Raw genomic sequence first — 231,195 nt, forward strand, 5'->3', positions numbered from 1 at the left:
CGAAGTGGCAGGCTATCTCATGGACTTGCATGGAGAAGTTAACGCCTCTGACACGGAAAACCGGCCTGTTGCAGTCGAGGGAAAATTGGAAATAGTCACGGGTCAGTTTCCAACGTCTTGCAGATCATTTTGAACACGACAAAGGTCGCCGCCCGCTGCGTCGCCGGCTGCTCAGAGCCATTGAAAAAGCCAGCCAACCCGGGGCAGCTGTGTCAGACAGATCGAGGTGGCTTGTTTGGGCAGCTGCTGGGTGTATCACTATGGACGCAGAGGCGAAGGAGCATAGCGAGCGGCGGAAACACGAGGATTCGTAGACGAAAAAAGACGAAGACCCAGCATCATCGGGCAAGATGACGCTGACTGTTTGCGAGGTGCAAGCAGACTGTGCTTAGCTCGCGCCAAGCTGAGACAACAACGGCCCAGATCATTCTGCACGCGTTCTGCTGCATGGGCTAGCAAAATTTGCCTCGCCTCCTTACCTTTTCGACATGGATCCCAGTGACTACTTTCTCTTCCCTTGGATGAAAAAACTAAATCCGGGAGACTTTTCCAGAATGACGGCGAGGTCATTTTCGAGACTGGATGTTTCCTGAAAGGCCAGAATTCAGACTTCCACTACCGACGCCTCCACCGATTCATTCATCACTGGGGGAGAAAAAACATTATCGCATTGAGGAGTGAATATTCAGGACGACTAACGGGTTTACGCGTGGTAGCAGCTTGACTTTTTCCGAGATTTTTTTTCTAGTGACAATAATAGAACAGATATAGAAGGAGATGCCCGTCTATCAATAGCGAACAAAAAGCTTTGTAGTTTTATCAAAATGTTAAAGAAAAGATCACTCAGTACTAACTTCAAAATCTGCTTGTATCGATCGAGTATTATACCGGTAACATTATACGGGCGTAAAACATTAATATTTAGAAAGAAAGAGGAAGAAAACTCTTAAAAATAAGAAAGAAAATAACTACGAAATGTTTTTGAGCAGGTATATGATGAAAAGAACACGGATTAGAGGATAAGAAAAAGAATGAAGAACCAAGAGAACTGTACAAACACCGTAACATCGTCACAGTGCTAAAGAGGAGGAGGTGGAACTAGGCAGGTCATATAGAAAGAATGAAGGAAAACGGAGTACCTAAAATAGTATTTGGCAGGACTACAGATGAAACGACAGGACGAGGAAAACCCAGCATTAGGTAGCGAGGTAATATCCGACAGGACAGAGCTAGGATTAACATTAACACCCAGCGCACTCGACAGAATGAAATGGAAGGGGCTCTTAGAGCACGTGTGCGGTCGATAAGACGCTTGCCACACGTGAAGTACAAAAAATAAGATGATGATGATGATGATTATTGGGTTGGTGCACAAGTTCGTAGCTTTTTTCACACGTTTAATAAACATGACAAATACATATAACAGAGACTTCAGTTATCACTAATTTATTTTCTTTCGCTAGTTACAACTATCTGCCACGACTGTACGAATCATGTGATTTTGAGGCGAAGAAATCGAACTATGTTCGGAGCGCGTTTTCATCCGGATAGGTTCTTAGATAGTGGAAAAGGTGAAAATCTGAGGGCGCAAGATCAGGTGAGTAAGGAGCGTGCAGAATGACTTCATGCACAGCGCTTTTTGTGAGTCTAGCAGACTGTGGGCGGCCGTTATGGTGCAGGAGCACCATCACTGTACACAGTCTCCGTGGTTCTTGTTCTTGTCAGTTTTTGACAGTAAATGTCAGCAGTGACGGTTACATCTCTGGTAAGCAGTTCGTAGTACAACACACGGCCGCTGTTCCACCAGACGCATAACGTTATCTTTTGTGGGTGCGCGCAGGTCTTTATACGGGGAGTTGCTGTTTTGTTTGCGCTCAACCATCCCATTCTTTTCTTTATATAAGCACGATCACACCATTTCTCACCATCAGTAACGATACTTGATAGGAACGGTCAGTGTTGTTCACGAGGCAACTGATGACGTACTAGTAGAGATGCACATATGGCCACCCGCAGCTTTTTGTGATGTCGGGTTAGAGCACGCGGTGCCCATACACCCGATTTTTGAACGTTTCCCATTGCATGCAAATATCGCACGCCGGTGGAATGGTCATAGTTGATCACTTCTGCCAGTTATCACAGACGTGGAGCACTGTAGATTAGAGCGTTTAAACGATCTTCTTCAAACCCCGAAGATCTTCCTGAACGTGGAGGGACACTAATGTCAAAACGATCCCCCTCAAAACGAAGAAACCATTTTCCTGCCGTGCTCTGTCCAGTGGCGCTATCTCCACACACGGCACAAATGTTTCTGGCTGCCTCAGGTGCTGTCACTGTTCTACTTCACTCTAACAGCCGAATATGTCCGGATTTCTCCACTCGGCACTCCATTTTCTATCGTCCACAGCTCCACTCACTATCTCCTAATGACAATGTGAATAGCAACAGTGAACTACAAATAAAAAATTACAATCGACAAATAAACCCAAAGCACCGGAATACCGAGATGCTAAACAAAAACGATACGAAATTATGCGCCAACGTAATGCATTTTTGAGATTAACCCGCGTTACATTTATGTGCGTTAGGGTGAGGTGCCAGTTCCCGTCGTAGGCACCGTCCACCTTCCGCGGCTCGTCCTTAAAGCCGTCGGCACACGGACCGTGCATCCGAACGTTGAGCGTGCCGAGTTTCTGCCGTCATAGCGTGGAATAGCACGTTCGGGAGTCTTTCCGAACGTTCTGGCCTGTCAGATATTCTGAGTGTGCGTCTGAGCGTTGACCAATGAGATGGCACAACGCCACCTACGTCACACGCACGCCGTCTCCCTTCAGTACAGAGTTGTGAGGCGCCATCTTGGCATTCATTTCAGGCCTATATGTATATAAGCCGTTTCTGAGCACCAGAAAATTGAGAATCACTGGAAAACCCGTTGTTAACTGTGTGATCCGTTCCAATAAAATAATGAGAAATATGTTCGTGGCAAAAGAATTATTGTAACTTGCGTATTATGAGAGTAGGCTATTTGAAGGCAGCGACACACTGAAGACCAACCAAAACGAATTTTTCTAGGTACAATTTGTTATAATTAAAATTCAATTAGTAACATAGCTACGATTAAGGTTTTCAGGAAGAATAAGAATATACGATTAGATGCCAAATGAATATTGTTGGGTTCGTGTAATGAGTAGCATCACTGTTTTGTATTGAGTTGTTTGTTGACCCTTCGAAATTTTTTTCCCTGACACTCGCGTTTTTATTAGGTTCTGATACTTTATTATTAGTTTAATATACGTATAAACTATAATATTTGATGTTATGTAAATATAAGTTCACGTTTTTTGAGGGGTGACTTTGTTCGATTGGCTTAATCTACAGGACAGCTTGCGCTACTTGGATTGGATTAGATTGTTTGGGGGAGGAGACCAGACAGCGAGGTCATCGGTCCTATCGGGTTAGGGAAGAACGGGGAAGGAACGCGGCCGTGCCCTTTCAAAGGAACCATCCCGGCATTTGCCTGGAGCGATTTAGGGAAATCACGGAAAACCTAAATCAGGATGGCCGGACGCGGGATTGAACCATCGTCCTTCCGAATGCGAGTCCAGTGTGCTAGCCACTGCGCCACCTCGCTCGGTGCGCAACTTGTATAAAGATATTTTGCTCCTTTTTCTTTTACGCTTCGAAATTCACATGTTGCAAAGATTCTGCTACTGGGTAGGAACAGTGATCACAAGTTAGACTGACCTTGGGGTTTTACTAAACTGTGGGAATGATGAAATAATGTTTATCTTATGCGGAAAAGTATTCCAAATTTGTACCGCACTGTTTGTAATGGAACTTTTATAAGCCTCTTACTGGTTGGACATGGTACTTTCCTTTTCGTGAACGATGGAGGAAATTGCGTTTTAATAGAGCTAACGTGGGAACTCTACGCGCGCCCGTTGACTAAACAGTGTGATTTACGAGCTAGAAACATTCCTCAACTGCCGCTGGAGTGCGTTGCGATCGCGTGTACCACGTTGGGGCCCACGTACCGTATGCTCAAGTCGCATCGTTCCTGAGCGTTCAGCAGCACGTTGAACTTGGCACGCTCGACGTCAACGTTCGACAGCACGGTCCGTGTGCCGACGGCTTCAGGCTCGAGGGGAGACGGTGGCTGCAGCGGGGTGCGGGTGAGCGGACTCCGGCTTTCACCGCTCGCACAGGTGAGGCCCGAGGCGCGGTGACCTCGCGTCACTACCCCGCGACCTTCGCCGCGGCTCGGACGCCCCCACTCGCCGCCGGAATCCGGTTTCTGCAAGGCTCGGGCCCGGGTCCGCGCCTGCGCCTATAAGCCAGCTGCTTCCGGAAAGAGCCCAGCCGTCGCCTCCACGTGCGTCCACCAGCCACAACTTTAGTCGCACCGAGTCCACTCTCACATCCCCATAAGCATCGCCACTAGCTACATCAAATAAGAGGCCACCTCCACATTTCTCCTTACATCACCTTCTGCGGCTCTATACGAGGCGTGTTCAAAAAGTAAGGTGAATATATTTTTATGAAAAATACACTACTGGCCATTAAAATTGCTACACCAAGAAGAAATGCAGATGATAAACGGGTATTCATTGGACAAACATATTATACTAGAACTGACACGTGATTACATTTTCATGCAATTTGGGTGCATAGATCCTGAGAAATCAGTACCCAAAACTACCACCTCCGGCCGTAATAGCGGCCTTGATACGCCTGGGCATCGAGTCAAACAGAGCTTGGATGGCGTGTACAGGTACAGCTGCCCATGCAGCTTCAACACGATACCACAGTTCATCAAGAGTAGTGACTGGCGTATTGTGATGAGCCACTTGCTCGGCTACCATTGACCAGAGGTTTTAAATTGGTGAAAGATCTGGAGAATGTGCTGGCCAGAGCAGCAGTCAAACATTTTCTGTATCCATAAAGGCCCGTACAGGACCAGCAACATGCGGTCGTGCATTATCCTGCTGAAATGTAGGGTTTCGCAGGGATAGAACGATGGGTAGAGCCACGGGTCGTAACACATCTGAAATGTAACGTCCACTGTTCAAAGTGCCGTCAATGCGAACAAGAGGTGACTGAGACGTGTAACCGATGCCACCCCATACCATCGCGCCAAGTGATACGCCAGTATGGCGATGACGAATACACGCTTCCAATGTGCGTTCACCGCGATGTCGACAAACACGGATGCGACCATCATGATGCTATAAACAGAACCTGGATTCATCCGGAAAAAAAATGACGTTTTGCCATTCGTGCACCCAGTTTCGTTGTTGAGTACACCATCGCAGGCGCTCCTGTCTGTGATGCAGCTTCAAGGGTAACTTCAGCCACGGTCTCCGAGCTGATAGTCCATGCTCGTGCAAACGTCGTCGAACTGTTCGTGGAGATGGTTGTTGTCTTGCAAACGTCCCAATTTGTTAAGGATCGAGACGTGGCTGCACGATCCATTACAGCCATGCGGATAAGATGCCTGTCATCTTGACTGCTAGTGGTATGAGGCCGTTGGGATCCAGCACAGCGTTCCGTATTACCCTCCTGAACCCATCGATTCCATATTCTGCTAGCAGTCATTGGATCTCGACCAACGCGAGCAGCAATGTCGCGATACGATAAACCGCAATCGCGATAGGCTACAATGCGACCTTTATCAAAAGTCGGAAACGTGAGGGTACGGATTTCTCCTCCTTACACGAGGCATTACAACCAGGCAACGCCGGTCAACTGCTGTTTTTGTATGAGAAATCGGCTGGAAACTTTACTAATGTCAGCACGTTGTAGGTGTCGCCACCGGCGCCAACCTTGTGTGAATGTTCTGAAAAGCTAATCATTTGCATATCACAACATCTTCTTCCTGTCGGTTAAATTTCGCGTCTGTAGCGCGTCATCTTCGTGGTGTAGCAATTTTAATGGCCAGTAGTGTATTTATTTAGTCATCAATATTCGTGTTGTCCCCTTCAAAGTATTCTCCCTCTGATACAATACACTTGTGCTAACGCTTCTTTCAGTCCTCGAAGCACTTCTTGGTACAGCCTCGAGTAATTCCAGCCATGCAGTTTTTATTTCCTCAGTGGTTGAAAATCTTCGTCCTTTCATAGGTCTCTTCAGTTTTGGGAACAGGAAAAAGTCGCACAGGGGTAAACCCGGTGAATACGGTGGCTGAGGCATGACTGTCGTGTTGTTTTTGGCCAAAAAAATCTCTCACCAGCAACGATGAATGAGCATGTGCATTGTCGTGATGCAAAAGCCACGAATTATTTTTCTACAATTCTGAACCTTTTTTTGCGTATTGCTTTCTCGCATACGGCCGCATAACGTCAAGGTAATATTCCTTATTCGCCGTATATCCTTGAGGCAAAAAATTAATGATGGACTACGTCCCGGTAATAGGAAAAAAAACAGAGAGCAAAACTTTGACATATGATGGAACTTGTGCTTTTCTCGGTCTTGGCTCTCCGGGATGCTTCCATTGGGACGACTGGGCTTTGGTTTTCGACGTCGTAGCCGTAAACCCATGTTTCGTCACCAGTTATGGCCCTTTTGAGCAAATCAGGATCATCACTGGCGTTATTCGAGAGCTCCTGAGCGATGCTCATGCGACGGTTCTGCTGAGAAGTTTTGGAACAAACTTCGTTGACACGTTTCATGCCCAAAACACCCGAAAAAATTGCATGGCACGAGCCGACCGCCAAATTTCTCAACAACGTTTCTTACGGTAATTAGACGATTTTCGAAAACAATTTTCTTCATAGCTTCGACGTATCGTCTGTTGTGGATGTGCTGGGGCGTCCATAGCGAAGTTCGTCATTGGCATCTTCTCGGCCATCTTGGAAGAGCTCGTACCACTTGTGAACTTTATTTTTTTACTTAGAGCACTCACACCGTATGCCACTGTCAATATTTTAAGTGTTTTAGAGCACTTGATTCCATTTTTCACCCAAAATTTGATGCAAATTCTTTGCTCCATTTTTATAATAATCGAAAATCGCCGAGCACACCAAAGCACGTCTAACCTTTCTATCCGTCAAAAATAAACGCAGTATGCTTACACTAAAAACTGTGAACATATGTTCGGGACATGTGTACCAAGATAATCGAATGTACGTTGCCCGTGCAATTTGAAATGTCACCTTACTTTTTGAACAGCCCTCGTATACCCACACTCCTCCTACATGTTTTCTAATGTCATCTATCTTCCTTCCATTAGGTCTTCGTCCGCATGAATGCAGCAAACCACTGTCGGTCCCTGTACCATCCATTCACCTGGCTACTTGTCCCGCCTACATTCGTTTAATTTTTATTGAGGTCACAGTTACGCCAGCCACTCCAATGCGCTCCCTTATCCACCAGTTTGTTTTCCTGTCTCTCCTACCGCTACTCGACAGTGCAACCGTAGACTTGGCCGCGGTCACACGAACAGCTACAGACCAGACACGTCCCAGTTGAGAGTAGCGCGCGCCGGAGCCCTGCAAGTGACTCGCCTAACCGAGTCGCCTGCGCCACAGACCACCAGAATATCGGCAGTGCGAGGCCAGTGTTACGACACGGAAACAGCATAGCAGTACTTCTAATTGCTTGCCAGTGACTTTTGAATACGAGAAAAACAGGGTGAAAATAAGTTGTTTTTTCAAATTCTAAAAATGCAGTTATTGCAATTTCTACCATGGGGCCATTATCAAGTGAAAATAATTGCGCTTTAGCACGAGTCAAACCAAAAAAAAAATCATCTGACATTACATGACGCAAGAGCTGGTTTCACCTCATTGTGTTACTCATACTGTTTGTTTGTACACTGAGATGACAAAAGTCATGGGATACCTCCTAACATCGTCTCGGCCCGGTGTAGTGCACTCGACATGGCATGGACTCGACAAGTCGTCCTGCAGAAATATCAACCCACGCTGCCTCTACAGCCGTCGATAATTCCGAAAGTGTTACTAGTGCAGGATTTTGTGCGCGAACTGACCTCTGGATTATGTCCCATAAATGTTCGTTGGGATTCATGTCGGGCGACTTGGATGGCCAAATCATTCGCTCGAATTGTTCACAATGTTCATCAAACCAATCGCGAAAGGAACATGAAGTCCACGAATGGCTGCAAATGGTCTCCAAGTAGCCGAACAGAACCATTTCCAGTTAATCATCGATTGTTGCACAAGAGGACCCGTCCATTCGATGTAAAAAAAAAAAAAAAAAAGGGCCACACAATTGTGGAGCCACCGTCAGCTTGTAGAGTGCCTCGTTGACAACTTGGGTCCATGGCTTCGCGAGGTTTTGCGCCACACTCGAACCCTACCATCTGTACTTTCCCATAGAAATCGGGACTAAGCTGACCAGGCCACGGTTCTCCGGTCGCCTAGGGTCCAACCGATACGGTCACGAGCCCAGGAAAGGCGCTGCAGGCGATGTCGTGCTGTTGGCAAAGGCACTCACATCGGTCGTCTACTAATATAGCCTATTAACGGCAAATTTCGCCTCACTGTCCTGACGGATACGTTCGTCGTACATCCCACAACGATTTCTGCGGTTATTTCATGCGGGGTTGTAAGTCCGTTACGCACTGACAACTCTACGCAAACGCCGCTGATCTGGGTCGTTAAGTGAAGGCCGTCGGCCAATGCATTGCGAGAGGTACTGCCTGAAATTTGGTACTTCGGCACACTGTTAGTAAACAGTGTGGACCTCGGAATACTGACCTCGCGAACCATTTCCGAAATGGAACGTCCCATGCGTCTAGCTCAAGTTACTATTCCGTGTTCCTAGTCTGTTAGTTCCCTTCGTGCGGCCAAAACCACGTCGGAAACCTGTTCTAATGAATCACCCGAGTATAAATGACAGCTCCGCAATGCACTGCTCTTTTATACCTTGTGTACGCGATGCTACAGCCATCTGCAGATGTGCATATCGCTATCGTATGACTTTTGTCACATCAGTGTGTTGTTGCCTTCGAATTGCGCTTCAAGTATCTTGCTCGAATCATAACGCCGGAGTAAGTGATTCCATATTTCCTCGTGTTTCATATAAACCAAGCTGGTTTTCTCGTAGTGTGTTCTGTGTACTTACGTATATTCGTCACAGTTTACAAATCTGTGTGAATTGTTCGATTTAATTGTTTGGATATATATTTCTTTTAGTCTAATTTTATTCGCATACGATTTTCTTAATTTCTCCCATTTAATGAAGAACTCCATGTTAGCAGTTTTTGAAAGAATAGGTATTAACCTTTATTATATCTCGTCACGGAATGAGTATGTAATTGTATTTCGGATGGTGTTGCTCTCACTTGCACAGGGGCAGCGTGCGATTGTGCTTCGCTTTATTACCTGAGTTGGGCGAATGACGAATAGAGATTTAAAACTATTACTCGTTTACTCGAACAGAAACATTCGTTATTCATCCATGAATAAAAGCTTACGATAATAGGTAAATTTGAAATTAAATGACGTTTACTATCCCAATTTTTTGCCATTTATCAAACGAATGTACTTTTTGCTGATTTCAGTTTTCAAAACAACCTTAAAAAAAAAAGGATCTCAACACGCAATTTGAATTGCAAGGATTTGCCTTTGTGACACAATAAAGAAAATACATTCCACACATGTAAAAGAGAATATCGGTGCGTTGTATCTCCTGAAAGCTTATTTACTTTGGGATAACAATAAAGGACTTTTAAATCACAATCTTTGGCAAAAATTGAGAAGTCATCAGTCCCGCTGTAGCTTTGCAAATAATTCGATGTGATTCCACGTCGGCTTTACCTCCCCCCCCCCCTCCCCGCAATTATGTTAAAAATAAAGTTTCCTTTTAACAATATAAAATTATTTGAAACTCGTGACCCGATTTTTCGACGTTTCTTTGTCTACTTCATGTCTGGAGTTTGTTATAAACCTCCATCGGTCGTGGACAGCAACGCAAGTGAAAACTGTCTGGAAAATTAGTTCAATACAAGACTAAAGAGAATTACAATTAAGAGTCCATCAAAATGTATTAATCATTTCCTGGGTTGTGGGATATTAGGGCAGACGAGTACAAAAACAGAAATGTTGAGAAGGATGAATCGTGTATGTTCGTTGGTCAGCAAATAAAGGCAACGGCCACAATGGCAGAGGTTTTTAATAATTTTAGTTCGTGCAAAGTTATGAATAAAAGCATATACAGATATTTAAATGTGATTCTGTAGTTAGTGCATATATTATTGCATATAACTCTTCCTTCACTACATCTCAAATACGTAAGGTTAAACGTCATTTGTAAGTTTTACTTTTTCGGAAGAACTGCGAGGAGCAACGTATCGTAGCTTAATAGATAAGCGTTATTCGATGGAACTGCCTCTCTCATTGTATTTTGTTTTTGATGGTTGGGGTACGGGAGGGTGGGGGGTGGGGGGGAATGAAGTGCCAATGCATGGGACGAATCGTTTCCAGTAATCATATGTCAGACCATCAGTATAACACATTATGACTCTTTTCCATTAAACGTGAATTCTCTCGACAAGCTTTCGTGAGCGAGCTCTAGCGCACCTTTAACCATTTTTTCTGCTTGCAGCAAAGCTGAGCAGTCATCAGAGCAGCAGCGTCTTCCTCGTCCAGTATTCCGAACCACAGTGTTATTGCACAATATTATTGAGCAGTCAAGGGGGAACGTCAATAATGTTGCACAATATTAATGACCGTCCATGTGCCGCTTAAGGCCGTCTGGTAAGTATTTTTATGTAACGTAGGTAAAGCTGTGCTCAACCTGAAGGCTGGTCTGAACCCTGCAATGCTTTTCTAGGCACGGTGATGTGCCCTTGACTTTTTCCAACCTCTGAACAGACTTACACAGCCAGTTTAAGCCGGACCTACATTTAGACATGTACTCCAAAAACACGGTGCAATTTGACCAGTCTTTTTTGTCATTGTTGAAAGGTGAAAGAAGCGATAAATAAACAAGAAAATAGCAGGACCAATGGGGGATCGACAGTATGGAACTTAACCCATTTGAGCCACGGAGGCACAATTCTGTACAAATCGTTTAACAAATTATTTATTAAATAGAAACTGCAATGAGCCAAGGGAACGAAGACTAGTTGCATAGTTCTGTAGATGAGGGGGGGGGGGGGGAGGGAGTGGCCTTCTACGTTATTCTTCATGTTAGTTACAAATAATTCATTTACGAATAAATTTGTTTGAATGGCCTACTTATTCGAATAGTGCCCGTCTCTGCTGATCACTACACCTAACGCTTCCTTCCTCTTTGTGGTCATGGCTGTTAACATTATGAACTGTAACATTGCGTATATATTTCATTTACTCGATTTACTAACGAGTGCCTACAGTGTAGCTGGATTGGATTGTTTTATTAATTATAAACAAAGTAGACAGTTATAAGCAGTTGTCACACTCATCAATATACATGTCTCATATGTTCTGTGCAAAACATGACCCATTATCAGAGCGATTTTAACTGCAGACTGAATTCGAGCTCTTCAGCTTTCACTCCCGCAAATTTAGAGTTTCACAGTTAAAACGACGGCCTTCAATAACATTCAACATTCGATTGTCACTTTACGTTTTGTTGTTCACAGTCATACTCACTCGGTGTGTAATACTTAAATCTCAGGTATACAGCATCCAATTTCTCCATAGAAAACAGAAAATCGATAGCTAAAAATAAATTATCATTCTAAAAACATTCCAACGCTTGTCGTTGCCTCGTGACAAAGCTGTAGAGTGTCCACGCTTCCTTATCAGTGTGGCATGGCCAAGCGCCAGTTAGTCAATTTCAGTGAGTTAGCTCCAAGCGATGGCAACTGAAACTGTTTAGTAACGAGCGGGGATACCGCCGGCCGCGTGCGATGCGAGTGATGGGCAGCGAGCGCTACTCACGCGGTTTCGCCACGCGGAAGCAGCGCTTGCACATTACTACCTCACATTGCAAGCACGGTAAGTAATTGCGGAAAACGTGTTCGCGAGCAGACACGACGGCTTGCTGTTAGCGGTATTACATTTATTAACAATGAAAAGAGCAGAGGAGTTAGAGTGATGACGGAAAATGTGAAGGAACGTGCAAGCAAAAGAATAAAATGAGGAAGGAAAGAGACTCGTAGTGGCCTCTAAAAAACTTTTTCATATTTTTGAAACAGTCACGATCGATCAATCCATATATATATTATAAAAATGTGTGTTTTTTTTGTACCGAGCTTTCTACACACATCCCTTATGGCGTCCTCACACGGCATGACGTTGACGAGGACGCTACGTATGGTTCACGTGATTTCCGCTCTCAGCTCCATCCAGCTGCACTGTAGGCTTTATTTGGATCGCAAACCACACTTTTTTTTTTACGAAAATAGACGCGCGTAAAATAACTGCATTAACTCTCTTAGCCAACCTCGTAGAAGAGCGGAGAAAATCGCGAGGAAGATTCTGGACTACTTGATGGCTCGAACAACGGATTGCTGGTAGAGGAACACTACATAAAGCTCTAACGATATGAGATAACAGTAAACGTTATTTGTTAGCTCAATTGAATTTTCATCCCACTTTCGGTTTTAAATTGAATATAGTTAAGGCATGGTTTCTAATGTCAGTTTCCGCCCGCATAATATCCATATTCTCGATGTTGCATCAACTACCATCACTCTGAAATAACAAACTTCATCACATGTATTTCAAGATCGAGATTCGTTTCGTAATGTCATTCGAATGCAAGAGGAGATTTTTTTCTAAGCTGCTATCATTCGAATAGATATTTACCGGAAAGATCCAAATCTGAGCCAGTCCATAAACCCAGAGATGGGTATAAACTGTATATCGTACATAAACGTCGATAACAGCAAAGTCTTCCAGTCATGTTAAGATTTGGTCGCTGGGGAAACATTCCAGTCGTTGGCATTTGCAACAAGAATTGCAGTAAACACATTTATAATAAATAACATCGACGTTTGAGATAATTTTTCTATTAAGTGAAAATAAAAGGTGAAAAAAATCTGGGTAGGACGCGGACGAGAACCTCCCACCTTTCTGTTCGCAGATCACGACGATATCGGCTACGCTACAGCTTCGATACTGTGTCTGGGTAACACAGTAAACAACAAGACACGCTTTTGATAGAACATCATTGTGCCGTAGCATCTAAGCACACTAATTATAATAGTAAAAACATCAACTACAGGTAGCCTTTTGTGATGTACTGAGATACCACATAAGACAAGTTTGCGACAGTTGGTCCAGTAGTACCGTGGACATCGGTCTGCAGCGAGATCCAATGACGTTGTCCACGAGAATCACGCCCCTTGCAGCGGCAGCGCCACCAGGAAGAGCACGCGCTAAGTAACCGTCGACGAGCCCAAATTGTCAGTTGACAGTCAGTCCTGGTCTTGCTAGGGAATTCCTGCAGAACGTTCGTCGTGTCAAGTCATCGCGTGAGGTAATGACAGTGACCTATAGTTTTTAGTCTTCGGTAGAAGAACAGTAAATAGAATTATCTTGTACTAAAAGACCGCCAGCGTAGAGATTTAAGTGGGTACTGTTGGTCTGGGACTGTTCTCTACATCAAGACAGAAGATTAGTTTTCTTCAGACTTTAATTCGGAGAACATTATTTAGTTTATTTTCATGAAACTGTAGTAAACACAGGACATATGGATTAACCCGCATTCTACAATTGCTGTAACCAGCGTTACCGAAGTTGAATAATATATTTTACTATTCATTATTCTTTGTTGCTTTCACTGTGTGTGTGTGTGTGTGTGTGGGGGGGGGGGGGGGGGGGCAGGCACTGCCCTAGAACTCACCCATCCGTTCTACCATGACAACTTCATAAGCCTTTTTCAGCGGTAGCGAAGTGGACGTCCGCATTCCGTAACACCTTTACCTACCACTTAACCTACCAATATGTGTTTTACAATCTTTTATTATCACAAATCTTAGCTAAACCAACACTTTTTCGAAGAGATCCTGAATTTGTGATGCTTTGAAACAGCTTACATTCATACCGCGTAATCCACGAGAAAGAAACCCACAAAATACCACATTTAACACCATACAGTATGGCAGCTCCAATGTTGTTGTGACGTGAAAAGATGTAGGACCTCATTGTCTGTAGTTCAACCATGCCTAAACGGCCAATGCCGCGGTTGGATCGCGTCCGCACTGTTACTTGAGCCAGGATGGGCTCTCAACAAGGGAAGTGTCCAGGCGTCTTGGAGTGAGCCAAAGCGATGTTGTTCGGACATGGAGGAGATACAGACAGGAACTGACGATGATATGCTCCGCTCAGGTCGCCCAAGGGCTACTAATGTAGTGGATGAGCGCTACCTACGGATTATGGCTCGAAGGAACCCTGACAGCAACGCCACCATGTTGAATAATGCTTTCCGTGCAGACACAGGGCGTCGTGTTACGACTCAAACTGTGCAAAATAGGCTGCATGATGCGCAACTTCCGTCTTTGCAACCACGACACCATTGCACCGCGGTACAGATGGGCCCAACAACATGCCGAATGAACCGCCCACGATTGGCATCAGACACTCTTCACCAATGAGTGTCGCATATTCTTTCAACCAGACAATCGTCGGAGACGTGTTTGGAGGCAACCCGATCAGGATGAACGCCTTATACCATTGCCCAGCGAGTGCAGCGAGGTGGAAGTTCCCCGCTGTTTTGGGGTGGCATTGTGTGGGGGCCGACGTACGCCGCTGGTGGTCATGGAAGGGGCCGTAACGGCTGTACGATACGTGAATGCCATCCTCCGACCGATAGTGCAATCATATCGGCAGCATATTGGAGAGGCTCGACTCTTCATGGACGACAATCCGCGCCCCCATTGTGCACGTCTTATGAATGACTTTCTTAACGACATCGCCCGACTAGAGTGGCCACCATGTTCTCCAGACATGAATCCTATCGAACATGCCTGGGGTAGAAAGAAAAGAGCTGTTTCTGTACGACGTGACCGACCAACCACTCTGAGGGATCTACGCCGAATCGCCGTTGAGGAGTGGGAAAATCTGGGTAACAGTGCCTTGATGAACTTGTTGATAGTATGCAACGACGAGTACAGGCATGCATCAATGCAAGAGGACGTATTACTGGGTAACAGACATACAGGTGTTTACAGCAATCTGGACCACCGCTGAAGGTCTCGCTGTATGGTGGTACAGCATGCAATGTGTGGTTTTCATGAGCAATAGAAGGGGAGGAAATGATGTTTATGTTGATCTATATTCCAATTTTCTGTACATGTTGCGGAGCTCTCGCGACCGTGGTGATGCAAAACATTTTTTTGGTGTGTGTAAATCATTGTACGGCCAATAGAGAGATTTTACGTCATGAACATTGAGATGTGTGAAAAAAATGCCGCATCATGCACGACGTTTTAACACCCCTGTTCTTTACTACTAAGACAGTCGTACAGTATAGTCAACTTGGGAAATCCCTGACACTTGGCTGTGCTTTTGCCAGTTTCAACTGTGATGGCGCAAACGGCTGTAGGCGACAATAGCTGTCTTTAGGACTATGAGGAGTTGTCACAGAGACGTTCGCAAAATCGCGTTGTAGACACGCGGAGCAGTTGTACATTAGTACGTTATGCATATTTCTTTGTACGACTGTTTCATAACTTCAAAAAATCCACTTGTTTCCGTTTCTAATAATTTTTGGCAAACTGAATACCCTTGCGATGCCAGGTCTGTCAGCCAGTAATCAATATAGCTTTACAAAGTTGTGTGCAAATTATTGCAGGAGAGGCATAAAGCCCAGAGAAGTGGGTTTCGAGCATCTACATCAAAGAAGGCGAAGTGCACAAAATGAATATACTATTGACCATAAGGTTAAACGTGTAAATGGAATTGTGTGTCGTCCTTCGCGTAAGTTGGTTTAAGTTACATTAAATAGTGTTTAAGCTTAGGGACCGATGACCTCCGCAGTTTGGTCTCATAAGACCTTACCAAAAATTTCCAATTTTTAAACGTGTTACTGCGGAGGAATTTCTGCAACTTTATTGATAGAATGAAATACTATTTCTGCGAATACTTCTGTTTTTCTAACAGGGAACTGGACTTCAATCCCAGCAAGCATTATGTAAGTATTCTACTGGTGGATTTGTTTTCAAAAAAATGCCATAATAAACGAGGCGTTTTGAATCCAAACAAGAGTAAAAAAAGGTACGCTACATTAATTTTTTTTTTTACGAAAAATGAAGTTTCAGGATTATACTACCCAGTGATTTCATTCACATCACACTGCGAATGAATGATGCGTGCGAGGAGTACTAACAAACGAAAGCACCAGTCAATATGCAGGGCAGTGGCGGGCAGACGTGTGGTGTACGACAGCGTGCCACCAGAAAGTACGCTACGACGCTCTTCCACTCCCTGCAAGCACGACGGCGCTGCTTCAGTCCACTTTGTAACTCCCAAAACATCTTCAACTGATCCCTGAACAACCGTTAGTTTATTGATGGTTTTCACATTTAAATTCGATATCTCGGAGCCGTGAATCAAAATTGATAATACATAGTTTGTCAACTTCCTCTTTCAGATACAATGCGTGTTTATTATACCACACAAGCGCTATGAGCCATTTTCGACACCTTTTTTGCTGACCATCCAGTTATTGTCAACTGTCTCAAAAACAGGATTTTTTACTTCACTGTTGGTTTGTGTCATTTTTTTCTCTATGGTTAATTACATATTATTTTGGAATCATTATAAATAATTTTCAGTCGTACTTCAAGACTTGGTGTATAGGTTGTTACATTAAATGTAGAATTATATTTGCACCAGAGACAAGAAGTTCGTCGTTGCACTGGTGTGATGTGTCAGTTTTCCCAGTTTAAGCACGTGTAAACTTAATCAAGTCCTGCTGAGTTATTTTCATGCCGATATCGGAATTCCGCAGCCAATGAAAATTAATTTTACAACTAACAGTATCTGAATGAGTACGTCAATAACCGGCCAGCACTCCTGCTTTACACTTTAGATGCAACTCTCACTAAATTCCGAATCGTAGCTGTATCAACTTCACTCCGTTCAAATTCTTAATGTAATGATCCACTGATACGGAAAGTCATACAATAACCAAACTGACGCCTCTGCTAAATTTACGTATCTGTCAAAATCATTACCAGTTAACCCTTGTCTCTGTTGGGTCCGCTGCTGCTACGGAGGTAGTGGAAAGCTGTCGCCTTTTAAGGTGAAACGATAACGTTCAGGGGGACAATAGGATAAAAAATTATCGTGTGTCTTTTTTTCTCCATTCCCTCACTTTGCGCAGTTTTCAACCTAGGGAGTAGGTTTAACAGCCATACAGTTTCTTGGTTAAACATCTGTCGCCAATTTTGAATTTAAGAATTCAGCCGTGCACTAAAACACGAACACAGCACAACAGCGTTTTCATTTTCTCTTCGTTTAATGTGAACTTATATTTTGGTTCGAAGCGGCAGGTTAAATCCCGCAGGGCTGACGAGTAACGAAACATGCAGCAGCACTAGAATATGAATAGGAGGCCGCAGGGCAATGAAAAGTGTGGATTTCGTCTGATGTAAGACCGATTTATTTTGGGTGCATTATATTATAAATGACTTCCTTGCGAACAGTTTTGTCTACCGGTTGCTTCTTTGTGTGTGAAAAATGGTAAGCTTTTAGTAATTTAACACCAGGCAGCCCTGTATGTCTTCTCATAAGTTGCTGGATGAACCGGTTCGCCTATCGACTCGGTGAAAGAGGGGCGAGGGTATACCTTGAACACCCACTTTCTACTGTTAAGCTAAACGTTGAAGTTTCCAAAAACCATCGCGACAGAAGCTGTCGACTGCAAGAATAATGCTGACCGCAAGTACTTCTGCAGAGCGCCTGAGCTTACCAACAAGTGTGCTTAAGACAGTCCACAGTCCAGTGTTAATCTTTCCATCAACTCCGCTGTACACATGTGATACATCTTGTCGGAAAGCCAATCTCTCAGTTTAGACCTCAGATGAAAAATTTCTTATTTCGCAGAGCACATGCCTGTGTTTCCATGTACATATGTTTCCACACATGAGCAATGTAATGAGGCCAAACATACAGACAGAACTGCGAAATTATCACTGAATAATCATATTGCATACAAAGATCGCAGCTCTAGCAAAATAAATCAAAATAGCGTTAGTTCTATTCATGAGGCAAGATATAAAATCTGCGATTCTGCTCAGTTATAATACAAGTGACTCGGTTGTAATACTGGCATACGTAATGTACTAACGTACTATGAATTCGGCTCGCTCTTGGTTGAAGTGAAGTGTAAGGGCGAGTTTACAATCATGAACACATTACCTAACGACATCTCTTATCGTCGTTCATCGCTGTGTTGCTTGAGTTTTTTTATGTTTTGCCAGCGAAGTTCAATACTATACAAGAGAAACAACAAAAGTCAAGGAAATCAGAAGATATTACGGCTCGATTTTATATCTAGGAACCAGTGGGAGTGTACAGTTGTAAATTGTTAGAAACAGACTCAAGTGTAAGAGTGGTGATTACTCCAAGCTCTGGTAATCGGACCCGATGCTTAGGTAGAGGGAGAATGAAAAACTTTGAATATCTACGCGCTGTGAGCGAAGAGTTACATTTCTCCAGACTTACTAAAATGCACGAAATAGTTTGGTACAGAAAATCGTAGACTCCGGAATAAATATTTTTAAGTAACCAAAAGATGCGACTGCTTAACGTGAATAATTTACAAACATTTTCTGATCATACGTTCCTTGAACTTAATTGGTTGTTAATTATAAGTATCGGTAAGTTACATACTTATTTCACTTTAATGAACCCATTATCGGACGATGAGGATGAACGTAAATACACTTCATTGGTCTACGATACCGGTTGTGACATGGAACAGCGTTTTGGATAATACACTGTCCCAAGTAATGCAGTTATTCATGGAATAAAATGTAGCACGAGACGAGGGAAGGGTAAACTCTCACGAGACCGGGAAATTTAATTCAAGTATCGAAATCACGTGAATGCCCCTTTGCTTTAGGTTGTGTCTGCTAAATGAACAGCATATGTCGAAAACTGAGAACCTACCAAGCTTTTTGTAGTAGGCTTACGGAATGCCAAAACACAAAAGAAACGTTTATGGCTACAGTGTGTATACATTCGCTACCACTGAGCAAGTGACCGCGTAAAAATTAATCGTTTGTTGCATCTGTACCAGGATACTGTATGTTATTTGGAGCGCACTCCATTTTCCAAGTCGCACACGGGAAGCCGACCACGTGCTTGCCCCCACTACTTAAATAGTCCGGCGACGCAGAGGTAAGATTCAGCAGTAAGCAAGCTCGCGTACAACGCGTGCTTGCCACGACGCTCATGGAAAAACATGACAAGATGAAAATTGGAAATACGGAGAAGAGTGCAAGCAGTGTGGCGTACTTATTTGCTTTTTCGTCTGCACACGCAAGTTCATTAAGTATTAACTGCGTTTCGAAGTACCCTAGTTCAATACGTGGTTACAGATACATATTTATTCCACTGTAGCCAGCAGAGCTTCCAGGCATTTAATAAAGCCGATAAGGAAGCACAATGCAAAGCGTCATCTCGATTTTGCATCAGTGATATGGTGGATTATACTCATCTGTCGGTATACTGTACCAAATCAGCTGCAACTAAACACAGTCTACCGGCAATCGTGAAGGAGAATCCGAAGAAGTGGTCTCTAGGTTGTAAACAGCACCTTAAGGGTTTGTCGGCATAAATGCGAGAGAGTGGACAGCTTGCTGCAGCGTGCCACCCACAGGAAGCCATAGCTGTGCCCGGGTGGTGCCTGGAGGGGATAGCGGGGAGTGGGGACAGTTGTTTCGCTTTCCTCCTCCCCCTCATTTTCTTTTTTGTAAGCACCTGTTCACCATCACGCGTTGCCGAATCTATGCCCGGCCACAGCCGCAGGGGCGCCCCTCGAGCCCAGTTTTGGTAATCGATAAGGCACATCGTCACAAACTTTATTCGCGCTGCAGGCACTCCCCCCGACAACAGCACAGCCCGGCACACCGGGTCAGCGGCACGTCGCACACAGAGGCGGGCGGCAGAAGGGCTGCTGCTGTCGCCAGGTAGGAAAACAGGTGTGGCGCCTCGTCCGTCGCTGCATCGCCGGCCGCCGCGGTGGTGGGAAAGGCGTTTAGTGGGGGCACAGGGGGAGGGGAGCGCCGCACGCACTTGTGGGGGACCGGCCGATAACACGGCGCCGCCTGCCGGAAGCGTGCCACACTCTGACGCCTACTCACCACGGTCGAGGAAAAGCGTCGCGGCAGTCGGCTCGCTGACATGGTGATGTTGGTGTTGTAGTTGCTGCTGCTGCAGCTGCTTCGATCGCGCCTCCTGCAGCTCGACGTAGCGCGCGGCCTCGATGAGCGTCTCGAGGCTCATGGCTGGCCGCGCGGCGCGCACCCGCGTGCCGACCGCTCGCGCTCACGCGACTGTCCGGCTGGCGCGCTGCTGCTGCTGCTGGCCCGGCGGCGCCGGGGCGGAGACCATGACGCCCCCGACACCGCGTGCTGACGCTGCCACGCCGATACACGGCGCCTGCCTCGCGGCCGGCCGCGCGCACGCTCGCCCCGCGCAGGCGCAGTCGCCGCCCGGGCGCGCGCTCCGCCTGTGCCAGCGCCCAGCCGGCAGTGCCGGCCCGGGACCGCGACTGCCGCGCCGCGCCACGCGTTGCCAACGGCGACTGCCAATGATCTGCAGGGCGGCCCGTGACGTCACAAAGGGCGACGCGCCACCGCCGGCCGCGCACGAGGCACGCAGCCGCCGACCCGGACTGCCATCGCCCCCTTTCTCTACGTTAAACGGACGGAGCGCGCCAAAAACTGCCACCGCCACAAACTCCGGGAACACGATCGTTCGAGTCCCTCCTTAAATCACTTCTACTACGTCTGTCACACGTGCACAATATCAGACACCCGGCTACAAACACATTCGACTAGAATCGTTACACGTTCCGTACTGGACAGGCGGGTGGAAACCGCAAGTTATCAACCACCGCGCCAGCGCAGTCACAAACGCGCGCGAGCGCACAGTTCGAGGTCGCAGCGAAATCGATCCGCATGCAGATCCGTTTTGCTTTTTTGCCCTGCCTCGCCGTCGCTGGCACGGTGAGAGCTGCTCGGCGGTCGACCCTCCTCACTGCGCATCAAACTACTGCCATGCCGCCTGCCTGATACGGTTCACGTGTCCGGGCCCGGGAACCGACCAATAGCGCAGCTCGGCGTGACGTAACAGCGGCAGGGCGTGTTCGCTGGCGCACATTTCCCGGCGCCCCTCTCCTGTCGCCCCTCCTTCCCCCACCACTCTACGCGGCCGGGCACGCCGGCTCGAACGGCAGCGGGGCAGAACCCCCTACCTCCTGCCTTTTGTCAGACACTTGGCCGGCTCGCAGCTTCGAGTAATGTGCTGCTCTCGGCGGAAGAACGTTCGTGAATCGGCGCCCAGACAAATCGGGTTTCACTAGCGAAGCCATCGAGGCGAACGGCAATCGCAGTCCGAGCAAGTCACGCTTCGAGAGAGAGAGAGCGAGGGAGAGTTTGCCCCCCACCAGAGCAAACACCTACCCCCTCTCCCCACCCCTCGCGAGAGCCGTGTCATTGAGCCCGGGAAGCGAGGGGAAAAAGCTTCTGCTGTCACGTTCCGCGGCTGTCACATGGTAGCGCGGCGTTGCCGCATCCGCTACACAAACAAAGACAGGCAATCGATGCACTTCAAATATAGCCGGCACTGTCATCGGAGACCTCAGAACGGCGTCATTTACGTTGTACAGTAGAAAGAGAAAAACAATAATCCCATAATTTCATTAATGTGCGCTGGCACTGGTTTGCAAGTACATTTGTGAACGTACACTGTTTCTTTCGAGACAAAAATAAATGGCTCACTCTTAAGTATATGTAGACATAATAGAAATGTTTATGTAACTGAAAAAACATTTCCCCTCACCTTTGAGATTGAGTTCCACGATGAAAACAGGCCGAGTAAATGTAACGGCAACCGAACGTAACTTTAGAGAAAAGAATATTTGTAGTAAACTAAACGTGCCAGAACCACTGCAGAAAAAAGAAGGCTGCTTGTCTAAAGTGCTTGCTACAAATAAAAATTATTTTGCACAATTGCATTTCTAGTATAAGCTAAAAGTGTATTTTCTAAGGAGTATTTTCTAGAGCACAGCTTTGTATGGCCACACCAATCTCTCGTATCCCAAAATTATCGTGCAGATGTGCAGGTGTCATCATTTGTAATTATTGGACAATTGTGTGTGTGTTATGAAAATTCCTTTTCATAAAACAAATAATTCAGGAAGTTCCATGGATGATCCAGTCATTTATGAGAGACAAAATGTATTGTGGACTCATAAATCAGCCAGTATTATAGTTCTATCAAAGCTCTGAAATTGTTGTACATTTCAAATGAAAGTAATATGGCTTGACTTATGCTGTGATTGGTACTAGTTTGTCGCAGTCTTCAAGTAAAGCATTCGTTCAAATAACTCACAGGAATTGGCAGATAACTGTTACGTTCGCTGATGGATTCTCTGCAATGTAAACACACCCAATGTTTGCATATTAGCCCCCCCCCCCCCCAAACTTCAGAATCATTGTGTAAGTATAAGAGACAACCATTTGTCTAGAGTAGGCAAACGATTTACCGCATCATTCAATGATGCCAACTCATGCCACATAACCCAAGTGTCCACATTACTTATAAAGTAGAAATAGAGTACAATGATATGGAACAGGGTTTCAAAAGGAATTTGAAAAAGACTAAGGAACATAAGGAGAGTGTGATTATATAGTAGAACTAATTCATAAACAACATACTGTGCATAAATGTTTTTAATGTCAAAGTGAAAAGTTCATTGATACATTGGCTGTTCACATTTATGAAAACAAAGATAATTATGTAGCTATACAACCAAATTTACATCAATTATGCCCCACTGTCGTCTGTCACAATAGAAAATTTTATTATCGAGCATATAATTTCTTCCAAATGAATACTGCAACAACATACCACAAAAGTAATTTACTGAAACAAATAAAAATTTAGGCTACACTGATTACCAGACAAGGCATCAAACTACTTCACAGCAACACGTGACAACTGCACTGAGCTTTGTAGTTCTCATACTACAGAATTGTTTATTTATGAACACACCGTGGAATGCCTGACTCTACAAGTGAGACATATATTTAATTTTCATCCAAAATTTATTGTTTCTCCAATGTGTGTAAATAAAGTCAGAGCACTGCACTGACTTGATACCAATATAAACAGGATGATTCAACCTATTTCACTATACCTCACTATACACCACTATTCAGGCATGCGTGTGTGTGTGTGTGTGTGTGTGTGTGTGTGTGTGCGTGTGTTTCTGTTCAGCTTAATTTCTTGCTCTTTATCCATCAACTATGCACCTGCAGGGACTTCATACATTCTATAACAAACACTTATCAATAAAATTACACAGAAAATGCCACAAGCTATGAGAATATCAGCTTCTTCCTGTCTTTTGTTAGGGTGTGTTGTAAGGTCACTGTGGGCATGAAATTAACCATGAAGCCTCCAGTAAATTTATCATATATAAAGTGTAACAAAAATACTTGGGCAAATTTTGGTTTTTTACACAAAAAGGAAAAAAAAGTTATAGGAACATGTCTGGAAATGTTTGTCTGTCTATAAAACAATTATGTGATGTTACCAATAAGTCACCACCAGTCCTCTATGGAAAAGTGGTTGCCTTTCTCTTATTTTACATATTTTCCATCCAGGAATTTCCATTCTTGTTATACCAATAAATTAATCTTATGATGAAGAAGTCGAGACCTTCTGCAGAATTGTTTAGTTTGAGCATAATGAGTACAGAGCACAGAGCACATTTTGGTTTCAGTGTTCGAGAGGGGTGGGTCAATGTTGTGTGAATAAGTGGTTAAGACCTTTGGATTTTTATCCATAGGATCTCCCAAAAAAATTATTTTAGGTAACAGATACTTCATATGATGAAATACTGTAAGTGCCACAAAAACCTTCCAAAATCTCTGAAAAGGCACGACTCTACACTGCTGAGTTCATGTGTGCACAGAAGTGAACTGAAAGCATTTCAATCACGTTATACACATCGATAACACCGATCCATTCATATGAGTAGAAAATTGAAAATATACTATACACCCTTATACAAGTTCTATTACAATAAAAAACTGAACATCTGGACACATGTTTACACAACATCTTTCCCTTGGTTCAAGCTGAGGTAATCCACTCCCATAGTATGGGCAAATATTTTTAATGCACATGTCTGGGTAATCAGTACATTTGGAATAAGCCCAACTGCTAATCACTGGAGTTTTGTACTATATGTATAGGCACCAGGTTCAACTTCTCAATTTTGGTGGGCATGGTGAAATGGTCACTGACCACAATTTTCTAAGCCATTGTTCTCATTATTAATGAGAATTGTGTGTATACGTGTTACACAGTGTGTAACAGCTATAAAATGGTGTGACAACTTGTCTCCCCTCAGTGAAGTATTAGTCCCACTATGTGACTTTCAAGCGACTGGTTAAACTTAATGTCATTTTAGAATTAATTTAATATGTATAATGAACTCTTTTTTACTGAGTAGCACACAGATTGGTTCACAATGAATTTCAAATGGAAGCATTCACACAAGACTGTCAATGAAACAAAATGGGTTGGAAAAGAATGTCACTGTCAAGATTCCTCAGGAAGAAAGTTTGGATACTGACATCTGTTAACACCAGGATTATAGTATTCTCACCATGTTCACCGGTGTTGTAGTAGTGGATTTTATGTTTTGGGGTATTTGTAATTGGTTATGTGGTACACTGTGAAGGTCGCATGAAGACTATGTTTTTCCTTTGAGTGTGTTATGAGACTCAATATCCAAAAAGGAAAAAAAGATTCAAGTTTTAAAAAAAACTGGGTCTGTGACAAAGCTTGCGTTGTTCAGAAATAAAAACAGAAATAAATAAATGGGTTATTCTTGATAAAAATTGTTTCAACAGTGAGAAAGTCAGCTGCACTGAGCAAGAAATATAGTCTTTTATGTTATATTTTGTAATTAGAAACAAAGTGTGATGTTTAGAATAAATTGTTTCATCTGTTTGCATGCATGTATGTATTTTCTTGAGCAACTAAATGCCATTTGAAATGTATGGAGAACACTCTTCTTATTCTTTCAGTTCTCAACTAGCTGTGTAAATTCTACGTTATGACCTCTCTCAAGAAAATCCATTGTGAATTTTCCTTTGGTCATCAATAAAATAGACTTACCACTGCTAGTTCATTGCAGCTGGCACTATATTTAGACTTCTTGTAAGAGAGGAGATTCCCTATAATCCATTTTTACTGTATAGCACTGGCCTGAGCATTGTGTCCTATTGATGTTCGGTCAATTGTGAACATACAAATAGTTGATGCTGACATTCTATTACAGGATGGTTCACAGACATCCGCTGTGAATCAACCTTAACAATTTCGTAAATAATTCTGGCAACTGAATAATAAATAAGAAAATGAAACACAGCATCTTCAGCTACAAATAAGAGAGAAGCTCATGTCATCTTATTTATTAGAAGAAATGACTGTACTTACTATGAGTACTTATGATACATATTTCAGATATGCCTGTGTTGCATAAGGTATAGGCCCTAATACAAAAGAGGTGGTTCTACTTATAAGCTGTACAACTGTTGAAATACAAAAAATGGGCAGAAAGAACGAATAAAACAAGGTTAAATCTACACCTTTCTGTGTTTTAATGCAACCTCATTCAGGTGGAAGAGAGATATGAAATGTAAGAGTAGATAATAATATATACAAGTACCTAACATGGTTTATAATTTGGACTGATTTCCTTGCTCCATTTGTCAACTCATAAGTAGATGCTCCTCTTCTGTGCCAAATATTTTCTTTTTCCATTTGTTTTAAGCTGGATAATCTACCTTCATTAGAGAGACTGACCCAATGTACTGAACATACAGATTCATCAGCAAAAGGAAAGCACGATTTCTTTTCTTTTTATCTAAGCACGTTTCACCAAGACCAATTGTTTTACTGGTGGGCAACTGCATTTGTTAAAAGAAAGTCAAATATTTCATGGGCAGTCATATTTCAGTACAAATATTTATGCATGCTAAACATTGGCACACAGTGTAAGATAGGAAGACATTATTCTGACTTCAGATCAGAATTACTTAAAATCTGTACAGCTGAACACCTTAGTACAAAATTGTAACAATGATAGAACAGTCCATGGTAGAACTTATTGTAGGTTTTAAGATCTCATGTTTTACTTACAAAACAGCATTCTTTTATTTTCATTCTAAGAGTGCCCTACCTACCTTCCTACACTTCCTCCTCACAATATGAATTTGTCATTAATTTAATAATTCTAAGGAAGGATTCCATTACCGACTAAGGTTGTTCACATATATCTGTTTCAGTTCTACCTTTGGCATATTCTCGAACAAGGCAGCCCTGTTCTGACCTTCACCTTTCTTCACCCAATGGCCATATACTCTGAAGGCACATGCATCGATCACCTGTAACAAAGTACAATGTGTAGCCTAGTGTACCATTATAGTAAATACATACATACATACATATAAACTGACATTATTTACCATCAGCCATCTCCTCCGACCCCAGAATCCTACATATACCTACATACCACATTGCTAACAAATATCAGCAGCTGTGCAGTATGAAACTTGAGTTTGGACATAGCCTCTGACACTACCAATGCAGTAATACACTGAAAATTTCGCTTTAACTAACTGCAACACATGAGCTATCTAGAATGGAAAGAGGCAAGTCCAATACAAATCAAGAAAAAGTTAAGGAGGTTCTACTTCTCAGCTGTACAAAAGATCAAATACAAATAAAAGGGCAATAAGAAACAAATAAAGTAAGGTTAAATCAACTGTCATGAAACCTTATCTCTGGTGGCAAAATTATCTCAAAACTTGATGTGTATATTAAAAACTGTAGTGATAGGCTACCTATCTGGTAATAAGTGACCATGACTGCAGTAGCATCACACATATTCACTGCAAAAATAAATGAATACTTGAAACTTCATTTTTACATTGAAAGCGAAAGACTAATTTTTTGATGTAAACGAACCAGTTATTGTAAAATATTTGATTTGCAGTCAGATTATCAATACTTACCACGAAAATTTAAAGAATGCCTCATGCTAGTGAAAAATTGTGTAGAATTTTAACATGGATCAATTGTTTTGATGTCATTAATACTGAGTAGGGCACATAAGAACAGTTGCAGGCCACAGGAACAGTGTACAGTTCAATGCCAATGCTATGTGATGTTAACTGATTACAGAACTGTAGCAATATCGGAGTGGAAGGATATTTACCGATATTTATGAGGCAGTAATAAAATGGTGTTGCTGCCGTACATAGTCAGCAGGTGGTGCAAGTACAAGCAGAAACTGAAACATGACCAATCTTCCCAGAATAAAATTTCATGCTCTAGCACTGTGTTTGGTGATTTGAGCCTTTCTGATAGATTAAAACTGTGCCAGTCTCCAACTAGAATTTGGAACTATTGCCTTTCACAGGCAAGTGCTCTGCTGACCGAGCTATCTGAGCATGCAGCAGCACTCCTGTGAAGTTTGGAAGGTAGGAGATGAGGTATTAGTGGAAGCTGAGTTGTGAGGGTGGATTGTGAGTGCCATGCTTGGACAGCTCAGTCAGTGGAGCAATTGCTCACAAAAGGAAATGGTACCAGGTTCGAGTACCAGTCCAGCAAACAGCTTTAATATGCCATGATGTTTCATGACCTATCTTTTTACCTTCTTCAACCACCCCAGGGTACACATGCAGCCATCATCCAGTGGAGTCATAATGGGGAACTTGACCACTAGTGGAACTCAAACAACTCATATCAATTTATCCAACACATGTATTGCACTTGGGAGAACTCTCCATTCCCTGAACTGTATGTCCTTACCCTACGTATTTCATATCGATCCAAAACGAGCATGAGGTGGTGTCTGTAGGCTGGTACTTGCCATCATTTTTAATGTTAGAGTACCATCCAGTAAGGCATTAGAGCCTGTGGCTATTCGCATACGGACAACTATGGGTTTTACTTTCTGTAATATCGGACTCCAAATTAGTGAGGTGACATATCAAGAGGTAGCTAACCTCATCTATCAGCTAACACTGCCTTTCCTTCCCCCAGGTGACTTCAGTAACAACAACCGATTGTTGGGCAGTGTTAGTACACCAGAACACGTCAGTCTAATGGAAGAAGTTATCATCGATTTTGACTTAAGTTTATTGAGCAATGGCACTTCATTACAGTGTGCCACACTGAACCTATTCTTTCGTTGATCCCTTGATCTGTAGCTCTGGCCTCCTTTTCAGAGGAGGGGTACATAGTGACCCATGTGGGAATTATGAATTCCCAATCACGTTCCTATTAAACCATTATTAGATTGAGTGCCCACCACAATGGGCACTCAAGAAAGATGATTGGAATGCTTTAAAAATTGTCTTACCATGAGCTTCTACTCTACAAGGAAATATTGATGGCATGCTACACGATACTACTGCACTACTAATAGTAACAGAATTAAATATCCCCGTTATCTCAGAACTCTTCACCAGAAATCAGTCTCATGGTGCATACAGGAAATAAACAAGGCAAAAAAAGATTACAGGGTGGTACTCCAACAGTGGAAAACTTTATTATTTTTAAAAGGTTTCATGTTTGGGAATGTCATCTCCCAACATACTAGAAGAAGGAATATTGGAAAAGATATGTCCCCACTGTAAGGATTTGTGCCTCTTCTTCACAGGTATGGGCTAAGCTGCATTACATTTACAGGTGCTAGCTAGCAACCAGCATTCCTCAATACTTTTAGATGGCAATGTTCATACTGATACTACTGTTACTACAGAACACTTCTCAGTACACTTTGCTTGAGCATCTGCATCTGACAGCAGTAAGAGTAACAACCTGTCCTTCACATCCGAAACTATATGCTGCGCCTTTCAGTGAATGCAAAGTCCCCAGCACTCCACCCCTTGGCCAAGACACTGCACTGGTACCTGATAAAATCCACAATTAAATGCTATATCACCTCTCTGTGGATTTCTGACATCACATTCTTGTAATATTTAATCGTATCTGACGTGAGGGTGTTTCTAACCCATTGGAGCAAAATCCCAATTGTCCCAGTCTTGAAACCGAGCAAAAACCCTTATGAAACAAACAGCTACAAATCCCTCTATCTCAGGAATGTTCCATGTAAGGTGCTCAAACAAATGGTGAACTGGCAACTATGCCTGTCTCTCGAATGAAGGGGGCCTTTTGTCCAAACTCCAATGCAGATTTCAGAATGATCAGTCCACAACTGACCACTTAATTCACATAGAATCTACTACATGGACACTTTTCTCCCATCACCAGCATCTCACGTTATCATGTCCCTAACTCACTGTACGAGAGGAATTTTAAGGTCCACCTTCTGAATTTCCCCAGAATTTTACATTTCTTCGGTTGTTATTGACTTAGTCGCCCCAGTCTACAGTACCCTACTTACACCGCAGATGCACATCCCGCAGGGTTCTGTGCGAGTGAACCATTTTTCTAATAGAGATAGACGGGCTTACAGAGGCTATGGGCCTACGGTCTCTCAGTCCCCATATGTTAACAGCTTTTGAATTAACTTCAGTTCTTCAACTATAACTTTTGATGAATACCGGAAAGCACAATCCTAGCCTGCACTTGTGCCTTCCAGTTTTCCAGTTGCAAAATGGCTCTGAGCACTATGGGACTTAACATCTGTGGTCATCAGTCCCCTAGAACATAGAACTACTTAAACCTAACTAACCTAAGGACATCACACACATCCATGCCCGAGGCAGGATTCGAACCTGCGACCGTAGCAGTCGCGCGGTTCCGGACTGCGCGCCTAGAACCGCTAGACCACCGCGGCCGGCTTCCAGTTGCAAAACATGTTTAATACACTTCTGCCAACACTGAACTGCTCATCCACATCCAGAACATGACATTCACAATGAACAACTCAACACGGTAGAATAATCTCAATTTATGCATCTTTTATATGTTGATGTGACTACCCCAAATTTGCCAGTTTATAAAGAAGTGCCAGCTGAAACTCACAACCTTCATTTATCTCACTCACATATCCTGGCCTGTGTACTGTTGCCCCCTCTTGTGTCTGTACAAAGCTCTCATTTTGTCTCTAATGTATTGTGGGAATCTTGATTATGGATCACTGGCTCCACCACTGCACCATTGTGGGGTTCGGCTCACGACTAGTGTCTGTGGTCCTTTATTCTGATCTCTTCCTTTCTCCATTGAACCCTCTTTTGCCAGAGTGTCTTCACAGGCACCCTCTCCACCTCCACCTGTGGTGCATACCTCACATTCTTAGAGATCCACCTGGAACTATCATATGGACCAAAGGAAATAGTAGATTCATAATTTGCTCCTCTCAGTTTGTGATGAGTTTACTGGTTCAAAAGTTAGTCTTGACTCACAATCCAAAGACTGGCTATGCTTTCACATGTTTTGGCAGTCACAAACAGCACTGCCAACCATATGAGTGCAGTGCTATACACCAGAATTAATGGCCTTTATCCAAGCCCTAATTACACTTTGCCTCAGATAAAGTTCCTAATCTGCAACCAGTTTTTCGTTCCTAGTGTCAGTTGGGGAGGATACTGCCACTGTGCTGGTATATCTGTGTAGCGGCAAAAATCTTGCCATCTAGTGGACATCTGACACACTGTTGGGTACATGCATACTAACTTACTAGTCTTCTTACGCCATTTATCATTTTTTTTGTTATACATTTATAGTTTAGTTAGTTGAACCTTCATATGTTTAAACTGAAACATTTTGCTCTTCCTGTTGAGAATACTTTAAGCAATGCTAATTCTATAGTCCTGATATTATAGTAAAAATTAAACAGAAAATAAACACACTAGTTAAGAATTCTGCACTTTTTTCCTCGTATCCTGTGGTGGATGGGCCAGAAATAACCTTCAGCAGATGTATGATCAAATATATAATATCGTATTATTGTAATTATTATTTTCCATAACATGATAAAACAACATATTAACACTTTGTGACTTGGGTCTACCTTTCCTGTATCATTTCACTAACATTAATCTGTTGGTTTGTTCTGTTTTTCACTGACATTCAGTTTCATACTTGGCCTCTCTTCCATTGCCGTGCTAAAGGTTCATAGTTACACTTCATTTAAAGTACGAAGAACTGCTTATCTTTCTTATGGTAGTTTGTAGGTAATGTGTTTTACACAGTGAGATATTAGTGTTTTGTGATTACAAGTTCGGCCACTGTGATAGGTATCATCTCAGGCTTCCACACGGTACAGTCCCAGATCTCAGCAGCTCAGTCTGTCTTGTGCACACATATCTTATACTTGTGTAAGTCTGCACTAATTTCAGATCTCTTATTTCTTTATAAGGTCACAACATTATCAGTAAATAGTTTTTTGTTGCTCTTGACTTTTTAAATGATCCTTAGGTGACAATGCATTTCTTAAACTAACGCAATTTGTAATTTTAAAGCTTCAGATTCTACGTACCACTTCAGTGGTGCATTTATAGCACCCCTTGTAAACAAATTTCATTTTTCTTGTAATTCCTTGTTTAGCCCTTTCTGTTCAGCATGTTCACCCTAGTAGAAGCCCTTTGACTTTTTTGTGTTTATAAATGACCCCACTGTACTTGCTTCTGCAGCTTCCTCTCTTCAGCAGTCCTCTTCATTTACATGTATGAAGAATATACCATCTCACACATCACTTTTTTTTAATAGGATTTTCTCTGTCACCTCTCATTCCCTATTATTTTGCCTTCTAAAATATCTTGTAGAAAAATGTAAAGATAGTTCTTGTAATTCTCCTCCAGAACCACATATCTGCAGCTTCAAGATGAGCTTTCTCCTGATTTGCTTACGTCCAGTGCAAGCTGATGTGCTTGTTCAATAGAAGGTTCTTATTTTGAAAGGCACTTTTAGTCAGTGTTATTCATCTCTTGATTTCCTCGAGGCATCTTGATTACCTCCACAATGCTACTGAGGCAGTGAAATTTGGTTACTTCCTCAAGTTGCCCACTGCCTATTTTTATGTCAGTCTTACCTCCACCACCTTTCCTGTGCACAAACATGACATTTGCCTTCTAGATATTTATTTTCAGTTTTCTTTTCACTGTCTCTTGATTTTTAAGCCTTTAAGCATTTTAGTCAGTTTTCTTTAAGTTTGACACTATCACAATGTCATCAGCAAATGCAATACAGTGAATGTGAATACCATCAATCTTTATCCCTTTTATCTTTCCTTTCATTGTTGTTATTTCCTCCCTGATGAACATATTAAATAAATAAGCTGATAGAAGACACCCCTGTCTTATTCTCCTTTGATTTTTTTCCTTCCGTCTGGTTACTGTTAACATCCAGTTCAGTACGTTGACTTTTGTGTACACTCAAAATTAACTGTCTGTTCTTCCAGTCAAGTCCTACTTTGTGCATTGCTTTTTAAATGATAACTTGCAATCAAGCATATCAGATGCCTTTTGTCGGTGAATGAATGCTATATATCTCCAGAAAGAGATTTTCACTCTGCAGTGGAGTGTGCACTGATATGAAACTTCCTGGCAGATTAAAACTGCGTGCCGGACTGAGTTCGAGTCTTGGTCTGGCACACAGTTATAATCTGCCATAAAGTTTCAGTGCTATATGTGTTTTCCTGTTTACTTATAAATCTTCTTTCCAGAATTTGGCATAGTGCCAATATTGCTTCTCTTGTTCTCTTCCCTGCAGTGAAGCCAAATTGATCATTGGCTAAGTTCCAGTCTATGTTATTTTTAATCGTATCTTTATCTATTGACAAGAATATTTTTGACACACAGAACAGATGGCTGGTGTTCTCTGATTCATACAATACTTTGCATTTGTCCGCTTGGGTAATGCAGCAGTTCTACTTCTTGTGAAGTCAGGTGACATGATAGTAGCCATGGCAGAATCTAATTGGAATACTTTATTAATATTTTCTCAGCTTACAATTAGTAGCATCTGAAGGTAGCTTTCTCCTCTTGCAGTGCCAGTTTTAATTAACTCCATTTTTTTGCAGGTACCTCATTTATAATCAAAGGTCATTTGTTTCATAGCATTTGAAGACAGGTCAATTGATTATATTATCTCACTCAGATTCTCTCAATATGTATGAGTCTAACAATCATCCTTTTCTGATTTTGCTGCAAATTTCTAGCCCATGTTCTATGTCAGTGGGTTATAAAGATCAATAAATAGGAACAGAAAATGCTCTAAGGGAGAATTGAAACCAGGGCCAGAATCACAGGATGATAAATAAATAACAAATGTTTGGGGCATCAGGCTACTGCTGACATTTTATTCAGCTGTTTATCCTACTCATTTTTAATCATAAGTTTCAGACTACATCTCCAAGGCTTCTCAAGTTAAAGAATGAGAGCATATTATGTTCAGCAACAGGCAGCCGAGATAAAAACTTTGCTGCCTGACATGGGGATGGCACTAGTATTTATTAAATTTTGTTTTTATTGTGTTCATACATTTTGTGCAATGATTTTAAGTTGAGAGTCAATAATGGAATATTCCACTTTTATGGCTGTTTTGAAGTTGTGCAATGTGCACTTCATTCAAGAGTACAAACTTAAAACAAAAGAAAATTTGTGGTTGGAAAACATTTTGAGTCCAGTGAAGACGTTATGGCAGCTGTAGATAGGTATTTTGCAGACCTTCCAGAATCACACTTAAGAGATGGAATTTTACTACTCATCAGACAAATTCTGGACAAAGTGCGCTGCCCTGTACGGTGACTATATTGAAACGTAAATGCATTTTGGCCTAAAAACAGTCTGTCACTGCTAGGCCTAGGACACTGGTATTGTATGTAATGAAAAATGAACACAGGATATCTATTTCCAGGCTCTTCCCCCACCTATTGTAGCTCACTCTATTTATTTATTAACAACTGTGACAAAGTTCTTAAAACTAAAGAATGAATTATTTCACTGCCTCTCTTATCAAGTGACTCCTATAGTAGAGGTTACAAGTGGAGAAATGTTTTACAGTCCAGGTAGTGATATGGCTTGCAAAGAGATATTCCTCACTGTTTTCATCTAGTGTGTTGCTTCAGAAGCCCCCTGCAATCAGTTGGTTGCCAGTGTCTTGCAGTACTACACTTTGGCATTTTTTTCGGTGAGAAATGAACCATGGATTGATAAAAATTATTAATAAGCAGAATATCCAGCACAGCCCATGTTAAAGTAGAATGCATTATTTTTCTTCTGTGTCCTAATATTAGGTAGTGATGTACCCGAAATTTGTGGACTTCTTGAAGGAAATGCCTCCCAGCCACATATACCCAGAACTTACACCCATATATTAACATGTTTTGTCTGTTGTAGGTGACAACCATGTTTCCCAGTGAAATATGCCCTAATTACAGGCAGTGTCTCCAAACACTATTTTCAGAAACTGTGTCATTATTTGCATGTTGGAGTGGAAGGAGAGATATTCTTCACTTGTTGAACATGTAACAATTAATGAATTTCCATTAGCACTGATTAGAACAGAGGAGAATGCAATAAAGTTTTTTTGAAGTGAAAAGCTCACTTATGTACTTTTCAGTTAACTTGTTTGTGAAATTTGCAAAATGTAATTACTTTTCACTTAACTTTAGAAAATATTGCCATGTAGGACAGGGGTAACCCTTGTCTCTGAACACTGAGTGGTCAATAGTAAATCTATGAAAGTATCTGACAGGAAATATCACTTTATAATGTCTTGCCTACCCAGGTACAGAGATTAAGCAATGAGTAGAGATCCAATGCACCAAGATTCTTCTCTTTGACTTAGTCATATTAACTTAGTGTGTGGTTAGAAATTACATTCAATTAATTTTCCACACCTTCACCGGCAATGTCCATATACACTAGTGTATAAAATTATGGAAACAAACTGCTATTTCTCCGCCCCATGTCTAATTCACGATATAATCACACAAACTATCAACAGATGTTGTTATGATCATGTTTTTCATGGAGAGTGGTATTCTGATCAACAGACAACCAAGCCAGCAGTGACACCAGGGCACCTATCAAGCAGGGTAGTGTTTTTAGGTGAGTCCCACATCCACAATAGCAGTGTACACAATCACATGTACATGGATACATGGGCGCACGACAGCAAGGTCTTTAGTGCTTGCGTGAAGAGAGATTGAGATGAGTGTCAGTAAAATACACAAAACAGGAAGATAAAACAGCACGTAAAACACGAGTAACAGAAGTTGGAAAACTATGTGCATACCTACACACAACCATTGAACGAAGTATTGCATCAGTAGTAAAATATTAACACATGAAGAAAGTGGTATAAGGAGTCAGAACAATTTAGCAGATGGCCGTGACTGGCTGACCACAAGAACAAAAAGGAGAAGCCAGCCAGCAGATGGTCATGACTGGGTGACCACAAGAATAAAAAAAAAAAATGAGAAGCCAGTCACTCTGCAACACACTAAAACCTCCAGCCTAAAAGTTTAGGCCAGAGTCCAGACACATCACCAAACTTTAAAATCTTAGTCACACTCGTCTCATCATCAGATAAAATAGAGGGCAGATACCCACCAATATTTGCTTCTGCCCCTGCATCACAATATAAAATGCACTTAATTAAAATATGGTGGATAGAGATGTGCATGCCACAAGCATCACAAAATGGGGGATCCTCTTGCCATAGTAAAAAGCTATGTGTGAGAGGGCAGTGCCCAATTCTATGACGCGTGAGGGTCATTTCATCCCACCAACTGCAGGAGGATCACCATGGCAGGGTTGCTGACTTCACCAACTGCAGCTTATTGGCCGTCATCACTAGCCATTTCTCCTCCCACAACTGCATGCACTTCCTGTGTAGGGCAGAAACGACAGCTTGCAAGGGTGTAGGACACTTTGCCACATCCTGTCCTTTGCAGGCTTCCTTGGCAGTCTGATTGGCCTGTTCATTTCCCTATATCCGTACATGACCTGGCACCCACCAGAGTGACACTTGCTTACCTTGCTGTTGGAGCAAGTACAGTTGGTCATATATCAGCCAGACCAACTCCTCAGCTGTGTACAGGTTCTGTAACAATTGTAAGGCACTATGGGAATTGGAGCAAATGAGAAACTGTTTGCCCCGAATATGCCGCATCTGCTTCAGTGCCTTCAGGATCGTGTGGAACTCTACTGAGAAAACAGTATACTCATCAGGACGTGGTTGGGGAACATGACAGAGCAGCCAAGGGAATTCCCTTGTTTGGAGCCACCAGTGGACACTATTGTGAAACAATGACGCATATCTAAAATGTTAATAAACAGAGATTGAAGTGTAAAATCTGACTTACAATCTTCCTTAAAATTCATCAAGTCTGGGCCTCCAGAGAAGCCGAGTGGAAATCTGCTCCCATCATGATGCAAAACGTCAAGACACCCGTCTCTAGAAGGCAATCCTGTGTACGAATCCCATAGGGCCTCTTGCCTGTTGCCGGTTACGAAAAAGCCTTTCTGAGCAACAGTATGATAGGCAGGTATGTAAGGTGTGGACTGTTTTATATGCCTGGCACACCGTATGTAGCCATCGCTGACATGAAGTGGCGGTTTATCAGCCTCTGTACAGAGGCTTGGTATGGGGCTTGTTCTGAATGCCCCAGTGGCCAACCGAATCCCTTCACGATGCACCACGTCTAAAATAAGAGGGTCTCGCAGACCCATACACTGTGCACCCATAATCGAGCCAAGATCACATAAATGCTCTATAAAACTGGAGCAGAGAAGTCCTGTCTGCTCTCCATGTACTGTGGCTAAGGCATTTTAAAATACTTAAGTGACTGTTTTTTCAAGTCTTTAAGATGTGGTAACCACCTACACTTAAGAGTCAAATATGAGACCCAGAAACCTCACCATGTCTGTAAACAACTCAGGAAAGTTTAAAATTGAATGAGAATGGTTAAAAAAAACACAACAGACTTCTTGGTGGAAAACTTAAAACCACTCTTCTGCACCCATTTGTCCAAACGTCGAAGAGTTAGTTGCAACTGATGTGGTGAAGAGCCCGAAGAGCAAAACGCACAGAACTCATCCATAGACAAAGAACACTGGACACGATTTTTCACTATGGACGTAATGCTATTAATAGCTACAGCAAAGATGGTCACACTTAAAACGATAATTTGAAACGACACCATTCTCCTGATCAAAGCAATCAGACAGGACATCACCAACTCATATCTAAAATATCATGGCAAGAGAAAGGACTGAATAAAACTGGGAAGACAACCACAAAAACGCAATTCGTGAAGCTGCTCCAGGATAAGGTGCCTCCAAATAGTATTGTAGGCCTCGATGTCAAAAAATATACCTAGAAGGTGATGCTGGCATACAATACCCTATTGTACAGCTGCCTCCAGGAGAGCAAGGTTATCAAAGATGGAGCGATATCTCCTGAACCCACACTGAAAGCGTCTAAGGAGTTGCCTATATTCCAATATCCAGACAAGGCAGCAGCTGACCGTCTGCTCCACGATCTTCCCCATGCAGTTAATGAGGGCAATGCTATGGTAACTACTCAGGCATGTGTGATCTTTCCCAGGTTTTAAAAGACGAATTAAAATTACCTCAGGCCATGAGTTGGGAAAATGACGTGATGCCTAAATGGCAATAAAAAGTGCGAGGACGATATCTTTGTTTCGTCTTGTGAGGTGCCGCGGCATACTGTAATGAATCCTGTTGCAACCAGGGGATGTGTCAGGAGCCACAGACAATGCAGAATCCAGCCCCCACATGGAATATGGGTAGTTGTAATCTTCATCGGACCAGAAGTCCAAACTACACCTATCAGCAACTGCTCTATGGCGCTGGAAACCTGCATCCTGACTGCCTGTTGCAGTAACTGTGGCACAATACACTGCCATAGTCTAGAAAATGCCTCATGGATTGGTTTAGAGAGTGCTGTTCTTCATTACAGCAGCCATGGAGCACCTGCCTCCTATCCCAGAAATTCTCCTGATGGTCTCCCATTCAACGGAACTTTTGGTGAAACAATTAATGGTGTTCAGGAACTGTTGCCATGGCCTCTTCTTGCCCTCTCGAATAATTCAGTGACACACTGCCCTCGCCACACGAAAGGCTCTGCAGCTGGCCGACACTTGAAGCTACACAGAGCCGCACACCTGGTCCTGATTGCAGAGAGGCAGTCGGCACTCCACCAAAAACAGGTTGCCTCTTCTGTTGTGCCGTGGACTGTGAAACGGATGGTGCAACGGTGTGGTGGATCATTTTGGTAATATGATCCACCCATGCCTTGACATTCGCACATGTTCAAACTGGACCAATTGGCTATAAAGTGTACAGTCAGCTCTTCTGAGCACCCATCGCGGCGGTTTCCTTTTGGGTTCTACCCTATCCAGCAGGTGAATCCAGATCAGGAAGTGATCAGTGCAAGTCATTGACCACCTCCCATTGAGCAGTGTGAGCAAGAGCTGGAGAGCAAAGCGAGAGATCAATGGCAGAGAATAACCTAGTTGCTGTGCAGAAGTGAGTGTTCCGTCCTGCATTTAGCAAGTATGCATATGAAGACACAAGAAGCCTCTCAATTGCTCCACCACTGGGGCAGCTTGTTGCAGAGCCCCAAAGCACACCGTGTTCATTAAAATCACCACAGAGGATGAAGGGGCAGGGTAGCTGTATAATAAGGTCAGTTAGGGGCTCTTCATCAAGTGCATCATGTGGGGGCATGTAAAGGAAACATATTGCCAATGGATGACGCACGTGCACTAGAGACGTGTTGTTCGCAAACTAATGGGTCCAAAGGAATGGTTCACCAATACGAATGGAAGGAGTGAGGAACGAATTCTAAGGAACGGACTTTCATAGTTCACTTCAGTCATGGGTTTCTACTTATAGTTCCCGGGAATGGGAAACAGTCAGTCTCGTTCCCGCAACAGCACAACAGCCGGTCTCGTTCCAGCCTCGGTCCCATTCCCATCTCTGTCTCGGTCTCCCTCGGCCGGACTTTTCCTTCTTTGCTTCTTTGCGTGGCCACTCGTCACAGTTCCACTGCCGACTGTTTCTAGTTAGCTTAGCATCGAGTTGTTGTTCATTTCATTCGCTGCAGATGCCCATTCTAGATCTGTTTCAAACCTTTTTTCAACTGTGGACTTCTGGTTCTCTTCCTATTCTATTCAGCATACATGACCAGTAATTAAAATGTATTTTATAATAACATAAAATTATGTGGTATGTAATACATACATCTTTTCAGGTAACAAAAGGGAATATAGGCTTACTTCACTATTTTGATAAGCAGCAGAAGACGTTTATAAAAAGGCAATTTTTTTGTTATTACACATGCAAAGGAAGTCAGCACGGCACACATGAGTGGTCATTTTCTGCCGCTTTTTTATCCACGGTAAAGCAACATGTTCATTGTTATGGAAGGCACACAGACTTACAACTGAGTGAAGCTCGCACTCCGTAGTCAAGTGTCTGGTGTCATATTTTGTAAAGAGAGTACGATAACTTCTACAATATTATTTCAGTGGTACAGGGTAGCACAAGAAAAATCGGCCCCGAGTAGTAGACTGCTCATTGTCGTTCACCAATCGTCATCTATTGTTTCGAAGTAGTTGTTTGTGTTAGCTTATTTGTTATTTCTTTACTATCTAATTATTACATGTTTATCTACTGTGCTCATAGCGGTCAATAAATTGTGCGTAATTGTCGAGCAGTCTGTACTCGGGTCCAGTTTTTCATGCACCATCTTATATTATTTCACTGTGATCAGCCACATTATGCTACAGTTGCCTAAATGAGAGATTTTTATCACGAAAACTGCTTTTACAAATGTGTGAGAATTCTGTAATTAATAAAAACTCTGTACTCCAGAGGGGATCCACGTGCCCCCTGTTGGCGCCTTCCTCTTCAGTCAACTAGGCTACTAATTTTCAATTTTTCTTAAGAACCATATACCATGCACCAATGAACAGTGAATGAGTAAAAGGGAACAGTTCCCAAAAAGGAGCCATCACCAGTGACCTAGTTCCCATGGATGAATGAGTTTGCCCATCTCCAACGTGCACTGATACAGCAACTGCTGGTAAAGTCATTGCAAGTGAGAGAGGTGAGAAGTGGTAGTACTGATGAAAATATCTATGCCTCCTCTAACTCCCTCTCCATTCAGGTTGTCCTTTTTGTGGAGTACATAACCTCGTAACAAAGGGGTGTACAATTGATAGAAATGAGTCTCCTGGAGACACAGACACAGTGGTCTACCCTGAGATAAGAGATGGATTTCCTCCACATGCATCCTAAACCCCTGCAAGTTCCACTGTAGGACAAGAGCCACTTCATCGATTTGGTTTTAATTTACCCCTATCTTTGCACCACAGAGGTGAAGCACTTATAAAGAGGATGGGCTGCCTGGATCCAAGATGTCTTAACTCCATGATGTCCTCCTCATCAGTGAGATGTGAAAGGACACCTGAAGGTGTTCGGACAGCTTTTGATCCGAATGTTGTGAACCTTTCCCTGCATCCTGTCTCTTCAAGTATGAGAGGGGAAAGGGGGCATTGAGAGGCACCCTGCTTGTCGTGTGCCTCCTTGACACTCACTACCGAACTGTTGCTGGTCTTTTCTGGGGCAGCAGCTTGGATTGCTTTATCCTTACTCGTTTTGCCTTGGCATGTACACTTGTAAGTACAGGTGCTGGTTGTGAATGGTTGTACACTAGACGATGTCTGCATCGAGGTGTTGACCTTACAAACAGGTTTCTGTGCCATGGAAGCAAAAGAAGTGGTTAAGATGGGAGGTTTTGTCACCTTATATTCGTTTTTGGCTTCAGCACAGAGGATCCGCTTGGTGAATTTTTCATTCCTCTGGAAAAACTGGGCAATCTCAGCTCCAGACTGGGTGGCTCCCAGAGCAGTTAGCACAGACTGCTGGAGATGGACAGTCAATTCCAACTTCATGGGCTGCCTTTCCACATTTCCCACAGGTTGCTTCACCCCAGCAACTCGGCATTATATGACCAAAATGCTGGCATTTGTAGCACCGCATAGGGTTAGGTACATAAGGTCTAACCCTAAGTTGGAGGAAACCTGTCATGATGTGGTCAGGCAATGTTAGAGAATTAAAGATAACAATGAAGGTAGCAGTCTTCTCAATTTCTCCATTATTCCTACACATCCTTTGCGCTACGTTCACTATCCCCTGTAGTGCCAATTTCTATTTAAGTTCGGCTGTCGATATCCATAATGTCACGGCATGTGACCACACCCTTTCTAGAGTTAAGGGAGTTATGCAGTTCAACAGTTACATTCTATTCACCCAATTATTCAGTCTTCGTAAGTAGTTCCACCTGCTTTGCCCTGTTAGTCTTGACCAGTAGGGAACCATTCTGTAGCCGCTTAATAGACTTCAGGCTCCCAGCAAGTCCTTCCAGGCCTTTATGGATATAGAATGTCCCCACCTTCCTCTTAACCCTTTGTGACGATGTGGTTTCCTTTGAAGCCACACGTGATATTTTGATTTTGTGGCAAGAGCATAGTGGCTACATTCTTAGCCACGCTTCTGGATGTAGTTGGTGCTGCCATCTAGCGATGAACATTTGAACTACGTCAATATTTCTCACGTGGTTGCAGTTAGCGATTCAAGTATAAGCGCCATTTTGCTTTTGGTGTGCTGGTTCTCTTTTTCTTGATTGGCAATTGAATTTGTCTTTGAAATGTAAGTTTCACACATGGGACTAAGTTTCACACATGGGACAAATTCATAATACTTTCTTATATAAGTACATGCTATATGTATTGCAACAATAATGAAAATCATGTACTTTTTCCGTATTTACTCTGGTGGTTTCGTTTGAAACCACTGCGGCTGAAGGGGTAGTATTCGAAGCTTATCTTTTTTTTATTTCAGTTTCGCGAAATGTTTTCTTGCAAATTAAAGGATGAGGAAGGTCTGGTGTGTCTTTTAGAAGAAATTCCTTCGGATGTGGACACAGAGACTGACAGTACCAGTGATAATGAAAGTGATATTTTGGCTGGAGATAGTGATCTTGATTCACAAGTGCCAAGACCAGTGATATCTAATGTTGTTTCTGAAAGTGAAAGTGATAACAGTTCTGAAAATGACAGTGATTCAGTTTCAGTTCTGAAGATAACGTGCCACTAATAAGGTCTGTGCATTTTATATGGGCACAGGATAATAGTACGATGCATTCTGTTGATTTTTTAGAGGAAGTTGGTGCCAAAGGAAAACTGAAGGTGAAGGTATGCTGCCAGTTGATTTCTTTTTATATCTATTTGGGGACAATATGCTGGAACACACAGTATTCCAGACTAATCTTTATGCGACTCAGAAAGGTAAGAATTACAGACCTCTTGAAAAAGATGAACTCAAGGTGTTTTTGGCTATAAATATTCTAATGGGTATCAAACAACCTTGCACATATCGTGATTGCTGGTCATCACACAACGAACTCAGATCAGTACATTTCTTGCTTATGTCATTGAAAAGATTCAGCTAGATTTTATCTCATATACATGTAAATGACAATGCCCTTATGCCACAAAAAGGGAATAAATGTTATGACGAATTGTATAAAATTCGACCACTAATAAATCAATTACTGACAAGGTTCAAAGAATGTTATGCTCCAACTAAGGAGCAATCTGTCGATGAATGTGTGGTGAAATTCAAAGGGCGAATATCATTCAAACAGTATATGCCTCAAAAGCCCATCAAGAGGGGGTGCAAAACATGGGTCAGAGCTGACAAAATGGGATATATCTGTGACTTTGAGGTATATACTGGGAAATCAGATGGTGCAGTGGAGAAACGTTTGGGAGAGAGGATTGTAAGAAATTTGTGTAAAGGCTTAGAAGGCAAAGGATATCACACATATTTTGACAATTTTTTTTACTAGTATTCTACTTTTGCAGACACTAAAACTTGATGTTATCCTAGCCTGTAGTACCATTAGAGCCCACAGAAAAGGACTTCCTCCACTGAAACTGGACAATGAGTTGTGAAGAGGAGAAAGTGACTGGTCAGTTCGTTCTGATGGGATTGCATGCATGAAATGGAAAGATAAACGTGTTGTCACGTTACTATCAACAATTGACTCACCTGTAACTTTGAAAGAAGTTGGTAGGAAAGAAAAGGATGGTACAATTACAAAAATACTTTGCCCACAGATAGTGAAATCTTATAATTCGAACATGGGATGTGTAGATAAAGCGGACATGATGAATAGTTTCTATGCAATTGACAGAAAATCTAGACACTGGTGACTCAGACTATTTTGGTATAAGATTGATATTTCTATTGGAAATGGCCAGGAGAGGTCTTTGAGCCAAACATTTCTGCATTAAAACTATCTTCTCTCATGATACTTCTGGCATCTAGTGGCCACCAGTATGAGAAAGTTTGATTGTCTTCATCTGGCATGCAAGGGGAGGTTTCAGCTCCAACAGTGCATTCCCTGTGTTGTCAGCAAGCTATAATGGTATGGGTACTTGACAGTTGCCCACAATGGATTGCTACCATGTTTGGTTTTGGATGTCTAATTTGAAACACATAACAGAAAGATGCCTCAGACAGGACGGCACAATGGAAGGAATGTGGGTGGCACTTATAGCTTGGCCTGCACTACTGTAAAATTTTGAGAGAATCAAAATCAGATTGGTAAATGGGGACTGAACATGAGTCATCTGGCAGGAAAGAATAATAATAATAATAATAATAATAATAATAATCATAACATATGTAGCTACAAACAGTGCCCAATAGATTAGCCATCTCCTACTGACCATTCCAGAGGAGAGTAATAGTAAAAGATTAGAATTGCAGCAAAGGAAAAGAAATACTGTAATGGCTTGGGGACCCATGCTCTCCACGCCTGTCCTTGGTGAAGAAGAGGATAAAAAACTATTTTAATATTTGATAGAAAGTCATAACAGAGAGAAATTTTAAAATACAGCCAATAGATACACAAAACTATCTATTGGCTGTACTGAGCTGAGGTAAGTACTGGCCAGCCCCTCTATCTCTTTGTTAGCATTTGTTTCACATCTTTATATGAGATTTTCCATTAATCATTTAGAGATTTTAAAATTCCTTCTAAAATGATAGTTCAGTAAAGCATAGCATGTTTGCTACAGCAGCAAGTCTACAAATGGAGATAAAAGCCAATGAATGGCATGGAATTCATGGATGATGCCATTCATCTGGGTGAAACACATCACACCAGTGACATTGGATAACGTTTCAGGAACTGTCAGCATTGGTCTTTGTTCTGCCCACTGCATTATACATTGTTGCTGCTGTTGTGATCTTCAGTCCAAAACCTGATTTGATGCAGCTCTCCATGCTACTCTAACCTGTGCAAGTCTCTTCACCTCCGAATAACTAATGCAACCTACATACTTCCGAATTTGCTTACTGTATTCATCTCTTGGTCTCCCCCTATGACTTTTATCCCCCAAGCTTCCCTCCAATACTAAACTGGTGATCCCTTGATGCCTCAGTATGTGTCCTACTAATCGATCCCTTCTTCTAGTCATGTTGTGCAACAAATTTATCTTCTACCCAATTCCATGCAGTACCTCCTCATTAGTCATTTGATCTACCCATCCGACCTTCAGCATTCTTCTGTAGTCACAAAGGACTTCTTTACACTTAAATCTATACTTGATGTTAACAAATTTCTCTTCCTCAGATATGCTTTTCTTGCCATTACCAGTCCACATTTTATATCCTCCCTACTTCAACCATCGTCAGTTATTTTGCTTCCCAAACAGCAAAACTCATCTACTACTTTAAGTGTCTCACTTCCTACTCTAATTCCCACCGCATCATCTGATTTAATTCAACTGTATTCCACCATCCTCATTTTGCTTTTGTTGAGTTCATCTTATATCCTCCTTTCAAGACACTGTCCATTCCAAGTTTCTTGCTGTCTCTGACAGAGTAACAATGTCATCAGCATACATCAAAGTTTTTATTTCTTCTTCCTGGACTTTAATTTCTACTCCAAATTTTTCTTTTGTTCCCTTTACTGCTTGCTCAACATACAGATTGAATGACATCGGGGATAGGCTACAATCCTACCTCACTCCCTTCTCAACTACTGCTTCCCCTTCGTGCCCCATGACTCTTATAACAGCCATCTGGTTTCTGTACAAATTGTAAATAGCCTTTCATTCATTGTATTTTACCCTTGCCACCTTTTGAATTATAGAGAGAGTATTCCAGTCAACATTGTGAAAAGCTTTCTTCAAGTTTATAAATACTATAACGTAAGTTTGCTTTTCCGTAACCTAGCTTCTATGAGAAGCTGTAGGGTCAGTACTGCCTCATGTGTTCCTTCATTTCTCCGGAATCCAAACTGATCATCTCCAAGGTCGGCTTCTACCAGTTTTTCCATTCGTCTGTAACGAATGTGTGTTAGCATTTTCAACCACGACTTACGGAAGTGACAATTCACTAATATTCAAACCTGTCACCAACTGCTTCCTTTGGAACTTGAATTGTCATGTTCTTTTTGAAGTCTGAGGGTATTCCTCCTGTCGCATACATCTTGCTCACCAGATGGTAGAGTTTTGTCATGGCTGGCTCTCCCAAGCCTATCAGTAGCTTTAACACAATGTTGTCTGATCCTGGACCTGGTTTCGACTTAAGTCTTTCAGTGCTTTGTCAAATTCTTCACCCAGTATCATATCCCCCTTCTCATCTTCCTCTACATCCTCTTCCAATTCCATAATATTGCCCTCAAGTACATCACCCTTGTATACACCCTCTATATACTTGTTCCACTTTTCTGATTTCCCTTTTTTTGCTTTGGACTGGTTTACCATCTGATATTCATACAGGTGGTTCTCTTTTCTAAAAAGATCTCTGATTTTCTTGTAGGCAGTATCTATCTTACCCCTAGTGATACATGCTTCTATATCCTTACACATGTCCTCCAGCCATCCCTGCTTAGTCCTTTTGCGCTTCCTGTCGATCTCATTTCTTAGACATTTGTATTCCGTTTTGCCTGTCACATTTATTGCAATTTTATATTTTCTCTTTTCATTGATTAAATTCAATATATCTTGTGTTACCCAAGGATTTCTACCAGCCCTCATCTTTTTACCTACTTTATCCTCTGCTGCCTTCACTATTTCATCTCTCAAAGCTACCCATTCTTCTTCTACTGTATTCCTTTTCCCTGTGCTTGTCAATTGTTCCCTAATGCTCCCTCTGAAACACTCTACAGCCTCTGGTTCTTTCACTGTATCCAGGTCCCATCTCCTTAAAATCCTACCTTTTTGCAGTTTCTTCAGTTTTAATCTGCAGCTCACAATCAATAAATAGTGGTCAGAGTCCGCATCTGCCCCTGGAAATGTCTTACAACTTACAACCTGGTTCCAAAATCTCTGTCTTACCATTACCTTCCAGTGTTTCCATGTCTCTTCCACATATACAACCTTCTCTGATGATTCTTAAACCAAGTGTTAGTCATGATTAAATTATGCTCCGTGCAGAGTTCTACCAGGCGGCTTCCTGTTTAATTCCTTTCCCTCAGTCCATATTCACTTACTAGTTTTCCTTGTCTACTTTTTCCTACTATTGAATTCCAGTCCCCCATGACTATTAATTTTTGTCTCCCTTAACTATCTGTTTAATTTCTCTTCACTCGTACATTTCCTCAATCTCCTCCTCATCTGCGGTGCTAGTTGGCATATAAACTTGTATTATTGTACAAGTGGGCTTTGTGTCTTATCTAGGCTACAATAATGCATTCACTATGCTGTTCACAGTAGCTTATCTGTGTTCTTATTTTTTTATTCATTAGTAAATCTACTCCTGCATTACCCCTATTTGATTTTGTATTTATAACCCTGTATTCACCTGACCAGAAGTCCTGTTCCTCCAGCCACTGAACTTCACTAATTATTATTATATTTAACTTTAACCTACCCATTTCACTTTTTAAATTTTCTAACCTATTTGCTCGATTAAGGGATCTGATGTTCCATGCTCCTCTCTCTAGAACACCAGTTTTCTTTCTCCTGATTAACAACGTCCTCCTGAGTAGTCCCCGCCCGGAGTTCCGAATGGGGAATTATTTACCTCCGGAATATTTTACCCATGAGCATGCTGTCATCATTTAACCATCCACTAGGGCTGCATGCCCTCGGGAAAAATTACGGCTATAGTTTCCTCTTGCTTTCAGCTGTTTGCAGTACCAGCACAGAAGGCCGTTTTGGTTGATGTTACAAGGCCAGATCAGTCAATCACCAAGACAGTTGCCCCTGCAACTACTGAAAAGGCTGCTGCCCCTCTTCAGGAACCACACGTTTGTCTGGCCTCTCAACAGATACCTCTCAGTAGTGGTTCCACCAACAATATGGCTATGTGTAATGCTGATTATATATTATATTATTATGTGTACCTATTTAACAACTGTCTGCAGGATGAATATCCTATCAGCAAGCTATTGAGGCATGTGAAGCATTCCTGTAGTGCATTTAACAAAAAGTGGATCCTTCTTTATGAGAATTGTCACTAGGAATGAAATCTAGTTCTATTACCACAAAAAACAAATGAATATAGAAAATAAGGAAGGGCGCCATTTCTCATTTCCCAAATTGAAGAAGTTCCACACAAAGCCATCAGCAAGGAAGGTTCTGTTGACTGTCTTTCTGGGACAAAATGATGGCTGCTTAGTGCACTACATGTCACTACAGACATCAATAGTGCTCCATACTTAAACTTACTAAAAATATGCCTTTGCTGTGTCATCAAACGAAAATGATGCAGATCATTGTCTGCAGTTGCTCTGTTGCAACATTTCAATGCACAACCACGTACAGTCAGAGCAACAGTTGCCACAATCACGAACCTGAAGTTTTAATGTCTTCTGGATCCACCACACTCACCAATAGATTTAGTCTGTTTACATTCATCAGATCTTTCTTCTAACCTATTTTCATATATATGAACCACTAGAGGGAGTGCTGGCCAGTAAGAAGTTCCACTGATGAAGAGAGAGGCCATGCTGTGCACAAGTGGTTATGCAGAATCCCAAACAAATTGTTTTTAATTGGACTTCTGACACTTTTTTGGTACTGTTAAACTTGCACTGATTGTGCCAGAGATTGTATCTAAATGTGTTGCAGATTTGCAAATTTTTGGATGTCACCATTAATAAAATCCCGAGTACACTAACGTGCAGGACTTTGACTAAAATGTCCTGAAACTTGAAGTCATTTCTTAGTTTCTGTGTAGCTATCAAGTCTAACCATGTGTTCCATAACAGCTTTCTGTGGAGGAGGCGGAGGAGGAGGAGGAGGAGATTACTGTTAGTATCCCATCAACAACAAGTCATTAGGAACCACTATATTCAATGCCAAACTCAAGATCACTATCGCCATCCTTTTTCAAAACCAGTGGCTGAAGGAAAGTACAGAATGGAGCCTGCAAGTGCACATTTTATTTTTGGGTATCCAAGATTGTACTTAGTAAACACGATGTCTAGTGGCAATAACATCAACCAAAACATGACAAGCAGGTTACAAATGTAGGAACAGATGCTCTCTAGTTGCCGAACACCTAAGTATCAGTAATGACATGGATATAAGTGAAGTTTTATTTTCTCAATGGCCTGTTCTTAAGTTGTTCGAGTATATGCAGGATTTTAAGTGTCTATCAAAACAATAAAAATGAGATAACTCAGATTTTATGTTGAGGGGTTAAGTCTTTCCCAACCTATCTCCCCCCCACCCCCCCCTCTAACCATGGGAGGGAACTATTAGTTCTGACTGCTAGGATAAAGTGTGTACTTTGCATGTTTTATCACCATTACTGATATTTCTTCTGTAAGTTAGTTCTGGCCAAGAATTCTCTCAGATAATTTTCCTTTTGATACAACAACTAACTTTGTTATTTTCTTTTCTATTTTTCATTTGACTCACCTTCAAATATGACTTAATATAGTGTTAATTTAAGAGCACCAGGTCCCTTACCTTGCGAAGTACTTTTATCCTGTACGGGTCAACTCTTGCTACTTCCATTGATAACGGCTCAGGTGTAAAGCGAAGTCGTTGAATTCGTACGATGGCTCGAACACAGAGGATTCCAAATTTGAACATCTTGCGGGCATCAAATTTCTGTTCTTTATGTTCCTGCAAGGTACAGTTTTGTGTGAGTAATAAAATTAGCAATAATTACCTTGAGGTTCTACTACCATCATAACACCATGAGTCGAAGAAAAAGAAAACATGATTAAAATATGATTGTTAACTTTTAACAAAACACTAACGTTTGAAAAGCAAAGTGCATTTAATCATTACAAAGAATTTGAAAGGATGAGGAGAATGCTTCTTTAATCCAGTGAAATCGCCACCTGGTCACTACTATTCTGGTGTCTGCCACACATCTACACACTTGCTGTAAACTGTCCAGATAACACTTAAACACCACATTACAAACCCTCCCAGCTGTGTGTGTGTGTGTGTGTGGCCACGTGAGACCGAAAACAATGGAAGAGTCGAGTAGAAATCAATAAGCAATAGATCAGGTCACATATTCAGGGCTGTCTGGTGCTGCACAACCCATCATTGTATTTATAATTTATATATGAATTTTATTTAGGGTTACAATTAAAAAGTAGCTTCAACAAGCTTTATGATATTCATTCTTGACATAATGAGGAACCAAAATAATGAAACAGATTTTGGCTGCAATCATTTTGAGAGGACTCAATAGCTTATTAAAGATGGCAGCAACCTTTTAAAAGGGTTCAAGTTTTAAATGAGCATCTTCTTGTTCAAGGGACACATATTTTTATATGAAAATTCAGCCTGCATATGTCTGTGCTTGCAAAACTTGAGAAGTAGTTGGTAGACTGATTTGAAATTTTAACACAATGTTGCATTTGAATAAATGCATATATTTATACATGTATTTTAATACATATACAAAAAGGGGAAATGTTGTTACCAAACATTACAAAAAGTTCTTGATTGATTTACTTAAACATTTTACATGATATTCTAATCAGTCCATGTATTCTTCTTTAGACAGGTTCAGTGTACTCATATCCTCTCTGACCTGATCAATGCACTGGAGTCATGGTCTTCCCCATGGTCTTTTGCCTCTAATATCTTCCTCCACTACCTACCTGATGACCTGTCCTTCTCGACGCATTTCATGTCCATACCACTTCCGCCTTCTTTCTCTGATCACTGCCACAATGTCCATCGACTTGTATAGCTCCTGCAATTCACAGTTCTTTCTTTTCCTCCATTCATCTCCATCCTTCACTGGCCCAAAAATTTGTCTGAGGATGGCATTCTCAAATGTCAGGAGTTTTCTTTCCATCTTTTGGGTGATGGTCCAGGTCTCTGCTCCATATAAGACTACAGGTTGTATTATTGTCTTGTAGATCTTGGTCTTTGAGGATCTCGATAGAAGCTGGGACTTTAACAGCTTTCCCAGAGCAAACCTTGATCTGTTTCCTGCTTGTATTCGTGCAGTAATTTCCTGGTCTATCTCGTACCTTTCACTGAGATATTTAGTCTTTTACCCTTTCAAAGTCTTTGTCCTCCACCTTCAGGGGTCTGTCATCATTCTCTCTGCTAACTAGGAGGTATTTTGTCTTATCCATATTCAACTTCAGGCCTGCTCTCATTGCCTCTTCCATTAATGCTCTTGCCATTTGAACCAGGTCTTGCCCTTTCTCTGCTATAAAAACTACATCATCCACATAGGCCAGGGTGTTGATCCTTCTTCCCAGCTGTATTCCTGTCTCTAGGCTTGCTACCTCTCTCAGGGCTCTCTCCAGTACCAGGTTAAACAGGAAAGGAGAGAGGCAGTCTCCTTGTCGCACTTCAGTCCTCACCTTGAACTTCTTCGATATGTGTCCACTTACTTTCACCATGCATGTTGTCTCCTGGGTGCATATCTGTGTCAGTTTTATGAGTTTTCTGGAAACTTGAGCCCTTTCGAAATAAGAAAAAACATGCATGATCTACATGTTTAGATTGTGTTACAATACTCCTCTTGTGAGCCTCAGTATGTGCCGTAATGCACTGTTGAGACTCACTGCCACAATTCTTTGTTGTGGACACATTATGACAGGCTTCTCAGCCATGCCATGCAAAGACCTTTGTCCACATATAAGTTTGATTCAAGGAAAGCTAGAAGCAAAATGCTGAGGCATCTGCTATGCTGCTGAAACAATGTTCTGAATGTAAATGAAGCAACGAAGCAACGTTGCTGAAGTACCTTTTCAGAAACTTTTTTCTTGAAGCATAAAAAAAATAAAACTTCACATATTTTGGATTTGCTTGTTTTTATGCCATGCATTTGTTCTCAAACAATTGCAAGTAAACTACTGGTTAAAAATATTTGTTCATTTCATATTGTAAGTCTCACTTCACATTATGATGAGATGGTTATCTTTTTGTTATTTATTATGATACATGAGCAAGTAACTGGCTGATGTTCAAAGACCTTGGAGTGAATTAGGAGTGTGATTTGCTGCTGGTAATCTGAGTGCAGCAGAAATTGTCTGACTTCGAAATGCACCCCTCAACCATCTATAGAAATATTTTGAAATCTTGTATTTCCTCTACAAGAAATTTTTGAATTCCATTCAAGAAGATCACGCCCATGTCTTTAATAGCTTTAAAAAGCCTAAATCTCTTTTTCATCAGTGGTGATTTGTTTACTAGTCTTCTGTCAAACAAATTATATCTTAGGCCTTACCACACAGAGAATCGTGTTTGCATCTAGATTTCACTCAAAGAAAGCAGAAAGCTGAGTCATCTGCTGCAAAACCTTTTTTTATATAAATGAAGTAGTGCTGCACCCCATGCTATGTTTTACTCTAGCCATAAATAATTGTAAATAACAGGACTTTACATTTTCCCACTACACAGCTGTTCTGAAATGCCTGCAGTCAACTAGATATCGCTCAGGCAACTTGCATGTCCCTAATTGGTTATCCAACTGGAAAAAGGGGGGCTACAGTGGTAATGTGGAATCCGAGCCACATTTCATTTCTAGCAAATCTCCAGATCACTGAATGGGGAATGTTAGGTTGAAAGGCTGAGTGAAAAATAAAAAAGACCCAATTCGGATTCAATCCAACAACCTCTTTGTTCTAATTAAAAGCTTTACCACTAGACCATTGCACCAGATGCAAATTTGGTCATGCTTTGTGCTATTTCAACGCACTGTTGCTCTCTTGAGTTATGACTGCTGTTCGCTAGGTGGCAGCAGCATTGTTTTCACAACATGACATTAATTAATCATAATTCAGACAATTTGTGTGAAATATTTATAAATTATATACAAAAAACTTCCACATGAATCAGTGTATTTATTAGTGAAAACCGGATCAAAATACCCATAACTGTTCCTGATATTAGCCTGCAAATACAGACAGATGCGAGGAGGCGACTTGAAATTACAGATGTAAGAGATATATAGAAGGGAAACACTGTTACCAAAAATGTCGAAGTACTTGACTGATTTACTTCAAATTTTCATTCAAACAGAGAGACAAAATATGTATTTGTTTAAACAGCAATGTACCAGTTTTCTGTTAATACTGACTGCAAGAAACAAAATTTTCTGATCTAAAAATGTACTGCTTGTTTCCTTTAATTGTATGTAGAACAAGGCACTATAGCCAAGTAGCTGCAGGACCATCATCAAATGACTTTCACATCTTGTGATGGACACTGTCACAGACCTGATCATGCCACTACCATGGACACTTCTCTATGCTGATGATACCATGTTAGCTGTGGAGTACAAATTCAATCTTCACCCTCAAACACAGAAGGGGAATGACTGACGTGTGCAATACGGCTTACAGCTCCACAAAAAGAAAACATCAGATCGACAAGAAGTTGGAACCATCAATGTTGATGGGAAACATCTACCAACAGTATCAAATTTAAATTAACCTGGTTCTAAAACTTACATATGAAGTCAATGCATGGACACAGGCAGCCTGGATTAAATAGCAAATGACAACAGGCGTGTCAGCTGCGATCATCAGATTAAGGATCATCAGAAGTCAAAGATTTACCCAACTGTCATCTGTTCCGTTGCTCTCTATGGCACCGAGTGTGGGCTAGCTGTATAAGACGTAAAATGGTGATTGGGGGTTATGGAGACTAAGATGCATAGATAGACAAGTGGCACCACTTGACTAGATTATGTTTTGAACAACACTAGCAAGAATTGCTACAATGTAGCACTGATCCAGGAGAAAATGTGCAAAAGCCGTCTGCGATGGTCGCGGGAAAGAGACCCATGGGACAATGAAGACAGCATGGGCCCACACTGCACAAAGACATGAAGGCTGTAAATCTTCATATGGACACGCCACACAACCAAATAAAATGGAGACAGTGAATCCTCTATTAGCAGACACTGCCACCAGGCTGTACAAACACTAATTGATATGAAGAAGATATATATAATAGAGGGAAACATTCCACGTGGGAAAAATATATCTAAAAACAAAGATGATGTGACTTACCAAACGAAAGCGCTGGCACGTCGATAGACACACAAACAAACACAAACAAACACAAACATACACACAAAATTCTAGCTTTTGCAACCAACGGTTGCCTCGTCAGGAAAGAGGGAAGGAGAGGGAAAGACGAAAGGATTTGGGTTTTAAGGGAGAGGGTAAGGAGCCATTCCAATCCCGGGAGCGGAAAGACTTACCTTAGGGGGAAAAAGGACGGGTATACACTCGCACACACACACACACACACACACACACACACACACACACACACACACACACACACACATATCCATCCACACATATACAGACACAAGCAGACTTGTGTCTGTAAAGGCCTTTACAAATGTCTGCTTGTGTCTGTGTATGTGCGGATGGATGTGTGTGTGTGTACGAGTGTATACCTGTCCTTTTTTCCCCCCTAAGGTAAGTCTTTCCGCTCCCGGGACTGGAATGACTCCTTACCCTCTCCCTTAAAACCCACATCCTTTCGTCTTTCCCTCTCCTTCCCTCTTTCCTGATGAGGCAACAGTTTGTTGCGAAAGCTAGAATTTTGTGTGTATGTATGTGTCTGTTTGTGTTTCTATCGACCTGCCAGCGCTTTCGTATGGTAAGTCACATCATCTTTGTTTTTAGATATATTTTTCCCGCGTGGAATGTTTCCCTCTATTATATTGATATCATATATATATATAATTTCTTTCTCATTATATATATTTTAAACAAATGTTGTATATACAACTGCTATATCTATGAGCAGCCAGATACCAATATGCATGTTGTAACCCTGGAAGAAATGGAGACACAGAAAAAGCCACCAGCCAGAAGAGTTGCCTGCAGAGGAGTAACCTAGACTAACAGTAGGCGAGTGAAATGCAAGAGACACACTGTGGACAAACGAAAGACAGCGACAAGAACCAACAACTTAGATGACAACGAATTGTTAAGCTAAGCCATTGCCAAGCCCCCACTGATGATGACATGACCCAGAGCAGCGGAGACAAATCCAAGATGTGACCAAGGACAGTAATCAAGTGACAAGCAGGGTAGTTACCAAAACAGTCCTAGTAAAGCAAAGAAAGATCCAACAATATCAAGTGTAAGCACTGAACTGACCAGCTGTGCACTGGATGGTTGCCTCTATACCAGCCACGTGAACACTATTGGCCACTGTATTCATGTGACCTGAGGAGGTGGCGCACTTACCATGTGAGTACAGCAAAGTGTGGCCACTGTGCCCCCTTAATGTCATCTAAGTTCAGTTCCTCTGCTGGGCATTCGACCTTCGTGGTAGCTAATACCAGAACAATGTGCTATACTGTTATCTTCCTCACAGTCGGATTTCACAGAAAATAGGAAAGATGTATTTCTGGCTAATCGACTTACGATTGAAATACTAAAATAGCATATGACTTTGCAATAACAATAAACAAGGCTCAATGTCAGAAGTGGTGGTGGTGGTGGTGGTGGTGGTGGTGGTGGTGGTGGGGAGGGGGGGGGGGGGGAGATGGATGAAGTGGTTTGAGGAAATAGAGACTGGGAAGGAGGAGACAGACACAGAGGGTGGTAGGAGGAGATGGAGAGAGAAATAGGGGGAGGAGGTGATGGACGGAGGAGGAGGAGGAGGAGGAGGAGGAGGAGGAGGAGGAGCATTGTACTTGTCAACCCGTAAAAGGTTTGTTTGCCGCCATGTCCACCCCATTCTGTTACAAGCTTTGTGACTAACTAGCAACAGCCGCCTTGTCACAATTCATGGTTGTGTCTTGCTATAAGCAGTCACTTCCATGCAGTAGTAACAGGTGTCTGCTCATTACTTTGAACAGAATATAGCAATATGCTTGGCGCTCGTATCTTGCAATATGACAGCGGGTCACCTGCATCAGCCATGCACATGTTGTTTTATAGTTGTGTAACATCAGTTTAATAGTATCCTCTTTCATACTGATTTCAGAATACATCTCTCTTCCTTATTACTTCAAAATCTTTTTCTTATCAGTTTTGCAAATTCTTATCACCTTTCTTCATATCCAAACAAATCAGCAACCTGTCCTGTCAGACATTGCAGATGTCTTACACAGTTGGACAACATATAGGAAATCGACTTAAAATCTTGGTGTCCTGTTCGTATTTATCTCACCCACAAACTGCGGCAAGTTGTTCTCATTTATGTTGCCTGGGATTACGAGAGCTGTACCAGACAGCGAAGGTGTGGCAGCACAACATGTCCACTTGAGTTAAGCAACATACTGTATACTGTATACATACTGTATAGGATTTTGATAAATAGCTGTCAGATTTCTTGCAACTCTGTAAGTAACAACACTGGCAACAACACACAGAACTGTAATGTAACAAGTTTTGGCTGATGTCATCAAGCATCATTTTGAAATTATGTAGAGACCTACTGCTTCTAGCAGCTGTTAGAGCTGTACTGATAGATATGTGTTACTCATCAAGAAGATGTGATTTGCAGTATTCTGAAAATGCCTTGAAAGACTAAAATTCATGCTGTACACAAGAAAGAAACTGTACAGGGTGACGTAACCGTAAACCACTCAAAGGGACCAATTGGCTTTAGAAATGATTTAATATAATTGATCACAATGCACATAGTGAACAAAGTTACAAATGAAGCAATGAGTGTGGATTATCCCTTATTCAAAGCTTTTGAGAAGTTTTTGTCGTATTTCCAACAAAATTTGTACAAGCAACTCTAGAGAAACAATGTATTCAACCTGTGTTAATACATCAAACATTGCGTCAATGGCACAACTTCCATTAGACTTCAAGATGTTGGGAAATTCAGAACAATATGAGAAATCTGGCAAGTGGATTTTGTATCAACAAAATTGCTCTTAGCAGCCTTATGCAAAATTTTCAGATCCTTAAACTGGAAGGAGGAAAACGTGTTAACAGAAGCCAACAACTGGATGGATAGCTAAGGAAATAAACGAATAGTAAAAATCCTACGAGTTATTTTTGTAAATTACATAGTGTCTTCAAATGACATTGGCAATCACTGTGAAGAATGGGGAAAATGGATCAGGGAACAGATTGGAGTGGAAGATGTCATGAAAGATTTAATGAAAATGAATTGCGGGTGTGTGGGACATCCAATCAGGTAAATAGATGGGAAAGGGACCAGGGAAGTTCCTGGCTAGTTACAAGATGTAAGAAAAGATAAAGACAGCTGCCTAAGGCAAGGTGAAGCACACGGCTGCATCATGAATCCTTACAGCTGAAGACTACAATGCATGAAGAGATCCAGAGAGAATTTCTTTTTCAGTAGTGGATATCAAACCAATGATGTCTATGACAATTACTTGTGCATTCACAATACAGACAGCTCCAACGGTGATACGCATATATCATCTCCCACACAACTAAGCAATTATCTTCCTGATTTAGATATAAATACTGATATCTACTTCACTGTTGATATAGCATCACAGACCTTTTCAAAATCTTTGGCATAAATATCTTCCTGTCTCCTAAGTGAACAACACTGCCCACCGGTATATTTAGCAGTTTTTAAATAGACCTTGAACACACTTTATAATCAAAACGTATATCCTAATAATTATCACCTGTTTTATTTGCCTTCAATACTATAAAATAATTTGCTTATATTGCAGCTAGCTAACAAAAATCACATTATATAAACAATTTGCCTAATGATTTAAATGCCCCACTACCATAGTTAAAACTGCCTATGATGAACAGAAACACACATATTTACAGCAGAGCATTTTCTTTCTTGCAGTCAGTTTAAACAGAAAATCTGTACATTGTTAACTAAAAATATGTATAGTTGTGTTCATCTGAATGTTTAATAGAGTGTTGTTTAAAATTTGAAGTAAAATACTCAAGAACTTTTCAAGACTTTTGGTAATGACATTTCCCTCTCTACATAATACATATTTATTTATATACTATCTAAATTTAAAAAATAGGCACATAAACACTGAAGCATTCACATGCAACATTGTGTCAAAATTTCAAAGCAATCGACCGACTACTTTTTGAGTTTCGTGAGTACAAACATGTGCCAGGCTGAATTTTTATACATAATAATGGTAGTAAAAATGCAATACAGTCCCTCTAAATTATGATCAGTGAAGCAATTATTATTGCAATGTTGTTAGTGCCTAGCTACAGGCTACCAACTAAATTCATTAATCACATTTCTATGTAAATATACGAGGATTCTCACGAGAACAAAGCAAACATGAATAAAGTAATGCTCGGCATACAGAAACTTATATTATTACTTTGAGTGATTTTCTAGAAAGAGAGATGGGTGCTGAAAATTGCAACAGAAAAAGGAATGTATTGAATGAATGCAGACCCTGAGAATGTGTAAAACTTATCAACAGTAAGTGATACGACTGCTGGGAGATGTAGTCTTAGCAGGATTGTCTCTTGAGTTACTGGATGTAAGTGGTCTAGTAGTCTAGCACTTAAGACATGGACTTGTATTCTGTATGAATGTGGTACATATCCTTGTCTGGCCATTCCAATTCAGATTTTTTGTGGTTTCGCTAAATTGCTTAAGTTAAATGTTGGGACAGTTTCTTTGAAGAGGACATTGAAGATGTCCTTCCTTTATCCATTTGGAGCTTGAAATCCACCTCTAATGACTGTCATTACTAATACATTACACTTTAGTCTTCCCTCCTTTTCTCTTTTTGTCTAATCATAAAGATGCATGTTACGCTAAATTCATGCAGTATAAGAACCAGTGAATGCTGAGGAAACCTGGAAGTAAATCTCATTATGCTCTGTCTCCTTTCACTCACCATGCAGGATGCAGCAATTAGACATCATCTAGATTGCAGCCCACTTGAGCACGTGAAAGTTTAAAAAGGACAGAATGGTCAATCTCTGAGGAGTCTGTCATAATGTGACATTACATTATATGTTGCTAAGAGAGTATTGCTTCTGTGGAAGTGCACTAAAGATGGCAGGATGCCATAAGAAAGGGGTACTGGACTGTGCAGTGTGATCACATTAAGGGATGACAGCTGTCTTGTCTACATAACCATAATGTAGCATACAGCTTCATCTACAGTGTTGGCTTGACACTGGAACATTATATTGCATGTGTGCTTATCTGTGTTAATGCTCTGGCACAACCTGCTGCAGAACGGGCAGTTAATATGCATGCTGTTGCCTCAATTTCCACTGTCAGAAACCACAAATGCTTTGAGATTGCAACAGGCTTACAAACACAGTTAATGGCATGATCAGTGACCAAATGTTGTCTGTTCAGAAAAGTGCACCTTCAACTTGCCCCACAGAGATGGTTGTGTTCTGTTATGGTAACTGCAATGTAGCAATGAATATCAAGCAGTAAAGGAGAAAATTACCTTGTCTGATTGTTTAGGGCACCATCAGATACCACAAATTTTATCAATTTCATCAGATACCACCAATTTTATCAATTTCTACAAACTAGGTGCAATCTCAACTACAACCACTACCTCAGAAATGATTCATCAAAGCTCGAGGTACAATCAGTCCTTCGGCCAGCTTCATCTGTCATATTTCATCACCAGGACAATGCTCAGCTATATGTAGTGAGAAATGCAAGAACCTTCTTTGTAGAAAAACAGATATCACTGCTTCCCTTGCCTTCATCTTCACCCGGTGAATGTCATCAGAATACAGGTGATCAGAGCAACTGCTCCTGCCCTCTCCCCTCTCTCTGTGTTGGAAACAATCCTCCAGCAATCACTATTGTGTTGATGTATTGTGTGTATCGTGTTCTCAAATATAAGAAGCACAAAAGGATAGTAATATATCTCCAGGACACTATATAAGCCCCCTGCCATGAGATTTAGAGCCTCTGATCACAGCGTGTAGGGTTCCCAGGACATACTGAATACACAAAGTAATACATTGTGTAAAATCCTGTAACCTTAATTACCTTTATACTGTCATGTGCCTAATCTGAAGTGTAAAGCTCATTTCAGTCACATGAACCCAGTTCAACATTGCAATTTTCATAATAATGACAATGTGTATCTGATGTTCCATTTTACCTTAACAAAGGTCAGTCATTTATAAAAGTACACTCTTTTTCATTTATCTTTATTCATGTTTTACTAATTTTTGTAGTGTTTCTAAACATTTGTACTAGTGTTAAAATCTACTGCCCTATGTACTAGAGACCAGAAAGTGACATCAGCCACAACTCCCGGTGATAAGAATAATGCTATGTTGCTTACATGGCATTCACATCACTCACAAAACATAAACTATGAAAAGATGAGCCACAATAAAAATACAAAAACTTCACAGAGTTAGAGAACTACCCAAACACTACAACACATATCACTTTATTTTATTTTTACCAGTGTGATCTGACATATTCGACTAAATCTCCTGGAAGTCCCACCTTTCACAGAGTTATCTTGGTCCCAAAACTGTAAAACAAAAAGTTTTTACACTCTTTAACATATGAACTAAATTTAATTTAATTCAGTTTGTAATGTTGTTATCCACTGGATTGTTTTACCCATCTGAATACTAAATATAACACAGGAGGTGTTACTGTCTCAATATTTATTTCCAACACCACACACTAATAAATGAGAGGGCATATTACTAGATACTTTAACAAGTATGATGTCAGAACAATACAAATACTATCCATCAAGTAAGCAAAGGAATTTTATTTTATTTTATTTTTTATGCCAGCAGTTGCTAAAGGTAACTGGTGATTGTAAGATTTGCCTAGTTCTGCAATTAATGTCAACCATCAAAAGGTGGCAAACAAAATGTACCATTACAAGTATTACAATAAATAACTGTAGCAACCATAAAAGTATTCAGAGAAACACACATGATACAGTACAACTGAGTATACTTTAACTGGCAGGATTCTTCACAGTTGAAATGAAGATACTAGTCAAATGCTGTGAAACAATTTTGCTTTCTATCTGCTGTATATTTTGTTTGTTAGTTTTCAATGAAAATTAAGATGTGTTCTTATAGTATACCAAGTGTACTTATCTCACAGACCTCCCAGTTTCAAGGTATCTGCAAACTAAGGTTAATTTTGGAATCACCACTTATTAACTTACACAATATTAACATTTTTTGTAGAAAGCATAGAAAATGCCCCAAGGAATTGGAACTAATAAATTAAGTCATCAGAACCACTTATTGTTAACAATGGCGAAATCTGTGAGCTAAACACACATTATTCTCTCTTTAAAAAAAGTGGATGAAGAACTGTGTCTCTGTTACGGATGTCCTCACTATTAAACTTATTTTTCTGTGAGTAAGAGACCAGTGTTGGCTTTTTTCAGCCAAATGCCAAAAACAGATTGATTACAATGTATCTATCTCAGCAGTTCATATGGCCCAGGCATTGGTCCTTCAGTAAATTTAAAATAGTGCCCTGCTTGTTCCTACATTCTAATGTTTTTTGCTGACTGTGTAAAGCTAAGACAACTGTACTTATGGAACAACACGTCTTTAATTAATTTCCGAAGACATTTTTATGAGGCAGTATCTTTGATGTACCGTGTCAGTTCTTTACACCAAACAGGACATTACTTACTCATGAACAAACAGTAAGTGTTTCCGATATCAACATAAGTAACAAGTCTGTTAACATTATGTTCACTTAAAACTCACTAGAGAAAAAAAATCTGTTGTATTCTTACCATAATTTGGAAGAAGGGATGGTTAAGGGCTTCTTTAATACTGATTCTTTCATTTGGGTCAACTACAAGCAGTTTCCGTATTAAATCCTTTGGGGGCTCTGGAAGATAAAACAAATAATTTCACCACATTATTTGTAAATATGACATAGATATAAAAAGTGAATAACTAAAAGCCTTAGTAGAAGTGTAACTACAAAATATCTATTATAAATGTTGTGGGAAAGTTCTTGCAGAATATAAAGGAGACCACTGGGCACCAAAAAGCAGAAGTGTTGAGTTGTCGATAGCCACACACAAAAGAAGGAAAACATGCTAGCTTTTGGAGTTTTGACGAGCTAGAGTATGTACACACCCACACCCACGCACATGCACATGCACACAGACACGCACACACACTCTAGCTCATGAAAGGATAACTCTGAAAGCTAGCAAGTTTTCCTTCTTTTGTGTGTGCCTATTGACAAGTCAGTTCTGCTTTTTGCCGAATGGTCTCCTTAAATCCTAAAGTATAAAATATCTATATAACAACACTGTGTAACATTTTGAAACTTTTTAAATATGTATAATGTGACAAAGCCATATGTGTGTGTGTGTGTGGGGGGGGGGGGCAAGGGGGGGGTGCATGCGCGCATTTTGGTGAGGTGGATAAGCTTGCGCATATATATGTGTACTCTAACTTGTGGCCATAAACAAAGCTTCCACTATTTGGTAAGTTGCCTCATTTACTCTAGAGAACTTTTTACATTCAGCCACAACCATCCTTACCAAAATTGATGCAGTGAAGTTTACAGGAAGTTTATATTCATTAATAGTAACTGCACCAGCATACATAATCAAATTTTTGCTTTAAACAGCTTTGTGTGTTTCTCTGAACCTGAACCACCTATTTAAATTCTTTCACAAGCAACCTGAAAGCCATGTCACATTTCCACGGCAGGGCCATTATCATTAACAGGTAAATAAATATACCTTCTATTACTGTTTCTATGACATGGTTAATGTAGCATGCAAGCACTGTGATGTATGATTGAACGACTGCATTTATTTTATTTGCTGTTTCCAAAATGATGATTTTTCAGCTGCATTGTAAAATGCAGCATTGCTCAGTTTGGCATCATGTTTACCATGTACAGCATCAAACTTATTGATGGGTGTGTAGTATAATTAAATCTCTATTTCAGTTACAAGCCAAGTTAGGGATACATTGTCCACATTAATCTAAATCAGAAGATGTAACAGAAAGATCAAAGCAGCAAAAGGGGTGAGAAAATGTGGAGGTTTGTGTATGGAGGGAGGGAGGAACGATATCTGAAGGAAGCCATTTTTATGAACCACCGAGAGTTGCTGAGAAAACCTTTATTCACTTTACTCAAATTTAACATATATCAGGTTCACTGTCAATGATATCTTTGCTGGGTCCTTGTATTTTTTGCTCTGTGTGATGATCTTTTCCTTTGTCCATTTGGTTTTTCTTCTCTTTCGTGATGTACTTTCACTTTTTGTTATCTTCTTTCACTATCTCCACCTGGAAATCTCCCTTTCTTGTTTGGCCATTGTTTTTCTCATTTGATGGTTTTCTATTGATTCCTTTTCAGCAAACTTTCAGTGTATTCAATGACAACCTCCTACTGTAAACTTATTTTACTATCAATTATTTTCTGCATGTCTCCCAGAGGCCAACTGGCCAATTTGTCTACATCCTATACTGAGACTTTTCAACTTATTCTAGTCCGTTTTCTCTTCACTAGTCTTCCTTCTCACATTTCTTCACCAAAATCATCTTGTTTTCTAAACCCAAATCACAATACTTACACTCCTGCCACAAGTTTGCCCCGTCTCTAGCCAAACAACAGTCCTTGTACTTTTCTAACTGTTCTATTCACACCTTGATACCATTCCTAAAAGTTTCAGTATCCAGTTATGACTCACTGTTCCACTAATCCCTTCCTAACGCTAAACTCACCAATCCTCAGCCTTACCCTTAAAACAGCCTCTCCTCTTGAGATCGGGAATGATCTGCTCCATCTTTCCAATCTACCCCTTTTTTTTCCCATGAGGATGCAACCAACAGATTCGATATATGCTTTTAGCTGGGTATATTAGGGTACAGGAGTTTGCCTTCTGATGGTAAATTTAGGCCAGTCAATCTGCCTCCTTATAGTTTTGCAGTTTACTAAAGTAAATATTTTTGCATACTGACCTGTTGTAAGGATGGTTGCATTGTGCACTACATAAGAAATTCCAAGAAAAGATATGAAGAAGGAAATCTATCAGTTGGATAAGTAACATTTAAACTTATCACAAAGATTCCAGGAAAATATGTTTTTAAGGATCTCCAGAGAAACACACAGTCATTCTGCTGAAGGATTTCAGAACATCGCTTGAAAAGAGAGAGGAAGTTTTAGTAAAACATTGTTCTGCAGTGAGTTGAATAATTTTTAAAGCACAACAGAGAGAAACTTGTGGAGTTAATAATGTTTTCAAACTGAATTTCGAATGGTTTCAAAACACTTTTTCAGGATTTATAGATTTCTTCTTACTTTAATTTCAACCAACCATGTTGAGTTCCAAATTGACAACAGTGTTATTGTAAGAGAGGGTATGAAGGATCAGAAAAATATCAACTTAGATTTGTGTCATCATTAATCAAAGTCAGCCATCTTCCAAAAGACAGCAGGAAAATCAGTGCACATTCATGAAATGGAATCCATCACTTTGAAAAAGAGGAAGCAACTGTGAAAAGCTCTGGCTGAAACTGCAAAACAAATGTGAGGGTATGAGGGGGGGGGGATGCTGCTAACACAACCGTCACCATGCAGTTGACTGAGATTGGACAGAATATAATATCAAGGCTGAGAGAGCGGTGGGGAGAACTGAACTACTTTATTAATGAAAATACAACCTTGCCTAGTCTACCATCTACCGCCAGTTCAGAGAGTGACACTGAGCAGATCACAGTGGTTATGAAAACTGTGAAATCCTGACAAATTATTTTAAGCCACTCCTCAACACCTACCAGCACACATTGGACAACAAAGTACTTTAAGAAAATGCAGGTGGCCATTCCGAGTCATCTTCAGCCAAAAAGGATAAACTTACTCCTCAACAACAATGCACAGGATAAAGAATTAACAGTACAAGAGGTACGCTGGAGACAAATTGCTGATAGCCTTATGGGCCTTATTTAAAATATATGAGAAAACAAGGCTTATGGACCTCATTTAAAAGATGTGAAAAACCAAGATCTTCCAAATGGTTGAGTATGTGCTCTTAATTCCTCCCACTCTGTAAGAAAGATAAGAAACTACTGAGCCATTTACCTCTAGCTTATTTTCCATGAAATTCTATCAAATTCTCTCGAGAGTAGAGTAGCAGCTAGGTCCACAACTGGGGCTGAGTAAGGCAGAATGGTGGGTGAGACTCTGGGCTCACACTTGAGGATGCAAATCCAAATCTCCATTTCGCCATTCAGAATCAAATCATCTGTGGTTTCCCTAAAATGCTTGAGAACAATGCTGGGATGATTTCTTTTAAAATACAACTGATTTCCTCTGCATTCCACCTCTAACGACATGATCAATAGAATGTCAACCCAAATTTCCCTTTTTTCTTTTCACATGTGGGAGAGTACTAAGAAGAAAGGACATTCATGTGTAGGACATACGTTAAATAGAAAACACAGCTGATGCTCAAGATCTATGTCTCAACTGATCGACTCCAATGCTTAGTGGAGTTCAAAAGTCAAGTTATTTTCCCGATTCAACCACTAAGCAAATCAGCCAGCTTCGGGTAAAAGTTGAAAGGGTGAAGTTACAACTCACTGTTGGACAAAAAAATCCAGTTCAATAGCCAACATGTGAGCTACAAGCAGACTAAGGAAAATTGAAGAGAATTAGAAAATTGAAACATCTAGCTCTGGACTCATGGCCATGGCACATTATACTCATTCCTTCACAGCATCAACAACTCTTCCATCTGCTTCACCTGGTCCTCCTCAACTCAGGACAGCACCTTCCTGGAGGCTGACCATCTCCTCTCTCATGGCTCCACCCACACCTCTGTCCACATTCAACTCACCAACCACCCACAGTACTTGCATTTTGACAACTATCATCCCTTTCACACCAAAAAATCCCTCTCATACAGCCTGGCCACGACGTATCTGCAATGGTAAGAACTCCCTTGCCCAGTATGCCAAAGGTCTCAGAGGCCTTCACAGATAGACACTATTGCCCAGACCTAGACCAACAACAAATTTCCCATGCCGTATCCCCACACCCCCCCAATCCTCGATCACCCTCCAAACATCAGCCAAACATTGCCCGCGTGATGTCCACAACATCCATCCCTATGCCACTCCCAATACCACCCCTTGCCACATGAATCATATTCCTGTGGAAAACCCAGTTGCACGACCTGCCAAAACCACCAACACAGCACTTCCTATTTCAGTCCTGTCACGAGCTTAACCTACCCCATCAGGGATTGGGCCACCTGTGAAAGCACTGTGAAATTATTGCACAGCTTTTTATATAGGTATGACTACCAACCAGCTGTCTACTAGGATGAAATAACTGCCAAACTGTGGCCAAGAGCAAAGTGGACCATCCTGTGGCAAGTCATGCAGCTGAACATAGCATTCTCGATTTCAATGGCTGCTTTACATCTTGGGCCTCTAGATCCACCCCTCCACTTCCAGAGCTTTTCTTAACTGTGCAGATCCGAGTTCCTAGTCTCAGCTCCCCTAATCATCCAACAACTCAGGGTAACGTACTATCCCCACAGTCTCCACCCAACAGTTTCCATTCTCTCCATCCCCTCTGTCCTATCACCTCCGCCCAATTCAAGTCTTCTCACACTCACTGTATGCTGCTCTCTCTCTCCCCCCCTCTCAGCTCTTCTCCTTTTTCTGTTCCCTCTTACCCCCCCTCCTACACCACTGCCACCTAATGTTACACCTGGCAGCCTTGGCCTGCCACCTTATGGTGCCTCCAAGCTCCACCTGGCAACACTCACTCCTCTCCACACATCCAAATCCTGCTATCCCTCTCCCTTCCCTCCTGTCCCACTTGATTGCTGCTTCCATTTGATGCAGTGGCATTCTGGCTGGAGCAGCCAGAGATAGTGGTCTCGTGTGTGTGTGTGTGTGTGTGTGTGTGTGTGTGTGTGTGAGAGAGAGAGAGAGAGAGAGAGAGAGAGAGAGAGAGAGAGAGAGAGAGAGAGAGATATGCACTTCCTTGTGTGGATGTGTATGTGTTTCCTTTCTCAAAGATTTTGGATGAAATTATTTGCACTGGAGGTCAAATACTTTTTATTAAGTCACAACCAGTTCCACGTCAAGTGAAGATGCGTCCTCCAGTGATAAAGATTCTTTTTAACAGGTCATTGCAGAAAGGTAATTCCCTTAGACACACTCCCTATCATTTACGTCACACAAATAGTGCGCTAAAAATGAAGGGGATAGTAGAACCTCGCCACAAGCAGGACGATGGTTGAGGACCAGTGCTCTCTGTGTGACATTCATTTCTTTGTACCAGTCTGCTACTCAATGTGTCATCTTTACTGTGAGCAGCACTCTACCATTTTCATAATATGGTAGATAATGCAACCTGAAGTTTCCATTGTTTGAAACGTTCAGAATATTCAGAACCAAACATTGCAGAAGGGGTAACCTTTTATCACACATGAAGAAACTGGAAAGGCTTTCCAGCTAACCAAGGGGCTCTTCAACAGAAAGTCAAATCCATGAATGCCACACTACTACACTACTGTATGAACAAAGGTGCTATACAATGAATAAAAACATCAACACTAATCTTAGAACTCAAGTAGGAACACTTGGGAAAATAACAATGACAACATAATTTCAAAGCCACAGACCACTGGCTCCCCCCCCTCCCTCCCTTTCCCACACACTTGGAATTAACTAAAATGATTTCAACAAAAAGAAATTGACAGAATTTGTTCTTAGTTTTGCTATTAAAAGATCAAATTGAGTCTCATATAAAGAGGTCAGATTTCCAGGAGGAGGTGACAAATGAAAATGTAAAAGGATTTCTCAAAATTAGCACTCTGGTGGAAACATTAGAGTAGGAATATCTTTGGAGTGAGCATTTGAATGAGAGGAATAGGATTCATCTCTGTGAGATACACTGCTACCCAGGTCATGTGATTTTGGGACTGAAGATATTCGACCGCAAAGTACTCTGCAGATTTTGCAAGATGGTCAAATACTAACAATAAAATATACTGATCAGGTTGGTACACACCAGAAAAGAAAAGTACTGTAGCGTAGATTTATAAACTATAGCTTCGTAACAAGATTTAGAGAGAATTATGGGGACAATACCATGGAGAAATTTAAAAAGGTGACATTCTAGATGGAAAACTTTTTCTTAAACATATTCCAACAGCAATACGAATCGTGCTTTGCACTACACCAAATAAGGGAAAAACGGAACAGAGGCAAGAATAAGAGGTGAATAACTCCTGGGATTAAATTATCATGTACGAAGAAGATAGAGCTCTACCTAACTCAGAGGACAAGCTGTAGCCAGCACCTGGAACTCCATTACCATCAGGAATGTAAAATTAAGGCAAAACATGGTAACACTTCCGAATTATTCATTACTTCTGCACACTGGAAGAGAAGGTAGGACCCACTAACAAACAACCAAACACAGATGCACAAGATTTCTTTGTGATGACTTTGCATGTACCACCAACTTACAATATTTTCAGAAATACAACCCCTATGGAGTACACAAAATTCATCAGGTCACTAAAATGTAGTGATTCAGCTGGTTATGCTATGATGAAGTTTCTAGCAGAATATTAAAATCCTGTGCCGACTTGACAGGATTATGCTCAAACTATCTTTATAACCAATCAATGACTCAGAGCATACTTCATCAGACATTTAAATGTACTGTTGTAACAACCATTTATTAACTACAGATCTGCAAACAACCTTTCATTACTGACCTATTCCACTTCCGCCTGTTTTCAAAAGTGATTCAGTAAGCAGTCTATGATGGAATTCTGGCTCATTTAACTGAGCACTTAACTGTCTCCCAGTTTGGGGTTTATAAATCATTCCATAGACAGAAAGCTAGAGAAGACCCACAAATGAAGTCCTGGCATGGCTAAACACGAAAAATTATACTGTTGGTATATTTTGTGACCTTACCAAAAATTTGATTTGTGGACCATAAAATTCTACTCAGGAAACAAAAGTGTCATACCATTAATGGCATCCCCTTGTACAGACAGTGTTTTAACTTCGTAACAGAAAGCACAGTGTCTAATTTACAGGTTGTGTTCAAGACATGCAGCCATGGGGAAACACAACATATGGAATGAGACAAGGATTGGTACTAGTCCCACTATTGTTCTTAACTTACATAAATGATTTTCTAATTACTTTAAAGGGTGGTTCCAAAAAGAGTGTACTAGTCAGAAATCTACTCAGTCTTACCAGACACAGCTTAGATCAAATCTCACAAAGACTCACGCTATGCAGTTTTAAACAAGGAAGAAATACCTGATAGCACCAGATGTAGACATTAAGGATCATACACTAAATGAAACACACAGCATATAATTTCCTCCAAGTTAAAATGGAATTGACAGATAAACTAATTAAAAATATCAATTCAGCACATGCTGACCTAATGACAAGAGTATAGGCATATTTTGTGTAGTTCACTCCTTGCTATCTTATGGAATTATCTTCTGAGTCAGCACACCAACAGTAAATAAAGAGTTTATTTGGCAGAAGCAAACAGTAAGAATACTGCGTAAAGTAGATAACTGTACTTTATACAATATCTCACAGAAGCCTTAAGGACCTCTCAAGTCTTTCACTCACTTCCCAATATATTTACTTCTGGATTACATTTTATGCTGACAATAAAAATCAATTTAAACTGAATTGTGATTTCCACAAACAAAATATAAGAGACAAAAATAATTTTCATACAGACATCACCAGTTTTTTAGGGTTCAAAGATGTGATAAGTATTCTTATGTAAAGGTATTCAAACAAGTTTCCAGCTAAAATAAAGTAAGAAGTCAGGAAACCCATCCAGTTCAAAATTACAAGCATGCTAGTGAGCTGCTCTGCTAAGAAATTAACTGAATATCTAGATTCAGGAACTAAAACATTTTATTAGATGCAAGGCAAGCTGCAGTGTTCGTTCTAATAATAAGATGACCTGGCACACAACATTAACCTTAGACTTTTTGCAGATGATGCAGTTATCTGTGATGAAGTACGAGGGCTGACTGAAAAGTAATGCCTCCACCTTCTTAACTCTTCAGCAGTTAGCAGCATTAGTACGCGGCAGGTACTCGCTTGTTCCATAGCCTCATCTCTACAGCTCCAGTTGGCAGGCATTGAACGGTTGTGTTGTTACTGTGTAAAGTATGGAATGCTGCGCAGACGGTTGGTCAATGCAATCTAAGCAACATGCAGTCACTGAATTCTTGACATTAGAAGGTGTTGCCCCAAAGGAGATTCATCAGAGAATGAAAGCAGTTTACGGTGATTGTGTTGATGTGAGTACTGTGCGTCGTTGGGTAAGTTTAAAGATGTTGAGGGGGGAACATCTGACCTTCATGACAAACAACGATTTGGACATCCTTTGACAGCAACCACTGAGACTTCAGAGACTGAATCTCACCACCATACGGCATCCTCCATACAGTCCAGATTTAGCACCGTCTGACTTCCATCTGTTCCCGATAATGAAAGATGATCTGTGGGGACATCATTATGCTTCTGATGAAGACATTGAGAGAACTGTGAAACTGTAGTTACGGAAATAGAGAGTCGACTTTTTCCGTGACAGCTTCAGAAAACTTGTTCATTGTTGGCAGAAATGTACCCAATTGGCTGGTGATCATGTGGAAAAGTGAATAGTGGTAATTAAAGATCACATTCTAAGGATTATTTCTGTGTTTATTAAAATATTCCCATCCAAACCCAATTAACGAGGATGGAGGCATTACTTTTCATTCAACCCTCATACTATCTGAAAAACCTACGCAAGTATTATGCCACATCTTGATAATATTTCAAAGTGGTGCAACTCACTTTAAATTTCCAGAAATGTAAAATTATGCACTTCACAAAAGAAGTAAATAAGGGGTGTTCAAAAAGTCTCTGTGCAGTGCCATACAATTGTTAGCCGCGCGTGCCGTATGCCGCAGTGAATATACCGAAATGAAACTTGGTGAAATACAAGTTATTAATTTATTGAATATTCATTTTTACTGAGATAAACGAAACAGTGGAATGTTGGCAGAGTCCACTTGAAGGGAAGTAACCCAGGCAGGCAAACAATCATACGTCACGCGCTGCTATCAATCATACGGCACTGCGGAGAGACTTACTGAACACGCCGTATCAGTGAGTTGCACTTGGAATGAGACAACTCATACAAATACCTGGCTGTAAAAATTTGTAGTAGGTTTGTTGGAGATACTAGATGTAGTCAAAGAGGTACTGAACTGGCTGATGCTCGAATATAGATATAAACTATCCTGCGAAAACCAAAGTACAAGGTTTCAAGAATTAGCATTAACTGGGGATTTAAGTATGCCATTTTCAGATCTCTGCTGCCGACGTGTGCTTTGTAGTGCTTCTTTATAATGTCAGCCGTGATTGAAAATGCCGCCGCATGTGAAGTCAGATCTGCGATTCATTTTCTAAATCCAAGGAAAGTTAAACCACAGGAAATTCATCGGCAAGTCTGCAAGGTTTACGGACAAAATGCTATGAGTGATTCAATGGTTAGGAGATGGGTCAGACTGTGTCAATGAAGAATGTGATCAAGTGCATGATTAAGAATGAAGTGGACACCCGTCTGTGGTTACTGATGAAGAAGGTGATGGTTTTCTTTCTCGGATAGTCATGGGGGAGGGGGGTTGTTTGTGGGAAGAGACCAAACTGCGAGGTCATCGGTCTCGTCGGATCAGGGAAGGACGGGGAAGGAAGTTGGCCGTGCCCTTTCAGAGGAACCATCCCGGCATTTGCCTGGAGCGATTTAGGGAAATCACGGAAAACCTAAATCAGGATGGCCGGACGCGGGATAGTCATGGGGGATGAAACTTTGGTATCGTACGACACCTCTGAAACAAAACGGCAATCAATGGAATGGAGGCACACTTCATCCACAATGAAGGTTAAGCCTAAGCAAATCTTCACATCTCGAAAAGTCATGTGGACCGTTTTTTGGGACAGATAAGGCATTTTGCTGACTGCACATGGTTACTGTGAGAACATTAAGAAATTGCGCCGCGCAATACAGAACAAGTTCCGAGGATTACTGTCAAAAAGTGGTGTTTTTTCCACAATAATGCCCAATCTCACACGGCGAATGTGACCAAACAACTTTTCACTGGGATGCGTTTGATCATCCTCCGTACAGCCCAGACCTCGGTCCTTGCGACTTTCATCTCTTCTTACACGTAAAATCTGTCTTTGGTGGTCAAGACTTCAATGATAATGACAAGCTGAAAGAATATGTTACCCCATGTTTGAATACACAGGCGGCAACCTTCTATGAAGAAGACATACAAAAACTTGTGCCACGCTATGACAAGTGCCTATAACATTTTGGAAGCTATGTAGAAAAGTAGTTTAACAGTTGTAGATTTTTGTACAATAAATATTTTTTCTGTATCTGTACACGTTTGTTTTATATAACCAAACGGAACTTAATTTATGGACATACGTTGTATTAAGGACCACGAGGAGAAGATTAAATTAATTACAGTGCACACAGAGACATTTAAGCTATCATTCTTCCTGCATGCCACACACAACTTGAATGGTAAGAAGCCCCAGTAAGTGGTATAGGGAAGTATGGGAAGAACCTTTTGCAGAGTACAGATGTAATGCTATGTGAGAAATAGTAACGGGGTTTTATAAATGGACAAGAAAAAAATTCTTGAATTTCCCGGTTAGAAATACACTTTTTCCTGTGTGAAAGTACGCTTTTTTCCGGATGAAGTGACAGTGTACTTTCCTTTGGAGCTATAAAACTTATCAATGACTTGAAAGGTAATGATTTTGTGAACTGTTGTAGAACTTCCTAGCACTTTAAGAAACGAATAGCGCCCGAAAACCTCAAACCACACACACACACACTCAAGAAACGAAACCCAGCAAAAACTTACATATCTTGGAAAGAAGTTTGTCGTGTGGCAACACGTACAATGCCTATTTTCTTATTACACAAGTATAAATGTGTGATCACGTGATGTCACCAGCCAATGACAGCAGATATTCAGAGCATAGGACACATGATACAATCAGCCAGTAGACATCACTGTTAAGTAATATGAACACACAAATAGAAAAAGTTTATGGTTTAAATTAATAAACAAACAGTATACTTACAACAAAAGCTAAGCTTTCATATCTTCTGTTGGTCTTTTTAATGCGTTTTGCCTTTTGAGATATATCAAACAGAAATGCACCATAAAATTTTAAATAATGGCACAAATAGTTGGTCTTGTGAGTCCGAAATTTTTCTAAGTGGCTGGTCCTTAAAGTGTTAAGTTTTGAATGAGAGTCAAATGCTCCAAGATTTAAGAAATTCATCACACATTCTCACGCAGAATATAATTGATCTTGCATAAAAAGAAAGTTACTTTGAAAGTAATGCTTCTCCAACAACTATACACAATATGTTCATGCAGTCCATCAGAAATATACACAATTGTGACATCACGCTCATCAAAGCAGTTTGTTGTCCTAAAGCCTTTGACATATTTTGCTGTTGGCAGGTCTGTGTGTGGACCTGTGTTTTGTTGCTGTAAATGCAACATTTTCTTCGAATTTAAAGTTTTATTTTGATGTTATTCTCTTGTTTATGTTTTACTACTGCAGTATTATTCTGCAATCAAGGCTTAAAGTAAAATTCTTTGATGAAGTATCAGTTCTTATTACTCAAAATAAGAAAAATTTAATGGAAAAATAAAACAATAAAAATTCCCAGAATTCTAATAAAGTACCACTTTTTTGCAGTTGAAAAAAAGTTCTGTGTTTTCCCATTTTTCCCAGTGTGTACACATCCTGAGTAATGTACTGTAGGCAGGAATCAGTATTTAATGATGTAGGCAACTTTTTTCTTTGAAAAAGAGTAGTGTAATGAAGTAAATATTATGCTGTAAATAGAAGATAAATGGCAGCTATCTAGTATATCTTAGGAGGTAACAGATTTGTTCAAAGCAATAGATTTCTTTTTCATAAGCATGGATAGCATTAAGCAGTATAATAATAGTGTTTTTTAAATCCAACATACGGATTAATATACACTGAGATGAGACAAGTCACGGGATACCTCCTAATATCGTGTTGGACCTCCTTTCGCCTGTATAGTCCAGCAGCTGGATGTTGCACGGCCTCAATAAGTTGCGGGAAGTCATCTGCAGAAATACATAGACACGCTGCCTCTATAGCCACCCATAATTGCTTAAGTGTTGCTGGTGCAGGATTTTGTACACGAATTGACCTCTCAATTATGTCCCGTAAATGTTCAATGGCATTCATGTCGGTCAATCTGGGTGGCCGAATCATTTGCTCGAACTGCCCAGAATGTACTTCAAACCAATTGTGGCCTCATGACATGCCGTGTTGTCATCCATAAAAATTCCATCGTTGTTTGGGAAAATGACATCCACGAATAGCTGCAACTGGTCTCCAAGTAGCGAACACCAGAACACTCAGTCCAGTCCATGTAAATACAGTGCACACCATTATGGTGCCACCACCAGCATGCACAGCGCCTTGCTTGATAACTTTGGCCCATGGCTTCATGGAGTCTGTGCTACATTTGAATCCTACCATCAGCTCTTACCAACTGAAATCGGGTTTTGTCTGACCGAGCCATGGTTTTCCAGTCGTATAGGGTCCAACCGAGATGGTCGTGACTCCAGCAAAGGTGCTGAAGGCGACGTCATGCTGTTGGAAAAAGCACTGGTCATCTGTTGCCATAGACCATTAATGTCAAGCTTCACTACGCTGTCCTAACAGATACATTTGTCATATGTTTCGCACTGGTTTCTATGGTTATTTCACACAGTTTTGCTTGTCTGTTAGCACTGACAACTGTATGCAAACGCCACTGCTCTCGGTCATTAAATGATGGCTGTTGGCCACTGAATTGTCCGTGGTGAAAAATAATGCCTAAAATGTGGTATTTTTGGCACACTCTTCACACTGTGGTTGGTGCACTGCTCTTTTATACCTTGTGTACGTGGTACTACTGCCATATATGTATGTGCATATCACTACCCCATGACTGTCACCACAGTGTGAGATTTATGGACAAAAATCTACTCATCATGCAGTGGCATGAGAAAAACACAAAAAGTTAAGGAAATATGCATGCTTTTGGAGCCAGTGACCCCTTCTTCTAGCAGAAGAATTGGGATAGTTATGGGAAAGTCGCCTAAAACATCAGGTCAGGAGAGAATTACCAAATGGGATGAGAAGGAACGGCTTCTCACCCCATCTGGTAAGTCTCCTCTTACCCACAGTTCTGGGCGACTTTTCTGTAACTCTACCAATTTACCACACTTCGTCAATCCTTTTGCTTCATCCCTCTTGCCTCCCCTTCGACCCTTCTGCCGGAAGAAGGAGCCAGTGAATCTCAAGGCTTGCACATTTCCTTAGCCATTTATATGAGATTTCTCCTGCCACTGCTTGTCGAGTTGAATTTTTATCTTTCCAATTAAATTTTCAAAAAACTGGTTATTTTTGGTAGTATACAGTTTAAGTTATTTTTTGTGTACATCTTGGCTTGTTCTACATACGTGAAGGTTCTTCACCTCAATACAGTATATGGAAAGCACTACATTTGTTAATTGTTTATTTGCATTTGATGTCTGGAACAAATTTGGCTCCAACCTCTCTTTATTTACAGGCAAGCAAACAAGAAGATACGATGTTTCCACATCTTTACCCGACACATTTTATGTCAAAGTGTATTACAGAAAAGTATTATCAACCAAAAAGTTAATAAAATGTAAAGTAAAGCCAAGTAAATTACAAAAGGACATTTCATTTCCTTGTACAGACACACCCTAACAGAAATAAAGTTTGCAACAATTTCTGACTGTTAAGCTGTGCCTCCAAACATTTAGTTTAGTCCTACAGTGTCATCTGTTGAGTAAAAGGTAAATGTGCCAGCAGCCAAGTTAGGGTTTACAGAATAACACTAATGAAGGAGGTAGATAATTATTGGATATTGGCTCCACCTTCTATGCAAAACACTCTTTTTTCTTGTTACCCATACATGTTTTGGCACCACTGTGCTGTCATCAATGGGTTTTGTTTATTGAAGGACTGTAAAAAGTGAACCTATTTTAGATCATAACTGATCTAAAAAAAATGAGGCTTACAGACAGTTACACCAGTTATAACACAAAATATGTTCACTTTTTACAGTTGTTCATTAAACAAAACCCACAGATGTGCTGAAACATGTTTGGGTAACAAGAAGAAACAGTGTTTTGGCATAAAAGGCACAACCTATCTCCAACAACTTTAACTGCAAACATGGAAAAAATACAGGAGCTGCAAATTCAAAAGAGGTAGATAATGGTTCAAATGGCTCTGAGCACTATGGGACTTGACATCTGTGGTCATCAGTCCCCTAGAACTTAGAACTACTTAAACCTAACTAACCTAAGGACATCACACAACACCCAGCCATCACGAGGCAGAGAAAATCCCTGACCCCGCCGGGAATCGAAACCGGGAACCTGGGTGTGGGAAGCGAGAACGCTATCGCACGACCACGAGATGCGGGTAGGTAGATAATATCTTATATTTTACACATGAGAAATGGTGAAGATAATAATCTGAAGAGAATACCACTAAAATAATTACACTGTGTGTGTGTTATCCGATTTCTCTTCATCATTATTAGTATGGATTCCTATTGTGACTATTTGAAACTAAACACAAAAACAAGGAAATGTTATGGAAATGACTTAAACTGTTATGTATAAACCTCATATGCAGGTGGACACTGCTTTTAACTAAGCATACTCCAACTACTGAATTCATCTGTGCCTCATCTCTCTCGTAAGTACGTGATCAGACAACCACTGCAATTAACCCTATAGTAGTGAGCCTTCATTATAATGTGCCTTGGTATTTTTCAATATATAAAAGGAGAGAGGAAGGCTATTGAATATGTCTTCAATAGATAGGATTGCGTCTCACTGATATGATTATTATAATTACATCTTTATGGTACTTTCCTATGAAAAGTAGTAGTTCCAACTTACTATTTTTCTCAGTGCCCCTAGCAGTACCAGTAAATCGCAGTTTCAGAACAAATAAAAGTGTAAAAATGGGGTCACATGTACTATGCTGAAGTTGAATCTTCGGATAAGTTCAAACAATAACTCTATTCCGAAGTGAAGCGACTTTTCCAGCTCGACATTGTAAAGTATACTATGCTCATATTGGAGATATTTTTGCTCTTGTAACTCTATAACTCATTGAGGAAACCAACACAATTACGTGAATGGAGTCTGGTTTAATGATGTAGAAATAGAACCACAGGACCTAGCGGCTGACTTTAAAAACATTCAAGAATACTTGGGTTTCCCGAAAATATTGAAACAAATACAGGAAAGATATAAACAGGGCAGAAAACAAAATGCAACCGGTAATGAACGAGCAACAAAGCAGAGGCTAACGAAAGAGTGATAATCAAGTGGCCAAAAGACAACAGAGGCTCAGAAAGAAATGCAAAATAATTTTTTTCTCACCTGGTAGTGCAGCTGGAATGTTGAAATTTCATGAGAATATACATTGAAGAGCCAAAGAAACTGGTACACCTGCTTAATATTGTGTAGGCCCCCTGCGAGCACGCAGAAGTGCTGCAACACTTTAATACTACTACTTAGAAGTTTTCTGTATTGTACCACAGCTATATTTTCTTTTCTTATAATGAGGAGATCATTGATTTTATCTCCTTTTCCTAAATAATTCTTTAGTGATTTTCCTAAACTGTCTTTCATGCAATTAATTTTCCCCCCTCTCCTCCCCCGGAAACAAAAATCCTTTTGAGCTCACAAACCTTCTGTGTACACTAGTATTAAATTTGAAGTGATTTTCCTTCCAACTAAAACATTATACCTTCTCTTTACTGTTTTTATTTCCTGTTACTCCAAATTTAAGAGAACTAAAGATATACTACAGCCAAGAAGACAAAGGGCTTTTGAAATGTGTTGCTATGGAAGAATGCTGAAGATAAGGTGGGTTGATTAATTAATGAAAAAGTACTGAATCAAATGGGAGAGAAAAGAGCTTTACAGCACAACTTCACAAAAAGAAGGGATAGGTTGATAGAAGACCCTGAAGCATCAAGAAATAGTTAATATGGTATTCAGTGAGAGGGTGGGACCAAAACTGTAGGTTGCAACAGCAATGCTAATATGGAATGGAATTCTAATATGGAAAGACTTGTACAAAACAAACTAGTGGCGAGTGCAGCATCAAACCCGTCTTTGGACTAACAACAATAAAAACATTTAAATCATATAAAGGTAAAACAGTAGGAGCAGCCAAAGAATAAGAAAATATTGAATTAATGAGAGTTAACAATAGTTACTACAAGTCCACAGCAAAGCAGGAAATATCAAATGTCTCAAGAGTATAAATTTGCAAAGCTTACCTGTTATATCAGCCCATTCTGGAGACGTGAAAGAAAAGTCCCCTTCCATAATTTTGCGGAGCATTACCATCTGTTTCCGATGCCAGAATGGTGGGCAGCCAACTAACCTGCAAAGTATATGTGAATAATGTGATGAGAATGTCAGAGTAAAATATTGTATACATTCACATGATTAAATAACTGAAGACTTACAGTGTAAACATGATGACACCACATGCCCAGCTGAAACAAAAAGCATAAATTTAGCATAGAAAATAAAGCAGATCTATACTTTTGGTTGAAAATTATCATTATTTCTGACTACAGAGATTTTGTATTTGGAACAGTTATTAAAAGAACATTTCTTTGTTTATATTTTCGAAGGCAACACACTTGCCTCGTCAAATCACCAAAAATTGTCTATTATCTGGTTGGAACACCACTCCAGAGTAATGGGAAGCGAGAGTCACACTTTCCCAAACCAAAACCAATTGTGAAGCGACTGAATGTTTAAACTGACAGAAATCAGCTGATTCTCACTGACTACAGCATGTCTTCTTTGTTCACATGCACATGCTACCCTTAAAATATCTAATTCATTCTAGATTTCAGCTATTCATTTATTTGATGATAAGAGTCATAATGTAAGTTTTAGAGAAGAAAAATTATCTACCACATAATCAGCCAACCGAGCAAGGGCAGTTTGTAATGAGCAGTATTAGGATTCACAATACTAGTGATGCAGTTGAAAAGGATTAACACATGTATTTTTTTACCAGTTTGCACTCTGAGAAGACTCATTCTCACAATAAATTTTTGTGAATATTTTTAATCTTGTATTCATGATTTTTAAGAGTTATCAATTTTATAGCATTGTTTAAGCCTTCAGTTTCAGCAGTCAGAGCCCAGTTATGTTGACATTGAGCACCCCTCTCCTGGCTTGTTCAGTTGACAAGATACTATGTAACATTTGCAAGTGCATATAGTTTTATAGAGATGTTAGTCTGACTTCTTATTTAGTTTTCTCTTTAATTAAAACATCTGATGGTGTCTTACTACCTAGTCACAACTGGTCAAGGTACTGTTTGCATGAACTGAGGCTGAGTAGTAATAAAATTTGATCAGTCTTTCCTTCTCATCCCATCTGGTAAGTCTCCCTGACTCGTGGTTCTGGGCGACTTTCCCAAAATCTACCGCTTTTCCTAGACCTCTCCAGTCCTTTTCCTCCACCCATCTTCCTTCCCCTTCAACCTTTCTGGCTGATGAACAAGTCACTGGCTCCGAAACCTTGCCTAGTTATAACCTTTTATGTGTGTTTTGCTACCGCTTGGTGAGTAGCTTTTTTATGAATCCACTTACATTATTTTGTCAAAATTTTATTGTTTTCATTGTTATAATTAAAGAATTTTGTTACACTAAAGTTGCCATCTTGTCTTATGCAGGATGCCTGGTATGCAGACAGGGGTGGGGACTTTTGGAGCTAGATTGTGCAACACTAAGCTTAAATACAATGAAGTTATCAACAATATCAGTAGCTTATGGCATTGACACAAATGCTCTATAAATCTGTCACGTTTTTTTGAATAAAGTTATAAAATAATGATGGTTGTTACAAAACTGTGTATTGTGTGGAGTGATTTCAGACAATGCGGCAAATGTATAAAAGCAAGGAAGGTGCTAAAGCATGGCCTAATTATTGCCCAGACCCTTACATGTAGCTGTTCATGATATTCAGAGTGGCAAATTATCATATAGAAAAGCATGTGTTTTATATGGTAGACCTAGATCAACCCTACAAAATAAAGTGCGGGAAATACATCCAAAAAAATTGGTAGGGCAAGCAATAAGGAAGAAGAAATGTTAAGGCAAGGTATCTTGGGTGCTGCATATTGGGGATTTCCTTTTACTAAACTGGACACAGGATTCTTAGTGAAAGGCTAGTTTGATAAATGTGGCATAAAAAAGTAGAACTTTTCTAACAATTTCGTAGGAGAAGAATGGGAACATTTATTCCTTAAGTGGCTTTTAGAAGATCTCTCCATTCACCTAAGTGAAAATATTAAAACAGCTTCTGCAGAAGGGGGGGGGGGGGGGGAACTAGCAACATATTCAACTAAGGTGAAACTATGTCAGATGATCCGGGCACCAGCATATAATTACAAAACAAGGGAGTAAACATGCTGAAAAAGTATGGATTCATCAAAATTTAGTGTTTCGATAATGATAGCAGCAAGTACGAATGGTGAACCGCTTCCTTCATACGTTCCTTATGAATATGAGCATTTGTGGAACATGTGGCAAGGTGGGCAACATGAAACCCATTTCAATAGGAATAAGAGTGGATAGTTTTATCTACACATATCTGAACACTGGTTCTTTACAATCACTTTGCTCTATGTAAAGAAGTAAAATGAGCCAACAGTAATGATTGGGAACAATTTATCCATTCACATGCCTTTTTTCGTTATCAAAGAGTGTGAGCAGAATAGTATTTTATTCATTCTTCTTCCCCCTAATAGCATCCACCTCTTCCAGCTACTTCAGACAAATGAAGAAAATAGAGTGGTGAGCTATATTAACTGAATGGAAGAAGTACACTCACGAGACCATTTCAAAGGAAACTTTTCCACCTCTTCTGAAGCAGGCATTGACTAAATTTCCAGCAACTCAAAAAGCATAAAGAGTGGATCTCATACCACAGGCCTAATCCCATTAGATTCAGATTATACTTATGGAAATTGTGTGATAATGATGAGGGCCAGCAGAGAAAGGAGAGGCATGGATTTCCAGTTTGGAACAAATGCTCAAAGAAGTTGGTTAGCCTCCAAATAACCCTGACAGTCTCCACTGCTGCAAAATAGGCGTTTCTCTTGGAAAATCAATTATGGGATGTCACTTCCACGAAAATGAAAACAGTGCAAAAGCAAGTAATAGTACTTCCAGCGGTAGAGAAATGTTTACTGCTGAGAAAACAAAGAGGCTTTTGTTGTTGCGGAATATAAATACACATCTGGAAAGGAGCATATAAGTATGCATGTTCGAGTAGCCTCAAATGTTGGTGCAAGGGAAGTATGTGTGGAATTCTTGCATCCACACAACAGCAGCAGGAAAGTATTTGTGTTTCCTATGTCCCTAATGAAGGCACAATACAAAAAGAACAAGTTTTGCAAGTATTTCCTACACCAGTTGAGAAAAGAATGATGTTTATTTTTAGAGAAGATATGCTTCAGACTCCTTGGCAACCGTAATTTTATGGTCAGTGTTTGCAATTTAATTCTTAATGTTGAGCAAGAAAATTGATTTTGATCTTTTGGTAGAGTCTCTTTGTTTTGCTTCTGTTTTTTTATATTTCAATTTAGAACTTTAAAAATTTGCAATTTAATTTGTTGGGAAATAAGAACTGACCTTCAATACATAGAATTTATTACCGCAATCCTTATCGCTCATTCATAATCACAGACATCCTTAGAATGTGTTGAAGTCACTAGAAAGGAAGAATGTAGAATATATATATAAAAAAAACATCAATTTCTTCTGAATTCCTCCATATGGTTTGTAACTTTGGATGGAGATTTAAAAAATGTATGTATGAAATCACCCCGACCCATAGGATGATTTTCGACACTTTATTTGCCTGTCTCAGACAAATATAAATACACATGGACTTTCTGTTTTTAGGATATTTTATATGTTATACATATACTCCCACCACTTCTGTAACAAACAATATAATTTAACATAACCTACACAAGTCATGGTGAAAATAACCTCACAACCATCCTAAATCATCCCTTTTGACAATAAGTAATGTTGAGGATTCCCGGTGAATAGCAATGTCTCGGTGTAAACCACAAAACTGCCAAATTATTAGCTACTATATGTATGAGGGTGAGCTGGAAAGTAATATCTCTGAATTTTTTATGTCAAAACGCTTTTTAAATAAGACAAATGTTATTAAAATTCTAAGTCCTTATTCCTAATGCCTACACATTTATTTTTCAAACAATGGGTTATCCACGATGGAATAATGACAATATTATGAAAAGATAGACTGTTACTCAGCATACAGTGGAGTTACACACACACACACACACACACACACACACAAAATAACAGAAAGTCCAGTTCATTTGCAAATAAAATATGAGTTTGTCCAGAAAGTAATACACCACATTTCTTTTCCTCACCAAAGAACAGTGGTATGAATGCGAAACTTTAGGTATAAATCACACAATGGAAAATCCAAGACGGAACATAACAATATTATGAAAAGGAAAGTTGCTACTCACCATACAGCGCAGATGCTGAGTCGCAGGTAGGCACAACAAAAATACTCTCACAATTAAAGCTTTTGGCCTTTAAGGCCTTCATCAACAATAGACGACAGACACACATACACACAGTCGTTGCATTTGTGTGTGTGTGTGTGTGTGTGTGTGTGTGTGTGTGTGTGTGTGTGTGTCTCGTCTACTGTTTACAAGGCCTTAATGGCCTAAAGCTTTAATTGTGAGAGTATTTTTGTTGTGCCAATCTGCGACTCAGCATCTCCGCTATATAGTGAGTAGCGACTTTCATTTTCATTATGTTGAAACTGTTGGTATACATTTATAGAAGCTTCTGGATTGCACACACAAATTTTCCATTTCCTTTGACATACACCATAGCTGCAGCAGTGTTTCAAAATGACATCTGTTAAGTGATGTACGTCAAAAGCAGCGTGTTGTCATTGGATTCCTCACTGCAAAGAAACAAACTGTGTGAAATATTCACAATGCTTGTGTGTCATTTATGGAGAATCCACAGCAAACAAAAGTATGGTTATGGGCTGGGCAAAGAGGGTAAGGCCATTAAAAGAAGGCAGTTTGACGGAGTTCCAAGACTTGCAGCATTTGGGGAGGCTATCCATGGCTGTCATACCTGTCAAGATGCAGCTAGGTGATATGCTCATTCGTGAGGTCAAGAGGGAGTACCATTAATTCTAAAGCATTTGTGAACATAACCAAACCCAAGAAGCACATCCGGCAACTTCAGAGCCATAATGACCCAGGTGATTGGTTCAACATGATAATGCTCAGCCTCACACAAGTTTGGAACACATTATCAAACAGGGTTGGACAGAGTTACCCTATCCACCCTACAGCTCTGACCTAGCTCACTCATGCCTGCTACCTGTTTGGGCCATTAAAGGATGCCACTCATGGAAGACATTATGAAGATGACAAAGAGGTGATGTGCACATTGCAGAAATGTCTTCGTGACCACAACAAGGAATAGTACTGACAGGGCACACATGTTCTTGGCTCTTGCTGGAGGAAGGTCATAAAATGGGAAGGAGATTACATGGAAAAATAGGGAGTGAAGAAGAAATTTCATTCTTTCTTTTGTGTGTGTGTGTGTGTGTGTGTGTGTGTGTGTGTGTGTGTGTGTGTGTGTGTGTGTTTTTCACTGTGTTGAATAAATAATTGTTGAAGAAAAGAAATGTGAAGCATAACTTTCTGGCCTGCCTTCATAGAATACATCCAAGAATTTAAAAAAGAGAGTACACAACAATGATATTTTCTGAATGAACTTTGGTGCAAGACTGAAAATACTCTTAGTTTTAAGTTTAAAAAATTACTGAATTGTGAATGAGTATGATAGAAAGATACACAAGGGTGGTGGTGTAGACATTTATGTTGGAAATGATGTTCAGTGTGAAAGTACTGATCATGTTTATTAACTCGCTGTGGAGGTGGCCTCTGAATCAGCAACAAACTTGTTGTTGTTGTTGTTGTTGTTGTTGTTGTTGTAGCTGCTGCTGCTGCTGCCTTCAGTTTGAAGACTCGTTTGATGTAGCTCTCTATGCTACTCTGTCCTCTGCAAGCCTCATCATCTCTGCAACCTAAATTCTTTTTGAATCTGATTATTTTATTAATCTCTGTCTCCTTTTAACCCATCCCCTCCCCACACAGCATTCCCTCCAATACAAAACTGGTGATTCCTTGATGTCTCAGAATGTGTACTGTGAAGCAACCCCTTCTTTTAGTGAAGTTGTGCCACAAATTTTTTTTTCCTCAATCCTTTTCAGTACCTCCTCATTAATTACTCAATGTACCCACCTGATTTTCAGCATACTTTTGTAGCACATGTCCAAAAGAACATACACAACGGATTCATATAATTGATTCACCTCAAATGGCGATGAATCCACCACTTTAAGTGTGGATGCAAAAGTATGTCCAAACTCCTGTGGGTATCTCTGAGTAACGAGCACGGAGGACACGAACAGAGACTGTGGATAGGTGGCACTTGGCGGGAATCTGGGTCAGCTGAGAGAATCTGCACAGTTACGATAAACACCGAGTACGGGTGGCATAGTGGTTAATGCAACTGCTCCCAGGTTTGAGTCCTGGTCTGGCATACACATTCGCCTGTTGCCGCTGATTCCGTGTAAAGACCCGATGCATCTGGCATCAACTGCCCCTTCCCCTCCCCACCACCTTCAATTTACATAACATACTTAAATCTATATTTGATGTTACTCTTCTCTTCTTTAGAAATGTTTCTCTTGCCATTGCCATCATAATTTCACATTCTCTCTACTTTGGCCATCATCAGTTATTTTACTGCCCATATATCAAAACTAATGTACTACTTTTAGTGTCTTGTTTCCTTGTCCAATTCCCTTGGCATAGCCTGATTTACCCTTATATTGCTTTTGTTGACATTCAACTTATACCCTCCTATCAAGACACTATCCACTTCATTTAACTTCTCATCCAAGTCCTTCGCTGTCTCTGACAAAATTACAATTCCATCTGCAAACATAGGTTTTTGTTTCTTCTCCCAGATCTTTAATTTCTTTTCCATTTTTTAAATTTCCTTCACTGCCTGTTCACTGTACAGATTGAATAACACTGGAGATAGGCTACAAGCCTGTCTCATGAGATAGGCTGCAAGCCTGTCTCGCACCCTTCCGAACCACTGCTTCCCTATCATACTCCCCACTCACACAACTGCCATCTGGTTACTGTACAAATTGTAAATAGCCTTTCACTCACTGTATTTTCTCTCTGACACCTTCAGAATTTCCAAATGTATTCTAGTCAACATTTTCAAAAGCTCTCCTCAAGTCTACAAATGCTATAAACATAGATCTGCTTTTAGTTAACCTCTCTTCTATTAGAATTCATAGGCCCAGTATCGCCTCGCATCTTCCCACGTTTCTCCAGAATCCAAACTCATTTTCTCCAAGGTCAGTTTCTACAAATTTTCACATTAGTATTTTCCAATTATGTCTTATTAAACTGATTCAGTAATATCCACACCTGTCAGCACAATCTTTCTTTGGAATTTGAATTATTACATTCTTCTCGTAGTCTAAAGGTATCATGCCTATCTCAAATGTCATGCTCAACAGGTGGAATAGTTTTGTCATAGCTGGCTCTCCCAAGGATATCAGTAGTTCTGGCAGAATGTCATCTACTCCAAAGGCCTTGTTTCAACTTTGGTCTATCAGTGCTCTGCCAAAATCTTCTCACAATGCGAGACCTTAACTTTTCCCGGCAAATTGAATGTTCAAATAACTTACGGGTTTGCTGCCGGGTGATGTCTCACACTGTTTACCTCTACGGGGAGGAAATGTATCGCTGCTTGCGGAGGTTGGATAAACTTCGCAGCAGTAGAGTAGTAAGGTTGGAATGGGCATTATCGTTTTTATTGAAGTGTCGAAATCACAGTGTGGTTCCAACAATTGCTAAGGTTGTGCATCATATTAATTCTCCTGCCGCCAATCGCATCAAGCAAAGTGCTGGTTTGAGCTCTTGTTCATGAGAGGATCCACTATACTCGCCGTCAATTAGATTTTGTTTCTAAGGAATTATTTCAGCTTCATTTAATGATGGTGTCTAATGTTTCTGAATCTTCTTGGGATTGGGTGGATGGTGCCTCTTGGTCGCAGTCTGACTGGGAATTTCAATCTGTAATTGCTCGTCATTCGGTGAAGTTTGAACGTTTCCTTGGCTCAGTGTCTAATTCTAATTTTAATTCTCAATGTTCTGTGATCAATCTCACGGAGAAAACGTTTGACGACGCAGCTTTGTCTCTGCTGGGGAAAGGTTTGAATTTTGCACCGACACCTAAGAGTTTGCCAGTCATCGATTTTATTAGTTCTATTGAACAGGCTGTTTATAAACTACCTTCCGAGGCTCCGTAAGAGGTTAAGAGGGAAGCTTGTCATGTGTTGACTGGGGTCCGTCCATTACAGCAGCTGAGGTGGCTGCTTTACGTTCACTCAGAATGGATTCTGATATTGATATTTTACCTGCGGACAAGGGAAATGCCACTGTTTTGTTGGACAAGCACGATTATATTTGAAAGATACAGTGTCTACTTTCTGATTCGGTGTATCACAAAATCGGTGCTGACCCTACTAAGAATGTTGAGAGAAAGACTAATAATCTCCTGAAGAAAAGTTCTTTGTCACAGGAGACTATCCAGAGTATTAATTCTTACTGTGCTGTACCACCTACAGTATATGGTCTCCCTAAGGTCCATAAAGAGGCTGTCCCATTGAGGCCTACTGTTTCTACTATTGGTGCTCCGACATATCGTGCAGCTAAACATCTTGCTAGTTTGTTGAGCCCACTAGTAGGAAGGTGTGAACACCACATTAAGAACTCTGCAGATTTCTTATGTCAATGGCAGGGATTGCGTTTGAATGACTGTGATATTTTAGTCAGTTTTGATGTGGTTTCTCTTTTCACTCGCGTGCCTCTCTCCGATTCGTTGCAGCTAATTAAGGTTAAGTTTGGTGTCGAGTTAACAAATTTGTTTTGACATGTGCTGACTTCCACTTACTTTTTATTCAATGGTCAGTACTACAAACAGACTGATGGAGCTGCAATGGGAAGCCCGTTATCAATTGTGGCAAATTTGTTTATGGAGGACTTTGAGGAACGTGCATTGGAGTCAGTGACCTTGAAACCTGCGTGTTTTTTCAGATGTGTAGATGATACTTCTGTTGTTTGACCTCATGGTAGTGAGAATTTAAACCGGTTTTTGGAATACCTGAATTCAATCCACCTGAATATTCAGTTCACTATGGAGGTGGAAAAGAATGCATGCCTTCCCTTCCTTGATGTGTTGGTCAGAAGGAAGACTGATGGTACATTGTGACATTCTGTTTATAGGAAGCCTACTCACACTGACTTGTATCTGCGAGCTGATAGCTGTCACCATCTGGCTCAGCGTGAAGGAGTACTTTATACCTTGGTTCACAGGGTCCACGTTATCTCAGACCCTGAAAGTTTGGCAGCTGAGCTATCACTTCTCGAAGTCACCTTTCGTCAGAATGGTTATAGTGAGAGGCAGATCAAACGTGCGTTGTGCTGTCAGCCGTATGTGCAATGGGTGAGTGACGATAGCAACGAAGTGGCATCTAAGTCTACGGTCTTTTTGCCTTATGCAGGAAGGATTTCCAACAGGATTGGCCATATTTTGCAGAAATATTATGTGAAATGTGTTTTTCGACCACCTTCTAAGATTAAGGCCCTGTTGGCGTCCGTAAAAGGTGATCCTGGTTTGCGTAAGGCTGGTGTCTATCGTATTCCTTGCAGTTGTGCTATGTCATATATTGGTCAGACAATCAGGACTGTGGAAGACCGGTGTATTGAACATAAGCGTCACACGCAGAACATTGCCTCGCCACCGGTCATCCTATGGAATACAATACGGAGATTCTGGCTTGCACGTCCAGCTATTGGGATAGTGTTATTAAGGAAGCTGTTGAAATCAGACTATCAAGCAACCTTATTAACAGAGATGGTGGATTTTGTTTAAATGCTGCTTGGAATCCGGCTCTGTCTCTTATTAAAAAAAAAGGAAGAAGAAGAAGAAGAAGAAGAAGAAGAAGGACAGAATTAGTGCTACCTCACCTGTTGATTAATAGTCACTATCGATATTTCTGATGTTGGTTATCTGTGGTTGTGTGTTGACTCTGCGGTTACTTTTTGTGTGTGTGGTATCTTCCTTGTTTCTCCTCTGTGAACCGAGGTATTAAATACCCTTGCACATTGCTTCCTCCTTGCAGCTGTGCCTTGAGAATGGCAGGGTGTGCTCCTGTCGAAATATTGGCGGTGGTCGACGACGTCACCTGGCAGCAAACCCGTAAGTTATTTCATCTTCTCAATATCATACCTCCAATCTCATCTCAGTCTATGTCCTCTTCCATATCTATGACCTTACCCTCATTTCCCTTATACAGCTCCTCTATATATTCTTTCCACCTTTCAGCTTTCCCTTCTTTGCTTTATATTGTTTTCCATCTGAGCTCTTGATATTCATATAGTTGCTTCTATTTTCTATGAAGAGCTCTCTTTAACTTTCCTATAGGTTGTATCTATCTTTCCCCTAGATGTTTTAATCTCCTCATATTTGTACTCTAGCCATGACTGCTTAGTCATTTTGCTATAAAGCTAGACAAAAAGAGTTTAATAATAGTTAGCTTGTACATGCCACCGAACAGTCATGTAGATTAATTACTTCGACATTTAGAAGAACTTCTGTATTAACTCTCAACATATAAAAAACAGAATGTACTAATAGCAGATGTTAACATAGATTCTGTATGCTATAATGTAAATTATCTTAGGTATTCCAGCGTGTAGCAGTGCCATATAACCATGTCCATATAAATTGGTCACTAATCAGAATAACACTTGGCTCACAGACTTGCATACCGATCATGTTGTTACAAATTTAAATAGATGGTGAAAACTCTCTCTCGGATCATAGAGCTCTAGCCATCAAAATTAATACAGAACACAAACTAGTGGCACACAGCGACTTGCTCACTTATAAATAAAAACTGCCCATAATAGGATTATGGAGGACCTTGGAAAATTACACTGGCAGAGGACATATAGATACTAGTAAAAAGAGTTTTTTTTAACAAAATATTTAACCAGACTTTTAATTGGGCATTGGTATGTCCAATGGCAAAAACATTAAGAAAATCTCACTATATAAAAAAATCTTAAAATTCCTCCAATAATCACATATTAAGGGAAGACATGAAGGACCCATATACACTGAAGAGCCAAAGAAACTGGTACACCTGCCTAATATCATGTAGGGCCCCCGGAAGCACGCAGAAGTGCCACAATGCGACGTGGCATGTTGCATGGACTCTACTAATGTCTGAACTAGTGCTGGAGGAAATTGACACCATGAATCCTGCACAACTGTCCCTAAATCTTTAAGAGTATGGGGGTTGGAAATTTCTTCTGAACAGCGTGTTGCAAGGCATCCCAGACATGCTCAATAATGTTCATGTCTGGGGAGTGGAAGCCTTTAAACTCAGAAGAATGTTCTTGGAGCCACTCTGTAGCAATTCTGGACATGTGGGGTGTCACACCGCCCAGATGGAATTGGCGAAGTCCATCGGAACGCACAATGGCCATGAATGGATGCGAGTGATCAGACAAGATGCTTAAGTACGTGTCACCTATCAGAGTCATAAAGAGATGTATCAGGCGGCCCATATAACTCCAACTGCACACGCCCCAAAGCTTTACAGAGTCTCCACCAGCTTGAACAGTCCCCTGCTGACATGCAGGGTCCATGAATTTATGAGTTTCTCTCCATACCTGTGCAAGTGCATCTGCTTGATAGCATTTGAAACTAAACTCGTCCAGCCAGGCAACATGTTTCCAGTCATTTAACAGTCCAGTGTTGGTGTGGACAGGCCCAGATGAGGCATAAAGCTTTGTGATGTGCAGTCATCAAGTGTACACAAGTGGGCCTTCAGTTCTGAAAGCCCATATCAATGATGTTTTGTTGAATGGTTTGCATGCTGACACTTGTTGATGGCCCAGGAATGAAATCTGCAGCAATTTGTGGAAGGACTGCACTTCTGTCATGTTGAATGATTCGTTTCAGCTGTCATTGGCCCTGTTCTTGCACAATCTTTTTCAGGCTGCAGTGAAGTTGGAGATTTGATGTTTTACCGGACTCCTGACATTCATGGTACACCCGTGAAATGGTCATATGGGAAAATCCTCACTTCATCGCTACCTCAGAGATGCTGTGTCCCATAGCTCATGCGTCGACTATAACAGCACGTTCAAACTCAGTTAAATCTTGATAACCTGCCTTTGTAGCAGCAGTAACCAATCGCACAACTGCGCCAGACCCTTGTCATCTTATATAGGCATTGCCGACTGCAGTGACTTATTCTGCCTGTTTACATATCTCTGTATTTGAATACGCATGCCTATACCAATTTCCTCGGCACGTCAATGTACAATTCTGTCAGCATGTCTCCTCCAAAGAGTTCAGAAGCAATTTGACCAGAAAACTGGTGAGTACCAAGCCAAATTCAGCACTCGTCAAAGTTGTATAGAACAAATATTCTCGTCATTTTTATCTGTTTTCCATTCCCTTAGTTGCTCTAAATTCGTGGAGGTATGTACCATCTATGCAACTAAATGAAGGCAGTTTGTTTATTGCCATACACGTTTCACTTCTTTTATTTGGGAAGCATCATCTGTGGTAATTTCCAGTGCTGTTCACACGTGTGTGCCCCTAGAGATGTATTTGTTAGTCTTCATACTCCAGCTGGTCGATTTCTGGCATTCTTTCATCCACATTTGTCACATTGCATATTTCAATTTCACTTTCCATTTGGTGATCAACATATGTGAGTTGCATAGATGGTACATACCTCCACGAACAAATATTCTGTTTAAAAAACAACATTAAAATACACATCACTAAGGAACAGCCTTATCATATGCTCCTTAATGCACAAGGCATATGACTCAGTACATTGGAAATCTCTATCATCCTCGAAGAATATGGATTCGGCCTGGAAACCTTGAATCTGATCAAAAGAATACTCACCAACACAACTTCCAAAGTAAAATTCATGGATGAGTTGTCAGAACCACTTCTGATCAGAACTGATTATTGACAGGGCAATGGACTGTCTCCTATCATCCTTAATCTGCTTTCGGACAAAGATAAACAAGATTGGGAAAAAGAAAATAGAAACAAAAACTACTGAAAACCTATATGACTTGGAAGACCTAAAGAAGGACTGAGCGAGGTGGCGCAGTGGTTAGCACACTGGACTCACATTTGGGAGGACGATGGTTCAATCCTGCATCCGGCCATCCTGATTTAGGTTTTCCGTGATTTCCCTAAATCGTTCCAGGCTAACGCTGGGATGGTTCCTTTGAAAGGGCACAGCCGACTTCCTTCCCCGTCCTTCCCTAATCCAATGAGACTGATGACCTCGCTGTTTGGTCTCTGCCCCCAAAAACAACCCATAACAACAACCTAAAGAAAGACATCCAAATCTCTTGTCTAGCTTTCAGATACAATCTGCAGACAGTGAGACAACAGAAATTAAATAGACAAACTTTCACAGAATGGACTAATAGAGTTGGCTCAAAATATCCATCCAAAAAAAAACCAAATTCATCTGCTCAAAACATTCTACTCAAAAACTGATCATATAATATGGAGAAATTGAGAGTGTTTCACGATTCAAGTATTTAGGCAAAATCCTTGAATGTATAGGGGGAAAGACAAAGACACACAAAATTCAGATGCAGAAATTTAGGAGAGCTTATGGTGACATCTACAACAAAAAATATATGTCCATATGCACCATATGCATGGAAATCAGGCACTAAAACACAGTTATGAAGCCTGAAGTCTTGTGCAATAGCAAAACACTTACACTCCCCAGAAAAGGTTATCTAGAAGGTACTAGGAAAAGAAGAATGCAGAATTCCAAGCAAGATACTCAGCCCAAAAAGAACTGAAGATAAATACAGACTACAATCCTGAGAACAACTGTGAAACTATCTAATCTCATGGCAGGCATTAGACAAAGAAGAGTGAAATTTTATGGGCACACCCACAGATTGCAGACAAGACTCACTCACAAAATTGTGATTCACACAGAACACCTCCTGCACCCAGCAGACCAACAAGTGTTTAGAAAAGGCTTGTGCATGTTCGTAAGACATTTTCAACAAAAACTTACATAGCTAAAAAATTAGCACATGGGAAGTACTGTCAGAGACTGAAGTCACCACCAGGTGACAAAAAAAAAAGTCTCCAGACAAAAAATGGCTACTGCTTGGAAACTCTGAAGACTGAAACATAATAGCTCCGAAGGGTCTAATAAGATTCCATTGCACATAATAATAATAATAATAATAATAATAATAATAATAATAATAATAATAATAAGACAGTTGGAAGAACTTTGAAAAGGGCACCATGAGAGTCTGTGGAAAATTCTAGAGCCCTGGAGGACTACTGTTGGAACTGAAAGAATAGGAAAGATGAGGAGCTGTACAATACACTGGAGAGATCATGGACACCAAATGGAAATTACGGTTGAAATTTTAGGGAAACAAGGCACGAATAGACAAAAAACAAACAAAGCAACAAGATCTTCAATTACATCACATAATTGACGTCCATCTCTAAGAGGGTAGGAGAGGTCAAAAAATATAAACAAGAGATCACTTGAAGAGAGACTACTAAACAAAAGGTCCATACAATACATTTCCGAGGAAGAGAGAAAGAATGAAGTGGTTCTGGGAAGAGAGGAAAAAAACAAAAGAAAAGCTAAGAAGTCTTAAGTTCCATGCAATCCATAGACTGCCAAATGCAGAAGAAAGAATAATTATTATTAAATTTTTAATTTTTCCTGCATCAATATTGTCACCAATAAATTAAGCAGATAAGGATATCTATGGAAAACAGAGTGAAGCTATCCTAAATAGCAGCTCTAGAAATTTATAAGAATCTTGAGACTAAAAAAATCTGAACTACTTTTTAAAGTACCTTTTAACTTACCGCAATTGGAAAAATAAACAAATAGAAATAGAAGAACCGACACCAGGTATATTTAACTGCCTCACACAGTTCTACAGATATGTGTCAATCATTTTGTACTAATACGCACATTTTTTTTATGAACAGATAGTGTTACTTCTCACACACTGGAAGTGAAAGAGAAACAATGAGTGAAAAAAAATAATATTGAAAATGACAAATTGGCTTGAAATCATTGTAACTTAGAGGTCATAGAGCAAATGAAAAACAAAACATCAAGTATCCTACAGCCTTACTAGACATGTTATTTTGTTCGATGATGCAACAAATGGAAAACAAACCATAATAACAGTCTTTCACAAGGCTGTACAATTTCAATAGAGCAACAGGCCAGCACTACAGGAGAGTATCAATATCAGGCAGTTTCATTAATTGTATATGAGCCATGGAAAAACACTGCTGTTTTGAAGATCGCGCCACAGTGCGTTGTGTGAAGCAGTCGTCCTCCATTTCTGGCGGTGGCGCCGCTGTGGCAGTCACAGCTTTAGTGTCTCCCTCTGGTGGAAAAGGGGAAAGGTTGCCTGTTCACGTGCATTTAAGGGGCGCTATGAGCTCACAAGTGAGTCAGTTGCTCAGCCGGCTCAGTGTGGGGCGGTCAGTCCGGGGTGCTAGTATGTGTTAGGCTGCCAGTCTGCTTGAGTTTGTTCAGGCAATGGTCACTGGTGGTTGGATCTATCGGTTGGTTGGTTGTGCACCGAGACACAAGATGACTTGTCCGTCTCTAGCGTCGGCGCATGTGAGGTCGCCACGTCAGTCCAGTGGGCCGCGCCGTATACCAAGGGGTAGTGGCTTTGCGGCCGACACGAGAACAGATGGGAGATCGGCGTGCCTTCCTGCATCCGTTGAAGCGGCTGGCAGCGGACGTTTTGGGAGAGCGGTTTGGGGGTGCTGCGCCAGGTCTTCGCCAGACATCACAGTTTATTAGAAGTTAAGTGATTCGTGATATGTTGTTTCATTTACTTGTTGAATTCTAGTTGTTTTCTTGGTCAGTCTCTCATCCCCAGCTTGCTCGTCTCTCTCTCGTCAGCATTTGTTAGGCAGTTACTGTCTGTCTGCCTGTCGGTCTGCCGTACGTTACAGCTGCCTCTGTCATGTTTGTCAGATTCGGTGTTAACGAATTTATTGCTTGAAGTGTAACGGCCGAATTCCTGAAATATGTTTTTATCTTGCCTATAACCTTGAGAGGCGGTATATGTGTAATGTAGAGCATGTTTGGCTAACCTTGTATGTTTTATGTAAGACTGCATTTCATGGGTTTTTATTTAAATGGTTATTTTAGTATATAAAGCTGCCACCCTTCCACCGTATAAGTTTTTTTATAAAAATCAAGTTGCACCTTCGGTGGCAAGTTAATCTTTTAATGTTAGTGTTTTGTACCATTTCCATCCCTCCTACGGGGTGCATAGTTTATGTGCTTGTGTGAGTTGTTAAAATTTTTAGTTTAAAGTAATCTGGTGTGTTGCAAATTTGCACCAGTGTAGTCTTTCAGAGGTTGTTGTGAGCAGTCGTGACTACGGCTGTGTTAAAAGGGAGCGGTAAGGTTCTCAGCCTGAAAGCTCATACTGTCAAAAAATTTGTTCTTTCTGCCTCTGAATAAATTGTAACTTGATATTTAGAGAGTGCTTTTTGATTATAATTTTAAATCTGTTTAAAAAAGTTTTAGGAATAAAATTTCCATTTGTTGAAAGAATTTGATTTGTTTTCATCAGCTAATTTGATTTGTTTTCATCAGCTACCTACTGGCAACTACTTCCACACTCACATAGTGTGATTAAATGTGTTAATGTACTTGATGAATCACTAGTAAATAAAGTAAATTCTTAAGAAAAAGTTTTGAAAGTAAATTCACGTTTCAGTATAATTATCACTGTCCTCTCCATTAATATGGGGACAACAAAGAAACAATGGCTGGCCAATAACCACTAAGTACTGCTCACAGACACACATTAAATAACAAACTGATATCACTGATATCTTTAACAATGTAAATAATAAATTTTTGACAGTATAATGTAACTGGATAGATAAAAAATCTACTCACCAAATGGCAACAGGAGAACACAGATTTAAAGAAAAGGCATTACATATGCAAGCTACCAGAACCTGTGGCTCCTTCTGGCAGAAGGGTTGAAGGTGAAGGAAAAGGGATGAAGAAAAAGGACTGGAGAGGTTTAAGAGACAGGGTAGAGTTTGGAAAAGTCACACAGAACCCTGAGTCAGGGGAAACTTACCGAATGGGATGTCTATCATCTGTCTGGCAAGTCTCGTCTGACCTGGGGTTCTTACTGATCTTCTTTCCCCTTCTACCCTTCAGCCAGAAGAAGGAGCCACTGTCTCCAAAAGTTTGCACACATAATACCTTCTTTCTGATTGTGTCCTGCTGCCGCTTGGTACGTAGAATTTTTTATCTACCTAATTATATTAAACTATATCTTTAGGCTTTGCAACACTGAACTCCTTTCTTAGGGAGGAAAGGAGGGTAGATTGGTGAAGGTCAAAAAGAAGGAGAGATCACTCACCTCGATGAGGGGAGACAAAGATGAAGTGGAATTTTCAGACAGTGGTCCAAATAATAAACAGATGATAAACAAGAGTACCACAGAAACCAAGAAGAAGACTGGCAGAAAAGAGGTAAAGATATGAAAAGGAAAAAATACTTGAGACAATTCTAAAATAAACTTCCACTTTATACAAGAACCATAAAGAAAATTTTTTGAACTTTGTAACTAATCACAATTTTTATTTAACGAATAAAAACAACATGAGTGCCGTGTAACAGTGCATAATAGTTTATATTCATTCAACAATTAATATCCACCTGTCCCAAAAATTAATTTCAGAAATCTCTGCGCATTCAACCATGTTATTCCTGATAATTCTGGGAGAACTGGTTTTGATCACAGTTTTTAAAAGCAAATACATGCTGTTACAATGACCCACTGATCAGGTGATTGGAAGTTTCAAAAACAGGATTTTCAGTCACCTCTATAACATATAAAAAACCTGCCAGCACACCAAAATATGTAGAAATTTCAAAATTATAATTTAAGAGCTTGTATTTTCGTATAGAAACTTTTAATCACCTTTAACCACAAAACAGTAAGTTAAAACAACAGAAAATCCTGGATGCAATAACAACAGTGCTATGAAAAGGGCAGACTGCTACTCACTACATAGAGCGTGTGTGCGCACCCACATACGCACGCACACACGCACGCGCCCCCCCCCCCCCACACACACACACTGTGACCCCCCCTCCCCCCCACCCTACACACACACATGTACGCACAAACAAACCTGTGGTACAACAATGGGCACCAGCATGGCACCATCCTATGCCAAAATATTCAAGGACCATCTAGCGGAATCCTTCCTAACCACCCAAAATACCAAACCCCTCACCTTGTTCAGTTTCACTGATGACATCTTCATGATATGGACTGAGAATGAAGACACCCTATCCACATTCCCCCAGAACCTAAACACCTTTTCTCCTATTCACTTCACCTGGTCCTCCTCAACCCATCTAGCCATCCCATACCCCTACAACAGACCTAGATGCAAGAACTATCCCATACATCCTCCCACCATCTCCTACTCCAGTCTGGTCACAGGCATCACCTATTTCATCAAAGGTTGTGCTACCTGTGAAAGCTTCCATGTGATCTACAATCTAAGCTGCAACCACTGAGCTGTATTCTACACAGGCATGATGACCAACACGCTGGCTGTCTGCACAAGCAGCCACCGACAAACTGTCGCCAAGAGTCAGTGTGCTTCATTTTAATGACTGCTTCACAGCCTGTGCCATTTGAATCTTTCCTACCAAAGCCAGCTTTTCTTAATTGTGCAGGTAGCAACTCTCCCTGTAGTATATCCCACATTCCCAAAGCAACCCCCCCAAGATCAACTTTCCCTAGTCGCTGTTCTTTATCCACCTATCCCCACCCTTGCTCCCACTTCAGCACTACACAATGTTCTATTCTACAAGTGCCACTAGTAATCTTTTTCTCTTCTCTACTTCTACTCCTTTTCCGCCCCCTTCCCACTCCTCCAAACTTTTCACCTGCACCTAGCAAACCTACCCTGCCACCATCACATCCCTGTTTGCTCCCACAAGCAGCATTACTACTTTCTCCCCTACCACTATCCTTCTTCTTCTACTTCTCCCCTCCACGCTCTAGCCTCCTCTTCTCTTTATCCCCACCACTTGCAGATTGCTTCTCCCATCAGGTGCAGTTCTCACAGTCCAGCCTCAGTGTGTGTGTGTGTGTGTGTGTGTGTGTGTGTGTGTGTGTGTGTGTGTGTGTGTGTTTCAACTTCAGAAGAAGGCCTTTAGGCCAAAAGTTCAAATGTGTTTGTCTTTCTGTTGGGCCTATCTGCAACTCAAAATCTCCTCTGTATGGTGAGTAACAGTCTTATCCTTTTCATAGAATTAAAACACATTTTAACATATATAATACAGTTGCTTATTTATGTGTACGTCTTTTGTCACAGAAAGCATCAGATACAGTAACACCATACACACCAAGAATAAAGTAACTATCTCGGTACAATGTAAGATGCCATAGCCATATGCCAAATGAGCTGTTTCAGGAGTGATATGCGTACAGTTTCGTGGGAGACACTGGAATAGTAAGAGTGAGATGGTACCATAGATATGTCACTTTTAGTCAACAAGCACTGACAAACCTTTACTTCTGGCCAGTGACGATATTGGTAGGTATTTTAAAACAGCGTCAGGTTTGATTCCCTGGCAATTATTGTGCCTCATGGCTGATGTAATCCAAGACAGAAAAATAGGTCTGCATCGGTCATTATCTCATCTGTGTTTGAGTGCAGATCTAGATTTCAGCTAACAGTGCATCTGTCAACAGTGCTATAAAAACATATAACAGTATGTAACTGCACAACTGGCATTTTGCACAACTGTGACATGGTACTTGGTTGGTGTGCTTTTCCAATGTCTGATTTTAGTGTTATTTTGTATTTGAAGCACTGATGATAGATGCACTGTTAGCTGACCTTCTTTCTGTCCTGGAATAAAACAGTGTATACCATGGGTGAAAAGACATACAAAATACACAAGCTACTTATAACTGCCACTATGCACATTATCACATCTCATTGTCTTCCACTTGAGTGTAAACACCCCCCCCCCCCACCCATTCCCAATTACTGCTCCAACAGAAAGCAAATCAACAATATGTGCCCACGTATGTTATTAATTTATCACATGATTAATTCACCATCCCACTTTGCATGGTTTCCTTAACTATCGAGTCAATAAATGCCTGAGAGCACTTTGTCCCATTAAATCTTCAGGAAGGGAATTCTGAAAGGATCATAACTGTAAATTCTCTTTCTCTCTTGTGTACAGAAACACAGCAATGCACAAGTAGATAATGAAACCCCAGGGTTTGCCGAGGAAGATAGTTGTAATAGTTAATTAAATCAAGTAATTGCAATGCCTTACAGCACGTATTACTTGGAAATTTTCTGATAAGTACTCTAAACATTTTAAATAATTGCTTTGATAAAGAATGATTTTTATAAACTGGTCCTTTCTATAAATTAGTAGTGTAGGAATGTGACTTTGTTTACCTTTTAATCTGAAAATACTTCACTGTTCTTGGAAACCAAATCAAAGAAAACACAAGGGTGATTGTATCCAATATTGTGTTTATGTTTTATGGTGAGATTCTGTGCACGACTCACATGTCGACAGCCTGTCCATAGCCATCAGCGTCAGGATACATAGCCGAGTTCAGCAGCTCGGGAGCCAAGTAGCCAGGTGTTCCACATATATCTATATACATGCAACAGGAACATAGACTAAGGGAGTCAGGCAGTTCATTATTACAGGAAGGATACAAGCAATAATTTTATACTGATTGTGCTGCTCATTTAACAGAGAACAACAAACACTGGTGGTGCCATCTGATCATTAAGAATACCAATTTAGTCATTTTGACTTCTGCAACACCTCAGAATAAATTTTCCTCATTGCTTCTAATAAGATGATATAAAGAATTAAAAGTGAGAAATTAATTGCCATCACACTATGAAACTTGATATAACCATTAAATGACTAGTTGACAGTGGAAATACACAGGCAGCATAATTACTAGCATTTTAGTTTCTTTCCTGTAGCATCTGGTACAAGAATAAGAATATAATAAAGCAAAGAAGAATTACCAGTTTCCATTTTCCTAAATCATTTAAGACTGTTCATTGGATTAGAAGAAACAAGTTCAAGTTCTCTTGCTCAAGAAATGAGACATTTCACACAGTATCAATGTATAAGCTCCAAACACAGTCATGTATGATTTTTGGCAACTACTTTACATCTCTTGCTTTTGACATACAAAACCTCATTAGAGACTAACACAATTTCTCTTTCCTCTTCTTTGCCTCCTCTTCAAATTTGTTGCACCCATTGGTCTCAAACATATGTAATACTTTTGATTTTATGTCCAACTTATCAAATGCATTGTAGCATTTTCTAAAAACAAAATCAATAAAAATACACAGGCACCACTGATAATTAGTCACTTTCGGATCAGACTGACGAAATAAAAAGAAAAGGCAAGTACGAATTTGTATTTTATCGAAAGGAAATTTGCAATTACAAGGTATCTCATACTAAGGATAGTATCTTCATGAAGTTTAAGGAAAACAATACACTACAGCCAAGACTGCCTGGTTTGAAGGAAGGAGGAAGAAACTCAGTTGTTCCTGCATCCACTGTAAGTTAAATCAATGGACAAAATGGACGAATCCAAATTTTTATATTTAATGTGCACCTGAAAAATAGCTTACTTCTCATAAAGTGTAAGATTTTTATTATCTGGAGATGATAATTATTGCTGTAATTATCAAAAAAATATTTTTTACTTTTCCAGAGAATGAGTTTTGACACTCTCACATGCCCATCCTCTGATCCACGTGCTACACAGGAAGGACGGAAGGAACGAAGACTCGGTTTAATGTCCCATCAACATTGAGGTCATTAGAGACAGAGCACAAGCTCGATTTGTGTCGAGGATAGTGAAGGAAATCGGCCGTGCCCTTTCAAAGAAACCATCCTGGCATTTGCCTGGAGTCATTTAGGGAAATAGTGGAAAACATAAATCTGGATGGCTAGAAGAGGGCTTGAACCATAGTCGTCCTGAATGTGAGTCCAGTATGCTAATCACTGCACCCGCCACCTCCCTAGGTGCTACACTGTAGGAACATGCATTGCCACTCTAACATTTTGGATAACTATGACTCCAAATGCATATCATTCTCAATTACAAGTAATAAGCATGCAGACAGTTACTGTCTGTTGATCCCTGAATAGTTGGCATTGGTGGGAATGGAGCAGATGGAGACGGGACAAAGACTTGTGTCTCAAGTACTTCAACATTAAAAGGGTTGGCTTCTACAACTACCAACTAGAAGTTCAAGACTTTAAAGTCTATGGGACTGCTGAATAAGATTGATATAGTGTCCCTATCAAAGACTTTTGTTCCAGATATTTCTGTTCATGACTAGGAATCGGGGAGGGGGAGCTACGACATATTTGGTAAAAGCTCACTGCAGCAGTTCTGGAGATGAAACAGGAGACAAGTTAACCACAGCAGACACTTACGACAGACAAAGGGCACTAGATAGGGAAAAATCCACCAGTTAAAACTGAAACTGGTATTTTGGTTCTGAATAACTGGTATTTTTTGGTATTTGTTTGGTCTACTTTACAACAGATGGTTTTTATTTTTACTGTAACCAACTAAAAGAAACGAAATATCAATTAGCCATAACAGCAGTGCTAAAATTTTTAGTTTTTCTTAAACAAACATTTTCTTAAAAAGTAATTTATATTCATAAAATTTGCATTGGTTTGAAATACTGTGTTATTACAGAAAATTGGAAAACTGATCAGTGCTATTTTAATAACAATGCTGACAGAAACAAGCAACAACCATACGGTGTAAGAATTGGTACAGCACTGTCGAGATAATAATATCCCCATTGCTGTGTGTTGTGGCTTAAGGTACACATGTACGTGCAGTGTTCAAGACTTGCCATCACCCAGTCTACGCGGCAGTCTCTCACTGTTGTCACCAGATACCCATTGTATTGCAGAATGGCACCAACTGTTGTATGGAAATATGGAGGGATGTAGCAATGAAGAACAATGTTTCATTTGCATTAAAAGATTAGAGATTTATCTGCCTTTTCTATGAAATAATAAAAGAGGATGGAAATACGGGTAGCAGCTATAAATTAAAAACTTAACAAAAATCTGTTCATAGTATACAACAGAAATATAAAGTAGCTGATCTGCTGCCTGTGTCTTCATAACATGCCTTTATCTGCTTGTAGCCCTCGAGAACAAACAAATTAACACAAAAAACAAAGTTGTTTGACCTCAGCTTTTACCCTTTCACAGTGACTATTTGTAATGCCCAATCAGTGGTATGATTCATGATTAAATGATTTTTTTGAGCAAGTTTCAAAAAATTAGAATCAACAGCAGAATAATGGTGATTTTTTGTAGTATCCAGCCAATTATCACTTTTGGAGAAAAGGGGCAAATGGCGGATAGACTAAGTTTCTTTTATTTGTCTATTTGATTTAATATTTTGACTGAGAAAGTCAAAATTTTTCACTCTTTGTCTGATTTCTATGTTTATTACTGGAAATAATAGGAATAAAAAACCAAAAATCAGTTATTTCAGAAACCAGTTATTTTGAGTGATTTTAACACTCACCTTAAACTGGCATAGAGAAAAACCAATATAAGTGAAAACTGGTTGTTTCAGCAATGACCGCCATCCCTAACGACAACATGCAGAAGGACCAGAAGCAGATCTTTAAATGCCGTCAAACTAGTAAGCAGGCAAAAGTTGAAAGCAGGATGGCGACACTTATCCAAACACAAAGGTGGAGATATGCTGAAATTAATGACCTGGTGACGAAATTCCGGGCAAAGAAGATTCAAGAGTATTACAACACATCTCTTATACCGTCATGGCTCACACAGGAACACACTGCATTGCTCTTGTGGCATCCTCATTATATTCCTGAGGTAAAGAAGAGGATGGCAAGGACATCAGCTTGCAGGCGTGATATCAGAAGTCAACTGCAACAACATGTGATCAACATGGGCTGCACTCAGCACACTTCCATAACCATGTCGCTATCCTGAAGGACTTTAGAGTATACAACCTACTATATTAATTTTTAATTTAAGTGCATGTCTTTTTTTTTAAATGTGAAGCTCCTGCATTTTACTTTTTAAGTTGGTTTTGATAAAGAGGTAACACAAATAAACCAGTGGTTCTAAATCTGAACATTTACATTACATATACTGGTTCAAGTATATGTACCGGTATGTTGACGGTCGTGTAAGTTCCTGCTCTTATACGAAATAAAATAAAATTATTACAAAAGTGTTTATCACTGGAAGTGTGCAACAGCACTGGATGATTTCTTTCTACATTTATGTCAACTGAAAGAACAATTTAAACACCTACACAAATAAGAGAATTCTTTCTGAACTGCTGCATCAAAGAATGTTTAAATCTTTCTATTTCCAGTGATTTTTCCAGAATCTAGAAGGTAAATTACTACGGCTATGATCACGATGTCACACCTACTACAAAAGGTTTAATGAAAATAAGACCTGCGGTATGAAGGTCTGTTATACATGGGATTCACATCAGGGGTGTTTAATGTTGTTGTGAAAACTTCACATCACCTCCTGAGTTACAGGTTAGTCATGCATTTATGATCAGTGCTGATAAAAAAATAGCATTTTAGAGTCACTCACTAATTTGTAGCACCTTGCCTTTCCCGTCCACGTACAAAAAGGGCTACAATTTTAAACGAAGTCAGAGTATAGCAGATAACTAAAAAACAAACTCCCTTTTAGAATGCTACTTGACAGCACAATAAAAATATCAGATTATAATAATGGTCAGAAGAATCTCAGCTGTTCAAACACTCTTCTGATTTCTAGCAACACTGTTGCCTCACCACTGAGTTTACTGAATACGCCTGGCTATGTGTCGGGGACATGAAGAGTGGGATGCTTTGTTCATTCTGTAGCACCAATATTTTTTTTCCTTCAATGAAAAACAAAATTTTTGTGCAAGGACACAAATGCCGGAGTGGTATCACAATATTTAATGCACTGCAGATTATGGAAGATGCCACGTTTTATCTGTATTATAATTAATTTTATATAAAAACAAAGATGAGGTGACTTACCGAACAAAAACGCTGGCAGGTCGATAGACACACAAACAAACACAAACATACACACAAAATTCAAGCTTTCGCAACAAATTGTTGCCTCATCAGGAAAGAGGGAAGGAGAGGGGAAGACGAAAGGAAGTGGGTTTTAAAGGAGAGGGTAAGGAGTCATTCCAATCCCGGGAGCGGAAAGACTTACCTTAGGGGGAAAAAAGGACAGGTATACACTCGCACACACGCACATATCCATCCACACATACAGACACAAGCAGACATATTTAAAGACAAAGAGTTTGGGCAGAGATGTCAGTCGAGGCAGAAGTGTAGAGGCAAAGAAGTTGTTGAAAGACAGGTGAGGTATGAGTGGCGGCAACTTGAAATTAGCGGAGATTGAGGCCTGGCGGATGACGAGAAGAGAGGATGTACTGAAGGGCAAGTTCCCATCTCCGAACTCCGGAGATGGGAACTTGCCCTTCAGTACATCCTCTCTTCTCGTCATCCGCCAGGCCTCAATCTCCGCTAATTTCAAGTTGCCGCCACTCATACCTCACCTGTCTTTCAACAACTTCTTTGCCTCTACACTTCTGCCTCGACTGACATCTCTGCCCAAACTCTTTGTCTTTAAATATGTCTGCTTGTGTCTGTATGTGTGGATGGATATGTGCGTGTGTGCGAGTGTATACCTGTCCTTTTTTCCCCCTAAGGTAAGTCTTTCCGCTCCCGGGATTGGAATGACTCCTTACCCTCTCCTTTAAAACCCACTTCCTTTCGTCTTCCCCTCTCCTTCCCTCTTTCCTGATGAGGCAACAATTTGTTGCGAAAGCTTGAATTTTGTGTGTATGTTTGTGTTTGTTTGTGTGTCTATCGACCTGCCAGCGTTTTTGTTCGGTAAGTCACCTCATCTTTGTTTTTATATATAATTTTTCCCACGTGGAATGTTTCCTTCCATTATATTGATATTATAATTAATTTTGTTAGACTTCAATTCCATAATGGTGCTTTCCTTTCCAAATTCTTCCCAAGTACACTTTTCTAATGTGTTAGTTTCCTTTCATAAAAAAAACACCAACTTTCCTGCAATACATAATCATTTAATGAAGGAGTGTCAACTTAAATGAACAATTTAACAAGAATTGTGGACACTTTTCACACAGAACTATACAACTGCTGGTTATTCAACATACACAAAATACAAAAACATACTTGAGGATACCAGACTGCACAATTATTTCAAAAGAAAGCAGAAACAATGTATGAATTACTACCATGACAGAAGTTATCTTTAACAGAGTTGTGAAGTGTAAGGTGAGATATCTCACACCAGTGTAAAAATACAGCTTTAAAAATGCATGCACATGTTTCTAAATTTATTTCACGGGCTTTTAGGGTTCACGTAATTCTATAGCACGCAAGATAAATGGAATCAATAGTGCAGAATATGAAGCAGAATATAACTATAAAGCAGCTGCAGAAAAGAAGACTTAACTGTATTTAATAGCAGAGATGAAGTAAGTATTATTTAATGTAAATATGTGATTACTACTCCAAAATGCTACTATAAAATGCTGCAATGTGCACATCTAACAATTTTTCAAGTTGATAAATGAGAAATGTTTCAATTTACAAGACCTGCCATTTCAATTATTGTAAAATATGGGTAATAAAATATTAGGTGAACTAGAGACTGATGAATGCTGAACACATACATCTTTAACAGAAACCAAAATCCATCAAGAGACTTCTGCGGAATTGTTTAAAAGTGACTGTCAGTACTGAGACAGTTTTGTTTTTCTTTCTTTTTCAGGTTTTTGGCTGAACACTGCACAAAATCTGGAATGTGATCAAACAAGGTACAGAAAATTTTGGGGGCAATGAAGTAATATCGAACTTGATAACACAGAGAATTTCTTTTGTCACAATAATACTAGTATGTGGCCATCAACATGATAATAATTTACAAGACACACACATTATTGCAGTCTATAGTATTATTGATTATACTGTCACAAAACAATGCATAATCAACAACACTGTCCTTGTTCCATGAACAAGCACATGTAAACAGCATTCACTATAGGTGGAAAACATCTTTGAAAATTCATCAAAGAAAGGGACATCCTACAGTGAAAATAATTTTTTGGTCAAACCACTGAAAGAATTTTATCACTCACAACTGCAACCACAGCTTTACAAATTAAATAATTGAAAGAAGTCAATTTGTTACTTTTCTTCCTGTCCAGAAACAGAAATACCTATCCCATCTCTTTTTACAACACCAACAAAGCTGCAACCATTGTCAAGACATTTGCTGAAGACTATATTCCACTAAATACACAGTATCACCCAATCTTCAAACAACTCTACCACTTCCTTCACTAAAGTTCTGTATATCTTTCACTGTGACCTGCTACGAGATTGTTGTTGTTGTTGTGGTCTTCAGTCCTGAGACTGGTTTGATGCAGCTCTCCATGCTACTCTATCCTGTGCAAGCTCCTTCATCTCCCAGTACCTACTGCAACCTACATCCTTCTGAATCTGCTTAGTGTATTCATCTCTTGGTCTCCCCCTACGATTTTTACCCTCCACGCTGCCCTCCAATACTAAATTGGTGATCCCTTGATGCCTCAGAACATGTCCTACTAACCGATCCCTTCTTCTGGTCAAGTTGTGCCACAAACTCCTCTTCTCCCCAATTCTATTCAGTACCTCCTCATTAGTTATGTGATCTACCCATCTAATCTTCAGCATTCTTCTGTAGCACCACATTTCGAAAGCTTCTATTCTCTTCTTGTCCAAACTATTTACCGTCCATGTTTCACTTCCATGCATGGCTACACTCCATATATATTCAATTAAATTTCTACTCCCTTCAACCAAAGTAGTATTGTCACCCTCTCAATCTACACAATATCTTAGTCCATACCAAGAGCAATCCTGCACATTACCTCTCCCCTCCTAGACAATCATGGTGCAAAACCTATCCTACATATTCATCTAACACCTTCTACTGTGGTTCAGCCAGGGGTGTTTCCTGTGAAAGCTCTAGCACCTAGTTGTTGAAAGTGCAGCACATCACAGCACATATGAGTTCAATGGCTGCTTCAGTATTAATGCCATATGGATATCTCTCAATTCCCCCCCACCCCTCTTTCTTAATTAAACTGTTAGCGTGAACTGTATAGGTAAGAACTTTTCCTGCAGCATATCTTACATGTTCAATATCATCCGTCCCATGCTCAAGCATTGCAATTACTCCAACCCCTCCTCCCCCCACACTCTGATTTGTGCACGTTATTTTTTATTTTCCAGAACTATTGTTGTTACAGCCACAGAGAACCATCTGTTCTGCCTACCATTACCTTCCCTACCTCCTCCTCCTGGTTCTACATTGCACATCTTAACTTTCCTTCCCCTGTCTCCCACCAGTTGCCTTGTTTCCTCTCCAACCAACCTGATGGGCAGGCAGACACTGGTGGATCACATGGCTATAAGGGAGTGGTTGCTTTCTCTCACTTGTGTTTATTGTTCCAATACTGGAACTATGTTACTGTACTTTGTGGTAAAAGTAGCAGGACACAGCAACAGATATGATACTTCAACTTTCTGAAACTGCATATCCAGTTTTCTTCTGGTTCAGTACACATACACACATAAATGAGAGACTTAATGTAGTAAGGCAAAGATTATCTGACAGTTTGCATTAAAAATAAAATCGACAAAACATTAAATGCAATCCAACATCAACACATGCTGTCAGAACTAATGGAAATTTAATTAGCTTCAGAAACGTAAATGTGCACACCTAGAGATACTGTGATTCAATGTTACAATTGGGCAATAGAGCAAGAAAGGGAAAACATATTCACAACACAAAGTTGAAGAGAGAACAAAAATACACATTAGTTCAACTTCTAAGAATTAATCGGTATGCAAGCAACTGGATAAACTTACAAAAGAAAGCAAAAATGCAATCTGAATGCATCAAACTGTTTGTAACAGCAGCAGAGCAACTAGGTTTATACAAAGAGAATGTGGGAAATATTCGGTAATGTAAAAACACAGCACTGCACTTTGCAAACTAATAAGTACATTAAATGATGTTAAAAGATAGGAAGGACAGATATAGAAGACTTCAATGTACCAAATGGCAGTTTATAAAGATTGAAATGGAAGCAAGTGAAGCAAACAAAATGTTACATTCAGGAACAATGCAGACACAACTTACATGTCCACGTCGTACGAGTAACCCTCTGCAGTCTCGAACATGTTGCACTTTAGCACCTCTGGCGCCAGGTAGCCTGGCGTACCACACAGGTCTGTACCACAAGAGTGCCTCACAGTCAACGATATATGCAATTGGAGGCAAGGCTAAATAAATTACTCCTACCACGTCTCTGCTACTTCACTACTGAAGCAGTGATGATCTCCATTTAAAAATGAATTAAAAAATATTCTGCCACATACCCTACAATAGATTGAGGCGAACTACAAAAAATACACCTTCTACTCCCTTTCTTCTGTATTACATTTTATGAAAACATGGAACTGATATAGTAATACTTACATCTTTATTTTTAATTGCAAAAATTTGTGAATATTTCAAGGATGAATTAGTTGCTGTTTTGTGAATCAAAACCGCTACTTTCAACCAGGATTGGAAACAGAATTTGTGGTTGCATAAATAAAATACCAAATTTCAATAAAGGTATTCATTCAGTGTTAATAAATTGCTACTCAACATGTTTTTGACACTTGAAAAAAATCGACATTTCCTTAACAATCATATTGTACAAGATATCACTTCTCAATTAAAAAATACTGTTCACAACACTCTGTCAACTCTACCAACTAATCATACTCTGCTGACAGCAGAGGAATTATATAACATGATGTAAGTTTTACCTCGTGCTATTAAACTGGCTTACAAACAGTTGTTTAACACACAGCAACCAATTCTTATCATATTACTTAATATTCTTGTCTGAGGGTAAATGAGCAAAACAGAATATCTGATTACATATTGCTTTCCCATATTATTCTGAGAGTTGCTTAGTATTATGGCCACTATTTTTTTAGATTGCAATCTATTTATGAACTCCTGTACTAACTAGAGAGATTCCATCCTCAAATAGAATAAAAATTTGGAACATTGCACTCAGTATTTTTATAGCATCAAAATCTAACCAGTAAAAACATCGCCTGTGTATGAAACGTAGAATACTACAGAAGAACTTTGATAACATTAGAAGATTACAATGATTTTTTCAACAAAATTACTGACAGTCCCTTCACCCTGGTGTTCATTTCTTAAAAGTTTAGCATGGGTGAAATTTCAATTAAAGACTGCAATCTGTATAGAAAATGGACTTTCTAATTATAGATTCTGATCTAAACAGGTAAGGCTCCCATTGTGAAGTTTCCAACTGGCACGTGCCGCACATTGCTCATAGAATTAATTTCCTGCAGCAGCAAATCTTCAGTTTTCTGTCTTTTTTGAGATTTTCAGCTTTTATGTTTTCCATATGAGCAGTAAAAAGAACTCAGATAAACAGCATTGGTGCTCCATACTAACTTCCTAATATATGACAATAATGATATTTGTGTGACATGATTAAATTAGAAACAGAAAAAAATTTACCTTTCCTTTTTAAAAACTGATCACTTTACAGCTCACTTGGGAGCTAAGTCTTTTAGCATAATGCAGATATTACATTTCAAAATGTGTAAGTTATCAAGAACTTCAATAGACTTATTTAGTATATTCCTGGAATAACAATTAAGGGAGCCGTGTTCTTTTTTCGTATTTTTTCTTTCACTCTTTCATTTATGAACTGCTACCTGAATCTAGATGTGTGGATTTCTGATGTTCGTTCCTGTCATGTAGCATGTCTAGCATAAAACTCATTTCCATTTAGTGTTTTGTTAAATGATAACTAAGACTACATTCTCCCTTTTCCATCCCTCTGCAGGCACTTAATTGTGAATGGCAGAATAATTGTATAGATGTAGATGTATATGCCATTAACTCCAAAAAGAAAATTTTATTTGACCTCCTTTATTTATTATTCAGAACATGTACTATTTTGTAATGCCATCTCTCTTTCTACATGAGCAACATTCCATATTAAGTGAAACAAAACAAAATCAGATCTTTATATTTACAGTAGGGAAAAACCAGATACTGACTGCCTGATCATGGATACAAGTTCCCTCTTTACTAGAAGAACTATTTGTGTGTCAATTAAGCTCTTATTACAATTTGATACACAGTAGTAATAGCAGTAGTAGCAGCAGCAGCAGTAGTAGTAGTAGTAATAATAATAATAATAATAATAATACACAAAATCTGCATTCCTTACTTACCAAATAACTTTTCACCTGGTTTTACAACCCTTGCAAAACCAAAGTCTGTCAATTTAATATTAAAGTTGTCATCCAGTAAAATGTTTTCTGGCTTCAAATCTCTGTGAACTATATTTTTACCATGTACATACTGCAAAGCTTCAAATAATTGCCGCATAATATACCTGAAAGATAAAGTGCTCACACTGAGAAATGTGAGAAAGCCATACATCAAAGGAACATAGCGATTATTACTTAAATAGATTACTCATTGTAAACAGTTAAAGCTCTTCTTCACAATCGTCATCTGTGCATACGATCTGTCAAGAGACAACATTTATATTCAGAATGAGATTTTCACTCTGCAGCGGAGTGTGCGCCGATGTGAAACTTCCTGGCAGATTAAAACTGTGTGCCCGACCGAGACTTGAACTCGGGACCTTTGCCTTTCGTGGGCAAGTGCTCTACCAACTGAGCTACCGAAGCACGACTCACGCCCAGTACTCACAGCTTTACTTCTGCCAGTATCTCGCCTCCTACCTTCCAAACTTAACAGAAGCTCTCCTGCGAACCTTGCAGAACTAGCACTCCTGAAAGAAAGGATATTGCGGAGACATGGCTTAGCCACAGCCTGGGGGATGTTTCCAGAATAAGATTTTCACTCTGCAGCGGAGTGTGCGCTGATATGAAACTTCCTGGCAGATTAAAACTGTGTGCCCGACCGATACTCGAACTCGGGACCTTTGCCTTTTGCAGGCAAGTGCTCTACCAACTGAGCTACTGAAGCACGACTCACGCCCGGTACTCACAGCTTTACTTCTGCCAGGAGTGCTATTTCTGCAAGGCTCGCAGGAGAGCTTCTGTAAAGTTTGGAAGGTGGGAGGCGAGATACTGGCAGAAGTAAAGCTGTGAGTACCGGGCGTGAGTCGTGCTTCGGTAGCTCAGTTGGTAGAGCACTTGCCTGCGAAAGGCAATGGTCCCGAGTTCGAGTCTCGGTCGGGTACACAGTTTTAATCTACCAGGAAGTTTCAACATTTATATTGTGTGAGTGTATGTATGTAGGTGTGTGTGTGTGGGGGGGGGGGGGGGGGGGGGGCACCACATAGCAGGAACTCTTACTTTAACCATTGCCTTGTAATATATCTTTCCCATGCTATTAAAGATAGTCTTATGAACTATAATGGACTAGGTTTTAAATGCATGGAGAATTCAGAGGGTGCTATGGCTACACGTACCAACACCTACTCGCAAAATATAAATCACGGCAGCAGTACTCGAGTCAGTGTGAGGTGATAATTCAAACCAGACAGCTTACTAGCAGCTCATTAGAGGGTCACACCAGTAGCCAGGCCAGCAGCAGCTCCAAGACGCATGCACAGCCTGTGACTGGTACTTTTGGAACTCACTTATTTGAGCATTCACTCAAGTCAAGAAACTTCCTTTGTGTTTCATTTTTCTTTAGCTGTTAATTATTGATTAATACCAGATCTGTGAATTTATTTCTTGTGCTGCAAATACAAACCGTCTAATTGTACACTGATCAGCCAGAACATTACGATCACCGACTATCGATATAAACCCGTCCAGGCGATAGCAGCATCACCTGGTGAGGAATGGCTGCTTGTCAGACACATGCATGGTGCACGTAGTATCAGTGAGCATGCTGTACGCGTGTAGAACAGGCAAGGTGCATGATCTATCTGAGCCTGACTGATGGCAGATTGTCACGGCCCGGAAGCTTGGCACAAACATTTCATCAACTGCACAACTTGTCACGTGTTCGACGAGTGCTTTGTCTTCAACACGGGGCAAAACCGAGATGAAACCACGTCCGGATATTGTGAGGTTGCGAAGCCACCGTTCATTGCAGATGTCGGACTTTGTAGGATGGGCAGATTGGTAAAACACGACAGGTGGCAAACCTTGGCAGAACTAATATCAAAATTTAATGCTGGGCAGGGTACAAGTGTATCCAAATACACAGTGCACTGAACATTCCTAACAGGGGGCCTTCACAGCTGACAACACATGCACATGCCAACGTTACCACAATCACAATGGCAAATATGACTAAAATGGGCATGTGACCATTGGCATTGGTCGTTGGCACAGTGGCAGAGCATTGCACGATTTGACAAATCCTGATAGTTTCTTCATCGTGCCAATGGGAGCGTACGAATCGGTCAACTTCCAGGAGAACAGTTCCTCGACACCTGTACTGCATGATAGAGATGAGTTGGTGGCTGCTCCATTAGGCTCTGGGGAATATTCACATGGGCATCAATGGGTCCAGTGGAGCTCGTGCAAGGCTATGTTGTGGCCAAGGACTACCATACACTTGTTGCAGACCATATACACCCCTTCATGATGATCACATTTCCCAACAGCACTGGCATTTTTCAACAAGATAATGCACTGTGTCACAAGTCCTGGAGCATGACGTAGTGGTTTGAGGAACGTCGAGTTTCAATTCACACGGTGGCCCCTCTACTAGCCAAATCTGAACCCGATCGAACACACTTGGGATTTGACTGAATGTGGCATTAGAGATCACTGACCCCCTCTCTCAAATTTATGGTAATTAGGTGAGTCGTGTGTGCAGATACAGTGCCATCTCCCTCCAGCGACCCACCGAGGCCCGATCGCTTCCACGTCACAACGCTGTTATCCGTGCCAAAGGAGGACATAACGGTTATTATATAGGTCCTGGCTGACCAGTGTATACACAGTGAATGTTTTGTGTGACATAATCAAAGTAAGGGACATGCCACAGTGTTCCCGTGACATTGTGGCTGCTTTTCTGGTCAACAGTTTGTCATATTTGTTCACGAGTATGTTGGTATTACCTGCAAAAATGTTATGAATCAATCAGAATGCTTGTGAGTGAGAAACAAGCCCAGAGTTTTTCAGCTACAGCACAGATTCGGGAAGCAGCCTAAACACTTAACAGATCTCGAGGGCTATTACAAACTAGCAAAATCAAATTCAGTCACAGGCCCTCTAATACAAAGATCACCTTTCCAGAGGGAACTGGGGATGCAATGTTATCAGCAGTTGTAAAGCAGTTAGGATAGACCGTGACTGCCATAAATATCAGATACTAATGAACCCCGCAATGCTTTGCTATTGCCAAATATGTATGAGGGTTGGTTGTACATTCTAATATCCATTCCCCCCGGAACTATCCATCTCCTCCTCCCACTTTCTTTGTTAATCACCTTCTCCTCCCTCTCCGTCGTTCGCCTCCTCACACCTGTCTCTGTCCCCCTCCACCTTCCCCTCTGTTCATCCCCCCCCCCCCCTCCCTCCGTCTTCATTCCCATGTCCTTCCCCACCCTCTCTCACTACTCTCACTATGTAGGTTGGTGTTGCAAAGGAAATCGTCATTGGTAACTGAAGTCACTTAAAACAAGTGGGTAATTCAATTGGTATATAGAGGGTGAGAGAGATCGCACCAGCTGCTGGATCTGTGTGGACAGTAGCTTCAATGATAGTATTCATGGTTTTAATCTGTGAACTGGTAGGATTATGAAGTTTCAAATGATTCAGATTCCATAGCAGTATTCTAAGCCAATAAACCATAGATACAACTTTCCTGTTTTCTGTTAAATCCAACTGCAGGAGTAAAATGAACAGCACATCCTTGCACATACATATTTTGTTTAAATTATATATATTTTTTTTTGTGAAAAAAGAGAAGCCTTCACTTGAATTCAGGGAATCTCATATTACTGGGGAGAACCAAATGCAAAATTAAATGGAGTTGGATTTTTGGTAACCAAAACCATTGTCGACAAGATAACAGTATTAGAAGGAACTTACAAGCAGAATTCAACTATTGGGAGGCACTCAACTTATGGGAGGCACTCTTCAATTTTGAAATCTAAGATGTTGGTTGAGCTGAAGAAATCTATTTTTGACCAATGCGTATGCCAGTAATAACTTATGGCTGCGAAACATGGACATTAAATGAGTTGTTAGGAAGCTAACAGTAGCCCAAAGAGGAATGGAAAGATCAATGTCGGGTTACATGAAAAAAAGACAGGAAGAAAGCAGTTGAAAAAAGACAAACATCGAAGGTCACCAACAGAATGGAAAGAGGGAATACATTGAACTGACAGTTGCTCGAACAAAAGAAGGTAGATGGTCTAAACAAGTCCTAGACTGGAGCCCAGTTTAACAAAAAAGACCTAGAGGAAGACCACCAGACAGACGGGAGAGAGAGAGATAAGGAAGACGGTGGGATTCAATTGGCAACGGGAAGTTCAGAATCAGAAGAAATAGAAGATCTTACTGGAGTGCTTTGTTACAAGCCGACTCAAAGAGGCCACTGTCAATTTTTTTGAAACAATTTGTGTAATTGTTTACATGCCCTGATATCATAGTTAAACCTGACTGCGAGAAATGAAACTAAACTGCATTTTCACAGCACAGTACCGCAGAGAATTTTCTTTTTCTCACAGTTGGTTTTAACAGAGACCTGTACATTGTTGTTCAAAAATATAAATAGCTTATGCCTGTCTGAAAATATATTAGTGTACTAGCTATACCTGGCCATGCTTTGCAGTGACTCAGTTTGTTTAAATAGAAATGAAAGAAGACATTTCTAACATGTATGGCAATGGAATGTACATCCAAATCTTCTTCTCTGCCCTGCCTGTCACCTTCCCCTCTCCCTTTCTTTGTGTATCTCCTCCTTCCTCCCTTCTTTTTCCATCTCCTCCTGCTGCCACCCTCTGTCCATCTCCTCCTCCAGATTTTCTATGTCCTTCCCCCCACCGTCTTGTCATCTCCTCTTCCCCCCTCTCTCTGACTGTGATTCTTGTTTATTGTTACTGTAAATTCAGATTCTGTTGTAGTATTCTAACTATAAACCAATAAGACATAAATACAACTTTCCTGTCTGCTAACAACATTTCACTATACATGATGCAATTTATATGCACTTAAACATTTATTAGAGTACAGTGTAAAAATTTGAAGTAAATCAAATAGGCACATTTTCAAATTTTTGGTAACAATGTTTTTCCCTTTACATATTATACTAAAGAATTAGTTACCTAAAAATATGCCTGTATTAGAATCTGACATCGTGTCAAAATTTCAAAGCAGATTTTGAACAAATGAATGTTTACATTGTTATTTATTTGAATTGTGCAATAAACTGAAATAAATTTACCAAGTATATTTTGAGAGTTGAGATAATTTGCTTTCGACAACAGCAATACTCTTTCTCTCATAAAATTTTTTTACAAGGATTTCTCCTTTCATTCTCATATGGTGTTCTATGTTGAAATGAGGAGGAGATTAGTGTTTAACGTCCCATTGACAATGAGGTCATTACAGACAGAGCATGAGCTCAGATTAGGGAAGAATGGAGAAGGTAATTGGCCGTACCTTGAGCGATTTACGAAAATCGTGAATAACCTAAATCACAACATCAAGACACAGGTTTGAACTGTTATCCTCCCAAATGCAAGTCCAGTGTGCTAACCGCTCCGCTACCCTGCTCGGTCTATGTTGAAATGATATACTACCTGGAATGACATGGGGGTGTGAAGTGAGCACACTGATCTACGGAGTGGCTGAATACTGTACACCAGTCTGGATGAGACGTACATGCATAGTTAAAATGGAAGTCTCACTGAAGGAGACAATGTGGACAATCTCTGAACATTCAGGGCCACCCCATGTGCCTGGCTTGCCGTTCTAACAAACACAGAACCGCTCAAAATTGTGTAATCACAGATAATACAGAAAAATCCTAGGAAACCCAGAATTCTCTATATACCGAGGTCTAGCACCTACAGACTTAAATCCAAGTCATCTTTATGAAAAATTTGTGAAGAATTGCAAGGCTGCAACTCGAAGACAGTTTTTAAAGAACTATGAGCTGTAAGTGGACATTAGAACCAAAACTCTGTGGATGACCTCAAGAAGAAGATCGATGGATTCAACCTCTGGAGAAAATTGTTGATGACCCTGAAGTCTGTGAGGCATGTGTTGGTAGCAGTAAGCAACTAATGAACAAACCGGGCCTACTGGACAGTCCTGAATGTGAGTGCGGGGAAATCCAATTAATGGACCATTTACTGGTGCATGAAGTGCATGGCATCTGAAGGGTATACGCACACACTGACTCGGTCAAATAGTGGCTCAAGGAATATTTTTAATATTGCATAGTATTATAAGAACATATACAAACAATATTGCAACTTGGTGCAGAGCTATCAGAATATTTTAGTTAACACATTATACAATGAATGTCTTTGTAAATGCCTAACAAATAAATAATACATAACAAAACAGTACTTTTATTTTGTGAAATGGCTGTCGGTTTTATTACGAAGTACCGCCTTCAGGCCATTGTACAATCAAAAACATCAAAATGTATAACTAAAGTATTCTTTAGGAAAGATTGTTTTACAATAATATTCCATATGAAGTGGAAGTGTGGTACAAAATGCAACCTTAAAATATAGCACAAAGCATCACTCAAGCACGAACCATTGTACTGTTGTCCATAACAAGAGCAGTGTTGATTAGTAAGAATTATTTGCACTGAAAACATTATCCACCATGCAAAGCAAATAGTGTCACAGTGTCATTATGTAATACTTTTACAGTTATTAGTTGATGTTTAGCTGCATTCCAGTTTTATGTTTATACTAGCAGTGTCTACATGTATGGTAAAATTCTCAGAGGCAACACACTGCACTTCCAGCACACTGTATCACAACACACCAACCTGCCGTGGCTGCAAAAGCCACTCTTCCTGTGCAATGTGCTGTTGCAAGAGAAGTGTATCAATGGAACTTATTGTTAGTATTAGGAAAAGTCCACAAAAGATAATGGAACCGATTTGTATTACTTTCTCATGATGTGAATATAAACCTCTTGTTGAGAAAATCAAACACTGCTGTCTTAATCCTGAGGGGTAGTGTATGGTAATGAGTGATGAAACCATTTTAACCTCACAGTTTCAATGGTGGAGTTTGTTACACACATGGGCACTGCTGGGAGAAACAGAATACTGTAAATGCAGCCAAATACTGTCAAATGACGACAGTGGAGCAATAAATAGCCACTCTATGTCACTACTCCCTTTGGACGCTAGATAATACTGTCCATATAAACAATTCTGGCTAGTTAATAAATAACGATATTATTACAGACAGTAACTACCAGATTACAATGTTTTTTTATTTGATCAGTGCTTTACAGAGGTACAGCTGTTAAGACAAATTAAGACTTATGGTTCAAAAACCACATGTTGAACACGATTACTCCATTGGATAAAGGAAAGAGTGTTACTCACAAGAAGGGAAAAGGCTATTATTACGGACACAGACTCATGGTCACCCAGTTGCAACCACTGGAGTATGTTTCCCCAACTCCACTTAGGCAAAGTGTCAATTCATCACTGAAGACGACACGATCCAGAAGATCTTCGTCATGCAGCAACATTTCGTTTGCAAAGTTGGCACATAAACTATAGTCTATAGGCTTTAGAACTTATAATAACTGAAAACGATAAGGATGTAGTTTAAGCATCTTGTTAAAAATTTCCACACAGACTCACTGGAATTGCTAATTCACAACTAGCCTTCCAAAGGGGTTTCTCGGGTCTTCGCATGAAAGACTCACTCGTTCAATGCGTTCTTCAGTTACTCTCTGTTACTCCATACTCTTCCCTTTGCGCAAAGATATACAAGCAAAACTGTTTGAGTTGCTCTTTCATTTGATGTACAATTTATAGTTGCAAGTAGAATATAATAAATGCTACAAAGCGATAAAATCTGTATATTCATTTTGAAACACCCTGCATTATGTGGTCAGTGCTTCAGTACAGGGCAGCCCACTGTTGTTAGCACTGAACAACAAACGAGAACTGTAAATTTCTTGTAAATGTCTACCAAACTCTTAACTTGATCTCTCAAGAAACATTCTGCTGTTATCACTGTGACATGACACGGCACCAACTGAAACTACAATCTATTATCTATAAATGGTTACTATCTCCTAATAACCTACACTTACTGTGAACCTCGTGACAGAGGGGTGGTTTGCATGTATGAACAACATAGATAATTGTAGAGTAGACACATCATAACATGTTGTTCCTGCGGCCTCTTCAGTAGTTCCAAGGGCAATAACTGGGATGACTGACTGATCTGGCACTGCTAACTAAGTACTGCAAATGACTGAAAGACAGGGGAAACTGCAGTTACTACATTTTCCCACGAGCATGCAGCTCTACTGTACAATTTAATGCAGAGGGCATCTTTTTGAGTAAAATATTCTGAAAATAAAATAGTACCCCAATCTGATATCTTGGCATGGCCTGATCAGGTGGACGTTGTCATCAGAAAAAACAAAAAGGCTTTTTACAGATTGCAGCATGGAACATTAGCTCCCTTAGGTTACAGAACTTGTAAAAAAGAAATCGATAAGTTGACATTAGATATGGAAGAAATTAGTGAAATACCAGGTGGTTATAATTGAACTTTTCCTATTTAACATGTTATAACGTGGAAACCAATTACAGTACGAGCACCAAACCTGGTAGCATTAATGTCAGAGTACGGACTGCAAGACTTCCATGTGTCACAGTGTCACTGTCCACTTCCAACTATGGCCACCAAGTGCCACAATTAGTCATCGTGATTCTTAGTTTCACCCACCTGACCAGTCGCAGTGCACCTGTTGACGTGTCAACATGAGCTTGGACAAAAGGAGCAGGGGGCATTGTGGGTTGAAGCTCTATTATCAAAACAACAGTAATGTTGAAGCTGCACTTTGAGAATATCACCGACTGAAAGGATTACGGGAGGATCCTCTTTCTCCACCTGCTGTACGGAGCATGAAGAAGTAGTTTGAATCAAATAGAGAACTGGATGTCGCTCCGGGAAGAGGTCGACAAGTGGTTGCACCACAAGTGGTTGATGAAATCTCTATTGCTATGGCAGACAATGCTGCATGCAATTCCCGATTGTCAGGCAGTGGGCATGCTCTGTCATGACAGCTGAACATCCGTAGTCCACTGTACGGAAGGTGCTTCAAACCATTCTCAAATGGTATCCATACACAATCCATATCGTACAGAGCTTACACCATAGGATGCGCAATGATGTGTTGACTTTGCTCTGACTTTCTTGCAAGGTTGAAGTTGACAATGGATGGCCCTGGACCATCCTATAGACAGACAAAGCTCATTTTTCTCTGACGAGTGAAGTGGACACACAGAATTGCCAAGTGTGGGGATCTCCACCTCCAATCACTGTGCATGAAGTTACTCAGTATGGTGAACATGTCGCCGTATGGTGTGGCTTCACGGCTACATTCATCAATGGCCTATTCTTTTTTGAACACGTTGGCACTCAAGGACCAAAGCCGTGCAGTGAAACTGGCCAGAGTTACTGCAATATGCTTTGCCAACATGTCATACCTGCCCTACAGGACAGAGATGCATTGAACACAACAGTTTCTATGTATGATGGGACCCCACCACGCATTACTCATGAAGTTCACCTGCTTCTTTGAAACACATTTGGAAACGATCGAATTATCAGCTGATTGTTTCCAAATGCTTGGCCAGCACGATCACCTGATCTCACTCCCTCCTACCTGAAGGACAGGGTTTATCAGGGGAGCATGTGCTGATATAAAACACAGCATATGAAGAAAGGTAGCCAGCATACCTATGGATGTGCTTTGATTTGCTGTGCAGAATGCGATCCTGCACTTTCAGACTCTTCTGGTCACTGATGGGAGCCATACTGAGCCCCTTTTGTAGAAGTAATGGTACCAATATGTAATAGTATGATGTACCATAGCAGCACATAACACGTGTTTCAATTGAACTGATTCTGCATTATTTTTCTTCCCCCACTCCCCTGACATTAATGCTACCAAGTTTGGTACTCATACAATAATTAGTTTCCGTGTTATAACATTTTAAATAGGAAAAGTTTAATTATAACCATCTGGCACAGTACTAGGAAGGATAGGACTCCTTCTCAAGTGTTTACAGAGTTACCAACACAAAAATAAAAAGGGGTAATTCATGTCTAGGCTTAATAATGAGTAATAAAATAGGAAGCTAATATGAACAGAAGTAGTTGTTGTTGTGGTCTTCAGTCCTGAGACTGGTTTGATGCAGCTCTCCATGCTACTCTATCCTGTGCAAGCTTCTTCATCTCCCAGTACCTACTGCAACCTACATCCTTCTGAACCTGCTTAGTGTATTCATCTCTTGGTCTCCCCCTACGATTTTTAACCTCCACGCTGCCCTCCAATACTAAATTGGTGATCCCTTGATGCCTCAGAACATGTCCTACCAACCGATCCCTTCTTCTGGTCAAGTTGTGCCACAAACTCCTCTTCTCCCCAATCCTATTCAGTACCTCCTCATTAGTTATGTGATCTACCCATCTAATCTTCAGCATTCTTCTGAAGCACCACATTTCGAAAGCTTCTATTCTCTTCTTGTCCAAACTATTTACCGTCCATGTTTCACTTCCATACATGGCTACACTCCATACGAATACTTTCAGAAATGACTTCCTGACACTTAAATCAATACTCGATGTTAACAAATTTCTCTTCTTCAGAAACGCTTTCCTTGCCATTGCCAGTCTACATTTTATATCCTCTCTACTTCGACCATCAGTTATTTTGCTCCCCAAATAGCAAAACTCCTTTACTACTTTAAGTGTCTCATTTCCTAATCTAATACCCTCAACATCACCCGACTTAATTCGACTAAATTCCATTATCCTCGTTTTGCTTTTGTTGATGTTCATCTTATATCCTCCTTTCAAGACACTGTCCATTCCGTTCAACTGCTCTTCCAAGTCCTTTGCTGTCTCTGACAGAATTACAATGTCATCGGCGAACCTCAAAGTTTTTACTTCTTCTCCATGAATTTTAATACCTACTCCGAATTTTTCTTTTGTTTCCTTTACTGCTTGCTCAATATACAGATTGAATAACATCGGGGAGAGGCTACAACCCTGTCTTACTCCCTTCCCAACCACTGCTTCCCTTTCATGTCCCTCGACTCTTATAACTGCCATTTGGTTTCTGTACAAATTGTAAATAGCCTTTCACTCCCTGTATTTTACCCCTGCCACCTTTAGAATGAACAGAAGGGTGAACACATTTATAATAGAATATCCTCTGCAGGCCAGATTGAAACTAACTGCAGGCAGGATGTGGACCACGGGCTACCAGTTGCTCACCTGTGCTACGGGACTACAACTACCTCCGGCGTTTCAGAAGACAATTGTGAGAAATCTACAAGGCATACAGAAGAATTACACATATCACTGGACAGAGCATCTTTCCAAGTTTTGATTTGTAATATGCACTGTGGTATAGTTTTACTATGATGGCGATGACAATGATGATGATGATGATGATTATGATGATGGGTTTAAAGGGACTAAACATCTTTGTTTCCAGTTCCTTATGCACAGGACATTCATGTAAAATGATGAACGAGAAAAGGAGAACTGACAGTTCCAGGATGTTTGACATTCACTGTGGATGAAAATTTGTGTAACAGTAGCTTGAATCAGATGACTAAAAGTGAGATAAAACCCAGGCAGCTAAAAACTATGGCCAATCACTCAATGATGCTCCAAGTAGCGTCACCATAGTCAGCTGCACTAAAATGGGGTGAAAAGATGAAGACTGAACATGCTAGAGAGTCAATTAGCTTAAACTACTAAATAAATAAAATACAAACACAAAAATTAAAAATGCACGATAGTGCAGAGGCAGCAAGTAGCTGGAGGCCACTCGGGGCACATGCCACAGCGATAGAGTCCCTGTCCTCCCACCAAATCCACCTCACACGAAATTAAATCAATGTTTGTTTGTTCATATTTCATGCACTGCCATACCATTCATGTGATTGTGATAAAATTTTGTCAAGTTATTGCTTGCACATGCACAAAGGTTACATACAAAGTGCAATTAACTTACAGGAGGTGGCACAAGTGTTGTACTGGCAAATGTATTTGAAAGAGCACTTAAGTAGTGAGATGTTTGAATGTGACAGAAACAAATAGATTGGTGTTTTATTGTGTCTAACTCATTTCAATGCTGATAAACATTACTTATATCTAACTGAAATTTTCCAGTGCAAACAGCAATTTTTCTATTTTTTCTGTGAATCGACGAACAATACATTGGTTATACAAGCATATATCGTCTTAATTGCTTTGTCAAAAAAAATATGCCTCCCAAATGTTCATCACTTTAGTAGATCTACTGGTGCAGTATGTACAAATAAGTGAATTTAAGCTTTTCAAACAAATAAGGATGACAAGCAAGAAATGAAGCAGACCATTGCATCAGAATCACATCATCAGCAAGTGGCAAGAATCGAAAGAGAATGTTTGTGTGTTGCCTCATCACGTGCATCATAATCACATGACCAATATGCAGCAAGAAATGAAGCAGATCGTTTATGGATTACTTATTCACATGCATCACAATCAGAAGATCAACATGCTCCAACAATCTAACGAGAATGTTTACGTGCTACTTGATCTCGATGAACAGTACATGTTTATATGAATCTTGCTTAATTTTAATTTGATGTTAACTACAATTATCATTTGTATCTCAACATAAATCTCGGTCCAATGGGTAAGACGTGTGGGCATTGTGGTTCACTTAAGTTCGACAATGAAACACCAGGAATGTGCTGACCAAATGGCAAAGTTAAACTGCTGACACTGCATCCACCACTTGATCCACTGTTGTTATTGCATTTGGGCAACTCACATGATTCCAAACATTTTTTGCAGAACATTAGCAAATACAATTCAGTGTTTCCAATGCTGTCTTTTGGAGCCGACAAAGTTTTCCGAGATCACTACATGCCTACTTTCAAAATTCAAGGACAAATACATCATGGTGTTGGTTCATTTCTATCCATCTCCAATGCTGAACATAAATTTCTACAAATCTACTTTACAGGTGACGATGAGGCACAAGTTGACCAATGCTGCGATGCAATTCTTAACGCCAAATGCAACATTATATCCTATCTCCTTCATAGCAGATCGTCTGCACTACCCCCCCCCCCCCCTCCCTCCCCTCTACAGCAAAGGCTACTTGACGTAGTCAGTGTTGCCCAGAGTCCAGGTGCCCCAGATTGAATACATACCAGCTCCCTGGCATATGTGGAGAGCTTACAGCTCGGGCATCAGCAGCGTGATGCAAGCATTGTCAGGGGATTAGAACCGTGGGATGTATGACAACCTCCCCCCCTCCAACACGATTGATTGGCTACCGCACTGGATTTCAGGTGTGAACATAAATCTACTATAACAGTAGGTGCATAAAACCACAGTGCTCAGTAGATAGATTATGCACCACATACGATGTTCTTCCAAAAATGACCCGTACTTCCTTGAAAGTTGGAGGTTAAACCATAATAGGAGACCAAAGTAATAGCCCAAAAAGGTTGAGTGGAAGGTTGTGAAATGAGCTAAAACTGACAGGTGTTCCAATAGTAGCTGAGATATTAGTGTAGTAACAACTCAATTAGATATACAACTTCATTTAATTGCCTATTATGACATGCAAGAAATAAGTGCAGGTCTATTCTAGTCACGTGCTAGGAGAAGTTGCACTAGGGAGCAGGAGTGTCAGAACATGTACACAAATCATCACCTCTGTACTATCGCACTGAATTAATTCAGACCTGCAGATAGACAACTGAATGAACAGATTCCAATAGTGGGCTCCTGTCGCACCTTCCCGAGTGATTCATGTCAGCGACTTCAAGCACACACGTATTGATGGATGCAATGTCACGATCAGTGCCCATACTGAGCACTGTAATGAGAGTTAAATACTGCTGTGAGTCCATTCCCTGTATGTCTTGTAGTTTTTGAACAGCCGTCTTCTGAAACCCATTAGGTACTTACTGGTAACCCTGTATAATTGTAAGAAAGCTATTTAGAAACCAGATTTTAAACTGTAAAACACTCTCTGTGGCAAATGTGGACTGACTATAATTAATTTGCTATGAGCTTCAGATTAAAACTGCAGAAATTGCAGAAACGTAGGAAAATAATGAGATGGGGATTGAGTAAATTGGAACAACCAGTGGTTGTTCAAATAACTTATGGGTTTGCTGCTGGGTGACATCGTTGAACACCGCCAATATTTTGACAGGAGCACACCCTGCCATTCTCAAGGCACAAATGCAAGGAAGAAGAAATGTGCAAGCAAATTTAATACCTCGGTTCACAGAGGAGAAACAAGGAAGACACCACACACAGAACAAATGTCAACACAAACAAAGATAACCAACATCAGAAATATCGATAGGTAGCAGATGAGGTAGCACTAATTCTGTCCTCCTGTTTTTTGATGAGAGAGAGAGCCGGATTCCAAGCAGCATTTAAACAAAATCCACCATCTCTGTTAATAAGGTTGCTTGATAGTCTGATTTCAACAGCTTCCTTAATAACACTATCCCAATAGCTGGACGTGCAAGCCAGAATCTCTGTGTTGTTGTATTCCATAGGATGACCAGTGTCAAGGCAATGTTCTGCAATAGCGGATTTGCTCGGCTGTTGTAAGTGTGTGTGACGCTTATATTCAATACACCGGTCTTCCACAGTCCTGATTGTCTGACCAATATATGACATGCCACAACTACAAGGAATACGATAGACACCAGCCTTACGCAAACCAAGATCACCTTTTACTGATGCCAACAGGGCCTTAATCTTAGAATGTGGTTGAAAAACACATTTCGCATCATATTTCCGCAAAATACGGCCAATCCTGTTGGAAATGCTTCCTGCGTAAGGAAATTCTCACTGCCATGAGGCCAAACAACAAAAGTATCGTCTACATATCTGAAAAACACGCAGGTTTCAAGGTCACTGACTCCAATGCACGTTCCTCAAAGTCCTCCATAAACAAATTGGCCACAATTGACAATGGGCTTCCCATTGCAACTCCATCAGTTTGTTCGTAGTACTGACCATTGAATAAAAAGTAAGTGGAAGTCAGCACATGTCGAAACAAATTTGTTGACTCGGCACCAAACTTAGCCTTAATTAGCTGCAACGAATCAGAGAGAGGAACCTGCAGAGTTCTTAATGTGGTCTTCACACCTACCTACTAGTGGGCTCAACAAACTAGCAAGATGTTTGGCTACACGATATGTCAGAGCACCAATATTAGAAACAATAGGCCTCAATGGGACAGCCTCTTTAGGGACCTTAGGGGGGCCATATAATCTAGGTGGTACAGCACAGTAAGAATTAAGACTCTTGATAGTCTCCTGTGACAAAGAACTTTTCTTCAGGAGGTTATTTGTCTTTCTCTCAACACTATTAGTAGGGTCAGCACCGATTTTGCAATACGCCGTATCAGAAAGTAGACACTGCATCTTTGAATGTATTCATGCTTGTCCAACAAAACGGTGGCGTTTCCCTTGTCCGCAGGTAAAATAACAATATCAGGATCCATTCTAAGTGAACGTAAAGCAGCCGCCTCAGCTGCTGTAATGTTACACTTGGGTAGACGGGCCCCAGTCAACACACGACAAGCTTCCCTCCTAACCTCTACCGCAACCTCGGAACGTAGTTTATAAACAGCCTGTTTGATAGAACTAATAAAATCAACGACTGGCAAAGTCTTAGGCGTCGTCAAATGTTTTCTCTGCAAGGTTGATCACAGAACAGAGAGAATTAGAAATACACACTGAGCCAAGCAAATGTTCAAACTTCGCCGAATGACGAGCAGTTTCAGATTGAAATTCCCAGTTGGACTGGGACCAAGAGGCACCGTCCACCCAATCCCAACAGGGACAGAATTAGTGCTACCTCACCTGTTGATTAATAGTAACTATCGATATTTCTGATGTTGGTTATCTTTGTTTATGTTGACACTTGTTCTGTGTGTGGTGTCTTCCTTGTTTCTCCTCTGTGAACCGAGGTATTAAATTTGCTTGTACATTTCTTCTTCCTTGCATTTGTGCCTTGAGAATGGCAGGGTGTGCTCCTGTCGAAATATCAGCAGTGTTCGACTACGTCGCCCGGTAGCAAACTTGTAGGTTATTTGAACATTCAATTCGCCGGTAAAAGTTAAGGTCTCACAACCAGAGGTTGTTGTTCACTTTAGTGGGAGTATTAGCTAACAACTGACTCAAACAGGTAAAAGGAATATAACAGAAGGCAAATGGGTGGCTATGAGAGGTGAAATAGTAAGGGCAACAGATGATCAAACAGAGAAAAAAAAAGCAAGGCCCAGCAGAAGTCTTTGAATAATGCATGAGATACTGATATTGATGAGAGGAGATCATATAAAAATGCACCAGATAAAGTAGTAAGACAGGTATACAGAATCTACAAAATGAGAATGACAAAGTGCAGAATGGGAAAGGAGGAATCGCTAGAGTATAAATGCAAAGTTGCAGAAGCACGACTATGGGAAAGATAGATACCAACTATTGGGAAAAGAAACTTCCGGAGAAAAGAGAGACAGCTCAGATGGCAAGGCAGTATTAAGTACAGAAGGGAAGACTGAAAGGTGGAAGGAATATACAGAAGAGCTAAACAATAGAAATGAAATTTAAGACAATATTAAAGAAAGATAAGAGGAACTATGGGAGATACGATTCTGCAAGAAGAATTTGATGATGCTCTGAAAGATATAAATCAAACCAAGTCCACTGTCATAGATGAAATTACCTCAGAATTATTTATATCCATGAAAAAGATCCACGAAAAAACTATTCTACCGAGTATGCAAGTTATACGATACAGGTGCAACACCTTCAGACTTAAAGTACCACAGGTTCTTGAGAAATTTAGGTACATATAAGGCAATACCGACTCTAAAACGTATATTAGAAGATAGACTGAGGAAAGGGAAACCTATATCTACACACATCAAAAAACGTTTTGCATCACTTCGGTGCTGAGAGTTCCGGAACCTGTACAGAAAATTGGAATAGTGGTCAACATAAACATCATTTTCGCCCTTTTTATTGCTCACGGAAACCACACAATGCATGTTGTACCACCATACAGTGAGACCTTCAGAGGTAGCTGTACACACCGGTACCTATAATACCCAGTAGCACATCCTCTTGCATTGATGCATGTCTGTATTCGTTGTGGCATACTATCCACAAGTTCATCTAGGCACTGTTGGTTCAGACTGTCCCACTCCTCAAGGGCGATTCGGCGTAGATCCCTATGAGTGTCTGGTGGGTCACTTCGTTCATAAACGGCCCTTTTCAGTCTATCCCATGCATGTTCGATAGGGTTCATGTCTGGAGAACGTGCTGGTCACTCTAGTTGAGCGATGTTGTTATCCTGAAGGAAGTCATTCACAAGATGCACACAATGGGGGCACGAATTGTCGTCCATAAAGGCGAATACCTTGCCAATATGCTGCTGATATGATTGCACTATCAGTCAGAGGATGGCATTCACATATCGTACAGCCGTTACTGAGCCTTCCATGACTACCAGCGGTGTATGTCGGCCCCACATAATGCCACCCCTAAACAGCAGGGAACCTCCACCTTGCTGCACTTGCTGGACAGTGTGTCTAAGGCGTTCTGCCTGATCGGGTTGCCTCCAAACACATCTCTGATGATTGTCTGGTTGAAGGCATATGTGACACTCATTGGTGAAGAGAATGTGAAGCCAATCCTGAGCAGTCCATTTGGCATGTTGTTGGGCACATCTGTACCGTGCTGCATGGTGTCGTAGTTGCAAAGATGGACCTTCGCCATTGACATTGGGAGTGAAGTTGCACATCATGCAGCCTATTGCACACAGTTTGAGTTGTAACACGATGTCCTGTGGCTGCATGAATAGCTTTATTCAACATGGTGGCTTTGCTGTCTGTATTCCTCCGAGACATAATCTATAGATAGCAGTCATCCACTGCAGTAGTAGTCCTTGGGTGGCCTGAGTGAGGCATGTTATCGACAGTTCGTGTCTCCCTGTATCTCCTCCATGTCTGAGCAACATCACTTTGGTTCACTCCAAGATGCCTGGACACTTCACTTGTTGAGAGCCCTTCCTGGCACAAATTATCAATGCGGACATGATCGAACCACGGTATTGACCGTCTAGGCATGGTTTAGCTACGGACAACACGAGCCGTGTACCTCCTTCCTGGTTGAATGAGTGAAACTGATCGGCTGTCGGACCCCCTCCGTCTTAGGTGCTACTCATGCATGGTTGTTTACATCTTTGGGTGGGATTAGTGACATCTCTGAACATTCAAAGGGACTGTGTCTGTGATACAATGTCTACAGTCAATGGCTGTCTTCAGGAGTTCTGGGAACTGAGGTGATGCAAAACTTTTTTTGATGTGTTTATTTGTAAACGTGGAGAAAGCTTTTAACTATGTTGGCTGGAATACAAACTTAAAAATTCTTTAGTTATCAGAGATAAAATACACATAGCAAAAGTTTATTCACATGTACAGAAACCGTGCAGCAGATATAGGAGGCTAAGTACATAAAATGGAAGCACTAGTTGAGAAGAGAAAAAGACAGGTTTGTAGCGTATTCTCGTTGTTATTCAATCTGTACCTAGAGCAAGCAGTACAGAAAACAAGGAAAAATTTGGAAAGAGAATGAAAGTTTAGGTAGAAGAAATAAAAACTTTGAGGTTTTCTGATATCATAATTCTGTCTAAGAATTGGAAGAGCAGGTGAACAAAATGGAGTGTGTTTTGCAAAGAGGATATAAGCTGAAAATCAACAAAAGCAAAGCAAAGGCAATGGCATACAGTAAAATTCCACGATGCTGAGAAAATTAATGAAGGAACTGACACACCAAAAATAGCAGATGAGGTTGGCTATTTATGCAGCAAAATAACTGTTGATGGGTGAGATAGAGATGACACGAACTACAGACTAAGATTAGGGGTTGTGTCGGGCGGAGTGGGTGAAGGGGGCTACGCAGGGAAAAGGAGGAAGAGCTGGGGAAGCATGACTGGCAGCTCAGAGGAAGGAAGCAAGTGTGTGACATAGGAATGAGGAAGCGAGAGGCAGCTGACGCACAGAATAGGAATGCAACACACACACACACACACACACACACACACACACACAGAGGCAGGCAGCAAGCACATGATGACTGTAACACGGAGGAGTGGACTACAAGGCACTGACAGACCAGAGGGAGGGGAGACAGTAGGGAAGAGTGTGTGGGTGCAGGGTGAGCCAATTTAGGTTACTGTGGCATGGTGGAGATGGGTGTGGGCAGATGATTAGAAGAGACTGAGGCCAGGAGGATTGCAGGAATGGAGAATGTGCTGCAAGGGCAACTCCCATCTATAGCGCTGGGGGAAGGATCCTGGTGGTATGGGTTGTGAAGCACCTATTGCACTCCAGCACACTGTGCTCAGCAACATGTTCCACTGCTGCATGGTCGACCTTGCTCTCTGCCACAGTTCGGCTGTGGCTATTTGGTTGAGAGGGTAGCAGGTTCATGGCCATGGCCACATAAAATGCTATGCAACACTTGCAGCAGAGCTGGTAGGACACGACTGCTTTCCGCAGGTGGTCCTGCCTTTGATGGGGTAGGATAAGCCATGACGAGACTGGAGGAGGATGTGCTAGGAGCGTGAATCAGACAGGTCTTGCATTTCAGTCTTCCGCAGAGATGTGTCACATATAGCAAGGGGTTGGGAGGAGGAGCGACACAGGAATGAATCCAGATACTGTGTGGATCTGATGGGTGGTGGAATACCCCATTAAGAGGAATGGGAAGGATTGTGGGTAGGATGTTCCTCATTTCCAGGCACAATGATTGATAGCTGAAGTTCCAGTGAGGGATACAGATAAGTTGTTTCAGTCCGGGAGTGATGCAGGGAGTGCTCTTTTGCAGCTGGTTTGTGGTGGTGGCGGTGGCGGCGGCAGGGTTAGGGGAGGGTGAGAGTATGGTGTGGAAAATCTGTCTGTGGACTGTATTTGGGTGATAGTACCTGTCTGTGAAGGCTTCTTGAAATCTTACTGCATACTGAGCAAGGGAATTCTCAATGCAGATGCACCATCTATAGGTGGCCAGACTTTATGGGAGTGATTTTTTTGTATGGAAATGATGATGGCTGTCAAAATAAGGTACTGCTGATTGTTAATTATGTCGCCATCTGACAAAATGAGGTCAACTTCCAGGAAGATTGTACATTGGACTGTAGAGAACCAGGTGAAGCTATGGGAGAGAAGGTGTTGAGGCTGTGGAGGAATGAGGATAGGTTGTCTTGTTCCTGGGTTCAGACATCATCAATGAACCTGAACTAGGCAAGGGATTTGAGATTTTGGGAGGGTAGACTAATGCAGCGGGCTGCCATGTCCACTGCTATGTCACAGATTTGAATGTATATCTTCCCCTTGAAGAAGTAGTAATTATGAGTATGCTATTAATTATATGTATAAGGAATGAGGTGATATGTTGGGAGTCTGAAAGATGCTGGAAGCAGTAATGTTTGATAGCAAGAAGGCCATGAGCGTGGGAGATATTGGTGAATAGAGAGGTGGTATCAACTGTGACGAGTACAGATCTGTGCAGTAATGGGGTTGGAATGGTCGAGGATTGTTGAAGGAAATGATTTGCATCTTTAATATGGCAGGCTAGGCTATGGGCAATTGGTTGGAAAGTAGGTTACCAAGAAAGGAGATTGTGTCAGTTGGACCACACTGTTGTTGTTGTTGTTGTGGTCTTCAGTCCTGAGATTGGTTTGATGCAGCTCTCCATGCTAATCTATCCTGTGCAAGCTCCTTCATCTCCCAGTACCTACTGCAACCTACATCCTTCTGAATCTGCTTAGTGTATTCATCTCTTGGTCTCCCTCTACGATTTTTACCCTCCACGCTGCCCTCCAATGCTAAATTTGTGATCCCTTGATGCCTCAGGACATGTCCTACCAACCGATCCCTTCTTCTAGTCAAGTTGTGCCACAAACTTCTCTTCTCCCCAATCCTATTCAATACCTCCTCATTAGTTAAGTGATCTACCCACCTAATCTTCAACATTCTTCTGTAGCACCACATTTCGAAAGCTTCTATTCTCTTCTTGTCCAAACTATTTATTGTCCATGTTTCACTTCTGTTCATGGCTACACTCCATACAAATAATTTCAGAAACGACTTCCTGACACTTAAATCTATACTCAATGTTAACAAATTTCTCTTCTTCAGAAATGCTTTCCTTGCCATTGCCAGTCTACATTTTATATCCTCTCTACTTTGACCATCATCAGTTATTTTGCTCCCCAAATAGCAAAACTCCTTTACTACTTTAAGTGTCTCATTTCCTAATATAATTCCCTCAGCATCACCCGACTTAATTCGACTACATTCCATTATCCTCATTTTGCTTTTGTTGATGTTCATCTTATATGCTCCTTTCAAGACATTGTCCATTCCGTTCAACTGCTCTTCCAAGTCCTTTGCTGTCTCTGACAGAATTACAATGTCATCGGCGAAACTCAAAGTTTTTATTTCTTCTCCCTGGATTTTAATACCTACTGCGAATTTTTCTTTTGTTTCCTTTACTGCTTGCTCAATTAACAGATTGAATAACATCGGGGAGAGGCTACAACCCTGTCTCACTCCCTTCCCAACCACTGCTTCCCTTTCATGCCCCTCGACTCGTAACTGCCATTTGGTTTCTGTACAAATTGTAAATAGCCTTTCGCTCCCTGTATTTTACCCCTGCCACCTTTAGAATTTGAAAGAGAGTATTCCAGTCAACGCTGTCAACAGCTTTCTCTAAGTCTACAAATGCTAGAAACGTAGGTTTGCCATTCCTTAATCTAGCTTCTAAGATAAGTTGTAAGGTCAGTATTGACTCACGTGTTCCAAAATTTCTATGGAATCCAAACTGATCTTCCCCGAGGTCGGCTTCTACTAGTTTTTCCATTTGTTCGTAAATAATTTGCATTAGTATTTTGCAGCTGTGACTTATTAAACTGATAGTTCGGTAATTTTCACATCTGTCAACTCCTGCTTTCTTTGGGATTGGAATTATTATATTATTCTTGAAGTCTGAGGGTATTTCGCCTGTCTCGTACATCTTGCTCACCAGATGGTAGAGTTTTGTCAGGACTGGCTCTCCCAAGGCCGTCAGTAGTTCTAATGGAATGTTGTCTACTCCCTGGGCCTTGTTTCGACTCAGGTCTTTCAGTGCTCTGTCAAACTCTTCATGCAGTATCGTATCTCCCATTTCATCTTCATCTGCATCCTCTTCCATTTCCATAATATTGTCCTCAAGAACATCATCCTTGTATAGACCCTCTATATACTCCTTCCACCTTTCTGCTTTCCCCTCTTTGCTTAGAACTGGGTTTCCATCTGAGCTCTTGATATTCATACAAGTGGTTCTCTTTTCTCCAAAAGTCTCTTTAATTTTCCTGTAGGCAGTATCTATCTGACCCCTAGTGAGATAAGCGTCTACGTCCTTACATTTGTCCTCTACCCATCCCTGCTTAGCCATTTTGCACTTCCTGTCGATCTCATTTTTGAGATGTTTGTATTCCATTTTGCCTGCTTCATTTACTGCATTTTTATATTTTCTCCTTTCATCAATTAAATTCAATATTTCTTCTGTTACCCAAGGATTTCTAGTAGCCCTCGTCTTTTTACCTACTTGATCCTCTGCTGCCTTCACTACTTCATCCCTCAGAGCCACCCATTCGTCTTCTACTGTATTTCTTTCCCCCATTACTGTCAATTGTTCCCTTATGCTCTCCCTGAAACTCTGTACCACCTCTGGTTTAGTCAGTTTATTCAGGTCCCATCTCCTTAAATTCCCACCTTTTTGCAATTTCTTCAGTTTAAATCTACAGTTCATAACCAATAGATTGTGTGTCAGAGTCAATATCTGCCCCTGGAAATGTCCTACAATTTAAAACCTGGTTCCTAAATCTCTGTCTTACCATTATATAATCTATCTGATACCTTTCAGTATCTCCAGGATTCTTCCATGTATACAACCTTCTTTTATGATTCTTGAACCAAGTGTTAGTATGATTAAGTTATGCTCTGTGCAAAATTCTGCCAGACGGCCTCCTCTTTCATTTCTTAGCCCCATTCCATATTCACCTACTATGTTTCCTTCTCTTCCTTTTCCTACTGTCGAATTCCTGTCACCCATGACTATTACATTTTCGTCTCCCTTCACTACCTGAATAATTTCTTTTATCTCTTCAAACATTTCATCTATTTCTTCATCATCTGCAGAGCTAGTTGGCATATAAACTTGTACTACTGTAGTAGGCATGGGCTTCGGGTCTATCTTGGCCACTATAATACGTTCACTATGCTGTTTGTAGTCGCTTACCCGCACTCCTATTTTTTATTCATTATTAAACCTACTCTTGCCTTACCCCTATTTGATTTTGTATTTATAACCCTGTATTCACCTGACCAGAAGTCTTGTTCCTCCAACCACCGAACTTCACTAATTCCCACTATATCTAACTTTAACCTATCCATTTCCCTTTTTAAATTTTCTAACCTACCTTCCCGATTAAGGGATCTGACATTCCACGCTCCGATCTGTAGAATGCCAGTTTTATTTCTCCTGATAACGACATCCTCTTGAGTAGTCCCCGCCCGGAGATCCGAATGGGGGACTATTTTACCTCCAGAATATTTTAGCCAAGACGACGCCATCATCATTTAACCATACAGTAAAGCTGCATGCCCTCGGGAAAAATTACGGCTGTAGTTTCCCCTTGCTTTCAGCCGTTCGCAGTACCACAACAGCAAGTCCGTTTTGGTTAATGTTACAAGGCCAGATCAGTCAATCATCCAGACTGTTGCCCCTGCAACTACTGAAAAGGCTGTTGCCCCTCTTCAGGAACGACGCGTTTGTCTGGCCTCTCAACAGATACCCCTCCATTGTGGTTGCACCTACGGTATGGCTATCTGTATCGCTGAGGCACGCAAGCCTCCCCACGAATGGCAAGGTCCATGGTTCATGGGGGGAGGACCACACTAACCAACTACAATGGGGTGTCCAAGATTGTTGGGTTTATGGTTTTGGAGACAAATGTCAAAAGTGAGCATGTGGGGCCTCACTGGGATGAGGAAGAAGATATATTTGAGGGAAATATTCTGGAATAAGCATAAGGATTTGAGTAAGTACTGGAGGTTATGCTGGGCTTTTGGGATGGAATTACTGTGGCAATGCTTGTAAGCAGAGTCAGACAGTTAGTGGATACCTTCTGTCAGGCAATATCTGCAATTCATTACAACAGTGGTGGAATCATTGTCTGCAGAGGGGATGATTAAATAAATGTCTGCCTTGAGGTTGTGGGTGGCTGTTCTTTCTTCCGATAAGAGGTTAGTATTCTTGAGATCTGGGGAAGGATGGCAAGTCCCAGTTGGAAGTACGGAATTTCTGGAAGGTGACCAGGAGATGATACGAGATGGGAGAGGCAAGGTTCACTGTTGAGATTAAATCGGCTTTGGTCGGAGGGGTTGGCAGTAAAAACATTTTTCCACTGAAGTGATCAGGAGAAGGTGTGTAGATCTTTTACTCGTCCTGAATGATTTAGGATTGAAAGTGGGGTCTTTGAATGTGACTCAAACTTCTGCAGATAGAGGTTTCTGGTGGATAAGTTGACAAGAGTGTTTTGGGTTCATTTAGTTTCTTGGTTTTGTTGGAGACTAATGAGGCTGATGGGAAAGTTCAGAAAGGCAGGGGTCTGAATGCTACAATAGGTTGACGAGTGGATTCACTGTGGGAAAGAGAGGTGTTAATGGTTAGCTGAAAAGTTGAAATTCTAAGTTGTTTAGTGAGACAGGTTCACAAGGCACAACTGGTAGAGCACTGCTGGAGAAAGGCAAAAATATGGGTACCACATACAAGCAATGCACTGCACTTTGCATAATGTGAAAAAATTCATTTCCGGTATAGGTCTATTGCTGTTTTGCACAAGTGCAGATTGTTACCACTGTCATTTCTCCGGTGGTGTTAATGCCAATGAGACCAACACCTACCAGACTATTAAGCACCTACAGATCACATGCAATATTAAAAAATTTTATTTAGTAGTCATGCAGGGCTAGTAGTAAGAGACTTAACCTAGCCATCTGTTCTTTAACCATTCAATGAAGACCAAAGAAATGTGTCACATGATTGTCCAAGAGTTGGTCTCAAATGCAAAATAAGTTTTCACAATATGATGCTCAATGTTAATAGGTTTGGAGAAGAATTTCTCTTGTGACACTCTGTAAAAATAAAGGAAATTTCTTTGCTTTGAAGACTTCATCCATCACACTTCACTTGCACAGTGTCTCACTTTTGGCAAGATTATTTTATGTTTTTACTCTACAGATTATTGTTTTTGTATCAGTTAGAGTTAATGTAAAGACGATATGAGTGGAATAGGTTTACTTTTCTTCTAATAGGATATGATACATCACATGAATATGCCAGCACTAAAAGGGAATTATTTATCAAGGATAATTAAGATTAAAAATACTTATACATACCTTGTCTTCTTCTCCGAGAGTGCCACCACTGAAGTAAGGTAATCGAATAGTTCACCATTCTTACACAGTTCGAACACCAAAAAAATGAAGGTGCTGGATTCAAAAACATCGTGCAGCTCAACTGTGGATGAATACAGATAATCACTTTCATACCAAAACAATGGATTTCAAAGAGTAATGAATAAAATAACTGATGACAATTTTTGAGACTTTTGCATGAATAACAAAAGTAAACATGTACAGAAGATATCAATATTTCTCTGCCTTTGTCCAAATCAGGTTAGCTGGACCTGATCAGATTAGCTTTTTCCAATTTGCACCAATAAACTACAGACATTTTACTGAAGTGCTGCAGCATTTAAAAAAACCATCTCAGCTTTAGCCTTAAGCAACTTTATGAAACCAAGGAAAACGAGCAGGTGAGAAATGTAACCCATCATTATCCAAACCGAGCCCCAGAGTGTTAACAACTGTGCCACCTTTATTAGTTGTTTAATGACCTGCACCAATATGCCTTCTCGAGAGTAAGTTCTCTGTTTTTCTTTAATAGGATCCTAAATTAATTTGTGTAAATGCAAGTGACAGAGGCCATATTTCACCACCAAGAGCTGCTGATAAAATAATCATATCTGGACTACTGATTTCAATCTTCTGATCATATTCAGGTTTCCTGTGTAACAACAGAGAGAACACATATGGGACATCTATCTTACTACACTAGTTCAGGAGTGTTAAGAATCAATTTTGCATTACATTTTTAACACAGTCCGGTCACTGGCCATTGAAATTATGTGCAAAACTGTGATTTCCTTTCCTTTCCTGATTGCTCTGTCAAGATGCTTTATTTCTGAGCAGTAATGACTTGAAGTCAGTTGTTCACTCTTTTAGTGCTTTGGAGAGCAACTAGATGAATGTCTCTGTTTCCATAATGTCCATGTTTTAGGGGAGCTGTGAACATGGATAAATCCCTGAACTGGGCTGCCATTGTGGGAGATGGATTTCCATGTTTGGAAAGAGAAGATGGTAGTTTGGTTGCTTACGGGAGCTGACAAGCAGTTATTGGCACCTGATCCGCAGTGGAGGGACCCCAGCCTCCACGAGTAAGCTGCTCACAGGGCTACTTCGAAAGATTCCTGTTACAAGTTGGACACTGCAGTGTTGTCTTCGGACCCAGTATCCGCAGTGCTGAGGCAATGCCGAGCCATATGTTAGACTCCAATAATTGAGACAGGGTTGTATCAGGGCTTTGCAAAGATGCAGAAGGGTAGTGTGATCTGCGCCGCAGCTGGAGTTACTCAGGCATCAAAGTGTATTAAGGTGCAACCAGTACTTTCACTTATGCTGGCGAAGATGGTGAATCCACGTGAACCGAGACTCTAAGACAAATCCTAAAAAGCAGTAAGACGCTGTCACATTGAATAGTTGGTCGTCGAGGTAAAGTTCAACTTGTGGGTGGTATGATGTCGACAGAGTGCATGACGTGAGTCTTGGTGGCTGAAAACCAAATGCCTTGGGTGAGGGCCTATGCCTGCAGTTTTTCTTAAGGCGCCTTGCAGTCAACTTCAAGCAACACCCACATTAAAGGAGCAACAGTAGAGGCAAAAGTCATCAGTATGCAAGGAAGGTCATATTGAGGACCCCACAGCTACTGCTAGACCATTGATAGCTACTAGAAAGAGAGAGACACTCAGTATAGAGCCCTGTGGGACCCCATTCTCTTTGATATGGGGATATTGGCGGAAACATCAACTTGAACCTGGAACATACAGTGTGACAGGATGTTCTGGATGAAAATCGGGAGTGGACCCCGGAGACCCCATATGTGTAAGATAGTAAGGACACGATGTCGCTATGTGGTGTCATAAGCCTTTTGCAGGTTGAAGAAGATTGCTTTAAGGTGTTGACATCGGGCAAAAGCTGTTCAGAAGGCAGACGCCAGATTATCGGTAATGATGAAAATCCCCTTGAGGCGGAGCTAGAAGATCCCAAGATTCAAGGAGCAAACACAGTTACTGGCTCACCATGCATTCAAGCAACTTACAGCAAACACTCGTGAGACTTACTTGGGCATTAACTGTCAATCTCTAGAGGGTGCTTATCAGTTTCAGCAGTAGAGCAATGATGCTTTCTCGCCACCGAGATGGGAACTCACCCTCACTCCAGGTGCAGTTAAGGATGGTACAGATATGACGCTGACAGTCCACTGGTAGGTTCTTGATGATTTGCTTGTGGGTGCACAGCCCTGGGACTGCATCAGGGCAGTGGACTAGGACACTGACAAATTCCCACTTGCCGAATGGAGAACTATATTGACTCCAGGTGGCATATAGTAAAATACAATTGCTTTGCTCCAACCACTGTTTTAGGACATGAAAGGCAGGTTCATAATTATCAGACGTTGAGGCTTGAGCATAAAGCAGATCAAAATGTTCGGCAAAGGCATCTGGGTCACTGTAGACAGTGCCATTCAAGCTAATACCACGTACCCCTTCAGGTGTCTGGTATCTGTAGAGACATCTGATCTTAAACCAAAGGAGAGGAAGGTGGTCTGATGGTTGAAACATACCACATTAAAGGAGCTACAGTAGGTTCTCCTGCTAGGTAGTTCGCACGGTAGAGGTTATGGTCCAGCAGTTGCAGGAAGTGTTTGGGAGTGAGTACCAGGTCACCGGCATTGTGAAGCCTAGTGCAGGACTGACTCAGGTGACTGACAGCATAGGGGAGTTATGTATGAATATTATGAAGGAGGGTCAGGTAGTGATAGTGGGTGGAGCAGGGAACAGTCTTGATAGGGACAGGGAATACGATGATGGTGAAGACCTGGTAAAGATAGCTACTCATTCTGGTGGCACTAATGTGCATTTCGTGCAACTGTTTCAAAGTCATGATTGGCCTCATCTTAAAGTGGCTGTTAAGCGCATTAACATGGGGCTGGCGAGGGCATGCGTCACATGCCCGTGGTGCCAGTTGGATCTATCAGTAGATCGGGTTTCACTAGGCACAGCCTGCACCTCAATAGGTATGGGAAGGTGAGGCTGGCAAAGCTTATAGTTGACAGTGTAGTAGGTGGTGTTGGGATCACTCTTAGAAAAATTCCTGTAGTAGTTGGTGTTAGAGCAGCATCTTTTCTAGACTGAAGTCAGCTGATAGGCATACCTGCTTAAAGGAAGTCCCTCTAACAAAGGGCCCAGCTTTAGAGGACATCATGTTTCCAAGTAGAGAAGGAATTAGCATATTTCATCAAAATATAAGACGTATTAGAGATAACGTTAGTGAACTGCTTATAGATGTTGACTCTGAAATTATTGGTATGTCAGAGGACCACTTAAATACTTTAACAATTATGAGGCTTCCTTTAGCAGGATACAGATTAGCTGGCTCTTGTTGTAACTGGGATTCACAGTCATAAAAACTTTTTGAAGGACATCATATTTACACCAGTGACTTATAACAGTCAATAAACATATCACGGCACTGAACTGAACAGATATTTGAATGTTGTGCAGGGGCAGTTGAATTTAGTAAAACTAAACTTCTAATAATTGTTGTTTATAGGTCCCATAACTCTGGCTTTAGAGCATTTCTCGATCCACTTTGTAGGAAGTACCAGAAATTAGTTATATGTGGTGGCTTCAATATAAATTTTGTGTATGATGATGCAGGAAAAAGGGTGTTGGTAGATCTTCTAAATTCATATGATCTGATGCATACTGTGTTTTTTTTCTCAACTAGGGTGCAGGGGAACAACAACACAGCCATAGACAATATTTTCATTCATTCTTCACTGCGAGACAGGCATTCTGTTAGTACAAGGGTGAATGGCCTTTCAGGCCATGGTGCACATATTTTAACACTACAGCACTTTTGTGCTCAAACAAATGTCACATATAATTATAAACTATGCAGGAAAGTTAATCCAATAGCGATAGAAAGTTTTTTAGACCTTGTCAGGGAACAAGAGTGGCAGGATGTTTATAGTGCTGATAACATAGATGATAAATACAATGCTTTCCTTAATACATTTATCATGCTCTTTCCATTACAACACACTAAATGGGATATTAGCAGTAATAGGCAGCCCAGATGGCTAACTAGTGGGATAAGGATATCATGTACAACAAAGTGGGAAGTATATCAAAATATTAGAAGTAGTCACAATACAACTACAGTAGCCCACTGCAAGCAGTATTATAAGGTGCTTAAAAGTGTTATTAGGAAGGCAAAGAGTATGTGGTATGCAAATAGAATAGCTAATTCACAGGATAAAATTAAAACCATATGGTCAATTGTGAAAGAAGTGTCTGGTCAGCAGCACAAGGTCGATGATACAAAGTAGAAAAAATATTTCTGTTACTGATAAATTAGATATATGTACAATAATTAACAATCATTTTCTGAGCACTGCTAGTGAGTTGAATAAAAATTTAGTTTCTACAGAGAATCATATGACTCTTGGCAAACGCCTTTCTGAGATTGATATCTGAAATACTCCCCTGTGATACAGACAAGGGGAAGATTGAGTCAATAATTAAATCACTGAAGACTAAGGACTCTCATGGTTATGATGGAGTGCCTAGCAGAATATTAAAGTACTGTGATGCACAAATTAACCCTGTATTTAGCCATATTTGTAATTTTTCCTTTAGGGATGGTCAGTTTCCTGACCAATTAAAGTACTCAGTAGTAAAGCCGCTTTATAAAAAGGGAGAAAGGGATCATGTAGATAATTTTGGACCTGTTTCTATGCCATCAGTGTTTGATTAAGTTATTGAAAAGGCTGTGTATGTAAGGATAATTCATCATTTTATACCACACGAATTGCTATCAAATGTACAGTTTGGCTTTAGAAGGCATTTAACAACTGAAAATGCTATATTCTCTATTCTCTGTGATGTACTGGATGGGTTAAGCAAACGGATTTGCACACTAGGCATATTTTTTGATTTTACTAAGGCGTTTGATTGTGTTGATCACAAAATATTGCTCCAGAAGTTGGACCATTATGGAATATGGGGAGTAGCTCACAATTGGTTTGCCTCTTACTTAAGCAACAGACAGCAAAAGGTCATTATTCACAATGTTGAGAATGGCTGTAATGTGGGGTCTGAGTGGGTACGGTCAAGTGGGGGGTGCCCCAGGGATCAGTGCTACGGCCATTCCTGTTTCTTATTTATATAAATGATATGCCCTCTAGCATTACGAGTAACTATAAAATTTTTCTGTTTGCTGATGACACTTGGTAGTAATGGATGTTGAGTGCAACACTGGCTCGGTTTCAAGTAGTGCAGTTCATGACCTACGTTCATGGCTTGAGAAAATAAACTAATGCTAAATCACAGTAAGATTCAGTTCTTACAGTTTCTAACACACAGTTCAACAAAACCTGACATTTTAATTTCACAGAATGGGCACATGATTAGTGAAACTGAACAGTTCTAATTTCTAGGTGTTCAGATAGATAGAAAACTGACCTGGAAAGCTCACATTCAGGATCTTGTTCAAAGGCTTAATGCTGCCATCTTTACTATTCAAATGGTATCTGAAGTGAGTGATCGTTCAATACGAAAATTAATCTACTTTGCTTATTTTCATTCGCTTATGTCATATGGTATTATATTTTGGGGTAAATCTTCCCATTCTAAAAGGATATTTTTGGCTCAGAAATGGACGGTTCGTGCAATAAGTGGTGTAAGTTCACGAACCTCTGGGTATTTTGACATTGGTCTCTCAATATATATATTCCTTACTGTCATTTCTTGTTAACAATATTAGCTTATTCCCAAGAATAAGAAGATTTCACTCAGTTAATACTCGGCAGAAATCAAACCTGCATTTGGATCGGACTTCCTTACCTCTTGTGCAGAAATGTGTACAGTATACTGCTGCATCCATTTCCAATAAGCTACCACTCTAATTAAAAAATCACAGCTGTAATCCATGCACTTTCAAATCGAGACTGAAGAGTTTAGTCATGGGTCACTCCTTCTATTCTGTTGAAGAGTTCCTTGAAAATTGAGCTCCTTCTATTTTGTCAAGGAGTTCCTTGAAAATTAAGCTTATTCTTGTTGTATTGTTGATGGCATTTACTTAAAGTTATGGATTGACTTTTTTCAGGTTCATAAACATTTTATTTTTATCTGTTATTACTTTTATGTTGTAATTTCTTGTACTGACACGTTCCATGACCTTGGAGATTTGCTTCTCAATTTGGTCCTACGGAACTTGACGTGTAAATAAATTAATAAATCAATAAATAACCAAAACGGCCTTGCTGTGCTAGCACTGTGAACGCCTTAAAGCAAGGGTAACTGCAGTCGTAATTTCTTCCAAGGACATGCAGCTTTACTGTATGTTTAAATGATGACAGCGTCCTCTTGGGTAAAATAGTCCCCCATTCGGATCTACTGGCGGGCACTACTCAGGATGATGTCATTATTAGCAGAAACAAAACTGGAGTTCTATGAATCAGAGCATGGAATGTCAGATCACTTAATTGTGCAGGTAGTTGGAAAAAGCAAAAAGAGAAATGGTTAGGTTAAAGTTAAATGTAGTGGGAATTAGTGAAGTTCGGTGGCAGGAGGAACAAGACTTCTGATCAGGTGAATATAAAATCAAAGAAGGATAATGCAGGAGTAGGTTACTAATGAATAAAAAAATACGAACGTGGATAAACTACTACGAAAAGCATAGTGAATGCATTATAGTAGCCAAGATAGACATGAAGCCCACACCTATAACAGCAGTACAAGTTTATATGACAACTAGCTCTGCAGATGAAGAGATTGAAGAAATATATGATGCTATAAAAGAAATTATTAAGATAGATAAGGGAGATGAAAATTTAATATTCATTGGGGACTGGAATTCGATAGTAGGAAAAGGAAAGAAAGTAGGTGAATATGGACTGCGCGTAAGGAATGAAACAGGAAGCTGCCTGGTAGAATTTTGCACAGCGCAGAACTTAATCACAGTCAACTTGATTTAAGAATTATGAAAGAAGATTGTGTATGTGGGAGAGGCCTGGAGACACTGGATGATTTCAGGTAGATTATATAATGGTAAGACAGATATTTACGAACCAGGTTTTAAATTGTAAGACATTTCCAGGGGGCAGATGTGGACTCTGACCACAATTTATTGGTTATGAATTGTAGATTAAAACTGAAGAAACTGCAAAAAGGCGAGAATTTAAGGAGATGACACCTGGATAAACTGAAGAAACCAGAGGCTGTAGAGAGTTTCAGAGAGAGCATTAGGGAACAATTGACAAGAAAAGGGGAAAGATATACAGTAGAAGAGGAATGAGTAGCTTTGAGAGATGAAATAGTGAAGGCAACAGAGATTGGGTGGTTGGTTTAAAAGAGGGGGGAGGGACCAAACTGATAGGTCATTGGACCCTCGTTTTGATTAAAATAATTCCACAAGGGTGGGAGTAAAATAATCGAGACATACAAAACACAGCTCAAAGAAAGGAGAACACCACAAGAATGACAGAAGGGCAACAAACACTAAAATCGACAAAATCAGACAAGAAAACTACAGAGACACGCAAGAAACGTGTAGAAGAGATCAAAACAAGAGGGCAGATTACCATGGCTGGCTGACCACGAGAATAAAACGGAGAAGCCAGCCACTCTGCAAAACACATTAAAACCGCAACACTAAAAGGACTAGGGTGGAGGACACAGAGGGACAAAGGAAATGTGCTACAACTTAGATCAAATGATAAAACCGACCCTCACGAATAAGACGTATAATTAAAGCTACTGTTGCGGCATTGTCGCCCAACACCGAAGGTAGGGTGCTGGGATAGTTAAAAGTCCGCCGCAGAGTGGCTAAAAGTGGGCAATGCAGCAAGAGGGGGACAACTGTCATTTGTGAACCACAGTGACACCGAGGTGGGTCCTTGCGATGGAGGAGGTAACCATGCGTTAGCCATATATGGCCAATGCGAAGTTGGCAGATGACAACTGATTCCCTGTGAGAGGACTGCTTGGAAGACTTCCACACAGTCGTAGTCTCCTTAATGACACACAATTTGTTGTGCATACTGTTACACCATTCAGTCTCCCAAAGCCGAAAAACACTGCGGCTTAAGACAGAACGCAGGTCAGTTTAGGAGATGCCCATCTCCAGAAGCAGTTTTCGCATAGCCTGTCTGGCCAGCCTGTTGGCAAGTTCATTGCCTGGGATCCCAACGTGTCCTGGGGTCCACACAAACACCACTGAATGACGGGACCATTCCAGGGCATAGATGGACCCCTGAATGGATGCTACCTAAGGATGGCAAGGGTAACACTGGTCAATAGCTTGAAGACTATTCAAGGAGTCAGTACAGAGGAGAAACGACTCGCCATGGCATGAGCAGATGTGCTCAAGAGCACGAGACATGGCCGGTAGACTTGCAGTGAAAACACTACAGCCATCTGGCAAGGAGTGCTGTTCAATATGTCCTCCATGAACATATGCAGCAAAGCCTACATGACCATGAGCCATCGAGCCGTCGGTGTAAACCACTTCATAGCCCCGGTACATGTTGAGAATCGAGATGAAGTGATAGCGGAGAGCCGCAGGGTTAACGGAGTCCTTAGGGCCATGCAAAAGGTCCAGAAGACTCTGCAGCCTAGGTGTATACCACGGAGGTGTATGAGAATGGGCTACGAGGAGAGATGGTAACGGGAAGGACTCCGGTTTAGACAGACGGGACCGGACGCAAACCGCAATTGTAAGCCCTGACCTGGGCCGCCGATGCGGGAGATGAACTGCCATGGTTGGGTAAAGGAGACAGTAATTCGGAAGTGCAGGAGAACTATGAACATGTGCAACGTAACTGGTGAACAGTTGTGCATGTCTAACCTTCAATGGAGGGACTCCGACTCCCACTGGACTCATTCCAAAAGCTTCCGTCACTAGGTGATCGCCACAGTGGTGCACTGGGTCGAGTAAACGCAACGCTGAGGGCGCCGCTGAACGGTAAATCATACTCCCATAGTCAAGGCGGCACTGAACAAGGGCTCTGTACAGCTGCAGCAGTGTAGAGCGATATGCACCCCAGTTGGTGTTGCTCAGGCAGCAGAGGACACTGAGCTGCTGCCAGCTCTTCCGCTTAGGCTGATGAAGGTGAGGTAGCGAAGTCAACCAGGCGTCTAAAACCAGTCCTAAGAATCGATATGTCTCCACTACAGTGAGTGGATCGTCATTAACGTAAAGTTTTGGTTCTAGATGAACGGTGTGACTCCGACAGAAATGCATGACACACGACTTTGCAGCTGAAAACTGGAAGCTGTGGGCTAGAGCCCATGACTGTGCCTTGTGAATGGCTCCTTGTAGGTGCCGCTCAGCAACACCAGTACTGGAGGAGAAGTACGAAATGCAGAAGTCATCTGCATACAGAGAAGGTGACATCGACGGCCCTACAGCTGCTACTAGACCGTTAATAGCCACTAAAAACAGAGACACACTCAATACAGAGCCCTGCAGAACGCCATTCTCCTGAATATGGGAGGAAACTATGGGAGGCACCAACTGGGACATGGAAAGTATGGAGTGACAGGAAATTTTGGATAAAAATCAGAAGCGGGCCCTGGAGACCCCACTCATACTATATGACAAGGGTATGATGTCACCAGGTCGAATTGTATGTTTTACTTAAGTCAAAAATGACAGCAACCAGATGTTGACGTCTGGAAAAGTTTGTTCGGATGGCAGACTCGAGGGATGCAAGATTATCAGTGGTAGAGCAACCCTTGCGGAAGCCACCCTGACAACAAGCCAGTAGGCCATGTGACTCCAGGGCCCTACCCAACCGCCAAACCATCACAATTTCCAGCAGCTTACAAAGAAAGTTGGTGAGGCTGATGGGTCAGTAGCTACCCACATCAAGCAGGTTTTGACCAGGTTTGAGCACAGGAATGATGTGATCTCCCACCATTGGGATGGAAAGACACCGTCGCACCAGATCAGGTTGAAGATGATAAGGGGATGTCGCTTGTTGTGAGACGAGAGATGTTTAATCATCTGACTGTGGGTCCTATCCGGCCCAGGAGCTGTGTCGGGGCAATGTGCAAGGGCGCTGAGGAGTTCCCACTCTGTAAATGGGGCGTTATAGGGTTCACTGTGGTGGGTAGTGAACTAGGGTTAAGATAGACACTGCCTACAAGAAACTTAAAGAGACATTTGGAGAAAAGAGAACCCCCATGTATGAATATCAAGAGCTCAGATGGAAGATCAGCCCAAAGCAAAGAAGGGAAAGCAGAAAGGTGGAAGGAGTATATAGAGGGTCTATACAAGGGTGATGTACTTGATGAAAATTGAAGAGGATGTAGATAAAGATGAAATGGGAGATATAATACTGCATGAGGAATCAAAAAGAATATAGTAATTACAACTCCAAAGAAAGGAGGTGCTGACAGGTGTGAAAATTACCAAACTATCAGTTTAATAAGTCACAGTTGCAAAATACTAACACGAATTCTTTACAGACGAATGAAGAAACTGGTAGAAGCTGACTTTGGGGAAGATCAGTTTGGATTCCTTAGAAATTGGAATATGCGAGGCAAAACTGACCCTACGACTTATTTTAGAAGACAAATTAAGGAAAGGCAAACCTACATTTCCAGCATCTGTGGTCCTAGAGAAAGCGTTTGACAGTGTTGACTGGAATACTCACTTTCAAATTCTGAAGGCGGCCGGGGTAAAATACAGGGAGCGAAAGGCTATTTACCATTTTTACAGAAACCAATGGCAGTTATAAGAGTCAAGGGGCACGAAGGGAGTGAGACAGGGTCATAGCCTATCACCGATGTTATTCAATTGGTATATTGAGCAAGCAGTAAAGGAAACAAAAGAAAAATTTGGAGTGGGAATTAAAATCCATGGAGAAGAAACAAAGACTGAGGTTTGCCAATGACATTGTAATTCTGTCAGAGACAACAAAGGAGCTGGAATAGCAGCTGAACAGAATGGACAGTACCTTGAAAGGAGGATATAAGATGAACATCAACAAAAGCAAAATGAGGATAATGGGATGTAGTAGAATTAAATCAGGTGATGCTGAGGGAATTAGATTAGGAAATGAGACACTTAAAGTAGTAAAGGAGTTTTGCTATTTGGGAAGCAAAGTAACTGATGAATGTTGAAGTGTGGAGGATATAAAATGTAGTCTGGCTACGGCAAGGAGGGCATTTCTGAAGAAGAGAAATTTCTTAAAATTTAGTATAGATTTAAGTGTCAGGAAGTCTCTTCTGGAAGATTTGTACAGAGTGTAGCCATGTATGGAAGTGAAACTGGATGATAAATAGTTTATACAAGAGGAGAATAGAGAATAGAGTCTCGGTCTGGCACACAGTGAAAATCTCATTCTGGAAACAGTAATATTTATAAATCCATACAATACCTCAATACCTTAAGTGATAAACATTACGGCTTTGTGTGGCACAGAACAGGGTGAAGTATTCAAGTGCCTACCCCATGATATATAGTATTTAATAGACAATAAAATCAACTTCCAATACAGAAATAATATTTGCTTGACGGCGACCTCCATTCCACAGAATAATTTCCATTGTGTGCTAGTTTGGTGTGCACTAATGAACTGTCATATTTTTCACTGAGAAAGTGTACTATTTGTAAAACTCTTTCCACATCATAGCAAGAGGTCAAAATTGTGATGTACAGAACATGCAAATTACTATCTATCTACCCTGTACATCTACATTTGTAACAGTCATTTATAAAATGTATGAGCCATATTTCATATATAATGGAGTAATGTGTGGATTATTACATTAGGATACACATCTGAATTAACATTAATGAAGTGCACTTAAATACAGCTCTACATGTGTGTATTTTGGGGTAGGAAAACAGCTTATATAGGCCTACTTGGATTTACACACTTAGCATTTACAATGCCTGTAATGAAAATGGATATAATGAACCTCTTTTCGAGTAATAGGAAAATATAAGCAAGCTGACCTGTATGTCTACAGTATATATGGGACATTTGTGTTCTAGATAAACTCTGAGCTATAATCAGTTTTCACAATGCTACTGAAAGGTACATTTTGGGTGCAAATGAACTTACGAGCTCATGAGGAAACAAGCAGAGCTACATTCAAGCTGTAATATGTACTACTATAAAACCTTCATCCTATATTCCTTATGGGAATATATACCTACCTGATGTTGACTGACAATATGAAGGAAAATAATTTTCATTACAAGAAGTGTAATGTATTATGTTAACTGATGATTCAGTTCTCATTACTTAGCTACTACTTGGAACCAATAGTAGCACACAGTGTAGCACTGATACGGAGTGACTACACTTTTTAAAATCTGTAATAGCTTACTAATATGGAGGGAGGGGGAAAAAAAGAAAAAAAAAGTTACTAGGGTATTGGCATAAAGACTGATAACAACAGGCTCTCAGCATACTATATTTTATTATCTTCGCATCAGCCTGTAAACAGAAATCAGCTGTGCAATCATCAGTATGTAGAGTACATCTACACAAGAAGGTAGAACCTGATAATGACAGTTCTGATTGAAGTATTTGCCAATAAATCAACTTTTAACACATGAAAACAAAAACGTACAGTATCTGTAAGCAAAGTATATTTGTGTGAAGTTTTCTGTAACAAGTATCAGCTGTACAGCACATTCTGGATGCTGGAAAAGTTTCGTTATTACAGTGTATAAGCATACATATACTGTAAAAGTGAGTGATGTGGTACCAATCGACCATCACAAAGGAAGCAAGCAGGTGGATATTAACAACAAAGGCTGTTGCAGTAAGCACAAAATTAAATTCTGGATCCAAATCAGCATATAAACAATACTCATGGAATGCATTAAAGCATGTTCCATCTTCTCATCACAGAGCCAACACCCAGAATTATGCTCCAAAATAGCTATGTAATCTCTTGTACACCATCGGAAGATGAACATGAAAAAGTTCAAAAACTGGTTTGTGGAATAAATAACAGATTCAAAAAAGTGTCACAGTTTTCTGTATTTATATTGTTTTAGAACTAACACAACGTAAATGTATTGACTACACGATGTATTTTACTGCTGATGGTAGGTCATAGTGCACAAATGTATTATATTTGAGTGTTTCAGTTATGTAGGAACACCATAAAAAAAATCACAACACAGTAAGAACACTGCCATTATGCTGTTATACATAATTTTACCCCCCCCCCCCCCCCCCATGAACCATGGACCTTGCCCCTTGCCGTTGGTGAGGAGGCTTGCGTGCCTCAGCGACACAGATAGCCGTACTGTAGGTGCAACCACAACGGAGGGGTATCTGTTGAGAGGCCAGACAAACGTGTGGTTCCTGAAGAGGGGCAGCAGCCTTTTCAGTAGTTGCAAGGGCAACAGTCTGGATGATTGACTGATCTGGCCTTGTAACATTAACCAAAACGGCCTTGCTGTGCTGGTACTGCGAACGGCTGAAAGCAAAGGGGAAACTACAGCCGTAATTTTTCCCGAGGGCATGCAGCTTTACTGTATGATTAAATGATGATGGCGTCCTCTTGGGTAAAATATTCCGGAGGTAAAACAGTCCTCCATTCGGATCTCCGGGCGGGGACTACTCAAGAGGACGTCGTTATCAGGAGAAAGAAAACTGGCGTTCTACGGATCGGAGCGTGGAATGTCAGATCCCTTAATCGGGCAGGTAGGTTAGAAAATTTAAAAAGGGAAATGGATAGGTTAAAGTTAGATATAGTGGGAATTAGTGAAGTTCGGTGGCAGGAGGAACAAGACTTCTGGTCAGGTGACTACAGGGTTATAAACACAAAGTCAAATAGGGGTAATGCAGGAGTAGGTTTAATAATGAATAAAAAAATAGGAGTGCGGGTTAGCTACTACAAACAGCATAGTGAACGCATTATTGTGGCCAAGATAGACACAAAGCCCTTGCCTACTACAGTAGTACAACTTTATATGCCAACTAGCTCTGCAGATGATGAAGAAATAGATGAAATGTATGACGAGATAAAAGAAATTATTCAGGTAGTGAGGGAGACGAAAATTTAATAGTCATGGGCGACTGGAATTCGTCAGTAGGAAAAGGGAGAGAAGGAAACATAGTAGGTGAATATGGGTTGGGGGAAGAAATGAAAGAGGAAGCCGCCTTGTAGAATTTTGCACAGAGCATAACTTAATCGTAGCTAACACTTGGTTCAAGAATCATAAAAGAAGGTTGTATACCTGGAAGAATCCTGGAGATACTAAAAGGTATCAGATAGATTATATAATGGTAAGACAGAGATTTAGGAACCAGGTTTTAAATTGTAAGACGTTTCCAGGGGCAGATGTGGATTCTGACCACAATCTATTGGTTATGAACTGCAGATTGAAACTGAAGAAACTGCAAAAAGGTGGGAATCTAAGGAGATGGGACCTGGATAAACTGAAAGAACAAGAGGTTGTAGAGAGTTTCAGGGAGAGCATAAGGGAACAATTGACAAGAATGGGGGAAAGAAATAGAGTAGAAGAAGAATGGGTAGCTCTGAGAGATGAAGTAGTGAAGGCAGCAGAAGATCAAGTAGGTAAAAAGGCGAGGGCTAATAGAAATCCTTGGGTAACAGAAGAAATACTGAATTTAATTGATGAAAGAAGAAAATATAAAAATGCAGTAAATGAAGCAGGCAAAAAGGAATACAAACGTCTCAAAAATGAGATCGACAGGATGTGCAAAATGGCTAAGCAGGGATGGCTAGAGGACAAATGTAAGGATGCAGAGGCTTGTCTTACTAGGGGTAAGATAGATACCGCCTACAGGAAAATTAAAGAGACCTTTGGAGAGAAGAGAACCACTTGTATGAATATCAAGAGCTCAGATGGCAACCCAGTTCTAAGCAAAGAAGGGAAGGCAGAAAGGTGGAAGGAGTATATAGAGAGTTTATACAAGGGCGATGTGCTTGAAGACAATATTATGGAAATGGAAGAGGATGTAGATGAAGACGAAATGGGAGATATGATACTGCGTGAAGAGTTTGACAGAGCACTGAAAGACCTGAGTGTACACAAGGCCCCGGGTGTAGACAACATTCCATTAGAACTACTGATGGCCTTGGGAGAGCCAGTCATGACAGAACTCTACCATCTGGTGAGCAAGATGTATGAGACAGGTGAAATACCCTCAGACTTCAAGAAGAATATAATAATTCCAATCCCAAAGAAAGCAGGTGTTGACAGATGTGAAAATTACCAAACTATCAATTTAATAAGCCACAGCTGCAAAATACTAACACGGATTCTTTACAGACGAATGGAAAAACTGGTAGAAGCGGACCTCGGGGAAGATCAGTTTGGATTCCGTAGAAATGTTGGAACACGTGAGGCAATACTAACCTTACGACTCATCTTAGAAGAAAGATTAAGAAAAGGCAAACCTACATTTCTAGCATTTGTAGACTTAGAGAAAGCTTTTGACAATGTTAACTGGAATACTCTCTTTCAAATTCTGAAGGTGGCAGGTATAAAATACAGGGAGCGAAAGGCTATTTACAATTTGTACAGAAATCAGATGGCAGTTATAAGAGTCAAGGGGCATGAAAGGGAAGCAGTGGTTGGGAAAGGAGTGAGACAGGGTTGTAGCCTCTCCCCGATGTTATTCAATCTGTATATTGAGCAAGCAGTAAAGGAAACAAAAGAAAAATTCGGAGTAGGTATTAAAATTCATGGAGAAGAAGTAAAAACTTTGAGGTTCGCTGATGACATTGTAATTCTGTCAGAGACAGCAAAGGACTTGGAAGAGCAGTTGAACGGAATGGACAGTGTCTTGAAAGGAGGATATAAGATGAACATCAAGAAAAGCAAAACAAGGATAATGGAATGTAGTCAAATTAAATCGGGTGATGCTGAGGGAATTAGATTAGGAAATGAGACACTTGAAGTAGTAAAGGAGTTTTGCTATTTAGGGAGTAAAATAACTGATGATGGTCGAAGTAGAGAGGATATAAAATGTAGACTGGCAATGGCAAGGAAAGCGTTTCTGAAGAAGAGAAATTTGTTAACATTGAGTATAGATTTAAGTGTCAGGAAGTCGTTTCTGAAATTATTTGTATGGAGTGTAGCCATGAACGGAAGTGAAACATGGACAATAAATAGTTTGGACAAGAAGAGAATAGAAGCTTTCGAAATGTGGTGCTACAGAAGAATGCTGAAGATAAGGTGGGTAGATCACGTAACTAATGAGGAGGTATTGAATAGGATTGGGGAGAAGAGAAGTTTGTGGCACAACTTGACTAGAAGAAGGGATCGGTTGGTAGGACATGTTCTGAGGCATCAAGGAATCACCAATTTAGTATTGGAGGGCAGCGTGGAGGGTAAAAATCGTAGAGGGAGACCGAGAGATGAATACACTAAACAGATTCAGAAGGATGTAGGTTGTAGTAGGTACTGGGAGATGAAGAAGCTTGCACAGGATAGAGTAGCATGGAGAGCTGCATCAAACCAGTGTCAGGACTGAAGACCACAACAACAACAACAACATAATTTTACATGAAAATGTATCAATATGTTCTAATACTTTTTGTGATCATAGTTTTGATTGCTTAACAGTTATTGTAGCTCATGTGTCCTCAAAAATATTTTATCAGCAGCTCTTGGCAGAGTTGACGTATGACTTCTCAAGTTATTAGAAGCTATGAGGTATCGCCCACACAAAATACACTGTTCAATCAAGATTGAGGTTAATTTTCATCCCCAAATTTATGCAATTTGATTCTGTTTGTATTTTCTAATTCTTAGTCATATCTATTTTTAAAATTCGTGTAATGGAAAAATTCTTAATACAGACATCTAATGTTTCACAAACTATGTTTGAAGCTCAGTCATTATTATGTCTATGATATAGCTTGAATGCCTTGAAAATAACTTCTTGTAAATATAAATGAGTCATATTAAATTTATAAACGCACTTTAATTCCCTTCTCATTGAATTAAGGTATGATTTTCTAATTTCTTGCTAAAACTCTTAAACCCCAATAGTTTCTAACATAATCGATTAGGAATTATGCACATCTCATGCAGAATGAAATATTCATTCTGCAATTATTGAAGATAATGAATAAGTGTCTCATTCCCTATCACCCATAACATATCTTAAACAGAACAGATTATAAACAGGGCAAGTCTTCATTGCTTAATGTATCACATTTATATTTTACAATAGGGTCAACAGAAGCGTCCGATCCCACGCGTCGCCTTTGACCCGTGACGTAAGGGTGTTGTCGTGTGTGACGTCATGACGGCGCGGGGTTTGGTTTGAGTGTGGCTGTCTCCAGTTCTGTTTTATCTTATTTTATTTACTTTTCTGATCTGTTCGTTCTATCTCGTGAGATTTTTTTTTTTAAATTTAAAAACACTTATTACTTATTTTAATTATCTGTTTCCTCGAATTTCTGTTTTAGTTTATTATATTTATCTTTCTGATCTGTTCGTTCTATCCCGTGAGATTTTTTTTTAAAAAGACAAAAAACACTAATCAGCTACTGAAGCATCTTTATCTTCTATAGGTTGCAGGGGTTACGACCCCTGGGGAGGTGGGTGGGTATTCATGCGTGGCTGTCTTCACTTACACCCCATTTCCCGCGCTTGTCCCGTTAGTGTCATTAGGCTTCTTGTGGAAAGTGTGTGTGTTTGTTTTTGTTTCCGCCATATTTGTGACGTCATGGGTCAAAGCAGACGGGCGGGATCGGACGCTTCCGTATTTCCTTACAATAACTTAGATTTTCACCATTAACTTTCATTCCTGAAACTTCTACACTTATATTATGACTGACTACTTAATAGCATGTTGGCCCACTTTTGAAACATAATACAGCAGCAATTTGGCATGGCATGGATTCGACAAGTCCTTTGTAACTTTCCCGAGGAATGTGGCATGTGATGTCCATATTCAAGTCAAGTAATTCCATTAAATTATGGCAAATTTGTGGGTATGGAGCTGGTGCCCAATAGCATTCCATTGTGTCCATATGAGGTGAATTTGGTGGCCGAGCCATCAACATGAGTACTCCATCATGCTTCTCAAACCACTGAATCACAATTCTGGCCTCGTGGCATGAATAATTATCCTGCTGGAAGATGAAATTACCACTGGGGAAGATATCAAGCATGAAGGAATGCAGGCAGTCTGCAGTGATATTCATGTAATTGCAGTTGTCATGGTGCTTTCTATTCCTACCAAAGGTCTATTTACCTAGATGACAGCATTTCTGGACATAACGATCTGCCTGGTGGTAACAAGAAATTCAAACAATCGAAAATCCAGAAGCGAATAATGACAATATTATGAAAAGGATAGACAGCTACTCACCATATGGTGGACACGAGTTGCAGACAGGCGCAACAAAAAGATTAGCTTGCTATACACCTGAGCTTTTGGCCAAAAGGCCTTCTTCTAAAGTAGAAAACACACACACACACACACACACACACACACACACACACACACACACACACAATTTCCAAGACACTCATTCCCAAACCATGGGCCACAGCAGTCTGGCTCTTCTCAATGTTGCTTAAGTCAGTGGGTTTCCTCACCTATGGCTTGTACTGCTCTACAAGGATTCCCCATTTGTATCTGCTCTGGCTCATATACAATTACCCTTCCCATGTCACGTGACCATAAAGTCCCTAGTAGATGACATTCAATATCATAATGTTTACACTTATCAGCGTATAATGAAAAGTTCAAGTTAGTACAAATAATGTCTTTTGTTTATGTTCTATCACCATCATCATCTGCGTATGTGACAGTTTTCACTTTAAGAGAGGCTGAGAAACTTAAAATCAGTTTTTAAGGAAAAATATCCTTTGAAATTAAAAATATGTTGTCTTTTTGTTACTATAGTTGATGACTTTGTGAGTGGTCTAGTGAAACAACCGATGTGGAACTGGAATCCGGTATAGGCTAAACTACATGTCACAATGCAGTGGTGCAAGTCTACTGTGGCAAGAGTGCACACTAATGAACCAATAAAGGAAATGATTCTTACGTTCAAAGATATAAAACTGAAGAGGACACCATTAATCGGCATAGTGCACAAACTACCTGATTAAAAACATTTTGTTGAGAACACTAAAAGAACATACAGTATACTTGTCAACATTTTCACTGTGTGGCTATTCAGATTAATCTATGGAACAGAAAGTTTATAAATGAGTCCTCAATCAAATTTGGCACTTTATCCATAAATGTCCATCTTGATTGCAAATTACTACATAATTCACAATTACCAGTGTTTGACTTACTACCACCATCAGATTGTCAGGAGGATTGTGATGCAAGCAGCAACATCACATAAATTGTACACAAAGGTACACAAGCAATTGCACCACTTAAGTGAAGCCTTTGATACCACATCCCCAACTCACAACTAAAATGTCACCTCTTACCCTAATCAAGCCCCCATCTACAATACAGACAAGTACATCACAACTAATATTTTGTATTCGCATTTGTTAACTTTGTCGACACTCAACCAAATTGTATTGACCTATACATCGGGCTCCACTAGAGATCAGTCTGTCTCCAGAATCTATATTCCAAAAAAGAATAAACAAACAAAGATTGTTAGTGTTCTGTTCTCTTCCTGTTTGTGTGTGTATGATGTCATAAGCCACATTATCATTATGTCAAAAGGGGTGAAACCAACATACAGTACCGCTAGGTTCAGTTGACCTGACATTTAGTATCTTGAGTGTTATTAAATGAACTTTTAATTATGAGTCCAATGGCATTGTACAGAAACTTATTATCACTTACAAACACACATTTTTGCTTGGGCTCTGAGACATGCTAGTTTTCAAAACTGGGGAAAGTCTCAAGACTCTTGTCAGCGAGTTCTTTTTCTCCAGTCACAGCAAGCTAATATTTGTGAAGGAACTTGAAATTGGTGAAATAGAAGCCACTGTGCTGTATTCAGTGTTGTGTTATATTAAATGATACAGCAATTCCTTATACATTGTGGGGATGGCATAGAACTCTTACTCTGAAATGCATGTAAAAGCATGAGGGGAAGGCAGAAAGTATTCTGCCCATGCACTAGATGAATGGTGTGTAGGCTGTATTCTGGGGCATCAAGGAATCAACAGTTTGGTAATGGAGTAAAAAATTGCAGAGGGAGACTAAGGCTGGACTATAGTAAGCAGATTTACAAGGATTAAGTTGCAGAAGTTGTGCAGAGATGAAGAGATTTGCATTGGATGGAATGTTGTGGAGAGCTGCAGCAAAATGGAATGAAGACTAAAGCAAAACACGTTTCGCACTGGTAACACTTTAAGAGTAAAGCTATAAAGTCAAGTTGCTACTGCCTATTTATCTCTAGCATGCAAAGAGGGCGAAGTCTGGTCATACTGATATATGGATGTCCAGAAACCATTCTTAAAATGTGTATTTCTTCCAATGTAGCTTCCAGCATAGTTTTTCCATCTGCTCCATCATGCGAATCACTGCTAAGGTCGATTATTTTCGCCGCATATTCAATGCCAGTTTCCTTTTCTATGCATCTTCTGACTGTAGAACTGATGCCTCTATAAGACAAACATCACAGGACTTAGGTTCCACATTATGATACTAATCTCAAGATCTGTTGCTCTTCTGTCACAACAAAAAACGCTACATAAATTAATAAGCTGCTTACTTTCCAAGAATTTCTTTTGGTTCGTATTTCGCGTAAAAACCTTTGGCAGCATCTTTGTCAGGAAGGAGATCGTCTATCTCTTCCTTCGCCATTTCTGTCTACGAATTAGTTTCACACGTCAAACCACAAAAATTCGGGACGTCGACAAACATAAAACATCACTTACACGTCGAATAAATATCAGCTGATTTTATAACACAACAATACAAAGATAATTATCCACTAAAAACATCGGGAAAATGGCATACTACTATCATTACCGCACAAACGTTTGGTTTCTCCAAACTATCACCTCGTCTCGCCACAAGACATAAATAACCACAGGTCAAACTTAACGCTAGTATTCATCCAAAGCTCTCATGACCACAGATACAACACCTCACAATTCGCGATAGTCGATTGAGGAGTAATGTAAGCGCAAACACATTATTGACGGTTGCAATGTCTGTGTTTATACAGTGTAATGTGAAGATACAGATTCCGTATAAACACAGACATTGTAACCATCAGTGATGTATCCATGCCTCGACGGGCTAAAATGAGTACATAATACTTGTCCTTCTCCTGCGCAGGAATCACGTAATGTGCGGGGGTTATGGAGCTTCGTGACATATGGAGGTTTGGGTTGGTCCTCGAGGGGGATCCGATAGCCCAAGTTATTGCTCGCGATAAGCGGGAAATCCGGATTCGAATCCCAGTCCGACACGAGTTTTCATGTATTACAAGCAGCTTTCGTCAGTCCGGATTCGCCAAATGCTGGTCATTGGGGCTCAATGTGGAGCAAGGATCATCTCTTATGACAATTCTACCCTAGTCAGTGAGATATCATTTCGAAAATATGTCTGGAGACGCCCCGGACAGCAGTTGGTTTTAACCTGGTTGTCCCCAACCATACGACCCTACAGTAAGGAAATGATGCTCTGGGGTGGCATATCTTTTCGCAGCAGATTCCGTTTGGTTGGCACAACAGCACATCGACAATACTTTACACCCTGTTTTATTGCCCTTCATGGCAAGTCATCCTGAGCTTATATTTCATCAAGAAAATGCCCTCCCGCACACTGTGAGAGTTTCTATTGCTTGTCTTCATGTTTGCAAAACCCTACCTTGGCCAGCAAGGTCGCCGGATCTCTCCCCAATTGAGAACATTTGGAACATTATGGGCAGGGCTCTCCAACTATCTCGGGATTTTGACAGTCTATCACGTCATTTGGCCAGAATGTGGCATGATATCCCTCAATATGACGTCCAATAACTCTTATTAATCAATGTCGAACTGAATAACTGCTTGCACAAGGGGCAGAAGTGAGCCAACAAGTTATTGAGTTGCTCAATTTGTAAACCTCTTTCTCTTGAATAAATGACCATTTTTTTAGAGACAGTAATCATTTGTTTGTCTGTAGATGAACATCAGATCTACTGATTTCCATTACATTTGCGTAATTCATTCGTGGCTTGTTTTTTTTTTTTCCCCTTATATTGTACTGTGAAGATAATAAACTCTTCTAGGACACACAGCATGGCCTTCACAAGGGAATGTCAACGGTTACAGCACAGCAGTGCTGGGCTTAATTATCAAAATAAGGCAGAGACTTGAGGTCAGAGAAAGTGCGACACTGACACTCTGTGATCTCAATGAGGTATTTGACTGCATACAAGATACTGATAATAAGCTAAAGTGTTATGGTACTGAAGGTGTTGTTCTGGCAGCTCTTCAATCTTATCTTGAAAACTGAAACAGATAGTATCATTCTATGAATAAATATCTTCAAGAACAAAAATTGGAGCATGATGTACCCTAGGGTACCCTTATAGGTCCTCTCCTGTTTCTAATTTATGGCAATAATACAGGATGTGACAGCATGTTACTGTTTGCTGATGACACCATTATTTTTAACAAAGGAAAAAACTGCTGCACAAGTTCCTTGTAAAGCAGCAACAGATATGCTCTTTGAAAGCATCAAAGAGTGCTTCATCAAAAATAAAATGAAAATGAATGAAGAAAAATACATCATCTGATATGCAGCCTCAGTGACGTTGGATGCCAGGATATTGTGCAGGCGGTTAAGCTGCTGGGCATCATGACTCAGAGCAAACTATAACTTCTGAAGAGACTAAAGGGCATATTGACTGATCTGTACTTTATAACAGTGTATTATGCAGTATTTTGTAGCCACATTGATTATGGCCTGTTGTTAGGGGGATGCTCTTCAGGTTGCAAGGATTTGTCAATGCTACAGAAAAAATGGTATCAGTGTCTCACATCAAGCAAAAGACTGGAGTACTGCAAGGATGTATGCACTCAGATAGTAATATTGGCCATTTTTAGCCAGTTATGTGGGGTTATGTCTCATCAGTGAAAAAGAAAACCTAGAGGCTTTCTGTGTGAGGCAAGAAATACATAATTATGACACACAAAAGAAGAAGAACATTAAGATACCAATCTGTTGAGTGTCTGGAACACAAGATAGTTTTCCAGTGGTTACTCTAAATATGTTTGACACACTGCATTGAGAACACAATGTCTGCCACCAGGATTACTCAAAAGGAAAACTGCACGGAACTTAAAGCAACGTTCATTGTGCTCTACTGAAGAATTTTTCAACACTGACCAAACTGATTAGACAAAATAATGTTGTTTTCATCTATTATGTATATGTCCTTATTGTGAACAATTTTCTTATATATATTATATGAAAAATTGTGAAACCTCATATGTGTGTAATCTTGATGCAGTCTGTCCAGTCATGACTAGTAAATGACACAGTTCTAGTAATAAAGAAATAATAATGAAGCAGAGAAACATCAGCTACCAAATCACAATGCAGGCAAAAGTGTCCATTGAGTTAGGTTAGGTTAGTGTTTAACGTCCCGTCGACAACGAGGTCATTAGAGACGGAGCGCAAGCTCGGGTTAGGGAAGGATTGGGAAGGAAATCGGCCGTGCCCTTTCAAAGGAACCATCCCGGCATTTGCCTGAAACGATTTAGGGAAATCACGGAAAACCTAAATCAGGATGGCTGGAGACGGGATTGAACCGTCGTCCTCCCGAATGCGAGTCCAGTCCATTGAGTGATTGTGACAGGTAGTCTCTGAGAAGGACTTTGATGAAAATAAGAGGATGACAGAATGAGATTTTCACTCTGCAGCGGAGTGTGCACTGATAAGAAACTTCCTGGCAGATTAAAACTGTGTGCCCGACAGAGACTGGAACTCGGGATCTTTGCCTTTCGCGGGCAAGTGCTCTACCATCTGAGCTATCGAAGCATGGCTCACACCCGGTACTCACAGCTTTACTTCTGCCAGTATCTCGTCTCCTACCTTCCAAACTTTACAGAAGCTCTCCTGAAGAGTGAAAATCTCATTCTGGAAACATCTCCCAGACTGTAGCTAAGCCATGTCTCCGCAATACACTTTCTTTCAGGAGTGCTAGTTCTGCAACTTTCTCAGAAGAGCTTCTGTAAAGTTTGGAAGGTAGGGGATGAGATACTGGCAGAAGTAAAGCTGTGAGTACCAGGCGTGAGTCGTGCTTCGGTAGCTCAGATGGTAGAGCACTTGCCCGCGAAAGGCAAAGGTCCCGAATTCGAGTCTCGGTCGGGCACACAGTTTTAATCTGCCAGGAATTTTCATATCAGCACACACTCCGCTGCAGAGTGAAAATCTCATTCTGGAAACATCCCCCAGGCTGTGGCTAATCCATGTCTCCACAATATCCTTTCTTTCAGGAGTGCTAGTTCTGCAAGTTTCTCAGGAGAGCTTCTGTAAAGTTTGGAAGGTAGGAGATGAGATACTGGCAGAAGTAAAGCTGTGAGTACTGGGCGTGAGTCGTGCTTCAGTAGCTCAGATGGTAGAGCACTAGCCCACAAAAGGCAAAGGTCCCGAGTTCGAGTCTCGGTCGGGCACACAGTTTTAATCTGCCAGGAAGTTTCATATAAGAGGGTGACAGTTGCAAAAGTTTTTACACAACTGAATGTCATACTAGTGAACCCTGTCAATGCCAAAACATCATGAAGGGAACTCCATAAGCACGGAACTGCTGAGTGAACTGTAATTTCAAAACCACTCATGAGTGATGCAAATGCTTGTAACAGGAAAATGTGATGCCCAATGATAAAACCTACAGTATAGAGCAGTGGAAGGAAGTAATTTGGTGGGATGAATCTTACTGCTCATTGTTTTGAACTTTTGACCAAGTTTGTGTCCCAACAGTGAAGCATAGTAGGGGTCTGGTGATGATTTGGGCAGCCATGTGATGGTATTCCATGAGCTCGATGGACACACTGCTAAGTTGTATTACTTCCAAGGATTATGTGTAAGTTTTCTCTGATCACATCCATTCCATAGTACAATGTCTATTCTTGAATGGTAATGCTGGGATCAGAGAGGACACAGCTATTCACAGCTCATATCGTTCAGGTCTAGTATATTTATTTTTATTTATTTATTTATTCATCCGTGGAACAATAAATATTGTATGGATGTCATCAGTTTACAACAAATGAGCACACATTTACATTTACAATGAAACAGGTTTCGCATATTTTGTGTAGTTTTTATAAATAGTCATACACAAATTTATAATTACATAATATTTTGGTGATAATGTCATATGTTGCTAATAATCTACATCTATGTTAAATATTCTTTTACAGTATAACTACTTTTACTTACTAAAAAGGTTTTAAGCTTTTGTCTGAAAGTGAGGGGCTCATTTATTTCTTTAATTTCTTGTGGTAATTTGTTATACAGTTTTATCCCATTATAAAATATACTTTTTTGCGTCTTTGCCTTGTTCTTTCTATCTAGATGGAGGTGGTGACAAGCTCTTGTTTCATGGTCATGTATTAGGCTGTTTGTGTTGTACATGTTGAGATTTTTCTTAATGAACATTATGTTCTGAAAGATATACTCACAATAAACAGTTAGAACTCCTAGCTTTCTAAATAATTCTAGACAGTGGGCCCTGTTGTTGCTGTTTGTTATTATTCTTATGGCTCTTTTTTGTACTTTGAACACAGTTTGTATGTTACTGGCACTTGTTCCCCAAAATATGATCCCATAGCTGAGAACTGAGTGTAGATATCCGTAATATGTTATTTTAAGACAGGTATTATTGCATACCGGTGCAAGGATTCTAAGAGCATAGCATGCTGTGGATAATTTCTTTGCCAAAATGTTGACATGGTTTGTCCATTTCAGTTGGCTGTCTACATTCATCCCTAAGAATTTGGTACTTGTTACACATTCTAATTCATTATTATTAACTTTTATTCTAGTGGCATTGTGTTTTTTGTTCAATTGGAAGTTAATATAGTTAGTTTTCTTTACATTTAGGGTTACTTTATTTTTTAATGACCAGTTGAGGACATCATTGAGAGCCTCGTTTGCTCTTTCTGACAGTTGTGTTGGATTTTCACCTGTTATTACTATGTTGCAGTCATCAGCAAAAAGTATTTTTTTTGCCATGTCTGATACTTTGTGGGAAGTCGTTAATGTATATAAGAAACAATACTGGGCTTAATACACTTCCCTGTGGGACGCCTATATTCACATTTTCTGGGTCAGACAGGTGTTTTATAAGGGAATTGTTTGAAACTTGTGATATCTCAACTCGTTGAACTCTGTTTTCCAAGTATGATTTGAACCACGTCTTTGTCACACCTCTTATTCCTATTTGCCCTAATTTATGAAGTAAGATTTTGTGGTCAACTATATCAAAGGCCTTGGACAAGTCTAAAAAGATACCACTTACATTTTCACCTTTGTCCAGTGCTTCTAAAATTACTTTAGTGAACTGTGCTATAGCAGATTGTGTGCCTTTTCCGGGCCTAAAACCAAATTGGTCATTGGAAAGAAGATTATATTTATTCAGGTAATTTAGCAGTCTCTTTTTGACTAGTATTTCTATTATTTTAGAAATGATAGACAGTATAGAGATCGGCCTGTAGTTCTCTACATTTTCCACATCTCCGTTTTTAAGGATAGGTATAACTTTTGCTTGTTTTAGGTACTCCGGAAAGTATCCAGATTCGAAAGCTTCATTAATTATATCTATTAATGGGCCCTTTATGGAGTCTATACAATTTTTAATTACACAGACTGGGATTTCATCAAGTCCTACTGAAGTTTTATTTTTTAGTTGGTGTACTACTAGTGCCACTTCCCTTTCTGTAGTTGGCAAGAGCACCATTGAGTTTGTTGGCTGGTTCTGAGTAGGTAAATCATACATATCTGGAAATTTCCGCTGTAATTTTTTTGCAATACTACTGAAATATGAGTTTACAAAACGAGCTAATTTTTTAGGGTTACCTACTGGTACATCTTTGTTTTTAATATGTGAATTGAGGTCCTTATTAGCAGAGTTAGATGTTTCCTGTTTGATGATGTTCCAGGCTGCTTTGCTCTTGTTTTCAGCTTCAAGTAATATTTTGTTGTTTGAAAGTTTTTTTTGCGGCTAGCAACACCTTTCTGTATATTTTCCTGTACTTTTTGTAGAATTGCAGAACTTCTGGGTTAGGTTGATTATTTTTTATGGAGTTGAGATATCTAAGAGTTTCTGAGGATTTTTTGATACCTGTAGTCACCCACTGATTTCTCTTTGTAGTTTTAATTTGATAAAGAGTTTTGGGAAACATCTCTTCAAATCTGAGTTTAAAAATTCACATGAACTTGATAAATTTCTGATTTGCATTGGATTCTGCATAGACTTCCCTCCAATCTTCATATTCTAGCTGGGATTTAAACTGATACAGGGCTGATTTGGAAAGCATTCTTTTGTATGTACAAAGTTTTGTGAGCATGAAGACGAACTGTTGCATCTTTCCTGGCCAACACAGTCACCATATCTCAATATTATTGAGCCTTTGCAGTCTACTTTGAAGAGAAGGGTGTGTGGTTTCTACCGACCTCCATCATTATCATCTCACGATGACTGGAAAATGTTTAAATGCCAACAGATTTCCTACACTGTGTTAGATATGGTACTTTGTTTTTGTGTTTCAGCATTTTTGCTCAGTTACATGTATGGCTGGCGTCATAAAATTTCTGCTGTTGCATGGTTTGCTTGCTGCCTGTGTTTGAAGTTGATGAAGTCGTCTAGAGTTCCTCCTTCTAGGACCAGGAAGGTGTCACTGAGATAAGGTTTGAAGATCAATCTGGAGAAGTTTCTGGTCCAAGCAATCTAGGTTGGCCTTGTGTTACTGCTTGTTCTACTGTTACCCTCTTTGATTGTGTGTTCATGAGGCTAGCATGTGGGGTGTAGTTATTCCTTTCATTGGGTGTTCTGGCATTGTTTCTTGTGTTGTAGGCAGACAGACCCAGCAGGTTTTGGTTTTGGTGATATTAATGGGGTAGTGTATTGTAGAGGAGTCCACTTTTATGTCTGACTGTTTTTCTTATAAGGATATGGGTCATAGGGACTTTTGGCATTTGACTGTTAATCATAGTGTAGAAATTATGGGTTATTCAACAGGGGCTTAAATTAACACTATACGGGCTTTTGTGCGTGTGGGAGGAGGGGGGCAGGGGGGGGGGCTGTTAAACCTGTTAAAGAGATGAGGAAGTGACACATTTTGGCTCTGCAAACTCATCTTGATGAGTATTGTTGGAGGAAAAATGTGCCTAACAATTATTACCATTTTAAATGTTTTATGAAATTGGTGGGTATAGGCCAAAGACAGTTAGTTAATTTTGTGGGAGTGGGGTAGGGGAGGGAGGAAGGGATTGTGTTGCCTGTGGTTTGGGGTCTTATGATAGGAAGAAGTTTTTCTGGGAGGGGGGAATTAGGTTTGTGTGTTTGAGTTTTGTTTAGTGGTTTATGGGCATTTGTGGTTGAATAGTGTTTATGGGGTATGGTTTGGGTGGTGTGGGTCTTTGGAATGCTTGTTTTGTTGTGTGTGTGTGTGTGTGTGTGTGTGTGTGTGTGTGTGTGTGTGTGTGTGTATGTGTGTGTGTGTGTGTGTGTGTGTGTGTGTGTGTGAGAGAGAGAGAGAGAGAGAGAGAGAGAGAGAGAGAGAGAGATGTTTTTTGTCATTCTTCTAGTGTACTTTGTTTTTAGAAGTAATTTTCTTTGAAATGAGGGTTTTGTAATTTACTTTCGATCAGTTTGGCATCGTTTTGAGGATATTTATAGGTTTATGTTTGGTTGTGTACTGGAGTGTGGTATTGTATTGTATTGTATTTATTGGTCCTGTTGTCTACAAAGCAGCTTATGCATAAGTCATTGGACAAGACAGGTTATAAGTATATAGCTGAAAGTCATTTCCAGGCATACTTAGTTAAGGTTACAATAATACACTTTATATAAAAGTATTTATATAAAACACTTCATAAATTTAAATATTCTGCAGTGATGCTGTAAATATGACTCTGGTGTTGTTAGGTTGTCAGGGATAGTGGTATCATGGTTTCTGGTTAAGCAAAAGTTGTAGTACCAGTGTTTTTGGCTGTGTGGGGGTGTTCAGTGGTGCTGCCTTTGTTTGAGCTGTATTGGTTGAGTGAATTTTGTGGTTTTGAGTTTTTGCTTTTTGAATGGGTTGCTGTTTGACCTGTATAGTATATGTGAAATATTAAATTCCAGTTGTGTATTTTTTTACATTTTTTTGTTCATTTGATTGTCAAGAACTCTGTGTGCATTGTTTTTTGGTTAATATTTGTTCTGGAGTGATGTCATTATTCTTATTTTTTTATATTTAGTTTGTCCCTGGCTAAAGCCCGCACTTCCCACAGTTCTCCCGTTAACTTCATTTTATTGCTGGAGTGAAATTTTTCGCATGTTGTATTGTATTGAACTGGGGACCTAGAAACAATGGAGAATCTTCGTCCCCACTGTAGCCCACAGTGGTACACAACCCCACAATAGGCTACAGCAGTCCACTCACCCCACCACCGCCCTACATCGAACCCAGGGTTATTGTGTGGTTCGGCCTCCAGTGGAACACTCTCCCCCCCCCCCCCCCCCCCCCCCCCCCTCTCCCTCCCCAGAATGTCTCACACCAGATGAGTGTAACCTCAATGTTTAATGTTTGTGTGGTAGAGTATTTATGATGTACGAGTACGTAGAGAAAGTGTTTGCACAGCAATCGCCGACATAGTGTAACGGAGGCAGAATAAGGGGAAAAGCCCGCATTCGCCGAGGCAGATGGAAAACTGCCTTAAAAACCATCCACAGACTGGCCGGCACACCAGCTCTTGACACTAATCTGACAGGTGGATTCGTGCCAAGGACTGGCACGCCTTCATGCACGGAAAGCAGTGCATTAGATTGTATGGCTAACCAGGCGAGCATTTCACATGTTTCTTATGTTTGTTCATGGGTATAATGAGTGATCATGTATTCACCAATTGAATAGGCTCAAAACATGGGTAGCCACCATATTGATAATGGCACAGATGAAGGTAGGCAGGTGGGATTGGACCTTTTGGTAATTCCAGTGAGTGCATACATTATTAGCAGTTAATATTCCTTCACAGGTTTGCTTCTGCAAATGCCTCATTCAAAAATGTATCAGCCTTTACTTTAATATACATGTGCTGTTCATGGATGAAGCTTCATTTCAATGTGATCAGATTCTGAACTTTCACAATCAGCACATATGGGGTGTTAAGAATTCTCACAAAATTGTGCATTCATGTCATCAACAAAGATTTTCTGTCAATGTTTGGACCGGCATGTTTAGTGGCTATTTGTTATGGTCTCATGTTTTTACACCCAGGCCAAATGCAGAAAATTTATCATGCTTTTTTGAGAATACTCTTCCTAATCTGCTAGAACATGTGCCTTTACATGAACCTCAAAACATGTACTTCATGCACGATGGAGCTTACCCCCCCCCCCCTCCCCCATTTCATTGTTTATCTACATCTACATCCATATTCTGCAAGCCACCTGAGAGTATGTGGCGGAGGGTACTTTGAGTACCTCTATTGGTTCTCCCTTCTATTCCAGTCTTGTATTGTTTGTGGAAAGAGAGATCGTCGGTATGCCTCTGTGTGGGATATAATCTCTCTGATTTTATCCTCATGGTCTCTTCACAAGACATAATACATAGGAAGGAGCAATATACTGCTTGACTCCTCGGTGAAAGTATGTTCTCGAAACTTCAACAAAAGCCCATACCGAGCTATTGAGTGTCTCTCCTGCAGAGTCTTCCACTGGAGTTTATCTATCATCTCCGTAACACTTTCGAAATTACTAAATGATCCTGTAATGAAGCGCACTGCTCTCTGTTGGATCTTCTCTATCTCTTCTATCAACCCTGGTGAGCAATATTCAAGCAGTGGGGGAACAAGTGTACTGTAACCTACTTCTTTTGTTTTTGGATTGCACCTCCTTAGGATTCTTCCAGTGAATCTCAGTCTGGCATCTCCTTTACCGACGATCAACTTTATATGATCATTCCATTTTAAATCACTCCTAATGCCTACTCCCAGATAATTTATGGAATTAACTGCTTCCAGTTGCTGACCTGCTATATTGTAGCTAAATGATAAAGGATCTTTCTTTCTATGTATTCGCAGCACATTACACTTGTCTACATTGAGATTCAATTGCCATTCCCTGCACCATGCGGCAATTCGTTGCAGATTCTCCTGCATTTCAGTACAATTTTCCATTGTTACAACCTCTCGATATACTACAGCATCATCTGCAAAAAGCCTCAGTGAACTTCCGATGTTATCGACAAGGTGAATAGCAATGCTCCTACGACACTCCCCTGCGGCACACCTAAAATCACTCTTACTTTATTATCTATTGTACTATATATTAGATTTTATTATTAGTTTGATTTACTATATTTCAACGATTTACTTTATCGTATTATGTGCTTAAAATTATTTATGTTATTGAATTATTGGAATGGGATCAGTAATTGTGATATAGAAAACTTAATTCCCATATATGTCATAGCTCGTATATATTTACACTTGACATTGCATCCATACAGAATGAAGTATAACAAAGAACTGACTAAAGTAAAGTTGGAGGCTCAACAGAGCACTTAGATTTCACAGATATTAAGTTTCATGGTCGATATGAACTATCAATGCCACAGAATCAATGTGACTGTTGTGTAACATGTATCTAAAACTGTGTGCTATTGTACAATGTAAGCTATATCTTGTATCAAAGATTACTGTTTACCATTTATTACACGGTCTTTGTCATTCAACAGCCACGGCTGGACAGACTGTGTGAAAATTACAATCAAGTAATTTACAATATAATGAATTTCAGAATGACATCTAAATTTTATACAAGTAATGTATATAGACTATGTCATGTTCACTGTGTCCATTTGCTTTCTTCACAGTCAAAGTATTCTTGGACCGAGTATAGTGGGCATTGTTTAAGGCTTTCAGAAATTTGTTTCTTGAAGTTGTCCAGGGGCAGGGTCTGCAATTAAACAGGTAGTTTGTTGAACATCCTCACAGCGATCACCGGAAAACTGTCTCTTGTTTTGGACAGTCAGCAGGTTGGTAGATTTATGTCTTCTTTGCTGTGGTTATTATGTTTATGGGTGTTATGCCTCTTGCTGTAGGTGTCTAGGTTTTTCCTTATGTGGATGAGGCATGATAATACATAGTGGCTATAAACAGTCGTTATTCCAAATGTTCTGAATAACAGTCTGCGGTGTTCCTGGCTGCTGCTCGATGTAATAATTCGTACTGCCTTCTTTTGCAGTAGCAGCACACCCTTGCAGCCTACCAAGTGACCCAATCGCTGTAATCCATACAAAATGGGGCTATGGAACAAAGAATAGTAGACAGTTATCAGAAACTGGTCCGTAATCACTTTTTTAAATCTTCGTAGGAGGTATATTACATGAGAGAGTGTGTCCATTCCATGAGAGTTTGTGGTCTATTGCGAAGCCTAACAGTTTCACAGATTCTCCATGATCAGAGTATCTGTTATTTCTAAGGCTGAATATCATATGCAGGGTTTTTTCTTCATTTACTTTCATCTTGTTGGTGATGAACCTTTTTTTAGCATTTTCGAACTGTACATCAGACTTCATGACTGCTTGGACAGAATTTTCCACTTTGGCAATAAGAATGGTGTTGTCTGCAAATTGTAGTGTCTCACCAACTTCACTTAGATCATATACAAAAATGAGAAAGAGGAGTGGGGCTATGACCGAACCGTGTGGCATGCCGTGTTCTACCTTCTGTTCTGGGATGCCGCTCCTTGGATTGACACAATTAGCCTTCTGTTTTCCAAGTAAGACTGAAGTGTAGCTAGGTTTCTACCTCCCACACCATAGCATTTTAGTTTTTTGAGCAAGATCTTGTTGGGGATGCAATTGAAAGCTTTGCTTGGATCGCACAGTGTGAGTGCCACAAACTCTCTCTCTTTGAATGCCTACATTACTTTTCTTAATAAGTCTAATGCTGCAGTGATACAGGACTTTCCCTTCTGGAACACATGTTGTGCATCTTTGAAGAGATTGTTTTCTTCAATACAAGTTAGTATCTGATCTTTCATGATGCATTCAATCACTTTCGCTAGTATAGGAATGATATTGACCTAAAACTTGACACATTATCTGGGTTTCCTTTTTTGTAAACTGGTACTGTCCTTGCAAGTTTCAAGAAATCTGGGAAAACTCCTGCAGATAGGCAGTTGTTTATAGCTGTTGCTAATGGCTGTGTTGTTTCTCCAATAATTTTCTTTAGGTCATTACAGGACATCCCATAGATATCTTGACTCTCTGAAGTTTTGTAAGATTTTACTATTTTCATCATGTCATTTACACATACATTCACTGATGAATGGAAGCTTAATAAATTAATTGTCCTTAATCTGCTTTCATATGGCAATGTGTGAAAGTAAACCAAATCACAACAATACCTTACTGATTACCTACATTCGATAAAACACACACACAAACACACGATGATTTAATAAAGAAGTCTGAATATGTGAGAGTATACTATTATTTGAGCAGAGAACATTTTCTGTATAACCATAAAAAGTTAATATTTTACAGATTGATTCACCCCCATTGACCTTAAACCTAGACACACATCACATCATTCCTCAAAGCAATTTTGACAAATTCTCTTTCTAAAATGACCAAATCTACTTATATTTATCTGTCCTATAAGGATCAGGAGAAAGAAAACTGGCGTTCTACAGATGGGAGCGTGGAATGTCAGATCCCTTAATCGGGCAGTTACGTTAGAAAATTTAAAGAGGGAAATGGATAGGTTAAAGTTAGATATAGTGGGAATTAGTGAAGTTCGGTGGCAGGAGGAACAAGACTTCTGGTCAGGTGACTACAGGGTTAGAAACACAAAATCAAATAGGGGTAATGTTTAATAATGAATAGGAAAGTAGGAATGCGGGTAAGCTACTACAAACAGCATAGTGAACGCATTATAGTGGCCAAGATAGATACGAAGCCCACAACTACTACAGTAGTACAAGTTTATATGCCAACTAGCTCTGCAGATGACGAAGAAATTGAAGAAATGTATGATGAAATAAATGAAATTATTCGGATAGTGAAGGGAGACAAAAATTTAATAGTCATGGATGACTGGAATTCAAGTGTAGGAAAAGGGAGAGAAGGAAACGTAATAGGTGGATACGGATTGGGGCTAAGAAATGAAAGAGGAAGCCGCCTGGTAGAATTTTGCACAGAGCACAACTTAATCATAGCTAACACTTGGTTCAAGAATCATGAAAGAAGGTTGTATATGTGGAAGAACCCTGGAGGTACTAAAAGGTATAAGATAGATTATATAATGGTTAGACAGAGATTTAGGAACCAGGTTTTAAATTGTAAGACATTTCCAGGGGCAGATGTGGACTCTGACCACAATCTATTGGTTATGACCTGTAGATTAAAACTGAAGAAACTGCAAAAAGGTGGGAATTTAAGGAAATGGGACCTGGATAAACTGACTAAACTAGAGGTGGTACAGAGTTTCAGGGAGAGCATAAGGGAACAATTGACAGGAATGGGGGAAAGAAATACAGTAGAAGAAGAATGGGTAGCTTTGAGGGATGAAGTAGTGAAGGCAGCAGAGGATCAAGTAGGTAAAAAGACGAGGGCTAGTAGAAATCCTTGGGTAACAGAAGAAATATTGAATTTAATTGATGAAAGGAGAAAATATAAAAATGCAATAAATGAAGCAGGCAAAAAGGAATACAAACGTCTCAAAAATGAGATCAACAGGAAGTGCAAAATGGCTAAGCAGGGATGGCTAGAGGACAAATGTAAGGATGTAGAGGCTTGTCTCACTAGGGGTAAGATAGATACTGCCTACAGGAAAATTAAAGAGACCTTTGGAGAGAAGAGAACCACTTGTATGAATATCAAGAGCTCAGATGGCAACCCAGTTCTAAGCAAAGGCGATGTGCTTGAGGACAATATTATGGAAATGGAAGAGGATGTAGATGAAGACAAAATGGGAGATAAGATACTGCGTGAAGAGTTTGACAGAGCACTGAAAGACCTGAGTCGAAACAAGGCCCCTGGAGTAGACAACATTCCATTGGAACTACTGACAGCCTTGGGTGAGCCAGTCCTGACAAAACTCTACCATCTGGTGCGCAAGATGTATGAAACAGGCGAAATACCCTCAGACTTCAAGAAGAATATAATAATTCCAATCCCAAAGAAAGCAGGTGTTGACAGATCTGAAAATTACCGAACAATCAGTATAATAAGCCACAGCTGCAAAATACTAACACAAATTCTTTACAGATGAATGGAAAAACTAGTAGAAGCCGACCTCGGGGAAGATCAGTTTGGATTCCGTAGAAATACTGGAACACGTGAGGCAATACTGGCCTTACGACTTATCTTAGAAGAAAGATTAAGGAAAGGCAGACCTACGCTCCTAGCATTTGTAAGCTTAGAGAAAGCTTTTGACAATGTTGACTGGAATACTCTCTTTCAAATTCTAAAGGTGGCAGGGGTAAAATACAGGGAGCGAAAGGCTATTTACAATTTGTACAGAAACCAGATGGCAGTTATAAAGAGTCGAGGGACATGAAAGGGAAGCAGTGGTTGGGAAGGGAGTGAGACAGGGTTGTAGCCTCTCCCCGATGTTATTCAATCTGTATATTGAGCAAGCAGTAAAGGAAACAAAAGAAAAATTCGGAGTAGGTATTAAAATCCATGGAGAAGAAATAAAAACTTTGAGGTTCCCCGATGACATTGTAATTATGTCAGAGACAGCAAAGGACTTGGAAGAGCTGTTGAATGGAATGGACAGTGTCTTGAAAGGAGTATATAAGATGAACATAAACAAAAGCAAAACGAGGATAATGGAATGTAGTCGAATTAAGTCTGGTGATGCTGAGGGAATTAGATTAGGAAATGAGACACTTAAAGTAGTAAAGGAGTTTTGCTATTTGGGGAGCAAAATAACTGATGATGGTCAAAGTAGAGAGGATATAAAATGTAGACTGGCAATGGCAAGGAAAGCGTTTCTGAAGAAGAGAAATTTGTTAACATCGAATATAGATTTAAGTGTCAGGAAGTCTTTTCTGAAAGTATTTGTAGGGAGTGTAGCCATGTATGGAAGTGAAACGTGGATGATAAATAGTTTGGACAAGAAGAGAATAGAAGCTTTTGAAATGTGGTGCTACAGAAGAATGCTGAAGATTAGATGGGTAGATCACATAACTAATGAGGAAGTATTGAATAGGATTGGGGAGAAGAGAAGTTTGTGGCACAACTTGACCAGAAGAAGCGATTGGTTGGTAGGACATGTTGTGAGGCATCAAGGGATCACCAATTTAGTATTGGAGGGCAGCGTGGAGGGTAAAAATCGTAGAGGGAGACCAAGAGATGAATACACTAAGCAGATTCAGAAGGATGTAGGTTGTAGTAGGTACTGGGAGATGAAGAAGCTTGCACAAGATAGAGTAGCATGGAGAGCTGCATCAAACCAGTGTCAGGACTGAAGACCACAACAACAACATAAGGATAGACTTTGTAGATGACAGTATTTCAGTACAGTTGTTATCAGTGTCAAACCATTCCTTAAATGTTTAAAAACTTGCAAATATTATTATTTTTTAAAAAAATAACATATGGTGCTAGTAGCCTACTTTAAATTCATATTTTATAAAAAAGTATTTATGGCTGAAGTGCCACTGTCAGGATGTCTGCTCTACTGGGAGGGGAAGAAAAGAAGGTAACAATAAAGTTAAAAGGAAAGGTTGAGAGAGAAGACTTGTGCCATTAGCTTAAATAAGAGAATATGAGGTATAAATAAATGAAAAGAACATTTTGATTGACTACAGTCTGCAGCCAAGTAGAAAAATGTGTATGTGGGCTGACTGGTACTAAAATACAAAAAGTTCTGCAGTGACCAGTAGGTTCTTTGATGTGATGAATGATGGCATTATTGAGATGATATGTTTTTGTGTGTCCAGAATTGGGGAAACCACCACAAATTGACAACTGACTCAAATGTTATAAAAATTCTAGCAACAGTGAATACAATATGTATGGTCTTGACAAAAGGATTAAATCACCTTAAAATTAGATCTGAAAATGAGAAAGGCACTTGTTACTCTGTTATTTATTTTGCATGTAACCCAGAACTGCTCTGTCACAGCAAATCTCTAAAGATGTCAAAATAATTGCTGTGGCAGAACTTGCATTGTTCATTTAGGGATTTCATGTGGTTGCCTTTTCAGTTAGCACATATTTCAGTTTCTTTCAGTACGATGAGAAGAGCGCTATTTCATTCTCATTGTTCAAATGGAATTCAAACCATTTTAAAAATTCTACGTCAGGAATGAAAAGGTGCTCTACTCAATAATTTGAAATAAATTTAAATATATGCCAACTAAAAAATTCCTCATGAACTCCCCCATTCACTTGTAGCAGCTATTTTGATGTCTTTGAGATTTATGTTGCAGAACACTTCTGTGTGCCACCTAGACATAATTAATTGTAATTTGCCTCTACCTTTGTTATGAAAACTGTGCTTGACCACAGTAGTAACTGTGTGTCCTGCCAGTGTCAACACAAGCCAGACTGCATATGCCTCTGCCATGTCTGCCACTTCTGTCTCTTACTCTCAGCCTGAGCTCATAAGACTTCTGATGACACCTGTCCTGCCTCATCTACTCAAAAATTCAGAGTTGTTGATCTTCCATTAAATCTTTATGCCACTATTTACTTTCTTAAATTTTTATCCAAGTCATCTTACATTTATATCTCATTGTGTCCAGCTTAATTTAAATCATGATGTCCTACACTGTATGGTATTATGTATGAAGTTGTGTGGCACTGCCATGTGATGTACCACATCTCTTGTAATGCCTTTGTGATCCAACAGTATAGATACAGCCTTCAAGTGTGTTTTAAATTGTTTTTCTGATTTTGACTTTCATTTTACATAATAGGTGGAATTCTTTTATTGTAAGTGAGGTGAGCTGATGTATAGTTTTTGCACATGCTAAGTTTGGTATCTGTTTTTAAATACACAGGTGAGACTAATTGCAGCACATGCAGAGGCATTTAAGCTATCACTTCCTGCAATTCATATGTGAGTGGAACAGGAGATGGCCCTTATAACTGGTACAATGAAATGCATCTGTTGTAAACTCCATTGATTTGCAGAGTACAGATGCAGAAGTAGATTTTATGCCATATTTTAGAAACATATAAAAGTTATTCCATTCTACATCCTCTAACATACACTTTTTTCTATAATTTTTTGTAGATATAGGGTGAAGAAAAAATGCTGCACTTGGAGGTCAGTATGCAATTCCTCATCCCAATTCAAGACAAAAATCTATGTATCAAAATCAGATGAGATGCATTTTGAAAACGCATGTATGGAAAAGAGGAGCTGGCAACACAGTCACATCATGCAGCACATCAGAATGTACAGAGGAGCATGTATCACCATGCGCTACCACACCAGTCATTGTACGAGTAGCTCACAGAGTAGACTGATGGGGGCATCTAACCCATATCCACCATGGGGCTATGGTTCAAATCCTCATCATGTTCCTTTTTTATTTTTTACATGTCCATTCCCTATTATTGTCATTTATAAGTAGGACATCATTTTGTCATATGACAGTAGCTTATCACATGACCATGGTATTCATTAAACTGCATGCATGTGTCTACTAACCATACAGAGCACAATCACAACTAGTAATCTCAAGCTCATGCAGAGCAACTTCCTGATGGAGTAGACAAATGATGCATATGTCAATATGCTTTTGGTGCTGCATGCATCCAATAACCAAGCTGCTGCTTATGATTATGCATATGCTTCATGGTACTGTCAAAGGTGCCAGCCTTATAAGACCGTTTTTCATTGTTTGGAGCAACAGATTTGAGTAACTAATAATCTTCACCCATAAATAAAGGACAGAAGTCAACCAATGACTAGACGCACTCCACAGACAGCAGACATGATTCTTGAAATTGTTCACCAATTACCTCAGTGAAGTACCTCTGATAATGCAAGGCAGTCACAGATATTTCAAAGACTGTGAACTGTTGCATGATGATGAACTGCACCCATATCATTACACATTAACACCAGTCACCGGAAGACCCGATTCGATGAATACAGTTTTGTGAATGGTTTTTGTACCAAGTGGAAGATAATAAAAATTTTCTAAATAATTTGATATGGAGTGACAAATCTAGCTTCACTCATGTCAGTATTTTCAACCTCCACAATAGCCATTGTTGGTTGGAACACAACCCACATGTCACCCATGTAAACAAAGCTTTTAGGCACACTTTGGCATAAACTTGTGGCTTGGAATTGTGTGAGGAGTGCTTTAGGCCTGTATGGCTGGAAAAGTTGATTGTACCCCTGTATCCTAAATTTCTTTACAATTCTTTGACAGACGTAATAAAAAATGTTCCTCTTGGTGTTTGGCAACAATTATGGTTTCAGCATGATGGTGTATTGCCACGTTTTGGAATGTATGTGCATAGCTATTTAATTGAAACATTTCCAGGGAAATGGATTGGTTGTGGAGGTACAATGTTCTGGCTTTCATGTTCCCCAGACATTAATCCACTAGATTTTTATTTATGGGAACACTTAAATGAAGAAGTTTATAGTACTCCACCCATGGATGAACACGACTTAATAGCTTGCATGCCATTTTGCCAATGGTGCATGCAGGCATGTTGGATGTGGTCCAGAAAAATATGATCCAGTAAGTGGTGAAGTGCTTGCAAATGCAAGGTGGTCATTTTGAACATCTCTAAAGCAAACATTGCTCGCACATGTGCATACTGGCTCTGTGAAGATAATCCTGGACATCAGACATACGGAATGGAATTATTGTGCATAGTAATATATGCAATATAATGTAGCCAACCTATTGTGTTTTTTATTCTTCATTGGACACAGATGACATTACTGTAGGCACTATTATTTTCTACTGACTTTGTTTGTTTCATGGAAAAACAATGTGATTGTTTACATCTGTAAGAATTTCATGTTATGTCTTAATATTTAAATAAAGGTAACAATAATAGAAAGAAACACACAAGATGCTGCATTGCAAAAGGATAAATTTGATACAATTTGATACTTTAACTGAAAAAGAAAGGTCTAGCACAAATGTGACTTGAACATTGGTGAGTCTGCATATCATCCCCATGGCGTTGCTTCATCACACTTAGCTAATGGTGTAGCTGTGGCACAATGCATAGTTCATGCTACCCATTCTTGGTCACCCTGCATGCAGTTACAACTTTGCCAGTGTCTTGCTTTTTAAATTGCATTTCTTTTAAATCTATTGGTGGGACTAGATTTTGCTAGATACACTTTCTGGACTGACATGAGGAATCGAATACCAACCGCCAAGTTATAACATTACTGTTCAAAAGAAGAAATTAATGTTTTAAGCTGCTAATATTAAACTCATTGTTGTTGACCTAGTGTGTGTAGTGTCACAGTTTGTATGTCTGTGAAGGACAATATCCCGAGTGGTGTCGACTACTCCCACAGTGTACATAATTTCGTTCACGTATACAAGTAACTCTCGTGGTGTAGAAGCAGCTACCAACTCCGATGGTTGCCTGTAAAATTCTTGAAATGTAAGAGAAAGAAAACTTCTATAGGATCTTGTCAAATCTTCTCGGACTGGAACACTGCCATTCACATTTGGTCACTTGATGATTGTCTGTGAGTGAAATGAGTTCGTTTTAGCAGACCATGTTACTGAAGCGGGTTCTACAGCAAACATCGACCACCAAATGTTCAAAGTCCTATACAAGCTTGTAGTACATAACAGTTCATCACAGAATCCTTAGATCGAAATTAAATATGTGCATTTACCTTTGAAATGCAACATACTTTATTATGGTTGTTACTAAAGTCCACATTAAAGTTACATATTGCTTGTGAATCTCAAGAAACACAAATTATACAGTATGGTGGCTAACAATGACTGTTTGATTGCACACACTTTGTACATGTCCTCTCATTATCCTGTCTTGTAACATAGTCACATCACATTCCAATTTTCTTACTTTTCTTTGCCCACCATGGAGCAATACTAAGTCAAGGAGTAAATATTTTGCTCGTGTAGGCGAAACGTACCACCTTGCAATGTATATTAACTTTAATTGAATAACAATAGGAAGGTTGTTGAACCAATCAGCTGATTGATTCATGGCTCCTACCAGCTAGTACGGGCCAAGGGATGTTATATGGCCCCCCATGTGAGCAAAATTTTGTTTACAACTTTTTGCGAACCCACTCTGTATTAGCTGTACATAACTATCTTTATTCCATGTTGGACTGTGCTTACCAATCACTGTTGACAATAGGCAGTTTGTAGGGCCTTGGCCTTTTTATGTTTTGGACCTCCCCATCTGGACAAAGCCTCCAAGAGAAACCACGGAAAACCAAGAGTGAGGTCAGTCAGCATGGTTTCCAAATCCCATTTTGCATTTTGGTACTTTTGACTGAAATTTCTAACTTTAAATTACAATCTTCTTGTTCAGTTTTTCAAAATTAGTTACTGCAGAGAAGCTATGAGATGTCGGTCGATCTCGGTCAATCTCGCAGGGAAGCTGGGTGCTGCAGGGCAGGCTGGTCTTGAATGATGACTCTCTCTCCCATGACTGCTACTGGGATGTGTAGTCGATGGATCAGGATTGGGTTGTCTCTTGTAGAAGACCAGGGGGTTACGGGCTTGTATCAGGATCAGGAATGGGATGTGGTGGGCATGAAAAAGAATGACAAGTCTGAGCCTTCTGACCACTTACTCTGAATTTGTTCTTGGCCCTGAAATTGTTAGTAGACTGGAATGCTAACATGTTTCTGCACTGGCATGATAGACTCAGATCGAGTTTTTCTTTGTTCACTCTTCACCATTCTTTCACATTTCTAGTACTTCTTTTAAATGTCACTGGTTTTATATCCTATTTTCATTGAATTACACCATGGATCAATCTCAACATGATATGAATTCTCATAATATTCCTAATTATGGTGTACTGATTGTACCCTATCAACAGTCACAGGTTGTCCGTGGGCACACACAATTACACTGCACTTGTATTTTGATAACTTCATACATAATGTAATCAGTCATATATTCCAATATTTACAATGTCATATTACTTTGCTTGCTTCATTGGAAGTCCATTTTGCTCAAGTAATACAAACATTTAACCACCAATACATGGTAATTTCTCGCTAGCATCCAAATCTAACATAGCTCAGTCACCATTAGTTTACCTTTTATATGACACTGAAAATTTGGTTATATATCAAAAATCCACCTAACTGTAGTAAAGCCAACCACAAGATGACATACACACCTCTGCTGTTTGTTGTCTAGTATTTCCAGAAAAATTATTCTGCTGTAACATACTTCTCAGACAAATGTGTGAAGTTCAATGTCCAGAGCTACTCGGACTCATTTCCATAAAATATTTGCTTCCAGTAAGTACTGACACTATCACTCATGAACTACATTACCCTTTATACTTAATTGAGAACATGAACACATACAAAATTAAAATTCATTCTGGAAATAAACACAAAAGTTATTCATATACACATAAAAGTATATAATCAGCATCAGCTCTCCCCTTCTGTGGTTCTGCTGAAAACAAACATCAGTACACTTACTTAACTAAACCCACCTACACATAAAAACTCTATGAAATAAAATCTCCTTAATATATACAATCTTTAGTAGAGACTGGACTAATTCTAATTTTCACTTTGCATAGTACTTTTTAATATCATGGTGAGGATAGAGTCACTTCACCTTTCCCGTCACTGGGTAGGCCAATAGATATGCCCCAGGATGTGGAAGCCTTATTGTTTCAGACAGTCCAACAAATAACAATTGCCATTTCTTGTTCCTCTTCTTCAATAAAGATGCCTATAGATAAGTGTGCAACAACACTCTATCTTCCTTAACTTATTGTAATATTTTACCTTTCTCTTTCTGGCCTTTTTGGCCATGTTCACTAAAGCCAACTGAATCTTTTCTTCCCAAGTGGGCTTACTATGTGGCACCATTGGTAGACTGTTCACCCACTCATTCCTTTCTTTCTTTTGAAACATCAATTTGTCTGGTGTGAAACCCATTGAGGTATGCAGTAAATTATTTACAATGTCTTCAAACTCTTCCATATATTCTATCCACTGTGTTTGTCTGCTCAGACAATATGTCCTCATAAATCGATGTAGCTCACAAAAAACCCACTCAATGAAGCTTGCTTTGTATTGATGACTCTTGCACCCAATACTAATCTTCCTTTCCCCTTGGTTTGGGTACAACTAACAGTGAACTACAAAATGTACTGGCCGATGGTTCTATCCGGTCCAAGTTTATCATCCTGTTTATTTCTTCACTTACTGATTACTTCAATCTCCAAGGAATGGGATATGATTTATTACAATACTTCTCATGAGGAAATACCTCCAAATTGCATGTAAATCCCTCAATAATTTCTGGCCTTTCTTCAAAAACATGGATATATTTCTCCAAAAGATCTACCACCTAATCATTTTGTTCGTCTTCCAGTCCATCAGCTTCCCTTGCCTTTCCTTTCATTTATTCTGCTATCCCAAGTATCTTGCTTTCCTTTACTTCTTCTGTATGTTTATATCTCCTTTCTTTTCTAATGAGCTTAATATCATGCCCAGAACTGTAATTTCCAATGCTCCATTCTTCCATGATCAGATTAACTTGTGCCGTTTCCCCATTATCACAAAAACTGACTTTACTGGACAAGAAGGCTATTTTTAAGTCCTTCTCCCTCATAGCCTCTAATCTGATGATAAAATCTTCTATTAGTTTTTGAATTACTAGGAAGACGCTTCTAATCAGTGTATTTCCTATTCTTACATCTAGCAAAGTTTGTATCAGGGCTGGTTGTGAGCGGGTACCTAAGGCTCTAATGATCTTACAGTTTCGTATTGGCAATATCGGTAAATCTGTCCTCTGGGATAGCTGTTTAAATAATTAGTTGGAGATCACATTTATTGAAGCTCTGATATCCAAGATTACTCTGATAGGTATATCTAATATTTCGGCATGGATTGCTGATATTGGCACTTTATTAGAAACTTGTTCCTCAGGATTATGTCTTCCATTAACTCCTCAATGATCCTCATTCCGTCATTGTATCTAAAACAGTTTACAGGTGATTGCTTGCTCCCCAGTACTCTTTTTATCAACCAAATCTCTGGGGTGTAATCCGGTCAGCTTCAGTTTAAATTGCTCGATCTAGCCAGTTCGTTGTTGTCATCAGTTGCTTTGACTACGACTGGTAGTTGTTCTCACTGGGCTTGATTATTTGTTGGCCTTGGCCTCACCTTGTATATGGTTTGATTACTTTGTCCTTGATTTCTATGGTTATCATTTACAGGATTGTACCTCCTTTCTGTTTGGCTCATAATTTCTTCCATTATTCTGCTGTTCCATACAGTTTGCTCCATTGTTGTATCCATTATTTGTATTGGTTTGATGAAAATTATCCATTTGTCCCGTCAATTGAATCTACTGCAGACATGAATTCTTCCAGATTATTTTCTGAAACATGCAGCAGTTTTTCCCTGATCTCCATCAGAAGCCGAGCTTTAATGATCATTATCACACTTTTGTGATCTATTGGTTGATCCCAATATCTTGATTTATTCAAATATTTTTCAAAGCGTCTCCTAAGTTCCTGTTTCAGCAAGAGAAAGGTTCTGGGTTATGTACTTCCTTCTTCAATCTCTTCTGAATACCTCTTGACTGATATCTATTGAGGAATGACTTCTCAAATCCTTCGTAGGTGTGACACTTGTCTATTATGTCAGTCACCCACAGACTACCATCGCCTTGGATGTATCATGATACATATTCGATTTTCTGTCGATCAGACCGAGCCTGTAGTAACACTCGTCTGAATCATCTGATAAATACGACAGGATTTAATATCTTCTTTTCCGGAAAAAAATATTTGGAATTGCGTATGTTTTAACATTTTCTCTTCCATGACAGATCTGGTATAATCACTCATAGCTGACATATTTCCATACATTTGTTCATTTGGGCTTGTATCTGGGTACTGCTCATCCCCCCCACCCCCATAATTATACATCGAGCCCTGATTTCTACCTTTAGCTCTGGGCTGGCTTCCTTTATTTCTTCAGTAGCTGCCCCCCACAGTTCTTCTATCCTTTGAGTGCACATTTGCAAATTCTGTATAACTTCTCCTTTCCAACTTTAGAACTCAATTCCTATCTGCTCGTGAACCTCCTTCAACTCTAGATCTATTTGGTGAAGTAACGGTAGGCCTTCACTCACTATATTCTCTACAGCTTCCTTGATACTTTTATTAACAGGCAATATCACCTGCTGTTCCTTATCCACTACCCACTCGTCTAATTGTTGCTTAAACTGCTGTGTTTTTTTCTTGGAACTTTTGTTCCATTTGACCTCGACATCCGGATCCTAATACCTTTACTGTTGCGGGCAGATTTTGTACCTCTACTTCTACCATTTGTTGTCTTCCCCACATGGTTTCATTTTGACTTTTTACTCTGCTTATTTTGATTGGAAATTGTTTGTGGGTTTGCTTCATACTATTTATTTCTTTCCTGATTTCTGTATGTTCATTTGTCAGGGTACTGACATCAGCTAATACTTTAACAAAATCCTCCCTTGTGGGCAGTTTGTTCACTTTAGTGGTTGTACCCTTTACTTTCTTGGCTAACTCTGCCTCTTCTGTAACTGAACTGCTCACAGAGGTGGTCAGATTTGTTACTTTAGTCATCATATTTGCCTGTTCCACAGCTATGGTTTCTACATTTGCAGAAATATCTGCATGCAAAGCTGACATATTCACTTGCTCAGCAAACAGTTTTGTCTGAGTATCAGACATGTTGGACTGTTCTGAAGCTAAATTTTCAACTGTTGTTGAAATATTTGCTTGTGTAGCAGATATGTGAGACTGTTCCGAAGATAAATTCTCAACTGTTGTTGAAATATTTGCTTGCGTAGTAGATATGTAAGGCTGTTCTGAAGCTAAATATTCAATTGTTGTTGAAATATTCGCTTGAATAGCAGACATGTGAGACTTTTCTGCAGCTAAACTAGCTACGGTAGTCGTCAAAAGTTTCATTTCATTTAAGGGCTCAGCCATAGGATCTTTGGCTTCTCCATGGCCAGCATCTACTGTTTGCCCTGGGTTTTGTTCACCACCACTGGACTGCACATTCGCTTCCTGTTCCCTCTGCATTTTAAACTGTTGTCTGGTTTTAACCATAAGAATTCAATTGTTCACTATTCTTTTAATTACTTTACTCTGGACACAATTCAGCTTTACCCCACAAAAATACACATCAGATTCTATATCCCAGAATGTCTCTCCACAATTGTGAACACATAAAAAAACACTTATCACTCTGCATTACTAAAACATATAATAACTAAATCTACAACTATTCCTAACCCAGCCATTATCTACAAAGACCAGACTAACATGTGCAATGAGTTACCACGTGATTCTTGTGCTTCCCTTTACTGCATTGCAGAACCACACGAAGTTCATATGTGATGGATCCATGTTGTTGTGGCTGTCTGATGTCGGATGTAGCTCATATAGAATGATACCATCAGTCATACACGAAATTATACAAAGCACAACATTGGTATATATACATAACATAAAATACACATTTATCACAACAAATCACAATAGCTACCATAAATTCATATAACTGAATGATCATGCATTAATTTGTTCTTGATCATAAAATAATTGACAGTGTCTATGTTTCACTCCTTGTAGGTCCTGTCACAGTTGTAAATTTTATAATATTACTGCTCAAAAGAAGAAATTAATGTTTGAAGCTGGTAATATTAAATTTGTTGTTACTGAACTAGTGTGTGTAATGTCTCTGTTTGTATGTCTGTGAAGGACAATATCCTAAGTGGCGTCGACTACTCCCACAGCGTACGTAATTTCGTACAAGTATACAAGTTACTCTCATTGTGTAGAAACAGCCGCCGATTCCAACGGTTGCCTGTAAAATTCTTGAAATGTAAGAGAAAGAAAACTTCCATATGATCTTCTCAAATTGGAACACTGCCATTCGCATTTGGTTATTCGATGATCATCTGTGAGTGAAAAGAGTTCATTTTAGCAAAGAAAACTTTCTCTATGCTTTTGTCCATGTTACTGTAGCAGGTTCTACAGCAAACATTGACCACCAAATGTGCAAAGTCCTATACAAGCTTGTAGTAAATAACAGTTCATCACAGAATCCTTTGACCAAAATTAAGTATGTGCAGTTACTTTTGAAGTGCAACAGACTGTATTATAGCCATTGCTAAACTCCACATTAATGTTACATATCGCTTGTGAATCTCAAAAAACACTAATTGTACAGTATTATGAGAAGGAAAGCTGCCGCTCATCATATAGCAGAGATGCTGGGTTGCAAATAGGCACAACAAAAAGATTTTCACACTTAAAGCTTTCAGCCAATGGCTTTTCTCGACAATAGACACACATATGCGAGCGCATCCTGCCCCCCCTCCCCCCCTCCCCCCCTCCCCCACACACACACACACATACGCAACTCACACATAAAACTGCAGTCTCAGGCAACTGAAACTACACTCAAGCTAGAGACTGCAGTTGCGTGTGTGTGAGTTGCATTTGTGGAAGAGAGAGAGAGAGAGAGAGAGAGAGAGAGAGAGAGAGAGAGAGAGAGAGAGAGAGAGAGAGAGAGAGAGAGAGAGTGTGTGTATGTGTGTGTGACAGTGTGTGTGTTGTGCGCGTGTCTGCATGCGAAAGCTTTAAGCGTGAAAATCTTTTTGTTGTGCCTATCTGCGACTCAGCATCTCCGCCATATGGTGAGTGTCAACTTTCCTTCTCGCAATATTGTTACATTCCATCCTGGATTTTCCATTGTTTGAAATTATACAATATGGCAGCTAACAATGACTGTATCATTGCACACATTTCATACATGTCCTCTCGTTATCCTGTCTCATTACAAAGTCCCGTCACATTCTGATTTTCTTACTTTTCTTCTCTTGCCATGGAGCAACACTAAGTCGAGGAATAAATATTTCACTCACACGGGCAAAACACATGACCTCATGACATCTATTAACTTTAAACCAATAACCACAGGAAGGTCATTGAACTGATCAGCTGATCGATTCATGACTCTTACCAGCTAGTGTGGGCCAAGGGCTATTATAAACTGCAGCACTTTTTTTGCACCCTATATACAGGGTGGGCCTTAAGTCTTTGTGCAATTATCAATAGTTATATTACAAAAACTAGGGAACTTATAAATTGTGTGGTTTGTGAAAAGTGGAAGAATAAATCATCAGGTCTGTTTGCGTATCTTTGTTGCAGTTAGAAGCTGAGTATAGAGCACTACAATTGCTGCTTTTATAAAATGGCATGACATTAGGAGAAGGCACAATGGGGTTCTGTGGTATCACAAGATAAAACCTCCAATTTCAAGGACTATAAGGAACAGAAGCACCTGACAGAAGAAGTACTGTTGTATGGGGAATGGAGTTTAAACAGACTGGCAGCATGTTAGATCTTCTGCAAACAGTGTGACCTTCGGTCAGTGAATAAAATGCAACAGTCATTCTTATGAAGCCCTTCCAAATCTATCTGAAACACATCTCATGATTTAGAGATTCCTAAGACCACACTGTGAAGAATTCTACACAACAGATAGTACCTGCATGCATATAAAGTCCAGAAGACACTTACTACAACCAGATGATGGAACTTACTGAGCAGCTTCTCCTGACAGGTAGATTGAAAGTGATGGTCCCACTGCCTGGCCTCTGAGATCACCAGACATAATGTGTTCAGATTAATTTTTGTGGGGCTTCATAAGGAGTAAGGTACAAGTACTTTTTCTGGATACATGAAGAAGAAGGATGAAAGATGCTGCTGCTGGTGTTACAACAACAAATGTATGCTGTGAAGCTGAATATTGACAACACATGCTTCAAGTGACAAATGGTGCTCATGTTGAAGTTTATTGGCCTCAGGCCAGACAGATGTGTGGTTCCTGAAGAGGGACAGCAGCCTTATAAGCAGTTGCAGCGGCAAAAGTCTGGGTGACTGACTGATCTGCCCTTGTAACATTAATCAAAACAGCCTTGCTGTGCTGGTAATGTGAATGGATAAAAGCAAGGGGAAACTACAGCTGTAATTTTTCCCAAGGGCATGCAGCTTCACTGTATGGTTAAATAATGATGGCGTCCTCTTGGGTAAAATATTCCGGAGTAAAATAGTCCCCCATTCGGATCTCAGGCGGCGCTACTCAGGAGGATGTCATTATCAGGAGAAACAAAACTGGCATTCTGCGGATCAGAGTGTGGAATGTCAGATCCCTTAATTGTTCAGGTAGGTTAGTAAATTTAAAAAGGCAAAATGGCTGGATTAAAGTTAGGTATAGTGGGAATTAGTGACATTAAGCAGTTTCAGAAGGATGTAGGTTGCAGTAGGTACTTGGAGATGAAGAAGCTTGCACAGGAAAGAGAAGCATGGAGAGCTGCATTGAATCAGTCTCTGGACTGAAGACCACAGCAACAACAACAACAAAAACATGGTGATTTATTCTTTAATTTGTCACAAACCACAGATTTCTAAGTTATACAGCTTTTGTAAAATAAATACTTTAGACCCACACTGTACTTTCAGTTGGCTGTAACTGGTATTTTACCAGTGCCACTAGCAGCAGTCACTTCAAACTTCACTTGATCTGTTTTTTATAACTACACATATATGACACAGAGGAACAGAAAGATTTATTTGACACTACAGTATAATTCATAAAACAAAGCACAGATTGTGACAATTTGAACAGTATGGAAGTACACTGAGCACTAAACTTCAGTTGTGTCAGTGCCTATGTTTTACACTTGGAATAATGACAAACTGCCTATTGGCTTCTGTCTTGGGTTCTTCAACTGAAATTTATCTAATGATTTTACTGATGTTTCACCAGCATGAGTGGCTGGCATTGTCGAAGCTTCACCCTCCATTGCCAATGGTGAACTGGAGCCAAGCTTGCGGGCGCAGACTATATGTACCTGGCACGCCAACATCCGAGGGCTTCTCCACGGTCATTTCCAGTGTGGTTCTCCTCTTGCTACCTGCGATGGTCGTTCACTGCAGTACGGGAAGCCAGATCCGTTTACTGAAAGCGGAACTTTTAACGTCTGCTCCACCTCATTTGTTTAGGTTTCTACTGTTAATTTGATGTGTACATAATTTGTCTGCTTTTCCTACCATTGCCTGTTTTTAAAGTCTTCCATTCTCCATTTACAGATTGCAGATTCTCATTTGGCTATAGTCTGTGAACCTGGCATCTGAATTCTGCTGCCACATTTGGATAAACAAGTTGCCAAGTTTTGATACTTATTATTCTTTGATAATAGACTTGCCCAGGACTTCTCACTGACATATCTAAAGTTGTATTTACATGTGTACTCAGCAAACCATTGTGCAGTTCATGAGAGAAAACACTTTGCATAGAACTACACATTAGTATTACTTCCTGTTCCAGTTGCACATTGAATATGGGAAGAATGTCTGCATAAATGCCTCTGTATGCACTATAATTAATCTAATTTTGTCTTAACAGTTTCTATGGGAGCAATGTGCAGGGCAGTTGATGACTGTCTCTAATCTATATTAGGTGTTCACTTGAGATTACTAGATATCACTGACAGTGACCTTGCATGGCGGGTGCTGAAGACGATACTGGAGATGTGTGTTGACATTTGAGTGTGTGTAGAATCGTGTCATTGTCGTGACTCTAGCTTATTATAGTAATGCATCAACCAATTCAGTTTGGCTGCATCTTCAGACATCTGGCACACCCACAGGTCAGCAAGTCCATCCTGTGTTCAGTATGAGGTACGGCAAGCATATGAGCTCAGATGTGTGAGGCAGCAAATACAGATATGGGCTCTGGGTCGGATGCAGCGTTTGGAAAGAATGCCATGCCTGCACCCATCCAGCAGCTTGGCAGGCATGCAGGGATGTACTCACACATTGTGTGAAGGCCAGCCAGAGCTTCCTCAGCTGTTGTCATTAGTACTGTCTTTATGATCTGAGTTTTGAATGTCTTCACCAGTAACTTAATTTTGGAAGCAGATGTTGGGTGGAGCAGGGCAGGTGGTGAATATCATTACATTTGCAGAAGTCCTCAAAGATTCATCTACATTTACATGGATACTCTGCAAATCACAATTAAGTGCCTGGCAGAGGGTTCATCAAACCACCTTCACAATAATTCACTATTATTCCATTCTCAAACAGTGTACAGAGAAAATGAAAATCTATATCTTTTCATGCAAGCTCTAATTTCCCTTAATTTTATATGATGATCATTTGTCCCTATGGAGGTTGGTGTCAATAAAATATTTTTGCATTTGGAGGAGAAAGTTGGTAATTGAAACTTTGTGAGAACGTTCTGCAGCAACGAAAAACGCCTTTGTTTTAATGGTGTCCATTCCAAATCCTGTATCACGTACGTGACATTCTCTCCCCTATTTCACAATAGTACAAAACATGTTGCTTATCTTTGAAGTTTCTCAATATGCTCCATTAATCTTATCTGTTAAGGATCCTAGACCATGTAGCAGTACTCCAAAAGAGGACGGACGAGGTTAGTATAGGCAATCTCTTTAGTAGACCTGTTACATTTTCTAAGTGTTCTGCCAATAAAACACAGTCTTTGATTTGCCTTCCCACAACATTTTCTATGTGTTCTTTCCAATTTGAATTGTTTATAATTGTAATTCCTAGGTATTTAGTTGAATTTATGTCCTTTAGATTAGACTGATTTATCATATAACTGAAGTTTAACAGATTCCTTTTTTGCACTCATGTGGATGACCTCATACTTTTCATTATTTAGGATCAATTGTCAGTTTTTGCACCATTCAGATATCTTTTCTAAATCATCTGATGACATTACTAGCTGATAAATGGCAGCATCATCTGAAAACAACCTATAGCGGCTGCTCAGATTGTCTCCTAAATCGTTTATAAGATAACAGCAGAGGGCCTATAAAACTACCTTGAATGCCAGAAATCACTTCTGTTTTACTCAATGACTTTCCATCAGTTATAACAAACTGTGACCTCTCTGACAGGAAATCATGAATCCAGTCACATAACTGAGATGATATTCCATAACATTCATTATAAGCCACTTGTGTGATACAATTTCAAAAGCCTTTTGGAAATCTAGAAATACAGAATCAATTTGAAATCCCTTGTCAATAGCACTCAACACTTCGTGTGTGTAAAGAGCTACTTGTATTTTATAAGAACAGTGTTTTCTAAATCTGCGTTGACTATATGTCAGCAGACTGTTCTCTTCAAGGTAATTCATAATGGCCAGACACAATATATGTTCCAAATCCTATTGCATATTGACATTAAAGATATGGGCCTGTAATGTAATGGATTACTGCTACTACCTTTCTTGAATACTGGTGTCACTTGTGCAACTATCTAGTCTTCGGGTACAGATCTTTCATCAAGCAAATGGTTGTATATGATTGTTAAGTATGGAACTATTGCATCAGCATACTCTGAAAGGAATCTAACTGGTGTACAGTCTGGACCAGAGGACTTGATTTTATTAAGAGATTTACACTGCTTCACTACTCCAAGGATATCTACTTCTAAATTACTTATGTCAGCAGCTGTCCTTGGTTCAAGTTCTGGAATATTTACTTCATGTTCTTTGATGAAGGAATTTTGAAAGGCTGTGTTTAGTAACTCTGCTTTCACAGCACTGTCATCAATAGTATTTCCATTGCTATCATGCAGAGAGGGCATTGGCTGTGTCTTGCTGCTAGCATACTTTATATATGACCAGAATCTCTTTGGATTTTGTGGCAGCTTTTGAGATAAAGTTTCATTGTGAAAACTATTATAAGCATCTTGCATTGATGTCCACACTAAATTTTGAGCTTCTGTAAAAGATTACCAATCTTGAAGATTTTGTGTCCTTTTAGATTATGCATGCTTTTTGCCTTGAGAAGATAAAGTGTAGCAGTTAATACAAGCTATTATGTGGAGTGCTTCCTCGTCAGTAAAAATATTGGTCGGGGCCTGCACCGTACTGTTTGTAGTGATAGAGCCATCTGAGCTACATATGGAAAATTTGAGAGAGCAACCAACTCTGACCAACTCATTGCTCATGAGTACGTACTCACCCTCAGGGGTGCTCAGACTTTGCTCAAGATGAGAACTGTTGTATTACAGCAGCCTGATTCTGAGCACATGTGGTACTGGCTAATATCTGGCCAATGAATGTGATGGCACAGTTCCCAGTGTGACCAGTGCAGTAACTGGATGACAGGCCCACTGGGTGTACAACGCAGTGAAAAAAAAATTAAAAAACTTAGTCTGATCCTTTTGGCAAATGCTACACCCACCCACATTAAATAGATTATACCTTACAAAATAGTAGCTCTCACTCCATAGACTGGTGTATTGCATGAGTAGCAATAGGAAAATCTTCAAGAATACACTGCATTTGAATGCAGTCTGTCTCACATCCATCAAACTCTCTGTCAGACACTGCAGATAGACAGGAGCAGCATCTGCAAAAGCATCTTGGGAGGTGGTAGGTGGTCTTGCAATGAATGAAATACTAGCACTTGCTTAAGAATAAGGCCCACGCCAGTTGAAGAGGGCCGTAATGTGTAACAGGCAGACATCTATCCAGACCATCATACAGGAATTACAAACTGCATCAGGATCCACCGCAAGTACTATGACAGTTAGGCGGGAGGTGAGAAAACTTGGATTTCATGGTCAAGCATCTGCTCATAAGCCATACATCATGCCGGTAAATGCCAAACAATGCCTCACTTGGTGTAAGGAGTGTAAACATTGGACAATTGAACAGTGGAAAAACATTGTGTGGAGTGATGAATCACAGTGCACAATGTGGCAATCTGATGGCAGGGTGTGGGTATGGCGAATGCCCGGTGAACATCATCTGCCGGCATGTGCAGTGCCAATAAAAAAATTCGGAGGCAGAGGTGTTGTGGTGTGGTCATGTTTTTCATGGAGGGGGCTTGTGTCCCTTGTTGTTTTGCATGGCACTATCACAGCATGAGCCTACATTGATGTTTCAAGCACTTTCTTCCTTCCCACTGTTGAAGAGCAATTTGGGGATGGCAATTACATCTTTCAACATGATCGAACTCCTGTTCCTAATGCACGCCCTGTGGTGGAGTGGTTACATGACAATAACATCTCTTAAATGACTGGCCTGCACAGAGTCCTGACCTGCATCCTATAGAACACCTTTGGGATGTATTGGAACGCTGACTTCATGCCAGGCCTCATCGACTTACATTGATACCTTTCCTCAGTGCAGCACTCTGTGGAGAATGGGCTGCCATTCCCCAAGAAACCTTCCAGCACCTGACTGAATGTATGCCCGTGAGAATGGAAGCTGTCATCAAGGCTAAGGGTGGGCCAACACAATATTGAATTCCAGCATTACCTATGGAGGGTGCTACAAACTTGTAAGTCATTTTTAGCCATTTGTCCAGATACTTTTGATCACATAGTGTATATAGGGTGATCAAAAGAACATCTATTTTCTTGAGCAAGTGGTGTCGTGTGATACAACTAAGGGCAGAGGATTGTGGTCTTTTGCTGGTGGAAGTTGTTGGGATAATGTCAATTGTGTGGGCAGAATGTCACATGTGTTTGGATATGTTTGAGTTAGGCACATTTACGTATTTAGTTGTTTAGAAATTAATTGTTTTCAGTGTACTGGTGGGTGATTTAGAGACTTATAAACTGTGAATGTAAGAAAGTTTTGTGACCAAATTTTCTTAGTGAACCATTTTTTGCAAGGAGATTTGAATGCACTTTACAATGCTTTGAGATTGCCTGCAACTGCTCTGCTCACTTTGCTAGAAATAATAAAACATCTATAAACATTCAAACATGCGGTAAGCCTACATTAGTATCATGAGGGATTGTTACCTTGATTCACTGAATAACAATTATACATGTTATATACAAGTATTATCCACTGACTGTGTCTTAAGGCCACCTGGCAAACTTAGACACTTATGTATGAGTGTAATGTAACAGTGTACAACCAAATCCATATGTAGATGAGCCCTCTAACAATTTTCTTATGTTGTGCACACGCCCAATTCTTGCTGGTTAGCTGAAAGTAGCTACACATCCATTGCCCCCCCCCCCCCACCCTCTCTCCCACTCCCCTTTGGAATGTTGCAATACACCTCCCTGGTGAACACATGAATTTACTTCTAGATCTGTTGATGTCCCTCTGTCCAAGACAACATGCTATGTCCTCCCTACCAACAAATCCTCAGTACAGCCACAAATTCTGTTTGGCATTTACACATGTATTTACCTCATATGACTGTACTTTTGTCAGTAAATATTACTGTGCCACCATGTCAGATACATTTTGAAAGTCAAGAAAAAACAATCCTCTTGATTGCCTCAATTTACAGCTTTCAGGATGTCATGTAAGGACAATGCAATTTAGGTTTTGCATGACTGATGTTTTTAGAAACTGTGCTGGTTGGCATGGAAGAGATGAGTCTGTTCGAGATACCTAATTATGTATGAGCTCAGGATATGTTCTGCAATAGACAGGCAACAATGAGACTGGACAATAGTTTTGTGGATCACTTCTGCTACCTTTCTCGTACATGCATGTGAATTGTACTGTCTTCCAACAACTAGGCACAGTTCTTTGTTTGAAAGCTCTTCAGTATATTATGGTCAAAATGGAAGTTGTGTACAGAATATGACTGGGGCTCCATTGGGCACTTGAGCCTTGTTCAGTTTTAATGATTTCAGTTGTTTCTCAAAGCTGCTGATACTGATATCTATATCACTTATCTTTACAGGTCAGAATCAAGCAATGGAAACTCCAGGTTGGAATACCAGCAATATAAGGAAAAGGTAGATTGCTATCCACCATAAAGATGACAGGACAGGCGCAACGAAAAGACATTTACATATTAGCTTTCAGCCAAGTGTTCATCAGAAAAGGAAACACACCCCTTGGTTCACACAAGCAAGTACACCTCACAAACACGACTGCCATCAATAGCAGCTTGGACTAGAATGTGAATATTTGACTTAATCAGGAGCAATACTTTTGTGTCTTTCTTTGCAAAGGGACATTAAAAAATGGTATTCACTTTATCTTCATTTGCTTTGCTAGCTTCAGTTATGATTTCTGCATCATGTATGAGTGTCTGCCTGAAATGTAACAAGACAGAATCACTTCATTTACTACCATTCTACTCTGTAAACAATTTTTTTTGTTTCTTATAATTTGCTGGTAGTTAATATGCCACATCTACATAAAATATTCAAATTCTTATTTAGGCCATATTCCATTAATGGTTAATATTTGATAGTTCATTTAAGCTATGCTAATCAAAATGATTCATTTAGTGTTACATAAAACCTTTGCTTGTGAGAGCAATCGGTAATTGACAACATTCCCATGTCATGTGATCGTGAAAATGCTATTAGCTAATAACTGTTAATTTCCAAAATAAAACAGCTCATACAAAAACTCTTTCCAGTAAACTCTTTAGTTTTTCTGAAAAGGCATTAACTAATAAATATTTGAAACTACAGTTTTCTGTGGCCTGGAATACTTTTGTTATTTGAATTTTTCATCTTGTTTAATTCCTAGTTCTGATATGACACTTTTGTTGCCTTAATGTTTCTGATCCAGATAAAGCATAAGATAATAACCAAGAAATTAAGAAATTAGGAAAATTACAAACCTGGGAAATTTACATGAAACTCGGTAAACCATACCGTGATTATACATCGTATCAACCAAATAGTTCATTTGACATTTAACCTACAGTTAAACAAAATTATTACGTGATTCAATAGGATGACACCACTATTAAGTCTGACCCCTGTATAGCAACCCACGGTGAGTGTAGCTGTTATGGTATAGAAGTGGTGGAATGGTTGGTTCCAGAAGTGATGGTGCCAATCAGGGGTGGCTAGGAAAACTCCACTGCAACATACAACATATTTTATTCTTCTCAGATTTGATGCCAGAGTGCTGTGATGCCCTCTGTAGGCTCATGGTCCTCCAGTGATACCAATGACGATGGAAGGTAGTGGCAGTGGGATGGCCATTTGACATCCGTGTCCTGCTGTGCTGACAGTGTTTACCTCACTAAGCAATGCAAGCCTGAGCTGGCACTATGTGGCCCTGAGTGAGCAGTGCCAATGTCATGTTTGTCTGCTGAATTCTTGTAGGCTGCCATGGCTACTGGGTTAGAAGCTTGCCCTGGTTCGGATGGATGACGGAACTACTGCCCTAGCTGTGAAGCACTGTCCTCTGAGGCAGAAGTTAAGTGTTGCTGTGCCACCTGTGGTATGGCTTCCCATTGTCGCTTTAATCCATGGGGTGACTTAGAATCATGAGCTAGTCTGGTGGAGTTGCCTGCCCAGACTGGCATCACTTGCTGGCTGGCCCGTAGCTTGTTGGTGACTGACATGGACCCCATATTGTGGAGAGTGCTGCCAGACTGCGCATAACTGTTGTAGAAACAGAGGGTATTTAGAGCATTTAGTAGCACCACTGTTGTGGTGTTACACTACTTCTATGCACCTACAGATCGACACCTCTGTGTCCCGACAGTGTGGAAATATACTGTAGGCCAACCTGTCATTGTGTGGCCTCTCTGCAATGCCACAATGACTGCATGGCACAACCCAACCACTGTGCAGAGTACAAAGAGACTTGCTTGTGTAATTGCACATTACCACATCTGTGCCTGCCTGCTTGCCTCACAAAGGGCTGCAACAGAATTACTTTAATTCAGTAATGTCCAAAATTTAGTGATGGTTTTACATACTTCCTCTCTTCAGGAAGACCCGGATCCCAGATCTGATCCTGTGACCAGTCTCCAACGCGAAACTTCACCACAGAGCTATAACATAGGTTATTTTACAGTTTTTCCTCTTAATAGGCAATAATGGTGTGGGTTCCTGTAGTCATGTCCTAGTTCATGAACCACGGGCAACGTATGAGTGGCCAAGTAAGTGGTCCCGACAGTCGGGATACCAGTTACTTTGGAATAAGGCTGGGCATCTCGGACATATTCTGAGTCGTGGTCACCTTTGTGCTCATATGGCAAAGACTACTAAATCCACCGGTTAGTCCCTCAGCCGTTAGGGGTAAAACCCAATGGGACTCGGGGCAAGTAAGGCTAGCAACCTGCTTCCCTGGTACTTTAAATATGATGCTGGCAACAATCAGAGCAAAATGCCTCGGACCTTTGGAGGTGACGGAGTCCCACCTCTAACTGACAAACCAGGGACTCCTAAGATACGACTTGGCAATGGGGGCTACTCTGGGAAGAAGGTAGAACTGGCAGAGGCTGCAAGTAAGATGGGGCTGGACGTTTTAGCTGTTAGTGACATTCGGGTAAGGGGTGAGAAAGAAGAGGTAGTGGGAGAATACAAGATCTACCTGTCAGGAGTCAAAGCAGGAATAGCACAATGGGGTGTAGGGCTTTACATCAGGAAAGAAATGGAACTCAGTGTAGTTGCAATAAGGTATGTAAACGAACGACTGATGTGGATAGATTTGACAGTGTCTAGCAAGAAAATTAGGATTGTGTCAGTATATTCGCATTGTGAAGGGACAGATCAAGATAAGATGGATAGTTTTTATGAGGCACTCAGTGATGTAGTTGTTAGAGTAAAGGACAAGGACAGTGTTCTGCTCATGGGTGATTTTAACGCCAGGATTGGAAATCGAACAGAAGGGTATGAAAAGGTTATGGGTAAATTTGGAGAGGATATGGAGGCCAACAGGAGTGGGAAATAACTCTTGGATTTCTGTGCCAGTATGGGCTTAGTAATCACAAACTCCTTTTTTAAACATAAGAACATTCGCCGGTATACTTGGGAAGGCAGGGGAACCAGATCTGTCATTGACTATATAATAACAGATCAGGAATTCAGGAAGGCTGTGAGGGACACACGTGTATTCAGGGGATTCTTTGATGACACTGATCATTATTTAATCTTCAGTGAAATTGGGACTGTGAGGCCGAAAGTGCAGGAGGTCAGGTCCATATGTAGGAGGATAAGAGTGGAGAAACTTCAGGATAAGGAAATCAGGCACAAGTACATAACAGCGATCTCAGAAAGGTACCAGTTAGTTGAGTGTAGTCAATTACAGTCATTGGAAAAGGAATGGACAAGGTACAGGGACACAGTACTAGAAGTGGCTAAAGAATGTCTTGGAACAGTAGTGTGTAAAAGTAGGATGAAGCAAACAGCTTGGTGGAATGATACAGTCAAGGCAGCCTGTAAAAGGAAAAAGAAGGCATATAAAAAATGGCTACATACCAGAACCCAGGTAGACAGAGAAAGTTATGTTGAAGAAAGAAACAAAGCCAAACAGATGATTGCAGCATCCAAGAAGAAATCATGGGAAGACTTTGGAAACAGGTTGGTGACTATGGGTCAAGCCGCTGGAAAACCATTCTGGAGTGTAATTAGCGGTCTTCGAAAGGGAGGTAAGAAGGAAATGACAAGTATTTTGGAAAGGTCAGGAAAACTGCTGGTGAATCCTGTGGATGCCTTGGGCAGATGGAGGGAATATTTTGAAGAGTTGCTCAATGTAGGTGAAAATGCGATCAGTAATGTTTCAGATTTCGAGGTAGAATGGGATAGGAATGGTGATGGAAATAGGATCACATTTGAGGAAGTGGAAAAAATGGTCAATAGATTGCAGTGCAATAAAGCGGCTGGGGTGGATGAAATTAAGTCGGAACTCATCAAATACAGTGGAATGTCAGGTCTTAAATGGCTACACAGGATAATTGAAATGGCGTGGGAGTCGGGACAGGTTCCATCAGACTGGACAAAAGCAGTAATCACACCAATCTTTAAACATGGAAACAGAAAAGATTGTAACAACTACAGAGGTATCTCTTTAATCAGCGTTGTGGGTAAAATCTTCTCAGGTATTGTTGAAAGGAAAGTGCGAGTATTAGTTGAGGACCAATTGGATGAAAATAAGTGTGGGTTTAGGCCTCTTAGAGGCTGTCAGGACCAGATCTTTAGCTTACGGCAAATAATGGAGAAGTGTTATGAGTGGAACAGGGAATTGTATCTGTGCTTTATAGATCTAGAAAAGGCATATGACCGGGTTCCTAGGAGGAAGTTATTGTCTGTTCTACAAGATTATGGAATAGGAGGCAAACTTTTGCAAGCAATTAAAGGTCTTTACATGGATAGTCAGGTGGCAGTTAGAGTTGACGGTAAATTGAGTTCGTGGTTCAGAGTAGTTTCAGGGGTAAGACAAGGCTGCAACCTGTCTTCACTGTTGTTCATATTATTTATGGATCATATGTTGAAAACAATAGACTGGCTGGGTGAGATTAAGGTATGTGAACACAAAATAAGCAGTCTTGCATATGCGGATGACTTAGTTGTGATGGCAGATTCGATTGAAAGTTTGCAAAGTAATATTTCAGAGCTAGATCAGAAATGTAAGGACTATGGTATGAAGATTAGCATCTCCAAAACGAAAGTAATGTCAGTGGGAAAGAAATATAAACGGATTGAGTGCCAAATAGGAGGAACAAAGTTAGAACAGGTGGACAGTTTCAAGTACTTAAGATGCATATTCTCACAGGATGGCAACATAGTGAAGGAACTGGAAGCAAGATGTAGCAAAGCTAATGCAGTGAGCGCTCAGCTACGATCTACTCTCTTCTGCAAGAAGGAAGTCAGTACCAAGACTAAGTTATCTGTGCACCGTTCAATCTTTCGACCAACTTTGTTGTATGGGAGCGAAAGCTGGGTGGATTCAGGTTACCTTATCAACAAGGTTGAGGTTACGGATATGAAAGTAGCTAGGATGATTGCAGGTACTAGTAGATGGGAACAATGGCAGGAGGGTGTCCACAATGAGAAAATCAAAGAAAAACTGGGAATGAACACTATAGATGTAGCAGTCAGGGCGAACAGGCTTAGATGGTGGGGTCATGTTACACGCATGGGAGAAGCAAGGTTACCCAAGAGACTCATGGATTCAGCAGTAGAGGGTAAGAGGAGTCGGGGCAGACCGAGGAGAAGGTACCTGGATTCGATTAAGAATGATTTTGAAGTAATAGGTTTAACATCAGAAGAGGCACCAATGTTAGCACTGAATAGGGTATCATGGAGGAACTGTATAAGGGGGGCTATGCTCCAGACTGAACGCTGAAAGGCATAATCAGTCTTAAATGATGATGATGATGATGATGATGATGATGATAGGCAACAAAGCTCTGAAAGTGGGGCACATTCCTCCTACATTTTCCAGTGCATTGGCCACAATGGTCCTTAGACTTTTACATAAAACCTCTGTTCTTGTTTGAGCTATCTCTTAACCATTAGCCCCTCCAAAACATTAACTGACAATTACGTGAATACCCTTTCTTGGGCCCTAATTATGTCTCATACCATAACATTCGACCACTTCAACATTATTCAAAGTTTTTTGTCCTTTGAATCACAATCAACTGCATCTACAACTTTTGCACTTGTTGTACCTTCTCTTGTATGTACTGGAGAATCACACTGGTGAGCAACCCTCCACCTGAGGTACATGAATGCTGTGCAAAACAGCTTCAACAGTAACCCAGTAATCATGGCCACCTAGAGGAATTCAGTGGACGTATGTGTCACTGGCACTGCCCACTCACAACTGCATAGTGCTAGCTCAGAAATCCATTGCTGAGTGAGAGGAACAGTGTCAACAAGGTGCCCATGGTTGTGATGTGTATGGTCTTGATCATGTCCTGTTACTCCTCCCCATGCTACTGAACACATGAAAACATTTTCTCTATTTAAACAAGCTCCTCTCATGTGTCTACTAGCCAGTTTAAGGACAGGATCGGTCTAGAATCCAATTTTTTGTACAAGTAGGTCACATTTTTCACTGGAAGGATTGCTAGTGATTTCTCCAGCCAGAACAACTATGGCTGTATAATGTTCAGTTTTTTCTTCCTTTGTAACAGAGGCTAACAGGTGTAATGTATGCACTGTTATGTCACAGTCTGGCCAGTTAATAAGTCTTTCACTCCCATGCAGATCTAAACTTGCAGCTTCCACGAACTTAGCTTGCTCGTAGCAGTTTGCTACTTCCACTTTGGTACTGTTTACAGAAAGGACCTTATACAAACTCAACTGCAACAAGATTGTGGCTCCAGGCTTCTGCTTTATCTAACTGCAACTGCACATCACAAGTGCCTGTACCCGTATGCATCGCCCGGGTCAGGGTAAGGGTAACCCTCTCCTTCTGACAACGTTCAGGTTAGCTTAGTGACACTGTGTGACCACCACAATCTTCTGCAATAAGTTCGGTGTTCTTACTTGAACTAATTTCCCTGAAGTTCATAGTCAGTGTCAGTGCCCAATGAAGGAAGAAGGAAGTAAGGAAGATTGGTTTTAATATCCCATCGACATTGAGGTCATTAGAGACTGAGCACAAGCTCAGATTGTCTCAAGGTCATGGAAGGAAATCAGCCATGCCCTTTCAAAGGAACCATGCTGGCATTTGCTTGGAGCGATTTAGGGAAATCACAGAAAATCTAGATCTTGGTGGCCGGACGTCGTCCTTCTGAATGCAAGCCCAGTGTGCTATGTACTGTGCTAACTCATTCGCTCAGTGTCTGATGATGGATTGTGAGCACAGCATTCTCTTGTCTTATAAAAAGTATGCCAGTTTCCAATGGTAGTACTAGCAGTGTTCCCCACTCCATTCCTGCCAAAGAGGTGCAACACTGCTAAGGTAAAGACTCCACTCATGTTTTACTTCAAACCATGGCAACTTGGGAACAGGGAACTCACATCACCTCCCTCACCCCTTCAAGAGCTCTGCTGTTACATACACATACAGAAGATAACTCAATCCTAAAACACCTAACTTACAAATGACCATAAAAATGTAATCTTACATATATCATGAGAACTACCACCCAGCCCCAGCCTCCTTATGCCTCTAAATAACACATACACTCTCACCCAAATGTAAACTATTCCCGCCAGTGGGAGTCATGTAACTTGGTGGGTGAGGACTGGATGCACAGTAGCAAGGAAGCCACATGACCTGCCAACCAATAGGAGTCAGTCAGCCATAGCGAGTGCCAGATTTAATGCCATTCTGTGCGGAGTAAGTTTACATCTGGTTTTAGCATTGTGTATGGTGCTTTTTTAGAAGTTATTGCAAGGCATTGTGGTAATATGGGTGGCAACAGCAAATCTCATCCAGTATTACATAGGCAGGCGAGAGAAATAATATTCTGCATGTACCAGTTCTTTAGACGGGAGCAGGAAGTGGCAGCCGCAGCTGACAAAAAAGCATTGCCCAGTGTTGCCAAGTGCCAAGAGTGAACAGCTGAGGCATGTGGTATCAGTTTGAGAACTGTACAATGGATCACCAGTGAAGCCAAAGTATCTACTGAGGAGAATGAATCGCCTATTTTTAGTTGCCTGGTAAGTGCTGAAATCGAAAGATATTCGTAAGTGATCTCGATGATTTCAGCAAGAATGTGTTATGGCACAAATTATTGAACATGTATAGCCAAGGTGAATATACTATGGCATATAAATTATGTTCCTACATGGAAGAAGCCGAAAGTTTCAATGACAGCAGATCTACCATGCTCATAATATTGAGGGAGATGGGATTTAAATACAGAAAGAGCAATGACAGAAGAAAACTGCTCTTAAAGAGAAGTGACATTGTAGCAGCAAGAACTGTGTTCTTGAGAGAAATGCATGAGATAAAACAAGCAGGAAAATCAGGTATTTCTTATCTCAATGAAACATACATTCACCAGAACCATTCAAGACCAATGTGCTGGAAGACAATTGACAATGTTGGTGAAAAGAAGGTTCCTGTGGGAAAAGGGAGATGCCTTATTGTGCTTCACCCTGGTTCTGCAGAGACAGGCCTCATACCAGAGAGTAAATTATTATTTAAAGCATTGAAGATGAAGGAATCAGATGACTATCACTCTGAAATAACCTATGCTGTCTTCAAGCGGTGGTTTGTGCACCAGCTACTTCTGTACATGGCAGAGAGTTCTGTTACTGTCATGGACAATGCAAGCATGCACTCTGTACAAGTGAATAAGACTCCTACTCCAAATACCAGGAAGGATGAAATTATTTCATGGTTGTCATCTAATGGAATTCCTCACCCAGCGCCCCAGACCAGGGCAGAGTTACTCATGCTCGTAAATGCACACAAGCCTAAATATCACACTTATGAGATAGATGAACTGGCAAGACAGCATGGTCACTGAGTAATCAGGTTACCACCATATCACTGCCACTGAAATCCCATTGAGCTGTTATGGGTGCAAGTTAAAGCCCATATCTCAGAAAGAAACAGCACCTTCCAAATTGCTGATATGGAAAGACTCACACATGAATCAGTGGACAAAATAAGCATATCTGCATGGGCAAACTGTGTCAGACATTTGGAAACACTCCAGGAAGAATATTTTAAAAAGGAACTCAACAGAGACTTGGAGCCTTTCATAATTAATCTTCACATTTCGGATTCATCTTTATCAGACAGCGAGGATGAAGACAATGTTTTGGGATACCTGTGACAGTACTGCAATGCTGTGGTAAGCATTTAAACATACATTGTAAATCATAAGCCTATATTATGTAACTTGAGTATAGGTTTGCCTGGCTGGTAAAGTAATTATAAAAAAAGCTTGTCTTCAGTGATTAGACTCACCAATTTTCTTATTGAATTATCCATCAAAATATGTAAAATTTCATTTGTATTTCTGCTAGTCGGACTGCTGTCTTCATTTTTGAAAAAGAAATTGTCTTTGCTTTCCCGAAAATTAGTCCCAACAAACAGCACATGGAAACTTGTTTTATATTATGTAAGACAATAACAATGTACAATAGACACAGTATCAACAACTATAAATTATTTGTTGTAAGAGAGGTGACTAGAAACGAAAGTGCCTTTGGTTCTTTTAATGATTTTTAACGTATGACAGGCTTTTTTTATATTTTATGAAATATGATTGTTTAAGCTATGAGCCAAAAAGATGCTCTACATGTAGACTGCTCAGACCGTTGCTTAGGTCACTTAAAAAACTGGCATGTAAAAATTGCACATGTGTGAATATTTCCCCTGCAATCCAAATAAATAATTTTGACTACAGATGGCAAGCCATCACATGGTGAACGTATTCTCTGGGTTTGAAAGGGAGACAGAAATACTTCAGTATGAGCTGCAATTTTTCCCAGTACTCACACATATTGCAAAACATTTTACGTGTATTATAAAAATCATTTGAGTATCAGTAGGTATACATTTTTTCACAAGGTTTCTTCTGCTTTTCAAATTTTGTTTTTCAAGGCAGCACAAAAAGATTGTATTTTCTGAGTTAGAATAGGAAAGATAAATAAATGTGCAGCAGTTTTCCCAGTTACTCAACACAGTATTTTTCTGTGATCAACAGACACAATAAACAATGCAAGACTGTCTATTATTCTTGCCAATGTTAATAGCTTTTTTATTTTTACACATTTTATACAACTCCATATTTTAAAGGCAGACAATTCTTTGACAATGCCTTTCTCACAAAGGCGTATAGGTATTATTACGCTCGTCACCTTTCCTGCATGTGTGCGTAATTCAGTGTGCGACGGTCAGTAGCCGACAGTCGAACGGAGCAGTAACGCATAGTGTGGCTATACTGCCACAGCTGTCAGCTGGCTCCCCTCACCACTAACTGTTGGCTGCGCAGAACTCCCCCACCACCCGCCAAGATATGTGATGCCCACTCTAATCAATATCGAATTTCCTGTACAGGTCATGCGAGGTTTCCACACTTCCCCTTCTTCTTACTGTCCAAACTCCTACCCTCAAAGGATGATGACAACTGTATCAACAGATAGGGAGCACCTCGAAATGGCTTCAGATGCCCCACATGCACAATAGTTGAATGAGTAGGAAACTGAAGCTTGTTGTTTATCAGCAATGGTGTCTGAACTATCTGATTTGGCCCTTGATAATGAGTTACAGGTTTCTTGGTCTTACCCTTTGGAATGTACGAGATTGGTACATTACCCACTGACCAGTTTTATACTGTGGCAATCTGCCTACATGACACCCCCACAACTGTTTTTGTTCAGGGCTCTGGTGTTTGCTCCCTGAAGATGCTTCCAAATGTCCCTCACCTTTTTAGTAAAATCCTTAATGGACTCTCTGTCCCTGCCATTTCTTGGCCTTATTTTGTCAAACAGTGACAGCATGTACTTCCCACAAACTATCTCCAACTACCTCATATGGTGATAACCCTGTCACAGAATGGACTTTTGAATTATATCCACTCACAGTGAAAGATAAATGTGCATCCTAATCATTATGGTGTACACCCACATATGACTCTACATCATTTTGATTGTGAAATGTACACTCTTCATCCTGCCATTAGCCTGAGGATGGAATGGACTCATCCTTAGCATCTTAACATTTAGCATAGTACACAACTGCATTAGCAAATCAAACATAAAGCTTGTCCCTTGATCAGTGATCATAGTTTCTGGCACTCCAAATTTGAGCACCCAGCTGTTGACCAATTTTTGTGCTACCATTGCTGCCTGTTGGTTAGAGATTGCAGTCATTTCCTCTGTCTAGAAAAATGACTGATGCTAGTCCACTCAAAGTGGTCTTATTCAATGGCCCAATGATGTTCATCCCAACCATTTTAGAAGGTCCCATTGCACCTGGTAACCTCTGCAATGGTATTAACTTATGGCTCATTTTTACCCATTGCACACATTGCTTATAACCCCTTACAGGCTGATCCATATCTGCTACTCACCCGTTCATTGTTATACAACCCCCCCCCCCCCCACCCCGCCTCCCCCGCCCACCCATCCTAACAATAAATGGTCACGCACTTTCTTCAGCTCTTCCTTTCAGCTTTGCTGCTTTGCTGGCACTGGCACTACCACAGGCAGTGCCGACCTTGTTGTCTTATCCAGTAAGCCATCCCATACAGCGAGTGTGGCTGCTGCTCATACTATTTACATTCCAGATCTGCCTGTTGTGTTGCTTGCCATTGTCTGTATCACTGCATTGTTTGACTTAAACTACCCACATTTGCGTGTCTCGTTCCAAGCTTGTGTATACTATACCCAAATTCACTTAACCTGATACCCACCTAGCCAGCCTGTCTTCAAGCCTCAGCAACCATTTAAGGGCTGCATGGTCTGACTACTTTAAATCTCTTTCCATACACATAAGACCTGAAATACATGGTTCCATATATCAGTCTAAGCATCTGTTTTTCTGTTTTAGAGTAATTTTTCTTTGCTCTGTTCAACTGTGTACAGGTGTATGCTACCAGATGCTCCTCTCCATTTACTACTTGACTGAGAACTCACCCTGTAGCCTGGCTAAAGCATCAATTAACAAAATAAACTCTATCTTATAGTCCAGAAAAATTAGTACTGGACTTGATGTCAATGAACTCTTTAACTCTTCAAACTCATCTCAGCATTCCACTGTCCATTTGAACTTTGCCCCCTTCTTTAACTGTCATGTAAGTGGTCCAGCTATATCTACAGACCTTTTTGTGAATTTTCTGTAATAATTCCCTAAACCCAAAATATATTGTAACTCCTCAGTATAATTAGGAATCAGAAATTCCTATACATACAGATCCATTTCACTGCTAATAACATGCCCTAAATAAGTAACCTCTTCAGATGCAAAGCAACATTTTTCCACATTTAATGTTAAATTTGCTGCTTATAATCTTCTAAAAACCTCTCACAAACTTGGCATATGCTCTGCCATATCCTTCACAAAAATGATTCATCAGCTAGGTACACCATGCACTGGCAAGATTTCAAAGCCCTCAGCATTTCATCCAACAAATGGTGAAATGCTGATGTAGCATTTTTCAACCCAAATGACATTCTGTGATTCTGAAAATGACCCCAGGGGTGGAGAACACTGTTTCCTCTGGGCGTGCCTCTATCTGATGATACTCTCTCCTCAGATCTAAGACAGAAAACTATTTATCCTGCCTCAAATTGTCAATCCTCAAAGCAGTCAGGTCCATTTATTGCAATTAGTTCTAATTTATTTCCATAATTAGCAGTTTTCCAAATAGTTTGTTCCAAGTATTTTATTGAGGAATAATTTAGTATTATTTTACAGGATATATTATTAGACCCTCCACTTACAAAGCTGTATTCATTCCAGTGAGTTACTGGATGCTTCAAATCTCTTCTAATATGACAAAATGATAGGGTAATGTTGTGTATAGCAGGTTTTTCTAGTTTTCAGATATATTTGAGGTTGAGGCAGATGGTCAATAGAAGGAATCCTTAGATGTAGCCTAACTTTCTCACTGCTGCCAGTTGGAGCTTCAACCAGGTCTCTATACATAGTATTATGAGCTCATATACTTTTTAAGATAACGTCAAACGCTGCGTCTTTGTTGTGATTTCTTTAGCTGTTGATAACTAGGATTTTAATTTTTACTTGTGTGGCATCATATCTTTGACTCTTACACTAATACATTAGAGGTATCATTGTCTGAACTGGATGGAGAGTCATCTAAGCTAAAAAAAACCTCGTGTAACTCACACACAGCCTGCTGCCTGGGTAGCAGCCTCTAAGGGTAGTGCACCCCTTTAGTGGGTACCTTCAGTTCTCAAGGCCAAGAAGTCACAACCCATCTTGTAACAGTACTTTTGAAGTCTCTTGGTCAAGTGTCCTATTTGGCTTGGAACCAGAGAGCCCTGGCCAGTTCTGGGGACAATGTCATATATTGTGGACTTCATTGAAACTCTGTGAGCATGACTGCTCTCTCAATCCTCTCTCATAAACAATTATAATATTATTCAGTGCAAAAAAGAAACTTAAACAACATACAATACAATAAACCATATAAAGCATACTTATTTGTTTGTTTATTTTCCATAGGGTCACGAATACTGGTAACAGCTGGGAGAGTTGTGTGCTGACTACATGACCCTCTCTATCTGCATCCAGTGATGCTTAAGGGCTGAGAATGACACGGTGGCCGGTTGGTACTATTGGGCCTTCGAGGCCTGTTTGGATGGTGTTTATTTGTTTTATTCTCCATAGACAAATACAAGGATTTGCTTTGGGCTGTGGACATGTTTTACACCTCCTCTCTTAACTTCATGAGAATAGTTACAAACAATAAAGATAAAAAATTATGTGCTTGATTACAGGTACATATAAATGCTACTTGGACAAATGAAAGTAAGGTCATTCCACATCAAATCATGCATCATCTCAGATTTTCATGAAACTTTGCACATTTGCTTATACCTATGACATAACAACTTGTGCAAAATCTTTTTGCTCTCAAACTACAACTTTTTTTATATAGAATTTTAAATGTAGTGATATTTTGATAACTGGGCTCTGCAAGAATGTCAATGCAAAATGGTACTTACCTACACAAATGTCCAAAACTCAGTTGTTTGTGAAACTTTCGATTTGGAATTTTTTTTGTAAGTTAAGAGAAGCGCGTACTTAATAGACATTAATATTTAAGCAGTAAAGTCACAAAGTACCCTACAAAAACATTTAACATGTGTCACATTCCAGTTTCTGGAAAAAGTACAGACACATTGAAAATTACGTATACCACATTTCTCCAACCTAGCAGGAACTTATAATTGGTCTTAAATAATTCCCAAGACAATACGCATTTTAAAAAAATAAAATTATTAGTGGGTTTTCTATGAATGGACACACAAGTAAATTTGAAATCACAATACCTTGTGTTGTGATGAAAAAAAATCTAAGTAAGATCACCCAAAGACCACCCGTTAGCCATGCAGTCTAACACACGCCTTTCCAGGTGGGAAGGCATGCCAGTCCCTGGCACAAATCCGCCTGGCAGATTAGTATCAGGGCCAGGTGTGCCAGCCAGTCTGTGAATGGTTTTTAAGGTGGGTTTCCATCTGCCTTGGCAAATGTGGGCTGGTTCCCCTTATTCCACCTCAGTTACGCTATGTCGGCGATTGCTGCGCAAACACTTTCTCCACATATGCGTACACCATAATTACTCTACCACACAAACATTGGGGTTACACTCGTCTGGTGTGAGATGTTCCCAGAGGGGTCCACTGGGGGCCGAACTGTACATTAGCCCTGGGTTCGGTGTGGGGCGGCAGTGGGATGAGTGGACTGTTGTAGCCTGTTGTGCGGTTGTTGACCACTGAGGCTACGGTGGGGTTGAAGCCTCTCTGTTGTTTCTAGGTCCACAGTTCAATACAATATAATAAAATCCATACCTGACACCCACTGCTTCAGATTTTCATGAAACTTTTTCTGCTTGCTACTTTCTGCATAGCAATAGTCAATGCAAAATTTCCCCACATACTTCATCTAGTTTGAGGGGGAAAAAATGGAAAAATGTTGTACAAACATAAATGCCACAACTGAAGTTTGTCATTTGGAGTGCATTACTTCAAACAAAAATAGTAGTAACATAATAATAAGAACAAAAAGTATCTTACTTTTGACACATCACTGTCATGTTTCCCCAGATGTCACAGAAGGTATGTATCTTTATTGGAAAAAAAAAGTTAATAACTGTCCTTGACTTATGGGAATATAGAAAATCAACTTAAGCTCTTGTGGTAAAACACTTCCTAGCAGCTGATACAAGATTTATATCAAAACAATGATATTATTTTTTAAAAAGAAGAAGCACCCTGAGTTTTGACAGACGTTGGATGTTCACTTAACATATACCACATCATTGTTCAGAAGATCATTCAAATCAGATTATGTAAACTGACAGCCTATAGTAACGCTGCCTCATGAAAGTACCAAACCAAAAGTTATAAATTTAATTAAAACATTTTCATTACATGGGTTAACTTTACTTAGGATGTCAAATTAGCAGGTTTAAACACAATTATTCTAACCACACTAATGTTAATTTAAAATGTATATGTCCAGCAGTGAAGCTCGCTGAAATTATCAATGAAACTTCTCAAGAGCATCTCTGTTTTTAATCCACTGTGACAAATTATATTCTGTTAACTTCATATTTATTTATTTACTTATTTACACATCAAGTTCCGTAACACCAAATTGAGGAGCATATCTCCAAGGCCATGGAACATGTCAGTACATGAAATTACAAAAGGAAAATAATAAGAGATAAAAATAAAATGTTCATGAACCCAGGAAAAAAAATAAGTTTAAGTAAACATGATCAACAATACAACAAGAATCAGCTTAATTTTCAAGGAACTCTTCGACAGAATAGAAGGAGTGATCAATGAGGAAACTCTTAAGTTTTGATTTGAAAGCATGTGCATTACAGCTAAGATTTTTGAATTCTAGTGGTAGCTTATTGAAGATGGATGCAGCAGTATACTGAACACCTTTCTGCACCAGAGTTAAGGAAGTTCAATCCAAATGCAGGTTTGATTTCTGCCAAGTATTAACTGAGTGAAAGCTGCTTATTCTTGGGAATAAGATAATACTGTTAACACGAAATGACAGTAAGAAATATTTGCATTGAGAGGCCAATGTCAAAATACCCAGACTTACGAACAGGGGTCAACAAGAGGTTTGTGAACTTACACCATTTATTGCCCAAACCACCAATTTCTGAGCCAAAAATATCCTTTAAGGATGGGAAGAGTTACCCAAAATATAATACCACATGACATAAGCGAATGAAAATACACAAAGTAGACTAATTTTCATGCTGAATGATCACTCACTTCAGATACCATTTGAATAGTAAAGATAGCAGCATTAAGACTTTGAACAAGATCCTGAATGGGGGCTTTCCACAACAGTTTACTATATATCTGAACAGCTGGAAATTTGAACTGCTCAGTTTCTCTAATCATATGCCCATTCTGTGAAATTAAAATGTCAGGTTTTGTTGAATTGTGTGTTAGAAACTGTAAAAACGGAGGCATACTGTGATTTAGCATTAATTTATTTTCTACAAGCCATGAACTTATGTCATGGACTGCACTATTTGAAACCAAGCCAGTGTTGCATCCAACATCCTTTACTACCAAGCTAGTGTCATCAGCAAAAAGAAATATTTTAGAGTTGCCCATAATACTAGAGGGCATATCATTTATATAAATAAGGAACAGGAGTGGCCCCAACACTGATCCCCAGGGCACCACCCCCCTCTCCCCCACTTGACCGTACCCCACTCAGACCCCACATCACAGCCATTCTCAACATTGTGAATAATGACCTTTTGCTGCCCGTTTCTAAGGTAAGAGGTGAACCAATTGTGAGCTACTCCCCGTATTCCATAATTGTCCAACTTCTGGAGCAATATTTTGCGATCAACACAATCAGACACCTTAGTTAAATCAAAAAGTATGCCTAGTGTTCAAAACCTATTGTTTAACCCATCCAGTACCTCACAGAGAAAAGAGAATATAGTATTTTCAGTTGTAAAATGACTTCTAAAGTCAAACTGTACATTTGATAGCAAATCGTGTGATATAAAATGATCAATTATCCTTACATACACAGCCTTTTCAATAACTTTAGCAAACAATGATGGCATAGAAATAGGTCTAAAGTTGTCTACATTATCCCTTTCTCCCTTTTTATAAAGTGGCTTTACATTGAGTACTTTAATTGTTCAGTGAACTGACCATTCCTAAAGTTAAAATTGCAAATATGGCTAAATCCCCCCCCCATGAACCATGGACCTTGCCGTTGGTGGGGAGGCTTGCGTGCCTCAGCAACACAGATAGCCGTACCGTAGGTGCAACCACAACGGAGGGGTATCTGTTGAGAGGCCAGACAAACGTGTGGTTCCTGAAGAGGGGCAGCAGCCTTTTCAGTAGTTGCAAGGGCAACAGTCTGGATGATTGACTGATCTGGCCTTGTAACAATAACCAAAACGGCCTTGCTGTGCTGGTACTGTGAACGGCTGAAAGCAAGGGGAAACTACAGCCGTAATTTTTCCCGAGGGCATGCAGCTTTACTGTATGATTACATGATGATGGCGTCCTCTTGGGTAAAATATTCCGGAGGTAAAATAGTCCCCCATTCGGATCTCCGGGCGGGGACTACTCAAGAGGATGTCGTTATCAGGAGAAAGAAAACTGGCGTTCTACGGATCGGAGCGTGGAATGTCAGATCCCTTAATCGGGCAGGTAGGTTAGAAAATTTAAAAAGGGAAATGGATAGGTTGAAGTTAGATATAGTGGGAATTAGTGAAGTTCGGTGGCAGGAGGAACAAGACTTCTGGTCAGGTGACTACAGGGTTATAAACACTAAATCAAATAGGGGTAATGCAGGAGTAGGTTTAATAATGAATAGGAAAATAGGAATGCGGGTAAGCTACTACAAACAGCATAGTGAAAGCATTATTGTGGCCAAGATAGATACGAAGCCCACGCCTACTACAGTAGTACAAGTTTATATGCCAACTAGCTCTGCAGATGACGAAGAAATTGAAGAAATGTATGATGAAATAAAAGAAATTATTCAGATTGTGAAGGGAGACGAAAATTTAATAGTCATGGGTGACTGGAATTCGAGTGTAGGAAAAGGGAGAGAAGGAAACATAGTAGGTGAATATGGATTGGGGGACAGAAATGAAAGAGGAAGCCGCCTGGTCGAATTTTGCACAGAGCACAACATAATCATAACTAACTCTTGGTTTAAGAATCATGAAAGAAGGTTGTATACATGGAAGAACCCTGGAGACACTAAAAGGTATCAGATAGATTATATAATGGTAAGACAGAGATTTAGGAACCAGGTTTTAAATTGTAAGACATTTCCAGGGGCAGATGTGGACTCTGGCCACAATCTATTGGTTATGAGAGCATAAGGGAGCAATTGACAGGAATGGGGGAAATAAATACAGTAGAAGAAGAATGGGTAGCTTTGAGGGATGAAGTAGTGAAGGCAGCAGAGGATCAAGTAGGTAAAAAGACGAGGGCTAGTAGAAATCCTTGGGTAACAGAAGAAATATTGAATTTAATTGATGAAAGGAGAAAATATAAAAATGCAGTAAGTGAAACAGGCAAAAAGGAATACAAACGTCTCAAAAATGAGATCAACAGGAAGTGCAAAATGGCTAAGCAGGGATGGCTAGAGGACAAATGTAAGGATGTAGAGGCCTATCTCACTAGGGGTCAGATAGATACCGCCTACAGGAAAATTAAAGAGACCTTTGGAGATAAGAGAACGACTTGTATGAATATCAAGAGCTCAGATGGAAACCCAGTTCTAAGCAAAGAAGGGAAAGCAGAAAGGTGGAAGGAGTATATAGAGGGTCTATACAAGGGCAATGTACTTGAGGACAATATTATGGAAATGGAAGAGGATGTAGATGAAGATGAAATGGGAGATATGATACTGCGTGAAGAGTTTGACAGAGCACTGAAAGACCTGAGTCGAAACAAGGCCCCCGGAGTAGACAATATTCCATTGGAACTACTGACAGCCGTGGGAGAGCCAGTCATGACAAAACTCTACCATCTGGTGAGCAAGATGTATGAAACAGGCGAAATACCCTCAGACTTCAAGAAGAATATAATAATTCCAATCCCAAAGAAAGCAGGTGTTGACAGATGTGAAAATTACCGAACTATCAGCTTAATAAGTCACAGCTGCAAAATACTAACACGAATTCTTTACAGACAAATGGAAAAACTAGTAGAAGCCAACCTCGGGGAAGATCAGTTTGGATTCCGTAGAAACACTGGAACACGTGAGGCAATACTGACCTTACGACTTATCTTAGAAGAAAGATTAAGGAAAGGCAAACCTACGTTTCTAGCATTTGTAGACTTAGAGAAAGCTTTTGACAATGTTGACTGGAATACTCTCTTTCAAATTCTAAAGGTGGCAGGGGTAAAATACAGGGAGCGAAAGGCTATTTACAAATTGTACAGAAACCAGATGGCAGTTATAAGAGTCGAGGGACATGAATGGGAAGCAGTGGTTGGGAAGGGAGTAAGACAGGGTTGTAGCCTCTCCCCGATGTTGTTCAATCTGTATATTGAGCAAGCAGTAAAGGAAACAAAAGAAAAATTTGGAGTAGGTATTAAAATTCATGGAGAAGAAATAAAAACTTTGAGGTTCGCCGATGACATTGTAATTCTGTCAGAGACAGCAAAGGACTTGGAAGAGCAGTTGAATGGAATGGACAGTGTCTTGAAATGAGGATATAAGATGAACATCAACAAAAGCAAAACAAGGATAATGGAATGTAGTCGAATTAAGTCGGGTGATGCTGAGGGAATTAGATTAGGAAATGAGGCTCTTAAAGTAGTAAAGGAGTTTTGCTATTTGGGGAGCAAAATAACTGATGATGGTCGAAGTAGAGAGGATATAAAATGTAGGCTGGCAATGGCAAGGAAAGCGTTTCTGAAGAAGAGAAATTTGTTAACATCCAGTATTGATTTAAGTGTCAGGAAGTCATTTCTGAAAGTATTCGTATGGAGTGTAGCCATGTATGGAAGTGAAACATGGACGATAAATAGTTTGGACAAGAAGAGAATAGAAGCTTTCGAAATGTGGTGCTACAGAAGAATGCTGAAGATTAGATGAGTAGATCACATAACTAATGAGGAAGTATTGAATAGGATTGGGGAGAAGAGAAGTTTGTGGCACAACTTGACCAGAAGAAGGGATCGGTTGGTAGGACATGTTCTGAGGCATCAAGGGATAACCAATTTAGTATTGGAGGGCAGCGTGGAGGGTAAAAATCGTAGAGGGAGACCAAGAGATGAATACACTAAGCAGATTCAGAAGGATGTAGGTTGCAGTAGGTACTGGGAGATGAAAAAGCTTGCACAGGATAGAGTAGCATGGAGAGCTGCATCAAACCAGTCTCAGGACTGAAGACCACAACAACAACATGGCTAAATACAGAGCTAACATGTGCAGCTCAGTACTTTAATATTCTGCTAGGCAGTCCATCGTATCCATGAGAGTCCTTAGTCTTCAGTGATTTAATTATTAACTTAATCTCCCCTTAGCCTGTATTACAGGAAGGCATTTGCCAAGAGAATTATATGATCTCCTGTACAAACTAAATTTTTATTTAATTCACCAGCAATGCTCAGAAAATGATTGTTAAACATTGTACATACATCTGATTTATAAGTAACAGAAATATTTTTACTACCAACTGACTTTATATCATTTACCTTGTGCTGCTGACCAGACACTTCCTTCACAACTGACCACATGGTTTAATTTCATCTTGCGAATTAGCTATTATATGTGCATACCACATACTCTTTGCCTTCCTAACAACATTTTTAAGCACCTTACAATACTGTTTGTAATGGGCTACTGTAGCTTGATTGTGACTACTTCTAACATTTTGATATAATTCCCACTTTGTTCTAATAACATCCTTATCCGACTAGTCAGCCACCTGGGCTACCTTTTACTGCTAGTATCCCGTTTAGAATGTTCTGATGTAAAGCAACTCTCAAAGAGCATGAGAAATGTGTTAAGGAAAGCATTATACTTATCGTCTATGTTATCAGCACTATAGACATCCTGCCACTCCTGTTCCTTGACAAGGTTTAAAAAACTATCTATTGCTGTTGGATTAACTTTCCTACACAGTTTGTGATTACATATGACATTTGTTTGAGTACAAAACCGTTTTTGTGTTAAAATTTGTGCATCATGGTCTGAAAGGCCATTCACCCTTTAACTAACAGAATGCCCATCTAGTAATGAAGACTGAATAAACATATTGTCTATGGCTGTGCTACTGTTCCCCTGCACCCTAGTTGGAAGAAACACAGTATGCATCAGATCATACAAATTTAGAAGATCTACCAACATCCTTTTCCTTGCACCATCAAATACAAAATTTATATTGAAGTCACCACATATAACTAATTTCTGGTGCTTCCTACAAAGTGAATCAAGAACCCTCTTTAGCTTGAGCAGAAATGCTCTGAAGTCAGAGTTAGGGGACCTACAAACAATAACAACTAGAAGTTTAGTTTCACTAAATTCAACTGCCCCTGCACAACATTCAAATATCTGTTCAGTGCAGTTCTGTGATAGGTCTATGGACAGTTAGAGAGACTTCCTTTAAGCGAGTATACCTAACAGCTGACTTCAATCTAAAAAGGTGCAGTGCTAAAACCAACTGCTGCAGTAATTTTTCCATGAGTGATCGCACCACCACCCACTACACTGTCACCTACAAGCTTTGATAACCTCCCCTTCCCAAACCTATTGAGGTGCAGTGCATGCCTAGTGAAACCTTATCTACTGATAGACTCAACTGGATGACTGAAATGTGACTCATGCCCTCTGCCATCAGTGCCTTCTCCAGCTCCATGTTAAAGCACCTATCAGCCGCATTAAGATAAGGACAATCATGATGCTGAAACAGTTGCATGAAATGCACGTTAGTGCCACCAGTTTGACTAGCTATCTTTACCAGGCCACCACCAACATCATATTCCCTGTAGCTATCAAGCCTGTTCCTTGCTCCACCCACTATCACCACCTGCTCCTCCTTTGTAAAATTCCTACATGAATCCCCTATGCTTTCAGTCACCTGAGCCAACCTTGCACTAGGCTTCACAATGCTGGTGACCTGGTACTCACTCCCCAACACTTCCTGCAACTGGTGGCCCACACCTCTACTGTGCAAACTACCTAGCAGCAGAACCTTCTTCTTTCTGCAACTGACCTGGGTCTCCTAACTGCTTAGGACTGCTGCATGTTCCCTACACCAACAGCTACAACAAGCTCCTCCCCACTCAACTCTGACAATTGGTCAAATCTGTTGCTTATAAGCAAAATATGACTATCTGAATACCTCCTCCTCCTAGCTGCCTTCTTGCCAGCTGTCAGTTCCCATTCCCCAGCATCCTTCACCCTCCTCAATCTATCTAGTCCCTCCTTTGTGTGTTGTAACCGCACCTGAAGGGCACAGATCTTACACTCCTACTCCTGTATCAACTTATTTCTACTACAGATTTTGCATTCCCAGGAGAGATCTCACTAGAATGCCCACTGGCTTCCCCACTGCATTCCCCTAAATGAAAATACTTTGAACAAGTCCCACACTGTAACCCACTGCTCACAAACCTACGACAGAGCCCTTACTTCTCACTCATGGTAAAATTTTACAGTTACTGAAAACAAACTATACATCTACATTACTTAAGTTGAGTTTCACCAGTAGAACTATTTACAGAAGTAACAACAGCAGTCTCAAAATTTAAGAAAGCAACTACTTGTATTAATATTACTATCTACATCTACATGGTTACTCTGCAATTCACACTTAAGTGCCTGGCAGAGGGTTCATAGAACCATTTTCATACTACTTCTCTACCATTCCACTCTTGAATAGCGCATGGGAAAAAGGAACACCTAAATCTTTCCGTTCGAGCTCTGATTTCTCTTATTTTATTATGATGATCATTTCTCCCTATGTAGGTGTGATCAACAAAATATTTTTGCATTCGGAAGAGAAAGTTGGTGATTGAAATTTCGTAAATAGATCTCGCCGCAAAGAAAACTGCCTTTGTTTCAGTGACTCCCACCCAACTCGCATATCTATCAGTGACACTCTCACCCCTATTGCACAATAACATGAAACAAGCTGCCCTTCTTTGCACTTTTTTCATGTCCTCCATCAATCCCACCTGGTAAGGATCCCATACCACACAGCAATATTCCAGCAATGGTCAGACAAGTGTAATGTAGGCTGTCTCTTTAGTGGGTTTGTCATATCCTCTAAGTGTTCTGCCCACAAAGCGCAGTCTTTGTTTCACCTTCCCCACAATATTATCTATGTGGTCTTTCCAATTTAAGTTACTCGTAATTGTAATTCCTCGGTATTTAGTTGAATTGGCAGCCCTTAGATTTGTGTGATTTATCGTATACCCAATATTTACTGTATTTATTTTAGTACCCATGTGGATGACCTCACACTTTTCTTTGTTTAGTGCCAATTGCCACTTTTTGCACCATACAGAAATTCTCTCTAGATCATTTTGTAATTGGAATTGATTGTCTGATGATTTTACTAGATAGTAAATCACAGCGTCATCTACAACCTAAGGGGGCTGCTCAGATTATCACCTAGATCATTTATGTGAATCAGGAACAGCAGAGGGCCTATGGCACTACTTTGTGGAACGCCAGATATCACTTCTGATTCATAATGTTCAAGTACGGTATATGCTCTAAAATCCTACTGCAAATTGAGGTCAGTGATATGGGTCTGTAATTCAATGGGTTACTCCTGTTTACTTTCTTGAATATTGGTGTAACCTGTGCCACTTTCCAGTCTTTAGGAACAGATCTTTTTCCAAGTGAGAAGTTGCATATGATTGCTAAGAAAGGCACTATTGTGTCTGCATACCCTGAAAGGAACCTGATTGATATGCCATCTGGACTGGAAGACTTGCCTTTCTTAAGTGATTTGAGCTGTTTTGCAACACCTAAGATATCTACTTTTATGTCACTCATTCTAACACCTGTTCTGGTTTCGAATTCTAGAATGTTTACTTCATTTTCTTTCATGAAGAAGTTACAGAAAACTGTATTTAGTTACTCTGCTTTAGTGGCGCCATCATTGGTAACATTTCCATTACTATCGCGCAGTGACAGTATTGACTGCTTTTTGCCACTGTTGTAGTTTACATACAACCAGAATCTCTTTGGGTTTTCTACCATATTTTCAGACAATGTTTCATTGTGGAAACTATTAAAAGCATCTTGCATTGATGTCCACACTAAATTCTGAGCTTCCTTGAAACTTGAGGATTTTGCGTTCTTCTGAATGTGGCATGCTTTTTGTTATGTCCTAGCCAGTAATGCCAACCGAGCCCGCTGCCAAAAGGTTGGCAGCATCAAAGTCCGGACGCCGTCCGCATAAGCAGCACCAGCGAGACAGCAAATCGCCGCAAGTCTGCGCGCGCCACCGCTGGCTTCTGGCTTCTTAAGCGCTGGAGTCCCGAGCGCTAGGACAGTTCTGGATTCGCTGCTCAGTTGTATACTCGCCACCGAATTGTGTACTTGCTAGTCAGTTGTGTGTTCATCGCAGCAGAGTTGTTGTTTGTCGTCAGCCGACGCTGACCTAGCCGCTCCGACTCGAACTAGACAGATTTCTGTAGACACGGAGTTCATTACTGTATTTCTGTATCTTCATAATAAAGATAAGTACCGACTTTTATTTAATCAGAGTGTTTGGGTTTTCATCTTTCTGTTTACTGTTCCAGCGGACCGGTCAGCCCGCTATTAAAAGTGTGGCGGTGACTTCGTAAGCCATTTCTACAGCCAAGTGTTTGCCGCTACGAACACCGCCACAAAACTGGCGACGAGGACTTCCGAACTCGTGTGCAGGGCTGGTTCAACTTGTTTCTGGTTTTCCTAATTGTAGCGATAGAATTTTGGGGGCTGGTTTAATTTGTGTTCACTATGTCTGCCGAATTACAACAGTTGATCTTGTTACAGAGTCAGCAAATACAAAGTCTGGTGGAAGCAATCGCCAAACAAGCGACTAATCCTCCAACACAAAAGGAACAAGCACAGGCAGCACCACAGTTCCGGGCTTTTGATGAATCCAGAGAAGAATGGCGAGAATATTTCGCGCAGTTGCAGGCGCACATGAGAGTCTACAAAATCACAGGTACTGAGCGGCAGCTTTATTTAATTTCCACTGCAGGCGTGGAAGTCTATCGCCTACTTTGTAAGTTGTTCCCGGAATCCCAGCCCGAAGCTTTAGACTATGACGTTGTTGTTAACAAGCTTGCTGAGTATTTCGAGTCGCGAGTTCATGTGGCAGCAGCCAGATTCAAGTTCTTCAGATTAAAGAAACTGCCACATCAATCTAATAAACAGTGGTTAACAGATTTACGGGGCCTCACCCATCAGTGCCGATTTAATTGTGTGTGTGGAGCTTCCTACAGTGATGTCATGCTACGAGACGCTATTACTCAAAACATTGCAGATTCTCGTATTCGTGCTGCTATCTTAAAGTTGCCTGACCCGTCATTAGAGACTGTGATGAACATCATTGAAGCCCAAGATACTTTTGACTATGCTGAGTGTGAGTTAGATCAGCCATGTATTTCTCAAATTGCCTGTGCTAAGCAAGTTTTGTCACGCCCGCGGCCCCACCGGCAGAGTCAGACTGTAAACACTAGCCGGCCGCGTCATGTTAAACCCATTCGTCAGCCGCATGTGCAAAATGATAGAGTTAAGTCTTGCCCTAAGTGTGTTCTTGCTCATCCTCGTGAACGTTGCCCGTTAAGAAACGCGGTTTGTCACTTTTGTCAAAGGAAAGGACACATCCAGACTGTTTGTTTGCGTAAACGCAAGAACAATTCTAGTGCTGCCCAGCCCATGGATATTCATGTTCTTCAAAGCCAGCCCGCCCAGAAAGTCGCGTTTAAAGACTCTTCCACGGTTCGTGTGGTAATAAACTTGTTCGCAATAAGCCACCCACCCAGCCCTCTGCTATGCGACCCAAGTGTAATTCAAACGCTGTAAAACGTAATGTACAGACTGCAAGTGAAGCGGGAGTTGTTGTTCCACCCGCCCAACCCACGAGTTGTCGTAAGCAGCGAACACGCGCTAAACGCGTTGATTTTGTGTCTTCCGCCTCCACTGCACCGATCCAGAGACAGTGTAATAAACTATTTGTGAAGCTACGCATCCAGGATAAGACCTTCAATTTTTAATTAGACACTGGTGCGTCTGTGACTCTCATAAATAGTGCTACGTATGCGGCTATCGGCCGCCCTAAACTTTCAGCGGCAAAACATTCTTTGGCTACTTATAGTGGAGAACGAATTCCTGTGTTAGGTGTATGTAGCGTGCCAGCCACATTCCGTGGCAATACAAAAACAGTTTCATTCACAGTGCTCCGCGCTACAGACAGTGTAAACATTTTCGGATTAGACTGTTTTGACTTGTTTGGCCTGTCTATCCAAGACAATGTGTTGCAAATTAATTCTGTTGTTGTTCCTCAAGACAGCGTAACCGATTTGTGTAAACGATACAGTGACATATTTAAAGACGAACTAGGTTGTGCTGCGAACTTTGCCGCTCGTATTACGTTAAAAGATAATGCTCAGCCTCGATTTTGTCGTTCTCGTCCAGTGCCTCACGCCCTCCGGGCACCTGTAGAAGATGAACTTCGTCGTTGGCAAAACAACGGTGTTATTCAACCCGTTTCAGCGAGCCAGTGGGCTTCTCCCTTAGTTATTATAAAGAAACCGTCTGGCAAGTTACGTTTGTGTGCTGATTTTAAGTCGACAGTTAATCCTCAGACTGTCATTGATTCTTTTCCTTTTCCTAGACCGGATGAGCTGATGGATAAGTTAGGGGAAGCTCGTTTCTTTTCCAAAATTGATCTCCGTGAAGCGTATTTGCAATTGCCCCTCGACGAGCAATCACAACAGTATTTTGTCATAAACACGTCGTTGGGGTTGTTCCGTTTTCTGCGTTTGCCTTTTGGTTGTGCGTCAGCTCCAGCTGTTTTTCAGCGTTTTTTGTCACAACTTCTGGCTAATGTGCCATCATGTTGCAACTATTTAGACGATATTGTTGTGTCCGGTCGGACGCCTGCTGAACATTTCCGTAATTTGGAGTGTTTGTTTAAAGTGTTGTCCCAGGCAGGCCTACGTTGCAACATCGATAAATGTTCATTTTTCCTTATGGAGCTGGAGTATCTGGGACATGCTATTAATGCTCAAGGCATTCATCCCTCCCAGTCACATTTAGCAGCTATTCGTGATTTGCCCGCCCCTCGCAATCTGAATTGCAAGCAGTTCTTGGCAAATTGACGTATTATATTAGGTTTATACCTAATGCATCACAGATTGCTGCACCGTTGCATCGTCTCCGCCGTAAGAATGTTCCGTTTGTGTGGTCAGCTGATTGCCACTCAGCCTTTCAGCGGCTTAAAGAGGCTTTATTGAATGATCGTTGTCTGGTCCATTACGACCCTAACAAGCCTCTGGTGTTAGCTTGTGATGCCTCTTCTTTCGGCCTCGGTGCTGTGTTGTCTCACCGAGTTGGTAACACCGAATGTCCTATTGCGTTCGCATCTAAATTGCTAAACAAAGCTCAGTGTAATTATAGCCAATTGGACAAGGAAGCATTGGCTATTGTGTTCGGTGTCACAAAATTCCATCACTACCTCTATGGTAGACCATTCTATTTAGTAACAGATCACAAGCCCCTGACGTCACTGTTTCATCCGTCTAAACCAGTTCCTCAGCGGACAGCTCAGAGACTGCAACGTTGGGCTCTTTTGTTATCACAATACCAGTATGAGATACTGTATCGCCCTACAGCTCAGCATGCAAACGCTGACGTGCTTTCTAGATTGCCGATTGCTGCGGATGATGTCTTCGAGTCCTCTGAAGACTCTTGCCATCAGATTGACGCCGATGAGCATCAATCCCTCCGGGATTTTCCGATTGATTATCGTCAGGTGGCACGTGAGACAGCTGTGGATCCTCATCTGAGTTTACTATTACGTTTTGTTCAACGTGGTTGGCCGTCCAAGGCAAAGGACATATCGGATCCTGTGGTTCGTCGCTATTATCCGCAACGTCATCTGTTGTCTGTTTCGCACGGAGTTTTGCTGTTCCGCACCGAGAATGACCAGCTTCGTGTAGTGGTTCCCCAAGTGCTCCAATCCAAGGTCCTCGACTTGTTGCATCAAGGTCATTGGGGAGTGGTCAGCACCAAGCAGCTTGCCCGCCATCATTGTACATGGATCGGCATTGATAAGCAGATTACGCAAATGTCTACAGATTGTTCGACGTGTGCCGAACACCAAGCTGCTCCGCCTCAACGCTATTTTGAGTGGGCACGCCCTGCCGGTCCCTGGCAGTGAGTACATATTGATTTCGCTGGTCCATATTGGAATTCTCGTTGGCTCATCGTGATAGATGCATTTAGTAATTTTCCGTTTGTTGTGCCCATGCAGTCTACAACGTCTGCACAAACTATACAGGCGTTGACTTCAATTTTTTGTATTGAGGGTCTTCCAGAAGTTTTAGTGTCTGACAATGGTCCACAATTTACCTCTGCTGAATTTGAAAGTTTTTGTTCTGCCAATGGCATTCGCCATGTTCTTACTCCGCCGTTCCACCCTCAATCGAATGGTGCAGCGGAACGTTTTGTACGCACATTCAAGGATCATATGGACCGCCTTCATGCTACGCACTCTCGTCAGCAGGCCCTCATCACGTTCCTGTCGTCGTACCGGACCACGCCACGCGACAGCCCTTCGCCTGCGGAGCTTCTCCACGGCCGTCGTCATCGCACCCTACTACGGTTGTTGCACCCCCCGGATCGACCCGCCGCTTCTGAGCATCGCACGCGTTTTCAGCGCAACGACGCCGTTTTTTTTTCAGAGTTTATCACGGTCGCCGTCGTTGGGAACGTGGTACCGTGATAAGTGTCCAGGGTCGCGGTTTTTGTACTGTTCAAGGTGCTACTGGGGTGCACAGGAGGCATCAGAACCAGTTGCGCCGCGCTGGCCACCCGGATTCTGCCGCTCGTTCTTTGTCCACAGATTTGGTCCGCGGCGGGTTCCAGCCGCGCCTTCCGACTTCGCTGCTGCCCCCAGGGCAGCAGCAGCAGCCGTCGCCGCTACCACGCCGACAGCCCGTCCCGTTGATGCCTCCCGCGCAGCTTCATTCGGGAGCGCCCCAGGTGGTCGCTCCGGCGCCTGCGGTCTCTCTTCAGTCGCCACCGCCTTCGGAGCTGATGGACGTCGACCCCTCAGCCGGGCCGCCTTCCCAAGCGGTGGCTGTGCAGCCTGTCCTGCAGCCGCTTTCCTTGGGCACCCCCAAGGAGTCTGACACCGCAGCGCCTTGTCCGGCGCCCACTCAGCAGCCGTCGACGCAGCGTCGGGAGATGCTGCCTCTCTTCGTGGGTCCTGACGCCCCGTCGCGTCCAGTACCAGAAGCTGCGCCCGTGGTCACAGGCGTGCACCCTGACCTCGGTTTTCGGTCGGTGTTTCCCGGGGCCCCGCGCAGCCAATGCTGGGGTGCGGACCGGGGACTGCCACTGACAACAGTCTCCGCCCCGGTCTCTTCTGCTACGCCTGCGGCCAGACCCCTCCCCCGCCGTCGACGCTCGCCACGTCATTATTCCACGACGGTGCGGCGATTTGGGGGGGAGGAGTGTTATGTCCTAGCCAGTAATGCCAACCGAGCCCGCTGCCAAAAGGTTGGCAGCATCAAAGTCCGGACGCCGTCCGCATAAGCAGCACCAGCGAGACAGCAAATCGCCGCAATTCTGCGCGCGCCACCGCTGGCTTCTGGCTTCTTAAGCGCTGGAGTCCCGAGCGCTAGGACAGTTCTGGATTCGCCGCTCAGTTGTATACTCGCCACCGAATTGTGTACTTGCTAGTCAGTTGTGTGTTCATCGCAGCAGAGTTGTTGTTTGTCGTCAGCCGACGCTGACCTAGCCGCTCCGACTCGAACTAGACAGATTTCTGTAGACACGGAGTTCACTACTGTATTTCTGTATCTTCGTAATAAAGATAAGTACCGACTTTTATTTAATCAGAGTGTTTGGGTTTTCATCTTTCTGTTTACTGTTCCAGCGGACCGGTCGGCCCGCTATTAAAAGTGTGGCGGTGACTTCGTAAGCCATTTCTACAGCCAAGTGTTTGCCGCTACGAACACCGCCACAAAACTTTTTTTGTTGCTTCTGCAACAGTGTTCTGACATGTTTTGTATACCATGGTGGATCAGCCCCGTCTCTTATTAACTTATGTGGTATGAATCTATCTATTGCTGTCAATACTGTATCTTTGAATTTGAACCATATCTGGTCTACACTTACATAATTAACTTGGAATTAATGGAGACTCTCTCTTAGAAAGGCATCACGCGAATTTTTATCTGCTGTTTTAAATAGATATATTTTACATTTATTTTTAGTGGTTTTGGTTGATATAGTTTTGAGCCTCACTGCAATGACCTTGTGTTAGCTAATCCCTGTATCCGTCATGACACTCTCTATTAGGTCAGGATTATTTGTTGCTACGAGATCAAGTGTGTTTTCACAACCATTTACAATTTGTGTGGGCTCATGAACTAATTGTTCAAAGTAATTCGCAGAGAAAGCATTTAGTACAATTTCGGAAGATGTTTTCTGTTTCCACTGGCATTGAACATGTATTTTCGCCAACAAATTGAGGGTAGATTGAAGTCTCCACCAATTGTAAATGTATGAGTGAGGTACTTATTTATAACAAGATCCAAATTTTCTTTGAACTATTCAGCTATTATATCATCTGAGTCAGGGGGTCAGTAGAAGGAGCCAAGTATTATTTTGGTATGGCTGAGATTGATGAAATGTATGATGAGATAAAAGAAATTATTCAGGTAGCAAAGGGAGATGAAAATTTAATAGTCATGGGTGACTGGAATTCGAGAGTAGCTAATGGCAGAGATGGAAACATAGTAGGTGAATATGGGTTGGGGGTAAGAAATGAAAGAGGAAGACATGTGGTGGAATTTTGCACAGAGCATAACTTAATCATAGCTAACACTTGGTTCAAGAATCATAAAAGAAGGTTGTATACATGGAAGAATCCTGGAGTTACTAGAAGGTATCAGATAGAATACATAATGGTAAGTCAGAGATTTAGGAACCAGGTTTTAAATTGTAAGACATTTCCAGGGGCAGATGTGGACTCTGACCACAATGTACATTAAAACTGAAGAAACTGCAAAAAGGTGGGAATTTAAGGAGATGGGACCTGGATAAACTGACAGAACGAGAGGTTTGTACAGAGTTTCAGGGAGAGCATAAGGGAACAGTTGACAGGAATGGGGGAAAGAAATGCAGTAGAAGAAGAATGGGTAGCTCTGAGGGATGAAGTAGTGAAGGCAGCAGAGGATCAAGTAGGTAAAAAGACGAGGGCTACTAGAAATCCTTGAGTAACAGAAGAAATATTGAATTTAATTGATGAAAGGAGAAAATATAAAAATGCAGTAAATGAAGCAGGCAAAATGGAATACAAACATCTCAAAAATGAGATCGACAGGAAGTGCAAAATGGCTAAGCAGGGATGGGTAGAGGACAAATGTAAGGATGTAGACGCTTATCTCACTAGGGGTAAGATAGATACTTACAGGAAAATTAAAGAGACCTTTGGAGAAAGGAGAACCACTTGTATGAATATCAAGAGCTCAGATGAAAACCCAGTTGTAAGCAAAGAAGGGAGAGCAGAAAGGTGGAAGGAGTATATAGAAGGTCTATACAAGGGCGATGTACTTGAGGATAATATTATGGAAATGGAAGAGGATGTAGATGAAGATGAAATGGGAGATACGATACTGTGTGAAGAGTTTGACAGAGCACTGAAAGACCTGAGACAAAGCAAGGCCCCAGGAGTAGACAACATTCCATTAGAACTACTGACGGCCATGGGAGAGCCAGTCCTGACAAAACTCTACCATCTGGTGAGCAAGATGTATGAGACAGGTGAAATACCCTCAGACTTCAAGAAGAATATAATAATTCCAATCCCATAGAAAACAGGGGTTGACAGATGTGAAAATTACTGAACTATCAGTTTAATAAGTCACAGATGTAAAATACTAACATGAATTCTTTACTTTAGAATGGAAAAACTGGTAGAAGCCAATCATGGGGAAGATCAATTTGGATTCCGTAGAAATATTGGAACACGTGAGGCAATACTGACCTTACGACTTATCTTAGAAGAAAGATTAAGGAAAGGCAAACCTACATTTCTAGCATTTGTAGACTTAGAGAAAGCTTTTGACAATGTTGACTGGAATACTCTCTTTAAAACTCGAATGGTGGCAGGGGTAAAATACAGGGAGCGAAAGGCTATTTACAATTTGTACAGAAATCAGGTGGCAGTTATAAAGAGTCGAGGGGCATGAAAGGGAAGCAGTGAGTGGGAAGGAAGTGAGACAGGGTTGTAGCCTTCCCCAATGTTATTCAATCTGTATATTGAGCAAGCAGTAAAGGAAACAAAAGAAAAATTTGGAGTAGATATTAAAATCCATGGAGAAGAAGTAAAAACTTTGAGGTTCCCCGATGACATTGTAATTCTCTCAGAGACAGCAAAGGACCTGGAAGAGCAGCTGAACAGAATGGATAGTGTCTTAAAGGAGGATATAAAATGAACATCAACAAAAGCAAATAGAGGATAATGGAATGTAGTCAAATTAAGTCGGGTGATGCTGAGGGAATTAGATTAGAAAATGAGACACTTAAAGTAGTAAAGGAGTTCTGCTATTTGGGGAGCAAAATAACTGATGATGGTTGAAGTAGAGAAGATATAAAATGTAGACTGGCAATGGCAAGGAAAGCGTTTCTGAAGAAGAGAAATTTGTTAACATCGAGTATAGATTTAAATGTCAGGAAGTCGTTTCTGAACGTATTTGTGTGGAGTGTAGCCATGTATAGAAGTGAAACATGGGTGATAAATAGTTTGGACAAGAAGAGAATAGAAGCTTTCGAAATGTGGTGCTATAGAAGAATGCTGAAGATTAGATGGGTAGATCACATAACTAATGAGGAAGTATTGAATAGGATTGGGGAGAAGAGAAGTTTGTGGCACAACTTGACCAGAAGAAGGGATCGGTTGGTAGGACATGTTCTGAGGCATCAAGGGATCACCAATTTAGTATTGGAGGGCAGCGTGGAGGGTAAAAATCGTAGAGGGAGACCAAGAGATGAATACACTAAGCAGATTCAGAAGGATGTAGGTTGCAGTAGGTACTGGGAGATGAAAAAGCTTGCACAGGATAGAGTAGCATGGAGAGCTGCATCAAACCAGTCTCAGGACTGAAGATCACAACAACAACAACAATGGCTGTTGAGTATAACCTCTACCCATAGTAATTTGCAGGAACTATCTATTTCAACTTCACAACAAGATAAACTACTACCAACAGACACAAACACACCACCACCTACTTTATTTAATCTATTCTTTCTGAACATGGTTTGTCCCTCTGTAAAAATTTTGGCAGAATTTATCTCCGGGTTTAGCCAGCTTTCTGTTCCTATAACAATTTCAGCCTCTGTGCTTTCTATCAGTGTTTGAAGCTCAGGTACTTTTCCAACACAGCTACGACCACAACTAATATCAATACCAACAAAACTTAACAAAATTTTTAACTAAAACCAAAAATTCAAGCAGCCACTGGAACACTCAATGAAGTTAAATCACTGAATGAAAATTTTACTGAAATATTTCATAAGAAACAATGTGAAATGTCAGCTGAAAAGTAAAGCACAAAACTTACTAAATAATTTCAATGCAAAGAAAACTCAGAAAAATACAGTGAGCAAACATTTCCAGACGTTTATTAAATCATTATTTTGCCATAAACAGCACAAAACATCAGTGAAAACTATTAAATTTGATTACTGTATAACAGTGCGCAAATAACTTTGTCAGTACTTGTTTTGTAATGTCAGTACTTTGTCCGTCTTTATAACTGCTACAGCTGCAACTGCACACCGCAAAATGTAAACACACTACTGAGGCATGAGGCTTGGATGAACGACGAAAGCACATTTGTTAAAGTAATTATTTCTGCCTAATGATGTTGAGTTAAGTACACCAACAACACATAAAATGTTTTCCAAAGGCACAAAACAATCTTTCTTCACACGCCAAAAGAATGACACTGCTGGTCCAGGTGGGTGGAGAAAAAATAGTTCAATGTCTCCTTCTTCACCACAGACATTTCTGATGAAGGCAAAGTACCATCTGGCATAATATACAGCTGCTACAAAAGAATTTTATTGAGGATGAGTGCATGTTCATTGTGGAATATTTTCATTTAATGAAAAAATCAAGGAGGGCTTTTCAGAAGAAGCTATTCTCCTGATCTCTAAGGAATCACAAGAAGGTGGTTTGTAATGGTGAAAATTCCTGGAACCTGGTATTATGCAGGTTGTCGAAAATCTCTTGTTGGGATTCCTGCATAGGAAGTCTTCATTGACTTTGTCTAAGAAGTGAAAAAACATATGCCAGTATTAGCTTTGCAGAAATCATAAACACCAGATGCAGCTGTTATTTGTGAATCATCTGGTAGTTGAAGAGTAGCTCTTCTCAATATACATTTGATAGTTCCTCCCAAATGATTGCACACAGATTTACCATGAATAATAGCAAAAAAAGGAATGCTCAGCATCAATAGAAAAATCATTTTTGTGCTCACACAAATTTTTAAACCTTTCTCTATTCTTATATTGAGCAGCACATTCATCAGTGAAATAACACACTTTCTTCACTTGTGAGTAATGCTCTGCCAGCCACTTAACCATTTCTTTCTGGACAGCATTTACAAATCCTACATCATGTTCTGTACCATCACTTATAAAGCAGTGGTTCAGTATTGCCAATTTACTTGTGGAGTATTTACCACATAAACACACACAAGATGGATTGTACAGCTGCTTCTTGTCAGTGGTAACTCTGAATTTCATTCTGAACTACAAAAGTGTAGTTTTCAGCAAAGTCCATTAATAGAATTTGTTTTTCTGGGGTTAGATTTTCTTTCAGTTTTTCAAAGATTTTGACTGACACTTAGATATAAATGAGTGTGGTTTAAGTACCTGTAATTTAATTACCAAGAAGTCTATGTATTTACCAACAGTTGCAGACTGTTTTACCAGCTCTGCCTGATGATCTGTGATTATCCACCCACTGAACTCAATTTTGTCATCAGCATCTTTGTAAGTTAATTTCTGTTTTAATAATTCTGACAATTTGTCATCACTGGGACATTTATCACAGTGATTAAACATGCAGTTGCAGTTTTCAGAGCCACATACAAGAAATTTTATAAGTTCTTTGTATGTTTCTTCAATGTGTTCTGCAAAATACACCACTTCAGGCTTAGTGAACAAAAGACCAATGTTAATGTTTGGATTCTCCCATTTAAAACAAGAGTGCGTTTCTCTGAAGTTGTAAAGGATGAGTGTTTTTTGCATATAAACATTCTTCTAAATGCTAACTTTTTTTTTGCTCCTGGTAACATTTTAGTATATTCATCATTTTGGTAGATATCAGTGACAATCATTACCACTTCATCAGCAATAACTTTCCCCATTTTCGGGTTAGGAATTGATTAAATACCTGTTTTTGTTTTCAGTTTCCTTGCTTGTCAAACCACATATTCACTAACACTGAATTCTGATATTATGTTTTCTTTTGGCCAAGAGGGTGGAGGTAAAGTTAAAATTTGAATTTTTTCTGGTACCATTACACTAGCCACTTTTTCTTTCATTAACAATATTATGGCATCAAAATCTTTGGCTTTTTTAACAATTCCACCATCAAATTTCTCTGCTCTATGGTCAGAATCCTCAATGCAGCAATCTAATGCCCCTCACACTTTTCTTTCCAAAACATGCTTCTCTTTTTCTATCTTTCTTTCACCATATGAAGCCTTACTGAGATTTGGAGTGAAGTTTTGAGGGAGAGCACCCCAAATCATGTAACGTTTTATTTGCATCCTCAGTACTAGAGGAAATTGTAGAAATGATGGAAAGGAGGAAATTGGACATCTTGGGACTTGCTGAGACTAGGTGGAGAGGAGTTGGTGAAAAACCACTAAGTAAAGGATGTAAACTGTACTGGATAGGGAATGAGAGGGGAAGAAATGGAGTGGCAATAGTGGTCAGAGAGGGTCTGCAGGAGGAGGTGGAAGGTATCAATGATCGAATGATAAAAGCCAGAGTACGAGTGAAAGGAAAAAGCATTGAAATCATCCAAGCATATGCCCCACAGGTGGGGTGTACAAAAAAGGAGAAGGAGGAATTTGAAGATGACATGCAAAAGCAGCTAAATGGAGGAAATCAGATTATAATAGGGGACCTCAATGCACATGTTGGCACAGACAGGAAAGGATTCGAGGAGATAATGGGACCAGAGGGCTGGGGGAACCGAAATAGAGAAGGAAAATTGTTGCTGGAATTCTGCAAGAGGAATGGGCTGGCGATCGCAAATTCGTGGTACAAGAAGAGGAGTAGTCACAAAATAACTTGGTACAGTGGGGACTGGTCCCAAACTTCAGTAGTAGACTATGTACTAGTGGATAGGCAGATGATGAGCAGCCTCACAGATGTTAAGGTCATACCATCTGAGGCCTTAGACAGCGACCATCGGCTGTTGGTAGCCACCCTAAGAGAGAAAAAAGATAGGAGGGCAACAGATATACAGGAGAAAAGGTTGAAGACATGGATGCTGAAAGAGGATGAACGGAGGACCCAGTACCAGACACTGATCAGGAAGAAGCTGCCAAAGGAAGATCAGAGAACAGTGGAAGAAGAATGGGGCGATTTTAAGAGGGCTCTAGTTGAGGCAGCTGAGACTGTGTGTGGAAGAACTAGCACAAAGAGGAGAAGTAGGGAAACCCCATGGTGGAACAGCATATGTAAAGAGGCAGTACTTCAAAAGAACAAAGCCTTCAGAGAATGGTTCCAGACCCGAACAGAGGAAGCTAGGGTAAAATATAAGGAAAGCAAGAAAGCGGCACAGACCATAGTAAGGGCGGAGAAGAAGAAGTGGATGGAAAAATGGACAAGAATGTTAGAAGAGGACAGTGAAGGGAACAAAAAAGTACTTTACACCATGATAAGAAATAAGAGGAATGACAGAAGCGAGTGCCTGAGGATCATGGATAATAATGGAAGAGTTGTGGAGGAAATGCATGAGCTCAAAAAGATTTGGAAGGAGTACTTTGAAGATCTGTTGAATGCTGCCAAGCAGGTAACTAACAGCGATGGAGAGCCTAAGGCAGCAGACGATTATAATAGTGGGGAAATTGATGATCTAACTTGGAATGAAGTGGAAGAAGCCATAAAGAGGATGAAAGGGGGCAAGGCACCAGGTTGGGACGAAGTAACAGTGGATATGATACGAGCAGCAGGAGAAGTAGGAACCCAGTGGCTATACAGAGTGCTGAGGGTGGTGTGGAAGGAGAACAGAATTCCTGAGGATTGGAAGAAAGGAATTATAGTCCCGATCTTCAAGAAAGGGGATAAAAGGAGATGTGAGAACTACAGAGGAATCACCCTGCTATGCCACTGTGGAAAAATCTATGAAAAGATGCTGGAGAAGAGAATAAGAAGCAGTATTGAAAGTAGACTGCAAGAGGAGCAGTACGGTTTCAGACCGGGAAGATCAACAACGGACCTCATATTTGCGGTAAGGCAACTGCAGGAAAGGCACTATGAGTACGGGAAGGACTTAATCATGGCCTTTTTGGATATTGAGAAGGCGTATGACAGTATCTGTAGGGACAAGCTCTGGGATGTGCTGAACGCAAAAGGGATAGATGAAGAGATTACACGAAAAGTCAGAAAAATGTATGAGGGAAGTGAGAGTTGTGTGAAAGTGGGGAGGGAACGTACTGCATGGTTCAAGCTGGAAAATGGGCTGCGACAGGGAAGTGCACTTTCGCCTTTATTGTTTATTATTGTTATGGATGAAATCCTACAGCAAGTATCAGATGCAATTGGAGATCATAAAATGAAAGCAGTGCTTTTTGCCGATGACCTGATGTTATGGGGAAATTGCGTGAAGGAGGTGCAAGAGCAGTTAGATGCATGGGAGGCAACGGCAGCACAATATGGAATGCATTTCTCTGCAAAGAAAAGTGAAATAATCGTCACAACAAGGAAGAAGAATAGGCCAAATGTGGATATAACTTGTGGAGGGGAAAAACTACAAGTGGTAGAGAACTTCAAGTACCTGGGAAGCGTGATTGAAAGTAAGGGGGGAAACGCAATGGAAATAAATGAAAGATGCAGAAAAGCAGGGCAGTTCTACAAATGCATTAGGGGGCTTATTTGGAGCAAGGAGGTGCCACAGAAATCCAAGGGAATTATATACCGAACCTACTTTGTCCCCATATTGACATACGGAAGTGAGACATGGGTAATGCACAAAAGCGACAAAAGTAGAATACAGGCTAGTGAAATGAAGTTCCAGAGGAGCAGGTTGGGTGTAACAAGACGAGACAGATTGCGAAATTTGTATGTGAGGGAAAGACTAAAGGAGGAACCAGTACAGGACAGGATAGAAAAATCAAGACTGCAGTGGTATGGACACATGAAGAGAATGGATGAGGGAAGAATTCCAAAGAGGATGTTTGATCTGCAACTGGAGGGGAAGAGGCCCAGAGGAAGACCAAGAGATAGATGGGTGAAGGGAGTGAAGGAATGTGTGATGAGAAGAGGAGAGAACTGGACGAAGGTGGAAGAGGGGGAATGGTGGAAAGACAGAACACGGTGGAGAGGCTTGTGTTCCCGACAGACCCAGCCAGTGGCTGGAAACTGTCCAAGATGATGATGATGAGTACTTTGACTTTTTAGCACTGATTCATGAAATGTCACCTATATGTCATCTGTGTCACTTTAATTTTTATCAGTGATGTCAGTTTTCTATTCAGAAATCTTATGACATGTTGTACACAGTTTTTGGCCTATTTTACATACATTCTTCTAGCACTTAATGTTTTTGACAAGACAAGGAAACTGAGCTCAAAGATTTTAAAATGTTTGTACGTGTTTTTTGAAAGGTCACAACAAGTTCTTTGATGACTTTCAAATACTTTTATATAATAGTATCTATGATGTCTACATATAGTAGCACTTTCTTGATATTGTGGAAAGCTTGTATTGGATCTCAGCAATATCTTGTTGGTCTTCACTCAGCTCTTTTATTTTTTGTAGAGTTTTTACTAGGGTACAGGTTGTCAAATGATACGGTGTTTTCTGTAATTTTCCAACAGTGTATGAATTCTCACTTTCGATTGCAATTAACTGAACACTAATTCACTTAAAACATACTTTATATGAGTAGAATGATAAGGACCGCACCACAAACAGGTATGACCTATCTCACAGAAATACAAAGGGAAACTGAGGCCAGATACACTAATAGTTGCATGCCAGTTATTCTCAACAATGAATTTCAGCAAATGTTTCATTTTTTTCATGCCTATAAAGGTTTCAACCAAGCTACTGTTGTCTATGAACACTTTATCACCATGAGCATGTGATTGTCTGAACACACAAATCCAATGTATTATCACAGTCTTTAAAAATTACTAAATTAATCAAATGAAAGGAAATAAATTTTCACACTTAAAATTAACCTGTCTGCCTAGAATGAGTTATACTTAAATATGCTAATTTGCCACCTTTGCCTGTGAGGCAGTGAGACTGTGAGTGGGTGGACTTACTTAAAATGACCCTTTTCGATCACAGCAAAAGGTATTTTGTGTCCAAATGTGTGTGTCAATTAGTAGAAGGTGCATGAAAATTTTTATTTTATTAGAAAGCTTACAATCTAGGGCTTTATTTAAGATCAAAATGAGGTTCCCAGCAGGTTACAGATATGTGATATAAGTATTTTTCCACGTCCTTGCAATTTTTCTGAAATCCAAAAATTATGTGTCTGTTAAGTATGTGCTTCTGATATTCTGATATTCTTGCAGAGCCCAGTTATCAGAATACCACTACATTTAAAATTCAATATAAAATGAAGTTACAATCTGAGACCAGAAAGATTTTGCAGAAGTTCCTATGTTATAAGTATAAGCAAATGTGCAAAGTTTTGTGAAAATATGAGATAGAGGGTTACGGAACCTTGAATTATTGCATGTGGAATGACCCCTTGGGCAGCCTGTGGTTGAGCAATAAGTGAAGACAGTGCCTGTAAGCATATAAATAAAATAACATTGTAGACACAACAAAGTGAATTTTCTGGAATCATATCAGTATAACATGGGCTCATAGTAAAAATGTAGTTTACAGACTATCTCAAACAATTTGAGGAAATAATGACAGAGGAAAACATCTTCCACTTGGGAAAAGCAGGTACCATATGA

At 40.4% G+C, this 231,195-nt stretch overlaps 1 protein-coding gene across 5 annotated transcripts; it reads right to left on the minus strand.

The window, feature by feature from the left end:
- Positions 1–22,843: 22,843 nt before the first annotated feature.
- On the minus strand, positions 22,844–156,091 carry LOC124711247 (phosphorylase b kinase gamma catalytic chain, skeletal muscle/heart isoform). 5 transcript variants are annotated; one of them, XM_047241215.1, is made up of 12 exons: positions 155,984–156,091; positions 155,724–155,821; positions 155,438–155,613; positions 135,052–135,172; positions 109,558–109,721; positions 107,420–107,510; positions 78,265–78,294; positions 78,073–78,179; positions 61,367–61,464; positions 60,047–60,118; positions 49,162–49,320; positions 22,844–26,593 (listed from the first exon to the last, which is right to left on the minus strand). In XM_047241215.1, exons 2-12 carry the CDS (start codon positions 155,813–155,815, stop codon positions 26,459–26,461), a joined length of 1,245 nt encoding a protein of 414 aa, XP_047097171.1. In that variant the 5' UTR covers positions 155,816–155,821; positions 155,984–156,091; the 3' UTR covers positions 22,844–26,458. The 5 variants fall into 5 exon arrangements, with proteins under 5 accessions (XP_047097171.1, XP_047097172.1, XP_047097169.1 ...); XM_047241216.1 differs by having other exon boundaries at positions 155,724–155,817; positions 155,984–156,037; XM_047241213.1 differs by lacking the exon at positions 107,420–107,510 and adding an exon at positions 98,668–98,758 and having other exon boundaries at positions 155,724–156,069.
- Between the last annotated feature and the right edge of the window lie 75,104 nt (positions 156,092–231,195).

Source organism: Schistocerca piceifrons, chromosome 8 (genome assembly GCF_021461385.2).
Source record: "Schistocerca piceifrons isolate TAMUIC-IGC-003096 chromosome 8, iqSchPice1.1, whole genome shotgun sequence".
Taxonomy (NCBI): domain Eukaryota; kingdom Metazoa; phylum Arthropoda; class Insecta; order Orthoptera; family Acrididae; genus Schistocerca; species Schistocerca piceifrons.

Coding starts and splice junctions, on each gene's coding strand:
- LOC124711247 (XM_047241215.1), bottom strand. CDS start 155,815: ATGGCGAAGGAAGAGATAGACGATCTCCTTCCTGACAAAGATGCTGCC. Junction 78,180..78,264: donor GGTGTCATCATGTTTACACT/GTAAGTCTTCAG, acceptor TATACTTTGCAG/GTTAGTTGGCTGCCCACCAT. Junction 26,594..49,161: donor GGATAAAAGTACTTCGCAAG/GTAAGGGACCTG, acceptor ACTTTGTTACAG/GTGATCGATGCATGTGCCTT.